We start from the raw sequence: 288358 nt of genomic DNA on the forward strand, positions 1-288358 counted from the left end.
AGAAGAAAACGGACTCGTGTAGGCTCATCCGATCCAAATCTTCCTCAGGGATATTAACTGTGAACGGATCCATAGCGGAGTTAAATACCTGTGGGAAATCGTCCGGTGATGCTTCTTCAAACTCCGGGAACTCCTCCGGGATGATCATGGCGAACCCTTTCCCGCCCCCGTAGTCATCTTCCCCGAGAACCAATGTACTTTGTATTTGAGTTGTTGGTTGCTCCATTCCCACACCGTTCGACATATGAGACACTGTCCCATTCATAGTTGCTTTTTCCTTTTCACTGGGTATTGATTCAGTTTGGTTTTGTCGAACAACAGACGCATTCGTAGTCTTCTTTTCCTTCTTCTTCTTCTTTTTCTTCTTTTTCTTTTTTTGTATATTTGGACGCATGAGGGCGCCTGCTGCCAGAATATGAAGACAGATAGCGGCTGCAATAATCAGCGTATTCCTCCATCCAAAGATATCACAAAACCACGTATACATAGGAGCCATGAAGAGTTGTCCCAAGCTGACGCCCGCTGATGACAAGCCAGCAGCCAGAGCAAACTTGTCTTTGAAATACATCCCCAGGGCTTGGAAGGACGACACATAAGCCATGCTTACACCTAAAGCTGTGAAGGGAAAAAATGGGGTAAAAACAACAAATTAAAGACCATGTTTATGTTTTGTACTACGGAATCAATTAATGTCCAAAGACTTTACTGGGTTAAAACATATAATTATTTGTTGCCTTTAATTTTTTTTTTTTAAGTCGGAAGTCAATGAAAAACTGTTTCATATGTTGTGTAGAAATCGTGTTCCCTTATAATTTTGTTTAATTTAAATCGGAAGTCAATGAAAGACTGTTTCATGTTGTGTAGAAATCGTGTTTCGGGTAATAATGACCAATATAATGATTTAAGGATTGTAGAAATCATTTTTCTTTGTAGAAGAGGTCGGTTTTTTGTTTTTGTTTTTTAACTTCAACTTCCGGTTTGAGCCAGAATTGTGTATTCATGGTAAATCAATTTGGACAACTTTTTGATGACTTATACAATTTCTTTTTAAACGGGTTGCTCAGGAGTTCCGATAGTTTAATCTTAAAACCCGACACTCGGTTCGAACCGGATGTCGAGGTCAAACGAGGTCACACTATTAATGTTGTTAAGTCTTCGCATGGAGGAATAAATTATTATTCCTCCATGGTCTTCGATACCACTCTGATTACGTAACAGATAATACAATCCAGTGTGTGTTTCAGCAGTTATGATTTTGTTCTTAAACGCCATCTGCAGGTTTGAACCGGAAGTAAAAGTCGATCGGGGTCGCATTCTTTGTTAAGTTGCTATTACACTTTACCAATGATGTACATATCGTAAAGGTCCATTGTGTGGTTCGGGAACTATTACTTTTGTAGACATTAAACTTCAACTTCCGGTTGGAACCGGAAATTAAGATATAACGAGGTCACATTTTGTTAAGCGTTTGTTGGGTCCATAAATACTCTTCAGACGAAGTATGGATTGTAAAATTCCTATCGCTTCTGTGTCGTGAAGTTTTCAAATGATTAGTTGGGTTACTACTTGGGGGGTAAACTATACAATGTAACAGTGATGCTTAGCTGTAACATACAATGTACATCGTGCGTGAAAACTAAACTACGCGTACAAATGTAGGCATACATGTACAAGTATGTATACGTGTTATTACACTATCGTGCGATTTCAAAGTGGGTCAACATATCATACGTGCGCTTTAATGCCGGTTTTCTGGGAGTTGTAATGACCAAATGTTGTCACCTTTTCGTAACAAAAAATAAGCCAAAATGATGTGTTGTTTTTCAATAATTTTGAGCTTTTGAAATGTTCAAGTTTGAACAGGATGCCCCCCCCCCCCTCCTTTCCAATTCTCATCATTACTGTAAAAACTGCACCTTTAAAAAGAAGAAGAAAAAAAAGAAAAAAAAGATTGTTGTTTGTTGATAACCGCCATTTTCCCCTCCACTTGACCTTTTACCTATCAGGTCAATGTTTTAAGCCACTTGCACTTTACAATATTGTCAGCAACATTGCACAATGTGAAATCAACGTTACCGCAAAAAACACCTTTGTACTCAATTATCGTGAAATACCTCGTGGGATCTTTAACAGTGTTTGTTGTTAAATCAACACAAATTTCCTCCGTATGTCTCTGATTAGAGGCAAACAACAAAAGCATTCAGTTTACTCCAATTAATAATTGTTTGGGAATTGAGTATTGATGTTATGCCTTGCAAAGTACTGCAGTATTGTGTTAACAACACTACATATAAGTAGGATTTAAAACTTTGCATGGGGGAAAAAGTCAGAGAGATATCTGTGGTAACACCATATGTGATTATTGAGTTCTCGAAAAAAAACAGTGGTTAACGGCTATAGGTTTGAAACGACTTTTATAAGTTTGAAACTTATCATGATGGAAGTATAACCAAGAGAGGTTTTCGGTAAGACCATGTGAAAATAAACGAAGACAAAAGCTACATAAAAACGTGCCAAACTATTACATCATCATCCGTTTAAACACCTCTTTATAAAACACACACAACCTTAACTGCGAGAGTAGTTATTAAAGAACAATTAAATAAGCTGTCGCAAATGCCTTACAAACCCCTCAAAAATTGCATTCAAGGCAGTGGACTCTATTGGTAATTACTCAAAATCATATATTAACATAAAACCTCACTTGGTAACGCGTAATGAGAAGCTGTTGTTATTTCAAAACATTGTGAGAAACGGCTCCCTCTGAAGTAACGTAGTTTTTTGAGAAAGAAGTAATTTTTCCCCGAATTTGATTTCGAGACCTGATAAATAGATTTTGAGGTCTCGGAATAAAGCATCTGAAAGCACACCACAAGTTCGTGTGACAAGGGCGTTTTTCTTTCGAATTATTATCTCGCAACTTAGACGACCAATTGAGCTCAAATTTTCACAGATTTGTTATTTTATGCAATTAATATTGAGATGCACCAAGTGAAAAGACTGGTCTTTGACCATCAGCAATAGTGTCTAGTCTCTTTAAGTATGATGACCTCATCACTGGCAGAGTCTTTCTCAAAAATCTGAATACAAATTTGTTTTAACCTTTCAGTCTTACAGGCCGGTTTTCATGTATAATAAAAAAAGAAAATCTCAAATTGGGCGGTATTCGACCTGAACTGGATCCAAGATGGACCTGTATACTTTGAGCCCCATACCAAAATCAGTTTAGATGTTAAATTTTAGGTTAAACTTGAGGTCCCTGCAATTGACAAGTGGCTGACTTACCGGATACAACGCCATTAGCGACCACCAGAAAGCTCAATGACGGGGTGACTGCAGACATTATAGTTCCCGCAACGGTTATAACTCCGCCTACTATGGTCACTTTTCGAGGACCAAACTTGTTGCAGAGGGCGCCTGCAACGGGACCTGGTATTATAGGGAACAGGTTAGAATTGATTTAATAATGACGAATATTTGTGGGGGGGGGGGGAGGTGCTAGACCAATGTGTGCTTTACAAATGAGTGCTATACCAATGTGTGCTATACCAATGTGTGCTTTATGAATGAGCGCTATACCAATGTGTGCTATGAGTGCTATACCAATGTGTGCTATACCAATGTGTGCTATACCAATGTGTGCTTTATGAATGAGCGCTATACCAATGTGTGCTATGAGTGCTATACCAATGTGTGCTATACCAAGCTCATGTTTCTGTACAGTATAGGAAGATGATGAAGATGAGTTCAGAGGACATGAAAGGCTTTGCTTCAATGTTTATTGAGCTGTTGATTTATCTTAAAACAAAAGCAAGTTAAAGTTTTCTTACTCAAAACTCCCCTGAGGAGGGATCCGACCGAGATGACCCAGCTGGTACTCGCCGCACTGGCCTCAAAATACTCCATCCAGATATTAAAGAATACTCCGAGAGAGGCAACGAGCCCGATGGCAGTGAAATTGACCATGAATGTGCCGGCCAGCACCACCCAAGACCAGCCCGAGTCCATCTGGGGCCCCTCCTCCGTCGTCTCCTCCGTCTTCTCTACATCCTCCACAGCTGAGCTTTCCGGTTCGTCTTTAGCTGAATAACTCGGTGGAGGTTTGTCAGATTCGGTAGCTGCCTTCATCATTTGAGGTGTTTTTAGTTCTTCTTTTTAGTTTTAAGTATAGAATAGGAACAGTTGGTAACCGTGGACGTAGAAATACACGAAATAGCTGAAAAAATGTTCACCGTTCGGAATGGGGATCGAGTACGTTAACATTCTGTTAACAGCTTGAAGTAATTGACTACATTTGTCTGAAATAACAACAATATTAATGTGAAGTCATGCTGTTGCACCAAACCAATCTGTAATCAGTGGGTTTGTTTCTGTTTTATTTTGAGCACAACTAGTCAGAACCAGTTTTTTAGTAGGCCTATACTGTATCATTTCTTTAGTATTTGTCCCGACCGCGTGTTGTCAATTGTTTATCAGTTATCAGCACTTCAAACTTCAAACTTTGAACGCGAGAGGGTAGAAGTTTATAATGGCCACGGTTAAACCGTGTGTAATGAGCCGTTATCACTCATAATTTTATGGTAGGTAAGAGTTACTTTTGAAGCAAGGAACTCCATTTCTTATTATTGACTAATTTGGGCCTCGGTTATTGAAAAGACAATTAATTCCGTTACGTTGTGATGGAATTTTGCGCTCATAGAAAAAGCCAATTATTCTTAATAAAAGCAAATATTAAGGCAAAGAGATTGCCCCAAAACAAAGACAATCACCATTTAAAAAAAGGAATGTAAAAACAACAAATGAACCTACTTAATTGGGTTTTTACAATTAAACCGTGTATTATGAAAGGCACTGGACACATTTGGTAATTGACATGGACCAGTATTCTCACACGGTGTATCCCAACGTATGCATTAAAAAACAAATCTGTAAAAAGTTTTGCTCAATTGGTCAAATAAGTTGCAAAAGAATAATGAAAAAAAACAAAAAAACGAAACTTGTTACATGTCTGATAAAGGCTTCAGGCCTGACGTCTTTCCTAGATTCAAGTATTTATGATCTCTTCATTTCTCGGTACCAAGTAAGAGTTTTTATGCAAATATATATTTTAGGAACTAACCAAACTCGTCCAGTGCAAGAAAAGGAAAATCCCAAAAGTAAAAAAAATACAAAATACAAAAATTACACTGTAAATATTAAATCAATCAACCAATCAAACTTCTAAATCGAATCAAAACTACAAGATTTTCATTTATATTGAATATTACATTTTATTCTATGTAAACAAATCATCGTCACGCTCCCAGCCAAGGCTAATGTTCCATCACTAAAATACAGAGAATACATGTTTTATATCACAGCGGAAATAATATAATCATTCTCTTTTTTTGCAAATGGATACAAGGCGATTTATTGGCCGTTTGTTCCAAAAAAATGGATCCACTCAACTTTCGGAAATGTCTCAACAATCGTTTGCTAAATTCTCTTTGTATCCTTAAAAAACGGAGGTGTTAAATTAACACCATTGGTGTTGTCGCATATTAGACACCAACAAATGAATCAACATGTACAGCACACCAGGATGTTAATAACACAAATTTCTGCAACAATATTATTACATTGGTTTTATTGTTAGCGCACACTCTATGATGTTAATTTTGATTCGCTATTCGGTATCTATATGTGAAAACACACATTGTGTCAATTTTAACACTCCATTTTTGTACAGTGTATGCATGAATGTGCTTTGAGACCTGCTATAAGATTATTTTTGTGTTTTGGTGGCTCAACTCTCGAACACAAACCTATACGGTTTACTTTTAACATTACTTCAGTTTTCGATGCATACGTAAAATGTTTCATAAAGGACCATTGCCGACGAGCTTTACTTCATAGAAGGATCCCTCCACACTGTCACTTATGTCGGTTTAGCCTTGAATACAATTCAAACCTATTATTGTAAAACATACATATTTAATTGCTTTAAGTTTTGCTTTTTGATGCTGAAATAAATGACATTGAACCTTGAACCTGAAAATGTATTTTGCCACAAATCATTATAGTTGTATAGACATGTACAGGCCTGATACGGATGCAACAAAGGTGATTGCCTCCATGCCCCCTGGTCATTGCCTTTGGGATCTTGAAACGCTCCGCTTGAAATTTACAGTTTCCTCATAGGGTATCCTTTACCCTGGTGCCCTTGCTCTTTCAAAAACGAAGCATACGGGATGTAAATTGGATATACCTAATCTAGATTAACGTTTAAGTCGAAGTAAACTTGATGTTAACGGAACATTACAGAATTGGATTTTTCTAACAAAACAGTTGCCGACAGTGTACGCACTTTATATAACCAACCATACATGTACTAGGTCTTACATAGACTGACAAACCTGTAGAATCTTGAGATCGATCGGTCATCTGGGTCACGAGGGAATAGTGAAAAAAAAAACCGATTAAATATTTGCATTGCATCGATGCCAAAATAAAAATGAATAAAACGCTCACTGAGCGATAAACTCCAAACGCGAAGATGATTCTTTATTTCTCATCAAATATGACAGTTCAGACAGAAATATTTCAAGAGGGGTGTTTTCAACTATCATCATCATTCGACCGTGTTAGTGTTAAATCTGTGATCTTCACGATTTTTGTTTCTTACCAATTCTGTAACGTTCCTTTACACTTTCAGTTGTATACATCAATTTGCTAGTTGGGTGTAATTAGAAACTTTTGTATTCAAAGGTTTCCTCGAGAAAATAGAATTGCAAACTGCTCACCAACCAAAAGAACCTATGGTATAATACTAACAATAAGTTGAATGACCTGATGTCTTGACCCATAGCAGGGTCTTTCTCGAAATCAAAACTAGTTAATAAACAATGTATTTTAAAAATTTACAAATAACATAACTTATTGCAGGAAGTGCCGATACCCATGTCAAATTAATTTCAAAAAATATTAACAAATAAGCGAGTGTATGGTGCATAGATATGTGATTTTTGGTTTTCACCGTTTTTCAACAAACTGTGTGGGTTTTTTTAACCATTCGATTAGCAAATATTAAATGTTTTGCCTATTAATTTGTATTAAAGTAAAGTCGTTTAACACCTTTTCCTGTATTTTCATCAAGTAAGTTCTACTTATCTGTTTGCATTTTATTCTCTTATGACATACAGCTTTCTTAAGTAATAGCACTGTGAACGATATTTTTGCAACTTACATTATTAATTAAAACTCAAAATAGTTGAATGTACACAAAATGTCTCTTGACAGTTGAATAATATAAAAAAAAAAAAAAAAAAAAATAAGAAAGACAATACCTCGACAGAAAATCAACATAGAACATCTATTAGAACAAACGAGTTCCATCTTTTAGTGTTGTTTTTGTCCACGATGTCAATCAAAACAAATGACGTAGATTAAGACGCTATTTTGTTTAGAATCAACGACACTCTTGCCCAAGCGTTTAATATCTATTTCTGGCGCTTACAACGAAATAACGCAATTTTCTAGCACAGTAAATGAGATGGCATTACATCATCAGTAACGAGCTTTGTGCTTGGTCAATACAAAGATGTATAGACAGAAGAGAAGGGATTGTTTTTGGTACACTTCTCCACCACTTCAAAGACTGTCCGAGTTAAGCTTTGCATTACATCTTTGTCTCGGCGAACAAGTCTACTCGACCGACTGTGTAAAGTCTAAATGACGTAATGTTTAGGGGAACCCCCATGTACCGATGACTTCCCATCCACTTGTTGAGTTGAAGTCTACACTGGACACTTCCAGGCGGCAGAGTCCCTCAGTAGCCGCTGAAATCAAACAGAAGCAAATATTGTCTTATTTGCTTACAAATAACAATGAGAGAGAAACAGTATTAAGCTGATTCAATTCTGGTGCTTTGTACCAATTGAACCATCTGATAGTTAACCTCAAGATCTTGTGTTTGCCAACAAATTTTGTTAACCAAATTACAACAGTACAATCAATCTTTTTAATTTAACCAGACATTACAGTAGAAACACATAACTCGATCGACCCGTCCCTCCCCTAAATTATATAAACATTGTTATGTTCTTCGTCCCTCATTACTACCCCCCCCCCTCCACACTCCGACCAATTGTATTTAAAACAAAAATTTTGAAAATTCCGATCATGAGACAGTTAGCTGCTTCGGTCTCAGATGTGTATACACATCTTTGGACGCAATTCTAAACTGCTCGCAATTGTTGTTTACTGCATGGAAATGTAGTTATATAAAAGACTTGGGAAGGGTCCTTTAGAAAAGTGATTTAAATGCCCGCTTATTGTTCTTTTTTCACATGTGTACTTACCTCCCATGCTTTATTCCCTCCGTTGCCATGACAATATCAGGAACATCAGAGACCCCAACAGTTCTCTCACCGTCTTCATTGCAGTCTCAATAGATGGTACGATGCAGGCTCTATACTTGACCAGGTGACACCACGTCGCATGATCGCTCATCTGTTTTGGGACACACCCAAAGAGTTCCACCGTGTCCGGTTCCAAGGCATTGATACTTGCTACCTTATTATCAATATCTGAAAGAAAAATAGATCTAGTAAAAAAAAAAAAAAAAAAACTAACCTTTTGCTCATTTGAGAGCTTTTGCCGAGGGCGGGGGAAGGGGGTGTTCCGACAAGTTTGGCAAGACCAGCATATGACATGGAAACTTCGATTAGCGGTAAATATTAACAATCAATTTGTTTGGTTCTTTGTGACGAAGATAAGAGCATATTGATGAAAATGTCAAGTTGTTGCCACTCTCGTTTCAAGAATGGCACAATTCATTTGAGAGGTTATTACAATAGTGTTACCACCATGCAGAGTCTACCAGTTTTGTGGTCCTTTCTCACATAGCTTTGTGTTTATTTCGTTGTGCAGTGCTCTAAAGAAAACTAGTTTATCCAACATTGAAACTCGGAGTGGGCAAGAGTGAGTCCACATGGTGTTTCTCTTTCCTGCGTCAACCAGGCATCATAGAGATGTAATACACATTCTTTTTAGGGATGCCACAAGTCAATTGAGATGTTATAACCCGGTTTTCCCGTCATGCACAACCATGCAAAGTCTAATAACTATGTACCTTTCGCACCCAGCTTTGTGTTTATACACACACTCTGTGGACAATCTTTGTACCGTGCATTTTACACAAAAAGTCTGCAATACGGGTGAAAACACTCTGTAGACGTGTGCCAGTCAACATTGTGTGAACCTGTAGTTTTCTGATGTCACACTACGTGTGTAATGCTTGCTTATACAAGCTCACAAATCCGCCCACACAATCATACGCCACCTTACGACTTGAATTTATGAGGTCCTGCTATTGTTGATAAAATATGACATTTCTCATCAAAGTTTATGCATGAATGGGACTACTCAAGTGTAAAAGTATCGAAGTTTAATTAAGTTAAATTTTTATTGAGACTTTTGGTAATGGAAACTGGATTACCTTCCCAAGTTGTGTCATTGTTGAGTCTACAGGAACATCTGGTTGCTGGACCGCTGAAAACAAATAAGCAAATCATATTAACTTACTGTTAAACCTTTTTAAGGAACGTGTATGAGCACTAAATCAAGAAGCGTGAATCCCTCTTTTTAGAGATGTACAAATATCACTCAGAAACATTTACTTAATGGTAAATATTTAAATCTCTCACCCAAAAAGTTTTCCTTCAATACATGAAAGGCAAACTTTAATAATTATAAAAATACGACTTTTTTTAAATAAAAATTTAACTTGATTTACCCGGAAACGATAATAAGAAAAACAAGCATCAACTGAATAGGTAAGTATTGTCAAATAAGTTTAGATTTGTGACACATCTACACAAAACAAAACAAAAGACTTTGAGTATTACCTGCTTATAAAGTGAAAGTTTGTCTTTCAACAAAACGGAAAGTAAACTCTTCTTGAAGCCTAGACATTGCAAGTTTTCCTCTGAAAGCTCAGTAATTATAAAGTTTATACAAATACAGATTCTTATAGGAACATTAAAGAACTGGTTTGCTAGCAAAAAAGGTTGCTGGCAGTGTATTATGAAGCACTTCATGTAATCCACCATACATAGTGGAGAAAATAGTGGAAAACCGATTACACATTTTTTGCATTGCATCAATGCCAAAACAACAATTAATACAACGCACACTGAGCGATAAACTCCAAACGCGAAATAAGATTATTTGTTTCTCATCAAATTTAAAATTTCAGACAGAAATATTTGAAGAGATGTTTTCTACTATCATCATCATTAGATCGTGTAAGTTGTATGTAAATCTGTGATCTTCACTGTCTTTGTTTCTTTCCAATTCTGTAACGTTCCTTTAAGAGAAATGTTTCCCTCTGAAATATCAATGATTATAAAGTTCATAACAGTGCCAATACTCCAGAGAAATATTTCCATCTGAAAGCTCACTGATCCAAAAGTTCATAAAATAGTGAATGGCCTGGGATGACGCTTCTTCACTAGCGGAGTCTTTCTCGAAGGCTGTAACGACAACACAATGAACATGAACAAGGAGGGAAGGGGCTGCATGGTTTAACCAAGACATTATCAAGGGTGGGGGAAAAGGGGAAATGAGAATGCAAAGACCAAAAGTAATTAGTGATTTCCTTCTTGGGTGTTCAGCAGTTGAATGGGCTGAAGACGCCTTGTCCACAGCCTCTCGGTGATTGCCTTTGTCAGAAATGGGGTGATTTTGACGAGTTAAGTGATGTCCTATACATGTATTAAGCTTTTGGGTGTTGACTGTGGATTTGTAGCCGTAAGAACGCCTCTTGGGTGTAGTTCTTGCTTCACCTGTAAATTGAACACCACATGCACGATATGAGGTAGATGGTATCAGAAGTGCAGATGAAATGACCCCTTGTCTTAGGGGTGGTACCACCAGTATGGCGGGTGAAGGAGTCAGATTCTCTAATGTGGTCTATCAACAGACGATGCATTTGGAGATGTTGGGACACCTGAAAGTTCCCTGTTGTAAAGAGGTGATTATCATTATTTAAAACAAAATGGAAGGGACTTCTGCTCGGACAACGAGATCCCCGAGACTGATGCGTTAAGAATGTGACGGTTAGAACTGGTTATTTTACGATTGTTAAGAGTCTATGGTGGAAAGTAACAACAAAGGGAACTTTCCCGTTGGATCTCTGGTGTTGCTCGGGTCCTTTGGGAAGTATTGACTCCCAAGAACGAGCCGTGACTTTCTGGATTGCTTGATGGACTGCTAGGGAGCTATGACCCCTGGAAATAAAATGTTTCTTAAGTTTCTGAGAGGTGGATAAAATCAGAATCATTAGAACAGATTTGACGGAGTATGGGGTGCCTGACTGTAGGCTATGCTGGTTTTTGCAGTGTCGGGGGTGACATCTAGTTGAAGGAAGTAATTGATGCTTATCTGTGGGTTTAATAAAGAGATTTACTATTAAGTCACCATTCTTCTTAAGAACATTGACATCCAGAAAGTGGGTTTTCCTTGGTTGTTCAACATCAAGGGGCTATGGGAAGAGGGGGTAACTAAATAATTAGTGAATTGGGCACTAGGCAGGCTAAAAGGGTGTGATGGGGGAGGCAAACACAAAGCGTTATGATTATTAAGTTCATATCAGTACCAATCCTCCATAACAAATTATTTCAATCTGAAAGCTCTCTCTGATTCCACAGAACCATTCCTCCATGGAAATATTTCCACCTGAAAGCTCACTGATTTAAAGCTCATAATATTTCCAATACTCCAGAGAAATATTTCCCCCTGAAAGCTCACCGACTCTAAATTTCATACCAGTACCGATCCTTCAGAAACATCTGAAAGATCGTTAATTATTATTAGTTTAAACACCAATCCTTCAGAAAAAAAAATTCTGAAAGCTAATTTTGTTAAGTTTATCAGAACGAGTCCTCCAGAGAAATATGTTCATCTGAAAGCTCACTGATCCCTAAGTGTAATAATACCATCTCTCCAAAGAATTATTTACATCTCGAACTTCACTTATAAAGTTACTACCAGCACCAATCCAGGCAATCCAATGCGTCGGGGTACGAATGAAACTGAGTCTTTTGGCAATCCACCTGTTTTTGACATAACCGCAAAAAAGCAGACAGTAAACAGTAGTTTTTAATTTAAGGCTATTTTATTATCTATCCGTTTTGTTTATGGTTAAATATACACATAGACGGTAAGGTGCAGCCTAAACTAAACTAATAATGTATTTGTTTTGAGAATTCCTTATCTTTGAACTTTTTAAACGTTAATACTAAATATTTGTTTAGACCACAATAATATATGATAGCAAGTGGAAAAACTTCTGGGTATAATATATATTTAATATAAAAGTTTTGAAGTGTCGTTAATAAGACAAAATATAAAAATGCATACTTTTAGCAATTATTTTGGAAAATAAAACACACACAAAACCCCAAATCCCCCCCCCCCACCCACTGAAATCCAGTTTACAGTTTACATAGGGGATTTACTTTCTTTTGTGCATATTGATGAGTTATATCGAATTGATTACCCTTTCAAAATTGTATTTGTTCTTGTTTTTTTCAGACTGAGAAAAAAGTATGATGATATATTGCTTAAAGTAAATAATAAGCTTTAAAACTTTTCTTTGCAACGCTTCACCTCCGGAGTAATACCAACTTTCTTTTAAAGCTTTAAGCGTAATACGAGCATGGACAAATTCATCTTGCCACTGTCAAAATTTCGAAGAAATGCTGTGCATCGCTTACAGCACTCTCATGATGTTATAATGGCATCATGATAGAGCATCCAGCCTTAGAAGCAAAGTGGATTTAGAATTGGTAACTTAGAACAGTATTTATACCGTTGGTTCCTAGTGCTAGACGACTTTTTTTTTATATGGTGGGTCGTAAAGGATTACCAACGCGTCAGTCAGAAAAATCCGCAAACATATCTTGATCATTATTCCCACTATGCATCGATTCAAATCTTTACATGTTGCATTATTTAGATCCCTTGTCCACTATATTCCGAACTTATAAGTTACAGTTCCTTATAGTGGTGGTTGTTAAAGGTTTATTCCCCTTGCTGTCGACTTTTCGAGACGTGTATTCCGGTCTGTCTCTAGAAATGCTTCAGTCCTCATCTTGAGAGTGACTAGCGTGTGATGCAAGATCAGGCGAAGCAGTCGTCATGCCGTCACAACTGTCGACATCATCGGGTGTTCGACACAGGAAGTCGGTTGGCTCGGTTGGATCGTCATCAAAACAAGTTGGATTGACATCAAAGCCCGGATTCTCAAATCCACTGTCGAGATCGAAATTTATACCGATGTCTAAAGAACCATCTTGTGACAAATTGGCCTCCTGCTCTGCAACATCGAAGGTGAGATTCTCAAATCCTCTTTCCATGGCATCCTGTCCAAAACTTGAAGTCGATCCAAGTGTGTCGTCAGACGATGATGTTTGACTGATTGCGTCATCACTTCGATCGACGACATCTGCGTTGGTTACGTTGTACTCTTTCGACACGGCCATGACGAATAGCGACTCGTCGATCACAAACGCAGGGTTTTCGAAACCGTCGTCCTCCTCCGAGGTGTAATAGTACTCCACGTCTTCGTTGGAAGGATATTCTGGGTCTTCCATTTCAACTCTAAAGTCTTGACCGTCAGTTATGTCGACAGATCTGTGTGTGATAGTCATAGGATTCTCGATGCCACTCATTTCTCCAGCTTTAGCCTTGCGCCCAAACTTGGGTCTGTGGAAGTACTTTTTCCTCTTCTTCTTCTTCTTGTCGGCAGCTGGCTGGATGCCGTCGACATCTTGCAAGATCTCATCCCCGGTCAGGATCTCATCGTCGGTCGACACGTACATTGGATTGCGTTTACCGACATTCCCAACTATTGGGAAATCGTATTCGTCATTCGTATTTTCCTCTGGGTCCGGCAAGACGGAGACAAACTTGGCTGAGGGGAGGGCACGTTTCTGCTTGCGCTTCTGGAGAATGTGGATGACTAAGGCGAGAACAGCTGCTAAAAGAAGCACACACCCACCAGCATAGAAGGCCAAGTCATAGCTGCCGGTTAAGTCGAAAATAATACCTGAGTCGCAAAAGAATAATCAAAACAAAAAGTTAGTATGGTACCTTTTGTTTGTCAAATTTATAGTTTGGTGTGGTTGATCAGCTCAGTGAAAAACGTGACCAAGATTACGATGGTTAAAGAGAAAATATACTTACCACCTGATAACGTGCCTGAAATTTCTCCAACTCCCCAGCAGAGTAGCATTAAGCCAAGAGCCCCTGCACCATCCGATACTTGCACGAGGAGCCGAACGATAACAATGACAAGTGAGGAAGCCGTCCCTGCAGACAAGCCGATCAACGCGGCAAGCACAGCAAGTGGGAGGAAGGACGAGAAGAATGACATTGCAGCTACTGAAGCACTGAACAGCACCATCATCCAGAAGTAACCCATCTCAGGAGTGATGTACCCTTTGACGATGAACCAACCATAGCTGACTCTACCGATGACGCTCCCCAAACCGATCAAGGATACCAAGAAAGACGAGACCTCTGGGTCGACTCCAACCGATTCGGCCCGAGGGATCGTGTACAAGATGCCGAGTTCACCATAGCCATGACAGAACGCTATGACAAGGAGAACAAGAAAGCTCGGGTTATGGACGAGACGTCGCAAACCGTAGGTGTCCAGCAGGAAGTATTTGACCCGGGCATAAGTCACCTGCAAGGCCCCAAGAGGAGATTTAGGTTTGGAGAAAAAGACGGACTCGTGGAGGCTCATCCGATCCAGATCTTCCTCCGTGACGTAGACCATGAATGGATCCATAGCGGAGTTATGCAACTGGGGGAAATCGTCCGGTGATGCTTCTTCGAACTCCGGGAACTCCTCCGGGATGATCATGGCGAACCCTTTCCCGCTCCCGTAGTCATCTTCCCCGAGAACCAGTGTACTATGCATATCTGTAGCTGGTTGCTCGATCTCCTTACCCATTGCCATTTGAGATACTATCCCGTCCATGACTTCTTTTTCTTTTTCACTGGCTGATTCTTCGATATGATTTTGTCGATCAGCAGTCACCTTCTTTTTCTCTTTCTTCTTCTTCTGCCTTTTAAGATTTGGACGCATGAGGGCGCCTGCAACGATAATATGGAGGCTGATGGCGGCTGCAATGATCAACGAGTTCCTCCACCCGAAGACATCATTAAACCACGTGTACATCGGAGCAAGGACGAGTTGACCCAAGCTGACGCCCGCTGAAGCCAGGCCAGCAGAAAGGGCAAACTTATCTTTGAAATACATTCCCAAGGCTTGGAAGGATGACACAAAAGCCATGCTTACACCTAGAGCTGGAGAAAATAAACAATTAAAAATGGTGTCCGGTTAATAAACAACATTCATTAGACATTAATTGTATTACGGATACACAACACTGTTTGAGTTTAGTTCGAAAGCAAAATGAGTATGAAGTTCAACTTCATACCAAGTGCATACATAGTTACTTTTAGTTGTATGAAATATTTGTACACAAAATTGAATTCAAATTAAATAAGTGTATCTGAAAACCTAAAAAAAGAGGGGGAAAAAAACACACAGTTGTAGCTAGTTTTGGCTGTTGCAACGAAAACTATTAAAGGACATTGTGTCTAGACCTACATAGTGAAAAAAAGGTGCATGTGCTTTCTCCTTACTCAACTGATTACGTCAACATTTTTACTGTTGATCACGACTATACATGTAACTCAACTAATATTGGTATAAGCCGTGTCCTGTCAGTATTCTCTCTCAGTCTCCTGACGATGACTAGAGCAAGCTAGTCGAAACGTTGAGACCAATTCAGAACTGACTCCGCGGCAGTACAGTTAGTTACGATCCTATAAACTAAAGTAGTAATCCAAGCCTATTGTCTATACCATCCGCCATGGTTATAGTTAAAAGCAGGACAGTTTTCTTTTCAGAACTGAGAAGTCTCCTGAACACCCGAACAATCTACTCCGCGGTTGTAAATAAAGCTTGACAGTTCTCTTAGAATAAACTCTACCTGGCAAGTACATACACACATGGTTACCACAAACCAAATATATATTGATACCTCACCATGCAATGCCTCAAATCCTATGCTATAAAGCTTGTATTGAAAATTTACTAACTTTTCTACTAAAGATGTTACGTCAAATTCCTTTTCCAATTTGTTGGTAAAAACATTATAAATATCAGAATATCCATCAGCTACAGAAATAATTCAAATCGAAACTTGTCCTGTCCAGAACAAAATTGCCATTTTGATGCAACGATAATCATAATGTACTAACAGAAAAGAATACATAAAATCATACCAAGTTTAACATCTCTACAATATATACAAAAGGGAAAAGGAAAGACAAAAAAAAACGACCACGAACCTCTTTTTGAGAAGCCCTACACTATCTAACATAGTTTATGCATTTCAACAAATAGATTGTTGGTTTTGAAAAAAAAGAGGAAAAAAAAGGGGGGGTTCAAGAGGTACTACGGGGTTAATGGGAGAGAAATAGATCTATCATGTTTGACTTGTCATAAGTCATAATGAGAAACTTGCAATTGTTACTCATTGTCTCACTGAGTATTTTACCTGTTTACTAACTGCAACCACTGTGCATTTTAGCCCCGGGCTGCAATATGGAGAGAATAAACCAATAACACAAATAAAAATGACTTCTAATAGTTTAAATTATATTGATGAATTACATATCTCCTGAAAATGGCACTAAATAAATCACAATGTTGACTTATTCTAAATCAAAAATAGAATGTCATAATTGCATATACTGAGTCATCATTTTGAGAATTAAGTCAGATAAATGGCTTTCGTTTTGTATCTATGGCCCTGTTCGCATTGGACTTAACTTGGGTAAACTAACCGAGCCAGTGGGGAACTTACCCATTTTAAGTCCAATGCGAACAGCCCAGGAAGTTTTCCTCCCAGGTACCTTACCCGACCCGAATGGGTAGTTTAACCGAGCCAAATGTGCCCAGGATAGAAGATTGACCAGGTCAGTCCGAGCCAAAAAGTCCAATGCGGACCCGACGACTCGGTTAAATCTCCCATCCGTCCGTGATGACCCGAAAGAAGCTGACATGTTTAGTCAAGGAAGAATAAGATTTTGATGATAATCGAACTATTCAATGTTACGCAGGAGGCCAGCTCTACCCACGGTCTCGGTAAGTTTACACGACTCAAATAAATCCAAGTGCGGACGATGGGAAAGTTAAACCATCGGAATGTTACCCGGCGTCATGGTTAAGTTACTCAAAATACTAATCCAGTGCGAACACGGCTTATGTCGATTTTATTGTTTATCTCGTTTATTGAAGCATATCATTAATTGTTGTTTCTTTGTTTGTCTGTGTACAAAGACCCATCAAAAAATTGCAACCTAGGAGATAAATAACTTTTCTTAACGGGAGTTTCCAAACATCCGAACTTTTCAGGCATAAATTAATTTTTACTTCGTGTTTGTAATGCAGCATGTGTGATGATATATAGATTTATAAATTTATAGAGTTAAAAGCTACTGGGGGACTGCAAAATCACGCTAATACAATTTTGCAAACCAGAGATAATGTTGCTATCTGCAGTTTTCCCACTTGACCTTCGCCTATCAGATGAGGGTGTACAACTGGCGTTGCATACACAGCTGTAAAGCAACATGTATTGCACAATATGAGTCAACGCTAACCGCAACAAAAACCTTTGTACACAGTTGTCGTGAAACAACTGATGAACGTTTGTAACAGTCTTTTGTAAAGTGCCCGATAGTATGGTGGCCCTGAAGGGACATCGCATATCGTATAATACGTGCGCCTAATATGCAACGTCATAAAACTATAATGGCAAAATGTCTGCAGACGTATGCGATGTTGGGAAGTTAGTCTTGAAAACGTGCGCAGACGTGAACTTTATTGCATTGTAGTATACCTTAGGGATGATGTCCTAGTCGCAGACAAATGGTGCGAGACATGGGGGTCGAGTCGACGTGGCACTACAGCAACAGTCAGGCCCCATTATGTGTGACCCAAGAACTTGGCGCCAGCCCAAGTCTCACAATTCGCATAACCACCTCGTGACCTCGCCTTGCTTGCATCACTACAATAGTCTTAACAATGTCTTAACAATAGTCTTTAAAAAAAATTAAAAAAAAGCAAATATCCTCTGCGATGTATCTGACTATAAGCACACAACCTAAAACCTTAGTTCACTGCAATCAATTACTAATTAGGAATTGAAATTTAGTTTTATGATACAACAATGCTCGATTGTTGTAAAAGATCAAACTAACACATCTGGGGTCGATTTCACAAAGAGTTGGGACTCGTCTAATCTCGAGTTAGGACGAGTAACTCGTCCTAAATTCTGAGTAATCTTAGGGTTTGAGTACTACAGTGCAGGTTTAGGACTCGGCCTAAGTCATTAGATTAGTCTTAAGTAAGACAAGTTTTGTGAAATCGACGGCAACTTCTGTGAAATAAAATTGGACACAATCTTACATAAGTTACGAGAGAGTGGCAAATAAAGAAAAAGAACAAATAATATGGCTTAGGCCTACCAACCCAAAATATAATACTGTACATAAAGTAATGGCGGCCTCTCGTTTTGTCTGTGGCAGAGTTTTTCATGTATCTACTCTACAGATTTAACTGGTAATAGGTAGTTTTAACTTGTAAACAAATACAAAAAAGGCCCGATTGTGCGGTATTCGACCTACACTGGACTCACTTGAGAGCTGTATACTTTGAGCCCAATATCAATCAGTTTTAGGTGTTAACTTTGAGGTCCCTGGATCGATATTGGCTGACTTACCTGTTACGACGCCATTGGCCACCACCAGGAAAGTTATTGAAGGGGTGACTGCAGACATTATAATGCCCGTTACTACTGTCACTCCGCCCACTATGGTCACTCTTCGAGGACCAAACTTGTTGCAGAGGGCGCCTGAAACGGGACCTAGTATAACGAACATGTTAAATGGTTTGGACACTTTTTTTTGTAAGACACAAAACACAAACGTTCACAGACGTACAATACAGGCAGAGGACACTATATAATTATATATATGCTAATAATTATTAGAATAAAATCTTATTTGGTAACGAGTAATGAAGTGCTGTACATAGTACAAAAACAGTGTGAGAAATATCTCCCTCTGAAGTAACATAGTTTTTGAGAAAGAATTTTCCGCGAATTTGATTTCGAGACTTCAGATTTAGAATTTGAGGTCTCGAAATCAAGCATCTGAAACACAACTTTGTGTATGACGAGGTTGTGATTTTCTTTCATTATTATCTCGCAACTTCGACGACCGATTGAGCTCAAATTTTCACAGGTTTGTTATTTTATGCATATGTTGGGATACACCAAGTGAGCAAACTGGTCTTTGACAGCTCCAATAGTGTCCAGTGTCTTTAAACTTACACGGCTTAAAGATATTGATAGTACAGTGCTTCCCTTAAAACATTTCTTGCTTCAGGTCATATAGTTTTTGAGAAATGAGTGGAACAATTTCACGAAAATCATTTTCGTCTCGGTGATTTCAGCGTGTAAACGCATTGAAGGAACAGCTTCTCGCTCGGTGTATCTCAACATATGCATAAAATAACAAACCTGTGAAAACTGAGCTCAATTGGTCGTCGAAGTTGCGACAGAATAATGTATGAAGAAAAAAACTCCTTCAGATGCTTGATTTCGAGACCTCAGCTGTGAAAACTGAGCTCAATTGATCGTCGAAGTTGCGACAGAATAATGTAAGAAGAAAAAAACTCCTTCAGATGCTTGATTTCGAGACCTCAGCTGAGGTCTCGAATTCAATTTAAATATTTAAGTACGAAATCATTCTTTCTCAAATCTACTTTCCTTCAGAGAGAGTCGTTACTCACAATGTTTTATACTACCAACAGTTCTTCCTTGCTCGTTACCAAGTAACTTGTTTATGCTAACATAATTTTGAGTAATTACCAATAATTTACAGTTCCTTTAACTACTCCCCCGAGCGTTATTGAAGCTAACAAATATTGAAGCTAACAATTTCTACGGGTGAATTATATACATACATATCTTCAATCACAGTGAGTAGGGATTCATTTCATGGCCAAAAACTTGATCCACGATAGGGAACCAAAACCCTTTAAAGGCAGTGGACACATTAGTAATTACTCAAAATAACTATTAGCATCAAACCTTTCTTGGTAAAGAGTATAATGGGGAGAGGTTGGTGGTATAAAACACTGTGAGAATAGTCTCCCTCTGAAGTAATGTAGTTTTCGAGAAAGAAGTAATTTTCCACGAGTTTGATTTCAAGCCCCCAAGTTTAGAATTTGAGGTCTCGAAATCAAGCATCTAAAAGCACACAACTTCGTGTGACAAGGTCTTTTTTTTATTTCATTATTATCTCGCGACTCCGAAAACCAATCGAGCTAAAATTTTCACTGGTTTGTTGTTTTATGCATATGTTGGGATACACCAAGTGAGAAGACTAGTCTATGACAATTACCAATAGTGTCCAGTGTCTTTAAAAATGATTTGAAAACGATGACAATCTATGATATCAAACCTAAGTTATCTCGTCGACGCGATTGCCAATTCAACATTGCCCCTCCACATTCTTTGTTGTTGTATCTTTACAATGGAGCTCGGAAAAAGAAAGTGATGCAAATTAATGCACAAATCATATAGAGAACAATTGTTTCAATGTTAATTGAGGTGCAATTTGAGTAGAAATAATATAACTAAAACTGTAAGAAATGAAATCATTCTTACTCAAAACTCCTCTGAGGAGCGATCCAATGGAGATGACCCAGCTGGTACTCGCTGCACTGGCCTCAAAATACTCCATCCACGTATTGAAGAAGATACCGAGTGAAGCAACAAAACCCATGGTGGTGAAATGGACCATGAATGCGCCGGCCAGCACCACCCAAGACCAGCCCGAGTCCATCTGGGGCCCCTCCTCCGTCGTCTCCTCCGTCTTCTCTACATCCTCCACAGCTGAGCTTTCCGATTCAGCTTTAGCTGAATAATTCGGTGGTGGACTAGCAGAATCAGCAGCTGGTTTCATCGTTTTGGTTGAAGGGTGACACATCTTTGTTTAGTGTTTACGTATAGAACATGAACAGTTCGTACCGATGGTTGTAAAAATACGCAAAAAAGCTGAGAAATTGTTCAGCACTTGGTATGGGGTTTGAGTACGAGATCATTATGCAGTTTGAAGTGACGGACTACATTGGTATAAAATAAAACCTTATAATGAAGTCATGCTGTTGCAGCAAACAGGTGATCTGTAATCAGTGGGCTTGTTTCTGTTTTATTTATAGCACAACTGGTCAGAACCAGTTTCTTTGTAGTATATTATTTTTTTTCTCACAGTGCGAGCGGTGCCAATTGTTTATCAGTCATCATCAGCACTTAAAACTTCAAACTTTGAGCGAGGAGGTTAATGGCCACGACAGCATGTAATGAGTCGTAAACAGGTTTTATGGTGGAAGCAATTTTGTAGTATGAAACTCCATAATAAACAACATCACTTATATTCATTAACTTGTGTCTCCAAAAAGAATAGACAGTGGACAATACAAACTTTCACTGTGCGACGGAAATGTTCGCCTGATAAGAAGCTGCTATTAATTATTATTCTCATTGAAAGGAAATGAAAATATAAAAAATTAAAAAAACACTATCTTAATGAGCAATCTCCTTACAATGTGAAAATATTTCTGAAATTCGATGACGCAATATCGAAACCACCACACAGGTCAACGAACGAAAATGCATACTCAGGGTTATACATCATACCGCACACAACAAGAAAATACACGCACCTTTTCGTAGAACTATCAATGCATCATCTTGGAAATCCCATTTTAGGCTAAAAATGGAAACACCACAATCGTTCTAACAAGAAGGAATCTAGCATTGACATACAGCTATGGCATGTTAAATTATCGCATATGTATATCGTCACAAAACATCGCATACAAATGATGATGATCGCATATAATATACTACAAAATTAACAAACATATATTAACAATTATCGCATATATATTGCAAATTATCGCACATATATTGCAAATTATCGCACATATATTACAATTTATTGCATTATTACATTTATTGCATACATCAAATGAATATCGCACATGTGACAATTATCGCATATATGAGATACATCGCACATATTATATTGTACATTATCGAATATTGCAACGTTTGACACGCCATATACAGCTCAGACCGAATATAAATTAAGATGTCGACAACTCCTATTAATCTGAAGAGGAAAAAAATTCATAATGACTTTTCGATTATCTGACAGTATTTTTGAAAATCTAAAAATGATGTTCATGTACATATAAGAAATGTGCTTATTTCGACGTGGGAACAGTTCTATAAAGGCAGTGGACATTATTGGTAACTACTCAAAACAATTATTAGCACAAAACATTACTTGGTAACGAGTAATGGAGAGAGGTTGATCGTAGAAAACATTTTGAGAAACAGCTTCCTCTGAAGTGACGTAGTTTTCAAAAAAGAAGTTGTTTCCATCGAATTTGATTTCGAGACCTTAGATTTAGAATTTGAGGTCTCGAAATCAAGCATCTGAAAGCGCACAACTCCGTGTGACAATGATTGTTTTTTTCTTTCATTATTATCTCCAGACTTTGATGACCGATTGAGCTCAAATTGTCACAGGTTTATTATTTTATGCGTATGCTGAGATACAGCAAGTGAGGAGACTGGTCTTTGACAATTACCAATAGTGTACGCTGCCTTTAAACTTGTAACGTGACATATATCTGACGAAATCATTGTGATCCATACAGAGCAAGGCACTGGTGTAGGACACCTTTTAATTGTCAAAGACCAGTAAATACTTGTCTTTGACAATCACTAAATGTGTCCAGTTAGAATTATTTTAACTTCTTTCTCCCAATGCATAATATAACACATCTGTGAACTTATTTACTCAATTGGTCATTGAAGTTTCAAGGGAATAATAACAGCAAAAATAAGCTAGTTGAACATGTGTGGGCTTTAGGTGCCTTGAAATATTCTTCTAAAAAACTACGCTACTTCAGAGGAAAATTTTCCCACAATAGTTTATACAACAGCTCTCAATTGCCCGTGATCACGTAAGGTTTTGTTTTGCTAACAATTATTTTTAGTTATTACCAATAGTGTCCAGTGCCTTTAAAGCCATTTTACACATTCGGTAAACAGTAGTGTCCAAGGCCCACACTTCGTGTATCACAACTTATATATAAAATAACAAACCTGTGAAAATTTAGGCTCAATCGGTCATCGGAGTCGGGAGAAAATAACGGGAAAACCCACTCTTGTTTCCGCGCGTTTCGCCGTGTCATGACATGTGTTAACCGTAATTCTCGCTGTCGAGAATTGATATTGTTTTAATGTTTTCTCAAAAAGAAAAGCATTTCATTGAACAATATTTCAAGAGAAGTCTTTCATCATTACCTTCTGTAAACCCTGCAAAGTATTTGTAAATCTGTGAACTTTTTTGTTTTTCTCCCCATACCGAGTACTGGACACCATTGGTAATCACTGTAAGCATAAAGGTTTAATTGTTTTGACAAGTAAACCAATTAATGGAGAGCTGTTGGTGGTATAAAATATTGTGAGAAATGGTCCCTCTGAAGTAACGTGGTTTTCGAGAAAGAAGTAAATTTCCACTATAATATTTGAATTTGATTTCGAGACCTCAGAATTTGATTTTGAGGTCTCAAAATCAAGCATCTGAAAGCACACAACTTCATGTGAAAATGGTATTTTTCAACTTCGACGACGAATTGAGCTCAAATTTTCACAGGTGCATATGTTGAGATACGACTAGTGAGAAGATTGGTCTTTGACAACTACTAAAGGTTTCCAGTGTATTCAAGTTTACATCAGTATAACTGCAGTATCTTTGTTCATTTAGCTCAATATCTATTTTCTATCTTTAGATTGTAGAATTATTTGCTTATGTGTAAATGTATAATTATGTCATAGAATAGACTTTAAATTTGCATCGGGGATAAACAATAATAATTTTGTTTTTACCCACATACCGATGTGTGTGTTAGCATGTATTCTCAGTACTTTGAAGAAAAAAAATCGAACTGCCTTAAGCTTTCGGGCAACCTCGACGAACTCGCTATTAAGCAGAATTATTTACTTCACAATAATATTAACAATATGTACTTTATTTTATAATTCTCTGATTATCTTAGTTAAAAACCAAACAAAGTTGTTTTCATTAAATGATAATAAAGAGGTTCAGTATCTTTCCCCAAAAGGTGCGCCAACTAAAACGTACTATTAAGTCGTTTTAGGACGAAACTGAGGATTAAAACCATTAATACAATATGGCTCAGTGAAACTCAACTCCACCCCGGTAGAGGTTGAAAAACCAAGGAACCAACTTGGCTGAGATGGAGATGTGACGTCAGAGAACAGGGTTTCTTGCATCCCTTGGATTTCCAACTCAAAACGACCGTTATCGTAAGTGAGAGTAAGTGGTACCCCGAAGCAGTTTACACCATCTCTATGCTCAATGACTGTATACGGGATGTTTTTGTTGATATAAACAGCAGTTCTGTACAGCTCTGCAACAGAAAACGAGCAAAGTTCTGTAAATATTCCATGTATAGTAATAATAGTAATAAGAAATAATAAAACACATTTTATACAGCGCCAAATCCATTTTGCAATGCTCCAAAGGCGCTCTACAACAAGAACAATTTTAACTAAACCACAAAAAGTAAAATAACGAAAAGGTCAAAAATAAGATCCAAAAAGGGAAAAGACTCATTAGTGAACAGATTAAAAAAATAGTCAATAACAAATATTTGCCCTCGCGTAATGCATGGGTTTTTCAGACGGTCCTAAACTTGCAGCTAATTTGCATTACAGATAAATTGCCGGGTAATTTACGGACATTGGCTGGGCTTGTAAATAAATCCCTAGTATGTAAAGATTATTGGGAATTGCATAATATAATGTTGTTTTTTTAGAAACAAAATTGGCCCCTTTGCTGCTCGGCGTAAAGTTGGGGGTGTTTCAACGCCTCTAAAACTGTAGCTATTTTAGGGAAATAAAGTTACTGTTTATAGCTGGACATAATGAAATTATACAAATCGAGTGGATCATTCAGCAGTTTGTGTATAAATAAGTTTAGCTCTTAACGCATTTAAAGGCACTGGACACTATTGGTTATTACTCAGCTGAGGTCTCAAGTTCAAGGCATCTGAAAGCACCCAACTTGAGCGACAAGGTTTTTTTTCTTCTTCATTATTCTCTCACAACTTCGATGAGCAAGTGAGTTCAAATTTTTACAGGTTTGTTATTTTATGCATATGGAGATACAATAAGTGAGAATATTGGTCTTTGACTTGCAAGAGCTGTGATTGCATGGTTCTATCACCTTTGTGACCTAGGCCCGATTTCTTAGCGCCGCTTTGCTGTAAGCAAATTTGCGTGCTTACTGTAGCAGACAAAAATTTCTTAAGCCTTAGCGTATTTCACGGGTTAGCAGAACAATTGGGCGGCCATATGGCGTGTTTACCGTGGATTTGCATTGTGACGTCATTTATTTCCGTGCGGTAAGCACCGGAAGGTTAGCATGCCTTTTCAGGTGCTTACGATTAGCAGCGCTATGAAATAAAAATTGCGCGGTAAGCACAAAATCGGCCGCCAAGCAGCGCTATGAAATTTGACCCAGTATTGTACACATTTTGTAGATTTTAAACTGAATAAAAACGGAGAAAATGTAAGACACCAGATTGCTAAAAATTACTGTTTATGACATAAATGTTTTTATTTGAGAGTGTAAAAATGAGTTATAGTTACCAAGTTCGTACAAAGCTCCGTCGATGCCAGGACCATTGGGTGAAAGATACACTCCTACAGCGCCTGCACCGCCACCATTGCTGACGATGAACTCTAGTCGCAGTGGTGACGTCATGGCCAATTGGAACTCCATGATAACGGAACTAGCCGGAAACGTATTTTGAGCACAGAGGGAAGTCGTCACCTCCATTGTTGTTTCTGAAATAACCGGGTAGCAAAAAGCCTGATAATCCACAAATCGGCAATACAGTAAAAACAAAATAGTAATAGTAATATTAATATGGAAGTCGTATAAAGCGCACTTATCTACCAAACAAGGTACTCATCAAGGCGCTGAGTATATACAATTTTTCAGAAAGATTATTGCAATATGATGAATTTTGAGACCCAATTATGTAGTACCTTATAAGGGTTTACAAGGTGCTTCGGCGCATTTAGCAGACACAGCCAGGAACACCGGGGCGAACCACTCCTCTTTTTGATAAGTGCACTGGGTTCTTTTACATGCGTTACACAACACATGGGACCAACAGCTTTACGTCCCATCCGAAGGACGAAGCAATGGTTAAGTGTCTTGCTTAAGGCGTAAGTGTCACGGTTGGGGATTCGAACCCACACTCTGCTGATCAGAAACACCAGAGTTTAAGTTCGGTGCTCTTAACCGCATGTTGGCCACGACACTTCCAAAATAAATAATTTAATAAGGTTCACCCTGTTAGTTTACATTGACATACCTTTTCGGACGGTCAAAATGCAGCGTATTGACAAGTTGCGAACAACTTGTTTTCGTTAGATTTGGCAGGTGAAAGTAAAAGTAGTACCCGTGGTGGTTGGAGCGCTTGGCACCATTTCGAAAGCACTTATAGGAAACATGAGAGAATAGATTTGTTGCATAAAGGCGGCGCTTTTGGGAACAGAGCAAGAATTCTGAGAAAAAAAATCCTTGAGATCTAAGGCTACGGGACGTAGCCCGACTCGAGGAGTTACTGGCACAAAGGAAAATGTTATAGCTTTATTTTGCATGCTGGGTTGAGATGAAATAATAATTGAATACAATAATATAGAATCTCTTTGCGACGCTGGTTTCCAGTATGAGTGATTAAACAACCAGTTCAAACATAATAGTCTGCAATAATAATTAATCCTAAAATAATAAAAAAAATACTTGGATCAAAGACAATAACAAACAAATATTACTTACTCTGCAATGGTGCCTCTCTGCGACAGGTTGATCTGAAACTAGAGCATGCTCTTTTCTGTAAAGCAGACAGGTTTTCTCCATCAACTGCAGAGATCATTGTAGAACACATTTCTCCGTTCAGGGGCAGGACGTAGAAAACCACGGCCAAAGTATGTGCAAGTTTAAGGAAAAGCATTTTACGCGTTCTTCACCGTCGAATTCATGCTTGGTAGAAGTCGCTTAAACCAAAGAGGAATGTGTAATACCAGCTCTATACATGAGACGTGCCAGCAGTTTCTTGTTTTGATGTGTTTAGGAAGCTAGGCGAGTTGCCTTGTGTAAATGACAGTGGTGCCCATAGCATAGCTCCATGCCCATAGCAAGCCTAATTACACTTCCACTATATAGGATTTGAGGCATTGCATGGTGAGGCATCAATGTATATTTGGTTTGCGGTAACACCATTTGTTTATCTACTTGCCAGGTAGAGTTGTTCTTAGGGAACTGTCTTGCTTTATTCTACTGCCGTGGAGTAGATACTCGGAGGTTCGGGAGACTTCTCAGTTCTGAAAAGAACTGTCCCACACTTACACTATATTACACCAGTGACACTGGTTTACACTTCGAGAAAATTAATGCGCATGCGCGATTACGCCCCGTATGAAATTTATTGTCAACATTTCATTACAAGCAAATACTAACGGCTGTCGGCTGTCTACAATGTGATTAAACCTAAATTTATTTATTTTCTGCGAAGTGCTTTGTTACGGAATGGGAAAAGAAACCATGGAAACGTTTCCTGCCATGCCATAAAAGAAGCGGCGGTTTCAATTAGCCACGTAGTGGCCTCTACTCTATTTTTCTTGGCGACACCGTCAAAGTTGGGTTTGACAACTTCAATTAATTTTCGAAAAATTCTTTATAGAATGACAATGGATTCATTAGAAACGTCATCAGCCAAAGCAGAGAATGGTGGTTTGATTGAGCCACGTCTTCTAAATTTCTCGATGACAGCGCAAAGGTCTGACTTGACAATTTGCCCCCAAAATTGACATTATACAAACAAAAACAGTTAATAATGAGACATGGTGGGTGCGCCAATTCGCGGCTGATTTCATTCGAGGTGCCAAAATGCTTTATTGGAAGACAAAGGAAAGCATGGAAACGTTTCTGGCAATGCCAGGTATGGAGAGTTTGGGTTTTGTTGAGCTATTTTTGTTATTTTCCTTTCAATTGCCGGAAGAATTTAGCATAACAGGCTTGCCTTGAATATCATGCATTAAAAGCAGTGGGCACTATTGGTAATCACTCAAAATAGTTATTAGCATAAAACCTTTACTGTGTATCGAGTAATGGAGAGCTGTTGTTATTATAACTTGTAAGAAACGGCTCCCTCTGAAGAAACCTAGTTTCCAGAAAGTAATTTTCCACGAATGTGATTTTTAGACTGGTTTGTTGTCTTTGATATATGGTAAACATGGGCTGAATATGTATGGTTCGAAAGGGGGCGCTATCGGAAGTAGTTTGTACACAGTTCTAGTACGGTATTGGGGAGGGGGTACACAGCATCTCCACTGTAGTAGGGGCAGAATCCCCTGCCCCACCGGGCAAAATTTCATCAAGCAGTTAAGCAGAAAATACTGCTAAAGGAATTTCTTTGCCAAACTAGTTATTTGCAACAATGTCAATTTTATGGAATTCTGGCTGTATGGTAACAATTTTCTGTTAAACAAGAGTTTGCTTGTTTCGTGTTAGCAAGTTTGAATGCTTACATGCTTTAGGAAACTGGGTCTAGGTTAAGTTGTCACTATAATCATATTGATTTGTACTTTGACATAAGACTTTTAACTTGTAGCACGATTGATCGCAATAAAGATCAGTCTTTAGCTCTTTGTGAAATCGGCCCCTGGGACCGATTTCACAAACCAATAAAGTTCATCGCAAGACACGTGTTCAGTATCACCATGATTTGTATTCTGACATCACACTTTGTCTAGCAACTACCATTGATTTGCAGTTAAAGGCAGTGGACACTATTGGTAATTACTCAAAATAATTATTCGCATAAAATATTACTTGTTAAAGAGTAATGGAGCTGTCGATAGTATCAAACATTGTGAAAAACGGCTCCCTCTGAAGAAACGATAGTTTTCGAGAAAGAAGTATTTTTCCATGAATTTGATTTCGAGACCTCAGATTTAGAACTTGAGGTCTCGAAATCCCGCATCTGCTGAGTGCACACAACTTCGTGTTACAAGTTAGGGTGCTTTTTTTCCATTATTATCTTGCAACTTCGACGACTAATTGAGCTCAAATTTCCACAGGTTTGTTATTTTATGCATATGTTGCGATATACCAAGCGAGAAGACTGGTCTTTGATAGATCCCAATAGTGTCCAGTGTCTTTAAGATCAATCTTATATCATCTTTTCGAAGAAGTAATCACCTGTTTACTACCAACTCTGTATGAGTAAGGGAATCAATGTGTGGTGAAGAGGTTTTCAACTAGTGGTTTACTCCCAAAGAGGCCTGGTTCTTGATAATTTTACCGAGACGAAGTCGAGGTAAATTAAATGCAAAAATTATAATTGTTTAATGATTTCTTTCAACACAACACCCCTCCAGCTATATAATGGTAAAGCACTCCGCCGCCCTCGGGCATGCCTCGGCCGGGTAAATAACTCCTTACAAGGGATGTGCGAGTCGCGCGTATCGCGTGATGTGGCATAACTGTTTCAGCCGTTGCTCTCGACCAATAGGAATGAAGAAACTGCCTTATAAGAACAGGTGCAAGGTCGCGTGTCACGCCAATGAATTAACACTTTTTACCGGTCATAAACAAAGGCTTATACACACCCCCGTGACGCGCTCTCCTCCAATAGGAATAGCTAAACTGTATGAGGTACTTATGAATGTTTATTTAAAGAGGTTTAGGAAAGCCCCTGAAACGGATCCCGGCTGCACCAATAGTCTGGTTCCTTTCCCATTTTCCAGGAAAATCATTATCTGTTAATGCTAATGCACACGGTGAACACGATAACAACGCTGATGGTACAAGTCGTGTCTGGTCGAGACAGTACCAGTAAATACATGACTAAGGTGTTGCTCAATAATGCTTTCGACAAACACATGCGGAGACACGTGCTGCGTGATAAAAGCAATAACAAAATTGATAACAAGGCTTAACAACCGTTTGAAACACTGATTGTAAAAGTGAGATTTATTATTTGGGTTTTAATTTTCTTTAATGGCTTCTGACTTAAACCTCTAACAAAGATATTGACAATAATACCGGGCACATAGGGTTAGATAGCTTAGTTGATAGAGCGCCAACTCAATAATCTTGAGTTCGCAGGTTCAAATCCCGCTTTTGTCAACGCAGCTTTAATTTTCTTTCTCATTTATTCTCATTCTGTTTAGTTTATTTTGTCTATAATTATGCGTAGGGATCTGACAAACTGTTTGCACATAGCTTTGTTCTTGCTAAGCAACTGCCGTCGATTTCACAAAGAGTCAGAGTTAGGACTCGTCTTATCTCGAGTTAGGACGAGTAACTCGTCCTAACTTAATCTTAAGGTCTGCATGCTACAGTGCAGGTTTGAGACTCGTCCTTAGTCATAAGATTAATTCTAAGTTAGGAAGAGTTTTGTGAAATCGACGGCAGATGGTGTACATGTTGTAGCCTGAAAATATGACGTTACACTTCATCTCGATACTCCATGTTGTAGTCTTGATTGACGACGCTTGTTTTTGTATTAGTCACCGGTGAGGGCGCAACATCGACTTGCCTCGGGAAATACTGTGCTTACAAATCTGGACCAAAGCACGTTTTGTTCAAGGTGTTTCTTTGTTACAGTCCTTCGTTTTGGATTAACGGCAACAACAATGACCAAAATAAACGTCGTTGACCAAGACTAGCACGCTGCAGTTAAAGCTCCTCTTCAGTGTTTTCACGTGCCGAACTCATGTCTATGAATTCGCAAAAAAAAATCAACTGATAACTTTAATGCTTATCTAAAATTTTAATATGTTACGCAACGTGGTATATACTCTTTTTACGATTACACGAAGAACAATTTTAGCAACACCGCTGTATACCACCACACTGAAGTCAACCTCAGCATAAATGGGTAATACAGTTTGCATTCACTTAGAAACTCATCTTTTTGGAGCTCGTCGAGTTTGGTAATTAAATTTCGCACATAAAAAAAAACTTTCTTGTCTTCTTGGTGTGACAAAACAACGAGTAAACTTTATCAAAAATCTTGCCAGTCAGTTTGCTGAAGAGAAATGTGATAGGAGGAACATGGTACTTGGGAAACATGGTGTGTGATATCTAGGACATTAATGTGTTAGTTGTTGGTTAGCTCCTTTTATCTGAAAGTCCTGAAGGCGAAATGGATACGCAGCCAGAAACGTCAAACACCAACATGCCTGGAATTTGCAGTCCGTCAAAATGCACGGGAACAACGGAGAGCCCAGTTGTCCAACCAACAGTCATCGCCGTCAAAATTGACTCATCTACGGCCGAGCTATCTGACGAACGGACGGATAGCGGAGACCTCCAGACGGACTCCGGCTGGGCCTGGGTGATTTTGTTTGGAGCTTTTCTTGTTAACTTCACTGCGATCGGTTCTGTGGCGTCTTTAGGTGTGTTTCTTACAGTTTGGATGGAGTCTTTTGATGCGAGCGCTGCATCCGTGAGTCTAGTGGTTGCTCTTGGCTCACTAATGAGGGGACTTCTTAGTAAGTTTTCAATTCATCTTTATGTTTTCTACATTCGACGATGCTCCTAACATCAAACATAGGTTCTATATTTTGCATTATAGTAACGAGTGCTACCTCAAACTCAACAGATGATTCAAGAACACTATTGGTAATTGTCAAAGACCAGTCTTCTCACTTGGTGTATCTTAACATGAGCATAAAATAACAAACCTGTGAAAATGTGAGCTCAATTGGTCGTCGAAGTTGCGAGATAATATAGAAAGAAAAAAAACATTGTCACACGAAGTTGTGTGCTTTCAGAGGCTTGATTTCGAGACCTCAAATTCTAAACTTGAGGTCTCGAAAACAAATTCGCGGAAAATTACTTCTTTCTCGAAAACTACGTTACTTCAGAGGGAGCCGTGTCTCACAATGTTTTATACTATCAATCTCTCCCCATTACTCGTTACCAAAGTAAGGTTTTATCCTAATAATTATTTTGAGTAATTACCAACAGTGTCCACTGCCTTTAAGTAGTGACGCCGTGTCCGACTTGACGACTTGCGTCGTGGCTATATAGCTTCATCATGGTAAAGACAGATTCTTCAACGTTACATCCGTAGCCATCAGCCATAGCCTGACAGCCATTTGGCTAGGCCTATAACTCACTCAATTAAATTGTGCTCTCAGGGCAAAGATGGTTCTTTGATTTAGCCGAGTAGCGCATATTTTCCCAGGAAGCTGAGATGGTTTAAGGAATGATTTAAGGCCCAGTGACCAGGGGCAATAATGTCGGAAGCGCTTTAAGAAGCCCTCGAGTGTGAACATCCCTTTATAAAAACTGGTTATTATTTCTCCATACAAGCCTCGGTTTACTCTAACAGCATCATACTATTGCCCCTCTCTTGCTCGTAGTTCATTCCTAATTATTTATTTATTATTTGCTTTAAAGGAAGTGGACACTATAAGTAATTATTCTCGTAACACCTTTCTTGATTACGAGTAATGGGGAAAGGTTGATAGTATAAAACATTGTGAGAATCGGCTCCCTCTGAAGTAACGTAGTTTTCGAGAAAGAAGTAATTTTCCGCGAATTTGTTTTCGAGACCTCGATTTAGAATTTAAGGTCTCGAAATCAAGCATCTGAAAGCACACAACTTCATGTGACAATGTTTTTTGTCTTTCTATATTATCTCGCAACTTCGACGACCAATTGAGCTCAAATTTTCACAGGTTTGTTATTTTATGCTCATGTTAAGATACACCAAGTGAGAAGACTGGTCTTTGACAATTACCAATAGTGTTCTTGAATCATCTGTGGAGCTCCCTCTGAATTTTTCACGAATTTGATTTCGAGATCTCAGATTTAGAATTTGAGGTCTCGAAATCAAGCATTTGAAAGCACACAACTTCGTGTGACCATGGTGCAACAAGGGTGTTGTGTTCTTTTTTAATTAATATCTTGCAACTTCAATGACCGATTGAGCTCAAATTTTCACAGGTTTGTTAGATTGTGCATATGTTGAGATACACCAACTGCGAAGACTAGTCTTTGACAATTGTAAATAGTGTCCAGTATCTTTAACACAATATTGATGTTGTTTACTTATACGTTTATTTTATTTTGTATACACCTTTTTATGTAGGCATACTGATAGTCTCATTACTGTGTTGTTTTCCAAAGAGGGTATGGAAACGTCTTTTTGAATTGAATTGAAAAAAATCTCAAATTCATAAAATGTAATGTTATTTTATTGCAACAAATCGGTTTAATTTCCAAGGTCCCGTATCAGCAGCACTCAGTGTCAAGTTTCAGCCTCGGTGGATGATAATGATGGGCGGGGTCATTGCGGTAGGGGGAAACATTATGTCGTCACAAGCCACGTCTGTTGAAATGTTAATGGTCAGCAATGGTTTAGTTACCGGTGAGTTGGAATCACATTTTTTCGCCCGTTGCATGCAGTTACGTCACTAAAGACTTATAAAAAGTTCGAGTGTACACATGGTTAAAGGAACATGTTGCCTTGGATCGGTCGAGTTGGTCTTTGAAAAGCGTTTGTTACCGTTTGTTATAAAATGCATATGGTTAGAAAGATGTTGTAAAAGTAGAATACAATTATCCACACAAACATGCCTCGAAATTGCACGGTTTTCCTTTTACCTCGTCGACTAACACGGTCGGCCATTTATGGGAGTCAAGTTTTTGACTCCACTCCAATAAATGGCCGACCGTGTTAGTTCGCAAAGTAAAATGAAAACCACGCAATTTCGAAGCAAATTTATGTTGATAATATTCTACTTTTACAACATCATTCCAATCATATACATTTTATAACAAACGGTCCGATCCAAGTCAACGTGTTCCTTTAAATAAAGGTTGACTATTTTGACTCGAACCAAGGCTAGTCGACCATTTGTTAACTGCCAATATCGAAGTCTTATATACGCACGTATCAACCAAACAAGGTACTCAAGGCGCTGAGTATATACTAACTTACAGAAAGATAGTTTATTGCATTGATGAATTCTGAGACCAAACCCTACTGTGGCCGACCATTTGAAACCTGCCTCATGACTATGGTTTCTTCAACGGTCCCGATAGCACGTTCCACGCAAACGTGTAAAAAGCGCAGAGGGGTACCAGTGACACGAGCGCGTCACAGCGCATGTCGTTGCTGGTCAGTAGACTAATGACGTGTGCAACTCGAACTTGCTCTTTGGGTGCGTTCGTTTAGCTTCCCTGGGTCTACCCCGCGGTGCTCACTCGGGTGAGCCCTTGACAAGAGCTAAACAAACGACCACCTCGTCACCGCCCTCGTAGTGGCGTCATGCACCTTGGGCCAGCCCCCAAGTGACCCACTCCACAAGCAGGGCACTGAGGGCTGACCCGGGTGAGCCCCTGGAATGACGTCAAAGCTATTCGAACGCACCGCCGGGGTCGACCAGGGGAAGCTAAACGAACGCACACTTTAAGTGGTCCACTGGTCTGAGGGTGTTCAGTATGAACGGTCGAGGTTCCAATCCCTGCCGAGTCATGTATGGACCTTTCTATTGCAACCTCACAGTCCACGTTTGAGAAGCGTAACTGGCAGTTACGCTTCCCAGATTGTGTATTCCAATTGCAGGTTATTGTAAGGAGTTGTTCCTTTATTATTGGAGCAATTGTTATAGTATAAAGATATTCTCTCTCCGCTGAGGATGCGGGGTGGCGCCCTTTGAAGTTAAGAGAAACTTTATCCGTAGTTTTAAACCTTTTATTTAATCATTATAATGCAATGTTATTGACTCATGCTTATTTTCATTATATCCGCAAATATCCATAGATTCATATTCTGTTGTAGATTTTGGGAGTTTCATTGACTAAAAAGAGTAATTTTACAGTTAGAAAACTTGTGTGGGTCACAGATTTGGAGGTGACGCTTTAGGATATACATGTGCGTTGGTTAGCGCATGGAGGTAGAATTAGACTACCTCCATGGTTAGCGTTATAAGCTATGCTGTGTTGCGGTACATACACGCGCAGTCAGGTACATGTATAAGTTAATGTTAACGTTGCTATGTATGGACGGATGTATGTATGGCAATGGCTCTGTTGGACATTGGGGGAATGGGTGTTTATTTCTGTGTGCAAATGGTGTAAGTGAAGTTGGGCGCTCAACGATGTATGTTCGTGTCTCATATCCCCATTGCCCAGTACTGCTGTGCCATTAATATATCCCAGTTAACTGAGTCCAGTGTCTATTGAGATTTTAAGAGATGAATTGATATTGAGAGGTCCTAAGTATTGTCGTACTAAAGCAGGAGTTTAATTAATGTATCTTTGTGTATTTTATCATCCGCCTGCACAATCTTCATCAGATATCAATTGTGCAGGTTAGGTCACTCAACAATTCAATAAAGGGTCAACTACATTGGCGGAGAGAAAACAGAATCTGTGTGTTTTTAAAACTTCATTTCCAGTATTTAGCAGCCGCTTTGGACCCCCACACTACATTAGTCTTCGGACCCCAACACATGTCTTACATTATTATTCCTGCGTGGACATAAGCGCTCCGGATTGTCGGCAATATGGCAAAAACGCTACAAATTTTTGAAATGAGATTTTCATAGGTTAGTTTCCATACATATTATTATCTACAATTAAAGGATGTAAAACAAACGTAGGCTCTATACATTCCATTTATATGGACAAATAATTAATAAAAATAAGTACGGTATTGTGATGTATCTGTTTTTTTTCTGTTTCGTTTGTTTGCTTTTTCCACATGCAGCGCTAGGCTCCAGCATGGCGTTCGTGTCTACGTTTGCGATGCTGACAACATACTTCAAAAATAAATACACCTTCGCTGCTGGGGTTGCGTCTGCGGGTATCAGCGCTGGTCAACTGGCGTTCCCCCCTCTGTATACTTTCCTGATTGAGCATTACGGATGGCGGGGTGCGATGCTCATTGTAGCGGGGGTAACAGCGAATGTTCTAATAGCTGGGGCGCTTATGCGGCCAAAGACCGGTCAGAGCGGGAAAGCAAAACTTAGTGAAGATGTCGTGAACTCTGAGATAATTATTAATGAAAAATACTTTGGCGATTATGAGGAGGACAGTGAATATGGTTTGAACAGTAATTCAATCAGTGTGGGAGCCGATGCGAACTCAAATGATGTGTCCATCAGTTTGGACTATGGATATGACAATGAAGCTTATGATCACGATCATAGCGTTGAAACAACATCTGAAATGAACACCAATCTTGCCTGCTCGAGTCGCTCCAGCATGTCAGCCAAAAGCACCGAAGCCGAAATGATCAACACTGAAACATCAAAATGTCGGACACCCGAGTTTTGCGGCAAATTGAAATTCTTCATATTAGAGACATACGGATTGAGACGTCTGGTGCACAACAAGATGTATTACGTCTTAGGAATCATAACCTTATTTCAGGGATACGGCAATTTAACCGTTGTGTATGCAGCAGCTCGAGCCCAGCTTGTGGGAGTCGACCCTGAACTGGCTTCTCTACTACTCTCATTGATAGGCGCTGGGAGCATGTTTGCTAGACTAACACACGGTATGGTTATTGATAAGGGATATTTATCAGCCACCGTTGCCCACGCCCTTGCCCTCATTATCTTCTGTGTGTCTGTTTCTATTGTCCCGGCGTTCGTCACCTTCACTCCTCTGGCCATCGTAGCCGGTGTGACGGGCCTTGCTCTCGGTACAGTCGGCAACCTAACCACGGTGATCGCACGGTCTATCGTACAGCCAACAGACACCGTGGGAGCTGTAGGGGTTGTTTTCTTCATCTGGAGCCTCGGTGATGTTTGCGGATCATTCTTTACAGGTTAGCATTATCATCAAATATCGATTTGCATACATCACATTTATACTACTTTTGCACACAAAAATGTTCATCAAGCAAGGCAAGATATTCTTTAGACTGCTCAGAATAAGCCGCGCCAGTGTGGACTTTGGGACAAAGGTGGCAGCCCTTACCAGATAAATCCAATGTTGTTGGTTATGTGGGCGTTTATAATGGAAATTTACCTGGTAAGTCACCTAGCGTTCCCTCCAATTGCATACTAACCAATCACAGTTTGTGTACGCACTCTTATTCGATTTCGCAGTTAAGTTATTTGACTCAAGTCGCATTGGGTGGAGCCATTAGTCTGAATAAAAGTCCCTTCCCACAAAATGTGCTAAATATCTTTATATGTTTTGTTTTTGCACTAAGGTTTGGTGTTTGACATCACCGGGAGTTATGACTTTGCTTACATCATTGGTGGCGCTGTTCTCTTGACTGCATCAATCCTGACTGTCGTGTTGCATCTACTCCTCAGGACCGCACAGAAACGTACATCGGAGGCACTCTGTGTTGACGAAAAGGACCAGCCAATACAACCAGAGAGAACAATAATAGATTAACATTGGAGACTAGACTGCAGAGTTGCTAATGTAATGTGTCAAAAAAATTCATAAAACAATTAAACTGGTTCAATGAATATATCTTTCAGTTTGCAGATGCAACATCAATTGGACCAGCCACAGGATTGCATGAAGATGACCGGTCAATCATTCAATACTTAGAGTCACTTAAACAGCAGCTACAGGATAATCTCAATATTTTAACTATTACCCTTTTTTGGCCAAACAGACATCGTAGATACCGATTTATAACCATTTTACGCTAAAAATTTGCATTTGGTAATAAACAATTTAGTCAAAAATCCACCTCTCCGCGCGGCTTTTTCAGCCGAGAGTCAAAATCGGCTTATCTATTGTAATGATCCCTTGACGTCAGTGGCGATTTTCCCCTAATTGGGTTTGTACACAGTTCTCCAGCTTTGGCCAACTGAGGGGCTATTTTCCACATCAAATAGCGCCGATGACATCACGATTCCTTTGTCGCGCGGGTTTGTTTGACCTCACGTTTTTCAGAAATTTGGCTCGGAGTGTTTCGGGGAAAAAACATTTTTACCATGTTTTAACGTGAGGTAAGAGACTCGTTATATGTTTTTTCTGTTTTTTATGGAATGCATATATTACAAAAATGTAACAACTATCTGAGCATTCTGTAGCCGCTGTTTAAATTGAAGTTGGCTTATGCAACTTGGTTTCAATCACATCCTCAAAATACATTAACTCAACTGTAACTCTACCCCCTTACCCGAACCCTATTCCTACCAAAACCTCAAAACCATAGCAAAACATATACCCTTAACAAAACTCAAAACCAAACCTATCACTATACTCAAACTCTAACCAAAACAAAAGACCTTACTAAAATTCAAACCCTGAGCCGAAAAAATATCACCAAACTCTCACCCGAAACCAATAAATACACAACACACACCACACAGCTATCCAAAGTATATTTGGAAGTAAAAGGAACATATTTATTGAGGATGAAGTCTTTACATTTTATTTGCAGTAGTTTTATCAAAAGCCTCACAAAGGTTTAAGCCTAAAAGTGTACTTTTACTGTAATAAAGATGGATATTGAAGAATGGCACTGAAGTGATCTACATCCGAAACAAATTACATATATTTTGATAAATAAAACAATTAAAGGATGAAAAACGAGTTCTGGTGAATACATTTTGTTATGAATGCTCTTCGTCACACCAGCAGTCATCCACAATGGGTGCGTTCGTTTAACTTCCCTGGGTCTACCCCGCGGTGCTCACTCGGGTGAGCCCCTGACAATAGCTAAACGAACGGCCACTCACCGCTCTTGTAGTAGTGTAGTCGTTTCCCTGGGGCCAGCCCTCAAGTGACCCACTCCACAAGCAGGGCACTGGGGGCTGACCTGTGTGAGCCCGGCCCTGGAAAAGACTTCAAAAGCTATTCGAACGCACCAGGGCAGACCGTGGATGACCAAGGGAAGCTTAACGAACGCACCCAATGTGGCTGGCCGAGCGGGAAATGGCATAACTATATCCAGTCTGGATGTACTGCTTGGAGTCTAGTTTTTGTTTGTTTTTCTTAAGAGAAAATGTCAATTTCAACTACTGTCGAAACTGAGAAAGGTTCGCTCCGGGTTGAGGTAAGGAATTTGCAAGGATTGTTTGTCTTGAACAGCACGAACTCCTAAGTGTTCTTATGCATTGGGGAAAATGCTAAAACAAAAAATAATATTGTTTCTGAATTTGAAGCAATGCACCACCAACGGTGAGAGGGCGCTACTTTCAGTTTTCATTTCCAGCAAAGGGCCCTGGTACATAGCCCGAACATCTGACGTCACCCTTCGAGGCTTGTGGGGGCCCAATTTCATAGAGCTGCATAACGGTAAGCAATTTATTTTGCTTAATGTAGCAATATTGCCGGAAGTGCCCCAGAGAAAACAAATGTTGCACTCTCTTGTGCCACCTAAAATGTCTGCGCTGGATAAAACAAGGGCACTTTTAAAGGGTCTATGTACTTTTTGGAGAAAAAAAACCCACAATGTCCACAGAATTTCACTAAACTTACACACTTTGAAGATACTGTCCTATAGTAGAAAGCTTCCCTAAAAATATGACTAGCTGAGGTGCTGTAGTTTTTGAGAAATGAGTAAAGCAGTGTCATGAAAATTACTTTCGTCTCAGTAATCATGAGACAAAAATTATTTTAGCATGTAAAAACCACGTATATTCATGACGTTGTTTTACTCATTTCTCAAAAACTACAGCACCCCAGCAACTAATATTTTAAGGTACGCTTTCTATACTATCATTATCTTCAAACGGTGTAAGTTTTAATGTTAATCTGTGGACAGTGTGTTTTGTGTTACAAAAAGTACCCAAATCCTTTAAAAAGTTCTTAAAGCTGAATTTAAATTGATTGGGTTCAGACAGTGACACAGAGTCACCCGAGGAGTGATGCTGTTTGAAACGGCGTGGAAACACACAGCTCTTTTTAGATCAATCATTAATTTATCTCATAAATGTTTTTAAATTATGCATGGTCGCAATGTATCCGTAAGTTTACTAACTATTTTTTACAGTTTTTCTTTAAAACAAAATTGTTGAATCGTGAAGCAAACAGTTGAACAAATCAGTTTCTTGGTGACACGAACAAATCTCAGTTACACAAAATGGTTGTTTCATGGAGCACTGCATGACTACATAATACAAACAATCCTTCATTGATGCAAAGGGTTACGTTACATAGTTTATGTGATGCTAAAAGAATACGTTGACTTCGTTCGGCTTAAAAAATTAAAATTAATAATTAAATGAGAAATTATGCGAATTTTGTAGTAATCCGAAATAGTTGTCCGTGTGTACCAACTCACAAGTCAAAATAGTATACAAATATTGAGTGGATCAGAGTGGAATAGGAGGAATATTGCAAGGTAAGACTAGTGATACAAACAAACTAATTGCAACATTAAAACTTTTAAATGTAGCGTTTTCTGCCAGTTATTTTTAATAACAAAATTTCAAATTTAAAACTGAATCAATCTAAAGTTGTGTGAACCGAACATCATAAAAACATCATGTAATAAAACACTAAGAGTCATAAGAATTGAACAAGACACATTTATAATGATGTAGCCGGACAGACATAAAAAAGATGCTATCCAAGAAGCACGGTGTTTGAACGTGTTTTCTTCTCAGCATGAAGTTGTTCCATACCTCTTCTTATCGACGAGAGTTATAGTCGAGCTAAGCACATTTACGAGACAGTTTCGTGTTATGTCTATACATAATGTGAAAACAGTTTCTCATAAAAAAAACAGAGTTTCAAACAAATTTAAAACGACTTAATCAGCCCCGCCCCCCCCCCCATTCTTTATACATTATAATTGTAATTTAACCTTCAGCAACTGGACCGCTTAAAGCGATACATTTATTATTGTGTATTATATATATATATTATATTGTGCGGGATGAGAAACCTCACTGATGAGCTTGCGTTTTGGAGACAAACAAAAAAACATCAAAATAAAACTGGATATTCAATAGTCAAGTCAATGGTAATCTTTTATAGATCATGATTAATTGACTATGATGATGATGTACTATTATGATGATATACTATTATATGCGGGATGAGAAACCTCACTGAAGAGCTTGCGTGTTGGAGACAAACAAAGTAACATCAAAATAAAACTGGATATCCAATAGTCAAGTCAATGGCAATCGTTCATAAATCATGATCAATTTCCCCTTCACAGTTGACTTGTAACATGCAGACAGCTAGCAATGATTTTAGCTCTTGTCCACAAAATGCTCATTTGTAAATAAACCCAAAAATGAAATTGTCTTTCACCATGATGATTGTACCTAAAAAATAATGCCTTAGCAATTAACAGTATTATCACTGCTCCAGATAAAACCTTTGAAAAACTATTGATGTATTGGTGTTGTGACCTTGTAAAAACTAATAATCATAAACAAATTATCGCCAGCCATAAACAATATAGACACTTATTGTTCACTGGGGACTCGTGACTTGTGAAGGCTTTGTAACTGAAAAGGGCAACAATTGCACGTAAGTTGAGCAGCCCTGGCTATTTTGACATTTTGAACTATGATTCTATAGTCACCTTACTGCAAGAATCTTGAAAACCTATAACTTTTCGGCAAAGTCGGGCGGTGCAGGGATAAAAGAGTAAAACCATCGCCTCCATCGGCGCTTCTGAATAATACAAGGTCTATACCAGCACGTTACCCAACGGCTATAAGTACCTCGGTAATTAGTTTTATTTATAGTCTTTACAATAAACACTCATAGGTATAAAACCCGTATAAAAAAATGTAATAATTGTCTGTTAATTTGTCAAGTTATTAAAACATTTCCCTATAATATGACGTGGCTTAATTCGATTAAATTCAGTGTAGTTGGTGAATAATGTTTTGGTGTAGTTGTTGTCACCAGTGTTCTAACTGCTACAACTGTACAAGGTATAACATCTGCACCATACTGCGAAAGGGCGAAGGATTTCTGGTATGTAAATGCTATATAATTACTGTTGTTACAATTAATTGTATTTATTTATCTCCACAAATTTAGTTCTACACAAACGAGAAATAAAAAGACACCGCGAAGGCAAGACTGGTGAGGAAAATGTAAATTTTCCTAAAGGCTGTTTGCCGATAAAAGTAGGCCTTTCTTGGAGAGACCGGCACGAAACTCAGGGGAAAGGGATAACAGTTAAAAAGGTATCAAACAGTTATAATAATATACTTATATATAGCAATCATCGTTTACAAAGATTAAAGGCAGTGGACACTATTGGTAATTACTCAAAATAATTATTAGTATAAAACCTTTCTTGGTGATGAGTAAAAGGGAGAGGTTGATGGTATAAAACATTGTGAGAAACAGCTCCCTCTGAAGCGCCATAGTTTTTGAGAAAGAAGTAATTTTCCACGAATTTGATTTCGAGACCTCAGATTTAGAACTTGAGGTCTCGAAATCAACTATCTAAACGCACACAACTTCGTGTGACAAGGGTGTTTTTTCTTTCATTATTATCTCGCAACTTCGATGACCGATTGAGCTCAAATTTTCACAGGTTAGTTATTTTATGCATATGTTGAGATGCACCAACTGTGAAGGCTAGTCTTTACAATTACCAATAGTGTTCACTGCCTTTAAATAATATAGGCCTTTAGTTATATTTACTCTGCGTTGTTTTTGGCAAGAGTAAACCGCCAGTTATTGTTTAATGATTACTCATAGCTTTTTCTGATATTGTTTAATCTTATGGGTTGTTATTAATTTGTTATCACAATTATTTTATGATAATGTAAAACTCAAAGGGCATCATTATACAACACCATTTCAAATTGAACATGTTGGACTCTGATTATGAATTGAACAGTAAACTGAATACCAACTCTCTAACATGGTAATCGTTTGTTTTCATTCACAAAGTCGGTTCACGTCGGACATTCAGATGTCTTTTCTTTGGATTAGCTGTGCATGATATTGAAAAGGTAGAGCTGCTGAACAGTAAGATTATAAACTTAACCTTATTTCATAACAAAATAATAATAATAATAATAATAATAGTAATAATAATAATAATAGGTGATCAGCTTGTGCGGTCACAATAGATTTGCAAATGCATTGTTAATTGTACTTTCATTTTGACTGTATTAAAGAGAAGGTACACGTTTGGTAATAACTCAAAACAAATATTAACTTAAAAACTGACTTGGTAACGAGCATTGGAGAGCTGATGATAGTATAAAACATTGTGAGAAACGGCTCCCTCTGGAGTAGCATAGATTTTGACAAAGAGGTTATTTCTCACTAAAATAAAAGAAGTCTTTTATTCCTATCTAAAAGCACACAAATTCGTCAAACAAGGGTGTTTTTTCTCTCATCATTTTCTCGCAACTTCGATGACCAACGAACTTAGCTCAAATTTTCACAGGCTTGTTATTGTATGCTTATGTTGGGATACAGGCAAGTGAGAAGACTGGTCTTTGACAATTACCAAAAGTGTACCCTCCCTTTTAAGGGCAGGTATTAAGCGTAACCTTTTACTGCTCTTGAAATTAAAGAAACTTGCAACATTTAAAGGCAGTGGACACAATTGGTAATGACTCAAAACAATTATCAGCATAAAACCTTTCGTGATTACGAGTAATAGGGAGAGGTTGATATGGTATAACACATTGTGAGAAACAGTTCCCTCTGAAGTGATGTAGTTTTCGAGATGGAAGTAATTTTCCACGAATTTGGTTTCGAGACCTCAAGTTAAGAATTTGGGGTCTCGAAATCAAGCATCAGAAAGCTATATAATTATTAACAACTTTGTGTGACGGGTGTTTTTTATTTCATTATTATCTCGCAACTTCGACGACCGCTTGAGCTCAAATTTTCACAGGTTTGTTATTTTATGCATATACTATGTTGAGGGGAGTGAATACTAGTCTTTGACAATTACCAATAGTGTCCATTGTCTTTAAAGGCACTGGACACTATTTGGTAATAACACTCAAACTAATTGTTAGCGTAAAAACTTACTGGGTAACGAGCAATGGCGAGCTGTTGACAGTATACAAACATAGTGAGAAACGGCTCCCTCTGAAGTAGCGTATGTTTGAGATGTTTGACTATGAGATGTTTGACTTTAACTGGAACCTTTTATTATGCATCTGAAAGCACACCAAGTAAATGCAACGAGGCTGTTTTCTCTTTCATTATTTCTTGCAAAATGCGATGACCAATATTGAGCCCTGATTTGAACAGGTCGGGAGTATGTTGGACTACACCAAGTGTGAGAATACTGGTCTTTATTACCAAATCGTGTCGAGTGCCTTTAAAGAATTTGGGACCGGATTTGGTGACGCATAAGTAAAACTTGGATTTTATTGGTGTTATTTTCAACCTCTTTGTGGATGAACTTAGCTTCTATCATTTTGTCTTTATTTATTTTACACTTTTGAATGCATTGTGCAAACTAGATCTCAATACCGCATGCACAAATACATGGGTCAGAATGAATGCTGCATCAGTTTGACCCTTATCTGGGTCATTTTTACACAGCTTTTGGATCATATTGACCCCGACGTAGGTCACGCAAAATTTGACCGGAACCGGGTCAATTCTGACTCAGAAGTGCTTCGAATTTGCGAAATCAGAGCTCAGACATTCAATACTCTCTCTAAATGGAATGGAACACTCTCCCTAACCACATCAAGGATGCTATCACTATTCACATTTTCAAGAAACTCCTCAAAAGTTTTCTCTTCCATAAGTGTATAAAATTAGTTTCATCCAACTGTCTTGAACGCCTTTGAACAACTTTGCTTGATTTTGGCGCTATATAAATCCCATCATATTGATTGATTGAAATGTAAAAATATTAAAAACACCACACTCTTTTTTTTTTTTTTTTTTAGTTGTCCCTCAAATGGCTCTTTAATTAGAGTGGTGATTATTTCACTCTTTAAGAGCGGTCTCACTCGAGGATAGAGTGAAAAATAACTTTAAAAAATTGCAAACTTCAATCTAAAAGAGTGGAAGGACTCTCGAAAAAGAGTTTTGCTCTTCAAAGAGTGCCTTTTCACTCTTAAAGTCACCTGGAAGTGGTATTTTTTTCAAAATAAAGCTTGTGTCACTAATATATGTGTTTTGATGAGTGGATTGTGAATAAATAGTTAACTAAGGTTTTAAAAAATCAGTTCTTATGTTATTTACAAATTTAAGAGTAGACCCCGACCCGATAGGGCGCTGTTCGTGACGTCAGTCGAGGCAGACTTTGCCTGTAATGCGTAGAGTAAACACAATTGCAAAGTACATGTACGGACCAAGTCGTGAGTTTGTACGTTTCAAAAAAAACTTTTTGAAATGTACCACTCACGACTTGGACGTACATGTACTTTGCACGTGTGTTTACTATACGCATTGCAGGCAAAGTCTGCCTCGATTGACGTCACAAAAGGGGTAGGCGGAGTCAGCCCCCCAAACCACTTTACATATGTTTTAAACATATAAATCGTGACAAACAATTACTAAAAAAATGGTTTTATTGTTCGTAAGCATATACTCTTATGTTTGAAAGAAAAACCTATTTCCAGGTGACTTTAAGTAATTAGAGCGAAACCTAGGTTTAGTTCTACAAGGTGTCGGGACCTCCGGTTATCTTTCTAAGTCTAAACGAGTCTCAACATTGAATGTCTCAACACCAAATCCCATAAATCTTTATTTTTCCTTACCTAGGAATCTTGAGACTGTGACAATGACCAGCCGGGTAGCTGCTGCTCTTATATTTACTCTTATGCTTCAAACAGTAGTAGGTGAGTCCCCCATAGGCCTAAAAAAATATCCCGCTAATTTTTATCTTATTATGGACAAATAAATCGCATTCTCAAACACTAAAAGTCAATGGCTCGTGTTTGTGTGTATTTTGTGCACGAATTGGCTTCAAAGTGACGCTTCTACTAGAACAGATAACAATAATAAACACTTTGTGAAAGTATGAAGTAGCATACAAAAATTCGTATTTTAGTTCGGGAGGCAATTCGGAGGGTCACAGTTCCTTACAACTGTGGATTTCAAAGCATTATTCACACCGCTGAACAGGCTAAAGAAGGGTTGCTCAGACAAATGAAGTTAATGTTTATCTATCTAAAACCAAAATATTGATACCTCACCATGCAATGCCTCAAATCCTGTATTTATCTATAGTTTGACTTTTTGAAATGTAAACGTAATAAGTTATTAGCTAGTGTTGTGGGGTCCACTGTTATGTGGGATGAGACAATGTGAACAAAATCTTTATTATTTTCCCGTGATTTTAACACATTTCTACGAAGTTTTTATTTTGTTACTTTGATACACTTCAGTTATCAATATATCGATTCCAAACTCTCGTTTTTTTTAGTTTTTTTTACAGCCACTGATCCTTGGTGCTACGTCACACCCCTCCTGGGGGCGGGGGCAGCCGTGGGGGCAACGATGCGGTCTGTTGGCAAGGCAACCATTCGAGGGTTCAAAGGAGTAGCAACTACCAGCGCAGCGGGCGTAGCTGGCGCCCTTGCAGCATCATATGTCTTCCCTTGTGGTGACTGCGGATGTTTAGAACATTGACGACGACCGAATGTTGCGGCCATCTTTGTAACATTACCAGTGATAAAACAGTTCTATATAATTCTTTAAACAAACAAAAGTCTTTGGGCACCACCGTCCGCATGTTTTAAATCATATTGATACACAAAAAGTGAACATTTCGAAATTAATGGCAGACCCCAACAATGCCCTGGCTCTAAAGGGACCTATATGACATCAATACTCCGCCATTGTGTGTGCAATTTTTGACGGCATTATTAAGACATTTCTATCGTTGATAAACAAACATCGCTGTTTGGCAAGGACGGCCGAATGTTAGCAGAACGTGTAAACCATGCTTAATAACAGATGTCCATCAATATCAATACCCTTTTGAATATTGTTTAAAATGGTTACAACTGTGACTGTGCCTACTGTTTTTATGCCTTCCCTTAACACTGCAACAAAAATGTATCATACTTCAAAGTCACCCCAACGAAAAAATACTAAAAGATCTATAGAGTACTCCAATTGCTCCCGTTTATTACCGGGTAAGTTGGTATTAAATGCTGATATCAAAACTAAACATGCAATGGTTTAGATGTACACAGCTAGCAGTCTGGCATGTACGAGGTTGCAAAATTACATCGACCCCACAAATGATTCCTTTGCTAAAGTTCATGCAAGCTGTCTGTTTTCTTAACCATTGTATAACTTCTATTCAAAACCACGTCAGGTACATGTACTTTGTATAGGCCAACTAAACGAAATATCGTTATAGTGTAATTAAAGTGACTTATGTGAACATTGCTTATACGATGTAGTTGTTATTTCATTATCAGTAAACAAAGGTTCAATCTTATTCTGGAGTTTTAAAATGGTAAAGTCCAACACTTCTTCCCCGCATTTGACTGCAAGCACTTAAGTTCATGCTCACTGGTACAGTGGAGATAGTGCAGATCAGCGACTTGTGTGAACGTTATGCACGGACGTGAACTTTGGATGTTTTTAAAGTCAATGATAAAGGAAAATGTGTAATATGAATAACAAAATCCCATAGCAACGACTAAGATCAATGACTTTCAGAACAATTAAGATGCAGGCATGCGTTTATTGAAAATTGCAGTAAAACATTTTCAACCGCACTATAGGCAACAAAATAACAGAAAATGTAGAAATGTAGGGTCATTTTTGTCAACGTTATACTGATAATAGAAAAGTTAGATAAAAAAGATACATTAAAAGTCAACTGTGAAAGTTTAAGCTGAAAAAGTGTCTTGCCTACTATAATATGCCTGGGGCAAGTACAGTGCTAACACACATCGGTGTATGGGTAAAAAAAAAAATTACTCTTACCCACATGTACCCGCTGCCTACTATAGGATTCGAACTGCCTCTAGCTACCGGGCAATCTCGGTAGTCTAGTTGGTAAGACACTGCTCTAGAATTGCAAGGGTCGTGGGTTCGAATCCCACCCGAGTAACACGCCTGTGATATTTTTTTCACAGAACTCGGGTAAGTACTGAGAGTACAGTGCTAACACACATCATTGGATACAAACCAAAATATTAATATTCTTTATCCCTGATGCAAATCTACTGTTATACTACTATAGCGCATAGCTTGTTCAGAATGAACAGCAAAGCGTTATTCATGGTTTTTCAGCAAGAATGTCGAATATGAATCCAATTAATGGAGGGTACCACGTCTCTGACCCGCAGCATTTCCCAACAAAATTTATTTCTGAATCTGTTGGGGAGAAATTCGCAGACGAAATAGTTATTTCACAGTATGCTTCTCCATTAGGCCAACTATCTTTATACCAAGGGGGCTTTGGTTTCAGATAGAAACTTCACAAGTTGTCTCCGGGGTTAGGGGGAGACCAATGCTTGCCGGTGTCAAATGCAATTGTGTCCGCCATGCCATACTGTCTGTACCCGCTGCCAAAACATAGGATTCGAACTGCCTCTAGCTACCGGGCAACCTCGGTAGTCTAGTTGGTAAGACACTGCTCTAGAATTGCAAGGGTCGTGGGTTCGAATCCTAACCGAGTAACATGCCTGTGATATGTTTTCACAGGACTCGGGAAATTACTGAGTATACAGTACTAACACACATCGGTGTATGGGTAAAAACCAAAATGACCTTTATTTAAAAACACATGTAAAATACCCGGAACCACCTGATTTTGTTTTACTCCCCTTTCCAATCTGTGTCCCCGCCCACCCCAAACCCCAGATACACTCAACCTCGTCTATTAAAGCGACAAGGACCCATTATGATATTATGGGAGCCGGGTTCGAGGATCCGTTATAGTATGCAGCTATAATATACTGTCACTGCAGTGGAACGAGGTAAAATTAGTCTGGTCTCACATTAGTGTGCTTATAAAACCAGTACGAAATGCTAAGGATTCAGACATAATGTATTATCGTACACATGTTCAGAATTTTTCAGTATTGCATCAGACACGTCTACGTGTGTGACTGTGTATCGTGTCGTCCCTCTTGACAATAAACCTCTTCATTTTTAAGCAAAAATGGTGTTAGATGTAGAGCTTTTTCGTGCTGATAAGGATGGCATTCCTGACAAGATCAAGGAGAATCAAGCCAAGCGATACAAAGACGTTACTTTGGTGGATAAAGTCATCGAAGCAGACACGAAATGGAGGAAACGTAAGTTAGCATATTCGTATTCGGTGGCCAGGGTTTTTGGTCCCACACCTCTCTCCACGGCCCGAACTTGGACCATACGTCGCTAATGAACAATAATTTCTGCCAACATCTGCATCAAGGGAATCTAGATAAGGGGAATAGATGAAGGCCTAGATGAAGGCCAAACTTGTTTTAAAACAAGTTGTTCCGATCTAGTTGCGATAATCGTAACCCTCCATCCTCCCGACGGTCGGAGACCGGAGGGTTACGACACACAAGACTGATATTATCGGTGTAACTAGCAGTTTTGACCAGTTTTTGCCAGACTCGTGATCAGATTCGTCCTTTTTTTCCACTTTCCAAAATCATGACAGACATTCTAAACACATGGAGTTGATCTTTATTGTATGACAACGTCATCTGGAACCCTTAAAACAACATCATGAAAATATTTGGCAGAAAAAACGACAAAAACTTACCAAAAGACTGACCGAATATATCCATAATCCATAGCGGGGTCGACTAGTGATTTTGAACGTCGCACTTGCTTGGCAACAACCAATCAGCGTGACCCAACCATGTGGGGGTATGGAGCAGCACACGGTTAGGGGTTCATTTTAATTTTCTTAATCATATTTATATAAAAAAAGAAGGGGAAAAAAATAAATAAATATTTTTCCAAATCATCGGATTTAGCTGAGCCTCCGGGTTGTTGGTGTATGATGGGGGTTGTTGGTGTATGATGGGGGTTGTTGGCGTGGGGTGGGTTGGGCTCGTTTGTCTCGCAGAGTTGGGGTAGTGGTGATCTTTTTTCTTTAGATTAGCACGCAGGGAATTATTTTTCTTAATATTTTTTCTGTATGATTTTTTCAACAATTCTTTGTTCTGGAGCAACGATTTGTTTTCAGATGACCAGAAGGGAGTTTAATTAAGTCGATGAATAAGGGTTAGGGGGTAAGTTAATTACTGGGGTAATCGTTTGCAATTCGAGAGCTGCAAAAAAACTGTAAATAATTCAGAAACAAATATTTTCAAACTTTTATTCAATTTCAGCGACAATGAAATAAATATGGGTTGGAAAGTTGACCACCATCTTGAAATCAGTGGAAAGTATATTAACATAATCATCAACAAATAAAGGTTTGAAAATGGCCTTGGTGCCCTTTCAGTTGGCTTTGGTGCCCCTTTCTTTTTGAGAGCTTTTGAGGCCAAGTGGCCTTGCCCCTCTGAAGCTAAAGGTTGAGGCCTGTTTTACTATACAGTCAAACACATTTATGATTTACATTCATGTTAAATCCTTGATAGTGGTCCGGGCTTTTTTTTAAAGTTTGGATGGCACAAAAATTTCATGATAATGACCGTTCAAACATTAAAATGTTCTCACATGAAATAGCATGAAATGTGATTGTGACAAATTGTGAATTTTGTTTTAATTCTTGCCATCCATTTTATCAGTAATATATTTCATGTGGATTGTTTTCACTTAGTGCGTTATGAAGCTGATAACTTAAACAAGATGAAAAATCTTTGCAGCAAGATTATCGGAGAGAAAATGAAGGTTTGTTAAAGAAACAACATTGTCGTTAATCACTGCATACAAACAAAATATACCATACAATTCTTTCTAAGGTAAAGCCGGGTTCATACTTCCTGCGAATACGAATATGCTAAGCGAATTTTGACATCACAAATTCGCAACAAATAATTCCCAACAGTTGAACTGCGTTAACTCCTGCGAAACTTTCGCTGCAAAAACAGCCCTGTGAGTGTGACATCAAAATTCGCTCGATAAGATGCATTCGCAGGAAAATATGAACCAGGCTTTACACTACTACTTCCGATGACAGAGTAGCAGAGTTTACTCAAAGCAAAACTTAATGATATTAAACAGTCTAACAGTGGGAGGGTTGACTATTTACCATGTGATGATAAAATTGCAGACTGGTAGTTAATTTATCGTTCAAAACCAATTGGATGACATTGAATGGCTGTGAGAACAGTGTGAGGGTTAATCAATATGGAAATGTACAACAATAGTTATATTTCCTATCTATTTATTCAAAGGAACATGACGTAGTTGGTAAGAAAAAACTTGTCTAAGATCTTAAGATCATAGATTACATAAAATTTACACAGACGGTCTAAAGATGATGATAGTAGAAAACATCCCTTGAAAAGGTTCTGTCTGAAATGTCATATTTGATAAGAAATAAATATAACTATTTTCTCGTTCGGAGTTAATTTATTAATTTTTTTAATTGATATCTTGCAAAATATGTAATAAGTTTTGCGTAAATTTCTTGTGACACAGATGGCCGATTGATTTCAAATCTTTACAGGGTTGTCAGTGTATGTTGTATTGGTGGATTGAAGAAAGTGCTTACACTGCAAGCAACTGTTTTATTAGCAAAAAAAAACAGCTAATGTTCCGTTTGAATTTGTATTTCATTGTGTTCTGATTGTGTAGAAAAAGGAGCCAGTTGGTGATGTGGACCAAGAACTCCCCGAGGAAATTGTGTCGAAATTGGACGAGTTTAAGGCGGAAGATCTCAAGGTAAACTTTGAATAAAATATATTTATTAAACAGTCCAAATCCGCCAAAATCCTATTCTAAAGTTAGTGACTTTTTGGTATAAGGTTGCTTTATTATTGATGAACTTGTATAACCTACCTTAAAAATGTTGATGAACTTTGAACTTTGACCCAATGTAGGCACTAACTGTGTCGCAGATTAAGAAGGTCAGACAGTTGATCGATGATAAGATCAGTAAGTGCAACGAGAACCGCGTCGTTTGCGAGAAAGAGCGTCGGGACAATCTGATGGAGATTGGCAACTTTCTCCACGAGTCTGTCATCGTCAGCAATGATGAGGTGCGTGAAGAAGATGATCATTTAACTTTGACTCTTAGAAAATTAATTACCCCCAAAATCTATTGTACACTACATGTATAAATTGACAGGTTTCAAACTAACCCACAGAACCCACTTAAAGGCGATTGACTCACTGCCCTCTGGTCATTGCATTGGTGCCCTTGAAATGATCCCCAGTAGAAACTTACAATTTTCCTAATAGGGTGCCCCAATACCAAAGAGAAAATGCCTTGGTGCCTTGCCCTTGAAACATTGAAACATACAGAATTGAGATGCATCCACCATGATATTACATCCATGGTACATGTACAAACCGTTGGCTTGGGTCCTAGGTTGGAATCGAACAGGGGGGTCGACAGAAGTGAAAGCACCACTCTCAAACCTGAGCTCCCAGTAAGTACCAATCATCTGTTGACTCATTTTTGTTGTTCTTCTTGCTTTATCTAGGATGAGAAAGGCACTTACTTTTTGTTCTCATTGCTTTATCTAGGCTGAGAATGGCACTTTTTTTTTTTTTTTCTCTCGCTTTATCTACATGTAGGATGAGAATGGCATTTATTTTGTGTTCTTCTCGCTTTATCTAGGATGAGAATGGCATTTATTTTGTGTTCTTCTGGCTTTATCTAGGATGAGAATGGCATTTATTTTGTGTTCTCGCTTTATCTAGGATGAGAATGGCATTTATTTTGTGTTCTTCTCGCTTTATCTAGGATGAGAATGGCATTTATTTTGTGTTCTTCTCGCTTTATCTAGGATGAGAATGGCATTTATTTTGTGTTCTTCTCGCTTTATCTAGGATGAGAATGGCATTTATTTTGTGTTCTTCTCGCTTTATCTAGGATGAGAATGGCATTGTGAAGACCAATGGAGATTGCACCGTCCGTAAGAGATACTCTCACATGGACTTGATTCACATGATTGACGGGATGGACGGAGAAAGGGGGGCGACAGTGGCTGGTAGCAGGGGATACTTCCTCAAGGTGTGACCATTTATTTATCATTTTAGTCCTCGGGGGGAGGGGTCTGAAGATGTTTTGCAGGATTGCGACCATCTAAAAAGCTTTTGGTTCTTGATAGGGGGCAATAAGCTAAAGCAAGATTTGTCTGTTGTTATCACATTTTATGGTTTTGATGTGCTTTGTCACCAGCATCTTGTGCATCAAAGAAACTGATCAAAGTTTGCACTCCTGCTCACAAACTTCACTCCTTTCCATTTCAAAAAGCAAACACAGTTCGTGGATCTTGCCTTTTGTATCCATGCACCTAGGATCTGCAATAATTTAAGAGCTAATTGTGCCGCCCTTGAACAGCCTCAAAAATTGTGCGATTGATTGATTGATTGATTGATTGATTGATTGATTGATTAAACCCACCAGCCTTGTCCCTTTTAACAGTTGTCCACTGGCCAAATGGCAGTTCAAACACTTGAGGACCAGTCCAAATTATCTCCAAGTTGGGAAGCATCTTTAGTTCATTTGAAATATAGAAAAACTATTGTTTATTGTTTGATAAGTGACAAAGATGATAGACTAGTGAAATGACAAGCAAACTGGTCCTCTTAGCTAGTCTACGGCTCGGATTTTACATTGGGCCGTCGACAAGTGACCAGTGATACTTGCCTATGGCAAATAAGGTCACAATCACTGTGAAATATTTTTTAAGAGAATGAAATGAAGTGAATATTGACTTTGAGTCTGGTATTTAAATCTTGTCCAAGTGATTGTTCAAATAGAAACAATTTACAAGTTAAACTGTGTAGGAAGCCCTATCTCATGAAAGATTATGTTCTTGTGTGATAAATTCTGGTCCGATAAACATTTTAAGCTTCAAGCACACCCGTCTTGTGAAATGTCGCCCCCAAATCAAGCCTTGTAGTTTTGAAAATTTTATAACAATTATTGAAAAATCGAAACTGGTCTGGTAAGCATGTAGTTTTCGAGAAAAAATGTAATTTTCCACGTATTTGATTTCGAGACCTCAAGTTGAGGTCTCTTGCAACCCCTGACATTTGACCCCAAATTCGAGCCTTGTAGTCACTCAAATAGTTACGGGCAAACCCTGCCCACTCAAACCCTGCCTACTCTCCTTGAACATCGATCCACCTGTTATCCATCTTATCTTCTTGCAGGGACCTGCAGTGTTCCTCTCTCAAGCAGTCCAGCAGTACGCTCTGAGACTACTGCACAACAAAGGCTACACACCGCTCTATACGCCGTTCTTCATGCGCAAAGAAGTCATGCAAGAGGTTGCCCAATTGAGCCAGTTTGATGAGGAGTTATACAAGGTACGTCATAGCTTGCAGAGTGTCCCGGCCTAGCGTTCTTGTGCGCCAAGCTCAAGTCTGGTAGCTAGTCACCAGGGTGTGACCAGCACCCGATTTCACAAAATTAGGATGAATCTTACCTCCAGTTAAGACGTGTAACTTGTCCTCTCTTAGGATAGGTTCAATGCGTTCAATACGGAACTGAACTCGTCCAAAGTCCTAAGATTATTCCTAAGTCGTATGGGTTCCTTTGTACTTTTTTTTCCAAGAGCAAGAAAGAAATAGCCTCAAATTCAAACCTACTGGGCTATAAAACCCTGCCTGGTCGGATGTTTGTGGTCAAACGTTTCAAAATAATTCTCCAAAGAGTGGTGATTGCTCTGAGAAGAACCTGTGGCATGTGGTTTTTACATTGAGATGTTAGTTACATTGAAAATACATCCTTTAAATGGGACATTCAGCCATAGTTCTCATGTTCTAGGATTAGTTAAGCAATAGAACCCAGAACACTCAACAACAAAAGAGTAGGGGTTAACCTTGGTGTTTCTGATTGACGTAGAAAGCACCCTTGTTAACAGGTTTTCTCAGGCTTGCGAGCCAAAGTGATTAGATTCACTTGGGAGGCAACTATGGTTTCATAAAATCAGAAGTAGTAATTATAAAAGTAAAACCTATAGTAGTACAGTTTAGTCTGTTAAGGTCTTCAGGGCCCTGAGATATTTCAATAGAGGATTGTTAAAGGGAAGTTACACGTTTGGTTATTGTCAAAGACCGGTCTTCTCACTTGGTGTATCACAACATAAGCACACAATAACAAGCCTGTGAACATTTGAGCTCAATGGTCATCGAAGTTGTGAGAAAGTGATGAGAGAAAAACACCCTTGTTGGACGAATTTGTGTGCTTTCAGATAGGAATAAAATACTTCTAGCTAGAAGTCTTTTATTATTTTAGTGAGAAATTACCTCTTTCTCAAAATCTATTCTACTTCAGAGGGAGCCGTTTCCTACAGTGTTTTATACTATCAACAGCTCTCCAATGCTCGTTACCAAGTCAGACTTTCTTGGGTGAAGTTCCTCGACCATTTAAGAATTGAGCTTCTTTGTGTTAATGTGGGGGTTGTCGTGGCAGAGCGGGTAAGATGACCAAACTCAAGCTCTGGTATATCTCTTCAGCAGAGTGTGGGTTCGAAACCCGGTCTTGACACTTGTGTCCTTGAGCAAGACACTTAACCATAAGCTTCTCTCCACCGAGGGGTAAATGGGTACCTGTGAGGGCAGAGATGGTTCTTGTGGTTGAATAGCTAAGTGCGCTACATATTTGGCAAACAGCCTGTATACTCCCCAGGGATCTGAGATGGTTTAAGGAATGATTTAAGGTCCAGTGACAGGGGTTATAATGTTGAAGCTGGATAAGTTGGTTAAACTTCAGAAAAAGGCTATTCGCATTGTATGCAAGGCCCCCTTTCTCGAGCACACCACTCCCTTGTTTAAGAAACATAAGCTATTGTCTGTTATGAATATAAATGTATTTCAGCAAGATGTTTTTATGTATAAGTTTGTAAACAACCAACTTCCTAAATCATTACTCAATCTTTTTGTTTTTAACAGCACCGTACATGATTACAATACTAGGTCGTCAGCTAAATTACATGTTCCCCTATTTAGATCAACTCTTTCCCAACACACAATTTCTTTCACTGGACCCCAAAACTGGAATAATCTTCTACCACCAATTACTAATTGCCCCTCAATTAGCTCGTTTAAATACCTACTAAAAACGTTTTTACTAAATTCCCAACATAATTGATCAATTTGCTTTTTTATACTGGTAGTTGGCTTAGCCGTTACTTACCTACCTACTTACTCGTCTATGTTTTCTAATTTGTATTGTTTGTTTAATTGTTGTCCCTTTGTTTACTTCACTTACATGTTCTGCTTCATAGTTATATTTACATTGTTTAACCATGGTTAAACCTTTGTATAGTTATCAACTGTAGTGATATGTATTTATTTATTCGTCTATTTAGTGCTGTATTCCTGTTTTGTTCTGTAATCTTGTAACGGGCACATCCGCCACAAGCCTCGGCTTTTAGGATGATGCCTCCATGTGATGTGAATGTGGAAATAAATGTTTTATTGATTGATTGATTGATTGATTGAAGCGCCATGAGAGTCAGTGCGTGACGAACCTGAGCGCTATATAAAAAGCCACTATTTTTTGTTACTCTATTATTATAACTTTCATTTTCAGGTCGTTGGTAAAGGCAGCGAGAAGGCCGAAGAGACAATTATAGAAGAGAAGTATCTTATTGCGACGTCAGAGCAACCGATCGCAGCATACCATCGGAACGAATGGATGGCCGTTGATGAGCTCCCAAAACGCTACGCTGGAATCTCAACCTGCTTCCGTCAGGAGGTCGGGTCGCACGGCAGAGACACAAGAGGGATATTCCGGGTGCATCAATTCGAGAAGGTGGGTTTTAAGGATCGTATGAAGAAAAACAAAGTTGGACTTAAATAAGATTGGTATGCCTGGCCCAGTGATACACACTTGTTATTTTGACCTACAGTCATGAAAGTAGGCCTGGAATTACACACAGGTCAGGTTTTTTTTGGCAAGTCTTCAGACTCACAAGGCCTGAAGGCCACTTCAAAGTGTTGGCTACAATCTTTTTCCAGAGGCCGTTGCCACCTGCTCCTGGGGCTGAAACAGGGTTACCCCCTTTACAGTCCATATGTATGTAAGCTTTGGTATCATCCATCAGAAGTCTGGCTGGTAGAGCAGAAAGCACCACCTCCCCAACTTTAGGAGCAATCATGGTTAAGTCACTTGCTTAGGGACACAAGTGTCACCACTGGGACTTGAACCCACACTCTGCTGATCAAACACCAGAGCTTGAGTCCGGTGCTCTTAACTCGCTATGCCATGAAATATCTCAATTTGATCTGTTTAATTTTGAATTTCTTGAATCTGTAGATTGAACAGTTTTGTGTAGCATCACCTCTAGAGAATAAATCTTGGGAACTATTTGATGAAATGTTCACAAACGCAGAGAACTTCTGTCAGGGATTGGGCATCAGCTACCGTGTCGTCAACATAGTCTCAGGTTTGTGGATTTTTATTTCTGAGTGCCTTTCGTTGTGGAAAATTTACGCACTGAGTAGTTTTGTGCCAAGGGCTTGGCCGAGTTGAAACCTAAAACTCGCCTGTTGCGGGGAACTTTGTTTTAGCTGAAATAAGCAAAGTTGATTGTAAGTCTGCCATTTTTTAAATTGTGTACCAAAAAACATGTGACTGTTCAGAAAATGAAACTTAAACCTGATTTGAAACCTGATTTGGAATTGGTAATGACGTTTTTTAGTGTCTTATCTTGTCTCGTGAAGTTTCAAATGAAACTTAAACCCGACTTAAAACCTGATTTGGAATTGGTAATGATGTTTTTTAGTTTCATATCTTGTCTCTTGATTTGTTTCTTTTGAAGATACATGTATGCCAAGGTTTTTCAAATGGAACTTGTTTTGTTATTCCTTCACATCTTGTTTCTATGATTTTGAAAAAATCTTCTGGAAAGAAAGTGCAATTTCAAACCATATTTAAGCAGCAAACTTCAATTTATTTTAAAAGTATATACATGTATACAATACATTTTGGGTATTTTGAAGGATTTCTCAGCCTGAAAATGTTGTTAAAGTCAATGAGTTATTGTTTTCAGGTGCTTTGAATAACGCTGCGGCCAAGAAGAACGACTTAGAGGCCTGGTTCCCTGGCTCCGGTGCCTTCAGAGAGCTTGTATCATGTTCCAATTGTACCGATTACCAGTCAAGGAGGTTGCTAGTTCGGTACGGCCAGACCAAGAAGATGAATGAGCAAGTAAGGCAGTAGTTTTTTTTTCTTTGTCTGTTTGGTTGTTGGTTTGTCTGGGTGTTTGTTTGTTGGTTGTGGTGTTTGTTTGTTTGTTTGTTTGTTTGTTTGTTTGTTTGTTTGTTTGTTTGTTTGTTTGTTTGTTTGTTTGTTTGTTTGTTTGTTGTTGTTGTTTTTTTATTTTTAGATATCACCTTTAATTCATCAAGGCCGAAACTATCAATTAAAAGTTAGGGCTGGCTATTTCTACCTCCATGCTATAATTAAGTCTTTTAATGCCAAGGTCGTACATGTACTTTATAGTTTAAATGTATTCCGAAAGTACCATTACAATACATGTTTGATCTTTTGTATGTACATGTACTCAAAAAGTGTCATAAAACCTACGAGTACAACCCATAATATACATGTTATCACTCAAGAAATCAATGAAATCCAGAGCAATTAATTAAGTCCACGTAGGAAGAATAATCCTCAAAAGGAATACACAATCTGAAAGTAAAGCTTCTTAAATTAAAATTTTGAGCATAAAAATGATATATTTTTACATGACATGACATTACTTTGGAGTGAAATGTTTCTCAAAATGCATTAAACTACTGAAAGCTGCTGTAGCCTCCTTAAACCAAATGTTTTGATTGCCATTTTTAAGAGCGATTACAAAACAAAAGCGGATACCTTCCCTTTAAAACTGTTAAAGATAAGCCAGAAAGAAAAAAAATGTCTGCAGTTGTTGGACCTGTTTATCAATAATTGAAAATGCTGACAACAACGATTTTGTTTTTTTGTCTTTCTAGGCGGAGTATGTACATATGCTGAATGCCACGATGTGCGCAAACACACGGATGGTATGCGCAATTATGGAGACCAACCAAACAGAAGAAGGGATCGTCATACCCGAGGTTCTTAAACCATACATGCCTGATGGTAAGTTTGTTAGCTAAGCTGCTACTCAAATGATTTTACTATGAAATACGGGTGGATTTCTTTTTTTCTAAAACTTTTTTTCTTTTGTAGTTTCTTCTTTCACCTAGCCCTTCTACTCTTAGTAACATTTTCCAGTTGAGCAGCCACTTGCAAAGTTTATCTACCATTCACGACCAACAGACCAAGTCAGTTGATATTAAGCGGTCAGACAGTGTGAGGGTCGACTGTGTACACACATTCACCACATGCTTTCATATTGCAAGATGACATAGTTTATCATTCAAAACATAATACATGTATTATAAGTTATCACACAAGCGCGTGTGGAATACGGAAAAATATAGCGCGGCCATGTTGGATATGGGACGCAGACGCGCTCTTTTTTTTTTTGGATACCACGAGCGCGTGTTATAACAAATTTCAGAACACATTGACATTCACAATACGCACTGTGTAATAAAAACAGAGGAAGTTTGATATAAAACAGAGGAAGTAGTATATATGTTTTTATCCCCCTAGTAGTTCGTGCATCTGATTGGTGGATTAGCGCATACTGGAAGATAAATGATTTTATATGTAAATGGTCAGAAACTCCACAGACAGTAAGAGGGTTGATTGTTTACTGTGTTTGACCCTCGGGAACAAGTACGGGCAGAAACGGCCATCAATTTGACTCAGCTAGTAGTTCCTAGTTTTATGGATATCGGTGAAAACGGTAAATCTCTTGGTGAAAACACACAAAGTCTTCGGCCAAAAACAGAATGAATCGTACAAAATATACAATAATAATTACATTAACTATACTTTAAAATAATAAACAATGAACTGATAAAACAATATCCATGGTTCGCGCCAAAATTAAGGACGCGACCGAATACCGACAGCATTCACCACATACCATATTGCAAACTAGCATAGTTTGTCTACATCAATCATTCAAAACCATTGCATGATATTGAATGGTCAGTCAGTAGGAGGGTTGTATTATGGTCATAACATTATAGTCGATACATCATTGGGGCTTCGGGGGAAAAGAAAATGAATTATTACTTTTCAAAAAAGTCAGCATCCACCAATCCTGTTGGAACGAAAGTCCTGGGTTTTTTTATGAAACAAATCAAAATAGTTTGCTTTGTCAAGGATTTAGTTATTATACAAATAAAAGTGATTTAAAAATAAAAAGTATTGATTTCATGTTAGGTTTTCTTTGCACTGGTAACATTTCAGACACGTATATTTCTCTGGAGGATTGGAACTGGGCTCTTTGATTGGTGAGATTTCAAAGGGAACCTGTCAAATCAGTTTTTTATTTTTGATAACTATTAATTCTCTTCTTGGTTTATTCTTTGTATGCAGCATACAAGGAGATAATTAGTTTTGTCAAGCCGGCACCCGTCGACGAGCAACAGATGAAAAAGGACAAGAAAGCCAAGGATGGGAAGAAGAAAAGCAAGAAGGAGTCGGCGAGCGTTGAAGACAACGTCCAAAAAATGTCTCTAGGAAACTAAATGTAATCTCACTATAGTATAAAGATGGATTAAGGTAAAGGGCTGGGTGGGGGTGGTCTTAAAGGCACTGGACACTGTTGGTAATTACTCAAAATAGTTGTTAGCATAAAAACAAGCAATGGAGAGCTATTGATAGTATACCACATTGTGAGAAATAGCTCCCTCTGAAGAAACATAATTTTGAAGGTAGAGGCAATTTTTCACTCAAATATTAAAAGACTCCAGGCCTGAAGCCTTTTTTATGCATCTGAAAGCACACACATTTGGGTGTTTTTTTCTTTAATTATTCTCTTGCATCTTCGATGACCAATTGAGTCCAAATTTTGTTATTTTATGCATAATGTTGGGATACACCAAGTGAGAATTCTGGTCTTTGACAATTACCAAATGTGTCCAGCGCCTTTAAGAAAACATGTATCTGACTTTGAGCATGTACATGCATAAGGCATCTGGTTGCAGGCGTGTTATATTATAGGAGTTTATAACATTTGAAGACCTGATTACAACAGGCTGTGTTTAAAACAAACCAACAGCCAAGAGTTCATAATTTATTTGTCTCCTTAAAATACTTCACAAGAGCTCATTGTTTTCCTATAAAATGAAAGCGTGGGATCTTCTTTTGAATACAAAAACAAAATTAGGCCACAATACTTTAATGCAGATGAATTTATATAAAAGGGATCTCTGTAAGTAATGTCCTTCAACTCTAAATTTTCTATCTCTCTTTTTAAAAGTGGTTTGCTCTTCCATCTCTGGAGTCTGGTGCCTTTAAGGAAGGCCATTTTTTCTTGGTAAAAGCGGGGAGGCACCTCTTCGGAAAAGTCACTCTTTATTTGGGACATTTATAATTGCCGAGTCAAACGAGGCATTTTACTGGCAACCCGTTCCAGGAAATCTCCAAAGAGAAAAAAAACATTTCAGTTTTCTGATTGTTGGGGACAGTGAGTAAGAGCTGGAGGAATTGTCTTGACTGCTGCCAAAATGGTCCTAATCTATGCAGCGAAGTTGGCTGCCTCCAAGTTGACTGAAAAATGCCTTGTTAACATGGCTTTAGTAGGCACCGAGGCAATGACATTGAGCATGGAGGCATTGGCCATGGGGGCAAGGCGGCATCGGCCAGGGGCATTGAGGTAATGACAAGGTTAATTGAGGCATTAGCTAAGGGCACCAAGGCATCGACCAGGGGCATGAGACAATCACCAAGGGTCACTAATGCATAGGCAAAGGGCACCAAGGCAATGACAAGGGCACCAAGGATTTACCAGGGGCATGGAGGCCATGACCAAGGGCACTGAGGCGTTGATCAGGGGCACCGAGGTAGTGTACGCCATGCAACTGCTTCCAGAAGCAGAGGCCATTTTCACAGAGAGCCAAGATTTATCCTTACTAAGAGTCGATCTAATAATTGCTATTCAAATTGTGATGGAATAACTGACAACTCATCTCACGATGAATCTTTGAGCTTTGTGAAATCGACCCCAGGGCCCGACTGTATTGGTTCAACATATCAAATAAATAAAATGTAATATTGCTTTTGTCTGATATGCTAACATCTTGTCATCAGCAGAAACAACGGCTTTTTAAATCAGTTGAAAAGGAACTTCATCTTGGCCCAGCCATCTTTTTTTTGTGCATGGTTAAAACCAGTGTAACTAAAACGAGGCTAGTGGGTCAAAATAGTCTGGTCCCCCTTTGGTACAGTGAGAACCAATGATCATTATTGCTTGTGGAGGCAGGGAACATTACGAAGACGTTGAGAGCATGGTTAAGACCTATCGTATACATGACAACAGTTATATTTTACCTGGCACCAAATCATGGCAATTTTAAATGTGTACTTTAAAAATGAAATGAAGCAAAGGTTACAATCAACAATAATTTGTTTTGTGTAAGTGGTCTCTCGTTGGAGACCACCCTTTAAATGTGTGTATTTATTGTCAGACATCCAACATACATTAAACTATAAATAAAAATGTGGGAAACTTCCATAATAGATCTTGTGTTTGTTCATTTTATTTCAGTCAGCTTACTGTAGGTTTTCCTAGTCAATTTCAGTCATTTCAAGACACTTAAAGGGAGGGTAATAATACTTTAGGTAATTACTCACAAATTAATGATCATAAAATGTACTTTGGGAAAGAGCACTTGAGAGCAGTTAATTGTTGGAAACGACAATTTCACACAAAGTTGAATCTGAGAAGGTCGGGCAGTTAAAGAAATCTTACACTATTGGTCATTGTCAAAGACCAGTTATTATAAATCTGAGGTCTCGAAATCAAATTCGTGGAAAAATCCTTCTTTCTCAAAAACTACTTCACTTCAGAGGGAGCTGTTTCTCACAATGTTTCATACTATCAACCTTTTCCCATTACTCGTTACCAAGTGAGGTTTTACGGTAATAATTATTTTGAGTAATTACCAATAGTGTCTACTGCCTTTCAGCCTTTCTCATGCATCTGTAATGACAATTCTGTGCAACAAGTGTGTTTTAATCTTTCAACTTCGATGACTAATTCTCAGGTTTATTTTATACACAATGTTGGAATATACCAAGTGGGGATACTGTCTTTGACAATTACCACAAGTCTGCCCTGCCATCAATCAATCATCATATACACGTGATTGCGCAGAGCCCCATCATTCTAGTTGTCAGTTCTGAGGTGCTTAGCAAAGTAAAGAATCATAAACAAAACTAGACATTAAGTGTTTGTGAACAAACACGAAGCTGTTCCTTGTTGTTTTGCTTGGATTATGTGCTTCATTGCCCAAGGAATATATGACTGAAAAAAAGGTTTCAAAAAAGTTGTGTAGCTCTTGGTATTAGGTCACACTTCCCGGTTGACCCGCAAGTAAAGGTCAAAATGGGCCCACAGCTACCAAAGACTAATCTACAATGCCAAGGAGTCTATAACTGAAAAAGTTAAAGCAATCTGTTGTGAAGATCTTGATATATAGTCCCACTTCCGGTTGACCCAGAAGTAGAGGTCAACATAGGGTCACAGTTTTCCAAAGTTAATATTTATTGCCTTAGAGTCTATAACTGAAGTTTCAACATTGGTTTTGTACTTCTTGAGATATGGGCCCACTTCCGGTCGACCCGGAAGTAAAGGTCAACATCCGGTCAAATGTGTTTCAAACTAATCTTGAATGTCCAAGGAGTCTATAACTGAAAAAAGTTTGAAAATCGGTTGTATATTTCTTGAGATATGGTCCCACTTCCGGTTGACCCGGAAGTAGAGGTCAACTTGAGGTCACGGTTTGTCAAAAGTTATATTTTATGCCTAAGGAGTTTATAACTGAAAAAAGTTTTATAATCTGTTGTATAGTTCTTGAGATATGGTCCCACTTCCGGTCGACCCGGAAGTAGGGGTCAACTTGAGGTCACGATTTTTCAAAATTAATCTCCAATCCCCAAAGAGTCTTTAGCAACAAACAGTCTTAAAATCGGCTGTATACTTCTTGAGATATGGTGCTGCAAAGATTTTCTAATTTAATATGCAAATGAGGGTCATGTGGTTAATTAGTTACTAGTTGCCATTTTTCAAAAACAAATTAAAGATGCAAACATCACGACATCGTCTTCTCAGACTCTCCCCGAGAGTCCTCAACCCATACAGCTCCGCAGTGTGTTGCAAGAGCCATAGAGATGTTTAAACATTGCAATGAAAGTGACTGCACCCAATTTATGAAGTACTACGTTGTACCCATGATGCCAAGATTCTAATTGATTAATTAATTAATAGACGAACATTGATTGCTTTTATGGACTGAAACAAATCTTATCAGAATCAGTGTATTTTTCTACACATAATATGATATTTAGGAAACTAACAGATAAATTATTTCGAAGTTATTGTGTTTTTGACCAGTTTAAAGTATAGATTTGAAGAGCCATTGTGTTTGTGCACAGACACAAAACGTGCATTAAATGACGTCATGGTGACGTCGTCCGAAATTTTATGTCCGAAATCACCTTAACAGGACCTGACTAGTGTATAGCTGAAAAAAGTTTCAGGATCGGCGGTCTACTTTTTGAGATATGGTGTTAACTAGGTTTGCTAATTAGATATTCATAAGCTTAATTAAGGCTTAATAATTAACAATTTTAATTTTTTTTTAACGATAAGAATTAAGCTTATGTTCTAAGCTTCAATTTGGTATAATAAACTCACTCTTTCGTATTATGGTTTAGGAGATTAGGCTGCCACAAAAACGTGTACAAACACTATGGGATTTAGGGAGAAACAAAGAATAATAATAATAACTAGACATTAAGTGTTTGTGAACAAACACAAAGCTGTTCCTTGTTGTTTTGCTTGGATTATGTGCTTCATTGCCCAATGAATATATAACTGAAAGAAGGTTTCAAAAAAGTTGTGTAGCTCTTGTTATTTAAGGTCTTACTTCCCGGTTGACCCGTAAGTAAAGGTCAACATGGGCCCACAGCTACCAAAGATTAATCTGCAATGCCAAGGAGTCTATAAATCGGTTGTGTAGATCTTGATATATAGTCCCACTTCCGGTTGACCCAGAAGTAGAGGTCAACTTGGGGTCACAGTGTTCCAAAGCTAATTATTTATTGCCTAAGACTCTATAAATGAAGTTTGAACATTAGCTTTGTACTTTTGTTTTAGATATGGGCTCACTTCCGGTTGACCCGGAAGTAAAGGTCAACATGGGGTCAAAGTTGGTTCAACTAATCTTGAATGCCCAAGGAGTCTATAACTGAACCAAAATTGATAATCTGTTGTATAGTTCTTGAGATATGGTCCCACTTCTGGTTGACCAGGAAGTAGGGGTCAACTTGAGGTCACGGTTTTTTAAAGTTAATATTTTATCCCTAAGGAGTTTATAACTGAAAATATTTTGAAAATCTGCTGTATAGTTCTTGAGATATGGTGACACTTCCGGTTGACGCGGAAGTAGAGGTCAACTTGACATCACAGTTTTTTCAATCTAATCTCCAACCCCCAAGGAGTCTTTAAAAACAAACAGTTGAAAAGTCGGCCGTGAAGTTCTTGAGATATGATGCTGCAAAGATTTCCTAATTAATATGCATATGAGGGTCACTGGTGGTTAATTAATAAATAATTTTAATATGTTTTATGATAGGAATTAAGCTAAACATCCTAAAGCTTCCATTTGATATTATTTTACGTGTTTAAAAACAAATAATTAATTTGTAGGATACTCCTTTATTTTCCTACTCCTGCCGATAGGGGGCGCTCTTATGAGACATTTCAAGTGCACGATTTCTGCACCGTAATGTCTGTATCTGACTCTGTATTTGTATGTGTACGTCGCAGAGACCAAAACTGTCACAAAATGTCAAGCTATAATTTCCCCTATAGAACACGGCCCAGTTTTATGGCTCTGTCTGCTTCAACCAAACTCTGCCCATTTATTATACAACCACCATTCTCCGCTTACTGTGCAGGCGCTGAAATATCTGTACAATTAGTTCAAAGCAAAGATTACATATGATAAGTTTCCCCGCGCACAAGCAAAAATATCCCTGCTAAGCTGTGAAATGCTTTAAGTAAACGATAATATCCGCGCTTCTGATGTGTCAATTCTTTGCTTACGCGGTGAAGCAGAGTCAAATTGGACCAGATTCACAAGATTTCCCCTCATGTACTAACAATCTTTTTTGACTTTACATGTTTGAAGTGTAGGCCTTACCAAACCAAACTAACAGGGCAAAATTACATGGTTCTCATGACCACAAAAGTCTGCGCTTACGATCACCATTTTCCGCTTTACTGTGATGTGCAAGCTTGGAAAATAATGTGCGAACCTGGAAGCACACAAACAAAAGAAATCCCTGCTATAAGCAGTCTATTTCGCTTGACGTAAGCGCAGAATTCAATGCTTCTGCAGAGCACTGAATCTTTTTCATTAAGCAAGTTCCCATCATGACTCGACTAGTCGAACCTCAAACCTAACTACGACACTTGTCGAGATATAATACAGATTCTCAAGATTTGTGCCGCTATGTGCCGCAAAGGCAATATTAATTATGGTGCGAATGGGTGACTAGTGAATTTTACTACGCAACTAGTCGCACCTCAAACCTGCCTACGACACTTGTCGAGATAAAATACGGATTCTCAAGATTTGTGCTGCTATGTGCCGCAAGGGCAATATTAATTATGTTGCGAATGGGTGTGACTAGTGAAATTTACTACTCGACTAGTCGCACTTCAAACCTAACTACGACACTTGTCGAGATAAAGTACAGATTCTCAAGATTTGTGCCGCTATGCCGCAAGGGCAATATTAATTATGTTGCGAATATAAGCAACACAACTGGTTCACCAAACAGGTAGTCAGGACAAATTTTTAATTATGTTGCGAATGGGTGTGACTAGTGAAATTTACTACTCGACTAGTCGCACTTCAAACCTAACTATGACACTTGTCGAGATAAAGTACAGATTCTCAAGATTTGTGCCGCTATGCCGCAAGGGCAATATTAATTATGTTGCGAATAGTAGTAAGCAACACAACTGGTTCACCAAACAGGTAGTCGGGACAAATTTTGTAGTCGATGTGTGGACACGATTATAACGGAGTAGAGAAAAACAGTAGTCGCGACTCAAATAATAATTTGTAGTCGCGACTTTACCACTAAAGCACACTAGTCGCCCCTGCCTACTTTTGTCACAAGTAAAGCACGGTTTTTCCTGCGAATGCAAATCAAATTTTTAAGTCACTGTTTTTGCAGTGCAAGTTTCGCAGGAGTTGAGCACAGTTAGTCAACTGTAGCAAATTTTTTGATGCGAATTGTGACGTGAAGAACACATTCCCTGCTAAGCTGTAAAATACGCTTAGCGTAAGCACAGTTCCCTGATTACGTAAGCGTTGCGATTCTTTCCTTTAAAAGCCATTGGCCCAGGACCAAACTACATAATAGCCTTTTAAACACAAAAAGCAGCTTAACCATGCCTCATGTTCAAGTTGTGAATCCAGGTATTCTGCTCAATTTCTGCAATTTTGTAAAGCAAAATGTTTTGCCTGTTTATTATAAGCAGCTCTATAAAATTGAGCCACTCAACCACCAGAGAAACGTCAGCATAATAAAATCTCTGCTTTTGTATTCCTGTCAAAGAGTTTTTGTTTGTCATGGTCTAATTTCCGAACGTAACGCGAAATACTGGAATTAGTTTAGGCAAATGGTCCCAGGCGCGAACAAGGTGACTTTACCCGTAAATAACTCCAAATCCCGGGCGGTCTATTTTCGTCGTCCACGCTCGTCGGCTGAAATGAACCCGGTCCACGACGCACCATGCTCAGGCTTGTCAAATTTTGGAAACAAGTTTAGACTTGTGCTAGTCGGTTACCGTAAGAAATCTATGTATATTGAACAAAAAAACGCAATAACACCGGTCGAAAATGGTATAAGGACTTGGTCAAGTTAACAGTTTTACAATTTTGACTATTCAAATCAAGTTTTACGCCGTACCCATGATCTTTGAAAAAACTTCCCCGGAAATACAGGTTTTTAAAAATAATTACACTGTTTCTATAAGTTCTGATGCTTTTAAAATGACCATCAATAAAATGCATCTTAATCTAAAGCAATTTTGGGAAGTGTACAACATGTAATTTAATTTTAATCGAATAAATTATGTTTTGGAAAGCTGGGTTTGTTTACACTTCAAGAGCCATTGTGTTTGTGCACAGACACAAAACGTGTATTACATGACGTCATGGTGACGTCGTCCAGAATTTTATGTCGGAAATCACATTAACAGGACCTGACTAGTGTATAGCTGAAAAAAGTTTCAGGATCGGCGGTCTAATTTTTGAGATATGGTGTTAACTTGGTTTGCTAATTAAATATTCACAAGCTTAATTAAGGCTTATTGATTAACAATGTTTAAATTTTTTACGATAAGAATTAAGCTTATGTTCTAAGCTTCAATTTGGTATAATAAACTCACTCTTTCGTATTATGGTTTAGGAGATTAGGCTGCCGCAAAAACGTGTACAAACACTATGGGATTTAGGGAGAAACAAAGAATAATAATAATAAAAATAATAAAAATCTCGACGAAAACAATAGCTGTTCCGACTGGATCGGAACAGCTAATAATAATAATAACTAGACATTAAGTGTTTGTGAACAAACACGAAGCTGTTCCGTGATGTTTTGCTTGGATGATGTGCTTCATTGCCCAAGGAATATATAACTGGAAAAAAAAGTTTCAAAAAAGTTGTGTAGCTCTTGGTATTAGGTCACACTTCCCGGTTGACCCACAAGTAAAGGTCAAAATGGGCCCACAGCTACCAAAGACTAATCTGCAATGCCAAGGAGTCTATAACTGAAAAAGTTTAAGCAATCGGTTGTGAAGATCTTGATATATAGTCCCACTTCCGGTTGCCCAGAAGTAGAGGTCAACATAGGGTCACAGTTTTTCAAAGTTAATATTTATTGCCTTAGAGTCTATAACTGAAGTTTGAACATTGGCTTTGTACTTCTTGAGATATTGGCCCACTTCCGGTCGACCCGGAAGTAAAGGTCAACATGGGGTCAAATGTGTTTCAAACTAATCTTGAATGTCCAAGGAGTCTATAACTGAAAAAAGTTTGAAAATCGGTTGTATATTTCTTGAGATATGGTCCCACTTCCGGTTGACCCGGAAGTAGAGGTCAACTTGAGGTCACGGTTTGTCAAAAGTTATATTTTTATGCCTAAGGAGTTTATAACTGAAAAAGGTTTTATAATCTGTTGTATAGTTCTTGAGATATGGTCCCACATCCGGCCGACCCGGAAGTAGGGGTCAACTTGAGGTCACGATTTTTCAAAATTAATCTGCAATCCCCAAAGAGTCTTTAGCAACAAACAGTCTTAAAATCGGCTGTATACTTCTTGAGATATGGTGCTGCAAAGATTTTCTGATTGAATATGCAAATGAGGGTCATGTGGTTAATTAGTTACTAGTTGCCATTTTTCAAAAACAAATTAAAGATGCAAACATCACGACATCGTCTTCTCAGACTCTCCCCGAGAGTCCTCAACCCATACAGGTCCGCAGTGTGTTGCAAGAGCCATAGAGATGTCTAAATACTGAAATGAAAGTGACTGCCCCAATTTATGAAGTACTACGTTGTACCCATGATGCCAAGATTCTAATTGATTAATTAATTAATAGACAAACATTGATTGCTTTTATGGACTGAAACAAATCTTATTAGAATCAGTGTATTTTTCTACACATAATATGATATTTAGGAAACTAACAAATAAATTATTTAGAAGTTATTGTGTTTTTGACCAGTTTAAAGTATAGATTTGAAGAGCCATTGTGTTTGTGCACAGACACAAAACGTGCATTACATGACGTCATGGTGACGTCGTCCAGAATTTTATGTCGGAAATCACATTAACAGGACCTGACTAGTGTATAGCTGAAAAAAGTTTCAGGATCGGCGGTCTAATTTTTGAGATATGGTGTTAACTAGGTTTGCTAATTAAATATTCACAAGCTTAATTCAGGCTTATTAATTAAAATTTTTTACATTTTTTACGATAAGAATTAAGCTTATGTTCTAAGCTTCAATTTGGTACAATAAACTCACTCTTTCGTATTATGGTTTAGGAGATTAGGCTGCCGCAAAAACGTGTACAAACACTATGGGATTTAGGGAGAAACAAAGAATAATAATAACTAGACATTAAGTGTTTGTGAACAAACACGAAGCTGTTCCGTGATGTTTTGCTTTGATTATGTGCTTCATTGCCCAAGGAATATATAACTGGAAAAAAAGTTTCAAAAAAGTTGTGTAGCTCTTGGTATTAGGTCACACTTCCCGGTTGACCCACAAGTAAAGGTCAAAATGGGCCCACAGCTACCAAAGACTAATCTGCAATGCCAAGGAGTCTATAACTGAAAAAGTTTAAGCAATCGGTTGTGAAGATCTTGATATATAGTCCCACTTCCGGTTGCCCAGAAGTAGAGGTCAACATAGGGTCACAGTTTTTCAAAGTTAATATTTATTGCCTTAGAGTCTATAACTGAAGTTTGAACATTGGCTTTGTACTTCTTGAGATATTGGCCCACTTCCGGTCGACCCGGAAGTAAAGGTCAATATGGGGTCAAATGTGTTTCAAACTAATCTTGAATGTCCAAGGAGTCTATAACTGAAAAAAGTTTGAAAATCGGTTGTATATTTCATGAGATATGGTCCCACTTCCGGTTGACCCGGAAGTAGAGGTCAACTTGAGGTCACGGTTTGTCAAAAGTTATATTTTATGCCTAAGGAGTTTATAACTGAAAAAAGTTTTATAATCTGTTGTATAGTTCTTGAAATATGGTCCCACTTCCGGTTGACCCGGAAGTAGAGGTCAACTTGAGGTCACGATTTTTCAAAATTAATCTCCAATCCCCAAAGAGTCTTTAGCAACAAACAGTCTTAAAATCGGCTGTATACTTCTTGAGATATGGTGCTGCAAAGATTTTCTGATTGAATATGCAAATGAGGGTCATGTGGTTAATTAGTTACTAGTTGCCATTTTTCAAAAACAAATTAAAGATGCAAACATCACGACATCGTCTTCTCAGACTCTCCCCAAGAGTCCTCAACCCATCATAGAGATGTTTAAACATTGCAATGAAAGTGACTGCACCCAATTTATGAAGTACTACGTTGTACCCATGATGCCAAGATTATAATTGATTAATTAATTAATAGACTAACATTGATTGCTTTTATGGACTGAAACAAATCTTATTAGAATCAGTGTATTTTTCTACACATAATATGATATTTAGGAAACTAACAAATAAATTATTTAGAAGTTATTGTGTTTTTGACCAGTTTAAAGTATAGATTTGAAGAGCCATTGTGTTTGTGCACAGACACAAAACGTGCATAACATGACGTCATGGTGACGTCGTCCAGAATTTTATGTCGGAAATGACATTTACAGGACCTGACTAGTGTATAGCTGAAAAAAGTTTCAGGATCGGCGGTCTACTTTTTGAGATATGGTGTTAACAAGGTTTGCTAATTAAATATTCACAAGCTTAATTAAGGCTTATTAATTAACAATTTTTACATTTTTTACGATAAGAATTAAGCTTATGTTCTAAGCTTCAATTTGGTATAATAAACTCACTCTTTCGTATTATGGTTTAGGAGATTAGGCTGCCACGAAAACGTGTACAAACACTATGGGATTTAGGGAGAAACAAAGAATAAATATAACTGGAAAAAAAAGTTTCAAAAAAGTTGTGTAGCTCTTGGTATTAGGTCACACTTCCCGGTTGACCCACAGGTAAAGGTCAAAATGGGCCCACAGCTACCAAAGACTAATCTGCAATGCCAAGGAGTCTATAACTGAAAAAGTTTAAGCAATCGGTTGTGAAGATCTTGATATATAGTCCCACTTCCGGTTGCCCAGAAGTAGAGGTCAACATAGGGTCACAGTTTTTCAAAGTTAATATTTATTGCCTTAGAGTCTATAACTGAAGTTTGAACATTGGCTTTGTACTTCTTGAGATATTGGCCCACTTCCGGTCGACCCGGAAGTAAAGGTCAACATGGGGTCAAATGTGTTTCAAACTAATCTTGAATGTCCAAGGAGTCTATAACTGAAAAAAGTTTGAAAATCGGTTGTATATTTCTTGAGATATGGTCCCACTTCCGGTTGACCCGGAAGTAGAGGTCAACTTGAGGTCACGGTTTGTCAAAAGTTATATTTTTATGCCTAAGGAGTTTATAACTGAAAAAAGTTTTATAATCTGGTGTATAGTTCTTGAGATATGGTCCCACTTCCGGCCGACCCGGAAGTAGGGGTCAACTTGAGGTCACGATTTTTCAAAATTAATCTCCAATCCCCAAAGAGTCTTTAGCTACAAACAGTCTTAAAATCGGCTGTATACTTCTTGAGATATGGTGCTGCAAAGATATTCTGATTGAATATGCAAATGAGGGTCATGTGGTTAATTAGTTACTAGTTGCCATTTTTCAAAAACAAATTAAAGATGCAAACATCACGACATCGTCTTCTCAGACTCTCCCCAAGAGTCCTCAACCCATACAGGTCCGCAGTGTGTTGTAAGAGCCATAGAGATGTTTAAACATTGCAATGCAAGTGACTGCAACCAATTTATGAAGTACTACGTTGTACCCATGATGCCAATATTCTAATTGATTAATTAATTAATAGACGAACATTGATTGCTTTTATGGACTGAAACAAATCTTATTAGAATCAGTGTATTTTTCTACACATAATATGATATTTAGGAAACTAACAAATAAATTATTTAGAAGTTATTGTGTTTTTGACCAGTTTAAAGTATAGATTTGAAGAGCCATTGTGTTTGTGCACAGACACAAAACGTGCATTACATGACGTCATGGTGACGTCGTCCAGAATTTTATGTCGTAAATCACATTAACAGGACCTGACTAGTGTATAGCTGAAAAAAGTTTCAGGATCGGCGGTCTAATTTTTGAGATATGGTGTTAACTAGGTTTGCTAATTAAATATTCACCAGCTTAATTAAGGCTTATTAATTAAAATTTGTTACATTTTTTACGATAAGAATTAAGCTTATGTTCTAAGCTTCAGTTTGGTATAATAAACTCACTCTTTCGTATTATGGTTTAGGAGATTAGGCTGCCGCAAAAACGTGTACAAACACTATGGGATTTAGGGAGAAACAAAGAATAATAATAATAATAATAATAATAAAAATAATAAAAATCTCGACGAAAACAATAGCTGTTCCGACTGGATCGGAACAGCTAATAAAAACAATAAAAATCTAGACGAAAACAATACCTGTTCCGACGGACGGTCGGAACAGCTAAAAATAATAAAAATCTCGACGAAAACAATAGCTGTTCCGACTGGATCGGAACAGCTAATAATACAATAAAATTGTGCACAACCACTATCATGTCAGCTTATACTTTGTTAATGCACAAATAAAGTGCAAACCACCGATGTCAAACAAATATTTCAAAATTATTGTACTAGTTTTAAATTACCTTTAAATCAACTGAACATTGCTTTGTCAAAGACAACACAAAATCCTTTAATTTATACGACATGATTTTACAAAAGAGCCACAGAGCCTGGACTTACTGCAGCCAGGATTTGTACAAATCATTAAGTCTTATATTTTCTGTCTTAAATCTTATTAATGTGTGGAATATGTCAACTTTCCCATATGACCTGTGCAGTATTGTGCCTGCCAGAATACTCAAAGAATGCACAAGGTCACACTTATTGTAAACAAAGTTCACATTGTCTATATTTCACTACAGTTGTTTTCACTGCTGTCTTTGTACACAAACAAAAACGCCCTGGGTGTGATGGCACTGTTTTAACTTGCTTAAACAGCTACCTGAGCAGAATGTTTTCAACAGAAATGGTATTTTTACTTGTTTATAATGCACTTGTTCACCATTTTAATGTAATTTTGATATTTGTACACTTCTGAACTTTTCGTAATTATCGAGTAAAAAAACAGGCCCCTACCTAAAGGTTTTTTGAACAACTAAAAAACTAAAAACACTTCTGCCGTTGAGAGCGGGCGTCAAAGGACAATGCCGCTGACGTCATTTGTGGGAGTTTGCTTTGTTATACATCCACGCTGCAACAAAGCGGCTTTATCTACTTATGACGTTTCGATAGTGATTACGTAACGGGGCTTTTCGCAAATCTCGCAGAAAAGCTCTGGACAAGGGCATACAAAATGATTGTTTTTTTACACAATTGAAACCTATTTATAATCATATGACTCGATTTCCTTATTCATCGAAAACATTATTTAAGTGCAATTCAGCAAAGTTCACGACTTGACATTTTCGTTCAAGCAGGTCTCTAATGGGGGTGGGGGCACATTGTTGCTTGTTTAAATCATGGATGACTGTGAGTAAACATCACGCAATGTTTTCCACAACAGCCATTAATTTTACACTTTCAGGGTCAACATGAAATGCGTCACTGCTAATCCATTCATTTCTGAAAATAAGAAGTGGACAAGTCGTTAAATGTTTGTCGCGGTGATAGCGTTCCGACTCTCCCCACGATTCCCGCGGTATTCTCGCCCCAGAGGCTACTGCTCTTACCACTACTGTCCCATAATAGAATTCGGATAAACCAGCAGTTTGCACGAGAGCAGTGATTTCGCGAGAGCACCGCCACAACTCGACTATCTCACCTTATGGGACCATTAACGACCTGTCCACAAGTCTAGCAAGCAGCACGAAATATTCTGTAGTCGGCAAAAGGGTCACAGTCTGATGAGCATCAAGTCAAAATACGGAGTTGCACTTTTCTCTCTAAACACCACACAACCAGATGGGCATTATCTCTCTCTCTTCTCCCTATCCTCAGCTGTTCCCCTAGGTGGCGTCCGGGTTTCATCGGGTCTAACCGGATACCAAAAAAGTTAAGTTTCTAAGAACATTCTGAAGACAAAAATACCGAAAAATAAATTTGCAGAAAAGTTACGGGGAAATGGTATTTGTCTCGTAGGCCTAAGTAGCCTATTCACAGTTATCTTTGTGTTTTACCAATTATTATGTTTTTCATCGACACAAACTAATGATTACCCACCTCAACCCCCTCTCATGTTATGTTTATTTTTATTGACGTATCTTTCATTCATATCTTCAACCAGATAGGCCTCTAACCATAATCTTATCGATATCATGTTTGTTTGTGTGTGTAGACTCAATCAAATGCCCTTATGGGGTATCTTAGTTCGAACCCAACACAGTTTTTCCACAGAGGAATTCTGTTAGAGTAGAAATCAGTAGCATGACACCACAAACCCGTCTGTCAATGTCATATTACATAATAAATTTAATTGTTCGTGAGTGACGTAATAATACAAACAGTAGCCTTTTAAAGGATGGGCACTAGTAGTAATAACTGAAATTATTAGTATAAAAAAAACTTACCGGTACTTGCGACGGAGAGTTGTTGATAGTAAATAACATTGTGATAAACGGCTCCCTCAAGTAATAACGCAGTTTTTGAGAAAGAAGTAACTTCCCAGTAAAATAATTGATTTCGAGAGCTCACGCATGATGGCGTCTCGAGTTCAAGCAATTCTTATTCTGAAAGCACACAACTTCGTGTGACAAGGTTTTTTCTTAAAGTACTATCTCACAACTTCGGCGACCATTGAGTTCAAATTTTCACAGGTTTTGTAGTACTAATATGTTGCATAAGCAGTACCGGGATATTTTACCAGCGCACGTGCATTACACTGCAACGGAAACGATAACGATCACGACGCAATGAGAACGCGTTCTGTTGGTTGAAAATTGATCCACGCAGAATACGCCGAGGCTTTATCAACCAATCAAGGGCTTGCATTGTAAACATTCTTGTTTTCGTTCTCTTTTTTGGTCCGGGTCTGAGAATCGTTCCGGATCCTTCTGTTTACTTTTTCTGCACGATCCGATATCAAGCCACCCCTCTCCGGTTCGTTCCGGGGTTTATGAAAAGACATCTCTTCGACGGTTGCACAACTCCGAAACAATGACATTTCGTCGTCTTGTTGACGAATTTTACAGATAACGATTTGATTATGTTGATGCTGAGGTATTCTGTGCAGCACTATACGGATGCAGTGTCCAATGGACTAGGAAGGGGCCGGAGCATGTTTGCTGAGCTTCGTATACTTTTGCCGGGACAGCCGAACGCAAGTGATTTATTGTGACTTCAAATTTTAATTAACAGCTAAGTATTCGTGGTCATTTCATCTCCAAATAATTTTTAGCTCACGTTAGCATAATAACCGAAAAGGGGCAATCACACAAAACATTCCGTAAATGACATTTCATAAAAACTTTATTATAACAGTTATAAATTATTAAATAAATCCAACAATCATAATTAACAGCACAAATACAAATATATACACTAAATGACTACCCATTTGACAACGTAATAGTCACCTTATAATATTAATGGAAGAACGTAGTTCAGTGAAGAAAATAAATAATCATATTAATATTACTTGTTTGTATACATATAAATAATTAATTCAGTGCGCCACTACTTTCCCAGATATACTCGATGCCATTTGCACTTTTCGAAACGACGGCTTCGGCTTTGTATTCGGCTTAGGCTAGTTTGGCCCCGCGGTTGTTTTGACAGTTGCATGTGCTTTGCGTATACGCGCTCAGGGCTTCAAACGAGATGACGGAGCCTGAAGCCGAACCCAAAGCCTATAAGCAGTGGTTTCGAAAAGGGAAAGGCGAATATCAACAGTGGAGACCATTTGCAGATCCGAAAATATGTGAAAAATACTGTAGCTTAAAAAAAAAATATAAAGAAACAGTTAAATACTTTTCGGTTTTGCCAAATTAATGGTCATTGATCTTAAAGATATTTCCCATAAGATAAACAGGATTTTGGAGTGAAATTATTGTACACAAGTCTTTCCTCTAAAAATAAATCGAATAAATCGAACAACAAAAACAAAAACAACATCAACCGAATTACTACCGGTAACCTTCATCATCAGGTGTGCAATTATTGCGTGTTACAAATATTACTGGCTAAGACATGAAACTGCTTAGGAATGTTATTGTTTTCTTTTTTAAGGGACACTTTGCCTTGGGTCGGGTGAGTTGGTTTATGAAATGAGTTGGTTACCGTTTGATATGAAATGCATATGGTTAGAAAGATGATTAAAAGGTAGATTACAATGATCCACACACATGTTTCGAAATTGCGTGGTTTTCCTTTTCGTTCGACCATTTTGTGGAGTCAAAATTAATTCGACTCCACAAATTGGCTTGCAGAGTTAGTTCAGGACTTTTAAGGAAACCGTGCAAGTTCGAGGCATAATGTGTAGATCGTTATATTCCCTTTTAAAAGGTCTATGTACTTTTTGTAGACACAAAAACACAATGTCCACAGATTTACATTAAAATTACACAGTTTGAAGATATTGATAGTAGAAAGCTTCCCTGAAAATATTACTTGCTGAGGTGTTGTATATATAGTTCTTGAGAAATGATGAGTAATGTCATGAAAATAATTTTAATTTCGGTGATCATGGGACGAAAATTATTTTAGCATGTAAAAAACTTTTTTTTAATGACATTGTTTTACCCATTTCTCGAGCTACAGCACCCCAGCAACTTCAAGGTACGCTTTCTATTTAAACGGTGCAAGTTTAATGTAAATCTGTGGACATTGTGTTTTGTGTTACAAAAGGTACCACATAACAGAGTACAAACGATTTTCATATACCTATACTCGCCCGATCCATGGCAACGTGTCCCTTAAAAGACCGGCCTTGGATATGGGAGCTTTGATCAAAGTTCAAGATATTATCTGCATGAAACAGAACACCATCTTGGTGAAGATGACGAATAGGCCTAGCCGTAACCTTAGCCGTATAGCCGTGTTCTCATTCAGTGCATTTCGACAGCGACTGGATTGCCGTTAGCACACTCGCAATCCGTCAATGTAATAATAGAGGCGTTGTCATTCCTTTCTCCTCTTGTTTCACGCTCTCTGCTTGAGGTACGAGTGAACATTTCCGCCACAGTTGAACTTAGCCTGCCGTTCTGATGGGCAGACATGGACGAGTCTACGATTGCATCGTAACACGGTGGGGAACCTGTCTCAGTTTGGCTGCTAAGTGTATCTGCCCACTCCTGTGCCGCAACTTTCGCTAGTTCCTCGTCCATATTTTTAGCCAGGTGTGGAAGCTGGTTATCACTCGGTTCTGTGAGGGGGACATCCGTCCGAGCAGACGACAGACCGTGCACATTCTGCAGAGCAATCTCATTCTCCACCATGCTCCTTGAACGTTCCCGCCTTTTCTTCGAGCTCGCGGTATCATCGAGGTAGTAGCTGTTCTCTTTCATCATGGTCTTCTTCACCGTCTTATGGGCGCGTGTGGCGATAGCAGTGCTAAGTGCGAGAAGCAAACTCAACCCAAAGATCACATACAGTACAATGCACACCCTCAGAACCCATCGGCCTAACTCCGCATACTCCGTGTGTGTGCCAGGCACTACGTCACCAAATCCTATTGTAGTCAGCGTGACAAAACAATAATACACCGAAGTTAACAAGTCCCATTGCTCTATGGTGCCGAGTAATATCGCTGGTACTTGAAGCAGTACCATGTACAGGAGTGTTGTGGTTATGACGAACATGAGAGCCTTACGGAGACGGGCGAATTTGATGCAGCATTTCAAGAGTTTGTTGGCCCGGTCCAAGGCCTTGGTCCAGTACGCTGTCAGTGACCGAGCGAGAACTCCTAGAACCCATCCAGTGAGAGGTAAGCCGATCGCCCCGTAGATCATGCAACAAATACGGCCCGTATCCGAGTAGGGCGTGAGATCACCGTAACCTTCAAAACAGACAACAAATACAAATCTTAACACAACTTCGTGTTACAAGGGTGATTTTTGTTTCACTTTCACTTCGCAACTTCGATGACCAATCAGGCCCGCGACTAATATGGAGCTCAAGATTTCACAGGTTTGTTGTTGTATGCTTATATTGAGATTCACCAAGTGAGAAGACTGGTCTTTGACAATTACAGCTAGTGTCCAGTGTCTTTAAAATTCTCTCCGAATTTTCAACAAGTCAATGTAAAACGCGTTTTTCAACAATGTTGTTAAATTTGCATCGGAGATAAAGAACATTCATGGGACAAAGAATAATATACACATTGACTGGCAATGAGGTAACTAGTATACGTCTATGCCCCCGAGGGATGTTGAGTGACCAGAAGAGGGAAATAGGCCCCTCTTCTGGTCACTCACAGACCCGAGGGGGGGGGGGGGGTAGACGTACACTAGTCTCGGTTTTAAATGTGAAATAAGAGTGAACAGAAATCTGGAAAAGAAAGGACATTTTGTTCCCGCAAACACGCGCGCGCGAGCACTAGACTATATTAGGTCATCCCACGTGACCGTGTTTTAGCCAACCTGAATGCAGAACAAGCAAGAGGTGAGTTATAAACATGTTTGGTTTTACCCATATACATGTACACCGATGTGTGTTAGCACTGTATACTGTACTTTCCCCGAGTTGTGTGAAGAACAAAAATACAGGCATATTACTCGGGTGGGATTCGAACGCCACGACCTTTTGCAATTCTAGAGCAGTGTCATAACAACAGTATATATTATTATTGCTGTTTCTTATAGCATAGGTATGTTGAGCTGGCTAACAAGGGTTGAGTAGACACTTTAAACATGTAAGCTTCATATCACGACCAAACCCCATAACAAGTAAACTTAACGGTTAAAGCCTAATTGAAGGAAGGTGCTCTATGTGGTGTATAACAACTGCTTGGCCGGATTGTTTTTTTAACGGAAATGCTAATTTAACTTGTTTATAATACGTTTGTTCACCTTTTAAGTGTAATTTTGATACGTGAACACTTCTGAATTTTTCATAATTATCGAGTAAAAAATCAGGCCCCGACCTCAAGGTTAAAAAAAAAAAAAGTAAAAACACTTCTGCCGTTGACGGCGCGCGTCAAAATGACAAATTGTTATACCTCAACGATGCAACAAAGCGGCTTAGACAAAAATGGAGCTCCCAACTATGACGTAACATGAGTGATTACGTAACGGAGCTTTTCGCGAATCTTTCAGAAAAGCGCTGTATTCGAAATGATTGTGGTGTTTTTTCTCGACACAATTAAAATCTTATTGTAGTCATATGACTCGATAATAACCTTATCTATTGAAAACATTTCAAATGAAAATAAAGCAAAGTTCACGACTTGACATTTTCGTTCAAGCAGGTCTTTTAAAGGGGTTTTCATTTCGGTGACGTCATCTTTACCCATTTTAAAGAGGAATGCATAGATTGTCCTCGATTGGCAAGTTTTAGTCTTGGTTCAGCGATTGAAGTAAACAACATACCAAATACTAGAATGTGACTCAGTGTTTTTGTCTGTTTTTGTGACGTACAAAAAGTACCAACAGCCATGCAGCAGCCATTGTTTTTATCTCATCCGTATCGACGGAACTGAAGCTTTTAGACCTCAACGCAAATCATCACGGCTGATTTTGCTGAATTCTCAAAAGGCATTGCTGGATGGAAAGGGGGCGGTTTAGACCCCATTTTCCTTCCCACCTTGCCTTTCGGCAATTAAGCAAAATTAGTCAGGTAAGAATCGCTTTGGGGTCTGGGTTCTTGCCTAAAATGTTACTTGACAATGTCACAACAAGATAATAAAAAATACAAATAAACTTTTGTCTATCTGCGCAATCTGCGCAACAAAAAAACATTCCGGATGAGAACTCGCCAAGGCCCAATTTCATAGAGCTGCTTAAGCAGAAAATATTCCTTAACAATTGTCTTAACAAAAGCAGAAATGAGCAGGAAACCACTTACAAATTATAATATGAAATGGTAGTTTAGCTGGTAAGCTACTTGTCGTGCTTAAGCATAATTCCATGAAAATAGGTCCATCACTGGTATAGTATGATCAACTACCTCCATGGCATGACTCAGAATCTTTGTAAAATTTAGTCAAAGATGCAGAAACTGTGTTAAAACTGGGTTAACATTTAATTTTGAAAACCACTTTCCTTTTTTTTGGGGGGGGGGGGGCGTAGCAAGGTGTAATAATTGTTTTTTAATGCATGCTTTTACTCCCGGAAACCGAACACCTAGAGTTTGTTCACAAACTCTCAATGTCTAGTTTATATTTTTTATTATACTATTGTCAAGGTTCCGAAACAAAAATAACAGCCACCACGATTTTATACAGATTTGCCTATTACTAGGTTTGAGGGTGACTAGTCGATATTAGCTCCCGAGGATTGTTCCCGAGGCGAATTGTGTTCTTTAAAAATTACCATGCTTATGAGATTAACTTTTTTTTCCAAAAGCACTTCGATTTAACTTAGCGGAAAAGTTTCCGTATCACGCCGCCACCTTTTCGTTCGATATGAAATAATATAGTTTCTAATTTACCCTAATGAGATATCCCTTTTTGTGGAAATGAGTGAAGAAGTGGTGGCAGGATACGGACAATTATCCAGTTGTGCAAGGAAAAAATTAAATGTGGAAGTCTATAGGCCAACTGGCAAGTTTGCTGTACCAAATAAATAATCAAATTCAATTGAAAAGAGAAATCAACAAAATGACCTTACCAATGGTTGTCACTACAGTTGCAGAAAAGAAGAATGCATTCGGCAAATCCCAAGTGTTTTTTCGCTCCCCCTCTCCCTGGCCACCAATCTGATAACTATTCAAGTCAATAACACCTCTGTCGACTGCCTTCACAACCGCCAAACTGTATCTGAAAAATTCCTCCTTCGAGACGCCCGGATGCAAGGCTAAAAATTCGTCCATAGATTTGGTGAACTCTTGCACTGCGAGTTGTTCGCCCGGTAGTTCAATGGCTCGGAAGACGAAAGCACCTACCATTAGGTATGCTATGAAGAGAAACCAGGCTAGCAGCATTTGTTGCCATCGCTTCATGTTCAACGGAGTTTAACGGGAAAATATCAGACTCAAATACAGTTGAAGACAGTTACTTGTAAATTCAATTTCACGTTGTTGCACTGTGTAGCTTTGTGACTTAGTGAAAGCTTTCAAAAGTCATGCCGTACGTTGGTGATGTAAACATGTAGAGAACCGTTGTTGACAAGTTTTTGAGAAAGCCAACAGTACCCCCGAAAATAAATCCTTTCTGTGGTACAAGTAATGTCCCTCAGTGTTGTGCTAGTTCGACTATGAACTAGAGTTAATCTTTGCAACATGCATACAAAACTAAAGTTGGTTTTGCTATCGCTAAAAAACAGTCCAGTTGGGACCTTTACTGATTGCGACCTTCCACCAGTTGTGTACTACTTGATGGTGTAGGCCCTACGAGTACATTTTGTTATCTGTTAACCACGTTACGTGTCGGCTGTGTGGAATGTGGGTGCACAACCATTATCCCCCCCAAACCCATTCAAACTTAGTCTCGTCTTTCTGTGGAACTACTCAACCCAAAACCATTTGTGATTTTGTTGTTCTCATAGAAAAACCCAAATAAATCAGATGCACGGAGTGTATAAAAATGTTCTCTATACAAACGTGACAGTAGCTTACAACATTTGATAAAAGTATTACTTAAAGTTAGCTGTTTACGGTAACTGGGGTACACAATAATACCAACTGTTTAGGCCAAAGAAAAAAAAGTTGGTCATCAGGATTGTTCCAGGAGGAGGATAATGGCCTTTTTCTTTCGTTGACTATCGCGTATCAGAATGAGGAAACACGTCATGTGATCAAGTGACAAACACGCTTTCTTCAGAAATAACATATTTGCTCGAAACTATATCTATGCACAATTAAGATGAAAACAAAAATTGTCATTAAAATTTTGTATAAAATGAGATTTAGCTAATGTAAAAAAAAACCGCAAATAATTAGTTAGTTATAAGAGATGTTAGATTTGCATCGGGGATATTATTTTTGGATTTTACCCATACGCCGATGTGAGTTAGCACTGTACTAATTAGTTAGTTATTTTTGACACACTAGAACTAAAACTTAAAGACACAGACACGCCCGATTGGTTCGTTAAAAATCAGGCCGTTGCCGATCAACTATTTACGCGCCCACTCTAGTTTATTTTTGATTTTTTATGGGAACACGCTAAAAAAAAAAGGCATCAAGGGAAAGAGAAACTCGTCTTATCTCAGTCTTCTTTGGTGTTACTTATGTCTGATTGCATGCAGTCTAAGGTGATCTGTACCAACACGGTTTATTTGAAATGGAATCGCGTCAAAACCCTTACTTTGCTCGTCTTCAGGAAAATGCCTCAGCTTTTTATTTATTATCATTGTTATAATAAATCATTTTCATAGTACAAAGGGTTACCAGCATATTGTCTTTGTTCGAAGACATTAACTTTACAGACTGTGTTATCCCTTCCGTATCATATCTTGGTTTAAAGGCAGTGGACACTATTGGTTAATACTCAAAATAATTATCAGCATAAAACCTTTCTTGGTAACGAGTAATGGAGAGAGGTTGATAGTATAAAACATTGTGAGAAACGGCTCCCTCTGAAGTAATGTAGTCTTCGAGAACAAAGTTATTTTCCACGAATTTGATTTCGAGACCTCAGATTTAGAACTTGAGGTCTCGAAATCAAGCATCTGAAAGCACACAACTTCGTGTGACAAGGGTGTTTTTTTCTTTCATTATTATCTCGCAACTTCGACGACCGATTGAGCTCAAATTTTCACAGGTTTTTTATTTTATGCATATGTTGAGATACACCAAGTGAGAAGACTGTACACCCGAGCAAGACTGACGGGAAGAATATTCCTTTGAGATTCTTATTTTAATTCCCAAAACTACAAACAGATACAGCGTGTAAGTGCGCTATCATACTTCGTCATTGACCCCCACAAAGTTTTAAAATAAGTTCGAAACAACAAATTCACAAAATACGACAACCAATCAAGGAAATAATGCAAACATTCGAAGATTGTTTATTTGTGTCTTGACACACCAGCAATGCTTGCCAAGTTAAATTACAGTCGAAGTGCATGTACTCAAAGCAGTATCCGTAACCCGATAAACTTTAATAAATATCGTTAATAAACGTGACGGAACTGAATTTTAAGTTCACAATAATCAAGAACATGAATAAGTGAGACCTTTTTAAAGGATAATTTGGTTGCTTTATTTCACATAAATGGACGTTCTCCTGTCAGCTCAACTTTTTGTAATTCGTTTCGTTTCAATCAGCAACCTAACACATTGTCAAACATCCTAGGAGTCAATTTACAGGCAACTTGCTCCGGGCAACCATCCACCAGAAACACACACAAATCAACATTTCATCAACTTCAAAGTGATTATAAGACGCATACAAACGAGTAATTACCAAACGTGTACCTTCCCTTTAATTGGTTACTTCGTCCATCTACCTCCTTGCTTCGTCATAGAAACATGTATCTTGTGTTTATTCATACAGAAATGTTTCTTTTGCAGGCATTTCATATATCGGACTCCAAGTTCCCCGTAACTAATGCCCGTTCCCTGTAACTAATGCCCGTTATATGACCAGGGCCCATCTTCACAGAGCTGCAACAAAGAGTAGCTAAGCACACCATTATAATGCTTATCAGAACATGGTTGAAGGCAGTGGACACTATTGGGAATTGTCAAAGACTAGCCTTCACAGTTGGTGTATCTCAACATATGCATAAAATAACAAACCTGTGAAAATTTGAGCTCAATCGGTCATCGAAGTTGCGAGATAACAATGAAAGAAAAAAAACTTGTCACACGAAGTTGTGTGCGTTTAGATGGTCTAAATTTGAGGTCTCAAAATCAAATAGTGGAAAATTACTTCTTTCTCGAAAACAATGGCACTTCAGAGGGAGCCGTTTCTCACAATGTTTTATACCATCAACCTCTCCCCCTTACTCGACACCAAGTAAGGTTTTATGCTATTAATTATTTTGAGTAATTACCAATAGTGTCCACTGCCTTTAACAGCCAAAATACAAAGTACAATCTGTGTCTTGTATCCTACTCATTTCTGCTAGAAGAAAGTAGAAAATAATTGTTAAGCAAACCTTTCTGCTTAAGCAACTCTATGAAAATTCGACACTGGCGTAGTGAATACATGTACATCTTTAAACAAACATGATCATCATAAACGTTAACACAAAAACAAAAGCTAAAGAAATCAAACACTTCAGTGTAATAATAAACCGGGTCGGGACATTTCAAGATATTATATAAAAACAAAACATGAAATATAGTATATACAACTAAAGGCAATCTTGATTACACATGAATTATTCATAGTTTGAATAAATATATCGCAATGCTATAGCTACTTCTACTTTTTTTTTTAAGGTGTGATCACACACGCGCCCTTATTGTAATTGCCCTTCCCAAATCTATAATAATTAACGCACAGTGAATGGTGAAAGACAATCTCTCCTGATCCTGAGAATTGTGTCGTTTTGTTAGAAGAACCACACTAAATTGCCTCAGAAAAACCACAGGCCTAAAAACTAAGCTAGCAGACATCTATATAGGAGCCTTTATCTATTTCAATAAAGTAGTTAAAGTTGTGAACTGTGATTTTTTTCTACACACATTACGAGACCTCATTTTTTTAACGTTGACTCAATCTCTCTCTCTCTCTCTCTCTCTCTCTCTCTCTCTCTCTCTCTCTCTCACCTATGAAAACATTTCGGTTACTATTTTTTCTTCTTCACGTAACATGTAACTGTTTTTAAATATTGTGTTTATATCCACAACCTTAAAGACACTGGACACTGCTGGTAATTGTCAAAGACCAGTCTTCTCACTAACTAACCTGTGAAGATTTCTTCCAAAATTGGTCGTCGAAGTTGCGAGATAATAATGAAAGAAAAACACCTTTGTCACACGGAGTTGTGTGCTTTCAGCCCCCAGATGCTTGATTTAGAGACCTCAAAATCTAACTCTGAAGTCTCGAAATCAAATTCCTGGAAAATTACTTATTTCTAGAAACTACGTTACTTCAGAATAGCCGTTTCTCACAATGTTTTATACTATCAACAGCTCCCCATTACACGTTACCAAGTAAGGTTTTATGCCAATAATTGTTTTGAGTAATTACCAATAGTGTCCACTGCCTTATAATTTCCCTTAAAGATTGTCATTTTCGATTAACCTCTAATATGATTTTAATTTCCGAGTACATGATGCCACCGTATTTTATGAATTTGCTTTATAAGTTACTACAATGTTACACAATTATGATATACCTTGATGTAATATCCTTTAGATTCAAATATTGAACAATGAGACAACTGTGATTACTGAATGTGAAAAACTTCATTAACATTTAAAAAATGTTGAAAACCCAACACGAACACACTCCAACAAGCGGCAACATATTGATATTCAAGATGATTTTAAAATCGCACATGATCAAACAGCATCTAGATGAAGCCTCCATAATTATTAATATATTCTCGGATTGTAAAAGGGGTTGGTTTAATTGGTTACTTCTTAATTTGTTGCTTATCTTATGTCAAAAGTTTTCAAGGACTAATTTAGTTATGTCTGTTTTTCTTTCGTTTTGGTATGGTAATACTGCGCCTTGATCACACAGCATGGTGGATTGTGCGCACTACAAGTCTTTGTTAAACACGATGCAACAAAATCAAACAAAATCCAAAAGCATCTACCATCAAACAACACTTAACTAGAACCCAACAGTTGGGAAAAACCCCCCGATACTGCAAACTTTGGTATCCATACCTAACGCCATCTACAGTACTGGTCCTTATTAAATTATTTTAAATAAAGCTAAACCGCTGTTGGGTTTTACAGGAATATCATACAAACAAAAACCTCTTACACCGACTATTTATAAACCGAAAGAACAAGGGTACTTGCACGAGACTTAACAAACCTAAAAACTATACAATGCATTTCAAAAACATAGGCAGAGATGTAGAACAAAGGGATTTCAGAATACAATATATATAATAAACAAGTGGCATGAAACAAGGCAAGGCTTCGCGTGGGAGAAGATGTCTCTCCTTTGTAGACACGCTGAAACGAGACACCGGCTTGGCCAGCGCCGAGGAGCACGCTCGAGCTTCTAGATGGCGCTCGATTTGATTGAAACAAAATGTCTCTGAATTTCCTAAAATGTGTGTGCAAGATAACCGTGCTATAGGTAAAGGAAGAGAATATACATCAGTATTGAAAAGGTTATAATAGTTACTCGACACGGGTGTAGCCGATAACCGACTCACATCTGATTCCCGGAAACAAATTTAAGTTTTGGAAGGTGTAGATTTTGTTTTCTTTTAGAAATGTCATTCCTAAAATGAATAAATGCACTGTGAAAACAATGTATTGTACGTGACCAAATCCCAAATCCCAATTCTTTTTATACCGTGTACAATTTTGATTCTACGTTCTAGTCTCCTAAACCAGCCGTAATTTTAGGTGGTCAGTATGGAACCTTACGTTCAATTTACGAAGACAACAAACGTGCGACTGCGCGTAAACGAACGACTTACACGTGCCCGACGAAGAATACATCAATATGATCCACCACTATAATTGCAGTAATGTGTGATTGTAATTCTAATTGCCTCCAACATTGTATATTTCGGAACAAACTTCAGAAATTTGTTCTCGTTATCAATTTTTAGATTAAGACATTCAATCTCATCAAAGTGAGTTTACTCGTTGAGAAAGATTAAAATACTTTTTAAAGGTCAAACTCCAAGTTTGAATACTATTGATTAAAATTGTTGACAGATAAATAGAGCGTAAAAGCCTTCACTAAATAGTTGTTTACTTTTAAATAGTTACAAATGGGCGTAGTTACGAAAACATTGATAGTGCTTCGAGAAAGAACAAAATATATATATAGAGAAGTACTGGATAAATAGTTCCCGAAAACTGCAGACACCACTACGCAAGAATACAGCTACATAGATTTTACCAAAAAGTTATTGCACAACGAAACAGTCACTCTTCTTTCTTCACCTAACCCATCCCACCGCCATGATTGTTTGGTTCCCTATATCCCAAATACATTCAAGAGTACTGTTTTACAAAATATCAAGTGACCATTTAACAATTGCTTCCGAGTAAACATCCCTTTGTGTTTACCAACACTTGTCAACAATTGTACGTGCAGCATTGGCTATTAAAACAAATGTTCACAGGGTTGGCAAAAATCTGCACTTTATAAGGAATAATTTAAACCCATTTATTTTATGGAAAGGTTTGCGGTAACACCCTTGCTACATGTATCTCTAATGAGTCGGGGTGGTCATCTCTAAACGAGTCGGGGTGATTATCTCTAAATGAGTTGGGGTGGTTCTGTAAAGAACCGTTGGTTCTAACTCGATGTTTCGATCAGTATGCTCTGATCGGCTTCTGGAGAAAGCGGTGTACTTTTGTTTTGATTGGCACACCTGATTTAACAGTGATATGGTTAATATGATTGCATTGCATGAAACTTGTGCTTTTTTGCAATGAGTTTGGCACTCGCAGTTGTGACAGCGTAAAAGTGAGGTCCAAACAGGTTTTTGTGTTTGAACAGACAACATAACAACAACACCATGGCTGCATGGTGTCAGAGTTGGGTTTTTTTTGTCGGCTAGAAACAAAAGCAAGCTTGATTACATTACATCCACTCACAGATCTCACAATTTTTCTAATATCTAGTGATAAATTTCAAATGGAATAATTCATGTTTACTTCAGATCCAATGAATGATACCACATACCCGATTTTCTAAACTACAAAAATGAATCTCTCCGACTTGGCTCTGAAGGGCGTCTATAACTACAGATGAAGCTGGAAAAAAAGTTCTTTGGTAACTACAAGTCTCTGTTGAATACTTGGATTGAACATGACTGTTTAAAAGTTATAGTACGAATATTTGTTACTGAACAAATTAGAGTAAGCGATAGTACAACACTCTACTATTGAGACATAACATTGGTTTTGGATAAAATGCACTTTCCTTCAGGATTGAATCGATGTGCACCATGGCTGCATGCAACCTTACAGAAATCCAAAGTCATAATTTGGAAAATTTGTTTTCTAGCATCAGCACAGACAACATCTCCTGCCTCTAGCTACCGGGCAATCTTGGTAGTCTAGATGGTTAGACACTGCTCTAGAATTTGCAAGGGTCGTGGGTTTGAATCCCACCCAAGTAGCAAGCATGTGATATTTCTTCACAGCACTCCGGGAAGTACCGAATATACAATGCTAACACACATCGGTGTATGGGTAAACAAAATTAACAAACACTAAACTTGGTTACAGTAAAGCTTCATGAAAGAAAGGGGCCAGAATGATACATCCTTTTTGTGTTGACCAACTCGCAACTGTTATCTCCATGTAGTTTTTCTGTTTCAAAAAGTCCAAATAAGTAGTGTTGCTGATTGTCCCAGGCACATTAGTTGTTTATCCATCAAGTTGTAAAAGCACTCACTCCCTGAAAAAATGGGGTATAATTTTTAAGCCTTGGTGGCCAAATTCATGAGTTCTTTAACTGAGCTTTCACAAAATGTTTTTGTCCTATCATATAGCAGCCATCTTGGTTTGATAACATACAATTTGTTGTAGTCCTTTGGGGTTCGTCAACTATGAAAACATTGGTACAAGACAGAGCGACGGTGTCGAAGCTGTACTTTCGAGAGAAAAAAAAACAGCCTTATGAGGCAAAAGTGGTTAGAAGAAAAAAAAGAGTCTGGCACTCATGTTGAGAAACAAGGGTTAAAACTCTATTATTCATTGTGTATACAGGGCACCGTACAAAGGTGACCACAGCACGACGAAGTAATAAACCACTTTTTTTTTTATAGTTACTGTAATCCAAAAAATAAAACTGTTATCCAAACCATAAAAAACAACACTTACTCATACCCTCCACAACTTTTAAAATGTACCAAATAATATGTACACAAACAGATAAACTTATGATACATATAATATTATTGCAACAATAAAATTCAAAACAGAGCTGTAATAATTTGTATATATATAAAAAATGTGTGCATTTAACATATAATAAGACTTCTTGTTTGAAGAAGTTGAATGATTGTAAAAGATTTTATTTACAAAAAGAAGAAAAAATACGGGAAGATAGTCAAGAAGGGAGATCTTGAAGGATCAATCTGAGATCATCCGAGTGAAGATGACGAAGACTAGATGAAGACCAAGGAGGAGGGGAAGATAGCATCTTAGAACCGAGGCAGAGCTGCACTTCAAAACCGACTCCTGAGGAAAGAGACAAAAAGAAAAAGAGTCAAATCGGCCTCCATACTGTTCACTTTCTTTAGCCTGCATGAACCTTCACTACTCTGTTCGCTACATATATTACATTATGGCTGCATTCTGTAATACTGTGTTTTTGACAGTATGGAAATAAACGTGAACTGAGTGGAAGACTTTTAGACCCGTCCTTTTTTCACAGTAGTGCGCGTGCTCAGACCTACTCGGGCAATACTAAGCGGCGCGCACACGCTCAGAGCCGCAAAAAAAGGACCATTATGTCTGCTGCCACCAGCGTCTCAAAAGTCTCCTATTGAAAGCCACTGGCAATTTTATAAAATGATTTACCAGTAACAGTTACAGGCATATTTGGTTTTTGGAAAAAAAGTAGGGATAGGTTTTTTTGAGTACAATGGATTTCCTACATGTACACGGGGTATAGACTTTTATAGAATTTTCTTGTTACCTAATAAGGGAATCAATGTGTGATGAAGAGGTTTTCAACTAGTGGTTTACACCCACTACAGTTGAAACCAATTCAACATACTTTGATTCCCATTCATAAATACCTTTTTGGTCAAAAAAACATCAACACTTTTTGGTCAGAAAGTAAAATAAATGCCAAATGTTTTCAATGATTTCAATGGTTGCTCTCGACCAATAGGAATGAACAAACTTACAAGCTTATAAGCACAGGTGCAAGCTCGCGTGTCACGCCCATGTTTTAACACTTTTTACTGGTCATAAACAAAGGTTTAAACACATCCACGTGACGCGCTCTCCACCAATAGGAATAGCGAAACTGTCTGAGGTATTTATGAATAAAGTTTTTTGGGTTTTTTTCTGAGGGTAAACAAATCAGTTTCAGATTTAAGAAAGAAGAATATCATCTGCCGTAAGTAGCACAATAACTAAAAGGCTTCTGACCATCAGCACCCTGAACAAGGACATTCACAACATACAGAAACCACTAACATTAGGGCTAGATAGCTCAGTTGTTAGAGCCCTGGCATGTGAATCTAGAGACCACAGGTACAAGTCCTGCTCTAGCCATGTTTTTTTTTGTTGGACCATAAACTATAATCATTATTTACCCAGTTTCCCCTTAACGGCAGTGGACACTACTGGTAATTACTCAAAATCATTGTTAGCATAAAAACTTACTTGGTAACAAGCAATGAAGAGCAATAGTATAAAACATTGTGAGAAACTGCTCCCTCTGAAGTAACGTAGTTTTAGAGAAAGAAGTCAAGACAAGGGAGTTTTTTCTGCCATTATTATCTCGCAACTCCGATGACCAATTGAGCTCAAATTTTCACAGGTTTGTTATTTTATGCCTATGTTGAGATACACCAAGTGAGAAGACTGGTCTTTGACAATTACCAATAATGTCCAGTGTCTTTAAGGTGATCCCTCTGCTACCGCTTCCCAGGGCCCAATTTCATAGAGCTGCTTAAGCACAAAATTTCGCTTAAGCAAACAAATCCTTGCTCAGTAAAATCAGATTACCAGCCAAGACTCCACTCAATTGTTATGCTAAGTAAACAACAGCTAAATACCAGTCACAAGCAATGTATATGGCATGAAATTTTTGCCAGTAACAGGTGAAAAATAAGCGAGCTATTTTTGTGCTTAAGCAAATTTTTTGCTTAAGCAGCTCTATGAAATTGGCCCCAGGTTGCATCCTAAACATGGGTTTGATCCCTGGCTACATGGCAGTTACAGGTTGAATGGCTTCTGACTAGCATCCTTGAACAAAAATATTAACCAAATATGCAGACTGCCAGAATATGGCTAGTATACAAATATTGAGTGGCTCAGAGTGGAATGGGAGGAATATTATTGCAAGGTAAAATTTTGACTGTTCCATTTCACAAGGCGAAGTCGAGTGGAACGGAACAGTCCAAATTTTACCAAGCGATAATATTCCTTCCATTCCACGAATTAAAGCCACTCAACAATTGTTTTATATAACTGACATATAGATCCTTGTCATTTGATGTATTTTAAAAATAATAAAATTATAAAAAATCTGTTTGTTTGACAACCAAAAATCATGTAGCGCCGCGTAGCGGCAACAATGCACAAATTGAATAGCACTCCGATCACAACCTTTTGCACAGGCGCTCCTTTGTTCTGCGGCGCGGCGGCGCTGTACTGCTCAAAAACATTGGGAACAAGGACGATTCTAACTGTTGAATGGGAAATGCTATTCCCCAATGGGCGGATGGGAGTAATACTGAATGTCACGTGAAGTTCCACCAATCAAATGACAAGGATCTGTATGTCAGTTGTATAAAAAGTGCTAGATAGTGCACGTGTGCTAATTCTGAGGTCCCAGATTCAAAATAGAAAATGTGTAAAAAAAAACACTAAGAATTGCTCTTACATTGGGGTCAAAATCATAACAGTGTTCCGTTGGTCTCTTGCGGTACTGTGGTTCAGCTGTACACGGATCTGGTCCTTCACGTGCACACAATATAGCCATTAAGGAAAACCAGAGAAAAAATTGTAACTGTATAAAATCATGAATAGTGTCACACGTTATGTTGACTTTCAGTTTTGTCGTAGCCTTCCCCTATTCTTCAGTATTAAGATGACATTGCTTATGATATGACCTTATTAAACTATTAAAAAAATCACCCTTCTGCACCAAATAAAATATTCATTGAATATATATTAATCTCCGACAAGTCACTACTTACAGTATACCAACTTAAAAACTCATTTGAAAATATATTTGTGTGCTTAGATCTATCATTGTCAGCTGGCTTCTGTATCTCTCCTGCGCCAGGAGTGTCTTTTAGACATACATGGCCAATTATAAATGGCCAATATTATTAGTAGTATTATTAATACAATTAAAGAAGTCAAGATACAGTATGACCTTGGTACACCATTAGTCATGACCTTTCTATGTTGCACCAATTATACCGTAATTTGGGACCAGAGACCCTGGTCCATACTTCCTGCAAATGTAAAGCGAAATGTGACGTCACAGGGCTGTTTTCGTTGTGAATTTTTCGCAGGAGTTGAGCACTGAACTATCCGTTGCTAATTTGTGAGGTCAAACTTCATATTGCATTCGCAGGAAGTATGAACCGGGCTTCAGCCACCTGGTATGTACGCCAGAGCACCGAAGAATATCTGAATATTTGTTTGCAGAGGTCAGTTTCGTGTACAGGTCGTCGGGATATGACCTTGTTTACATTACTAGTAACCACCTTCCTGCAATTACACTGGGTGCGTTCGTTTAGCTTCCCTGGGTCGACCCCGGTCTGCCCCGGTGCGTTTGAATAGCTTTTGACGTCATTCCAGGGGCTCACCCGGGTCAGCCCCCAGTGCCCTGCTTGTGGAGTGGGTCACTTGGGGGCTGGCCCCAGGTAAACGACGTCACTACGAGAGGCAGCGGTGAGTGGTCGTTCGTTTAGCTCTTGAGTCAGGGGCTCACCCGAGTGAGCATCGCGGAGAAGACCCAAGGAAGCTAAACGAACGCACCCACTGTAATATAATATAGTAAAGGATATCCTTTGAGAGATCAGGCTCCAGTGGGGCTTGCTTCACCACCTGATTGGTGCAGTTATCACAATTTCTCTCCGTAACCACCAGAAGAAGGTTGGTGCCCTCGATCCGGCTCGATCGCCACAGCCTAAAAAAAAAAGAAACATTGCATCTTATTATTTAAAGTACAAATTAACAACGTGTTTTCTCTGTCGTTATTATCTTGCAACTTTGACAACCAATTGAGCTCAAATTTTCACAGGCTTGTTATTGTGTGCATATGTTGAGGTACACTAAGTGAGAAGACTGGTCTTTGACAGTTACCAAGAGTGTCCCGTGTCTTTAAGATTGTTCAGGGGCAAGTACCTGTTACAGTATCCACATGATATTTCTCCAAAGGCGTTTTTGACTTCACCGTAGTAGAACTGCTGAAGGATCTTGATGCAGCTGACATTTTCAGACTGTTGGATCTCATCAGCTTCCGCAAAGTGATCTGAAGGGGTGAGCGGGATCAAGGGAAATATTTAGTACCAGTTTCAAGTTTATTTAATTTGTCCGCAGTATCAAGATCAGTCAATGATACATTTGTATACATGTATATACACAATAATAAGTGTATACAACTAGTTAATGGCATGAGTTTCGACCCTGTAGAGTCCTTCTCGAAGGTCTCTCTCTTTAGCCTTAGGTCGTCATCGTCATCATCATCACACATACTCCATGTTCCCAAAACTCATCTGGCAAGTTACGGAGATCGTGCCTTTTCCACCGGCGCACCATGTCTCTGGAACTCCCTGCCAGACGAGCTGAGGGACACACCTAATCTATCTACTTTCAAACACAACCTCAAGACTCATCTGTTCAATTTGTCTGCTTGCTAGCTTCCGGCGCCTTTAAATGGTACCTTCCAGATACTGTGCGCCTTATAAATGTTATGTTATTATCATTATTAGAAGACTCTGCTAGTGTCAAAATGTCAGGGCATTACCTATTTTTTTACATTTCTACCATCAGTCCATTAGGTTGGTAGTTGTTTGCAACAGCTAAATCTATTTTCTCATATACATTGACAAATATTAAAACAATCTAGAAAGTAGGTTCTCAAGCTAAATTTACAAAGATACTGCAGGTGAGAAGCAGAGCTTTTAAGCACCGGCCATGACAGACCTGCTCATTAAGCACCAGGAGCCGTAAAAGAACAAGAGTGGGCAAATTACACATCACCAGGCATGAGCTCAATGTACAGGCTTTATTTAACCTAATTATACAGAAGAGCAGACCTAAACAATAGTACAGATCATTCGAGTTGTGGCGAGTCACTGAGGGGGATTGAGAACTTGCTACATTTACCAGCGAGTGGGGCTGGGATCTCACTATCACTAAGTTTATTTCATTTAATTGAATTGATTCCGGTTATGAACCCAAGGACTCTCAGAAAGGGAGACTAATCACAATTGACCCCTTGCACGCACGTCACATGCGGCGAATGTGCCACGCTCAACATTTTGGTGGCCAATAGGTTTTTGTGTAAACGCTGCGTCGCCTAAAATGTACACTTTGCTGAATATCGCACATTGACAAGATTATTCTGATGACGACGTCAGGCCAATTGGGTCAACACTATAGCCGAGAACCCAAAAGAGAGCAAGGAAGGAAGTTTAAGTTTTAAATGTAGGAGGAAAAACCTTGGAGAAATATTCAAGGTAAATTCCACGAGGTAGGGTAGAAACTGAAAACCTTCTCCGTAGTACTTACTTGAGTAATCTGTGACGCCTAAAAACAGCATGTCATACAGAAAGTGACGCAGGAATGACCTGAATAAAAATATCATATTTATGTAAATATGTTGATTTATAGCAGTGGGTAATACAACCTTTAAATTGGCAAATTAAAAATTTAAACAAATTGTAAGAAAAACTTGCCATGTCTGGAAAATGCAGCCAAGAATAAAATAACTGAACAAACAGGGCCCACTTTCATAAAACGGGTAAAGCTCAAACAGTAGCTAAACACAACCAACATTTGTATACAAGAATAAGATTACCGGCAAAAACACCAAGTCACATGTAAATGTGACCCACTCTGTGAAAATGAGTCAGATGTAGCCCAATGCAATATTAAGTTATAGACAGTTTAATGTGGAAAATGTATTTAAAAAAAAAGGAAAACAAGTTTTCGTTTTGTGATCTTTAGTTGCATATAGTTAACGTGTAGAACACTTACTTTAAGGCAATAAAGCTATGAATACAACAATCTTGTGATCATATTTATGTCTAATTTGTATCCTTTTGCACACAATGGTAGTTTAAAATATCATTTTGGTAGTTTAAAAAATTGTGTAGTGGCTAATTTCAAACAGGAGTAACTCAGCAATGCGATACACCCCAAAGCTTAGACACATACCAAATTACTGCTTCTGATGTGTTCTTTCCAGCCATGCATATAACTCAATTCTTGAAATTGCCTACATCTGACTCATTTTCACAGAGCGGGTCACAAATATCATTTTGTGACTGCTCTGTGCGTGCTAAGCTATAAAGGCTAAGCAACGTTTCTACTTATGCAGGTCTTTGAAATTGAGCCCAGGCTTGGCACTCCAACAAAACCACATAGAACAATCCTTTGTTGCTCCGGAGATTTGTGCTCTTTTTCAAAAACTAAAGAGACATTTTGAAGTTCCAACTGATGTACCCTTTTTTCAGAGAAACAATCGCCTTGCACTTAAAAGTTAGGCCCGAATCACAAACTTATATTGCAAGTATAAATAGTGATTTTTGGGGTTGAACAAAGAATTGACTAGAGTGGGATTCGACCCAACGACCTCCGGATTAACGTGCCGGCGCTCTACCAACTGAGCTATCTAGCCCTATATTGGCGGTGTCCCTATTTTTTCAATATCTTTGTTCGGGGGTGCCAGTCAGAAGCCATACAACCGTTAACTGCCGTGTAGACAGGGATCACACCCAAATTACGATACAACCTGGGAAGCGGCAGCCAGGGGATCACCTTAAGGGGATGCGACTTTTTGTTTCAGATATCAATATAAACCACAAGGGAAACTGACTGGGTAAATTTTGAAATGATTTTTGGGGTTGAAGAAAGAATTGACTATCTTGATAAGTGGTTTGTATTGATAAGTATAAATAGTAATACAACTTATTAAAGAACTTGAGGCAAAACCTCAATTAATTTGTTTTTCTTCTTCAAATTGAGGAATATAATAATAGTTAGCATAATGAACGGTTCTTCTAATATGTATCATAATGATGTCATTTTTACCATGCAGCTGTGGCTGCCCAGGAGTTGAAGTTGATGACGTCAGAAATGGTCGGCTGTCAAGAAAAAACGTAAACAAGAATCAATCAAGAAAATAGAGTTGTTTTTCTCTAATAAAGTTGGCCAGCTAAATATGGTCAGATTTAAGGGGAGATTTAAGATGAGATTATAGTTATGGTTTGTTTATTATTATCACAATTAAAATTTTAAAAAGGTGCCTTCGAAGGCCTAAACCTCTTTAATGCACAAGGCTTAAAAAAAAAGCACTACAATACTCAAGGTATAATTAAAAATACAGTCCAGTCTCGTTAAAACAAGAATGCTGTGACTGGCAAAATTACCTCTTTATGACAGGAATAATGTTTTAAAGACACTGGACACTATTCGTAACTGTCAAAGACTTGTCTTTTCAGTTGGTGTATCTCAACAAACCCACAAAATAACAAACCTGTTAAACTTTGAGGTCAATTGGTCGTTAAAGTTGCAAAATAATAATGAAAGAAAAACTCCCTCGTCACACCAAGTTGTGTGCTTTCAGATGCTTGATTTCGAGACCTCAAAATCTCATTCGGAGCTCTCGAAACCAAATTCGTGGAAAATTACTTCTTTCTCAAAAGGTTACTTCAGAGGGAGCTGTTTCTCACAATGTTTTATATTATCAACAGCTCTAAAAGTAAGTTTTTATGCTAATAATTATTTTGAGGAATTACCAATAGTGTCCACTGCCTTTAACAGAACAGGAATGGTGTTATAAGACATGTAAGAGGACAACCATGGTTTTTAGTTTCCAGCAAATTTAGACACCTTTTCATCAAATCCTGGCTAAAACCTTGATATTAACCGGTAAGTGCTTCCCTAATAAATCTACTCACAATTTTGACTGATCTAGGAGCGGAAGCAGAGGTATCATCCTGCTGCCTCGCACAAGCCGCCTGGAAATCGTTCATCTGCATCCTGTACACCAAATAAAATAAACAACTCATAAACTCTCATATTGCACGCAACTTGTAAACCATTACATGTTGCTATGAAAGGACTAGGTCTCATAATTCAACGAAGTCCCACAGACCTTGCAGGAAAATCACTGAATGTTGAAGCGCCTTGAGCTTCACTGTGTGACGAATATGCGGGCTAAATGAGAAGTCACTATTAATACTATTATTATCAATTAACTTTTATTGCTACTGAGTTACTTTGAGTTTCCCTGGTTGAACTTTGAGTAAGTTTCCAGACGGAGTGAAAAGGGATGAGTAGTCGGGAACTGATAACCAAGGATGAGAAACAAAGGTAACATGAATCATGGATGAGTATCTGGAGATGAGTAGTGAGGGATGAGTAATCATGGATGAGTATCAAGATTAGGATACGGGGTCGGGTAACCGGGTATGAGTGATCAGGGATGAATAACCAGATACGTGTAACCAGAAATGTGTAATCAAAAATGAGTAACCCAGGGATGAGTCACCGGGGTGAGTAACCAGGAATGACTTAGGATGAATAACATTGAATGAGTAACCAGGAATCACTCAAATGAATGTGGATTGAGGGACCAGGGATGAGTAGTCAGAAATAAAAACCCAGCGATGACAACCTAAGGATGAGTAACCAGGGTTGAATTACTTAGGGATGAGTAGTCAGGAATGAGTAACCAGGGATGAGTACTTACAGCTTGTAGACTGTTTCATTTTTCAAGACTGCCATCAAGTCACCGTCGTGGAGTCCAAAGAAACTGCCAACCTGAAAAACGAGTCAAAGAAACAGAAATAATGTCGAGTGTATGCAATTTGTGTATGCGAAAGTCTTAATTTTCACTTATTTCAATTTTCAAACTTTTTCAAACAAATTCCTTGAAATCTTATCCACTCAGATGCAAGAAGTTTTCCTTTTATGAAAAGATCAAAAGAGAGGGATTTTTAGACACTTACTGTTCCCTGCTGATCCTCCTGATTGGTGGCTATGATGAAACCGCCATCGTCAAGGACAGTACAATGGATACTCTGTCAAGAGAGGGGTAAAACAACCATGGAAATGTACCAACCATAGAAATATATCCTGCAAAATGCTGAGTGCGCCATTGTGCGTGCAATTTCGTTGTGAGACCATTTTTATTGGTGGGTCAATGCCATTTTGGTTTTTTTTTGTATGGCAAAATTGGCACAGCAGACGTCACGAACATTTACCGGTAGAAACACGTACATGCGATGCCATTTTGCCACACATCTGTGTCACGTGATGATCATTTTTGCCATCCACGCGTATAGCTCGATATAGAAACGCCGCGTCCACAGACGACACAGATGGCAGCCGAGCTCAGCGTTCTCCGGGTCATATTTCTATGGTTACAACTCACTTCATCTCAAAGAATATCTACTTTCAATGAGAGATATTTTAACCATGGGGGTAGATGCTTGATGGCAGCAGACCTACATGTACTAGGTAAATTGTTATTGTTTTTACGTAGTTCTGAGCATGCTAAATGAAACTGCGTTATAGAAATGCCTTCTTGTATTGTAGTGTATACTCACCTTTTTTGAAGAACAATTGATTTACCTGGTAAGTTTGCTGCCACCAAGAGTCCTCAAAAGTATTTCGTTGGTATCAACCATAGAGCTATACATATTGACTAGAGCGCTAACTTGCTCCGCGTTTTGAAGCCACCCTGAGCGCAGACATGTTTGATGTGTTGCGTGACTACGGAACGATTTTAATTTTAAGAGAACACACATTGCCGCGATTTGTTTTTAATTCGGCATGTGCGCTTTCGTACGCGACTGCCCATTCGCGCACGTCCGCGCTACGAAAACCGTATGTTCGACTTGATTGATGTACTAAAAAAAGTATACGCGCCGTTTAAACATGACGCACATGGCGCTCGCAGTTTTGTACGCTCATCAGCAGATTGTGCGTTCACATTTGCTGCATTTTTTGCTTCGATGACACATAGAAAAGAACAAACGCACCATCATGCAAATAGTCGTACAATTGCCGTACAAAATGTCAAGCTTTTGTATTGGTTTGTACATAAACATAGATGCGCCCACACGGCTTCAAAACCTTAGTGCGTGTATAACGGGGTGTTAGCGCTCTAGTCAATATATATAGCTCTATGGTATCAACTTAACAAACCATTCTGATCAGCTCAAAATATTGCTTCACACTTTTCTGCTAAGCGAAAATGAGCAGGACACCGGTTACAGTTAGTACACATGACGTGGTATTTTGCCTGTAACCACTGTTTTGTAAGCATAATCTTGTTTTGTTGAGCTACATGTACATTTGTACTTTATGTGCTTAAGCATCTCTTTGAAATTAGGCACTGGTTTCATCAGTTTCTGCATTTCCAATTTATTTTCTGCATTCCCCAATTTATTTTCATTACTGTGACTGAAAATACAGTACCTCTAATATTTCTGGGGAAAAAAATATTTTGCTACATGGAAACAAATTGAGGTAATAAAATCCCTATACCTTATGTGCAAAATGTCTTTGGAGACAACAAAATAATTTGCAAAAGTTAAGGCTACATAACTGAAACACAAACAGTGAAATACGCTGCAGGTTATAGGTCAAGGGTCAAAGGTCAGACCACAGCACTACTTACTTCATTGGTGCAAGATATGGCGTCACTCTCCTTGTTATTAAACCCCTGGGAATAGAAAAAAAGTGCCGAGTTATCATTTTAGTTGAAAAAACATAAGCAAATTGAAAATGAAAACCTAAAAATAAGACTTGAACTCTAATGTCGGTTACTTGCAAAAAAAAAATAATAATTTGCCCAAACTGACGTTCAAGGTATCATTACACATGTTACATTGTCGCACAAAATCATGAGTGATTGGCAAATGGGGTTTCTAAACAAATTCCTCGTCCCAAGATTTAATCTAGTTTCAATAATCTTAACAAAGATTTTGTAGTCTAAAAAAAAATGTTTGAAAAACCAAATTGCTTGAGGAATTTGTATTTTCAATAAGTTTGAATAAATAACGTTAATAGAGAAGATAGTCTTTGTTCAATTTGTTTTCCATAAATGTGCGAGACTTGCATGGAATGAAAGTTGTAGTCTTGAAACGAGGGAAGATTGGGTGAGTTTGTTTACCTTCTTGGTCAACTTTATCCAGATGTCATTGAAAACAGAAGAGTCAAGATATACGGCAACCACTGTGGAAAAAAAAAAAAAAAAAAAAAAATCAGACAAATATTTTATTTAACATTCATTCACACGTATGCATGTGAGGGCAGCAATGATTTCTTGTGATTGATTTCACTTGGTGCCCTACATACTTCACAGTACAGGATGTATACGCCCAATAAAGCAAGACTGAATTTTAATAATGACAAAATAATTTTTTGAAGGAGATTTGGCAAACCGGTTGATCCTTTATCGTATTTATTTGTAATTGCTCATTAGGAATTTTATATTGTTACAGTCCATATGTATGTAAGCTTTGGTACCATCCACAAGAAGCATGGATGGTAGAACAGAAAGCACTACATCCCCAACTTTAAGAAGCAATCATGGTTAAGTGTCTTGCTAAAGTGCGAGAATACTCCAGAGGAGGTCTCTGCAAAGTATAGGAAGATGATGAAAGGACACAAGTTTCATGCCTGGGACTCAAACTCACACTCTGCTGATCACACAACATAGCTTGAATCCAGTGCTCTTAACCGCTAGGCCAGAACACGGCACGATTAAATTGTTATGAGCTTAATCTTTTTAAAGGAGGAACGATCAGATCTGGCATGATTAATATCTGTGTGACTTAATATCTGTTAAGGATAATTATGGGTATAGAATAAGGATGAGGATACAAATGCTATTAAAGCTAATCCTGCTGAAGATTAGTTCTGGATAATTAGGATCTCGGAGAAACATACCAGCATGTGAGATCGCATGACCAGCGTTGACCTCGACGTTGGCTGCTTTGCTGACTCGTATTGGTGTCAAGAATGTTTCGTTCACCGGTAGAGGCATCATACCTGAAACAAATCCATAAATAGAGATGTTACTGGACTGGTACATTCAATTCAATTCAATTCAATTAAAAAAAATGGTTTATTAAAACATGACTCGCAGTTAAAAAACTGAATTGCACATGTCAACATCATAATATGTTAAAAAAATTACATCAAGTAGAAGTAAACAAAGAAAAGGACATCAAATAAGAAATTATTATTATACACACTGTCAAAAATACATTGGTAGAAAAAAAACCAGTAGGCACAATTATTATTAAAAGGCATTTAACAGACTGACGATTTGAGGAATTGCACTTTGTTTGTAGCGAACTGTTTCACATCTGTGTGGGTCATATTTGTTGGTGTGTCTTAAATTGATCTGACAGCTTCTATGGGGAGGTAGCCAATTTCTACACATGTACTACATTGCACCAAAGTCAGGGCTAAACCCCTTTTGAAAAAGCACAAGACCAAAGCTTATAATACCTCAACTTTTTTTCCAGACCAAAATTCTTTGTACAAGATCAGAATCAAAATGAGAAGATATTTTACTAAACTGATTCTATTCGATCAATCAGTTACAGATGATTTATCTCACTTGTTCTTGATTTCTTGATATTATCAATCGTAATTGACAGATATTTTACTAAACTGATTCTATTCGATCAATCAGTTACAGATGATTTATCTCACTTGTTCTTGATTTCTTGATATTATCAATCGTAATTGACAGATATTTTACTAAACTGATTCTATTCGATCAATCAGTTACAGATGATTTATCTCACTTGTTCTTGATTTCTTGATATTATCAATCGTAATTGACAGATATTTTACTAAACTGATTCTATTCGATCAATCAGTTACAGATGATTTATCTCACTTGTTCTTGATTTCTTGATATTATCAATCGTAATTGACAGATATTTTACTAAACTGATTCTATTCGATCAATCAGTTACAGATGATTTATCTCACTTGTTCTTGATTTCTTGATATTATCAATCGTAATTGACAGATATTTTACTAAACTGATTCTATTCGATCAATCAGTTACAGATGATTTATCTCACTTGTTCTTGATTTCTTGATATTATCAATCGTAATTGACAGATATTTTACTAAACTGATTCTATTCGATCAATCAGTTACAGATGATTTATCTCACTTGTTCTTGATTTCTTGATATTATCAATCGTAATTGACAGATATTTATCAGCTTTAAAAACTAGTTCGTATGACACTGCTCTAGAATTGCAAAGGTCGTGGGTTCGAATCCCACCAGAGTAATATGTCTCTGATTTTTTTCCATATGAGTAAAACCAAATGTATTTGATTTAAAGTCATAACTTATATATCACTTTGTTAAAGTTATATTTATAACAAAGAGAGGTATTATTAATCAATTGTAAAAAGGCAAGACTACCAGACTTGTCCACTTTTGAATTTACCGGCTAGATGCTAAAGTTAATATTCTGCGGTCGAGTGTAAATTTTAATAAGGCGACTAAAATTACTCTTAATTTTTTTTTTTTTTAAATCTCTTTTAAATTTGTATTCCAAATTACTTTGCCATGAGTGTTACTGAGTGACGGACCTGAGCGCTACATAAGAAACCACTACTTTTATTATTATTATTGATTGAAATTTTATTGTGAAACATTTTACAATTGTTCAGAGTTGTAATTTTCTTGACACTAAGTTTAAACTGCATATTTACCTTTGTTGTATGGGACAGAAAAGACGTAATTTTTGTTGTATAGCGCCCTCTGGAAGTACGCCTGGTCCCAGGGATCCTGAATGGCACGAAGCTCGTCTTTACTCCATTTTTCTGCGACGCTGGTGATATAAAAAAAAAAAAAAAAAGGACGGTTCTTGAGAAATCAGACGGACAGGAGTGTGGAGGGGGGGGGGGGGGGGGGGAGTATGAATATTGGTAGACAAAAGAGAGTCGTAAAATATAAAAAGTAGTTTGTATGAAATTTTAACCCTCACTCTTTTGTGAATTATTTTATAATATCATTTTCTTTAAAAAGACGATATTGAAAATGATCAGATATAGTACAGGGATAATTCATCATGTCTAAAGAAATCAAATCAATGTCCTGCTGTAATCATTTGGTCTAATTCCCTGTATACGGCAGCAATATAGAAAGCAGATTCTCATCTATAAAAATGGGGCCAGGCTATTTTTTCCCTTTAATCTTCATTTTGGTTTAATGTATTTCAATAGGAGAAAAAACACAAGATTGTTACCTCATGGTCAGGGCTGGGCAACTAGTGCAACTAGTATCACAAAGTCGTGACCAGTCGCTGCTGCTGCTTTTCAGCTACCCCATTAACATGTTAACCGCATCGCCATTATTATTACAAAAAATAGTCATGACTAGTGTTGAAGTCACACCTAATTGTAATTGTCTGCTATGATATTGCTGCATCAAAGGAGTTGCTCACGTGCGTCTGTGGCAATACTTCACATTTCAGCATAACATTTTACCATTTTGTACCTGTGTGACCCACAGTCTTTGGGTTTTAAAATAGTCTTTACTATTGGGGTAGTGTATTTTCACTGGTTGCCCAGGCCTGCACATGTTCGTGATTAACAGAGTGTTTCTAATTCTTTTTATTTACCTGCTGGGATAGATTCTGGTGACTCCTCCATTGGCAGCGACAATGTTGTACAAAATACCCTCACTAAAAATGAAACAAAAAACCAAGAGAAATTCTGTTATAATTAGACTGGTCCCCTGTCTTGATATGCGAGGATAAACACAGGCACTGGTTCTACAGACCATGTGATTTCATTGGATAAACGGGCAGTGAAGTAAGCTTTCCTTATCTGTGTTTTGATTGGTCCGAGGTGATGTTTGTCAGCTTGCACTTTCGACTGTCTGCATACCCCAACAAACAAACAAACACCCAACCCAACAACAAAAATGAATATATTTATTTATTCATGTTATAACTTTTTGAAAATCTCCAAAAGTCTTTCTCTATTTTGGACGTATTCATGTTTTGGCAAGTCATGATCTTTGCTGAATTTCATTTAGATTGTTTTCAATCAATAAGGAAATTGAGTCATACGACTATAAATCATTTTGAATACCCTTGCTCTGCACTGTTCTGAGCGATTCGCGAAAAAGCTCTTGTAATTAACCACTCATGTTACATCATACATGTAGTTGGGAGCTCCAATTTGTATAGCCAATTTGTTGCAGCGTGGAGGTATAACAAAGCAAACTCCAAAGCATGACGTCAAAGTATCGTCATTTTGACGTGCGCCGTCACCGGCAGAAGTGTTTTTTTTTGTTTTTCAAAACCTCGAGGTTGGGGCCTGATTTTTTAATTGATAACTACCCGAAATTCTGAAGTGCACAAATATCAAAATTACATTTAAATACACAGTTGGTGTATCTCAACATACATGTATGCATAAAATAACCAACCTGTGAAAATTTGAGCTCAATCAGTTGCAAAGTTTTGAAATATTAATGAACGAAAAAAAAAAAACACCCTTGTCACACCATGGTCACACGAAGTTGTGTGCTTTCAGATGCTTGATTTCAAGACCTCAAATTCTAAACTTGAGGTCTCGAAATCAAATTCGTGGAAAATTACTTCTTTCTCGAAAACTACATCACTTCGGAGGGAGCTGTTTCTCACAAATGTCTTGTTCTATCAACCTATCCCCATTACTCTTAATCAAGAAAGGTTTTGTGCTAATAATTGTTTTGAGTAATTACCAATAGTGCCCACTGCCTTTAAATGTAAAACAAAGCATTATAAACAGTTAAAATAGCATTTCCGAGAAAAACAGTCCGCTCAAGTGGCTGTTTAAAGTATTCTCAAGGGTTTTGCATTCAATCATATTGTTCTATATATTTCATTGAAATTTTGTCTTCTTGTTTTTTGGAAGTCAATTCCATTGACTCACGATTGACCCATAGAGCTACTATAGCACATGCCATGCCATTTTAATGACGATTCAGACCGGGGATGTCCAAAGGGTTGTTTACTTTGTTTAGTTTATTGAGTTGAGTGAATTATCCTTCAGAAAGCAGTCATTCTAATTTGAGGAGCATTTTGGAAGAGGGATGTGGCATGGAAGCAAAGACCAGGTTAGAGGTATCTTCTACACATGTGCTCTACAAAATATATGTATAATGTGGATGCACCCTTAAAGTTACGTCTTCGTTCACACCACTGTGTACACAGCTATATTTTGTTCATGCTTGGTTGCACCCGGCCTGTGCGAAAAGGAGGCAAAACACACCCATTTATGATAAGTGGCCTCATCTTTACAAGAAAAGAAAAATACGCTGCCCACACACAATTGCACTTGGGCGGCCAAGAAACACAACCCAAATGAACAGAAACGAACAACAGAGTGAAACTTACAACGCGGCTGGGTTGGAGGTCTGCGTCTCTTTCCAGTATTCACCGACCGTCTTGGTGATGTCAGCATCGACTAGAAGATTCCGTACCATCTCATCATTACCTGAGAGAGATGTTCAGGAATAACACGAGGGAGAAACGTCCATAAATGTTAAAAACATAAAAAGCACTGGACACGTTTGGTACTTGTCAAAGACCAGTATTCTCACTTGGTGTATCACAATATATATGCATAAAATAACAAACCTTGGGCTCATTGGTCATCGAAGTTGCAAGAAAATAATGAAAGGAGAAACACACTTGTTGCACAACTTTGTGTGCTTTCAGATGCATAACAATAGGCTTCAGGCCAAAAGTCTTGTATTAAATAAGAGAGAAATGACCCCTCTCTCAAAAACTTAGTTATTTCAGAGGGAGTCGTTTCTCACAATGTGTCATACTATCAACAGCTCTCCATTGCTCGTTACCAAGTAAGTTTTTATGCTGACAATTATTTTTTAGCAATTACCAATAGTGTCTGGTGCCTTGATATATAAAAAGAGATAAATAAATCAACTTACATGTCTCCAGTTTGACATCAGTTCCACCGATGTTATTAATAGCTTGTTGTAGCGTTTCAACGATGTTATCAGTGGAAGTATTTCCTTCCTGCCCATCATGGCTGGCACAAAACTCCCTAAAACAATCAAGACAATCAAACTACTGGTCAGACTTGGGAGTCTTTTGTCCATGCTCCTAATATTGAAACATTCAAAGATGAATGTGAATGGGCCAAATAAACCTGACTTCCCCTCACCCCTCGAACAGCACCTGCACCAATCACCCATCAGCCCCTACGCCCATTACCCCCCGCTCCCACCCCAACCAACCCCTGCACAATCCCCTTTTCCAACCCTAATTATCCCCTACAACTATCCCAACCCCAACCAGCCCCTCCAGCAACTCCATCCAACCCCTGCACCCACCACCTGACCAGCCCAGCATCAACCCCAAACCAGCCCACCCCACCTAGCCTGTACCCAATCCCAATCAGCCACTCCACCCACAAACAGCCCCACACCGACCAGCCCCCTTCAACCACGATCGACCAGCCCCAGAGGTGAACCGACAACCCCCAAGCCCAACCAGCATCGCACCTACCTAGCCCTACCTCCCAACCAGCCCCAGAGGCCACCAACCAGCCCCAGAGGCCATGCCTAGTAGGCACCCAAGTCAATCCAACATAGCCCCAGCACCCACTCCCAACCTAGCTCATAACCTCCCAACCAGCCCCAATGTCCAACTAACCTACATGTAGCCCCACCACCACCCAACCAGCCCAAAAGGCCACCCCAACAGGCCCCAAAGTCTACCCCACCTAGCTCCAGCACCACTCCCAACCCAGCATCTGCAATCACCACCAACCACCCCCAGGCCAACAGCCAACCAAGCCTCCGCGACCACCGACCGATAACTTTTGGCAAAACATACTTCTCTATACATGTAGATTTGTGTTGGCAATACTTCTCTGAATGATTGGTGCAGATACAAATTAGTGAGGTCCATCCAGTAAATGCGTCTATAAAAAGCACCGAGGATAGGAAGATTTGTATGGGTCCCCCCCCCCCTATAAGGCTAAATCTACTAGAATGTACTTATATAATAGATGTTAAATTTTCATCGTGGATAAAAAATATTAATTTTGGTTTTTACCCAGACACTGATGTGTGTTAGCACTGCATGTATACTCGGTACTTTCCCGAGTTCTGTGAAAAAAATATCACAGGCATATTACTCGTGTGGGATTCGAACCCACGACCCTTTAAATTCTAGAGCAGTGTCTTACCAACTAGACTACTGAGATTGCCCAGGAGCTAGAGGCAGTTTGAATCCTTTGTTATGGCAGTGGGTATCTTATGGCAGCGCGTACCGCAACGATAGAATGTACTTACCATGGAGCAATAAGCAGAAAGACACCATCTTGAGCCGTAATGATCGCATCTAGACCTACAAGAAGAAAGAGGTGAATAGATCAGTCTACATACATTAATATGAAGAATGGGTGTGGGTTTGTTTGGTCAAGGGTCCATACCATTCCAAGCCATATTATAGACGCTGTGACCCGTGACATGTTTACAAAAGAGCCACAGAGCCTGGACTTTCCTGCAGGCACGATTTGTACACAGCTCAAGGGAAGAAAAAATTAAATCTTGGGTTTTATGGAGATTGCACTGCCTAATTCCTATCAACTTTTGATATGATGAAAGGAGGCACATTCGAAACATGTCCAGCTTTTACTTTCATATAACTCTTGGTTTTATGTGGAAATTATGACACAAAATGTCAACTTTCCCATAGGACCAGTGTAGTACATTATCTTGCCTGCCAGAATACTCAAAGAATGTACAAGGTCACACTTATTGAAAACAAAGTTCACATGGTCTATAAGGAACAGTACATCGTTGGGTTTGGGATGAGTTCATGATGCAGTTTCATCCCCGACCACTAGTCTTGAATATAAACATTATGAAAAAATACCCGAACAAAATTCCATTAAATTCGGCTGGCAAAAACTGATACAATATAAAAACCTAAACAAATCCCACTATCTTATTTTCCTAACTCAGGCCTAATACTTCACAATGATTGCCTCCATGCCCCCTAGTCATTGCCTTTGTGCCCTTGAAATGCTCCAGTAGAAATTTACAATTTCCTCATAGGGTGCCCTGGAAGATAGGAAAATGCCTTGGCACCTTTGCCATTTCAAAAAAGAAGCACACAGGCCTGCTAGTAGCTGAATGGAACAAAAAGCAAAAGAAACTTACTTCCTTGCAGCGATGTAATCTTTGGTGCCAGTTCCCACTCAATGAGACCAAACCGCGGCTGAGCTATAGCGACACTATAATGATTAAGACAAATATAAATGAGTAGGGTAAGTAGATGGCCATAGCTTTCGATCCAAAAACCGGACCTTCTTCAGAGGCATAAACAAGTGCAAACAAATATATAATTTGAGGCATTGCATGGTGAGGTATCAGTATGTATTTGGTTTGCGGTAACACCATATGTGTATCTTCTTGCCAGGTAGAGTTTGTTCTTCCAGAACTGTCTTTCTTTATTCTACTACTGTACCGCAGAGTAGATTATCGGGTGTTCGGGAGAATTTGGGAGACTTCTCAGTTCTGAAAAGAACTGTCCTGCTTTTTAACTATTACCAGGGCGGAAGGTATAGAAACTAGACTGGACTACTACTTTAGCTTATAGGATCGTAATTAACTGTACTGCCGCAGAGTCAGTTCTTGAATTGGTCTAAATGTTTGGACAAGCTTGCTCCAGTCATTGCCAACTCCTGACGACGACTAGAGCAAGTCAGTTCTGTTCAGAACTGAGAAGTCTCACGAACACCCGATAATCTACTCTGCGGTAGTAAAATAAAGAAAGACAGTTTCTAACAACGAACTCTACCTGACAAGTAAGGTAGATACACACATGGTGTTACAGCAAACCAAACATTTACACAAACAAATACATATCCATTTCTAGAAAAAAAGAGGGGAAAAGGATTAAGGGAAGGGATCCAGCAAAGGCGGGAAAATTATAGCCGATCAAAGTGTCTACTTTAGAAACAATTGGTGGCTAGAGACCAATGGGAGATTGCGAACAATATGTATATAAAAAAACATACACAACTATTTAACCCTTTGGTGCACAACGCGGTCGCTAGTGACCACCAAAAAAACATCAATTAGGACTTTTATAAACAGTCATAACTTAAAAACTACAACCCCCAAATATACCACCCTCATTTGATTGTTTAGAGAGAGTGTTACAGCTTTCATTTGGTGTGATGTTCAACAGGGGTGCTGTTGAAAAATTTTGAGAAAAACACTGTACACTCTGTGATTTTTAAGTAAAGAGCACAGCTAGGAGTAGTTTTGTATTACCTGAATGTTGTGTTTTCAATGAACGTGTACGAGTAGGTCATGTTGACAAACTCAAGGTATCTCTGGAAAAATAAACAATTATAAATCAATTATCTGCAAATGATTACAACTAAAGCAACGTCTTTGAAGTGCCTTATCAATTGTAAGGCAATGTTCATAGGGAGCTTGTGGGAGCTACATACATGTACCAACCCTACTAATGTGTACTTGCTTAAGAAACACTAAACCTAGTTCCTCCTATCAGGATGTTTCAGCGTGAAACCAGGCTTTCTGCTTCTTCTCACCTACTCACTCTTGCTTTGCTGAGAAGTAGAACAAAGAGCCATTATAGTGTTCATAGGTTTTGGAGGTACGTCGGCCGGTCAAACACATCAGAGCCAATGAACAGCTCTCCCTGTGTAGCTACACCCACAATTGACATACACGACGAACGTTGCACATGGTTCTTTTATTGTAAGTCTCTTATGGGGTGACTATTTGTGTATCGGCCTCTGCGATGACAAAACCCCTGGTGAGCTTACCCGGGCTATTCAAAGGCGAATGAATACATGGTGTGCCTCTGACACACTGAGTGAAACAAAGAGTTAAAAACCAGCCATAGTGAGTGGAGGCAGTCCTGCACTGGGCTATGAAGCAAATATATAAAGACTTGCTAAGGTCTCATCAAGGGTGCGGTTTAAACACAGGGAACTCTTTGTGTTACTTGGTACTGTATAGCTCAAGCACACAGTCTATTCATTTGACGACCAGTTAAGTTCATATTTTCGCAGGTTTGTTATTTGGTGCATATGTTGAGATACACCAATTGAGAAGACTTGTCTTTGACAATTACCAAAGGTGTCCAGGGGTGGATTTCACAAAGAGTTAGGACTAGTCTTATCTCGAGTTAGGACCAGTTACTCGTCCTAACTTAGGACTATCCATGCAATTTGTACATTTCCTATGTAGCACTAGTCCTAAGTTAGGACTAGTCCTAACTCTTTGTGAAATCGACCCCAGTGTCTTTAAGGGTAGATTTAGGGTCACCTACCTCATCTCGAGACATTATTGGTGTAAACATCTCCACTTGGCCAGTCCGCTGGTCAATCATATCAATACGTAGCTGAATAAAAGAATATGGGTAGGATTTGAAACTTTGCATGGTGGAAATACGATATGGAAAGGTTTGTAGTAACACCATGTAATGACAATATCTAATGAGTTGGTGTGGTTCTGAAAAGAACCATTGGTTTCAACTGGACGTTGCGATCAGTATGCTCTGATCGTCTTCTAAAGAAAGAACATGGGAATAAAAAATCATTTCCCGAAATTAAAAATTGTCTATAGAAACTATCTATTGACCCGCCTAACCTACATGTAACATCATGACAATAATCTTTGATGCAGCATTTTCAGAGTTGATCCCTAAGCCCGGTTCATACTTTTGCAAATGCCAATGCGATACAAATTTTGTAAATTTCACAGTTCCTATTTCCGCCGCGAATGTTTCGCAGGAGTTGAGCACGAGTCAACTGACGCGAATTATTCATTGCGCATCGGCATTATGTGACGTCAAAATTAGTATTGCATTTGCATTCGCAGGAAGTATGAACCAGCCGTCGATTTCACAAAGAGTTAGGACTCGTCTTATCTCGAGTTAGGACGAGTAACTCTTCCTAACTTAGGATCAATCTTAAGGTCTGCATGCTACAGTGCAGGGTTGGGACTCGTCCTAAGTCATAAGATTAGTCTCAAGTTAGGAAGAGTTTTGTGAAATCGACGGCTGGCTTTATACAGAGTATTGCACATTTTAGGCGACGCAACAATTACATGTTTAATAATAATTGTTACATGCATTTCAACTCCCAAAATGCTAAGTTTGGCCGACAGGAGGCGTGTAAATTTGGTACAAGGGGTCTATACAATTAAAAGTCTGAAGTATATTAACATACTAACCATCATATATTAGCCTCTGTTGTGTATTCTGTTTGTCTAGTCTGTCGTGTGTTTTCTGTCTTCTGTATAGTATTTTCTGTTGTTTGTCTGTCAATAGGTTAAGGCACAAAAGCCTCTGCTTCACCCTAACCTAATTGTTGTCCTACTTAAAGCTTCCTAATATATACAACTACGTAAATCATTGTGAACTTTCATATCCTAAGATACTAAGTAATACTGTAAACTACTCATAATTTGAATATAATTAACAAACTTTGTAAATTGTTGTATTTTTACTCATTGTATGTATGCATCCGCAATTCGTTTTTTTGGCCGCCATGTTTGCATTTTTAATAAACCAATAATAATAAATACAAAAATGTGTAACTGTTCTTGTAGGGCAGCAATGAAATAAATGTGTGGAAATACATCTACAAATACAATAAATCTTTATCACTGTGTTTTCTACTCTTCCATGACCATTACCTGTTTCTTCTCCTTAGGCGAGTTGTATTCAACCTCCAAGAAGTCTACATTTGGTGGCTCAGTCAGATAACCCAACTACAAAATAAGAAATCACGGGGCAGGGCGAAATTGGAATAAATTACATCATAAAATGGTACACTTCACAAAGGATAAAAATGCATTCGCCACAGCAATCTCATTATCTTTAAACCCCCTTAAAATTTGACCCAAACCATGCGGTGCAGCCTTGCTGGGAGGTTTGCAGAGTATAGGCACAGCCGAAGAAAAAAGAGATTGCTTTTTAACCCTTGTTCAAATTGTTAAGTTCATTCTCTCCAAACGTACTCACCATTTGTTTCTCAACTATATGCATACGCTTTTCTTAATACATGAAATTACGAGTCCTGTCATAGCTCATGTGGGCAGTTCATGAAAAAAAATAAGCGCAAGACTTTCCTTACATATTTTTGTGCAGTTTTTGGCTACAAGAAAACTTTTGTGGTAGTTTTTTTATTGTAAGAATTTTACGAAGTATAATACTTCTTGTATAAAGTATACAGGTACATAATTCAACCAACCTCACCAATATCTATTATTTCAAATGCGAGATTCATTTGGACTCCTTCATGCACACCAAAAAAGCAAATACATATAATTTGTTTCAATAACAAAAATTAATGAAAGACGGAAATAGTATTAGATATTGTTGAAAAATGTCTCCTTTAAAAAAAAAAAAAAAAAAATACTTTCCAATTAAGAAATCTAAAAAATAAAAAAAATGCTGAAAAGATATAAGATTTTGTTGAATCTGTCATACTCTTACTGAATGAAAAATAGCAGGATGGTTTTTCCCCCTTTTAATTCTGATAGGAACCTGTTCGTTTATCTACTGCCGCGGAGTAGATTACAAGTGGACCAAGAGAGTGCAAGGGGCCTCTTGTAAATGTCTCCACTATCCCAGAGTGAGATACATGAGTTCTGAAAGAACTTGTCCAACTGTAAGACAGATTTGCTTGCAATAAAAAAAAAAAACATTCTCAAGCATGTGTCAGGCTGAGAAAGTCATCAAGGAAACCTGCCGTCGATTTCACCGTACTCTTCCTAACTTAGGATTAATCTTAGGACTTAGGACGGGTTCAGTTCCCGGTATACGAAGACATAAGAACACATTGAACCCATCCTAAATTAGGACAGGTTACTCGTCCTAACTCGAGATAGGATTAATCCTAACGTTTCGTGAAATCGGCTGCAGATTCCTAACACATGTTGTCTAAGTAAACAATGGACTTGTGTTTCAAACAAAATTGGATATTTTACAATCAATTGATCATCAGCCCGAACTTGGATCAAGTCAAAGGCGACCAGATTTTCTTTTGAAAATAATTCTTTTAAAAGCAGATGTTTTCCGGAGGCTCATGTTTACTTCTGCAAAATGATGTTGATGTGAACTTTGTTTGGTGTATACATATCACTTAAGGTAAACTTTGACACCTAAATATTTAAATTAAAATAATGTGGAGACAAGTACATAATGCTATCTCAAAAACAAAATGAAAATAACAAATACAAGCAAATTGACAGCAATCAAAATGTGGCAGGGTGTCGACTGTGGGTGGATTGGGTGGGATAGGGGTTTATTGGGGTAAACGTTGGCTGAAGGTCAGTGGGCGACGGGTACGGATGGGATGGGGAGATGTGGGTGGGGCACGTTACAAGAGAAAGTGGGTTTGAGTGGGGTAAGTTGAGATATGCAAAGGGATCTGTGGCTGTGGAGATTAAAGGTTGAGGTGTAAAGGGACACTTGGTGTTTACCTGGGGGGAAATTGGTGTAACTATGGGAACAAATGTGGCACAAATGTGGCACAAATGTGGCACAAATGGGTACATCACATGGGTGTTTAAGGAGTACAAATGGGTGCTTGGGAATTCGCTGGAAAGAAATAATGGGTAGTGACAATTTGGGTATAAACAACTGGGTACAACTGGGTGTTTAAACATAGGGGAATGTTGACAAGAACTGGAAGAAAATTATTGGGCGAGATACTGGGTGGAAGACAGATGGAGACAGGTTTGAGAAGGGTGTTGACTGAGGTACGAGAGTGAGGAAGATGGACACACACACCCCCTCCAAAAAAAAATAAGACATAGCGTGGGATACGATCATAGTGGGGTACAAACCAATCCAAAGAAACGCAACAAACCTCTCACAATACTTCCAAGAAGAACACACAAATATCTTTTCACCACGTACCACGTCTTGTGGGTGCTGTTAGTAAATTTATACCCATAATGCTCTTATCATGCAATTTGCCAAGCGACCAAGCCGGCACCAATACTTACATGAACTCACTATTCATTGGACTACGTCACCAGATACTTTGGGGGGGGGGGGGGGGAGGTTTAACAAGGGGATACTTCAACGTGACAATATCGAGGGGGTACGACACAAAATTACAACACGATGGTTTGGATGTACACATGGTGAACAACAATCTCAAATACTAACAATGTACAGAACTCGGGACACATTTTAAAGTAATTTAACTTTTTCTGGGGAAATACACAGAGAGTTCGACATACACCAAATAATAAATCATGAAATAATAGTTTATAGACGGTATTTACAACTTCACAAACATTAACAAAAAGAAAAAAAACAATACTGGTGCAAATTCCATATGAGGAAGTCAGAACATCAACAAGGAAAGTCTATGAGACAAACATAAACACGAGTACACAATTCACAAAAAAAACCAAAAAATGTTTTTACAACCCCCAAACAAAATCAAATCATCTATTTTGAATTTACGCTAATTCTAGGATAGCAAGATTCATACTTATTTCACTGCAAAGGTAATTTGCCCTTAAAGCCATTGGACCCTTTCGGTACAGGGAAAAAAAAAAAGTTCACAGATTTACAAATAACTTACAGGGTTTACAGAAGGTAGTAGTGAAATACTTCCTTGAAATATTATTCCAGGAAATGCTTTACTTTTTGAGAAAACAGTAAAACAATATAAATTCTCGTTAACGAGAATCACAGATTTATTTTAAACACATGTCATGACACGGCGAAACGCGCGGAAACAAGAGTGGGTTTTCCCGTTATTTTCTCCCAACTCCTATGACCGATTGAGGCTTAGTTTTAACAGGTTTGTTATTTGATATAGAAATTGTGGTACACAAAGTGTGGGCCTTGGACAATACTGTTTACCGAAAGGGTCCAATGGCTTTAAACTATGGGGCTGTTTGCTTCAATGAAAATTAAATTTGTTATACTTCAACATGGTATGAAAATTTTGGTAAAAAAAAAAAAAATTTAAGTTCAAATAATAATATTTCTAAAATATATCTGGGCGTGAAAAGGATGTGAAAAGAGACAATTTAAAGTGTTGGGAGACTGGGCCCTAATTCTCGACCGCTTTTGTATTGCAGGTTCTAGAATAATTTAAGGAAAAGTTCTACATTTCTGTATTTCTGAGATGGGGAAAGTGAGGCAGGCAATCTGCATGTACATACTAAAAAAAAACAATACATTTTTGACATAACCCTTTTGTCACAGATTACACGAAAAAACAGTCAACGAAAGTATCTTAACAAACTCCTCTTAAAATAGCTAATGTGCATCACAAAACATTCATCCCCAAAATAACTGAAAGTTATGATTAAATAAAGAGTCAATAAATGAGTAAATGAAAACAGGAGATGACACAGTTACTCCAAAAAAAGGGTGTGTTAAATAAAATAAAAATTAGGTAAGTGAAAAGTCTTCCATTGACTGCAAAATGGCGGAACTGATCTTTCAGAATATTAGACAAATGAGGGAAAAACTGTTTAAACAGAAAATCTGAGGGTGTTTCAAGGATAACCTAGAATGGTTATATCATGTTGTGATACAGTAAGTAGAAATCTCCCTTGCACACAAAACAAACAAAAATCACAACAAATTTCATTAAAAGCAAACACAAAACCATAGAAGACTGACCATCTACAATGTACATAAATAATTTCTCGCTATTGTGTTTCCTCGTTGTTTGTAAATTTGGAAATCTACAATGACTAGAAATACTTCAGCACCTCCCTTCTTCCTGTCCAAAATAAAATTCCCCAGTCCCATTTTGAACATTTTTATTCACATGTACATGTAACATACACTATGACAGTATGACAGATATACAAAAGACAATATCAAACAATAACAATATCACGACAGAAGAGAACAGTAATAATGTCTATTTCACTTGCAGTTTACAAAACCACCACTTTCTGAAGAACATAAAAAACCTATTCTCATAAATAACATGACAACTAGAGAAATGCATTTGGCAGTCAATGGAAAAACCCAAAACATACCGATTGATTACTGTTTAAAAACATAAAAAAAAAGCATGGCGTCCACTTTTGGTAAGGTATCTGGAAAAAAACTTAAGTACTCTGTGATTGTCAGAGAGTCAACAAAATACACATGTATGTTTGGAATGCAAAGTAGTCCACTTTTAACACTGGTTCGAAATGTATGAATTTCAGATTAATTTAGATTTGTTACTCATGAAGGTATTTCCTGACACGTTTACCAACACTGTACACCGTTTTATGAATATCGTGACCATGCAAACATGGAATTGTCACCTGCATTCAAAAGACCCACGTACAACTAATAGCGAAATTATATCAACTGCTATTGCATGTGTCTTAAGGAATGTACGTTTAGAATCGCATAATGTCAACACAGGCCCTATGAGTTTTCAGCACATTGTGGGGTTTGTTATTTTTTCACGTATTTTTGTATAGGACTTGATGACATTTGTTTTATATAGAACATTAACTTGTGCTGGAGTATTGAGACATACACGCTTTGGCTATGATATCAGTGGTAGAAGAAGCTCTAGGATGACGGGTTTTTAAATACAGGTAACGGTTCCAGTCTAAAGTAAAAACTTAAATGATGGTAGCGGACAACAGACAAAATTTACAAGCAGAATGTGGGACATGTGCGAGTTTGCTCCAGTGTGAAATGACTGCATGAAGGTGTCATTAAACTCAAGACAACCAAGGAAAGTAACCCTCGGAAACCCATGCTTATCAACAACAGCAAGAAAACCAAGGGAAAAAAACCTATCATACCTTCTAGAATAAAAAAAATAAATAAAAAGGGAAATGAAAACAGGGAACCAAAGCACAAAAAAAAGGGAAAAAAGATGAAATATGTCGCTCATGCTTAACCCGACGTGGCAAATTGAAAATCACCGCAAACCAATCAGCAAGGGAAAAAAAAATAATGAAATAATAATAATAATAATAATACTAATCACCTCATCTCTTGGCAAAATTAATTGCAGAACTCAAAATTGTAAAACAATAAATGATGAAATGAGTGAATGAAGGTATGAATGGATGAATGGCGATGAGAACTTAAAACCAATGGAAGAGTCTGGAATTACTGAAGTACCTCAAGTATAGCTTTGATCTCCTCCTGTTAATCGTGAGAACAATGAGAAGGAACGACACCAAAAAGGTCAAAGGTCACAAATGACACCAAGTTATATGGAATCTGATTGGTGCATGGCATGGGGAAAAACCACATCATACATAATTCATGAGGGTTTTTAGTTTTGTTGTTTTAAAAAGCGGTGAGCCCCGTTAGTTGAAAAAAAGTACCAAGTCTTTTTTTGGATGGACGAAGATGACGATCTACTTTAGCGAGGGTGTGATTAGCTATTTGAAGTGATTGCTGGTGATTTCAAATAATTGATGATTGGGAAAGTGATGTTAAATGCATGGTGATTTGGATGGTGATCGTAAGTGATTGTGATCAAGGGAATGGTGATTTTTTAAAGGGAAGGATGGTGGTATATGATAATGGTGATCTAAATTGATTTCAGTCGATCTAAAGTGATTTGAGTGGTTCTAAAGTGATTGCAGTTGATCTTACATGATTTCAATAGATCTTATGTGATTTCAGTTGATATTCAGTGATTCAATAGATCTTAAGCGATTTTAGTTGATGTGAAATGATTTCAGTTGATCTGAAGTGATAATGATTTTCATTGACTGGAATTATTTATAAACGTCACTGATGTGATTTGAAGTAAATAGACAACAGACAAGATCCAAATGCTTTTAAAAGTGACTTTATCATTTTAAAGGCAGAGGACACTATTGGTAATTACTCAAAATAATTATTAGCACAAAACCTTACTTGGTAACGAGCAATGGGGAGCTGTTGATAGTATAAAACATTATGAGAAAGAATGGCTCCCTCTGACGAAATGTTGTTTTTGAGAAAGAAGTGAATTTACATGAATTTTAATTCGAGACCTGAAGATTTAGAATTTGAGGTCTTGAAATCAAGCACCTGACATGCCTGAGAGCACACAACTTCATGTGACAAGGGTGTTTTTTTCTGTCATTATTATCTCGCAACTTCAAGGACTAATTGAGCTCAAATTTTCACAGGTTCGTTATTTTATGCATGTGTTGAGATACACCAAGTGAGATTACTGGTCTTTCACAATTACCCATAGTGTCCATTGTCTTTAAGGAATGATCAGGACATTTTCAGGAAACATATTGGAAATTTCCAGGTTTTTTTTAACACTGTATAATCACATGGTGAAATCTTGACGATTCCTTATACACGAGGCGAAGCCAAGTGAAATTAAAAGCCCAGATTTTCCTGAGTGATTATAGTCTACCACAATGCATAAACGAAATGCAGTCCACAATGTTTGATTATAACTCTTACAAAAGTCCTTGTCATTTGAACTTTTTTCACACTAAACATCGAAAAGACACAACAAATTTTCCTTTCCAGTTCCACACTCTGAACGGTCTTCAAAACCCTTCTAAACAATCGTGGACTCCATGTAGACACCAAACTTTCCACCAGTGACATAGAACTTGGCAGCACACAATTCATGTTTTTCTCGACTCAATTGGTTATCAAAATTGCAAGAGAATACTGATTTTTTTTTTTTAAAGTTGCATTCTACTCTAGGTCATTTGCAAGGTTGTTGGTAACGATGTGTTTATACATTCAAGTTATTTTACTTGCTATTCTACTTGCATTTAATAACTTTCTTCAATTGTTTTTTTAAATACATTTTATAGCGTGTATAACCCTTTTTAAAGTTGTGCTTTTTACTTGGTTTTTCTATCTTTCGTTGTGGTTTTTACAATGCTTTGTTTCTGTTGTCAATCTTCAGTGATTGGTTGGTAATCTAATCAATAGCCAGAGTAACTGGTGGGTATTGATGCAATATATACTACATAACGATTTATTATTGATCATATCAGTGATTGATCACTGATTTTGTATAATAGAGTCATTGATTGTTATTGCTTTTAGGTGATGGATAGTCAGTTGTCCTTATCAGAACAATCAAAGGTGATGGTTAATGGTGGTCTGTTATTAATGACATAAGTATTAGATTGGTTATTGATCATTGCTGATAGATTATAGATTTTGTATAAAAGTGGTTTTTATTGCGTGTATAGTTAAGTGGTTGTTTTCTTGTCTTGTGATAATCAGATAATCAAATCATTGATTGATTAATGTTTATGCATAAAAACTTATCAATTATTTGGTATTGATCATAAATGAAGGGTAGTCAATGATTCCATAAAATCACAAACAGAAGGAGTTTTAGTATCAATTGAAGCTGTCAACATTTTTTCTCTATTTTTTAACTAAATGCAGGCATGATTTTGTTGGTGCTATTATGACAATTTGTGCACTCAAATTCTCTTTTCAATGGTGATAAATAGTTGCGATTGGAATGTTACAAAGTGCAAGTTCTGTGCCATTAAAAACAATAGTGGATTTTCATTTGCCATCTACACATGAAACTTTCATTCCAGTATGATTGTTTTTTCTATTCACACTACAGGGGCTAAATGGTTCTACGAGCAAAATGCAATGGTACAGGTAAAAAGAGACACATATCATAAGCCACCCCTTGACTCACATTGGATAGACCCTACGCACAACGCGCAGCGCACATTACGCACGCGTCTCCTGTCTGCTATGTTGTGTGCAAAAGGACAGTATCAGTTAGAAGTAACTATAAATAATCAGTAAACTTGCGGGTACAACCATGTATCAATCTTTTAGGGCGACTGTTGGCTCTGCTCGAGTTCCAACAGAGTATACTGTTTGAAACGTCAAGACCCAACTGGCTCTTTTCAGAGCCAACACTCACCCTAAAAGATTTGCACATGGTTGTACCCGCAAGTTTACTATTTATTTACAGTTTCTAAATGTCTCAACACCATGCAAAGCTTCAAACAATACTGACGCAATCAGTGTTTCCGCACCTCTGAACAATGCACATCTACCATTTCTGCCTTTATGGGAGAGTCCATTCCTTGTATGCACGTTTTGACACAAAATGGCGGGCAGGAGACGCGCGCGTATGTGTGCTGTGCGTACATGTATGTGCGCTGCGCATAGGGTCTATAAGCTGTAAGTCATCACCTCAAGAAGAACAAAATAATAAGCTAGGGAGTCACAGTAGAATCTCCTTAAATATTCTTTAAAATGTACTTTGACAAAAGAACCTTTCAACAGTGTTCGCCTGAATGGATTTTTTTTTCTGAAAATGAGAGGAAAGCTGTCCTGGAACAATATTCCTTAAAAAATGTACTTTGACAATAAGAAACCAGGGATTGTTTATCTGCCGATTGGTGGCAGGATCATTCTAAGGGAAGGCTATACCCCCCTGCAGCAAGTTCAACCAAGGTCCAATAACAGCCAATAAAGGATGATCTCAAATATATAGATATTACAGTTTTTTAATAGCTGCAGTTCATAGGAAACATGACAAAATACAATGAGTCTCTTACCTCATGTTAAAAAATTGTAAAAATAGGTTTTTGTCCAGAACCCTCCGAGCCAAATTTCTGAAAAACACGGGGTCAAACAAACCTACGCAACAAAGGAATTGGACGTCAGTGGCGGCTATTTGTTGTGGAAAATAGCGCCCTCAGTTTGCCAAATCTCGAGAACTGTGTTCAAACCTAATTAGGGGAAAATCGTCACTGGCGTCAAGGGGTCATTATAATAGATAAGCCGTTTTTTACTCTCGGCTAAAAAAGCCGCGCGGCCGAGTGCATTTTGGACTTATGATTTAATGTCTTTATTACTAAATGCCAATTTAGAGAGTAAAACGGCTATTAACCAGTAGCTACAATGTCTATTTGGCCATAAAAAGGTAATAGTTGAAATATTGAGATCATTCTTTATTGGCTCCTTAACTGGTTGGTTTGTGATGTTGAGGTTTCAACTACTCTATTCATGTCAACCTGACTGCTGACCATGAGAAATTGATGGTGGCCAGTTTGTTTCAATTTTTGACTCATATTTAAAGTTACATGTAAAAGTTACATGTAAAAGCAACATGATACTGCTAAGTAGTATATCAGCATCAATTGTAAGATATGGGGAGAAAAGTGGCAGAAAGTAAAATTCTGAAATCGAAACGATCTTTCAACGCTGCTGAATATTTCTTACAATTTTTAAATCTTTTGGTTTTCTGCCATTTTTTTTCTGATAACTGGTCCTCTCTGCACTGTGCTGAGTAAAAACGGCTACTGGTAACCAACGATGCATTCCACCATCGTCGATAGTTTTGGCGTGAATCATTGATTAGACATTCGATCGCATTTGAAAATTGGACCTTGATTGAACTTGTTCAACGACTTAAGGCTGCATTCCCCCATATTGTTATACTGTACTTGATTTTAAGTCAGTACAAAATTGTTTGTTATGGTAACGAGCAAAGACTGAGCCTCACGAGAGCTCAGTACCAAGTTAGATCAAACCAGGAATTTTGGGGGGTTTGTGTCAGTGAGGGGAGGAAGTTCCTTATTTATGATTTATCAAAGGGAGATTGGAGTGACATGGAGCCTAGATCCGTTGTGAGTCAAGTGGTGCTGAGACCTCCTTGAATAACACCATCATCCTTTCGCGCCAATTTCGGAGTCAATTAGTTTGTGTTATTTTTAAAATTTGGAACACTATATTCACTAAACCAAACATGCAACTTGATAGTGAGAAATACAAAAGCAGTTTCAGTCTTGGGTACAACCATTTCTTTGAGTTGTCTACCACCGATTCTTTTCAAAACCAACAATACATGTACCCAGAAGAGATTTGTATACGTTGCTACGGCAAACCTTACCTAAATATTTCTATAATGTTTATCAGTTTATTTCTGATAACAAAGTAAAAGCAAAGGAAACAAGGGAATTCAGCTCGGCCAAATTTTATGGCCTGCATATCCATTGACGTATGCGTTCTACACAGTGAGGTGCTGTATGCACAGAATTATGGCAAAATATTGCAATACATGTAGAGATGTAGGTGTTTCTCAACAGGTAGGCGACCGTCAAAGTTCTCCAAAAATGCAGCGCTAGACAGGATGATGTCTTAAGAAAGGAGGTCTCTTAAGATGATATGTGCCGGGTGAGAAGAGAATTGTGATCAAGTTTACATGTAGTTGCATACGATGATTGTCTTTGAGCAGGACAGCTTTGAATATGCTCATGCAAGATGGCCAATGATATAGTCAAAATGTGCATCCAATGACAAGGCAACAGCGACAAAGCTATATGGATGGGAAAGACCCAGTACTTATGGATGCAAAAAAACTCCAGACCTAGGGTCGATCTTTCACCGAAATTCAATTTTTTTGTATAATTAACATCAATTTAGTGTATATATATTTTGCACAAGAAGTTACTAAAGAAAAAGAGGATACTTATTTGCTCAATCGTGTAAAGAACTATACTGATTCTTATTATGCAAATATTGTTTCAAGTTTTAAATGACAAAAGTAGCCTCATTTGCATAACAATGGGTGCTATTCAGTGCAGGGGAAATAACTGGGCAGGCTGGAGGGTACTATTGTCAATCAAGTCAGGGGATAGGGCTGACAAAAGGTAATACATGAATAAATTATGTAAATTACAAAATGCAATGAATATTCATCATGTTTACCATCCTAATTCACAATTTACACCCTGGGATAAATGTGGATTCCCTGGGAGAAAGGGTTCGAATCCAAGAATTATTAATTTGCTTAAGGTCAACTGAGGTCAACTAAGGACAGCAGAGGTCAAGGTTATTTCTCTTAAAGGGATGGTACAGTATTGGTTTACAATATCAAATCAGAGTTACCAAGTGAGGCTCAATGCATCCACAAGTAAAGATTTTGTGAAAATATCTTGCTCTTTTGTTTTCACTTCATGGATGTACACGTACGTGTTGTGCACCCAAATCACACACTCTTTGCATGAGGCCTTGCATACATGTATCACTCCTTTTATAGTGCAAGTACTTGTATATTACCCAATACAGGACTTGGGTTAAAGGAACACAGTGCCTTGGATCGGACGAGTTGGTCTATACAAAGTGTTTGTAACCGTTTGTTATAAAATACATATACATGTAGTTAGAAAGAGGTTTTAAAAGTACAATACAATGACCCGCACAAATATGCATCGAAGTTGCATGGTTTTCCTTTTACCTCATCGACAGATATGCTCGGCCATACACGAGTCAAACTTTTGACTCCCACAAATGGCCGAGCGTGTTAGTTGGCAAAGTAAAATGATAACCACGTAATTTTGCGGCAAACTTGTGTAGTCGATCGTTGTATTCTAATTTTACATCTTTCTAACCATATGCATTTTATAACAAACGATTACAAACGCTTTCCAAAGACCAACTCAACCGATCCAAGGCAACTTGTTCCTTTAAGAACTAAGTTTTGTCGTGAATTAGAGGTAAATAATTCATCCAGTTCTTTAAAGCCCAATGGTGTACCTTCTCTTTAGAGAAAACCCACTCCCAAGTTTTCTCCCAAAGTTTGGAATGGATAAAAAACCAATGCAGACAAGCAAAAAACTACTTAAGATTTAGGTCAGTCAAACATCAAACAATGAAAGTGGTGCACAAAACTCCTGATGCAACATTAATATCGATAAAAAATGGATACACAGAGTTAGTAAACAAGTATTATTGTTATTGTTAATTCTCAAAGGCCACTTAAAAAGACATCTGGATGCAATATGAAAACGGCAAAACAATATAAGTAATTAAATAGCACAATGCACAATTTGTCAGTTTGTAACTTGTTATTAACACCTCACTGTCAGCTCACACTTAATGAAGTTATTCAGATCTGAAGAGATGGAAAACAGAGATTGGCCACAAAGTTTCGGCTCTGCATTTTCAGCGTGTGTTTTGTAAAGCACATACAAACAAGAGTGAATTAAGTGCACATTGCAGGCTTGTAAAAAGGCTAAGCTCATTATGCATGAACCTCTGATGTCACCAGTCATTGAAAACCCCAGCTTTGAAAAAGAAAAAACAAATTAAAAAAGGACTTTTCAGATGCAGTGCAGTTTTTTTAAACTTCAAAATTGGTGTCTTTCTGCTTTGCATAAAATCAAGACCCTCAAAATACAAGCCATGCTTGTGGCAAGACAATTTTGCTTGTGGCAAGGCAAAGCTTACTTTTTTCTGAGGTCTAATTATGTTCAAAGGCAACAGAACATTTTAGACAACATGACATACAGGCAGCATGGCCTCCACCTGGTAAAAGGTCTTACAATTTCTGAAAATTCACTGAACTACATAAAGAATCCTTCTTATGTGAGGTTTATATGATCCTTACATGTGTATGAGGTTTATGATTCGTCCATGAGGTTTTTATCATCATCATATGAGGTTTTTATGATCATAACATGAGTCTCATGATATCCTTGCAAGAGGTTTATGTGATCCTTAAAGGCAGTGGACACTATTACTTAAAATAATTATTAGCATAAAATCTTACTTGGTAACGAGTAATGGGGAGAGGTTGGTAGTTTAAAACGTTGTGAGAAACGGCTCCCTCTGAAGTGGAGTAGTTTTCGAGAAAGAAGTAATATTCCACGAATTTGATTTCGAGACCTCAAGTTTAGAATTTGAGGTCTCGAAATCAAGCATCTGAAAGCACACAACTTCGTGTGACAAGGATGTTTTTTTTCTTTCATAGCTCGCAACTAACTCTGACGACCAATCGAGCTCAAAATTGTACAGGTTGGTTAGTTTATCTATATGTTGAGCTACACCAAGAGAGAAGACTGGTCTTTGACAATTACCAATAGTGTCCACTGTCTTTAAACAATGACTAAATGTATGTTTTCCTTCAATGAGGTTTTTATGATGAGGTACATGAGGTACATGTACATACAATTTATGACCTTTCCGAGGTTCATGCAAAATGCGCAGTGCCTCTTACTGCATGAAGCCAACAAGAGATTCTCTATAAGAGATTTTTAGGTGGAGTTTTTCTTTGATTTTTGTGAGCACAGTAAATTTGAAGAAAAAAACACCTGTTTCATTTTGTATAGTCACAATGTGATTTAATTTGTATATATGTACAAATCTTTTTTTGGCTTAAACTAAAGAATTTTTGTTGAGGTTTTCTTTTCCTTCAGAAGTTACTTTTGCCGGAGATGTAATTATTACAATTAAATTGATACAAAATCGATTAAAAATATAATCACACATTGCTTTTCATTTTGAAAATTGGGTTAGAATAACTTCTTAAAGTTCCGGTTTTCTAAACAGAAAAAAAGTGCTGCGTTCAAAAAGTGGAAAAGAGCAAAACGCAAAACAGTTGTTAGTATAGTGAAAAAAAGAGGAGACATGTACCACAAACTGTTTCCATCTAACATGCAATCTCATTGGATAACATAATCCTGATGCATTGTGGGTCAAAACAGTATGCTAATTAACAAGACGATATCGACAAAACGTATTCATTCAAACTTAATAAAGGAGACATGCAGGCTTTTAAAATCAATCATTCAAAAGGATTGCAGCAAAAATGCTATTGCTCCATCAGTAAAGTAAAACACAGTGCCATTCTCCATGCCAAAACTTATTTCAATATAAAGCAATCAAATCTGTTGATTTTATATCAACAAATAACATTACCAAAAAATAAAGAAAAAATAAGTAGTTTCATGCAACATGGGCTAATTTTTCATACAAACAATGAAAGTACATCTGTGTGCATTTCATCTACAAAAAAGTAATATCAAATCATCTCATTTCAAACGAAAGAAAAATATAAGAACATTCAAAATGGGAAGAAAAAAAAATAATCTAATGTAACAGGCATCTTCAAAACAGTCTAATCAAGATATCACAGACGTTTGTCATGCAACATTCATGCAGGTCTTTTTTAATAAAATAATAAATGGATGCAGGCAACAAGTGCAGTTTTATATTAAAGTAAGAAGTTATCATATAAACTAAATTAAAAATAGATTTTTATGTAGTCATATTTTTCATAACAAGGCATGCGCGACCCTCTCTCATAAAATTATTAGTATTTTTTGTCTCAGGAATGACAAATTTAATGGGAATGATATTTCCAGTGAAATATATATTTAAAAAAAATGAATCTTACTATCAATATTCCGTTCTGAAGAGCCGTAAATAGGCTGGTTCACAGCCAAAGTAAACTGTTCAGCTACCCTACTTCAGGGTACAAGACTGCTTCGCCAGATGGCCGTTGGTAAATAGCAGTTCTCAGCTTGGACCCATGTAACCATTGTGTCACCAGTATCCCCCCTCCCCTTTCCAAACTTCACATCTACATGTATGTAACCAAACTGAGGCTACCAGGGAACAACAGTCTGGTAACTCTTCTATAGAAAAAATAATTTCCAATCAATACTGATTCGATGTCCTTGGTAAATGATACCATCTGGATTCAAAGTGTATTGACCTAATAGCAAAATTACTAACCCATATATTATCCCCCAAGGATTCGCGCCGATCGATTTACAAAACAACTTCTGCAGCACGACTCTATCATCGCAATTCAACTAATGACAATCTGATACAGAATTCCCTAAATGCAAAATGACAATAGAAAAGAGGGGAAAGAAAGTTACCTCCGCTTTCAGTCTCGGATGAAGTAGAATGTAGCCATTGCTGTTTATCCCAAATGCGTAGCCTTCTGGTCCGATCTGCGAAGTCACCGGGGAACGAAAAAATGAGGGAAACAATAACCAATCAAAGTTAGCAAGTTTATTGTGATAATACTGTGCATAAGAAGAGAATAAAATGGATTAGTTAAAGTGAAGAAAAAAAAGCATTAGAAATTTAAAGGAAGTTGACAATGCCCAAAGCTAGGTGGAAGGGTGGATAGGGCATGCATTTATTACTTCTTCCGTCATGTTTTAAAGTAAACAATTAGCAATCTAACAGAAGATTTGTTCAAAAATTTAATGATGTTGTGAAAAATGTGATTGAAAGACTGGGAACATGCTCTGAGTTCTTGTTAAGTATTATTCAAAGCCTTACCAATCTTTGAATAGTTTTGTTTAAAATATATATATATTTTTTTTTCAAAGAACTTTTCAGCAGCTTTTAAGGGTGGGTGAAGATGGAACTGATTTCGAAAATGCTACATGTAGCTATAGGAAGGTACATGTAGGAGTGGTAGTTACATGTAAGATTTCATTCATGTGCTCACTGGGTTACCACGTGAAGATGGGTACCAGTGGGAAATGGGAACCATGCTTCGAGTCAATAGCGTAGATGCATAGAGGGATTCATGCAATAAGTCGAGAAAGGCAGTTTTGGCATTTGAATAGATACAAGATGCTGATTATTTATTTGTATGTTTTGATTTTTTTTTCATTCAAAGTATGTGATGATGCATATAAAATGTACAGCATGCACAATCGTATCAAACATGCAAGGGTGATTTTTTATCACTTGTTTTTATTGGCATGCAATCATGGAAAAGTAAATTTTAAAAAATCAGGGGAAAAATGGAAGATCCTCAAAATTTGAGGTTAAATGTGTAATAAAAGATTAATTTTGACTGTTTCTTATTTTTTTTTAACAAATAAGTTCAGTATAAAGCAAAGTCTGTTTATCTCTTTGTTTTACAAATATTCTGGTATTTTTTCAACTGTGAAGTTTCTGATGTTTTAACTCAATTTTGGTAGAATAATATTTTGAATGAACACATCATAACAATTGTTTATAGCATCTCTTCAAATATAGTATTATAATTTTGACAAAATAGGTGGGTTTTTTTTAAAGAATGTTTTGGGAGAATAATTTTGAATGGTTTTAGTCCGACCTGTTTATCATCAGGCCACTGGATTTTGTTTCCCTTCTTAATTAAATTTAGGGTAATTTGGTTAGGAGATGTTAGTTTGCCAAACCAGGAATAAAATAGTTATTAGGCAAACAATGACCGTCCAAAAGGAAATCGCTAAAACATTATAATTTACAATTTATTTTATCCTGAAATGTTTATAAAAATCAATGGATATATAAGGAGAGATATTATCAGTTTAGTGAGGGATTAATTTGGGTTAAGATTGAGTCACATTAAAGGCACTGGACACTATTGGTAATTGCTCAAAATAATTATTAGCATAAAACCTTACTTGGTAACGAGTAATGGAGAGCTGTCGATAGCATAAAACATTGTGAGAAACTGCTCCCTCTGAAGTAATGAGTTTTCAAGAAAGAAGTAATTTTCCACAAATTTCATTTCAAGAGTTCAGAATTAGATTTTGAGGTCTTTGTCATTATTATCTCGCAACTAAGACGACCAATTGAGCTCAAATTTTCACAGGTTTGTTATTTTATGCATATGTTGTGAAACACCTAGTGAGAAGACTGGTCTTTGACAATTACCCATAGTGTCCAGTTTTATTAAGGGTCACCATGTTTAAACAAAACGTGTTATCTCCAAAACAGAAACATATGTTGGATGTCCATTTTGGATTAAAGGTTTTAAAACCAAACACTCCAAAACCCTTCCGAGTCCAACTACATGCTGTTAGAAGGAGGAAGGTTCAGAGTTTATCTCTTGAGTTGAATAAGAACAATAAAAAAGGGTTATTTAAAGGAACGTTACAGAATTGGTAAGACACAAACATCGTGAAGATCACAGATTTACATAAAACTAACAAGGTCTAATGATGATGATAGTAGAAAACATCCCTTGAAATATTTCTGTCTGCAATTTCATATTTGATGAGAAATGAACAATCTAATTTCGAGTTTATCGCTCAGTAAGCGTTTTATTCATTCTTGTTTTGGCATCGATGCGATGCAAAAATTGTAAGGGTTTTTCACTATTCTTTCGTGAACCAGATTGCGATCGATCTCAAACTTCTACAGGTTTGTTAGTTTATGTATAAGCTTACACTGCCAGCAACGTTTTTGCTAGAAAGACCAATTCTGTAATGTTCCTCTAAAGTGCCAAATATAAGTAAATATACATGTATGCAAATGTACACAAAAAAGTGTCCGAGTGGAAAGTAGAGTTGATGTATAACAATTAAATTTTGTGAGTAAATCTTCAGATTAAGTTGAATTTGGATTCACAATGAACTTAAGACAAACAGTGGTACCCCAAGAAACATTTGTCGGTTATTTTGAGCATAAAAACATGATGCCCGGACAATAAACCTGTTGCATAGGCCAGGATCCGTGAGAAAAAACTACAAGCGCATACCAGCAACACACAACATTCAACCAATGATAGGTTTTTCTTTGACCCCAGTGAGGGCGCTGTTCGTGGTTTGAACGGTCAAACGCACGGGTCAGAAATTACATACAGTGAGATGACCGATTTTTTGTTTTTGGTAATTATACATCTGAAAACACCCAAAGTAATGAAACAAGGTTGATTTTTTCTTTTATTATTATCTTGCAAATTTGATGACTAATTGAGCCCAAATTTTCACAGGTTTGTTATTTGATACTTGGGATACACCAAGTGAGAATACTGGCCTTTGGCTTAATTAAATAGGTCCAGTGTCTTTAAAGCTATCCAACCCCAATCCTTCAAAGTCCAACTGCATCTTGGTGAGGCAAGAATTCTAGTTCACTCATGAGGGTTAATGTTAATATAACAAATGTTGGAAGTTATTCAAAAGTGCCTTCAAATAATTAATTATGCACACGTCAAAAAAATTATATTTCAGTGAATGGTTAGAAACTACAATGTGTAAGATTATCAAAATCAAAAAAGTAATTTGTGTGAATAAAATTAATATGTAAATCATATTTCCTGCTAGAAAAAGTCAAAAAATTAAAATTAATAATTTGCGTTAGGAGTTTAACTGTAAAGTGCGGAAAAACACGGTAGATATACATGATTCCATGTTTATGGAGGTTTTAAAACGTGCATGATGTATGAAAAAAGGATGAAATCCACACCACCAATGTTACATGAAACGTGCATTCGGGCGTCACATGATGCATACATGGAGGTTGCTTAGCAGTCACATGACACATGCGTGAGTGCCACATGCGCAGCAGTCACATGACATGCATGACAGTCAGTCACATGACACGTAACAGCCACATGACATGCATGACGGGCAAGCAGCAATGATAGGATGATACACATGCGTTTTATGTTCATTATTCCAGCATAACAAACCAGTAGTTTAAAAAGATAACATTGTAGCTTAAGGAAACTCATGCAATATGAAGCTCATGAGAAACAAGCACTCAGTTTCAGCAGTACAAACTCAAATTCCAGACCGAAACAGACACTTATAATATTGTGTTCCGTTTATGATTTCAAATTTTCAAGAAGCCTGGTCTGGAACTGGAATAAAGCTTTTTCATTCGACATGAGTAACCATCACGTGTCACATGATCCATCCAAGAATGTCACATGACATATTCATGACTATCACGTGACCAACTCATGATCGACACACGACTGTCACATGATCCATTCGTGACTGTCAATAATCATTTTCTTTCATATCAAAATTAAACCAGTTCATATTTGAATGGGATGCAAATTTGGGAATTAAAAAAAAAACGTAACAAATTTTTTTCGAAAAAAAAACACAGGTATTCACATAAATTTTGAATGCAGTTTCTCAAATGAATGGATCATGCTTAGCGCAAAATGAGCTCATGTTCAGCACATGACACCCTCATGTCTGCCCACAAGATGCGCATGCAAAACAAGCAGCAATCACACCCAAACAAAATGCAATGAGGGGGGGGGGGAAGCCCATTAGATTTGACAAACTTGTGAAGACAACTTACGCTTTTATTATACACGGAGTTGTACCCGGGCTAAAAGAACATTACAAGTGAGAGAATAGAGTCATAAGCTAATAAACAATACACAAAGGTCTAGTTCTGTACAGCAAGCGCAAATGTACACCATGTTTAAAGTTAGTAAATGCAAATACCAGATGCAAACATTCTATAAACAGGGAGGGGGTGGGAGGGGAAAGTCACACAATCAAATAACGATGCCTTCAAACCTAACATGGGAAAAGTGATTGGCCTTTTTGATCGATTTTACTTTCTAGCCGAGTGAGGGGAAGGTTTTTACTTCCTGGAGTTTTCAAACTTGAAACTTGAGGTTGCCAAAGAGGACAATAAAACCACTAGTTCATACTTCTTGCGAATGCAAATGTGAAGCGAATTCTGACTTTGCATGACTGTTTTCGAAGCGAATGTCTCGTACATGTAGGTGTTGAAAACATTTTAACTGTTCCGAATTATTCGTTGCAAAATTGGTAACACATGCTCCTTTGCAGGAAGTATGAACCGTGCTTAATCCATAATCTATGTACTCATAATTAAATTTTAATTTCTAGTTTTATTTTTTATTTTTTATTTTTTAAAAGGAATCAAGAAATTCATGGTGGAAACAAATTTCTACACCTATACTCATTATAAGCAATTCTTCCCCCTTATGCAAACAAATTTGCACCTGAACCAAACACTGAGAAATAAGCGTTACATCGCAGCACAAGTTTTTTTTTTTAAGTTCTTAAAAAGAAGATATATTTGTCACTTGTTGAAATGAGAGCTTTAAAAAAAAGATGGCACGGACCATTTAAGTGTAGGCAAGTATAATAAATATTATTTCAAAACAACAATCAACAAAAAACAGTGATAGCATTCGCTTCTGCACCTATGCTATGAGAAAGAAAATACAGTGCTATACATACATTGTTAGTAGGCTGATTACAACATGGGTGAAAATGTACAATTAGTTCATGGGGGAGGAAATGGGGAAAGGGGCTTGAGAGATACGTTGTGAAAATTGATAATAGGGACGAGGGAGAAATGAGCTGGCGTAGGAGAGAAACTGGAGAGGGAATTGTCCGTCCATATAGTTTTTTGGTCTTAATCTGTTTTTTTTCCAAATGTGTACAGGTTTATTGGTAAAGCCAAATATAATATTTTTTAACTTAAAAAGATTTTTCTTCTTTACAAAATTAGGACAACATGTGGCATGTCGAGGCTCAGCAGTCTGGCAAGACTGGAGTTATGGTGTTCCTGATCGTAAGATTGTGTGTTCATTAATAATAATGTACAAGGCAAATTTTTCTCTAAATGTCACGTGTCCGTTCAAAAGTCAATCTGGTTCACAAGACAAGAAAACAGTTGGGCAAATTAAACAACAGAATTCAACATGTTCAAGGGAACTCTTTGGAAATACAGAGGGCAAGGGAAAATACAAGATTGAAACAAAAAAAAGAACTGACAACGGATAATGGGCTTTTTTTAAAACATGGTCGAGCACTGGTAATGTAATCTTGATGTTGATTTTCATTGAGAAATGTTTTAATAGTGAGGAGCCAAGTTTGTGCATCAAATTCTACACGACAATCAATGTACCACATCTATCCAGAGAGGGGTCTTTTTCAAAATATTTCATTTTGAAACAAGTTTCTTTTTTTTAATGATCTTAAAATTATTTCTCAATTTGTATGCATTTTGAGAGAAGACTGATTCAGAGGTAGTAAGCTGGTAAGTAAGCATATTTGAAGAGCTTTATCAAGCTGCCAATATTTTGGTCTTGGTCCCTGTGGTGTTGTCCCAAGATCATACCCTCTCATTGCACCACAACGGAACCAGACTTTTTTGCTATCCATCCTCAATTTGAATGCCAGGATTTAGATTGGAGAATAAAACAATATGGCCGCAATTGGCAACCATTTCTTCATAGTTAGTAGTTAACATTACCAATGCTTTATCATTGCTTTTTATCAAAGAAACATAACCTGGAGAATGCTGAGATTGACTACACTCTTAGTCCGGATGTGGACACGGCGAATCTAAACAAAGTTTGCATGCATGGCAAGATGATATCATGTGATGGGCAGTCAGGTTAGGTCAGTGGTTTCTGTCAGTTAGCCATTCACCTCTGTTGACCCCGGTTCGAGCCCGGACTGGAGCCTTGACTCAGTGGTTTATGTCCCAGCCTTTCACCTCTGTGGACCCCGGTTTGAGCCCGAACTGGAGCCTTGACTCAGTGGATTGGGTTTTTCAATCCCTACCTGACTGAGCGCGTTTTCCCTATAGGGGTTTTCCTCTAATGTCTAAAACTGAATAAATCTTCTTTGTCTTCTCGGCAACAAGTTGGTGTGATGTTTCCATTCGGATGCTTTGCAGACTATATAATTCAGATTCAGAGAATGGCAATGCCCATTTTAAGCATTAACTTTGCCTTGGTCATCTACATACAAATGGCATAACATGATGTAACAAAGTGAAAGCGCACGTCTAAAAAATGGTCTCATAATCATGTCCAACCATAATAATTCACTCAGCATTCTCCGGGTTGTCTTTCTATGACTTTCATACATAAAGGTTTCTACAACTAGCCTGGGTTGGTAGCATTTCTCAGGACTTGTTAGTATGCAACTAAAAGCACAGGCTTTACATGTAGACACTCAGTCATCAAAAATTAATACAACATTCCTCTTTGCAACTCTGAGTATGTGGGTACATTTTCAGTCGTCGGAGGTCCAACTATTGGGATTCTCAGTTCCTCTCAGTTCTAGCGTGAAGCTCAAGCGTGAAGCTCAAGAGTACATCTGGAAAGGTTGTGGGTTTGAGTCTCACCCGACTGATTCGCCTGTGGATTGTTTTTCACAGAACTCAGATACATGTGGGTGGAGGCATCTTGAACTACAGGTTGGTATCTCATGTCAACAACCAGAGCAGGTTAATTGAGACAAGACATTAGCGAAACCGAGCAGATGACGGTTGGAAATCAAAGATGGAGCTGTTTCTCTAACCCACACAGCTGGACCTCCCGACAACTGAAAATATATCTCGTATCGACTCTGGACTCTTGCTTCAACACATCATCGCCACATCGGACAACTGCTATGACCACTCCGGGCATTCCAACATCCAACGTGACGAGCTTGCGATGGAAAGTCAGACATCTCTTCCAACATGCCACAACTGACAACAAACTGCAGTTGCAACGGACAACTTTTTCTCTCTTTTTCCCCCGCCATTTTTATTCACGGACAACAGAGGTTAGAAACGAATAACTACAGGTTAATTTGCTGACATAAAATAAAACTCATATAAACATTCTGACCTACATGTAGTTAGTTGGTGGGTTATGTCCTGTCTTTCAGCTTAAAAAATAATTATGTCTTTGCTGGTTGGCATGTCAAAGTATCTGGGGCAAACAGCTAAGATTTATCTTAACTGAATATCAATCATAGTTGCTAAGTAAAGTGTGATGTCACAATACAAATCACTATGGTTATACTGACAAGTTGTCTTGCGATGAACTTTATTGCTTTGTGAAATTGCCCATGTCGGCCCTGTCTGTCAGTCTGGTCCATTGCGCCCCTTTGTATACGCATCTGGCAGCTTCTGAGTCCGTCAGTTCAAAGGTCAAATCACAGAAACTTTGTGCAATGGTGATTCAAGACACATGGGTAATGCTTGTAATGGAAGTATACATGTACATGTAGTGTGTCAAACAATTCAGCACTTTCATTCTGATGAAATGGCGTTTATGGTAATTGATAAAAAAAACTTGCGCGGGGATCCATCTATACCACAAATAATACCCGCAAATTCATCAACACATTTTCACAGAGATGAAAAGGGAAATATTCTTGGATGATTAATCCCAGACAAATAAAAAATGGTATTATAGGGTCGAGGGGGAGTATAGTCAACAAAAAAGGGAGAAGAAATGATTCAAAATTATTGCAAACTTCAAGCATATCAGAGGTACAGAAATATTGCTGTCAGCAAGAAGATAATTTGAGACTGATTTTGTTTTCTTTGTTGGGTTGAATTTATTAGGTTTAAAGGATTTGGGTACTTTTTAAAAATGTCCATAGATTTACATTAAACTTACAGAAGATAATGATAGTGGAAAGCTTCCCTTCAAATATTACTTACTGAGGTGCTGTAGTTTTTGAGAAATGAGTAAAACAATGTCATGAAAATACGTTTGTACATGTATGTACATGCTTAAAATAATTTTCGTCTCATGAGACAAAAACTATTTTCATGACATTGTTTTACTCATTTCCCAAAAACTACAGCACCTCAGTAAGTAATATTTGAAGGGAAGCTTTCCACTATCATTATCTTCAAACTGTGTAAGTTTAGTGTAAATCTGTGGACATTGTGTTTTTTGTCCTACAAAAAGTACATACACCCTTTAAATGAACCAAAGGTTAACCTGTAATGATGTAAATGTTGTGTCTGTCACTGTTAAACAATGATTTTTAGGACTTCAGAATACATCAAACGTCAAAGACAGGACAATAACAAAAGACTGGCCCATTGAAGGTCCACCCTTTGATGTATTGGCTAACCACAACAGAAACCACTTTCTCAAAAAAAAACTAAAGTCTGACACAATCTATCCGTTGGAGCTGGACATTCCTATGTCTTGTAATACATTGCCAACAGAGGGCGCTAACACACACACATCACTGTCACCCACAAACCAGTTTGTATGCGACAGTGGGGTGGATATACATGTAGGGGGTGATAGAACGAAGGAGCATCTTTAAAGGCAGTGGACACTATTGGTAGTTACTCAAAATAATTATTCGCATAAAACCCTAGCTGGTGACGAGTAATGGGGAGCTGTTGATAGTATAAAACATTGTGCGAAACATGTAGTTTTCGAGAAACAAGAAACTTGATTTTGAGACTTCAGATTTAGAATTTGAGGTCCCGAAATCGAACATCTGAAAGCACACAACTTCGTGTGACAAGGGTGTTTTTTATTTCATTCATATCTCACAACTCAAATTTCCACAGGTTTGTTATTGTATGCATATGTTGAGGTACACCGAGTGAGACGACTGGTCTTTGACAATTACCAATAGTGTCCACTGCCTTTAACCAAGACTGAGACTGAGGCCAGAGACTGAGGCCATATCTGAAAGTAGCAGCTACAGCTATGGCTATGGCTATGTGTAGGTTTCTGCTTCAACACACATTGAAGTATAGGATGCCCTTACCAACTCCATTAGCAACAGTCATAACCGTAGCTGTAGTCGCCAATCGGGATCTAAGTTACATGTACACATTTTAATCAATGTGCCAAGCATGAATTGCCCAAAGAAAAAGAATCACCTACTAGATCGGTTGCGCAAACATATGCACCATAAGCCGTACACAAATATTTCTGGTTCTTCATGGACGCGCTAAAAATTCACGTGCTGGTACGTAGATGAACGTTGGAGATAGGCTAATGGCTGCCCCCATGCCAGAACCTGCATATGTACGCGCAGCGGATAGATTGTATTATGTTCTATATCATGTATATCTATGGAATTGCCAAGTTGCAATTGAGTATTTGGCAGTGTGATGAGCAGAGCCACATGTAACATAGGGGATGCCAAATTAAACATTATAGAAAGCTACCTAAGGGAGTGTGGCGTAGTTTATCAGTCTGCATACAGACAGGGGCACAGCAGTGAATCAGGTCACTGCAAGCTTGATTGCTCCTGGGGATTTTCTTTGTTACTAAAAATACCTGAACAACAGCAGATCTCTTTCTCTCTCTCTCTGACATACATGTACAATGAACACTCACAGACAAACGTTTAAAGACGCAAAACTTTGACAAATTAGGAACGACACTGACCGATGTAGGAGGTTACATGTATGTGTACTTTACCTTTCGCTGGGGTACAGTGTCCTCCATGTTCTTCGTAGTAATATCTGTACCTACAACTGCCACCATCTGCTGGTTCTGAGAAACGGCGAAAAGGAAAAATAACTTGATTTTACCAGTTAAAAATGCAAAATTTGTAAAAATTGACTTATAAAGTGTTCCTGTTTCTCAAAAAAAATTGTACGGTCCTCCCTCCATAAAGTTAAAAAAAAAAACATCCAAATTGATAAATCAAAGAAATGAATAACAGGACAGAAATTATTTTCATTGATAAGTTTCCCAAAACAACATTGACTTTCTCAATAAATTCTTGTCTTTAAGATGCATAGGATGGGCGTTGGCATTCAGGTTTAACATCCATGCATGCTCCTGATAGACCTATATCATCTTGTGGCCATCTTGTGTCCGGTTCCCCATGTAAGCAGTGATGTTGAAAGTGCTAACTACAGTTTCACAAAAGAGGACCATGCCATTTTATAGTTTGTGACAATTACAGTGCTTACTACTTGTACATGTATTATTTCCTAAAAAGCACTAGGGCCCAATTTCAGAAAGCACAAAAACAGAATAATACTGCTTAGCGACCGATTTTCTTCACCGGATAAAAGTCAGCCATTTCATATTCCTGAGAATGATACAAATAAGAAGCTGAAAAAGCTGAGAGATGTGCTCTCCTTTCTTTATATCAAAAGTAACATAAAATGAAATAAATAAAAAATAAACTCTCTCATACATGTACATGTACAAACAAAGGTTTAACGTCTATGATTATGAATAACACGCATCAAGAAATTGTGTTTCAGTATTCCTAGATGACAATGCTAATTCTAGTCATTGTGAAACCAGCTGTTATTTTTAGCTTGGTAGGAATCGAACCCACAACCTTGTGATTGCAAGTCCTGCAGTCTAACCACTGGACGGCAGTGACCAGTAATGTCACATGGTCTTCATAAATCACAGTTTTTTTCCTGTTGATCAGAAAAACGGACTGTACTATTTTGGCCCTCAGTTTAGGATGATTGGCTCAGCGTGGAAAGAAAACAAGATGGCCCCACAAGATTATTAAGGTCTACTACATCAACACACCAAGGATAGGATGGGAGCAAGGTACAAATCTGTTAGGATAGTGGAGTGAGTTAAGGCGCCCCAATCATTTTTTAGTTCGCATAAAATACTGGTGGCATGACATTTCGACTCTTGCAGAGTTCTGAGAGGTTTCAAGAAAGACTCTGCTAGGGTCGAAACGTCGTGCCATTAATTAATTTTTTGCGTTTATACCCTAAGGTCCTTTTGGTTGGTAAAAAGTCTTCTCGTCATTAAGTTTGTTAGAGATTGAATGGGATATTGTTAAAGCAATAAAACATTCTCTGAAGGGGATCATACATGTACGTGTACTACAGTCTTTTTTCGCTTGGGCAAACAACGCAAACGTTTGAGAGTCAACTAGAAAGCACACAACTATTAGAACACAACTCTGTAATCCATTAATGGGGGGTGAACCAGAGGTGAACAGAAGACCAGGGAAATTCAAGCTTTGGTGCTTAGGTGTCTTTGATACAAAAAAAAACTGTGAACATTTTTTAACTTACTGAAGAAGGCCAACATGTTTTAGGGCCCCCACCCTCCTTAAAGGGAAGGTACACGTTTGGTAATTACTCAAAACAAATATTAACTTAAAACTGACTTTCTTATGAGCATTGGAGAGCTGTTGATATTATAAAACATTGTGGGAAACGACTCCCTTTAAGTAACGTAGTTTTTGAGAAAGAGAGAATTTCTCACTAAAATATTAAAAGCTAGAAGTCTATTATAGGCTTATTTTATGCTTATGATGGGATCCACCAAGTGAGAACACAGGTCTTTGACAATTACCAAACATGTACAGTGCCTTTAAACTTGTCTCCAGGTTTCAAAAAGTTCCCTAAAGCGGACAGTTTCCTACAGAATTGTGGCGTGGGTCAAGCCGGTTTGCTTCAGGATTACAAATCTTTTTCCTGTTACCCATTTGGGATTATTTTCAGTTGAAAGGTACATGTAACTGCTGCTGAATGCGCCGTAGCACCTTGTAAACCCTTATAAGGTGCTACATAATTGGGTCTCAGATTCCATAACTTCAATAACCTGTCTTTCTCTAAAAATGTACATGTATATACTAAGCGCCTTGAGTACCTTGTTGGTAGATACATGCATTACGTGTGCTATATAATACACGTAATCCACTAGTGTCGCATCATTCGTGGCCTGTTCACATGACCATTGTCAACACACACAGAAACTTGAATGTCAGTTTATAATCAGCCCGCCATTGTGGGTTGCATAAGACTTTGTACCCTCCAAAGCGAGCTAGTTTGTTTTCTTTAGTATGTAAGCAGCCCATTACTAGTGACAAAAGGCCGCTCAAGCATTGTCAAGGTGTGGACTAAAAAAGGGACAGAAAAGGATAGAATTAAGTTTAAAAAACAAAACATTCACACTACGCTTGAATCAAGCAATTGCAAAAGCAGTGCGCGTGAAGACACTTGTTGGATGTTGTAATTGCATTCGGAAACAGTGTTGGTATGAGGATTTGACTAATGTACAGAAAGGCGTGTAGTGAGTCCTGAGGGGCAGTTGAGTGGGGGACCAGTGAAAGACTGTTGAAGCACTTCCCGTGTTTGTATCAAAGAAAATACTCAAGTGTTGTTCAATCTATAAAATCAGTTTTTGAAGCAGGTTTAAAAATGAACTATAAAATAACACGTCAAAATAGACCATTGTCTTGGTTTAAAAGGCTTGCATACAACATGTACATGCTTTAAGTATAGCCCAGTCATCATACAAAGTGTGTGAAAAGTCAAACAGACGGAGGGTGAAAAGAAACTTGTACTGTTTCTTAAACATGAAAATACCAAATCAAGGAAGATTTTTGTTATGGACAGGGCTGGTATAGGGGGGAGGGTGAGGTGCTGGAGGTTCCTAACACTCAAGTCAGTACAGTTTTATCGGAAAGGTAGCGTGCTTCTCAACAAAATATAAAATATAAAAAGTATACCTACAAAAACTATTCACATTAAGACCGTTCAAGACTCTAGGTGGCAGGAGAGCTCATAGTATATGTCTGAGACTCAAAGACTCAGTTACATGTAGTCTGCTGCCACCAAGTGTCCAATGAACATCTCCCATCACAGACAAACACAATGGGATTTCTAGTCACTGCTCACATTTTTCGTATTGAAGTTACACTTTTCTAGATCCCATTTGGAACTAATTGTTCATAACTTGGGGAGTCTTTAAAGGGACTGTGTCCTCATGACCTCACAGGTATGGCTGTACATGTACATGGAGCTATGAACTCACTCATTAATTGCACTGGAGACACCCCTTCCATAGATATGATTTGGAGGAATGACGTGTGCCTGTGCAGTAACTCGGTGAGAGCTATTAATTCCATGTACAGCCACAGGTCTGCTTTGGTCATAACACCACAGCCACTTTAAAGGCAGTGGACACTATTGGTAATTACTCAAAATATTGACGAGCATAAAACCTTTCTTGGTATTGAGTAATGGGGAGAGGTTGCTGGTATAAAACATTGTGAGAAACGGCTCCCTCTGAAGTAATGTAGTTTTCAACAACGAAGTAATTTTTTCCATGAATTTGATTTTGAGACCTCAAGTTTAGAATTTTAGGTCTCGAAATCAAGCATCTGAAAGTACACAACATCGTGTGACAAGGGTGTTTTTTCTTTCATAGTTACATGTATCTCGCAACTCCGACAACCAATCAAGCTGAATGTTTCACAGGTTTGTTATTTTATGCATATGTTGAGATACAACAAGTGAGAAGACTGGTCTTTGACAATTACCAATAGTATCCAGTGTCTTTAACCTATGACGTCTTTAAAAGCTACATGTGGTTAGGGTGAAATTGACCTCTCGCAACCCAAGTATTTAATGTTTTCAACAAAAAAAGAAGATTGATTCTAAGGCAGTGATTCCTTCAAAGCTGCAACCACTTGGATCAAACATGCTTTGAACTAATAAAACTAGGTTAATAGATGTGTATATGTAATTCAAGTAGAGGTTTGCAGGAACACCCTGTGGATATCTCTTCTTGAGTATTGTTGGTTGTGAAAAGAACCGGTGGTTTTCAGAACCAACACTTCTCAAAAAGAGATATCGACATGTTGTTACCGCAAACTTTTCTTGGTTATACTTCCACTATGCAAAGTTTCAAATCCTACTCATGTGTAGTTCAATACAATAAGCCACTTCGGAATGTCAGCTGCGCATGTCTGTTACTGCTGACAACGGATATTGTCTATCTCCCATAACCTTTTGACAATACCAGCGGGTATTGTCAAAAGGTTACGGGAGATAGACAAACCCCCGTTGTCAGCAGTTTAAACAGACGTGCGCCGCTGACATTCCGAAGTGGCTTATAAAGGTTTGTGTTTATACCTAGTCTATAATGTGCGCATCAAATTGTCATTTGTGACATGTATTGTCAAAGTGTTCATAAATATCTCAGCCGTGAATATTTTTTTATTATTATGAAAGGCTGATATACCATTATGTTTCCAAAATTGATTGCGAACTATGTTTAATGTTCAAAGCTGCAAAACCTAAAACTCAACAGAGGAAGGTTTTAAAGGAACACAAAATACAATTCTTAGATGTCTTGGACAAAAGAGGAGAAGGTTAGAACAGAATCTGTTTGGAAAACAGGTTGAATTTTAGGGGTTGGACTAAAGTACATCACCACAACCAGGGGGTATCAATAGACAAACTGTCAAAAAAGGGTTCAAACATGCAGCTACTTATGTCTCATTCACTTAGTTGGGGGCAAACTTAGTAATTGTTACAGTTTTCGTCCCCTCAAAACAACAAAGACAAAAACAAATAAATTTTATCTCTGATTAATTTTGGTGTGTGATTTTTTCTTTTTTGAGACTCAAACACATGCTCATGCAGTCAGTTTTGAAATGCAAGATTGGGAAAAACCAACTCGTTGATGGTTCAAACAATGTGTTGTACCTGTCTGCTGGAGTTAGCGATCTTCAAGAAGTCATAAATCACATGCAGAAAGTAAATAAGTTGCAGACAATTATAAACTCCGAAATGAAAACAAAATAAAAAATTAAAAAAAGCAATCATAAAAGTAAACAGGAACGGCCCCATGGTAAGAGTTTGGACGAACACGTCACACTTTAAGTTACTTAAAAGCCATTGGACACTTTCCGTACAGAAAAAACACTAAAAGTTCACAGATTTACAAATAATTTACAGGGTTTACAGAAGGTAATGGTGAAAGACTTCTCTTGAAATATTATTCCATGAAATGCTTACTTTTTGAGAAAACATTAAAACAATATCAATTCTCGATATCGAGAATTGCGGATTTATTTTAAACACGTGTCATGACACGGCGAAACAAGGGTGGGTTTTCCCATTATTTTCTCCCGACTCCGATGACCGATTGAGCCTAAACTTTCACAGGTTTGTTATTTTATATATAAGTTGTGATACACGAAGTGTGGGCCTTGGACAATACTGTTTACCGAAAGTGTCCAATGGCTTTAAGTACATTTGTAATGTCCTGTTTTTCGGCAATTATAATTGCAGTGTGATGCTAATTGTTATGTCTCTCATCACTTTTCAGTGAGTGAGGCATAGTCTAATAACCATTATTTCTCTTCTTTTCTTCTTGTTTTTTTTTATCAGTGGATGGTCTGTTGAAATTAGCACTTAGCTAAATGTATCCCTGTGGGGTGTTTTTCATGGGGTACAAACAATAAAAAAGACAATTGTTTAAGCAGCTTTGTAAAAATTTGGCCGTAAAGTCAGGGCTCATTTTTTACACTTGGCTGTAGGAGCGACTCGAGGCCTGTAACTGTCACTGTAACTTTTAGTTGGCACTAAACTTCTGCACAAAGAAAGCTAAGAACCATGACAAATGCTGTAAGCACCAATATCCCTGATGGTATGCAGCATGGCCATGCAATTGGGCTAAAGTCTCGACCTTAGTGCCCCATTGATATAATACCCCTATATTTTGTTAATGGAAATGTCTAAAGAAAAGTGGCCTTGCCCTTGTTTTCTTGTCAGATTTAGCTGGTCCAATACTCTTACCATGGAAAACGTGTACAAGATTCTGATTCATGACACAAACTGAAAATTTACAAACGTTGCCATACTGATTGAGTTACCAATCAAGATAACAAATAAGGAAAACTAAACTGTTAAGAATAGTAATACGCACACATAGATTTTTTGTAAACTGTCTTGAACATTTTAAACCTTTATCATTGTGCCACTATCTTTGTCATGTTCCTGATGTACATCATCAGCAATGAATACTGATGTTCATATTATCACAACGGGGCCAGACTGTTAAGCCTATTTCAAAGCTAATTTTAACAAACTAACTTTGAACATCGAATCGCTGGCTTTTGCAGTGGCTATGATTAATCTTCAATGCTGTCTTTGCAAACAACAGCCACAGTAATAGACCTTTCCATTGTTGATAAACAAACTGCGCTGGTTGGTATGGAAGACCGAATGTCAGCACAAAATTCAATCTTAGCAACGGATGTTCTGACCAAATTCAACATTTTTTGAAAACTTTCTATTTTTAAATGAAATATCACACATGATAGGTTGCTTTATTTCCAGCAAATTCAAAACTGATTCTGAATAGTTTAGTTAAGATTGTAACAAGCTGTGGCCATATGTTTTTGTTTTTGCATATGGCTTTCTATGATAAGGATGTGCCATTAGACGGGATAAAAACAAGAAGCCTGATAAAGGTTCAAGCTTTTTTTTTATTTAACTTGTAGCCAAACTTTCCTGAAATTCAACTCCTTTAAATAAATGTACTCACAAATCTTTTAAAATACGGAATTGAAGAAAAATCTCAGGTGTAATAAAGTTGTAATCGAGCAAAAAACACAGCTTCACAAAAACAAAAATGATTTGACATATATTTATAATCTTTGAAAAACCATAATGTCCAATAGCGGACATGTGGGGAGTGGCAAGCAGGATTTAACGATTCAAAAATCTATCATAAATTTCACTTTTGAATGTTTTATTAAAAACCTTAACCATTTACACTATGTTTTGGTTTAAAAATAATAATCAAGCTCTGATTGGACCAATGGATAAATCATGTGATACGAACTCTGCGTTGCAATTGACTGATAGACAGTTTAAGCATGATTGATTTTTAGAAAGTAACTTATCAAAAAATAAAAAAACAACAAAGTTGAAGGATAATACAAGAAAGATAGATACATGTAATGCATCCAACAAATACGTGTAACTAGGGGAAAAAAAGCAAAATAACACGAAGATGAAAAACTAAAATTAAGAAAATTTTAATTTAGCATGGCAAAGCGAAAACCTCCCTTTGCAGTATCCTCTGTTGGAAGTATAGATCCCTGTGGGGACATAATGTATACCTCCAGTGGGTAATAACCTTCATTGGGGAATATGCCTCCATTGGGGAATAAACCTCCATTGGGAGTTAACCTCCAATTGGGGAAAATATCCCTCCCATTGGAAAAAAAACCTGAACTAGCCAAATCGTTTGTAAGGCATAAAGATAAAATCAGGAATAGTTTCCACAAAATAAGTATGTCAATCAAAACTTACATTTTCTCCGCTCTTGTTGTACACAGGTTGAGTAAGTGTTGTCATCATCCCTAACCCCTGTGGATAGATAAGGGAAATAACTCTGCTTAGCATGAAGAACCTGCTAAGCTGGCTATCTCAATATACAATCAACTCTTAGTGCATGCCTAAAATATAGGGTCTAATTTCATTCAACAGAAACACTCTCTTTAGTAAATCGCGGAGAGCCAGTTGCATGAAATGTACACTACATAATAGTTAGGTTGGTTACCTATTTCTGATCCTTTTGAAACTACACATTTTTCATGCTCTAATGATAACCAAACGCCCATAGGAAATAAAAATGAGCTATTGATTTTGATTTTACCGTTATACACCGATGTGTAAAACCAAAATGAAACTTCTATCCCCAATCAGCCAATGCAAATTTAACATCTATTCATAAATACCTCAGACAGTTTCTCTATTCCTATTGGTAGATAGCGCATCATGTAGGTGTGTATAAATCTTTGGTTATGTCCAGTAAAAAGTGTTGAACATGGGCGTGACACGCGAGCTTGCAACTGTGCTTATAAGACCGTTTCTTCATTCCCATTGGTCGAGAGCAATAGCCGGGACAGTTGTGCCACATCACGCGATACGCGCGACGCACACAGCATTCCCTTATAAGGAGCTGTTTACCCGAGGGCCTTACCATTTCATAGGTGGAGGGGTGTTGTGTTGAAAGAAATCATTGAACAATTATAATTTTTGCATTTGTTTTACTTTTTGACCAAAAAGTATTGATGTTTTTTGACCGAAAAGGTATTTATGAATGGGAATCAAAGTGTGTTGCAGTGGTTTTCAACTAGTGGTCTAAACCCGCCGAGGCCTGGTTCTTGATAATTTACCTCGACTTTGTCTCGGTAAAGTTATTTGATATGATGATTCATCAAACAGAACTGACTGAAAGTCTATGAAGAGTTGACTTACCAAGACGTCCAAGTAGATATCCGACCATTGGAAATGCTTCTTGCCACTCAAGACCATTGGACGACTCAAAACAGGCACATAATTCTGAAAAAGTAAAACGACTCAATATTAGAAATCATCTTTCCTCTTAACATGTATATGTTTTTGGCACTGTAAAAAAAGGAATACAAAAAGTTTGACCGTCACTTGATATTTTTTCTGCCAGGAAAGTACAAGGCCAGTCTTTCAGTATACAAGGTTACAAGGTCTTTACAGGAGTGGCTCATGGGATCGGGTGATTTCTCTACAAAAATGGTTAGGCCCTCTTTTGGGTGATATTGGTAGCGATATCCCTACCAATATCACATCCAAGTGAACCACCTTACCATTTTTTGTAGAGAAATGACACCCTGGCCGCTCACAGTCTTATTGACTACTTGATACAAATCTTACCAAAGTCGTAAGTCTCACTGCACCAAACGACTGAATATTACTGTAGTAACCTGAAAGGACAAGAAACGTTTACATATTATAATCCCACCATATATAAAGCGTTCTTTCTCAATGGATGAAACTCTCCCCGCAAATGTAGCGATACAAACAACCTTGTCCCCGAGCATGTAGAGCCTAACCTCTACTGGGTAAAAAACAGCTCAGCATGGAAGCTGTTTCCCACTAAAACCAACCACTAAAAACATACAATACTTATAGCACAGCATCAGTATTTCAAAAGGGTGCTACTATCTCTGCATGTGTGGATCCACAGTGACTAATCTAGAATTGTAAAATCTTCAGACCTCAAACGTTGCTGCTGGTTTTGACGATTCTTGATGATGATGCTTTTAATTGGCTCTCGTCAGACCTGCCAGTCTAGATGATTTTATGGCGACCACACAAACAAACAAACAGACCAGCGAACGAAGGAACGAAGGAACGAACGAATGAACGAACGATCGAACGAACGAACGAATGAATGATTGAACGATCGAACGAACGCACGAACAAACGAACGAACGAAGGTACAAAACATTACCGAAACTATACTGAAAGGATGAGATGCAAGAGAAAGAAAATGGCTGCCGTTTGATGACGGCTGTAACAAACCTTTGTTGCTGCATGCCATTTGCCTGACCCCGTGCTGTGGCACCAAAGAATCAGTTCCCACTTTGAATACAAAGACACGAGTCTGTGAAAATTGAAGAAAAATGAAGTATATGTTCATCAGGCATTTTTAAATCTATCATCCAAACTCCTGATCATGGTTTTCTATAACAAAGAAGGTTGTACATGTAGTAGCACTTAAAGGCAGTGGACACTATTGGTTATTACTCAAAATAGTTGTTAACATAAAATCTTACTTGGTACACAAGCAATGGATAGTATAAAACACTGTGAGAAACGGCTCCCCGTGGAAGTAACACAGTTTTTTCTCACAAAAATATTTTAATTGAAGTTGAGACCTCAGCTGAGGTCCCGCATTAAAGCATCTCAAAGCACACAACTTGTGCGAAAAGGGTGTTTTTTTTCTTCCATTATTCTCTCGCAACTTCGACGACCAATTGAGTTCAAATTTTCACAGGTTTGTTGTTTTATGCATTTGATATGTTGAGATGCACCAAGTGAGAATACTGGTCTTTGACAGTTACTAAAGGTGTCCAGTGTCTTTAAAGACTAACTCATTACATCAAAACTGCCAGGGTGTCCGGTGCTAATGCTGTGGCGCCCTTTGCAAAGTTCCATTAAAAAAATGTGAATTTCCGTCATAGAAGTACCCCTTCCAGAAGGAAGATGCTGTTCCGCTTGAAGAGGGAAATTCAAGGCCTGGAGGTGATTTTCAGTTGGTTAATCGTTTTGAGGGGGGGGGGGGACTTTAAGAAATATTTTAACTAAAGAATTTTTTTGGGAGAGGTAATTTTAAATATTTTTTTTTATGATGATTTATTTATTTCAGTTATTTATTTATTTATTTATTTTTTATTAGTATGACTATTTCTTTAATTTATTTATTATTATTTTTTTTTTTTGGGGGGGGGAATTTAAGAAAATATTTAATAAAAAAGGGACTTTTTGGGAGAGGTAAGTTTAAAAAAATATATATATTTATTTCAGTTTTTTATTTATTTTGTATTTTATGTATTAGTATTAATAATGTATAATTTTTTTTTTTTTTTTTGATATTTGTTTCATTTGTTTCAAGTTATCTGTAAGAACCGTACCTTCACCGGATCGTTCCATTTTTTGAAAGTCTCCTCCTCGTTCATCTCTCCTCCGTCGGTGAATATGAGGATGACTTGATGACACGACGCACCTTGGTTCTGATTCTCACGCCCTCCTTCCTCGATCTTTGAGAACTGAGCATCAGTAAGAAAAGAAAACCCAAAAAAGGACTTAAAGAATTTGTTTAAAATTTTAGTTTTCAATAATCACTCCAAACAGCTCCAAACAGCTCTGTGAAAATGTCATACAATTTGGTCAAGATTCAGTGAAAAGGTAACAGAAATGAGTTTACAGTTCTACTATTTTATTTACATAGCTTTTTTTCTTTATGAGATACTTATTAATTTGTAAGTCTTCAAAAAAAGTTAGAATTATCACTAGGGCTCACATATTACCAAAGGTGTCCAGTGCCCTTACCTTAAAGCAGGTAATACAGATACTTGTACATTCAAGCTATCATATTCTTTAAGTTAAAGAAATGACTGGAGTCTCGGCACAAGTGACCAATGACTCGGACTGGTCCAATTCGACTTTAGAATTGGGCTCAATCCAAGCGACTCAAGACTTGGGACTCGAAATCAAACTACAGGTAGGTGACTTGACCAATAATGCCACTTACGTTCTGGAACGCCTGAAATGCCTTCTCTAGACCAACTTTGAAGTCTGCTACGCCAAAGGCCTGCAGCTCCTTGACTTTTGCTTTGAGAAGCTGCGAAAGAAAGAAAGAAACAATTTCTTTAGTTAGGAGACTAATTGTTTCTAAGATTTTCTGTGCATTTTTAAACCAAGTATCAAAGCGTGATACACTACATCACTGTCCATTTGGGCTTAGGCATTCACTCCTCATGCAGAGCACTGACAGCCATACGGACACACAGCTTTTTAATTGTTCACGTCAGGTACACCCATTTCCTCCTGGAACACAAGTGTTATGACCGGGATTCAAACCCATACTCCGATGTGGTGACTCATCGCCGAGAGGTTAAAGCCATTGGACCCTTTCGGTAAACAGTATTGTCCAAGGCCCACACTTCGTGTATCACAACTTCTATATCAAATAACAAACCTGTGAAAATTTAGGCTCAATCGGTCATCTGAGTCGGGAGAAAATAACGGGACAACCCACCCTTGTATCCGCGCGTTTCGTGTCATGACATGTGTTTAAAATAAATCCGTAATTCTCGTTAACGAGAATTGATATTGTTTTACTGTTTTCTCAAAAAGTAAAGCATTTCATGGAATAATATTTCAAGAGAAGTATTTCACCACTACCTTCTGTAAACCCTGTAAGTTATTTGTAAATCTGTGAACTTTTTTTTTTTTTTGAATGTACCGAAAGGGTCCAATGGCTTTAAGAGCAACGAGCTGAACTTCTGGCGTTTCTGATCAGCAGAGTGTGGGTTTGCGTCCCGTGGCAGTTGTGCCCTTGAGCAAGACACATAACTGCTTTGTCCTTAAGTTCAAGTGCAAGAACCCAAAACACTTATGGTGGTATGGTAAGGTTAACCCAGTAGTGTCTGGTTCAAATAGCAAGTATCCTTGTTCACAGGTTTCCTTGGAGCTACAGTGATTAATACTTAATACTATTAGGCATCCCTGGTTTCATTACCAGAAATATAAGGGCAGGTCTAGAACTTCACTCTTGAAGGGGCAAAGCAAGAAGGGGCACAGTGATTAACTTCACTTAATACTATTAGGCATCCTTGGTTTCATTACCAGAAATATAAGGGCAGGTCTAGAACTTTACTCTTGAAGGGGCAAAGCAAGAAGGGGCACAGTGATTAACTTCACTTAATACTATTAGGCATCCCTGGTTTCATTACCAGAAATATAAGGGCAGGTCTAGAACTTCACTCTTGAAGGGGCAAAGCAAGAAGGGGCACAGTGATTAACTTCACTTAATACTATTAGGCATCCTTGGTTTCATTACCAGAAATATAAGGGCAGGTCTAGAACTTTACTCTTGAAGGGGCAAAGCAAGAAGGGGCACAGTGATTAACTTCACTTAATACTATTAGGCATCCTTGGTTTCATTACCAGAAATATAAGGGCAGGTCTAGAACTTTACTCTTGAAGGGGCAAAGCAAGAAGGGGCACAGTGATTAACTTCACTTAATACCATTAGGCATCCTTGGTTTCATTACCAGAAATATAAGGGCAGGTCTAGAACTTCACTCTTGAAGGGGCAAAGCAATTTTTATCCTTGTTAGGCGCACCTAATTGTAATTGTAATTTTCTTTTACTTTTTTTTTTATGCAAGTCGCCAGTAAGCACAAGGCCTGTGGGCTACAATTATTTAAATTTTATTCCAGAGGCCGTTGCCACCTACTCCTAGGGCTGAAACAGGGTTACCCCCTTTACAGTCCATAGGGATGTAGGCTTGGGTATTGGAACTTTGCAATGGGCACCACAGCAAAGGCACAGGGCACCACTGCAATTGCTGTGGGTCCCGTGGGTTATTTTGAGGCCTGTAATAATGATCATGATTCGGCCTTCAGTACTTTCAGTCTGATACCCTACAAGGCTCAGCTACAACGCTGTTTTAACCCTGCAATTCATCAGCTTGTAAAGTTACTTAAAGGATTCGGGTACTTTTTCAAAATGTCCACAGATTTACATTAAACTTACAGGGTTTGAAGATAATGATAGTGGAAAGCTTCCCTTTCGAATATTACTAACTAAGGTAGTTTTTGAGAAATGAGTAAAAAAAAGTCACAAAATCAAGTTGGTCTCATGAGACTAAAATTATTTTAGCATGTAAAATCCCCCTTAACCAGTTATGATATTTTACCAAAACCATAGCATAACTGGTTACGTTTTTACATGCTAAAACTGAGATGAAAATTATTACTTTTACTCATTTCTCAAAAACTACAGCACCTCAGTAAATAAAATTTCAAGGGAAGCTTTCTACTTTCTTAACCTTCAAACTGTAAAAGTTTATTGTCAATCTGTGGCCATTGTGTTTTTTGTTAGGAAAAAGTACATAAACCCATCAAAGGGTCTATATTATGTACTTTTCGCAGAAAAAAAACACCGTGGAGTGTCTTACATGTACATGTACTTACATTTTTGTTACGAAGATTGGCCTGCTTAAATGTTTCAAAACAGCTGACAAAGTATGCGCTGGAGTTGAACTGTGAACAAAATTAGGAGAAGAGGGTTTGATGAAACCAAGAATACATGTAGATCATTTTCACACTAAGAAACAAAAATGCTTTCAATCTATCAAGTTTGACTATCGTTTAAACATAAAACAGTTGTCATAAGATCAACCAAACAAGACAAGAGCGGAACTAGAACCTGCGAACCGTACATTCACAGGCCAGGGATGTACTAACTGAGATATCTAGCCAAATGTTGGCGGTCTCCCTATTTTGTCAATATCTTTGTTCAAATGCCAACATAGGGCTACATAGACCTTATCGCAAATACCAATGCGCAAGCGCAGACTGTTGAATGAGGTGCATTGTGGGATATATATGGATCAAATTTGGATACCAGCAAGACCACAATGCACCTAATTCCAAGCTTTACGCGCGCGCCCCGGTATTTGCGAAAAGGTCTATGTACAATATGTCGCTCAACCATTCTAGTCAATATTATTTGTTCAATATTATTTGTTGAGCTTTGAAAAACCTCACGCATAGCTGGCCTCTGGACTTGGCATCTCTGCATTTAGAAATAATCTTTACATGATGTTACAGCAAACCTTTACTATAATAACAGACAAACAACAAACTTTTGTCTCAATATACATGTAGTTTATGTCTAAAGACAGCAACAAAAGTAACGCAGTTGTTGTAAAAGCACTTATAATTTTAAAACTGGTTAATTTTGAAGCTCTGATTCAGCGTGAAGCTAATAGCGGAAATTTTGAAAAGCTGTTCTTGTCTATAGGAGTTACTGCAACAATGGAAATGGGCACTTTTCACCTGTAAGCATATACCGAGACAACAATACTTGACCGATTGTAACAAACAAGGTGTCAAAATCACTGTAATTAAAGTTTTCCACTTCATGTTTTCACTTTTAGCAGATGAGCAACAATTTTAAAAATTATAGATGCTTTTTAAAAATTGTACTTACATAAGCCACATTGACAAAGTCATCATTGCCAAGTGTATCCAATGCCTTGGAAACAGACACCTTAGTGATCTCTAACGTCATACCGTACGTACTGCCACTCCTAAAACAAAACACCACATGAAACAGTTGTCAAACGAAAATCGCTTCCCTCTCACAAAGAGGGACAAAGGTTACTTGAACTCATGCTAATAATAATCCTTTTCTAGCTATTATGTAATAACAAAATACCAAAACTTCCTCCTTTTGTTGTACACAAGAGTAACGAGAGATCAAAGGGCTGCCAAAGCATTAATTTGGGGGGCTAGTCATCCTTACTCACAGCTAAGAGCTGAATTGCGAAGGGTGCGGCTACAATGTGTTCGAGAAGCAGGCATGCAAGGGCGCCTTTGGCTGCCAGCCACATCAACCCATTATGACCACGGAGCACAGCCAAGATCGAAAGTGATTTTTGCATCGTTTTTATAACGCCCCCATAAAGATTTGTGACCTTTTCAGCAATGCATTTGACAAAGGTTTGGCCAATTCACTGTACAGTGTAGAGGCATTCAATATTTTCTCAAAAGAGAACAAAAAATCCCTCTGCATTTCATGAGAACTTTTTTTTTTTTTTTTTAAGTCGGGCTGTTCGTTGTGACTTACATTCTATTCCCAAAGTTCCGGGGAAAAAAACCCACCTATCAGAGGCCTGATGAACATTTTATACCATTATGACCATTGAGAAGTTGTAAAATAGTGAGTTGTTACATTGAACATTTATATGTCTTGACCGATATCTAACACCTTAATCTTTTCATTTCACAGCAATTCTGAACTAGAAACCCGAGGGGAAAAAAAACCTGGATCTGTTTCTACACAAAGAAGCTGCTCAAACTAGGTAAATACAAAAAAATCGTTGACAAATATTGTTTGTTTTTTACTACGACGTAATAACTTACGTGTCTACAAGGATCATGACGTTCTTTGGAGAGCTGGCTGCCTGGATGTACCTGTCGATTAACGGCATTTCAAAATTCCTTTAAAATATATGTCCCTGCGTGACAATTTGGGGGAGGGGGGAATTCCTTATTTGTTTTGTTGACTTGGAATTTATGCGGCAATAATGGAGGCTGCTGCAAGTGCTGATTACAAAAACAGTTTTTAAATCATCACTTGAATTTTTTTGGGGATGAATTGAACAAAAATTTATCTGCTGACCACAAGCTCGATCAATGTCCATCACACGGTATATTGCAAGGTAACCCATATCTGCTAAGCATGCATTTTGTATGCTTAAACAGTGTTGAATAGATCCTGCCACTGTCAAAGCCATTAATTCAGATACAGCCTTAAGCCTCATTCATATTTCCTGCAAATGCTTTGTGCAAAAGGTATTTTTTTAAACTTATTCAAAATTGACATAAATGTAAGCAACCCGCAACCAAAAAGTACATCAAATAAACATGTAATTAATATGAAATATGGAGTATGAAGAAAACATGTAGAACATGCAAGTTTGTTGGTGAGAGCAGAGAGGATTATTACCATGTATTAGTAAAAGTCAAAAGTGTACACAGACTTAAGAAAAAGGTAACGGTTTTCAACAGGCAGGTTAAACGATCATAACTGTATGTGTACATACCTACCAATTGGATGCTTCAAAGAAAGGGGTGTGGTTTGAGGCGGGGGGGGGCATGCATTTGGAACACATTACTGACATAAGTATTCTGAGACTCAACGAGTGAATTTGATGTAACCCTCAAAATGCACTTCACATAAACCAAGGTCATACAATGTAGTTCACAAATGCCATCCCACATGCCCCATCATGCCTAGAGGTACTTTCTCTCATGCTTTGGCCCCCAAACCAAAGAACTTCCATGACTTTATGCAAAACTTCAGCCGATGCATCAACTCTTCCAGCTTTACAACTTTTTAATTTTAATTTGATTTTATTTCCAACTTGGAAGCTATATGTACTCAAAGTGCCCCCTCTGTTGACGAATGAAAGTCAAACACTCCTTATCAGACAATTACACGTTGAACCAAGACTAGCCCCACTGATGCTAATGCAGAGCTTTAGTCGAACAGATAAAGCATCAACATGGTCACATCTCCCCACACCCCCTCCTAATCTCTTCCAAACACCCCCGTCTACATTTCCTTACCTTACAATTGATGACTCATCACGCACAAAAACTCAACACTCACACAGAACCTAAACATACATGTACAATCTAAAACTAGGAATCTTCACTTAAACTCTCCTACGCCCGTTTCAAACAGGTGCGCCAGAGTCCCGCCGAACCAAATAAGTTATGAGCAACTCTACGTCGACCCAAATAACTTACCTTTGCTCGGCTCATGACAAGAACAACGTCTGAAACAGTCGATCTTTCGACTTCTAGCGCATCCAGTCGCTCCTAACTGTTTGACGTTTAACTTTTTATGTACTTAATTTAGAATTTTGTTTGGTGTGACTCTGGAGTGCCTATCTGAAACAGGTCTTTAACAAACACACAAAGCAACTGGAAGATCTGATCAAGAATCGTCTTCCAGCTCCTCCACAACATGCCGGGCCATCTCTTTGGAACAGCCTCCAACTTCACCTCAGACAAGCAGACACTTGTTCTCAATTTAAAAAAAAAAATCTCAAAACCTATCTATTTCGGAAACCATAGCCTTGGCCGGAGTGTGTCTTTGTGGGGAATTTTGTTTCATTGTGAAAAAAATCAACACAGCTGTTTGTTTGAAATAGGGAAAACAGCTTTATGGAATTACACTTGTGCGTTTTGTGATGCAATCTGTGAAAGAAAGAAAAAAACGCAACTGGTAAAACTAGGAAAAAAGGTACCAACAATGTTAAATTGTGTCCCGACAAGGAGATTCTCCGGAAAAGAGAATAATTGAACAACATTAGCAAGTCCCAACAACTCTATGTGCAAAAGTTGGTTTAGCGCAAGGAGTATCATCCTTGACTAACATGGCGCACTAGAAATGTTCAATGTTTTTCTGATTTAGAACAAGTCCCCCGAAACTAGACAACACTCGCACTCAACCCCTCCGACACAAAAACCTAAACTCTGAATCTTTACACAAAAACTGCCACAAAAAACAAAAACAGTTGTAAGGTTGTTTCAACCATGAACCACAAGCTAGTAAGTGTAGTTGCTACCAATTCTAATCACTATCACTACAGGTGCTGTGAAGAGCTACACAAATACACACACTAGAAGCAGCAGCAGAGTTCTCCTCAAGCGCGATCCATCAACCTCGAATGAGATGGTGTCTCAATCACGGCACGCCAACATTAATGCAACATTAATTTTAGCATGATCACTCTTTGGAATGCTCCAGAAAGTAGTGAACCAAAGTGAACATGGCGGTATTCAGGGCCCTTTTTGAAACTGTGGCTTTGGGCCATGGCTTAGCTACTGCTAAGGCAGCGACTGCCTGTTTGAAATCCAAAACCAAAAGTATACTATTTTTTTGAAATAACTGCAAATCCTAAGCTGGAGCAAAGCCGTGGTTTAAAACAAAAATGACATATGAAAAAGTACAGAATTGGCAGCTATGGACAACATTGGTAGAGCAGAAGTCCCACCACTAGACCACGGACCTAGCCTGATGGCTAGAGGAAGCCGTCCTCTAGCCACCAGGCTAGCTCGGTGGTCCAGTCATAACATATCTGGGCCTACATAATCTCATGGCTCTGTTTTACGCCAAATTCTGCCTTAACGATCACTATTCTCCGCTTACGTGCGAGCTCCGAATTTCTGCGCTAGCTGTTTAAGCGTAGAATGTCTAGTCAAGTGGAGTACTGACACGCACAAGCCAAAAATTTCCTGCTAACCTGTGAAATACACTTGATGTAAGCGCAGAACTCCCTGCTTCCACAAGCGCCAATTATTTTTTACGGTAAGCAGAGCCATGAAATTGGGGCCTGCTCTATCAATGCAAAGGTCATGGTTCAACAGTTCCCTATGCTAAGCAGCTTTCATAACCTTGCCCAGGTTTTTGTTTGTTTGAGGAGAACCCTGTGCACCAATGAAACAGTGAGCAAATGTACATTGACTTTCAGCCATGAAGGAGTTTTTACCTGCGTTACTCGTGAGGTCGAGTATTCTCATAGAGTTATATATAAGAACTAGAGGGCGCACTGGCCTAGTTACACGGCCCGGGATGCGCGCATGCTGTCATTTTGTAAGTTGAAAAGAAAAGATTAGATAGTGTGTATTTATCATACACACACATGTAGGCCTATTTCATATTCGATGAGCGTACAACGTTCATTCATAGATATACATACATACATGTAGTAGACATATTCATAGATATATACTAAAAAAATATATGTGTTCATCTTAAGAAATGGCAGGCGAGTCTCCTAGCAGTCCCGTCACGTTTGTGCACGCAGCATCACCAGTGCGCCCTCTAGTTCTTATACATGACTCTATGAGTATTCTACCACTTACCATCCCCTTCTCCGAACGTCATACTGATCTCGATCGGGGTCTGACGTCTTCCACTCTGCCGCTAGAGACAGAGTGGGTCAAGGGGGAAGGGAGAGATGACAGTCCCAGAGGAGTTAGAGGTTTATCTCAACCAAGATGTTAACAGCGATGTTAGTCTTTCAATTTCCGACAAGAGCTGCTCACGAGCGAATTCTAAGTCTTGATTGACTGAGCTCTAAGAACTACGACGGCAAAATTTTAAGGGATGGTTTTTTGCTTACTACCTGAGTTTCCATTTAATAGCGCTGTTAATAGGCAGATTGTATTGTAAATTTGCAGCATCCCTGCTCGCCAAAAACGGCAGCTGTGCACCACTGGATTTTGAAGGATTTTAAGGTTAAGAGCTTAAAACTTGTGTTTTGTTTAGTAGCAGTGGGTCCACCTTCCCCCATGCTTGCCCGTTCATGCAAATTTCAAGTAAAAAAACCAAACATGTGTATCAAAAACAAACAAAAAACAGCAAAAGTGAACCAGCAAATGATTAAAAAAATTCAATTTTTTTTTAACTTAGGTAAATTTCAAATAATCAAATGTAATGAACCAGTAAAAGCAATTCAGATGTCTGGAGGTTAAAGGTTAATGAACCTATGCAATGATTTAGCACATGCTATAAAAAAAGTCATGATGTACGTGTGTATAACAGTCCAGTCTTGCCAGTTGGGCTTCATAAGTGTGTGTGATAAAGGTACAGAAACCTTCAAAAAAACAAGATTTCAGTCTTAGTTTTTCTGTTTAAAATATGCTTTTTGAAATAATATTTTAATCAGATGAGCTAAACAAGTGAAACAGTTTGTTAGCTTTTTGCAACACATTAAAGAAGTTCATGAGGCTGGTAAAAAATTAAATTCAAGTAAGATTTCTTCGTAAACAGCCAAAAAACCTTGTTTACATTTTCGCACTCTCCGATTAAGTTTCACCTAGTTTTACTAGCCCTACTCAAAACTGGGTTTTCTCATATCACATGACTGGCAAGACCATCACCATTATGAAATCATCATGACATCATCATGACATCATTATGGATCCTTGAGATGATCTCACATTAGTTGAGATGATCGCACTTTAGTGAAATCATCCCAACCCAAAATGCCATATCACAAGATCGCCATAGCAACATCGCCATGCTGTCATAGCAGCATGATGACATCATAATGACTTCATTACCATAGCAACACAACATCAGCGCTGATGTCATCTTGATGTCATCATGACACCATCATGACATCATCACTCTGGAGTACATGTTAACTTGTCAATGCAATGTTTAGGTTAGTCACTCTTGCACAGAAAAAAGAAAATGGAAAAATGGAAAAATAAAGGGAATGCGAAAAGTGAATAATGCATGGATGTTAAGTACGGATTAATGAAACCCGTGGGTTTGATTTGCATTTTTGCATCGTCGAGGTGGTGGGTGGATTACCAGGTTCGGAGTCGAGGATCAAATTCTACTGCTTGGTCGGGCAAGACTCGGGCAGCTGTGTGGGCAAGGTCAAAGGTCAACATGATTTGAATTCAAACGAAAGATAAATGACCACTGAACATTTACTGGAATGAATTCTACTCTGTATCATTATTATTGCAAAAACCTTTTTTTTTTAATGAAAATGTTATTGTTGGTCTGGTTTTTCTAAAAAACATGATTAGCCTTTGAGGCTAGGGTCGAAACGTCAGGCCATTAAGTGTTTTTGTTGCATTGATACCATACATGTATAGGTGTATTTTTGGTTGGTAAGCAGTTTGCAACAGCTAATTCTATTGTCTCGAAACATTATTAGCACATTGATTTATTTTACAAGTTTGGGTGTACTAAATGCACCAACTTACTGCATAACATTTTTTTTTTTTTTTGAATGTCAAAGAATTTGTTCTTCAAAACTTTCATTGGATTATTTGACATGGAGGTTTGAAGTAACTATTTTTTTATAAATACATATTTAGTTTGCGGATACAACCTTGGATCCGTTATCTTTTTGTGGGAGTGCTGGCTCTGAAAAGAGCCGGTGTGATCTCAATGTTTCGAAACAGTCTCTGCTTGTCTTAAAGGAGGTTTGACTTTATTATTAAAATATAATAACACATATGGAAGACGATCTACATGTTAATGTGCGGTTCGTACAGTTTCTGTTTTCAGACAAAAAATATCAAATCAGACATTTTGATGGTGGTTACCAGGTTAAGATGGTTTGGGGTAACAACATGTTAGAAATCTCTTTTGTGATAGTGGGGGCTGTGAGAAGAGCCAGTTTCTGGTTGACTTTTGATCAGCGCGCTTTGACCGTCTTCTGGATCAAAACGTCAAGCACGTCAAAAAACAGCCCCCCTCAGAGCCACCGCTACTCACAAAAATAGATTTAAACACGGTGTCGCCCGCAAACCTTAATTTCTTAGTGTTTTCCACCATGCATAGCCTTATTAAAGGAAGTGGACACTATTGGTAATTACTCAAAATAATTATTAGCATAAAACATTTCTTGGTAACGAGTATTGGGGAGAGGTTGATAGTATTAAACGTTGTGAAAAACGGTTCCCTCTGAAGTGATGTAGTTTTCAAGAAAGAATTAATTTTCCACGAATTTGATTTTGAGACCTCAGAATTAGATTTTGAGGTCTCGAAATCAAGCATCTGCAAGTACACAACTTCGTGTGACAAGGGTGTTTTTTCTTTCATATTAACTCGCAACTTCAACGAGTTTGTTATTTTGTGCATACATGTATGTTGAGATACACCAAGTGAGAAGACTGGTCTTTGACAATAACCAATAGTGTCTAGTTTCTTTAAGTCATAGTTACAATTAGATGTTAAGGGCTACCTGGGTAGGAACGGTAGAATCCATCTGCACTGCCAAAATACTGCCACAGCAGCTGAGGATCTTTCTCGTAGTTGGACCGAAAGACCTTATCTATAGAGTTGGTGGCCTGGATGCCATTCAAGATGGTTTTATCTGGAGGAGTTATAATAATGATGATAACAATAATAAAGTATATACTTGGTTTGCGGTAACACTATGTGTCTACTTGCCAGGTAGAGTTTATTTTTAGAGAACCGCTTTCTTTATTCTACTATAGAGGAGTAGATTTATTGCTTTTTAACTACATGTACATTTGTACTACCCGCGGAAGGTATCGAAATTTGGCCGGGACTACTACTTTAGCTTAGTCAGCTCTAGAATTGGTCTCAACGTTTCGACTAGCTTGCTCTAGTCATCGTCAGGCTAGTCTCCTCTTGGAAATGAATGTTACCACAAAAACAGCCTTTAGTTACTATTATATGTACTATGTCAAACTTAGTCTTTTAAAGTTGTGTTTTTTAAGTATATCTTTTTGTTTAAGTGTGTAAATGTATGTAATGTAAATATATTCGACCTCTGGCGTTTTTATCAATAAACCATTTTCCCAATTGTTACAGTGTCACAGTTTGTACCTTTAAACCTGTAGCCAGTGTGTGTGTGTTTGCTGAACCGTATCTTCTTTTCTTTACTTTCCCCACCTGTGTGCTTTGATAATGGCGCACTTATTTCCTTTCAAGACGTGGTCATGCTTGAGAAATTATGCCTTCGGCTCAGGCCTTTATCACACGGCAACGACCCTGCCGGTTTTAAATGGCCGTTTAAGAACTCGTCGCTACCCTTTTATTCCCTTATTATAGCACCACATTGTAACCTGAATCCTAACTTACCTCCAACCCATATGTCCGTGGGTATTTGAACAGAGCTGTATGTTGTATTGACGTATGACTTGAACATGTCATTATAGGTTAGGTCGATGGATGAGTTGCTCATTGTTTTTGCATTGAAATACGTTACATTGCTTTCCTGGGAGAAGTAAAAATATTAGAATTTCTATGAAAATCCTGAGTGAAAATAAAAATTAAAATAAATTATTCAAAAATAATACGTACATGATGTAAAGGCAGTGGACACTATTGGTAATTACTCAAAACCATTATTAGCATAAAACCTTTCTTTGTAAAGGATAATGGGGAGAGGTTGATGGTATAAACATTGTGAGAAACGGCTCCCTCTGAAGTAACGTAAATTTCTAAAAACAGGTAATTTTCCACGAGTTTGATTTTGAGACCTAAGATTTAGAATTTGAGGTCTTGAAATCAAGCATCTGAAAACACACAACTTTGGGTGACAAGGGTGTTTTTCTTTCATTACTACATGTATCCCGCAACTTTGACCACCAATTGAGCTCAAATATTCACAGGTTTGTTATTTTTGCATGTTTGGATACACTAAGTGAGAAGACTGGTCTTTGACAGTTACCAAAAGTGTCCAGTGTCTTTAAAAAAATTAAACACAGACGCCTGGGCCCAGTTTCAAAGAGCTGCTAAAGTAGCTACATGTACGTATAGTTGATTTGCGGTAACACCATGTGTGTATATACTTGCCAGGTAGAGTTGTTCTTAGAGAACTGTCTTGCTTTATTCTACTGCCTCCGAGTAGATAATCGGAGGTTCGGGAGACTTCTCAGTTCTGAAAAGAACTGTCCTGCTTTTTAACTATTACCAGGGCGGATGGTATAGAAAATAGACTGGACTACTACTTTAGCTTATAGGATCATAATTAACTTTACTGCCGCGGAGTCAGTTCTAAAATTGGTCTCAACGTTTCAACTAGCTTGCTTGCTCTAGTCATTGTCAGGAGCTCCCGACGACAGGCCTCTAGTATCTCCCACAGACACTACAAAAGTAACACAATGTATCATTTACCTCCCCTTTGTGTGTGCTGAAAATGCACACAACATTGGGATGATCATATAACACAAACCACAACAATTCTGTGAATGAGAGTCATGTGCATTACGGCTAATGTGCATTATGGTTGCTTATTGGTTAGCTAGAATGAAATGGGCGGGATCTAGCTAAATATGCACACATCATCATGTAAGAACAGTCATGCGCAGGAGACACTTTAAAAGACACTGTATAATGTGTGTGTAACTGGAAGGCCCATGTTTTCACATCATGGGTAGACAGAACACCCGACAGATGCATACATGTACCTCTATCAATTATTATTTCATTGGAATATTAAAATTTGGCATTATGAGAAGTCAGAAATTTCTTCTTCAAACATAAATCGCTATATTATCAAATATCGCAATATTTGTTTGACGATATCGTGGGATAATAAAAGCAATATCGCCAAACCTTACTATGTATGAACCCCGACTCTTACTAATTGTTTGCACGCCAGGTTGTGTCTGAACTGAGCCTTGCTCAGCGTTAGACATTCATCTCTTACACGAACAACAAAAAATGATACAAAATTACTTTGCTCATTTAAATACCATGTACATACCGTTAACTCATTAGAGTAATTGTGGTTTTTATAACTTTCCTCCAACGCTTTCACAATTGCCTGCCAAAAAGAGAATGAGGGAGAAATTAACCAGATGAAAAGCTTGATTTAATACATCAACATATTGACAGTATCCACTACTAAAACACAATTCAAACTTGTGTTGGGTCACCAGGATTTGATTTCAGTAGAATTCATTAAAACTCATCTTAAGATAAACAAACGAACTAGGATGGGTTGGGTAACAGAAATGTCTTGAGGAGGCTTTTGAAGACAGGCAACGAGATCGACTCTCGGGAAGTTGCATACATGTAGGCTCCGGGCAGCCATGGCGAACGAGCTATCCCCAGCTTTCCCATCTAGTTCTAGGAACAGAAAGCCAGACCTGATCAGCTGAAGAGCGAAGTCGTTGCCTCTATCCTAAGTTACTCTAGATTGTATCATTGTTAATTGCATTGTTTTGTCTGTAAAACATGTAGTTTATCTTTTTGTTTGGTTGCTGTTGTATTTCGTAAGCGCTTTGTATTGCTTTTGTAAAAAGCACTATATAAGTAAGGTTACTATTATTATTATGATTATAAGAGTTGTGGGAATGTACAAGTTCAACCAGATATGATGGAGATTGGGCGTGAAGGATTTTGTATACTACTCACATTGACGGCTACCATCTTGTCCTGCAGCATCTCCTGCCACTTGTTGGCAACAGTCAGCACCAGTTCGGATCCATTCACAAAAACAGTCTTGAACCCCTCGTCCTTATAGAGCTGTACAGAGTAAAATCCAAGAACAAATTAATTGTAATAATAAAGAACTCTTAATACGTAGAGTGCCGGCATCCGCCTAAAGAAGGCCGTACATATTGGCCTAACCCTTTAGGACTATTCCTTTCAAAAACCAATTTCAATAAGACCTGGGCGAGTAGTGAAATTCACTACCCGACTAGTGGTGCTTCAATTAGTCACAATTTGACATAATTCGCAACCATTTACAAAATTAAAAGATTAGGCCCAATACAGAATTATTTGATTACTCAAAAGGCAGTTTTGCCTGTGCTGACCAATCACACCAATTTACAATGTATAGAGTGATTTATAAAATAGTCAAAATGTGTCTGTTTTATGGGGTGTCTGTTTTATAAATTTTAAATAGACCTCCTCAACTAAATTCAATACTGATATTCTTTAAATACTTGATCTAAGGCAAACCACTCCAGTCATGCCAGTGGGATTTGAACCATGACCTTTGCATTGCTACAGAGCAGTCGCTTATGTACCAAAGTACCACTGAGCTAGGCCGGTGCTATTTGCCTGTGAATTTGGTTCACAGAACTCAGGAAAGTACTAAGTATTGTGCTTAAAGGCAGTGGACACTATTGGTAATTACTCAAAATAATTATTAGCATAAAACCTTTTTTGGTAACGAGTAATGGGGAGAGGTTGATAGTATAAAATATTGTGAGAAACGGCTCCCTCTGAAGAAATGTAGTTTTCGAGAAAGAAGTAATTTTCCACGAATTTGATTTCGAGACCTCAGATTATTATACCAAGGAGAAAATGCCTTGGTGCCCTTACCCTTCAAAAACAGGGCATACAGGCCTGAACGTCTGTAAGTTACAGAATATATTAGTTAGGAGAGTTTCATAGAAAAAAGTGCATGAGAAAAGAACATTTTATCTCTAAAAATGGGCCAAGTCTTACGAGGCAACTTTAGTGTGGTGGACATTGATCAGGCAATCTCCAACAAGTAACACGTTTAAAATAATACATCATCATAATGTGTACTCCACCAAATTTACATTTAATTGTCTTCATTATTTTATAATAGTGAGTAAAACAGATGTCACTATATATATATAAGAGTTCATCAAAATTCAGGGCGACTTTATACCAACAAAAATAACAAATGAGACATTTAGAATCACATTCACCCGATAAAAATGTCCATAAACAGAGATTTTCAATTTTTTTTATCAACAATTCATTAAACATGGAAAGATTGGATTTGTTTTCCGAATTTTTTTTGCAGAATCAGGGAATGACATTTGTCAGCCTGCTCTCTGATAATATCCACTGCCATTTGTCTATTGCGCTTCTAGGGCAATTTCCCAATAAATTGACACTTTTCAATTTGGGAAACTTGACTTCTTGTCGTAGGCCTACATGTATGTGTACAGTCTACAGTGTGGCCGTGTGTTCTATCACATGTACACAACAACAAATACAAATAAAGAGATAAATAAGTCAATAAATAAATACCCCCCCTTCTATGTAGAAAAAATACATTCAACATATTATGAGAAAAGTTTCCATAATCAGGGGTTTTCAAATTAGAACAGGGAAAGATTGGACCTTGGTTTACTTTCACATACAAATTCCTGTTGGGTTACAGGATAGTTGACAGCTCTAATATCAGAATATGTACTTTTACCCCCAGTGGATTGCTTACAAAAATAAAGCATGGAGAAACAAGAAGTGACAAGCCTACAGGACATGTAATGTATGATGATGTACATTAGATGCCTACAACAAGTATCCATACACATCAGGCTTACACATGGTCTACGTACGTACTGACGTAGTCTCCATGAACACTTTTAGTTTTTAATTTGGGAATTGACAATACCGTATGGAGGCCATGGCTTTGGTTGAAAAAACAACTGTCAGTTCTACATGCCCTCACTGTCCGTTATCTCAATGTATACCTGCACCTTGTATCATGCATCTAATTATTGATGTACATGCCTTTAAGTGATGCACAGGAGCTTGACACTAGAAACGCATCATCATCATCATGCATACATAATCCCTCCCGTGTGGTTCATTTACATTTAGAACGTACTGGTGGTACCACTGTGTGTAGTACATGTACATGACGGAGATCAGCATAACTCGACACCTCCAAACATACTCGCCCATGTACAAACGCCTCATTGCTCTCCATTACAGCGTACACTTACCATGTGCGTGGGAGCAATTCACTTGCGCAGAGCATGCAGTGTCACATATATATTAAAATTCAAAATATCCAGTTACACATGTACACTAAGTAGGCCTATGTACATTACATTTTGTACTTTAAAAAACATTGTTGCATTATATACTTATATCAAGTATTAAAAAAGATCATTTCGTCTACACCTGTACACAGTTTCAGCCAGGATTTGATAAAAATGTGTCTTAGAAATTTGCTGGAAATATTTAAGAATTAACATGCAATGACAGATAATGCAATGACAGATAATAATAGGGTGTACAAATTTAACACAGGGTGTCCAAAAGGCACACAGACACCCCACTGTATGTATTTCAGGCCTGATTAAATTTTTTTACACTATTGGTAATTGTCAAAGACCATTCTTCTCACTTGGTGTATCTAAACATACGTATCCATAAAATAACAAATCTGTGAAAATTTGAGCTCAATTGGTTGTCGAAGTTGTGAGATAATAATGAAAGAAAAAACACCCTTGTCACACGAAGTTGTGTGCTTTCAGATGCTTGATTTTTAGACCTCAAATTCTAAATCTGAGGTTTCGAAATCAAACTCGAGGAAAATTACATAACTTCAGAGGGAGCCAGTTCTCACAATGACCTCTCCCCATTACTCGTAACCAAGTAAGGTTTTATGCCAATAATCAGTTTGAGTAAATACCAGTAGTGTCCACTGCCTTTAAAACATGGCAATAGCAACAAGAGGTGTTTATTGAGCACCTCTACGCCAAGTGAAAACTGTCAATTACTGTTGCCTCTGATACCTCAATGAAATACAGCATCAAGCCGGCATAATTAATCAATTGTGCAATATTAGTACAGCTTATAAAGTGGGTGAGCATTTTTAATTTGATGCTATAGAATCAAAAACCAATTATGTGCAGCAATTTGGAATGCTCAGTTGATATTACGATGCCTGCATTGGATGTTATTACTGTTCATGTACATACCTGTATGTAGTACACTGTAGCACACAAATTATGCAAACTTGTAATCACGATTGTACACACGTAATGCATATTTTCTTTTAATAACCATATGATCCTCCTCATCGTAAACTGCGGTCTTACAATTCTAGCCTCCTTAATGAGCCCATATCCAATCATTCATGCTGCGCCGCACCATGCCGCACCTACAAACAGTACATGTACGCATGGAGGAATAACTTTCTCCATGATGTACATGTACATGTACTACAATGTAGAACAAATTGCCATCACAAGTAAAATCATCTATTTCTTTAAACCAATTTTAAAATTAAAGGAAAACGTTGCCTTGGATCGGTCAAGGTTGGTCTTTGAAAAGTGTTTGTAACCGTTTGTTATAAAATGCATCGTTAGAAAGATGATTTGAAAGTACATGTAGAATACAATGATCCACACAAATTTGCCTCGAAATTGCATGGTTTTTGTTTTACTTTGCGAACTAACACGGTCGGCCATTTATGGGAGTCAAAAATTTGACTCCCATAAATGGCCGACCGTGTTAGTCGACGAGGTAAAAGGAAAAACCACGGAATTTCGAGTGATACTTGTTTGGATCATTATATTCTACTTTTAAAATATCTTTCTAATCATATGCATTTTATAACAAACGGTTACAAAAGCTTTTCACAGACCAACTCGACCGATCCAAGTCAACGTGTTGCTACATTGTACATAAAGATTCATCTTTTCAATCGAGCATTTGAGTAATAATGGATTTATATGCGCTTAATCATTATAATTATAAAGAAAGACTACAAATAAATATTATTATTGTACAATGATCAATGCTACTAAAACATGTATTTCAAAAATAAATTGACCCAGTGAAACTGAGTGTGTACAGTACTGTGCACATTAAATGTTGCTTTGTTAAATGTCACATTCGCAAATTGCACTTTGCAACCAAAAAAGCAATTACAGTTCAGTACGCTATCATATAAAATTCCATTCAGCATTAAGGGAGCTAAATAATTCAGTATATTTTAGTATTTGACCATGTATGATGCACTTGTACGGTCTGACTATTACATGGCCTACAGTTGATGCAGTTTCAGGCCATGTGCACTATTTCCCATCATGGCCATCAACCATGTCAACTGTGTTGATGCATGCTGCTCGTCTGATGGCCTCCAATAATTATATTGTATCTAAACTGCTAGCCATACAATGTACACATTTGTATAGTAGCCCAAATTGGCAGGCCATTAGTACTTTTCACTAAACAGCTGTCCAGAAGGTCTACATGTAATGTACTGTCATAATTATTCTCTTGATAGAGTGTTGTACACCTCTGCCTTTTGTTTACTATTGTAATGCGCATACTGTACATATAAAGGCCTAATCTTTATCATGTTTATGACACTTGCACATAATAAATGAATACATTATTATGAATGTTAAAAAAGTTGAACTGCTGTCTTCAATCATAACACATGTCTACACTGACTGACAAAGTGGAACCCAACCCTTAGGTCTGAGCCCAAGATGGGACAGTTACAAAATTGTATATTTCCTACTGCAAGGGTATTTTTCTGTGTACATTACATAGTAGCCTTACATATTACATGTACTTCAGAAAAAATCTCTCTGACCTTTCTGAAGTCAAAAAAATACTTCTTTTGCAAAAATGTTGTTCAATTATACATGTATCTATTTTTAAATAGACCTTATGACATCATCCAGCCACAATCTTTGAGGTCAAACAGTGACGAAACAATCGAAACGCACATAGATTGGCCAATGAACAACCTCCTTTTGACCTCAATGCGGGGGCGCCGTACTGAAATGACGTCATGTGCATAGGGTCTATAGAACCCTTTATGTACACAAGATAAAGAAAGGCACTCAACTCTCTTTCACAGAAAAGAAAATTTCCAGTCTTTTTCAAATTGCTCTCCAATCTCTCTTATATTTTAAAGTGCTCGCTCTCTCTCAATTACATGTAATTGTAACTTACTCTAAATGAGTGACAGCTCAAAGAAGAGTGACCTTTGTTTTACTGAAAATGAAATTTTCCTAAGAGAAAGTCCCTACATACAACAACAGCACTACATACATGACCAACGATTTCTCACACACAAAAGACGAATTTCTTTCATCTGAAAATATGCATGCTTTATTTATAATGAAAATAAGAGGACTGGAATGAACTTTCTCTTCAAAATGTGCACACTCCACACATGCATTTTAACAAGGTCTGTTGGTAGGTAATATTTACATGTATGCACAGTGTACATAAATTATAAAGTATGTAGGCTTTGATAATTTTTTGTTTAAAAGGCTCATCTTACTGACACTATAATAAAATAATTATGTATAAAAACAATATTGACCAATAAGATCTTTAGCATTCAGCCTAGAAATAGTGTACACTATTTTTGTATCATATTAATTAAAAAAAATATATAATCTGACGACCAGATAAAATTAACAAACTTATGAGGGCTTAGGGCTGCTCCAATTTAAATTTTCTTAAAAAAAAATCAAATCAATTAGTCAGTTGATATGAACCCTCCCCCCCCCCCCCGAAAAAAAAAATAAACAAAAAATAACAAATTTCAAAAATAAATAAATGAATAAATAAATAAGACTTAAAGGCAGTGGACACTATTGGTAATTACTCAAAATAATTATTGGCATAAAACCTTACTTGGTAACAAGTAATGGGGAGAGGTTGATTGTATAACAAATTGTGAGAAACGGCTCCCTCTGAAGTAACATAGTTTATTTTTCCTTGAGTTTGATTTTGAGACCTCAATTTTAGAATTTGAGGTATTGAAATCAATCATTTGAAAGCACACAACTTAGTGTAACAAGGGTGTTCTTTCCTTTCATTATTATCCCACAACTTTAATAACCGATTGAGCTCAAATCTTTGCAGTTTTTTTATTTATTTTATCCATATGTTGAGATACAGCAAGTGAGAAGACTGGTCTTTGACAATTACCAATAGTGTCCAGTGTCTTTAAATAAAAAACAATATTTATAATATGGACATGATACACTATACTTTTGTTTAAAGGCACTGAACACCTTTGGTAATTGTAAAAAATGTCAGTAAAAAAAAAGTAAAAATCGCACTTTGTGTATCCCAACTTGCATTTAGTTTAACAAATTTGTGACATTTTTACTCAATTAGTCACCAAAGCTGCAAGAGAGCAATGAAAGAAAAAAAACACCCTTGTTGCATTTAAATGTGTCATGCTTTCAGATGACTAAAAATTATTAAAAGACTTCAGGTCTGAAGCATTTTAGTTTTGAGTAAGAAGTTACCTCTTTCTCAAAAATTATGTTACTTCAGAGGGAGACGTTTCTCACAATGTTCTGTACTATCAATAACTCTCCATTGCTCATTACCAAGTAAGTTTTTATGCTAATTAACTATTTTGAGTGTCAGTGCCTGATAAAGACAAATTACAACAAGACTAAAGCAAGATCGATAACTCCTGCGAATGCAAATTTTTTATGCGAAGCGAATTTTGATGTCACAGGGCTGTTTTTGCAGCGACTATTTCGCAGGGGTTGAGCACTTAGTCAACCCATGTTAATAATTTGTGGCAAATTTGTGACCTCAAAATTCCTATGAACTGAACTTAAGCCATAAATGTTGTACCATGGAGGAAGGAATTCCTCTGGCTGTGTACTTACTTTTTGAACTTCCTCAACACCGCTAGCTTCATCTAGTTTTCTTGTGATTTCTTTGCTGATTTCTGCTGACCAATTACTAACTCTGAAACAAAAGAAAAGAAAACCAATCTATGTCAAACCATTTTGAGATTGAGAACTTTAATAAGACACCGGTCAAAAAAGTGATAGTTAAAAATTAAAACTTAACATTATTTTTACTAGGGCCTATTAAATAGAAGCACAATAAAGCACTATTCCATCAAGATCATCACTCTACTCGAACTATGAGGTTTGTTCCGCTATTGTTCGTGGAGACGATAGCTAGCGGAACAAACCTCAAGCTTTAAGTCCTAGAGTATAGCACTCAAAATAGAAATTAAAGGTGTTCAAACTCATGGACCCCATTTATAACACATGTCCACAGCTAGTTGCGATAATCGCAATCGCAACTACATGTAGTCCACAGCAGGCAACATTTGCTTTGATATGTTCTCCCTCCATCAAGAAACAGGCATCAACAACATTTGCCAGGTCACAACTGCAATACGGGGCTGCAATATGGGATCATATCGGCAAAATCAAATTGACAGCCTCGAGAAAGTTCAGAGGAGGGGGGTACGCTTTATCACTAGAAAAGAGAAGACAGCGTCACAGCTATGATATGAGATTGGACATCGGTCTCCCAACACTTCAACTACAATCACGTCTATTATGTACAATTTCATTAACAATCAGATAGCCATTCCTCTCTCAGACTACATCAAACATAAGGCCAGAGCAACCAGAAGTCAACACCGCCTGAAATTTACAAGACTACGAACATCATCAGACTTATACAAGTACAGCTTCTTTCCTCGCACCATAAAAGACTGGGATGAGCTTCCTCAAGACATCATCAAGCTGCCCACCTTCGAGCAGTTCAAGGAGGCCACCAGATGCGAGTAGGCACCAAGAGTTATGTTTTTTACTTGCACATGTAATCTCTAATTTTGTACATATTTTGGCACCAACTGATGAGCACACAAATTGTCCACCATCAACAGCCGCACCCTTGTCTAGATGCTGAATAGGCTTTGACAAGTAGCTGAATAGATGTAGACCAGTAAGCTGCTTCCTCTTCTAATCTTTCAACAATGTCATTTTCAAACACTTGTAATGCACTACGAAGTTGGCACAGTTTAATAAGCAGACGAACAAAAGGAAACTTTAAATTAAGCCAACGTTTCATCGCATGGACGGATTATTATTTATAATTTATCTTTATTGTTTCCCCTTGTCCCTCGATTTTGGCACACTTGACAAAGTGTACATTCTGTCTTCAAAACCCTTCTCCTGTCTGGAAGGGGTCGGGTTACTCCTAGAACTTTTTCTGTTTTGTCCGGCGAGCCTATCGTCTCCCGTCTCCTTACGGGAGACGATGGCCGGACGAAACTGAAATAGTTCTAGGTCACGGTGAAGGGTCGGGTTTAGCCCACCTTGTTGAGCTGTAAATGGCTCCGCTTTTAACATCGGTCTGGTTATGATAACTGAGTTAGGCTATCCTTACAAAATACAAGTTACAATACAATACAACTTATTTGGCCTACAATGAAAATCAAAATGATAAATTTGACCTTAATTAGGGGAGAGATAGTTTCTAGAAGTAGGGTACTGATGTAGAATTTTAGCCAACTTTTTTTTTTTATTCTATCAAACAAACAAAATAATGAGGTAAGGAATTGACAGACATTATTTACTAAGGCCAAGGGCTGAGTACGACATGGGCATGTACATGTATGACAGATAAATGTAGATTTGGTCTGGAATTGGAATGGATGGAATTTTTGTTTTTTTTATTGAGCTGCACTCCTTTTTCTTCTCTATTATATGAAGTTTTTTCCCTTCAAGATTTAAACGAACATTGACAATTTAATTATCTGTCATTTTAATTATTGATTTGTGCAATTTATAAAACTCATAAAAATACTTACAACGAAGGTGCAGGCATCTGAACTCCATTTGCTTTCACACGACAAAATTCGAAGACGGACAACAAATAAAGCACCGATATAACGCCGAAAAATGTCCTTGTTCCAGCCATGATGGCCACCAAAATAAACCAATTGAAGACTATATGAGTTATCCAAGATGATTACGATAATTTCATGGCAGATCAAAGGTAAAGGACGTCAATAAACATCATTTCAGGATTGTACTTTTAAATGGCGACTGATAAATTTCAAGCTGATGTCTTGCTTGCTTATTATTTATGTGGGATCGTGTGATCCATCCAATACAAAATAATGTGTAGTATGGTGCCGTCTTCAGAACATAAGTAGTAGCTGTATATCGGGGTTGGTTTTAAGACCATGAGAAAATGTAAAAGGGCCAACCCAAATAAAAATTTTGTTTCCAAAACGCATTGTATTCAATATATTCAATTCGGGGCAGCATACAATAAAGTTATGTTTCCTCAAAAATAAAACAGACGAGTATTAAAACCTAAATGATACATTTTTGAGAAAGACTCTGCAATCGAAAATTTGGGATTTTATAATTACTCTACTTGTTATATGTAACAAACAAAAAAACCTTCTAAAGGACTTATAAAACATGTATTTGTTGGGCGCGATCGGTCAATCTGCGCGATCCACCGATCGCGCTGCGCTATTGAAAGATCAATTTGGTCGCGCAGCAATCGGTCGATCGCGCAACAATCGGTCGATCGCGCAACAATCGGTCGATCGCGCAATGAACATCTTTGCGCGATTGACCGATCGCGCTGGGAGTATTTTTTTCCGTGATCAGCCGATCGTGCAGGAAAGGCTTTGCGCGATCGACCGATCGTGCAGGAAAAGTATCACCATAGTGATTTGTATTGTGACGTTTACACTTTAGTTAGCAACTACGATCTTACATCTGTGAGTTCGGCCCCTGCACATCGGCCGATCGCGCAAAACAATTCCTGCACAATCGGCCGATCGCGCAAAACCATTCCTGCACAATCGGCCGATCGCGCAAAACCATTCCTGCACAATCGGCCGATCGCGCCGAGCCATTCCCGCACGATCGGTAGATCGCGCATGTTCGTTACCGAATGTTGCGCGATCGACCGATTGTTGCGCGATCGACCGATTGCTGCGCGACCAATAGATATTTCAATAGCGCAGCGCGATCGGTCGATAGCGCAGCGCGATCGGTTGATCGCGCAGATTGACCGATCGCGCCCAACATATTCATAAATACCTCAGACAGTTTCGCTATTCCCATTGATGGAGAGCGCGTCACGTGGGTGTGTTATTTTTATTTTTTAATTTTTTTTTGCAAAAAATAGTTAATGGCCTGACGTTTCGACCCTAGCAGAGTCTTTCTCGAAGGCTAAATGACAACACAACAAACATGAACAGGTAACTAAGTGAAACATAAGCAGTGAAGTGGAAATACATGAATGGGGTTAGAAAGCATACATAAAAAAGCAGGGGGTAAACAATGAATAGGGGGACAAACAAGGGGGGGGGTGAAGGGAAGGGGCTGGCTTGACCACAAGCAAGAATATGGAAACACAAAGGACAACATCAAGGGTGGTGAGGTTGGGTAAAAAGTAATTTATTCTAGTGAATGAGGCTCAGGCTAAAAGGCTATGGGGAAAAAAAGGAGACGGCAAAACAAAAGGTTTATTAGTCGTTTCCTTCTTGGATGTTCAGACCATGGGGTTGAATGGTCTGGAGGCGTCTAATCCAGAGTTTCTCCCTACTCAAACGCACAGTCTCTCTGTGGTTGCCTAGTGCCTCTATGCCCTGTAAGATCATGTCAGAAATGGAGTGATAATTTTTTTTTAATACATTAATGTTTTTTCTTGCTTGTCTTTTATTATATGAGTTGCATGCCTGGCTTGGCTGGTGGGTAATACGTATTCCTCCTGTGGAAGGTGTGTCTTGTTAATACTCGTTATTGTCTCGAACCAAAAGGTCAGCCACTTTGAAAATGAAAGTGACTTTTTGTCGCTATTGGCTTTCCCTGCCAGGGTTCTTGTCTTTTGTTTCGTCTGTAGTGTTTTGTGTTCCACCCCCACTGGAGGTGTTTCCTACACAATCCTTATATCTGCCCGCGGCCAGGCCAGGTTTCTCAGTAATTTGCTAGTGTTTTTGCATTTTTTGTTTTGCTGTTCTCTTTGTATAACCATTTTATTGCTTTTTCTTGTAAATCTTTGATGTGCAATGTTGTAATACATGTTTGTGTTTTTTCATGTTTGCTGGCAAATAAAATGAAATGAAAAAGAAATGAAATAAACCATTGTTTATGACCGGTAAAAAGGGTTGAAACATGGGCGTGACACGCGAGCTTGCACCTGTGATTATAAGACAGTTTCTGTATTCCTATTGGTTGAGAGCAACGGCCGGTACAGTTGTACTGTGCCACATCACGTGATACACCGCAACGCCCACAGCATTCCGTTATAAGGAGATGTTTACCCGAGTGCGGCGGAGGGCCTTACCATTTCATAGCTGGAGGGATGCTGTGTTGAAAGAAATCATTGAACAATCATTATTTTGGCATTTATTTTACTTTTTGACCAAAAGTGTTGATGTTTTTTTACCGAAAAGGTATTTGAGAATGGGAATCAAAGTGTGTTGAATCGGTTTTCAACTAGTGTTTTAAACCTGACGAGGCCTGGTTCTTGATAATTTACCTCGACGAACCAGGCCTCGTTGGGCTTAAACCACTAGTTGAAAACCTCTTCACCACACATTGATTCCCTTAATTAAAATTTATCTTTGAATCATCACTTCACTTCACAGGACCCAAATTTCAATACTTATCAGTAACACAAAAATAGTTGTTTTTAATAAAGACAATAAACAAATGTGAAACCTAATAAACATTACCTTTCAAAAGTTATCAAAATACTTTTATCTAAATATAGCAGAATGTCTTCTTTTTGTTCAAAACAAAATAAATCAAATTTTTATACATACCCTATTTTCACAACACAGTAAAGCCCGGTTCATACTTCCTGCGAATGCGATGTGAATTTGACGTCACAACTCTCCCTTCGCAGCAATATTGGCAAGTGAGTTGCCCAGAGTTGAACTGCTGCGAAGAATTATTCGTTGCGAATTTGTGATGTCAACATTCGCTTCATATTCGCATGAAGTATGAATCGGGCTTAACAACAAGCAATAAAATAAAATAAAATTAATCAAAATATAGAGAAATACCACTAGTGATGCAAACTCTAAACACTTTACCCAATATGTATTTTGTTTACTGTTTTAAATTGAATTTATAAATGCAGCATCATTACGTAGTCTGGGGCCTCTATGCATGGTCTTGGCCAATCTCATAACTCCTGCTTAAACTGTGTCAGTTTAATGTAAATCTGGGTACATTAGGTTTTGTGCTCTACAAAAAAAAAGTTGCTTAACCGTTTAACAGACTATTTATTTCTGTATAATCATCACCATACGCCCAGACATTGCAGTTTTTGAGAAATGAATAAAACAATGTCACGAAAATACGTTTTACATGCTAAAATATTTTTCGTCTCCTGAGACAATAATTATTTATTTTCATTACTTGTATGTACTCAATCCTCAACAACTACAGCACCTCAGCAAGGAATATTTTTAAGGGAAGCTTTCCACCATCGTTATCTTTAAACTATTTGAGTTTGATGTAAATCTGTGGACATTGTGTTTTGTGTCCTCCAAAAAGTACCAGACCCTTAATCACCCCACTATTACAGCAGAAGTTGCGTCTGCTTTGGGCATTTTGGTACAAGCTGCTAGCGGCCGCTATATGGTCTCTGAGCAGTAATGGGTGCATTCGTTTAGCTTCCCTGGGTCGACCCTGATGTGGCGTATTTTATTTTTTTCCAGGATGAACGTGGGCACACAATTACCCCACGTTCGTCCTCGAACCAGGAAAAAAACCAGGACACGTCACCACGTGAGCCTTCCCGTGGTGACGTCAGTGCACCTCGGGCCAGCCCCATCAGCCCCACTTGTGGATAGGGTCACTTGGGGCTGACCCGAGGTGCACTGACGTCACGACAAGCTCACGTGATGATGCGTCTTTTTTTTTTCCAGGTGGAGCGTGGGTAAACATTTGCACACGTTCGTACTGGAAAAAAAATAATATATGCAACATCGGGGTCGACCCAGGGAAGTTAAACGAATGCACCCTAAAATTGTCACCTTATTATTAAACTAAACTTGACCCAGTCTTCCCTGATCTGCAATCTCATTCATTGCCTCTTGCCAGTGCAGCAAAAGCACTGTCCTCATCGTTCATCAACTTCCTTGGTGAGTCATGCTCGATGATCTTTCCATTACTCAGTACCAGAACCGTGTCAAAGTTCATGATGGTGGAGAAGCGATGCTTAAATGGGGAAAAATTATATCAAAGTAGGTGTTTCATCAGTTGTCTTCATCTTTAGTGGCATTTGACTATTATCAAGAAGTGCCTGCAATTTTATAGTGAAATGCAATCACATAGAATATTTCTCAGAGATTAAAATTATTAACTATTATATAGATGTTTTCTGATTTATGTAATACTTGTTGCTTAAAGGGAAGGTACACTATTGGTAATTGTCAAAGACCAGTGTTCTCACTTGCATAAAATAAACAACCTGTGAAAATTTGAGCTCAATTGGTCATCGGAGTTGGGAGAAAATTATGAAAACACTCTTGTTGGACAAATTTGTGTGCTTTCAGATAGGAATAAAAGAGTTCTAGCTAGAAGTCTTTCATTATTTTAGTGAGAAATTACCCCTCATTCAAAATCTTTGCTACTTCAGAGGGAGCTTTTTCTCACAAAGTTTTATACTATCAACAGCTCTCCAATGCTCGTTACCAAGTCAGTTTTTAAGTTAATATTTGTTTTGACTTATTACCAAACGTGTACCTTCCCTTTTAAGGCAGTGGACACTATTGATAATTACTCAAAATAGCTGTCAGCATTAAACCTTACTTGGTAACGAGTAATAGGGGGAGGTTGATAGTATAAAACATTGTGAGAAACGGCTCCCTCTGAAGTAATATAGTTTTTGAGGTAGAAGTAACTTTCCACTAGAATATTTGAATTTGATTTTGAGACCTCAGAATGAGATTTTGAGGTCACAAAATCAAGTATCTGAAAGCACACAACTCTGACGACCAAGTTCACAGGTTTGTTCATCACCAACAGTGTCCAGTGTCTTTAACCCTTTTATGCAACATTTATTCTAATGATGAATTGATCATAAAACACATTAATCGTTTATTCTGTTTTTTGTTTTTTTTGCAAATGCCAATCCTCCAAAACAGTTTACAAGCATTGTCAAGAGTCCTGTTTCCCATTCTGAAAACTTCATGGCCGTGCGATCTTTGTTTTTCGTTTAACAATTTTTGTTTAAGGGGTTTAAACCAGGCTACTAGTCGATGCATGAAAGTGTTGAAACAATGAATGTGATATTGGAAACACTTTTTTAAAGTACCCCGTCAACACCCCCCCCCCCCCCCCCCAACCGAAAAAAAGAAAAACGATTACAGGCAAACAAACAATCAAATACACTGAATTGTTCCATTAAGTTCATTCTACTAAAGAACACAAATTGTCAAAGTCGCATTTTGAAATTGATTCAATAATATATCAAACAACTGAAGTGCTTTATAGAACTTTGCAAAAGAAAACTTACTGCAATTGTCAGTAGGGTACGATCAGCAAAGGTAGTCGCAATAACCTCCTGCAAAATCTTGTCCTGCAATGATATTGCATTGGTAGTTATCATCATAGACAAAAGACATGACTAAAGCTTCACAACTGCTGCAAGGTTGATTCTAAATATATGCAACTTTGACTCCATCAGTCCTCATCTATTCAACCTACATTGGCTTCCCATCTCTCAAAGAATCTCCAGGGTTCTTTTACATGCGTTTACAACACATGGGACCAACGGCTTTACGTCCCAACCAAAGGATGAGGCAATTAGTTAAGCGTCTTGCTTAAGGACACAAGTGTCACGGCTGGGGATTCAAACCCACACTCTGCTGATCAGAAACACCAGAGTTTAAATTAACGGTGGTCTTAACCGCTCGGCCACGAAACTTCTGAAACTTCCATGTAGTATAGGAACACACAATCTGAGAAGCCCCTAGCTCCTGCCCCTAATTCCGATCATCCAGACCCAAGCCCTCACCCTCAATGCCCCTTGTTAGCCGCAAAATAAATCCAGGAAAACTGAGTTAACTAACCGTTTCCATATCCATGGAAGCAGTTGCTTCATCCATGACTAGAATACGAGACTTTCTTAAGAAAGCACGGGCGAGGCAGAAGAGTTGACGTTGACCTATGCTGAAATTCTCTCCACCCTCTGCAACGTCGGAGTCTGAAGAGAAATACTTCAAAGTTAGTGTTGCTTCACTTATTATGCCAAATCACAGACAAGGTAATCTCCTTGGTTCAAAGAACCTTGGATCAGTCGAGTTGGTCTTTGAAAAGCGTATGTAACCGTTTGTTATAAAATGCAATGGTTAGAAAGATGATTTAAAAGTAGAATACAATGATCCACACAAATTGGCCTCGAAATTGCATGGTTTTCCTTTTACTTTGCAAACTAACACGGTCGTCCATTTATGGAAATCAAACATTTGACTCCCATAAATGGCCGACCGTGTTAGTCAACGAGGTAATAGGAAAACCACGCAATTTCGAGTGATACTTGTGTGGATCATTATATACTACTTTTAAAAGATCTTTCTAATCATATGCATTTTATAACAAACGGTTACAAACGCTTTTCGAAGACCAACTCGACGTGTTCCTTTAAAGAATGATTAGTTTAAATTCGACTCCTACAAGTGTTTAGAAAGATGTATATTTTGTTTGCATTAACACTATGTGAATATCTACTTTTCTGTGTAGATTTTGTTCTTTAGGAACTAGGGCCCAATTTCATAGAGCTGCTTAAGCAAAATAATTCATGCTTAGTAAAATCAGAATATCGGCCAAGACTCCACTCAATTGTTATGCTAAGTAAACAATAGCTCAGTCACAAGCAATGTATTTGGTATGAAATTTTGGCAAGAAACATGTGTAAAATAAGCAAGCTATTTTCGTGCTTAACCAAATTTTTTGCTTAAGCAGCTCTATGAAATTGGCCCTAGGTCTTGTATGGTATGTTTACCAATTGAGTGAGGGAGTGTTTACCACAAACTGTAGACAGGGATGTGATAGGCTGTTTAAAAAAAAATAAACTTTAAGCGCAAAGCTTGAAAGCTAGCGCAAAAGCATGCAAGCACGAAGCCTCCTCACATCCATTTATCTTATGTTAAATATAAGATTAAAAGCCCTTTTTTTGCATCCAGTGCATTCTACATGGTTTTTATTTTTTTAAATTTGATCTTTTAAGATTAAAACTATGAATAATTAAATAATAAAAACATTAATAAAAACAAAACTTTTTTTGGGGGGGGGGGTGGATTAAAGATAATGGATTTCCATGTAGGCAAATTTTTTTTGGGGACGCAGAAGTGAAGTAATTAATGGTTAAGCAACTTGCTCAGGGGAACATTTGTAATGACCGGATTCGAACCCACACTACCGACAACACCAGAACATGGGTCCAGTGAACAAGACTAATTGGCCACGACATGCCACAACACTCTACACTTGCATGTATAGACCTTTCTTTTGCAACGTCACAGCCCGAGTTTTTGCCAACCCAGATTGGAAAACTATGGAAAGCCGTAAGTGCAAATTAAGAAAAGATCGCTATTTTTGGTAACAATGTAACCAAATTTGTTGATTTTGTTAAAAACAAAACAAATAATTATGAGAGGTATATTATTTAATTGAAAGTTTGCAGAAAATGCTGAATTTGGTTAAAACATCTGTTTTTAAGATTTAGTGTTTTACTAACATTCGGCCGACCATGCCAACCAAGGCGGTTTGTTTATCAACAAAAGAAAGGTCTACAGCATAACAAAGATTGTGCAATAGGCTGGGATTGATCTTTATTAGATGAAAACAATCATATACACACTGTTGCTTGTATGAAAATGATGAACAATGAAACTAGAAAAGTAATTACCGAGTCCTTTTTCTAGGCCGGAGACGACTTGTTTGAGTTGGGCAATCTCTAAAGCACTCCACAACTCAATGTCTGAGCTCAGGCACTCTGGGTCCAGATTCCGCCTAAGATAATAATAATAAGAAGAAGAAGAAGAATAAGAATGGACACTTTTATAGTGCTGGTATACGCCGCAAGCGGCCCTCATGCCGCTGCCCTACAAAATAACAACCATTAAGCAATGAAAGTAGCAAAACATAATAAGAAAAATAAACTTAACAAAATGCTTCTCTATAAACAACAGTCTATCATGAAATGCCTGTGTCCTAAATAATTTATACACAGTGGGGTGTGGGTGACCAGAAGGGGGCAAACCCCATCACTCAGAACCACTGCCCCCGTCTCTTGCCCCCGTCTCATGCCCCCTTCCCACAAATAATAACACAAATAATAATAGTGAGGTTGACTCACCACACCTAAGAGAAACGCACAACAACAATACCCCCAGTCTGGGTCGACCCTAGGTCTTTAAAGGCAGAGGACACTTTTGGTAATTGTCAAAGACTAACCTTCACAGTTAGTGTATCTCAACATATGCATACAATAACAAACTGTGAAAATTTAAGCTCAATCAGTGATCGAACTTGCGAGATAATAATGAAAGAAGAAAAAACTCTTGTCACACGAAGTTGTGTGGTTAAGATGGTTGATTTCGAGACCTCAAGTTCTAAATCTGAGGTCTCAAAATCAAATTCGTGGAAAATTACTTCTTTCTCAAAAACTATGGCACTTCAGAGGGAGATGTTTCTCACAATGTTTTATACCATCAACCTCTCCCCGTTACTCGTCACCAAGAAAGGTTTTATGCTAATAATTATTTCAAGTAATTGGGAAGTTTGTACCTGATGGAGCCGGTGAACAGTTCAGGATCTTGAGGAATTATCGACAACGCTCGTCGCAAATGCTCAACTGGTACTGTAGTAATGTCAACACCATCTATCAAAATCTCACCTAATCATGAAGCCATAAAAGTAATTAAAAAAACTAAGAATCTATGGAAGGACATACTGTTTTTAAATAAACCTGATTTGAATTTGTTTATCATAAAAATTTACTTCAAAGCCGAATTTCATGGCTCTGCTTACCGCTGAATTATGCGCTTCCAATCACCATTTTTCGCTTATACTGTGCGAGCACCGAATTTCTTCGCTAGCTGTGTAAGCGAAGATTGCCTAGTATCATGGTGCACCCACGTGAGCAAGCAAACATTCCCGGCTAACTCGTGAAACACACTTGATGTAAGCAAGGAATTCCCTGCTTCTGTAAGCGCTGATTCTGTGCTTACCGTAAGCAGAGCCATGAAATTGGGACCTGATGGGCTCTGTCTTAAAAATTGCTGAAAATTTTGAGGGACCACAGAGAGTTTCATACATGTAACTACTCAAGGTCACAGGTTCATATCCAACTCTTGGCCCAAAGTTGATAGAGCTGCTAGGCACAAAAATTTGCTTGGCATGAAAATTCTTCCTCAATTAAAACAGGATTACCAACCAAATTTCCATTTGTTAAATGTATTGCTTGTTACTGGTATTCAGCTGTTGTTTGCTTGTCCTAAAAATCACGTAGAAATTTGGTTGGTAATCCTGTTTTAAACAAGGCAAAAATTTCATGCTAAGCAAATGTTTGTGCTCAGCAGCTCTATAAAATTGGGCCCATTGGGTAAATTCTTCTAAAGTTTTCTTCTCAAATAATAACACACCTTGACAAATATCGAGAATTCTAAAGAGGGAGAGTGCCAATGATGTCTTGCCGCTTCCGGTCTGACCGCAGAGAGCAACCTGATTCAAGAAAAGCAAATAAAACCATTCAGTTACTTTAAGATCTTTCAGACCTGATTCTTAAAGGCACCGGACATTATTGGTAACTACTCAAAATAATTGTTGGCATAAAAACTTACTTGGTAATGAGCAATGGAGAGCTGTTGGTAGTGTAAACAAATTGTGAGAAACGAATCCCTCTGAAGTAACAAAGTTTGTGACAAAGAGATGTCTCACTCAAATATTAAAAGACTTCAGTCCGAAGCATTTTATTATACATGTTATAAATAGCATCCGAAAGCAGACAAACTTTTTAAAGCCATTATACACTTTCGGTAAACAGTATTGTCCAAGTCCCACACTTCGTGTATCACAACTTATATATAAAATCCTGTGGAAATTTAGGCTCAATCGGACATCGGAGTCGGGAGAAAATAACGGGAAAACCCACTCCTGTTTTCGCGCGTTTCGCCGTGTCATGACATGTGTTTATAACAAATCCGTAATTCACGCTAACGAGAATTTATATTGTTTTACCGTTTTCTCAAAAAGTAAAGCATTTCATGGACTAATATTTCAAGAGAAGTCTTTCACCATTACCTTCTGTAAACCCTGTAAATAATTTGTAAATCTGTGAACTTTTTTTTTTTTTTCTGTACCGAAAGGGTCCAATGGCTTTAAAGCTAAAATAGAGGTGAGGGTTTTTTTCTATGTCGGGAAAACTGGAATTTGTAATTTGTAACAAGCAATTTGTATTTACGTAATTCATTGATAAATTGTAATTGGACACATTACTAATGTGTCTATGAAAACAAAATATCAGTTTGCATCTACACAAAACTTAATTTTGAAAAGCTTTTCTCATTTTTGCTTAAAAACGTTTCTCAGGTTGTGTATTCCAATTTATTATTCTTCTTGCGTCGACACAACCACTACAGATTTTCAGCGATTCTCTTGCAAGACTACAACAGATCCAGACGTCGATTTCACATCATTCATCATTCACAGTGAGTAGGGAATTATTGTGTCATGGCCAAAAACTTGATCTACAAAAGGTATCAGCCGTCGATTTCACAAAGAGTTAGGACTCGTCTTATCTCAAAGTTAGGTCGAGTAAACTCGTCCTTAGGATTAATCTTAAGGTATGCATGCTACAGTGCAGTGTTGGGACTCATCTTAAGTCCTAAGATTAATCTTAAGTTAGGAAGAGTTTTGTGAAATCGACGGCTGGTGCTAAATCTAAGAGCCTTTGTTGTTATTTCTGTATCAAGTAAGGGCTTTACTATTGCAACCAAATTTTCAAAGAAAAAAACCTGATACTTTCAGGGAGGTCAAAAACAACGAACTTTATTTAATTCCGAGAACACTTGCCTTCTCCCCAGGTCGAAGTTCAACATTCACTCCCTGAACAACGAGTTGGAGATCCTTTGCGTATCGCAGGGACACATTGTTGAATGTCACATGACCTTTCCAAGGCCAATCCGAAGGCGGCTTGGTGCCGAGGTAGAGCTCATTAGGAATGCTGGTGTAGTGTTTGACTCTCTCTACAGCGTTCATCTGGATCTCCATGTCAGTGGCACGGCGTATCAGGAGGTTGACTTGACTCGACGCCTGATGGGGAAAACTTGTGTTAAAGACACTAGACACTCTTGGTAATTGTCAAAGACCAGTCTTCACACTAGGTGTACATGTGTATCTCAATATATGCATAAAACAACAAACCAGTGAAAATTTGAGCTCAATCGCTCATCATGTTGGTGAGCAATACGTTTACGAGTAAACTCCGCATCGCCTAAAATGCGCCTGAAATGCACACTTCATTGAATAACGCACAGTGACATTGCCCACCAGTATGGCGCATCCAAGATTATTCTGATGATGACGTCAGGTGAATTGGGTCAATACTGTGGAGGCATTTTGGGCTGGTACCTACCTTTAGCACGTATGTTATTGCTAGGGCAGCAAGACTAGGATCCAGGCCGTTATACAAAGCGCTGTACGTTGTACAAACACCAGTGACTAACACCATCAGTGAACCGAGAATGTCCTGCAAGGTACACACAAAAATAGTAATTATTAAAATTATTTCTTTGGTTCTTATCTAGCCCACATATCATTGAGCAAGTTTGATCAATGACCATAGTTAACCATAGTTAGACTAACTCTGATCGAACCCGCGTTAGTCAACGATAGTTGGACCAGTCTAGTCAACTATTCGCGACCATCCACTCGAGGCTGGTCGAGGTTGGTCGCATCGTAGGTTAAAGGCAGTGGACACTATTGGTAATTACTCAAAACTATTATTATCGTAAAACCTTTCTTGGTTACGAGTAATGGGGAGAGGTTGATGGTATAAAACATTGTGAGAAATGGCTCCCTCTGAAGTGCCATAGTTTTTGAGAAAGAAGAAATTTTCCACGAATTTGATTTCGAGGCCTCAAGTTTAGACCTTGAGGTCTTGAAATCAACCATCTAAATGCACACAAGTTCGTGTGACAAGGGTACTTTTTCTTTCATTATTAATTCGCAAGTTCGATGACCGATTGAGCTCAAATTTTCATAGGTTTGTTATTTTACGCATATGTTGAGGTACACCAACTGTGAAGGCTAGTCTTTGACAATTACCAATAGTGTCCACTGCCTTTAACAATAGCAATTAGTCATGTCACAGGACCAGTTACTATTTCACAGACGGTCACTAGACAACGACTAGAGTCGTTCACACTTTTATTTCAGCGCGCATGCACTTCGCACGTCACGAACTAACCACTAGTCGATGATTGTACCCTGATCGAACTTGCTCATGGTAGCTAGGTCAAGGCCCTTGCAAAACTAATATCTGTTCATCAATAAGACCATTCCTCTAACTTTCTCAACTCTCTTGGGAGCATAAAACCCCAAGCTGCTTGAATTAACACTAAGAGATTAAAGGATTTGGGTACTTTTTGTAACACAAAACACAATGTCCACAGATTTACATCAAACTTACACTGTTTGAAGATCATGATCATGACATTGTTTTACTAATTTCTCAAAAACTACAGCACCTCAGCAAGTAATATTTTCAGGGAAGCTTTCTACTACCATTATCTTCAAACTGTGTAAGTTTAACATGTTTAATGTAAATGTGTACGTATACATTGTGTTTTTTGTCCTACAAAAAGTACATACATTTGTACCCTTTAAAACAAACAACTGTTTCTGCCCTCTCAGGTTTTAATTTATACACCCTGGGTTTAGAGAAGCAATTATGGTTAAGTTCCTTGCTCAAGGGCACCTGTGCTATGACCCCAAATTAAACCCAAACTTTAATGATTAAACAATCAGAACTTGAGTCAATGCAGTAAACTGCTCGTCTACAACACGCCACAAATTTGAATTATGTTTAATATTAAACCCGCAACTCATAATTTACACTTGTAAAGTTATGCACATAAAGATCCTGTGCAGTACAATTTAACACTTTTATGCACCATTTGAATTTGTTAAAAATTGGTCATATGGACACATTAATGTTATGACAATCCCCCGCCCCCCCCCCCCCCCAAATAAAAAAAGTTCACAATAGCACCATCAAGAGTCCTTTTTTCAAAAAAACTGTGTGATCCTGTGACCTTGATTTTTTTCTTCTTTTTTTACAACTATTTTTCCAAGGGGATTTAAACTGATTGCTAGGGACACACGTGAAAGATTTAAAAATGTTCGCCACTTTGTTTAAAAGAATTTGAACGAATGTACCATTCTGACTGTGATCCAGCGGTAGGTACACCACAGGTAGGCATACACTTTGGTGTTTGTTGTTACTCTCTCCTGTAGAATGTCCAAAAATCGCCTTTCAGCTCTGAAAATTTGAAAGAGATATATGCACACAATGGGTAAATTTGATACTTTGTAGAATCTTTTCCCTAGTGCCTTGAGTCTTGTTTTTAATAAAAATAATAATGGACACTTTTAAAGCGCCGGTATCCGTCGCAAGCAGCGCTCATAGCGCTGCTCTACAAACTAACAACTATTTAGCAATGAAAGTAGCAAAAACAAAATAAGAAAAATAAACCTAACAAAGTAGGCTTTATAACTCTGCATTTTTATTACTCAATAGATTCTAAATTTGCTTTGGGATAAGGAATATTTGTTTTGGTTTTTACACTTAACACCGATGTGTATACTCGGTACTTTCCTCATTTCCGTGAAAAAAACAATCACATGCAAATTACTCGGGTGGGATTCGAACCCCCGACCTTTGCAATTCTAGAGTAGATGTCTCACCAATTATTATTATTATTATAATAATATGACAGCGACGCCCTTTTACCTGAAGGCTCTGATTGTTGCGAGTCCATCCAATGTTTCGTTGACGTGACTCAGAATTGGTGACTTGGAGATGCTCTCAAGACGTTTCAATTCTCTAAAAAGAAAATGAACGAAAGTCTCACAAATCACAGCAGCAAAAAAAACGCTAATGGCCTGACGTTTTGAGCTTAGAAGAGTCTGTCTCAAAGCTATCCAAAAAAACTCAGCTAGGGTCAAATATTCAGGCCGCTAACAATTTTCGTGCGTTAATTTTTTTGTGATGAAAGGCAGTGGACACTTTTGGTAATTACTCAAAATAATTATGAGCACAACCCGTTACTTAGTAACAAGTAATGGGGAGAGGTTGATAGTATAAAACATTGTGAGAAACATTTCCCTCTCAAAATCTAATTCTGAGGTCTCGAAGTCAAATGCAAATAATTTAGTGAGAAATTAATGCTTTCTGAAAAACTACGTTACTTCATTGGGAGCTGTTTCGCACAATGTTTTATACTATCAACAGCTCTCCATTACTCGTTACCAAGTAAGGTTTTATGCTAATTATTATTTTGAGTAATTAACGATAGTGTCCAGTGCCTTTAAGGTAGAAACACTTCAGTTCTCCTTCTTACAGCAAGTTCTTACCTCCCAGTTTCGATGAAATATTTCTGGAGGAAGAAATAGCACAGGCAGATAGGGAGGAAGGCAATGAAGAACAGCGGCATGGCGACCGTACTAATGACGAGGGCAGAAAGACAGGACAGGAAATAGAAGAGAAGGTTGTCCGCTGTGTCAATGATACCCTAAATTAAAAAATAATAACAACAATAATCAGTGAAAATTGCGTCCTCCATTATGAATGGAAACAAAAAGCAAAGAAAAAAGTAGCCCTGAGTTACAATAACTGTGGAGTCACTTTGTTTATATACTTCATCAGCAAATCATAGCTGGGATTTAAATGACTGGTCCTTTAAATCATTCCTATTCATAACGAGCAAAGAGCCATCAATGGTGTCACCACAAACTTCTCTCGAGATTGTGAATTGTTACGCCACCGGTTCTTTTCAAAGCAAGTCTTCCAATGGTGACGTCACCACAAACCTCTCTAGATTGTGAATTGTTACAACACTAGTTCTTTTCAGAGCCAATGTTTCCATGTTGACGTCACCACAAACCTTTCTAGATTGTGAATTGTTACAACACCAGTTCTTTTCAGAGCCAATGTTTCCATGGTGACGTCACCACAAACCTCTCTAGATTGTGAATTGTTACAACACCAGGGGCCGATTTCACAAAGAGCTAAGATTGCTCTTAACTGCAAATCAATCGTAGTTGCTAAGTATTGTGTGATGTCACAATACAAATCACTATGGTGATACTGCAAATTTGTCTTGTGATGAACTTTATTGCTTTGTGAAATTGGCCCCTGCTCTTTTCAAAGCAAATGTTTCAAGCAAATAGGGTGTCGTGGCCGAGTGGATAAGAACACCGAACTCAAGCTCTGGTGCTTCTGTTCAGCAGAGTGTGGGTTCGAATCCTGGTCGTGACACTTGTGTCCCTGAGCAAGACACTTAACTATAATTGCTTCTCTCCACCCAGGGGTAAATGGGTACCTGTGAGGGCAGAGATGGTTCTTGTGATAGATTTAGCCGAGTAGCGCATATTAATGTTGCACAAGGCTGTATACTCCCCACCAGAGAGCTGAGATGGTTTAAGGAGTGATTTGAGGCCCAGTGACCAGGGGTAATAATGTGAAGCGCTTTGGGACGCCCTCCGGGTGTGAAAAGCGCTATATAAAAACGGATTATTATTATTATGGTGCAACCACAGAACTCTCTAGACTGAAAGTTTTTGGTGATGAATAAAGAAAAACTGAATAGAGCGGGATTAAAACTGCGGACTAACATGTTAGCACTCTACCCACTAAGCTATCTAGCCCTATGTTGGCCATCTCCCTATTTTGTCAATACCTTTGTTCAAGGTTCCAGACACAAGCCATTCAAACTCAAACTGTCACACATGTATAACGGGTTCAAGTCCTGCTCTTGTAATGTTTTTTTTGCTTTACCCAAAATTTAAAGGGATAAATACATACCCTGTCAATCACGGCCGTGTCGAAGGAGAAACGCACAAGAATTCGCCCCACTGGTGTGGTATCAAAGAATCTGAAAATAAATCAACAACCGACTTGATAGATGGGACCACTGGTAGAGCTGCTTAAGCACAAACAAAGGCTAAGCAAATCAATTGCAATAATGTTGTAGGGGTTCATTTCTGCAACGGGGATAAAGAGTACAATTTGTTTTTTACCCTTACTTCGATGTGTTAAGACGATGTTACCTATGTTTACATTCAAACCGCCCTCTGTGGACAAAACACTGTATACGTCATGTTTCACCGAGCAAAAAGACGAGTAGTCACGGTAGCATTGCATTCACTTTCTAAACGTAGCTGGCTGCCAAAACACAAAGGTTTTGCCCGGCGGTATGCGCGCGAATCATGTTATGGTTTTCGAGTGACGTCAGAGGAAACATCGTCTATACTCAGTACTTTCCCGAGTTCCCAATATTTTATGCTCTCGTAAATTGGGCCCTGTTGGTCACATTTCAACTGTGGAAGAAGAAACTTTGTGGTCATGGCGGTCAGTTCACGAGGCTGCCCTGTCAAAGTCTGACATTGGTGAATAATCCTTTACTGGTCAAAGAGAAGAACAAGATGGTCTTCCAACTCAGCAAACCAAGACAGACGAATGGATACCTTAGAAAGAACCTGAATACAGCAAATCCATATTGGCAGCTTGTGTGATGTCAGACCAAGAGCTAACCTCAAGTACGAAGCGGCTAAGAACTGAAGAAAAGAGAATTAAACTAAACTATGAGAGAAATAAACCAGGCTACCACTCACTACCACAACCAACAAACAGTCAATCACAGTAGTAATAAGTGTAGTCAGACTAAGAAACCAACCTAAGAGAGAATTAAACCAGGCTACCACTCGCTATGACAACCAACAAAACAGTCAATCACAGTAGTAATAAGTGTAGTCAGACTAAGAAACCAACCTAAGAGAGAATTAAACCAGGCTACCACTCGCTATGACAACCAACAAAAACGGCCAATCACAGTAGTAATGAGTGTTTATGTCAGACTAAGAAAGTAACCTAAGGGAGAATTCAACCAGATGCAGCATACCATCATGTACATGTTGGTGCTTAGCGGCTAAGAAGACGGAATTAAACCAGGCTACCACTCGCTATAACAACCAAGAAAACAGCCAATCACACCAGCAATAAATGTGATGCCAGACTAAGAAACCAACTTAGAGAGAATTAAACCAGGCTACCACTCGCTATGACAACCAAGAAAATAGCCAATCACAGTAGTAATGAGTGTGATGTCAAACTAAGAAACTAACCTCATTGGTGCTTTGATGATGTTATGCAGCATACCGTCATGTAGGTGCTGAGCGGCTATGAAGAGAGAGTAAACCAGGCTAGCCCCGGCTATGACAGACGCTAGAATGCAGCCAACTACAATAGCTGCATATCCAATCAAGTAATACATTGTCACTGACTCCTCCTAAATGGAAAATAAAGGTAACAAAATAGAACTGAATAAAAATTGACTGCACACCAATTGGTAGGTACGTACGAGGGGGATGGACGCAGGCGGCCATTTTCTAAGTTGACAAAACAGCATCGCACAGCGTGTGTTTGTGCGGCCATTTTGTAAGTTGACAAAACAGCATCGCGTAGCGTTCAATAAACACAAACTCCAACGTGTACTTCATATTCAACGCTTGTACACAATGGCGCACGTGTCTCTTGCGGTCCCGTCCCATTTGTGCAAGCAGCATCACCAGTGCGCCCTCTAGTTCTTATATATAACTCTATGGGACAAACACAGCATTCGACGTGAACTGGTTAGCACTTTTTAAATTCCACAAACTAATTTTGTTAGCTTGACTAGAAATTAGCGAGCGTACTAACATTCAAACCACTCTCTTTACTCTGTTGACCGGCCGAAGACCAACTGGTCAGCCAGAAGTTGGCACACATCTTAAGAGACTCCCTCATGAGGTAGGTAGCGATGATCAGAGCTAGGGCTCTGTATCCCATCGCATGCAGGAAGTAAGCGTACACCTTGAAGGAGACGGGCCCCTTCTCACGCTCCTCAGCCTGGATCAACGCTCCATCTTTGGTCCCTGTGAAAAGTCCGACAACGTAAGTAGAGGGTTTAGATACTAAGGTTTGCGGTACGCCAAGGTATTTATCTCTCTCAATAAAGTTGTGGTATGGTTCAGACCAAAGTGTACCCAGAGTTTAAGAACCCAGAAGTCGATGAGGTTGCTACATGCGAACACAAGCCCCCATGTAAATCATGCTGAAAACGATAGCGTGGATCTGCAATTTTATTTGAGTCATGGACATGAAGAATACATGGACAAAGTTTCAGCTTCAATAATTTGTTCGCATTGTTGAGAAGCTTCATAACTAGGACGTCAGTGTAGTGCAACAGACACTGACGTCCTACCAGGCGATCTGCCGCCCTCCTTTTTCAATATAGTGCAAAGAACACAATGAGGTGGACAAATCCCCCCCCCCACACTACACCAGCCACACCCCCTTCAGACCTGTTTTGCGTCTATCCTCTTCTTCCATCTGATACTTGGTGACTTGTTTCAGGAGGTTCTGCCTCTCCTCTCTCATGGTCTCAGACTCCACCTCCGATTCCGTCTCGGACTCGCTGACGAGATGTACGGCCCTCTTCCAGCGACAATAAAGGGCGGGGTCCAGACGGGCGATTTCCTGGCGGGTTCCTTGCCGGCTAATCTTGCCGTCTTTCATCACGATGATCTGAAATCAAATCATAAATTGTCAGTTGCATTCCATGCATCAAGTGTTTGTGTTATCAACGGAAAAAAAAATTGTTTGCGATCAAAGGGCAATATTTCAAACTCTGGTGTTTCTGATCAATCAGCAAAGTGTCGATTCCAGTCCCAGGCGTGACACCTGTGTCCTTAAGCAAGACACTTGACCACGATGCTCCTTCCTTTGGATGGGACACAAAGCCATTGGTCCTGTGTGTTGTGAAACGCATGTAAAATAACCCAGTGCAATTATTGAGAAGAAAAGGGTTTTGCCCCGGTGTTACTGCCGTCGATTTCACCAAACTCTTCTTAACTTAGGATTAATCTCAGGACTTAGGACGAGTTGAGTCCCGCATCCAAATACGTAGGAAGAACTGAACCCATCCTAAGTTAGGACGGGTTACTCGTCCTAACTCGAGTTAGGACGAGTTACTCGTCCTAACTCGAGTTAGGATTAATCCTAGAGCTTCGTGAAATCGGCTGCTGGTTTGATTGGCAGCAAAGGGATAAATTACAGCAAAACAGAAGAGGAAAATAATCTTTTCTGAACTAAATTGAAGGGGATTGAAAATAAATGTCTTTACATGATCGGCTTTCTGAAGGCACTGTAATTGGTGCGTGACCAGTACGACTGTATGACGAGATCTACGCATCATTCTTATAATCCCCTCCTCAAATACCTGCGTGCCGATACGCATATCAAGAGCAGACAACACGTCATCCTGTCATACAAAGACAATAAGTTTGTTTATGATTGAGGGGTGTCGTGGCCAAGGGATAAGAGCATCAGACCTAAGTTCTGGTGGTTAAAGTCATCGGGATGTGGGTTAGAATCCCGGTCGTGACACTTAATTGTCCTTGAGCAAGACACTTAAAGCCATTGGCCCACACTTCGTGTATCACTACTATTAATATATAAAATAACAAACTTGTGAAAATTTAGGCTCAATCGGTCATCAGAGTTGGGAGAAATTAATGGGAAAACCCACCCCTGTTTCCGCACGTTTCGCAGTAAACTTACAGGGTTTAAAGAAGGTAGTGGTGAAAGACTTCCCTTGAAATATTATTCCATGAAATGCTTTACTTTTTGAGAAAACAGTAAAACAATATCAATTCTCGTTAGCGAGAATTACGGATTTATTTTAAACACATGTCATGACACGGCGAAACGCGCGGATACACGGGTGGGTTTTCCCGTTATTTTCTCCAGACTCCGATGACTGATTGAGCCTAAATTTTCACAGGTTTGTTTTTTTGTATAGAAGTTGTGATACACGAAGTGTGGGCCTTGGACAATAGTGTTTACCGAAAGGGTCCAATGGCTTTTAGAGAGATCGCCCAACATCCCCGGGCCACAGACGGCCGGCCACCTCAATGAATTAGGCTACATGTACACTGATTATAACTATCGACACGAACCAACTGCAACCAGGGGCACGTTGCCACCTACTCCTGGGGCTGAAACAGGGTTAACCCCTTCCCACTCTGTAAGTTTGAAAGGCCGTCCCTCACAAATTACAGAAACTTTAAGGTTCTCGACAGCATTGTAAACTTACCATGATGGCAATGTTGCGTTCAGAGTAGATGGCCCGAGCAAGGCTGACACGTTGCTTCTGTCCTCCGCTCAGGTTGAGGCCTTTCTCACCAATCTCGGTCAGGTCACCAGCCGGTAGAACATCAATGTCTGCTTGAAGAGCACATGCCTTTAGAACTTTGTGATACCTAGGAATCAAACAGAAGTTACTCCAAATAAGTCGTGGCCAACCGGTTAAGCTTAAGTGTACCAGATTCAAGCTCTAGTGTTTCTGATCAAAAGTGTGTGGTTTCAATTCCTGGTCTATACACTCGTGTCCTTAAAGACACTGGACACTATTGGTAATTGTCGAAGACCAATCTTCTTACTTGGTGTATCTCAACATATACATAAAATAAGAAACCTGTGAAAATTTTAACTCAATTGGTTGTCCGAGTTGCAAGATAATGACGGAAGAAAAACCACACAAAGTTGTGTGCTTTCAGATGCTTGATTTGGGGACCTCAAAATCAAATTTGCGGAAAATTACTTCTTTCTCGAAATCTACGTCACTTCAAAGGGAGCCGTTTCTCACAATGTTTTACACTATCAACCGCTCTTCATTGCTTGTTACCAAGTAATTTTTTGTGCTAACAATTATTTTGAGTAATTACCAATAGTGTCCACTGCCTAAGCCAACCAATCTGTGAAGTAAAACAAATTGAAACAAGGATAAAAACAACGACACTCAAATTGGGACGACAATTTATACCTTTTAGCGTGATAAGGCTGGCCAAACAAGATATTTTCTCTCAAGGAGCCATTGATTAACCACGATTTCTGTGCTGCATAGGCGATGGTGTTCTTCTTCCTGTAACAAAAGCAAAACAAAGTGACGAATATAAACGACATTAAAGGGTTCAGCCGTCGATTTCACAAAACTCTTCCTAACTTAGGATTAATCTTATGACTTAGGACGAATCCCAACCCTGCACTGTAGCATGCAGACCTTAAGATTGATCCTAAGTTAGGACGAGTTACTCGTCCTAACTCGAGATAAGACAAGTCCTAACTCTCTGTAAAATCGACAACTGATACCTTTTGTAGATCAAGTTTTTGGCCATGACACAATAATTCCCTACTCACACTGACTCACTGTGAATGAAGAATTTTCAGGGTTATTAGTCGTCAAGTTTTGAAGAGAAAAAAAAAAGTGCAATCACAGAGCAATGTTTTCCGAAGAGAAATAATTTTCATATCACCAGGGCGAAAAATTATTTCTGCGAAATTGTTTTACTAATTTCTAAAAAAATACAGCACCTCAGAAGGGAAAATATGTACAATTTTAATGTAAATCTGTGAACATTTGTATTTTGTGAAATAACAAGATTAATTTTTTCAGTAAGTAAGTTTTATGGTGACACCACGTCAAAAACTCTTTTGTGAGTAGTGGTGGTTCGTCGTTTTAATCAGTGATCTCTGACCGAGAAGATGATCAGAAATCGGCTCTCTCAGAGCACACCACTGCTCACAAAAGAGCTTTTAACATTTACATTTTTTATTCTTTTTTTTTTTTTTAAGGAGTGCCCCCTGAAAAGACAAGCATAATATCCCATAGGGATAGCTAAGAGCTTGCTTCAACAGACCATTCCACGTTAAAAAAAGAAAAAGAAAAAAACCAAGAAGAAAAGAAAGGAGATAATGGTTTTTGGACTATGCCTCACTCACTAGAAAGTGATGAGAGACACAACAACTAGCATCACCTGCAATCATAATTGCCGTAAAACAGGACATTACTTAAGGTATTTATTTACTCTACATTTGAATGACTGCATGCCCTGGGTAGTAATGTCTGAGATAACCGATGATGGTAGGCTGTTCCAACTTTACCAACTTTGTCATCGCCAACTTTACCTACAGTCTGACAGTACTAAGTATTCTTCCACCTTGCATATGTTTAAGTTAATTTCTTACTTCTTCAGTTTGACGCTTCCAGACAAAGTTTTCATTTCTCCCAAGATGGCCTGAGCGAGTGATGATTTACCACTTCCGACCGGTCCAATAATCACGGTCAACTTCCCTGGGGATGGAGATAAACACAGAATTTCACTAAATAAGAAAATGTTATCAACAATAAATTGTACAAAAGAAGACGCTATTTACTCATAACAGGTCTACCTTTTCTACATGAACAAAAACAAGATGAATAGGACACATGCAGAAATGTTCAGTTTTAGATGTGGTAGGGAAACCCCATAATGGGCAAAACCAATGCGATCAAGTCCCAAAGGGTCCCTTGCTAAATTGTAGCATGGTTGTAAAACTTTACACAATGTACCTCATGTGAAAGGACAACAATTTTTTCTACTGTCCAAGTTCTCTCGCAAAATATTGTCACACTTTGCTACATTTTACAGCCATGCTAAAATTAAGCAAGGGACCCCAGTTAAATTGCTGTTGTGTGAATAGCAAGTAAGCCAACCTGATCCCTAATGAATGTGAAACTCACCTGTGGGAATTTCAAGATTGATGTTTGATAGCACAGGTACATTGGTTTCAGGATCCCATGTGAAATACCCATTCTCGATCTATGAGGACAAAAACATTAGTTAAATATGGTTTTACTCTTGCTCAGGAAAGTACTTAGTATACAGTTTTGATACACATCAGTGTAAGGATAAAAACAAAATTAATACAAAAAATTCAAAGAAATAATGTCCTTGGTACGTCTCCGGTTGTGGGATTCACGCTCACACTAAATTCGCATGCTCATGATTGTTCTCATAATTCTCTGTTGAGTCTCCTAACGATGACTAGAGCAAGCTAGTCGAAACGTTGAGACCAATTCAAGAACTGACTCCGTGGTAGAGCAGTTAATCACAATAAGCTAAAGTAGTACATGTAGTCCCAGCCAACTTTCTATACCTTACGCCCGGGTAGTAGTTAAAAAGCAGGACAGTTCTTTTCAGAACTGAGAAGTCTCCCGAACATCTGATAAATCTAGTCTGCGGTAGTAGAATATAGAAAGACAGTTCTCTAAGAACAAACTCTACCTGGAAAGTAGATACACACATGGTGTTACGGCAAACCAAATATATATTGATACCTCACCATGCAATGCCTCAAATCCTCTTTTCTGTTTTCTTTTTTAACAGTTTTTTTCCACAGAACTAGACAGGAAAGTACCGGGTGTACAGTGCTTAAAACATATCAGTGTAAGTGTAACAAACAAACTACTAACCTCAATCCTCGATGACAAAATTAACGTCTATTTAATCTTTGCAGTACACACTGCTAAGGATTTCAACTTCCTCTAGCCATCGCGCTAGCTCTAGCAATGCAATGGCTGTGGGTTTAAAACCCATCCAAGTGATCTGCCTGTAGATTTTTTTTTAAAGCTTAGGACAGTAGCGAGAATTTATTGCTTTTAAAATACACACTGGTGTAAGGCTAAAAACCAAATTACATGTATACTCATCAGTTCAACAAGACAGGAAATTAGTTTTATTCATTTATGACTTTCCAGACAGAATTCTTTCCAGGGATGTTTTTTACAATCATCATTATTAGACCGTGTAAGTTTTATGTAAATCTGTTATCTTAGACGATTTTATTTTCACACCAATTCTGTAATGTTCCTTAAAGCAAGAAAGTAAACTCCAAAACCTACCTTGACAGCGACGTTGCTCGGCAACCCTTCATTCTTCTTATTATCACTGTCCTCACTAGGCGACGTCGAGGTTGCGGAAGGACTTGGGGTGGAGTCGTTGGGGAGGGCAGGGGGCGTGGCCGGTATGAGGGCGGGGGGCGTGGATGGGATGAGAAGCTCTCCACTCTCATCCTGGCGCCGTTTGCGTGCAAGGAATCGTCTGCTGCGTTTTATGGTTACATTGCTAGAGCCCTAAATGATAGAAAACAAAAAAAGGAATCATCTTAAACAGCTACTTGAGCGGATTGTGTTTACGGAAATTCTATTTTAGCTTAATTTTATTACGTTTGTTTACCATTTAAAATGTTATTTTGATATGTGTACACTTTATTAACTATTAATTAAAAAATCAGGCCCCAACCTCAAGGTTTTGAAAAACACTTCTGCCGTTGATGGCCCGTTTCAAAATGACAATGCTTTGACGTCATGCCTGGGAGTCAATGGTTTCCTTAAGTTACTGGGACAAAAATTACTTTGTTTGCTTTTTAACGACACTGGACACTATTGGTAATTGTCAAAGACCAGTCTTCTCACTTGGTGTATCTCAACATAAGAATAAAAATCATGCCTGTGAAAATTTGAGCTCAATTGGTCTTTGAAGTTGCAAGATAATAATGAACACACTGTTGTGTGCTTTCAGACGCTTGATTTCAAGACCTTAAATTCTACATGTAAATCTGAGGTCTCGAAATAAAATTCGTGAAAAATTACTTCTTTCTTGAAAACTAAGTGACTTCAGAGGGAGCCGTTTCTCACAGATACTATCAACAGCTCTCCAACGTTACCAAGTAAGGTTTTATGCAAATAATTATTTTGAGTAACTACCAAGAGTGTCCACTGCCTTTAAGAAGGGCACAGAGCCCTTATGCCCCTGTTACAGGCACTCGCTACGTTCTTGTCATTTGTGGTACATCATAAACTAAATTCCACTGAGTCTGAGCTTACATTTGAATTCTCATGAATTGGAGACAACGAGGGCTTTGATTCCGTATATTCATCTCCACATTCATCGGATCTTTTCTCAACTTCAGGCGCCGACAGAAATTCCTTCAACCAAAACAGATTGATGAAAATTGGTTATTTGACAACGACACTCAAATGTTCCATGTGGGGTATATTTTGACCATGACTGCAACCCCTTCTCCTCTTGAGCATACCATTGGATGACAAACAGTAATCAAACAATCCTGCTGGTTTTTTGTTCCGTGGGCCGGCTATCCCACCCCCCCCCCCATTAGACCCCTTCTCAAATTACATCACTGTTTTATTTCTCCCCATGCTAGAGTACTTCACACGCCCGCACTTCACTAGAGAACTACACAATCACTATTAAACAAAACTGCAACGTACCGTGTTGCTCAACAAGTGCTTGCAAAGAGAAAGGTCTATAGAGGGGGGAGAGCAGGAAAGAGCGACCTCGTTACCAGGGGTGATAAATCTCGCTACGCCATTTTTTCTCAGCATGCCTTGCTCTTTCATAAACCCTGGAATTGGTTTCTTAAAATGTGACCCCGTACGTGAAAATGAGTCAGATGTTGACAATTGAGTTGAATGCATGGCTGGAAAGAACACACCAACAGCAGTAATTTGGTACACGTATATTTCTAAGCTTTGGGGTGAATCGCGTTGCTGAGTTACTACCGTTTGAAATTAGCCAATACATCATTTTTTCTGAAAAACGAATTACAAGTAAAGTGATGTAAAAAAAACTACCATTTCGTGCAAAAGGATACAAATTAGACGTAAGTGAAGAATGGTCACAAAATTGTTGTATTCATAGCTTTGTTGCCTAAAAGTAAGTGTTCTAAAGGTTAACCATGCAAATATAGATCTTAAAAAGTAAAAAAACAAAAAACTGTCCATTACTTACTAATGCACTGGGCGACATCAAATCTAGCACATTTTCACTCAGCCTGTGGGAAATGGCACCCGAGGCAAAGCCGAGGGTGCCATTTTCCCCCGAGGGTGAACAAAACCCATGGACCCCAATCACAGCGTGCAACAATTGTTTTGTTATACCTTGAAGTTCGGTTGTTATCTTCAAATATTATTACGACAGAGTATTCATTGTTTAATAAGCAGACGAACAAGAAACATTTCCTGACTGTTCCCTCGAACCCCTCGGGTGTTTCGCACACAGCGCTGGAAATCAACCAACACTGGGAACGATCAAGGTGATGTACACCGGTGTACATTACTTTTCATGTTACCCGACCCCCGAGCCATGTAACATGCGTTTTTGTTGCACGCCACATGATTGGTTCTCGACCAATTAAACTTCACATGATTGGTTCTCGACCAATCAAACTTCACAGTTTGTTACCAAGGTATAACAAGCATTTTTGTTGCAGGCCACATGATTGGCTCTTGACCAATCAAACTTCACAATTTGTTACCGAGGTATAACAATACTAAGTGATACCCAATGGGATAAAAAACTATACTGACCTGAATTCGTCGAACGCTGATGATAGCATTGACATAATACGCCAGCGCCGTTGGAAAGTTATAGATGACACTCATGGCAATGTTGAACAGTGCAAAGGATGAAAAGGTCACATCTGGGGTCAACGCTTTGTTGCTTAAGATGGTAAAGGAACCAAATGCCTGAAAGTACAATGGGAAAACTACATTGAAGAAATAATACACCCTTTTTGTCTTTACCAACTCACACCTGCTATCTCCATGTTATTCCCTTTCGAAGCAGTGGATTCTTATAATTGAATAAAGAACAAGCCAATAGTGCTGCTGACTTCCCCTGACAGACTAACTGCTCATCCATTAAGTTTAATGACCCAAGTATTGACAATAAAGCGCATTCGCACCAACTGAAAAGGATGTACATGTATAGTTTTTAAGTTTTAGTGGCCAAACTCGGAAGTTCTTTAATTGGGCTATCCGTAATACTATATCGAAATTAAGTATTTTCTCTTACTCATACTTTAAAGCCATTGGACACTTTCGGTACAGAAAAAAGAAAAAAAAAGTTCACAGATTTACAAATAACTTACAGGGTTTACAGAAGGTAATGGTGAAAGACTTCTCTTGAAATATTATTCCATGAAATGCTTACTTTTTGAGAGAACATTAAAACAATATCAAATCTCGATTTCGAGAATTACAAATTCATTTTAACACATGTCATCATGACACGGCGAAACGTGCAGAAACAAGGGTGGGTTTTCCCGTTATTTTCTCCCAACTCCGATGACTGATTGAGCCTAAATTTTCACAGGTTTGTTATTTTATATAGAAGTTGTGATACACGAAGTGTGGGCCTTGGACAATACTGTTTACTGAAAGTGTCCAATGGCTTTAACAGGCTACTACTCATAAAAACATCAGTTGCTTAGTGGTAAGAGCTGCCAACCTTTTTGCAGGTTTTGTACAACAATCAGGGAGATACTTAGAATCACATTCAACATAGATTGGCATATTCTGCAAAATCAGGGAGAGTTTGAAGCTCGACTGCACTCCCTGAAAGCAGGCAAATTTAAGTTTTCAATCATTGGAGAAAAAAAACCCAGTATTTTGGGCATCAGTTATAGTTAATTTGCAGTTAATTGTTAAAGGCAGTAATCTTTAGCATAAAACCTTACATGGTAACGAGTAATGGGGAGCTGTTGGTAGTATAAAACATTATGACATATATGAGAAACGGCTCCCTCTGAAGTAACGTAGTTTCGAGAAAGAAGTAATTTTCCACGAATATGATTTCGAGACCACAGAATTAGTTTTTGAGGTCTTGAAATCAAGCATCTGAAAGCACACAACTTTGTGTGACAAGGGTGTTTTTTCATTTATTCTCGCAAGTTCGACGACCAATTGAGCTCAAATTTCCACAGGTTTGTTACTTTATGCACATGGAGAGATACACCAAGTGAGAAGACTGGTCTTTGACAATTACCAATAGTGTCCAGTGTCTTTAAAGCATGTTTTAGCAAGTTTTCCCATGTTTCTGAAATATGATTGAGACTTATTCAGAGGCCTTCAAACATAAGATATATGTACATGAATATGAAAATGGTACATTAAATGCAGCAAGACTGGACTGGTGATCTCTTTTATCTCTGTGTGCATAGGCCTACAAGAGCGACTGTAAATTGGTATCAAACTGTCTTTGATTTTCAACGGAAGTGGTTGCCACTGAAAATATCTGAGCAATCTATGCTTACCGTCAAGGTGATGAAAAACGGGAATATGAAGGTCAAGACATCTGTAAAGAATACAAAAACATCAATTATAACTTCATCAATAATTTTTTTCAAATTATCCATGGAACAATTCTATTTTAGTACATTAACATAACTAAATAATCCCTTTGTTATCGTTATGGTAATTGCAAATCTGTCAGTATCCGCTTCGTGACTAAAAGTGTTTTTGTTGGGTTTTTTTTTTACATTTTATATTTTTTATTTTTTTATGAAATTGTAGAACTTCCAAACATGATGATGGATAAACATCTCTGGCGTGACATTGTAAATGGAATCTCGGTTGCAGCTGCTGAATGATGATGATGATATTTATTTATACAACTCTATCCATTGCTTGTTACCAAGTAAGTTTTTTTTACTAACAATTATTTTGAGTAATTACCAATGGTGTCCAGTGCCTTCAACACACACTATCTGCCTATAGATCATTCATTATTGTGTTGACCTGAGTGAAAGTAAGACACTTTGGTTGCTCACCGGATACAGCCATGAGTACATTGACCTTAAGCGTCTCCCATAGCTCCTTGCTTCTGACCTTGTTGATAGATTCACAGTGGAGTTTTTCCCAGCCGTGAAGCTTCAGGAGTTTAATACCTTGGAACATCTCGCTGCATTTGTTCAGTCGCTCATCAGAGAAAAACTGACAGAGTTAAGATGACGGAGGATTTTGTATTATTATTTTGGATTGAACGAACAAAAACATGGCTAAACATGCTAAAGCTAGACTGCTAACCCCCCTTCTGTTTCCCCATTCATCGTTTTTTTCTGCATGCTTTTTAACCCCCCTTCATGTATCCCCACTTCACTGCTTATGTTACACTGTTACCTGTTCATGTTTGTTGCGTGGTCATTCAGCCTTTGAGAAAGACTCTGCTAGGGTCCAAACATTAGGGCATTTGTTTTGCAAGATGAGGGCTAGATAACTCAGTTGGTAGAACCTCATCGAGTTAATCTGGAGGTCGTAGGTTAAAGTCCCGCTCTCGTTAATTTCTTTGTTCAAACCCAAAACAAAAATTTTAATTAGAAATGAATCGTGGTGTCTTTTTTGAAATTAAAATAAAACAATACATTTATATAAAAAAAATAAAAAATAAAAAAAAATTCCCCGTCATTTGATGTCGTTTTCTTATACCTTTTATTTTGACTGGAGTTATGTAAAATTGATATGAAAGTTGAAAGTTCACATAAATTGAATTGAATTGTGTTTTAAGTCACACGAGCGGAAGGCAAAGTGGTGCGCTCACGTGAAGAGACAGGGAGGCCCACCTGGCGCACTTATAGATGATCTGCCTACAGGTACAATTCGAGGCAGAGGCCGCCCTAAGCTGCGCTGGATAGGCAACGCCACAAAGTGGAGTGATGCATAGCAATGTGCGAGAGCTTAGAATAGCGACGACTGAGAAAGAACAGATGATGGCGCCGACTTCAGGAATGCGCCTCCTTTACAATTTTACAATGAGGCGGCCACGGACGCAAGTCATTACCGGATAATGATGATGATCTCAACCTCAACTGAACAAATCAAAAATCTCAAGCCACACTTACCAATACTTGTTTCTGTATCTTGGCCACCCAGCAGGCAACCTTGGAGTGGACTAAGATAGTTATGGCCATGACTGCTACACACAGCACAGCTGAACCTCCGATCTCAAAAAACAGAAGTGAGATTGTAAGAAATCCCTGAAATGAAAAAACAAACATCAGCCTTTGAAAATGTTGATTTCCAAAACTTGCTCATATGTTTAAAATTTAACCATCACAGAGAGGCTCAATAAAAGACAAATAAAACCAAGTCAAATCCGCTGTGTCACAAACATTTAATTAAAATGTGCTAGAATCAAGCAAATTTTAAATTGGTCTGTGGCCGATCGACTCAAGTGCACGCTCAAGTACGGTAAAGCTTAAATTGGCATCAAGTCTTGAGGCCCCTCTCAATTGTGGTTGATCTTGTGATGTTTTACTGTTCAATGCTGTATGCAGTTTAGGGGGATCGTGTAAAAACATGATTCACTTGCTTTGCTTCAAAACACTTAGATTTTCAAACGCGCGTACTAAGCGTCATACAAGCGCTTGAAAGTTTCTTACAAGCATAATGCAAAGTAGTCACCCTTGGGAGCCAATGAGAATTGTTTCTCATTACATCCTTACATGGTGTTAGTGACGAGATGCATCGTCCATGGTAGAGAGGCTTACCCTATACTTACCAGCAATAGCATGAAGGAAAAGCTACTCGACACACCCTCTACTTACCAGCAATGGCATGATCCAGGCTTGGTGCAGTAGCGTGAAACAGGAATAAATATTGGAGGCATCCGTGGAGATATGATTGGTGATTTGACCAACATTGAGTGAGCCTTTGCAGTTGCTGTAGTTTGTCAATCGCAGAGACTTGTCGTAAACCACTGTCTGTTAATAAACATACATAAAGGAAACAGAATTAGCTGTTGCAAACTTGCATACAGTACCACCAGAAAGGACCAGCTATGGTAAAAATGCAAAAACAGAGTGACCCGCTGTCATCTCGCCTAAAGGCAGTGGACACTATTGGCAATTACTTAAAATAATTATTAGCATAAAAACTTACAATTTTGGTAACGAGTAATGGGGAGCTGTTGATAGTATAAAACATTGTGAGAAATGGCTCCCTCTGAAGTAACATAGTTTTTGAGAAAGAAGAAATGTGATTTTGAGACCTCAGAACTAGATTTTGAAGTCTCGATATAAAGCATCTGAAAGCACACAAATTCGTGGGACAAGGGTGTTTTTTCTTCCATTATTATCTTGCACTTTTGACGACCAATTGAATTCAAATGTTCACAGGTTTGTTATTTTATGCATATTTCGAGATACAACAAGTGAGAAGACCAATAGTGTCCAGTGTCTTTAACGTGGATGTATTCAACATTCTTCAAGAAAATACTGTGACGTTTTTGCTGCTATTTTTTATTAAGTATTTGCCCACTGAAACTTTTAGATGTGTCTTTTATCATGGCATCTTTCTTTCCAAATTTGCCAATAATTCAGTATTTCGGCTGACAAAAAAACTACTCTTAGACTTTTAAGTGCAATAAAGATAGGGCTGCTTTTGATTGGCTGAACACATTCATAACCTTTAGTGTTTAAGGGGCATGAAACCTAACCTAAAGTGCTGTAGCTAGAGACCTTCACCTTCAGTATTGTAGGTCTTGAGACCAGTGTCAGTTTCGACAGTCACGGTTTCGACAGTCACGGTTTCGACAGTCACGGTTTCGACAGTCACGGTTTCGACAGTCACGGTTTCGACAGTCACGGTTTCGACAGTCTGGTCTCAGACCATCAGGTCTCTCAGTCTCGCTCCTGGGCCTGGACTATCAGGTCTTGGCTACCACACTGATAATGCCATCAGCAGCCAATATACAAAATTGCAACATGCGCCATTAACGTTGCGCAAGTGGATGCAGTTGCGTAAAGTTTCGTGAAATCGGCTGCTGGTCACATTCGACATTTTATCCCGAGAGGTGACCCCACGTTGACTTTTCCTTCCATTTGAAACAGGAAGTTTGTATTATACAAAAATAAAAATTTCTGCTATTTTTGGAGCCAAAATAAACGCTAAGGACTTCAGAAATGGTAGATGCACATTGTGAGGAGGTGCAGGCCGGTGTCATAGGGAAATCTGTCCCAAAGAGATTCTGTCCCCCATATGGGAAATTAACATGGGCTGAAGGCTGTTGATTCAAGAGAGGACGCTATCAGAAGTAGAGTACACAGTTCTCCGAATGGGGGGACAGAATCTCCTGCCACACCGAGTCATGCACGGGGTCAAAGGTTAGTGCTTGAAGCTTTATGTTACCTGTATCGCGTTGAACACATGAAGTGACATCAACACCATCCAGTGCCAGTACGTTGTCAGGCACATGGACCGAGTAATAGTATTGACGAATATCAACCCTACCAGGACGAACCCGTTAGAGAAGAACTCTTGAATCGTCAGATAATCAGGTTCTTGCTGAAAATTTAAGAGGAAAAAAAAAAAAATAACATTCGAATTGGAAAAAAAATACAAAACTGCATGAAAGGGGATAGAGGGACTCCCCCTCATTGTTCCCATAAATTATTTGAACACACTAGTTTCCCTCAGAAGTACCTCCCCCCCCAAAAAAAAAAAAAAAAATAAACAAATCAAATCCTCTAAATTTTTACTGAGGTTCCATACATACAATAAAGACACATCAGGAAGTTATCTGTGGCATGCAATGTGAATGGAATCTCAGCTTAGTGATCGCTAAATGATAATGAAATGATGATAATGAGGATTAATAATAATAATAATAATAATAACAACAATTTTTTTTTCTATAGCGCTTTATACACCATGTCTCAAAGCGCTTCCAACATTATTACCCCTGATCACTGATGGGCCTTTTCATTCCTTAAACCATCTCAGCTCCCTGGGGAGTATACAGCCTGTGCTACCAAATATGTTGCGCACTAAGCTAATCAATCACAAGAACAATCTCTGCCCTCACAGGTACCCATTTACCCCTGGGTGGAGAGAAGCAATTATAGTGAAGTGTCTTGCTCGTGTCACGACCGGAATTCGACAGTCTGCTAAACAGAAACAGCAGAGCTTGAGTTCGGTGCTCTTATCCGCTCGGCCATGACACACTACTACATGCATGACATGTATACCACAAATCAAGCACCAAATAAGGAACTCTCCGATACATTTCAAACAAAAAGGAAGTTAACCCTGCCGCTCAAAAAACAAAAATTGTTTTTAAATAATAATAAAAATGTATAATTTAAATTACTAAAAACCAAACTAAAAATTAAATAAACCAACCTTCTGTCTCTTTTCCACCTCGTTTTCAGTGATGTACAAGACAAGACCACTGATAGCTAGAGGATTGATAAGACGCACTAGCTCCGCTATGAGTCTGAGCAATCCTGTTGTCATGACTTCCCACCAATAAGCCCTGAAGCAAACTCTCCATAGATGAATCATTCTTCCAGCTGCTGCAGCTTTCTTCTACAACAACAACAAAAACAAAACAAAAACCAGAAGTATGAGTTTGATAGCAAACCGCACTAACTTCAAACAAGTCACATCCCTTTTGCTGATAGAGCCTACTCGGTATATGGACCCAAACTCTGGAATAAACTTCCCAATCACATCATTCAACACATACGAGACATTTCTGAAAGCCCACTTGTTTCAGGAGGCCTACCATCAATGACTTTTCATTTCTTCTGTGCCTCAGCGCCTTTGACTTTGAGCAAACTTTTGATTAAGGCGCTTTACAAATTATGTTTGATTGATTGATTGCTTCTTGAAAATGGCATTTATTCACATCACCTCTTCTTGACAATAACCTCATCACCTTGCTATAAAAATGAAAACAACATTTCACACACATTATGTACACACATCAGCAGACAATCGTAAGTAGAGGTACCTGCTGGTTTGTTTAGACTTGTGGACAAGTCGTTATATGTCTGTCGCAGTGATAGCGTTCCGACTCTCTCCGCGATTCCAGTGACATTGGCAGTAATCTCACGAGACTGCTGGCTCCCCGCGAGACTAACTGCTCTCACAACAACGTTCAATTTTAAATGGGATGAGAGTCATTGGTCACAAAAAGGTCTGAAACGAGGGTGACTAGGATACAAATTTTGCTGTTGTGTGTTGAAATTACGGCTTTTCCGCCTTCATGGTAACCCCTGGAGTTATAGATTCCACTGAGCTTTGGAACAGTGTTCTCATCAGCACTAGGAAAGTAGATAAAAGAGCAGGATTTGTTATTTATGGAAAAAGTAACGGCTGATTTTCTTCACCAGGCTGACTTAAAAAGTCTGAATTCAGATAAAAGTTTGTCAAATTTCATCCCTGCGTGGTCGGCAGCCAGCAGCTTCGCGTGATCGCAGTGGTCTCACAAGAGCAGTATTCACTTGTGGAAACCTGAATCATTACCGCACCACCACGACTCGACTAAGTCTACCTGCTGGTGTGTATAATAGCTGACAAACTTAGTCACTTGAACTTCGGATTAGACCAATCATAACACTGCAAGTTTTTCCACTTAAATCATTGGGCCTCTCTTGGGGATGAAGACAGGGGGGCCAGTCTAATAATACCTTTTTGTACTGATGTAGGCTCCTTCAAGATCTTAATAAATAAAAGTTAAAAAACAAGATGGATTGAGTTAAAGCGATGTAAGTTGGCCTGCATGTTGATAATCACCAGGTACTTTGTGCAGTACAAGACAACTATAACAATTGTGGCTTCTTATAATAGCGCGCATGTCCGTCACTCAGTGACGCTCCTGGTGCAGTGCAAGACAAGACAAGACTCAACTGACACACATTTTAGGATACTTATGTCAACAATTAATAATCATACCGCTTCTTTCTCGAGCACTTTCATGAATCTGTCGTGGTTGAATCGTGCTTGGTGGATCTCCGGCAGAGATCCCAAGTCTTTCAGTTCCAGAGGATGCTTAAAACCGATCTTGAGGAGACGACCGAGCCAGTAGAATGTGATACGGGAGAGCATGCTGCAGTTCTCATCCATGAAGTGCATCTCAGGATCCTTCAGATCGGAGGGGAGCTCCGAGTATACCGAGTCCTGAAACTTTTCATGCGGCTTTGAGGAGTTTGGTCTTGGAGACTTTCTGAAGACGACCTTTTGAGTAAAGACATTGTAAATAATTGTTTTAAATGTTGCCGTTTTAACTCTTTCAGTGCCGATTTTTATTTGTGTTTTGAACCTTAAGGGCCCAGCTTTTTGTGGTTTTTCGAAAATCTGTATAACAAATAAACAAATAAGTCTTTCTAACCAAATAAGAATGTATCTACTGCCACAGTTTAGATTTCCGAATTTGAGAAGTTCTGAAAAGAACAGTCCTGCTTTTGTTACTTTCAGTTATTGAATCGAGGGGACATCTAATTATTAAAACTTAACTGCCGTGGAGTTAGTTCTTCATTGGTCTCAACATGTAACGTTTTTGTATTTTGGCTGATAACTTGTTTCGCTATTTAACAAAGATTTGTCTGCGCTAGGTAATTTCGATCAGTTGACTAGACAAATACTTGCCTTTAACCTTATAACATTGAGTTCATTTAGGAGTAATATGCCATGAAGTGCAAGGGTGATCACAGCAAAATCAAAGGTGGCAATATTTGGCTCTGCTAACTGCCGATAGTCCAAATGAATCAAGTAAATAGAGTTCCCAGCGATTGCCGCCGACCAATAGATGAGCAATAACCATGCCATCTTGGGCCGTCTCCAGACCTCCATCTGATGGTTGAAAAGGATGGCAAGAATGGTCGCCAGGACAGCGCAGGCATCTGGGAGGTACAAGTGAGGCTGGGTCGGGTGTGAACAGTGTCGGTATCTTGCGTCGGTTAGGGCTCCCTCAACGCCACTGCCTATCAGAGCGACGATGAGGAGCAAGATGCACACCCAGCGTCTACCGTGGCCAGGATACTTGATGAGGTATTTGGAGCTGAAGAGACCCTTAAGGTTAGCATTACAACAACGGATACTAATCAGGATCAACGGGAACATGAGGATGGCTAGAACATGAGGGATGGAAGTGACTGTATCCACCAGACACGTATTCTGGAGGAGCGTTTGATCGGCGACGAAGAGCCCGAAAGACTTCGCTCGAAGGTTGGCTCGTAACGGCTGGGTGAAGTTGGTGCCACACATCCAGTTCAACAACGCATCTCTCAAATCACTGATTGATTCCATTGCTGAGTGCCAATTACCGACCTACATGTAGAAGAGAAAGTTAGAAGTTCAACAATTGCTCACCTTATGAGAAACCTGAATATAGTTTCCTAAAAATATATTAATACACTCTTGTAGTACCACATTTGTAACGCGCTCCGGAGCGTACCAAAAAATTGTAACTAACATTCTTAGTATGTTATTGTGTGTTTTTGTCAAAAGCAAACGTTTAAAGTTTTAAATTCCCTCAGTGTTTGAGCTTACAACAACCATTGCACAATAAATCCAGCCCACACTTGGAATGTTGTGTTCGAGCAGTCTAGTTCACCGGACCCTACTCCTACAACTATGAGGTTTGTGCTGCTATAGCGGAACGAACTCATAGCTCTAGTTGTCAGCAGGAGTGTGTTCGAATCCCGGTCATGACACTTGTGCCCTTGAGCGATGCACTTTTGTTTGTTTGCAAATTTAAAGAAGTGGCTTGAAAACCAGCATACCCTCATACTCTCTAGACAAACCCCCCTCCCCATAACCCAAAATGCCATTAAGTAAAAACGGTGTATGCCCGATAGTCCGAATGTCCGTTAGTCAGAAAGTTTGATAGTCCCAACGCACAAATTTCGTTAATAACAGGGGGTTCATAAGTCCAAAAATGAAATAGGGTTCGTTATCCAAACATTTGATGAGATAGTCCGAAGGTTCATAATTTGTCCGAAGGTTCACTGATCTAAAGGTTGACTGGTCCGAAGGTTCGGTCGTCCGAATCGATGATCGAACCATAATATAAATGGTCAGTTCGGACTATCGGACCTTTCGGCCAAGTAAAGAAAGAAACATGTTTAGCGTCCCCGCCCGCTTCCTTTTTTATTTTATTTTTTTATGCACACTTTTTTTCTTTTTTCTTTTTTTCTTTTTTAGCAAAAACAATCTAAACGTCTTGTCTGAATGCCTCGACTAAATTGTTTCATTTATGTTTTGTGTATTTCAGCAGTAGAAAAAACAATGGATATTTGACATTTTAACAAAGAATGGCGGCCATCTTGAAATAAAAAATAAAAAGCCCCTCTTCCTCCTTTTTTTGAAAAACCCGGATTAGAATTTTTTTTTTTTTTACTCGGCCTCCTTATTGTCAATTCGGACTATCGTACCTTCGGACTATTAAATTTTCAGTAGGACTTCGGACTAACGAACCTTCGGACAAACGAACCTTCGGACAAACGAACCTTCGGACAAACGAACCTTCGGACAAACGAACCTTCGGACAAACGAACCTTCGGACTAACGAACATTTGGACCATCAAACCTTTGGTTTGGACTATCGAGCTAGCGTATTACCGTAAAAACAACAAGTAGAATTTCAGATGGTAATTCTTCACACATTGGATGGCAGAGACTGAGTCAACAAATTGCATTATAAAGAATCCATGATTTACAATGGACGAACCATGGAGGTAGAAGGGAAAAGTTTCCGTATGGCGCCACCACTTTTTCATTCGATATGAAATAATATATAGTATCTAATTTACCTCAATGAGATATCCCTTTTTGTAAAAATGAGTGAAAAAGTGGTGGCGCCATACGGAAAGTTATCCGGTAGAAGACTTATCGGATAACTTTCCGTATGGCGCAACCACTTTTTCACTCCTTAAAAAAAAAAAGAATATCTCAATGAGGTAAATTAGATACAATATTATTTCATATCAAATGAAAATGTGGTGGCGCCCTTATCGGATAACTTTCCGTATGGCGCAACCACTTTTTCACTCCTTTAAAAAAAAAAAATATCTCAATGAGGTAAATTGGATACAATATTATTTCATATCAAATGAAAATGTGGTGGCGCCCTTATCGGATAACTTTCCGTATGGCGCAACCACTTTTTCACTCCTTTAAAAAAAAAAAATATCTCAATGAGGTAAATTGGATACAATATTATTTCATATCAAATGAAAATGTGGTGGCGCCATTAGGAAACTTTTCCGACTTATCTTCTATCTGTCAAGTTTTAATAATAAAAGTCAAGCAGAAACGTGCGGTTGGTCAAGTCGCATCATGGAGTTGAGGGTCAAAATAGTAAAATACAAACAATGTTTTCCTTATTCTGGCTCCATGGTTTGCATTCTTCTATGGATTCTTCCCCCTCTGATTGCTGATAAATTCTGGTATAAACAGAGAATGTTGTATCTCTTACCAATCTCCGAGATTACCAGGAAGTCGTCCTGAACACCACGATAAAATCACCGGGGCCTCCGCTGCGAAAGCCGGTAACGGTCTACCCACTGCACCCGGTGAGGTCATCAGTGGTGTCCAACTCCAACTCCGTTGTGGACAGCACAGCTTGTAAACATTCTTGACGGCATCACGGCAGTGGGCTGTGTATGACTCCTCCATTGTTGTTCCAAATAAACCATTCAATGTCACTAAATGCCTATTAATGCTTATTATGTAACTCTTTAGAGAGCACACTTTCGAGGAATGTCCGAGTCGAGTGTCATGGAGGCCTTTCGGTCGAACAAAAAAGTCTCTGACAGCACATTTCGACTCCCGAGGCCCAGTGATGAAAGACACATTTTTCCCGACCCAAGATTTCGAGGATTCTACTAAAAAGATGGGTCATTCAGTACTGCAATTTTCATTACAATTCATTGATTTCAAAGCAACTTTATCGAATGGAAACCTCAGTCTCTGTCCTTACTCTATGCTCAGTCCATGGTCACTAAAGATCATGTGAGGTCATTTTGCGTCAGAAGAAGAGAGCCGCATGGATGCGCACGTGAAAACACGTGAAACGCTATGATCGGTTGGAATTTCTGCTTCCACTCCCAAACAACGAGTTCATTATCATTTTGCGGGTAAAACAAACAGGAGCGACATGACATCCGACTCATTTTCGCAGAGCGCACCCAGAAAATAACCGATTTTTACAACGGATCACTGTGTGCCTTATAACGGCAAAAAAGAACCACTGATGTGGACTGTTTTTTAGCTTCAATTGGGACAATATTATCCGAAGAAGTAGCAAAGAAATGCGTAGCGCGACTTATGGCACCTTTTCGGTGATGGGTCCCTGGTATTACAGGTTATTTTGTACGATACAGGGTCGATTTTCAACGCGTTGGGATTGAACAAAATGTACCACCGAAATACAAGTTTTCAAAACTTGGGCCGTAACTATTATATTATGTGCGCAGAAACGCATGGTGCGACTTTACGGCCTTCCTGCATTTTGAACCGAAGATCTGATTGACTTTCACCACAGAGCTCAACTCTGTCCATCGTTGAATAATGTGTGCAAAGTCAGAATCCGCACCTTTAGCGCAGCCGGAACTCAAGATATATATATATATATATTATAAGGTGACCCTGTGCAAATAAACGGCCCTTTAACGTGCACATCAACAATCCACATTGGTACCGCGTAAATGAGGAATTTTCTACGCACGACTTCGACGAGTTCAATCGAATGGGTGCGACTTCCGACTCACAACCCAGAAAGTGATTTTTTTTTATAGCTTCAATGGGATAATAAATATCCGAAGAAGTAGTAAAGAAATGCGTGGCGCGACTTACGGCACCTAGCCTTTTGGGCGATGGGTCCCAGGTATTGCAGGTTTTTTTTTTACAGATCTGACAGTGTCCATCGTTGATAAGTATTATAGTGCATTGCAGGTTTTATTGTACAACATATCTGACTGTGCCCAATCGTTGGTGAGTGCAAACACCTGACTGTATTCAATGTTGCAAATAGTGTATAATACAGAGTAATATGGACAAAATTAAAAGTAAAGGCAACATCTAGGTCCGGGGAGAAGCACAGCTTTTGTTCCCCAGCCTATGAACAGACAGACCAAAAAACAGACAGACATTAAGACAAAACTAACAGGACACAACTGACAGGTGTAAGACAGAAAATAAAGCCGTTACCATTTCTACATACAAAAATAACATCAGAATTTTGTTGGTAAACGTGAGAGAATACGCAATGATTTAAAAGAGTCATCTACTTCCAAAATAAAGTGCCACGCTGGACAACACCATTTTTAGACAAGGAGGTTCTACGATAGTTAACATACAGATTTTTCCTAGCAGCGCTACGGGTATAATATAGGAGTGGATGTTTGAGGTAAGTGTAAAACTGGAGTTGAAACAAGCAGGTAAAAGATTATTCATATATTTATACATTTTCGGTACAGAACAAAATGTAACACCGAAATACAAGTTTTAAACCAATTAATTTGTACACTTTCGGAACAGAAGAAAAAAAAAGTTTACAGATTTACAAATAATTTACAGGGTTTACAGAAGGTAATGGTGAAAGACTTTTCTTGAAATATTTTTCCACGAAATGCTTTACTTTTTGAGAAAACATTGAAACAATATCAATTCTCGATAGCGAGAATTACGTATTTATTTTAAACACATGTCATGACACGGCGTTACGCGCGGAAACACGGTGGGTTTTCCCGTTATTTTCTCCCGACTCCGATGACCGATTGAGCCTAAAAAAAAATAATAAACAAATAATGGCTTTAAGATGATAAAGGTTAACGAATTTTAACAGTTTTAAATTACAAAAGAGAGGCCCAGAGTGCTCAAAATAACAAACCTGTGAAAATTTAGGCTCAATCGGTCACCGGAGTCGGGAGAAAATAACGGGAAAACCCACCGTGTTTCCGCACGTTTTGCCGTGTCATGACATGTGTTTAAAATAAATCCGTAATTCTCGCTATCGAGAATTGATATTGTTGTACTGTTTTCTCAAAAAGTAAAACATTTCATGGAATAATATTTCAAGAGAAGTCTTTCAACCCTGCAAATTATTTGTAAATCTGTAAACTATTAACCTGCAGAAAGGGAGCCATGTCGCGCCACGCGTTTCTTTAATACTTTCTTCGGATAATCGACCGCACAGTGCCCAGATTGTAAAAAAAGAAATCATTTTCTGGGTGCGCTCTGGGAAAATGAGTCGCAAGCGAGCTGTCATCAAAGACGTGCGTAGAAAATTCCTCATTTACGCGGTACCAATGAGGAATGTTTATGTGCACGTCGAATTGGCAGTTTTTTTTGAATAGGATCACCTATATCTTGAGTTCCGGGTGCGTTTTAGGGGTGCGGAATTTGGCGCGAACAATCGACGGAGGAGAGGAGAGCTGGATGGAGATGGATCTCAGTGGTGAAAATCAGTCAGATCTTAGGTTCAGAATGCAAGAAGGCCGTAAAGCCGCACTTGTATGTCGATGTACATTTTGTTCAATCCCAACGCGTCGAAAAACGAAAAGGTGCCATAAGTCGCGCCACGCATTTCCGAGTCCGAAGTCGCACCCGTTGGTAAATTGAACTCGTGGAAGTTGTTAGTGCGTAGAAATTCCCTTATTTACGCGGTACCAATGTGGACTGTGGATGTGCACGATGAAAGGCTAAAAGGCACCCAGTCTTTAAAAAACTTTATGTTGTGGTACATTTTGTTCAATCCCACGCGTTGAAACTCTACCTGTAGAGTACAAAATAACCTGCAATACCAGGGACCCATCACCGAAAAGGTGCCCATAAGTCGCGCAATTATCCCAAGTGAAGCTAAAAAAACAGCCATTTTCTGGGTGCGCTATGCGAAAATGAGTCGGATGGCGCTCCCGTTGGTTTTACACACAAAATGATGATTGAACTCGTCGAAGTAGTGCGTAGAAAATCCCTAATTTACGCGGTACCAATGCATGCAATGTGGACGGCGGACGTTGATCATCGGGGTCGTTTATTTGAATAGGATCGCCTATATCTTGAGTTCCGGGTGCGAAAGGGGTGCGGATTCTAGCGTATGTATGGGTGGTTGGACGGAGTGGAGCTCTGTGTTGAAAATTCAGATCTTAGGTAGGTTCAGAATGCACGAAGGCCATAAAGTCGCACCATGCGTTTAGCACACAGTGTTTAAAAACTTGTATTTCGGTGGTACATTGTTTGTTAAATCCCAACGCGTTGAAAGGGATTCGTGTCTGAAAATCTACACAAGAGACCTTTGGTATTTAGCTAAAACAATTAAAGACACTGGACACTGTATAATCTTAATATATGCATAAAATAACAAACCTGTGAAAATTGGTCGTCGAAGTTGCGAGGTAATAATGAAAGAAAAAACACCCTTGTTTACACGAGACCTCAAATTCTAAATTGGAGGTCTCGAAATCATAATATTGTGGAAAATTACTTCTTTCTCGAAAACTATGTCACTTCAGAAGGAGCCGTTTCTCGTACCATCAACCTCTCCCCATTACTTGTCACCAAGTAAAGTTTTATGATAATAACTATTTTGAGTAACTAATTACCAATAGTGTCCACTGCCTTAACACAGCCCTAGGCTACCATGGCACGGCAGCTATTGATAAGACATAATAACATAACACACTTATTATGATTTTTTTTTTATTATTGTGCATTCCTCTTATATACACATACAAAAAAAACATAATCAAACCCACATTGTTTAAAGGACGATATTTGGTGTCACTGATATATTTGTCAGGAAAAAAACATAAACATTAAAACATTACATTAAACCAATTTTATTTAGCACCACAGAATTGACCACCAAGTACTGAGAACTGAGACACTGGACACTATTGGTTATTGTCAAAGACCAGTCTTCTCACTTGGTGTATCTCAACATTATGCATAAAATAACAAACCTGTGAAAGTTTGAGCTCAATTGGTCACCGAAGTTGCGAGATAATAATGAAAGAAAAAACACCCTTGTCACGGGAAGTTGTGTGCTTTCAGATGCTTGATTTCGAGACCTCAAACTCTAAATCTGAGGTCTGAAAATCAAATTCGTGGAAAATTACTTCTTTCTCGAAAACTACGTTACTTCAGAGCATGGAGGTATTCAGAGGGAGCCGTTTCTCTGCTAAGTAATTACCAATAGTGTCCACTGCCTTAAAGCATTTTATGTTTCATCAGTACTTGAAGAAACATTGACTATACTTTAATGGAAGGTAATTTGCATCAGGGATAAAGAATATTAATTTTGGTTGTGCCCATGTGCACTAGTGATGTGTGTTAGTAAGCACTGTATACTCAGTATTTTCCCTAGCTCTATTTGGTAAGACACATGCTCTAGAATTGCAAAGGTTGTGGGTTCAAACCCCACCTGAGTAACATACCTGTGATTTCTTCTTTTCACAGAGCTCGGGAAAGTACCGAGTACACAGTTCTAACATCAGTGTAAATATAGGTAAAACCAAAATAAATACGACTATGCTTCTACCTCCATTGACACTATAATAATCTAGTTCAAACCAAAGCTTTCTCCACGCACCATTATCACATTGGACAATATTCAAGGCAACCATCGTAAGAGACCAAAAACTTTCGCTTTTTAATTTCTGTATGATGTTCTTGACACCCCCAAAGACATAGGTTCTCTAACACTAGGCATGCCAACTACAGTTAAACTGAGGACCCCAACCATAATTGGGTCGATTCTATAGGTGGGCCAGAACTAGGACACTGATAGGAGAGCAGCCCTTGTGCTACAATCATGGAGGTAGATATAGTCCTGGCGGCCCTTCATTTTTGTTACACTACAAGTACAGTTTAATAAAAGCAATGGACACCTTTGGTAATTGTCAAAGACCAGTATTTTTACTTTGTGTATCCCAACATACGCACCAAATAAAAACATTTGTTTAAACTTGGATTCAATCGGTCATTGAAGTTGCAAGAGAATAGTGAACGAAAAAACACCGCTGTTGCACAAATTTGTGTGCATTTAGATGCTTTAATATTTGAGTGAGAATTTTACCTCTTTCTCAAAAACTATGTTACTTCAGCATGTTCAAAGGGAGCAATCGCCCACAATGTTTTACATGTTTCATACTACCAAAAGCTTTCCATTGGTCCTTAACAAGTAATTTTTTATTCTAACAATTATTTTGAGTAATAACCAATACTGTCCAGTGCCTTGAAGCACCTAGACTTTGGGTAAACCTCATGTATTTCAGACAATAACATTTTACGCAGTTAATGGTACAAAATTAAGCTTTGATACTTAAAAAGAAAATAACACTTTCCTGTTTTCTTTCAAGCATTACTGATCAAGTACAAGTACTTTATTAGGAAAGCAATAAGTAGTTGGCGCTATACATACATCACAGACAAAATAAACATTTTACAAAACATCTCTTAATTTATCTTTATTCCAAATTAATTTGTTTTTAATTTGTATACTTCTTTTGTTATTATGGAGGGATATTTCATATGATTTAAAAAAATAAAGGGAACAAAATGCTACAATTTTGTTTTTTTAGCATTATATTAAAATAGTTTAGTTATTATTTACACCAAATTAGACAATAATATTTAAAATATTAACACGAAACGTAGATACCATACACCAACCATATACATTTGTAATATTAATACTTCTCTTTGAATTACACATAAAACAACGACAACAACTCATATTTTGAACTTGTAAAAGGTTTTGGTACTTTTTGTAGGACACAAAACACAATGTCCACATATTTTCATTCAACTTACATGGCTTGTTAATGATGGTAGAAATCTCCCCTTAAAATATTACTTGCCGAGGTGCTGTAGTTTTAAGAAATCAGTAGACAACAATTATTTGTGTGACTTTGTTTTACCAATTTCTCACAAACTACAGCATCATAATATTTTATAGGAAGCTTTCTACTATCATTATCTTCAAACTGTGAGTTTAATGTAAATCTGTAGACATCAAACCCTAATAGAACCTCATTTACACCTTGCAATCCACGAGCTAAATGCTCAAAGAGAATAGAAGACAGATTTTAACAAACAAAATAATTATAACAAATTCCCATCTTCTTAATTTTAAATTGCCAAAAATTGTGACCCAAAATCAAAACATCATCATGATCAGGGCGGAAAGAAACAACAGAGCACCACAGAAAAGCAAAATAGCCCCTTCTTAATGTTCTATTTCCCATTTGTTGTACAATATGTGACAAATGAATTATTCCCCCCCCCCACCATCCTCCCATCGCGGTCGCTCAGGAACAGTACTTTAATCGGTTTTAAGCAAAACTCATCTAGAGATAATCATTACATGGTGTTACCACAAACCTTCCCAAATACAGTTTTGGTTTAACTCATTTGGTTTAAACTTTGTGTGTCTGAACGCTCTTAAAACTTTAACATACCAAGTTAAAACCGCGTTAGTTAAATCGGTCGGCGAGGGTTGTTTAACACTCAACCACTTCAGTTTTATCTTTCAGCATCATGTGTGGACAGAATCAAATCAACCACATCTGGTTTCAAGTTGGTGACCCAGATATTATCCTGTGATATTTTTTTCACAGGACTCGGGAAAGTACCGAGTATACAGTTCTAACACACATTAGTGTATGGGTAAACAAAACAAAAAATTAAGAACCAGAACATGTTGTGCAACATGCCATCAATTGTGAAAGTGAGCATCCTTTGTACACGCTTGTAGCAGTTGTTGTTGCGTTGGGACATATTGCTGTGTGATCTCTACACAAAGATAAACCTATTGCGTTTAACTTTGAGCTGACTGAATGCAAGCCAGTTATATCTTGTTCAACTACACTCCGCTGCTCGTTAAGGTAAAACGGTTTGGGTCTAACTTTAGTATGCTGTCCGAACATGGCAAATGTGTCTTTGTTGTTTTCTGGGAATTTCAAGAATTCTTTAGAGAGCATTCTGGGTGGGGGGGGGGGGGGAGTATTTCTGTACAAGATGTTAAGAGTGTGTTACATTAAAGGACACAAATTTTGAGAGAAAGAGGGGGGGGGAACTCCCTAGATGTCAAATATCAGGCATAGTATAGTAACTAAGTCATTTACAACATTACATTCGTATTTCATATTTTTGACCTCTTAACTTCTGTATATTATTTCAGTGTATATATTAATTTTAGTGTGAAGACCGACTTGCCAATTCATTATATAGAGTTGAATCATTTCGGTTTAAGGCATTAAAAAAAAAAGTTATGTTGGCGAAACAGGCCCCCAAAAATAGGGTAGGTACATGTAGGTAGGGATTTTAAAAACAAAAAATTTCACTCCCAGCAAGGAAAATGACATGTTTGCTCTATGTTTAAGCCGGTAGTATACACGACAACAACAAGAAAACAAGGGCTACACACAACAAATAGCATATTTTTAAACTCTTGATGACATTTTTTTTTTTTTATGTCTTTATAGATTATTATCATTAAATTTCTTCCCTTGAAAAAAATAAAAACACCTAGGGTAGGCCGTATGTTTAGGGTAGGTCTGGTTACGCCAACATAAAAAAAAATTGTATGCCTAATAATAAAACAAATCCTGCGCGAGTCCTGCGCCTTTCTTCACGCAGAGCTCAGATTTAAGGACTGGCAAGAATCAACAAAACAGCACATACTTCCACATTAATAGGACAAGTTGTTTGGTCAAATCATTTAACGTTTCACATTTTCTTTAGTTTTCACCCCAAAAAATTAAGTTGATAAGATCTTAAAGTTTGACTTTGGTACAATAGCTGGGGTCGATTTCACAAAGCACTAAGATTCATCTTAAGATGAGTTGTCAGTACTACCGTAGTGATTTAAATGGACATCACACTTTGCTAAGCAATTAAGAATAATTTGTTCTTAAGATCAATCTGAACTTTTTGTGAAATCGAGCCCGTTTTTTTTATTATTTTTTTATACGATTTTGACGACAACTCATACAACTTTATCCAATTGTTTGAGTTGCTCCAGCTGCAAGGAACTATGAACGCAGTTTGGACACGCGATGGGTATGAACCCCTCCCCCGCCATATACTGGTTGCTAAGAGACTGTGCGTTGCTAGGCAACGGCACAGGCAAATCGGCCATCTTGCTGTTCCACAATGGCATAATGTTCTCCTGCAGGTTCCGTTTGCGGTAGTGATGACCGCAAGTGAAGACCAGACAGTCCGCATTATTCTCGTACGCATTCTCCTCGGCGGGATTCGAATCCACCAATCCGGCGATCTCGCTCTTGCTGATGCCGACGTGCGCCCTCGCTTTGATGTCCTTACCGAGGTTGAAGAGTATCTCCTGCCAGAGTCTCTCGGCTGTTGCTCGGTCGCTCTTCTGGTTGTAAGCGTCGCTGCGGGTCAGCAACGGTTTCATCGAATCAACGACATTGTTCTCAGAGGGTGTTTCCTGATCGATCGTGCTCGGTAAGCGATACTCATCATGGGACTCCCCTTGATGGATTCCCTGGATGACGGTAGACGTTAGCTCTAGAGTGAACTTACTGGTGAATCGTTTAATCAGGTCCTGGGAGACTAGCCTCGTACTGCTGACATCTGGGGCTGCGGACGAGTCACTGCTGTCACTGAATGAAAGTAAATGGATGGAATGAAAGGAACAAAAATAAAATACCGTCAGAAAAACCTCATCCTATAAACAATACATATGTCATTGTTTGAAATTTGTACTAATTTGTATAACTATAGACCTTATATACATGTAGAATACTGGTATCAGAAAACAGTGTCTTGGGGTAGAGACTGAGACATAACAGCTCTCGTTCCTAATCGACTAAAAACGAGCAAAACTGCAATAATCCAGGTCTCAGACAAGATTCTATTTTTTTTAACATGGACAATAAATAAATCTGTCTATCTATCTATAAATTACCGAAAGCCTGGTCCCCAAATCCAAGTTTTCAACAAAAGATTTATTCAGAAATATCTTAAAGACACTGGTCACTATTGGTAATTACTCAAAATATTTGTTACTATAAAAACTTACTTGGTAACGAGCAATGGAGAGGTGTTGATAGTATAAAACATTATGAGAAACTGCTCCCTCTGAAGGAACGTAGTTTTTGAGAAAGAAGTAATTTTCTCACTAAAATTTATTTAATTGAGTTTGAGACCTCAGCTGAGGTCTCGAATTCAAGCATCTGAAAGCACACAACTTGTACGACAAGGGTGCTTTTTTCTTCCATGAATCTCTCGCAACTTCAAAGACCAATGAGTTCAAATTTTCACAGGTTTGTTATTTCATGCGTATATGTTGAGATACAACAAGTATCGATACGGCACGCTGCCCATGGTAGAGGCTGACCACTCACCAATCTCTGCATCAACACTTTAGACCTTATTAGTACAGTTACTGAACAGTGGCATGTCGTGGGGATTAAGAGCACCAGACGTAAAGCTAACTGCCTCTAGCTACCGGGCAACCTCGGTAGTCAGGTTGGTAAGACACTGCTCTAGAACTGCAAGGGTCGTGGGTTCGAATCCCACCCGAGTAACATGCCTGTGATATTTTTTTTTCACAGGACTCGGGAAAGTACTGAGTATACAGTGCTCACACACATCAGTGTATGGGTAAAACCAAAATTAATGTTCTTTATCTCTTATAGACGTAAAGCTGTTGGTCCCATGTGCTTTGGACGCAGGAAAAAGGAACCCAGTGCACTTATTGAGAAGAGTAGGGGTTTGCCCCAGTGTACCTGGTTTGATTGGATGCATATTGCGCCACAGCACCTTGGTAACCATTGGTGCAACAAATGTATGTAATAGGAGCAGGTCTCATAATTCAAATGTAGTCCCTCATACCTCACAGGAAAAAAACTGTATGTTGAAGCCTTGAGCGTCACAGAGCGATGGATATGAACGCTATATAAGAAGACACTATTATTTTTTACTGTCAGTACTTGTGAGTAAACATAAAGCTTGAACAATGTACACGCAAACGCTAGTGAAATTTAACACGTCTGAGATTTGGTAGCCGAGCTTCTATTTTTTAGCATAGTGGGAACTGCTATTCACTTACCACAGCAGTAGCACGCTGAGTGGATAGGCGACTTTGTCCAAATGGTCTCTCAATACGCCCTCCAGTACCTCCTGTGGTAGATCTTGCTCCGCCCAGAACCGAAGAATCTACATATTAATGCAATATACACCTCATTAATAATCAAAAGGAAAATAATGACATTCGACACAGGCATGATATTTGGGTTTGGGGGGAAATGGAGGAACATTCTATCAAGTACAAGAGCTGTTCCTATGGTAACATAGGCTTTTCTGGATATTCAATTGCGTTTTTTACCGTGGATAAAAATATCTCATGCCTAACATTAGGGCTAGATAGCTCAGTTGGTAGAGCACCGCCATGTGAATTTGTAGGTTGAAGATTCAAGTCTCATACTTCTTTGATCAACACAAAATTAATTAAATTTCTACCAAATCACTTGGTTTATAACTTGAATGGTAAACTTATGAACTTATATACTTGATGTACTTTTACCTTTATATCTTCTAAATTTTTTGAGGTTTTGAGGAAATAAATAAATACTCTTGTTTAGGGCTGGAGGGAAAAATATTTTTTAAATGTTAACCCTAATGTCCGTCATCATCAAACTGGACACACTCTGCTGTCTGTACGATTCAAGGTCCTCTTGCAATGGATGTTTTTGTTTTGATGGACTTTACTTCTTCAAATCTTACCTGAACTAGAAGATGTTTACAAGATTCATTGGCTGCAGGTTCCTTTGCATCTTCACTGGACGGCTTCTCACAAGTCAATCTAACAAACAGTAAGAGGAAATACTCTCATAAGTAAGTTAGGATTGTGGTAACAGCATGAACAAATCTCTTTTGTGAGTAGTGGTGGATCTGAAAAGAGCCGGCTCGTACTGCTTCGTACATTTATCATCTTCTTAAAATAAAAAGTCAGTAATTTAGGCAAAGTAAACCTCTTGTTTTTTTTTAACCGTTTGATTATTTTAATCCTATATAAATGTATGTACACAATAAAACTAAAATGTGATGATCCTACATTATCTATCAAACTAAGCTGATGAACCTGTCCTCATATCACAGGAGCCCATCCACCACAAACTTGATAATCCTATCCACTACTCTGATGATCTAATCCTCTAATCCACTAACCCGATGAACTTATCCACAAACCACAGGAGCCCATCCACAACACACCTACTAATCCAATCCACTACTCTGATGATCCTATCCACCAAAATAATCCTCTTATCTACTAACCTGATGAACTTATCCACACATCACAGGAACCCATCCACCACAAACTTGATAATCCTATCCACTACTCTGATGATCCTATCCACCAAAATAATCCTCCAATCCACTAACCTGATGAACTTATCCTCAAACCACAGGAGCTCATCCACCACAAACTTAATAACCCTACCGACTACTTTGATGATCTAATCCTCTAATCCACTAACCTGATGAACTTATCCACAAATCACTGGAGCCCATCCACCACAAACTTAATGATCCTATCCACTAAACTCTGATGATCCTATCCACCAAACCAATCCTCTGATCCACTAACACGACGAACTCATCCACAAGTCAGAGGAGCTCATCCACCACAAACTTGATAATCCAATCCACTCCTCTGATGATCCTATCAACAAAATTAATCCTCTTATCCACTAACCTGATGAACTTATCCACAAGAGCTGTTATCTCCTGGAGCACTCCCTCCTCGCCAGTCCCAATAATCACAGTCCCCTTGCACTGTCTATCCTTCAGTCTGTACAGTAAAGCAAGCGGATAGTTCTTGTCCAATTCACAGATCTGAGCTGCGGCCGGCCACACCTGCCAGTCTTGGCACAGTCGCAGCACCACCTGGTGGTTGTAGTGGGAGTCCAGGGCTTGAAGGGACAGGGCTAGACTCTCTGGTCCGTAGGGGCACTCAGAAGGGTCTGAGGTGGTGCTCAGATTGGGAAGGTCCCAGTCCAGGATCCCTTCCTCTTCGTCAGAGCTCTGCAAACGGAAACAAACAAATAACAATAATAATCTGAACATTTAAGCTTTGTGTAAGTTGTATATTGTGTCCTTTAAATACGGATTTTTATTCTTAATCACTGAAAGTTTTATCTATCCATTTTTGGTGTTTTCACTGTAGATGCTGTAAGAAATAAATATATAAAAACAACATTCAATCTGTCATATATCATGTATATATAACAAATCTGATTCATCATGTTGCCACAGACTAAATTTTGCTACATTTATTTGAAACAATATTAATTGTATCGTCGTTAAACCAAATGACTTCAACTCAATTGTCAATTTTCTAGTCATTTTACCTCAAGTCATGTCAAGTCACCAATCAGTGAAATTTGCGACTCAAGTCTGACTCAAGAGCCAAGTCACCGACTCGAGTTGACAACACTTACCCCCATATCATCCTCATCGCTCTCTTCACCGCCATCGTTCATACCGAGTCCGGACGCCATGGTTACCAGGGGAATGCCGGGTACCAGCATAGGGTTCAACACAATCCGGGTGACTGATGTACTCTTGGCTACTCTCATATTGACGTGGAAGCTCGGCTGGATCTGGAGATGCGATCGGCAACTTGTGTCGATGCCAAGCTATGGTGAACAATCATAATAAAGGCACTCGACACTATTGGTAATTACTTAAAATAATTGTTAGTATAAAAACTTACTCACAAGCAACGGAGAGCTGTTGATAGTATAAAACACTGTGCGAAATGGATCCATCTGAAGCATTGTAGTTTTTGAAAAAGAAGTAATTTCTCACTAAAGTATTTAAATTGAATTTGAAAACTCAGCTGAGGTCTCTATTTCAAGGCATCTGAAAGCACACAACTTGTGCGACAAGGGTGGTTTTTTTCCTCCATTATTTTCAACGACCAATTGAGCTCAAACTTCACAGGTTTCTTATTGTATGCATAAGTTGAGATACACTAAGTGAGAAGACTGGTCTTTATCAAAGGTGCCCCTGTTCCTCTAATGAATGAGGCTAAAATAAAGCATCCTCTACATCTGGCGACTTACACCTGTTACCTCTATTTAACTTCTTTTCCAAACAGTGGACATAAGTGGATCATGTCTCAGGCAGACCAACTGCTCAACCATTAGGTTTAAAGGCAGTGGACACTATTGGTAATTACTCAAAATAATTATTAGCATAAAACCTTACTTTGTAACGAGTAATTGGGAGAGGTTGGTGGTACAAAACATTGTGAGAAACAGCTCCCTCTGAAGTGGAGTAGTTTTCGAGAACGTAATTTTCCACGAATTTGATTTCGAGACCTCAAGTTTAGAATCTGAGGTCTTGAAATCAAGCATCTGAAAGCACACAACTTCGTGTGACAAGGGTGATTTTTTCTTTCATAGTTATCTCGCAACTCCAACGACCACTCGAGCTCAAATTTTCACAGGTTTGTTATTGTATGCATATGTTGAGATACAGCAAGTAAGAAGACTGGTTTTTGAAATGTAAACACCCACTGGTGAAAATGACAACATTTTTTTAAGTTTTTTTTTGGCGAAATTTGGAAAATCTTTTTGAAAGTTTTCAAAAACCCATGTTTAAGCTTTACCTCCACCATCACCATTGGCCATGTCAACCTGTTATTAAATTCCTACATGGTTAATAAATAAATTCCAAAGGATTCAGAAAGCGTCGAGTGTAATATGCATGGTTTTTCATCTGCCCGAGGAATTCAAGGAAACATCAATATCAAACATTGATGCAAGTGTAACACCAAAACAATAATCTGTGAACCCTGTGAAATTTGTACCAGTTTACCAGTTTTTATATTGCGCTTTTCACACCCGAAGAGCTTCTCAAAGCGCTTTCAACATTTCTTAAAGCATCTCAGTTCCCTGGGGAGTATACAGCCTGTGCAACAAATAAGCGCTACTCTGCTAAATCAATCACCCGCCCTCAGGTACCTATTTACTCCTGGGTAGAGAGAAGCAATTACAATTAAGTGTCTTGCTCAGGGACACAAGTATCACGACTGGGACTCAAGCCCACACTCTACTGAACAGAACCACCACAGCTTGAGTTCAGTGCTCTTATCCGCTAAAAGCTAAAAGCTCTCCCACATCATGGGAGACTACGGTTAGGTAGGATTTGAAACTTTGCATGGTCAAACTACGATATGGAAAGGTTTGCGGTAACAACGTGTAATGACTATCTCTAACGAGTTGGGGTTATTCTGAAAAGAACCATTGGTTTCAACTTGACGTTTCGATCAGTATGCTCTGATCGTCTTCTGGAGAAAAACTAATGTACATACCTGCCCATTTTCTGGTGACCCCCAGGAGTACACCTGACCTTGTGTGGTGATAGCAACTGAAAACTCCACCCCCGCACCGACTGCGGCAATACTCTGGGATTCTGATAACCGCACCAGCACAGGAACTCTCTGTAAAAATATCAATCATTACGGGTAAGCCCAATGAAAGGGTTTGGATACTTTTTGTCATACAAATTTACTTTGTGGGTTTGATGTAAATCTGTGGACATTGTGTTTTGTGTCCTACAAAAAGTGCCCAAACCCTTTAAAGATGCTATGTCAGATTTTTGGTATTTCAAAGAGTATCACCCGCTCTAACGAAAACAAATTTAACTTTTACTTTTAGTGGTCAGGAACCATGACAAAAATTTAAAACATTTCTTATAAAACACATAAGAATTGGTCACGTGATATATTGTCCCGACAAAAATTTTGAGCACTTTATTTCACTGCTATTAATAATTGGCGGACTTTTTCAAGCAATGGCTCAAATGAAAGCTTGTAACTTTCTCAACCCCCATCAAAATACCTATTGAATTTTAAATCAAAATTTTTGGGTCAAATCGGCCAAAAATTTGACAAAGCATCTTTAAAGGGTTTGGGTACTTTTAGTAAAAAATCAATAATACTATAATAATAATATCTAAGTCTTATCTAGCGCATCTATCTACCAACAAGGTACTCAAGGTGCTTAGGTATACAACATTTCCGAAAGATGGTTTATTGAAGTGATGAATTATGAGACCCAAATATGTGGCACCTACGGCACATTCAGCAGCCACTGCCAGGAACACCGGGGCGAATCCCTTCTATTTTTCGATAAGTGCACTGGGTTCTTTTACATGCGCTACACAACACATGGGACCATCGTTTACGTTCCATCCGAAGGACGAAGCAATGAGTAAGTGTCTTGCTTAAGGACACAAGTGTAAATAATTACAATTATTTCCTTTCAAGACTTGGTCATGCTTGAAAAATTCTGCGGTACAAAAGGTAACGCATGCCATAGGTTCTGGGAAGCTCTGGATGGGATGCTGACCGGTGCAAACCTCAGGTATGTGATGTTCACTGCGTCTACCGTGGGGACTGACGGCGGGACTGGGCGGGAATACTTTGGGCGTGGTACTGAGGGTCTTGGACTACCTTAACTGTGATGTACTACCGTACTACCGAAGGCTACCCACTGGTTCCCGAGCACTCCTGGGTCGATTGAGCACGAAAACTGGCATTTCTTTCAATATTCTAATCTCATCTATAATTCGGCCGAATTCTTACTTTATTATACTGATCAGTTCATTTACGAATTATGCCTTGTTTATGCTATATCTAACTTTAATTTGTGATCATCCTTTGTAAGCTTTGATTTTTTTAATAAATTACTTAATTAATTGTTACGGTACACAGAATGTTTCAACCTTTGCCTTTGTCAGTTGCTGGTTTTCCCGTTTCTTTTATTGTTTAGGCAATTCCATTGTTTTATTAGTCTGCCGTGTATACCAACTTATGGGGGTTCAATAGTAACAATAGTAACCTGGAATATGCACGCACACAAGCAAAAATTCCCTGCTAACCCATGAAATACCCTTGACGTAAGCGCAGAATTCCCAGCCCCGTAAGCGGCGATTCTTTGCTTACGGTAAGCAGAGCCGTGAAATCGGGCCCTGTTTGCAACAGCTAATTCTATATTCTCAAAAGTAGAAATAAATAAAGATGGAAGCTTGACACTTTTCAAGTAGACATACCTGCTCAGCACGATGGCCAAGCCCAAGTTGTCCGCTATCGTTCTTCCCAAAGCTGTAGAGCTGTCCTCCTGATGTTAGGATCAGGTTGTGATTCAAGGAGCAAGCCAGCTGAAATCAAAATCAATTGAATCATTGGATTCTACAACATGATTTCACTCAAATCAAGTTTCCTTCGAAGGCACTGGACACTATTGGTTACTAAAAAAAATGTTTTAGCATAAAACTTGGTAGGAGAGCTGTTGATAGTATGAAGCATTGTGAGAAACGGCTCCCTCTGAAATGATGTACTTTTTGAGAAAGCAGGAATTTTCCACGAATTTGATTTTGAGACCTCAGAATTAGATTTTGAGGTCTCAAAATCAAGCATCTGAAAGCACACAACGTCTTGTGACATTGGTGTTTTTTATTTCGTTATTATCTCCCAACTTCGGCTACCAATTAAACTCAAATTTTCACATGTTTGTTATTTTATGCATATGTTGAGATACACCAAGTGGGAAGACTGGTCTTTGACAATTACCAATAGTGTCCAGTGTCTTTAAAAATGGGGAGGTACACAATGTTTGGTAATCACTCTTAAAGCCACTGGACACTTTCTGAACACTTTCTGAATAGCACAAAAATTAAAAGTTCACAGATTTATAAATAAATTACAGGGTTTACAGAAGGTAATGGTGAATAACTTCCCTTATTCTATGAAATGCTTTACTTTTTGAGAAAACATTAAAACAATTATCAATTCTCGATATCAAATAACGGATATATTTTAAAAATATGTCATGACAACGGTGGGTTTTCCCATTATTTTTCTCCCGACTCCGATGAAATTTTCACAGGTTTGTTTTTTTATACATAAGCTGTGATACACGAAGTGTGGGCCTTCGGACAATACTGTTTACCGATGTTGTGCGATTCTGCTTTAAAAAGCCTACAATGTAGAGGTGGAAGGTGAGAAAAGACGCCCTACACCAACCCGTCAACCCTGATTGTCTGCTAAGCCAAAATGAGCAGTATACCAGTTGAGTTACATGTAGTACATGTCACACGGTATTTCGCCTGGTATCCTTATAGTAATAATACTAACAATTTATTGCATTTCTTGTGCTACTCTGGTAAGCAGAATTTTTGTTGTGTGCTAAGCTGCTTTTCGTGCTTACGCAAGCTGAATAAAATCGGGCCTCATTCCCCCGATACACCTATTAAAACTAACCTGTTTGATCGGTGCTTGAATCTGCCCAAAGTCAAAGGCGTAGGGCCTTAAGTACTGATTCTCATCATACGCATCGGGTCGTGTCTCCATGACAGTCACTGACCGTCGTCGACCCACAATGACTGAGTCTCCGCTGTCTCGCGCTGTTCTACGCTTTCTGGAAGCCTGGAGGGACTGGCGCAATTCTAGAGGGCTCTTCCCCCACATGTAGACCTTCTGCGGGTTGCTGGTCACTGCAATCTGTAACAAGCGATTGGAATCATTTATGTGGATACAAAATGTAATTTTTAATAAATGGAAATTTGCATTGTGATAAAGAAAATTTCAATTATCCATGCAAATTCACATTTTAAAAAACAAAATTAAAAGTTTGTTTTTGATCAAAAAATTAAAGAGTGATCTGGTGGTATTTTTATTTCACTTCTCTTAAATAATTCAGTTAATTACACACTAAAATGTACACAAATTAGAAAACAATTGCTAAGAAAAAGACACACTGTAAAATATAACTGCTGATGTCACTGATTTTGGAGGACTGGGGGTGTGTAGAGAAAGAAAAACCAAGGAAGGAGAGTTGAGAACACAAAAGGTTTAAAGGCAGTGGACACTATTGTTAATCACTCAAAATAATTGTTAGCATAAAAACTTACTTGGTAACGAGCAATGAAGAGATTTGATAGTAAAAAACATAGTGAGAAACGGCTCCCTCTGAAGTAACATAGTTTTTCAGAAAGAAGAAATTGTCCACTAAAATATTTGAACTTGATTTCGAGACCTCAGAATTAGATTTTGAGGTCTCAAAATCAAGCATCTGAAAGCACACAATTTCGTGTGAAGAGTGTTTTTTCTTCCATTATTCTCTTGCAACTTTGACCACCAATTGAGTTAAAACTTTCACAGGTTTGTTATTTTATGCATATATATGTTGAGACACACCAAGTGAGGTAAACTGGTCTTTAACAATTACCAATAGTCTCCAGTGCCTTTAAATGTTAAAAAGAAAACTACACTTACATTATGGAATAATCCACAAGCCACCATGGTAACCTCATCCCCTTCAAATCCATCTAACAGAGTCGGCAAGTTCCTCTTGATCACCTGCTTGCCCAGACCCAACTGACCGAACGTCCCCGCCCCAAACACATACACCTGACCGGTGGCTGAGATGACCAGGCTGTGGCAGTAGCCAGCCGACATCTGAGTGACCTTGACCGAGTCCAGAGAGGTGATGTGGCAGGGCTGAAGTTGGTCCTCGACCATGCCATGTCCGAGTTGACCGTGTACACCCCAACCCCAGCTGAAGACTCTGAGGGTAAACAGGACATAAACTGACATCAGCTCTAATCTCCAAAAGACATAGTATAATAGTAATAGTAATAGTGACTTCTTCTATAGTGCACATATTCATAGTTTTGTTGCTTTCCATTGTTAATTTTTGTATGTTTTCCCTAATTGTCACTTTACTTTGTTGATCGTTCATATTATGTTTTTGTTTGGCTTGCACGTTCTCGTCATAGAGACCGGATTTTGCAGGACTTTCTTTGTTTCAATGCTGCAGGTCTGGTCGTGGTTTCCCTCCTGGTTGTGATTTCTTTCCATTGTTGTTGATTTTAAATGGCGTTATCATTATTGTTTGACTAGCATTCACTGGATATGTACATGTATTGTTGTGTTAACATTGTCTCTGCTGCGCCTTGAACATCTGTAAAGATTGATTTGGTGCATTACAAATACCTACTACATGTATTATTATTAATAGGGAGTTTTCGTTTTCAACGACGGGTAGTTCTGCAACGGTTTTTCAGCCAACCCTTGTCGTTTTCTTACCAAGTACTGTCGTAGAAATTGAGCGACGACCGTCCTCACAGCCGACAAATGCGCCAAATGATGACGCCAAATGTCATCATTACCATCGCAGAACCATCCGTCGTCGTAAACGAAAACTCCCAATTACATATTATATCCGTCACTCAGTGATGCTGAACGCGCTTTAACATACAGTATTTTCCTGCAAGATGTGCGAGGCTCATTTGAATTGTGGGGCCTATACTTCTTTTCCATAGTGTACAAAGTGCATGTGGCGCAATGCTGCCAATCAAACCAGAAACATCGGGGCGAACCCCTTCTATTTTTGGTAAGTGCACTTGGTTCTTTTACGTGCTTTACACAACACAAGGGACCAACGACTTTACATCCCATCCAAAGACGAAACATGGTTAAAGGCAGTGGACACTATTGGTAATTGTCAAAATAATTATTAGCATAAAACCTTACTTGGAAGCAAGTAATGGGGAGAGGTTGATGGTATAAAACATTGTGAGAAACGGCTCCCTCTGAAGTGCCATAGTTTTCGAGAAAGAAGTAAGTTTCCACGAATTTGATTTCAAGACATCAAGTTTAGAATTTGAGGTCTCGAAATCAACCATCTAAACAACTTCATGTGACAAGGGTGTTTTTTTCTTTCATTATTATCTCGCAAGTTTGATGACCAATTGAGCTCAAATTTTCACAGGTTTGTTATTTTACGCATATGTTGAGATACACCAACTGTGAAGGCTAGTCTTTGACAATTACCAATAGTGTCCTCTGCCTTTAAGTGTCTAGTTTAAGGACTAACATGTACGTGTAACGACTGGGACTCGAACCCACACTCTACTGATCAGAAACACCAGAGTTTGATTCTGGTGCCCTTAACCGCTCAGCCATGATGGGCCATGACACACATAAACTGACTTTAACCCTAACCTCCAAAGGACATATCCTGACATTAGCCATAACTCCCAAAGATATAATGCCAAAAATGTTAACTCCTAAAATGGTCAACTGTAGCCGAATTTGACGTCAGTGCATGTGAGTGTTTATGGTGTTTTCTAAAGCGCGGTTACCACTTTATCAGTGGTGAAATTTAGTCGTTTAGTGTGTGCATAAACTTTAGGATAGAAAAGAACTTAATCTGTCAAAAGTATAACAAATATCTTAACCACATGACTACCGAGTGTGCCAATTGAGTTTCTCTATTGACAAAGATGAATCATGAAGAAACTTACTTCTGGTTTTGTGTCAGCGCCATTGAGTGGTACTGCCCACATGCTATGGCTACACAGCAGGTACCGGTCAGCGCTTGTACTAACATCGGTCTGGTATGAGTCGTCCGGTCACCTAACCCCAGCTGACCCCACTTTGACGTCCCCCAGGAGTACAACTGTAGACAGGGAAAAAAAACAATGAATGGCCCCCCAAAAAAGACATGGGGCTAATTTCACAAAGAGCTAAGATTGATCGTAACTGCAGATCAATCGTAGTGGTTGCTGAGTAAAGTGTGATGTCACAATGCAAATCACTATGGTGATACTGACAATTTGTCTTAAATTAATTTTATTGCCCAAGTTCATGAAGCCTGAAAGCACACAATCTTGCAATGCAAAGAAAAGTATAGCTTAACAGAAACAGGTTACCAGCCCAAATTACATTAGGATTACATTGTTGTGACTGGTGTCCCACTCCATTTTTGCTAAGCAAAGAAATATGTCAAGCAGTATTTTGTGCCAAATCGGCTTTATTAAATTAGGCCATGAACAGTTTTCATGGGACAAGGTGTTTTTGCTGGTACCTTTTTTTGGTAAGCATAAGCTCATTGCGTTTAGCTACTTTTTGTGATTAGGCAGCTCTGTGCAATTGAGCTATGCTTATAAACCAATTCATCAAGCCCGAGCCGAACAACACATACGCTTCTCCATTACTGATGTGCATGCCATTGTAGTATCCCTTACAGTATTTTCCATTGTCCCTTTTAAACACCCCCAGACGGCCCTCATACATTATTTTCATTCAAACTGCCAGCAGTCGATTTCACCAAACTCTTCCTAACTTAAGATTAATCTTAGGACTTAGGATGAGTCCCAACCCTGCACTGTAGCATGCAGACTCTAAGATTGATCCTAAGTTAGGACGGGTTACTCGTCCAAACTCGAGATAGGATTAATCCTAGCGTTTCGTGAAATTGGCTGCAGGTGCGTTTCTCCGACTCCACGTGTGTGTCAAACTTGACTGCATACACACTCATCACTCTCGCACTTAGCATTTTGACTCCAACTTGGCAAGTTCTTAGCTAAGTCTATTTCTTGGTAATGCTTTTACAACGAGAATACCCTCTGTTGGCGAAAAATCTAAAAAGCGAATTACATGATAACATACAAAAAAGTAAAATAAAGACTTTGTGCCGGTCGCCCCAGGAAAAGTGTGTTTAAACATAACCCTTTTTTTTAAATTCGCGCAAGCCAACTTTAAAATTTTAAATCAGGACTGCTTGTGATAAATTCATCAAAGTAGATTTGTCATCCACACCCTTACCCTGCCCTGCTCCCCTAACGCCATAGTGTGTTCCTTCCCGCATGCTACCGAGATGACCCGAATACGATGCATGTGAAGTGTCTCCACACGGAACGGGGCTGACCTTCCGTCAGCCGGGATGATGTCACCATGACCTAGCCTGAAAAGACAAAAGAAAACACCACATGCAAGCTGAAACCATCGGACCATTACAATATTCAGAACCTAGTACACAATGGTGTAAGGGTCAAAACGTCTTATATTCTTTATCCCGATGCAAAAATAACATCTGATAAATCAATGCGGTACCCACTGCTAACACAAACGATTCGAACTGCCTCTACACAAAGGGGTAGCTCATTAGTCTAATGGTAAGAGGTCTGCTCTAGCAATGCAAATGTTGTGGGTTTGAATCCAATCCGAGTGATTTGCCTGTGGATTTTTTCACAGAACTCGAGAAGTACTGAGTATACACATGTACATGGTATAAAGTGTTTTAAAAAAAAAAATGATGTTCTTTGCACCGATGCAAAAATAACAAACTCTGTTGGCGTGGTACAGCTGGTTAGCTTATTGCTTCTAAAAAGTGCCACTACCTTTGTAGATCCCTTCAAGTCAAGGGTCCATAAAAATGGCTAAAGGGTTTCGTCCTTTAATGTTTTCAGTGACTAGACAGTGGGGAGGGGTAACCTTGTTGTTTCACTAACCCATTTAACATGTTTAACCAGTTCACTAGTTAAAGACATTAGACACTATTAGTACTTGTCAAAGAGTAGTCTTCACAGTTGGTGTATCTCAACATATGCATAAAATAACAAACCTGTGAAAATTTGAGCTCAATCGGTCGTCAAAGTTGCGAGATAATAATGAAAGAAAAAACACCCTTGTCACACGAAGTTGTGTGCTTTCTGATGCTTGATTTTGAGACCTCAAAAATTACTTCTTTCTCGAAAACTACATTACTTCAGAGGGAGCTGTTTCTCCTAATGTTTTTTTTCTACTATCAACCTCTCCCAAAGGAAGTTTCTCCTTGGTAAAGGGCACCCTGTGAGGAAATTGTGAATTTCTTCTGGAGCATTTCAAGGGCGCCAAGGGTTGCCTCCGTTAAGTGTCAGGCCTGACAATGCGCTTGTGAATTGCCAGCTGGCACCTTCAATCATTTTGTTTGTGGTGGTAAACCAATTACCATGGCAACCATCCTACCTGCCGCCATGAGCTGTCCCCCATGTATAGACATCATCTTCTGACACCATGGCAACGTGGTACTGACCGCAGGATAGCGCGTTCCTCTGCTGGGGTAAGCTGACCACATTCTCCTGCCGGGTCTGTTCATTGGTCGAATCGCAACTAGGGTCAAAGTTCACCAAGCTAGTAGAGTCACTGTCAACAGGAATAGTATTAGACTAAAATTTGGTTTTCGTTCTGCAGGAGTGAGTGTCATTGCTGACTGAAAAAGTCTGAAACTACGACCAATATTTTAGAAAGAATGCCGATATGATGGTATTTCAATCTCTTAGTGATCCCTAGCCCAACTTCATATAGCTGCTTAAGCACACAATTTTGCCTAAGCAAAAAAATCCTTGCTTAGTAAAATCAGATTACCGGCAAAAACTCAACTAATTGTTATGCTAAGTAAACAACAGCTAAATACCAGTCACAAGCAATGTATATGGCACAAAATTTTGGCCAGTAACATGTGTACAATAAGCGAGCTATTTTCATGCTTAAGCAAATGTTTTGCTTTAAAGCAGCTATATGAAATTGGCACCTTGGTGTAATAGATTCAGGCATGAGAGTTGTTTAATCAATCAGAGGGAATTTATAAAGCGCCAAAATCAACCAAAGTCATTCAAAGGCGCTTAAGACAGTTGGATGAAATTAATAACGAATCACTTGTAGGACAGAAAAACATTTTAGGATTTCTTGAAAATGTAAATAGCGTTAGCATCCTTGACGTGGTTAGGGAGAGTGTTCCATTCTTTTGGTCCAGAACAGGAGAGTGAGCGATCTGCAAATGATACAGCATGAGTTCTGGGCCAATAAACTGATGGGAAGATACATTGTACTTCCATTTTTTGCTTTCATTGTTGCTAACAAAACAAAAAGGTCTGAAACCAGTGTCTTAATTTTAGGAGGTATGTTGAATTGATGGCATTTCCACCTTTTGATAACCCCTCTTGGCCTGATTTCATAAAGCCTGTAAGCACAAAAATTTGCTAAGCATGAAATTTATTCCTTGATAAAAACAGGACTATACCAACCAAATTTCCATTTGTTGCATATTGCTTGATACTGGTATTCAGCTGTTGTTTGCTTATCCTCAAAATCACATGGCAATTTGGTTGGTACTCCTGTTTTTATCAAGGAAGAAATTTCATGCTAAGCAAGATTTTGTGCTTATAGGCTTTATGAAATTTTGCCCTGGCTATAGATTTGAAGGAGCTCTCAGAAACAGTACCATCAGCACAGGAAAAAGTGGATAAAAGAGAGTTATTTCTTTTTTAATCTGAAAACAATAACAGCAATTTTTCCACATTACAAAATGTATACACGTACCAGGCAGACATACAAAAGTCTGAAATTGCTCATTCCTGTAGATTTCAATGAGCTTTTGTGAAAAATACCCTCGGCCCCAGGAAAGTACAGGAAAGTACATGTACATGTAAAATAACAGCTCCTATTTTTCACCATGCAGAAGTAAAAATTGACACGTTTGGTAATTGTCAAAGACCAGTCTTCTCACTTGGTGTATCCCAACATACATGTAAGCATAAAATAACAAACCTGTGAAAATTTGGGCTCAATTGGTCATCGAAGTTGCGAGAAAATGATGAAAGAAAAAACACCCTTGTTGGATGAATTTGTGTGCTTTCAGAAAGGAATAAAAGACTTCTGGCTAGAAGTCTTTTAATATTTTAGTGAGAAATTACCTCTTTCTCAAAAATTACCTTACTTCAGAGGGAGTTGTTTCCCACAATGTTTTATACCATCAACAGCTCTCAGTTACTCGTTACCAAGTGAGGTTTCATGCTAATTATTATTTTGAGTAGTTACCAAACGTGTACATGTACCTTTCCTTTACGATAAAAGTCTGAAATTTGTTGATTCCCAATTTTTTAACGGTGTTCCCTTTGCAGCTTACCCTTTTATTGTCATCCTATGGTTGAGAATGATGAGCACCTTGAGGTAGAACTCAACGAGGGCAGACGGTCTAGGGAAAGACTGGCTGGTATCCTGTTAAACAGAAAAGATCAAACATAGAGGCTATGGTAAAGATGCTGGAACCATCCTGCCACCGTCTTAGTTCTGCTGTGTTCATTGTAATGATGGTTTTAGCTATCACACATGCTTGAAGATAAATTCTTCATCACACACGCGCTCGAGGAACACGAACAAATTTAACACTTCTGCATCCCATTTCCTATAATCATGAGGCCTAGTTCACGAGCAAATGTGTGATAAAGATCTTATCTTCAAGCATGTGAAGCAAACTTGAAAGGGCAACCTAACACCGTAACAGCTGCACATTTCGAGTACATCTTGTAATAGCCAATAAGCTGAGTTAGAATGGCGAAATACACAGGGAGTGATCAGGGCCATGCGATATAGGGGCAGTGCGTTACATGTACATGTACATCGCACTCTTGTTGCTATGGGGTTGACCAATCAGCAGCTAGAAATCAAGTTCGCTTGAACAGTTGAAGATAACTATGAATACTGATTTGCGTTGATGGTCAAAGTGAGCTCCAAATTGATATCATCTTTTGCTTTATTCTTATTCTTATTTTTTATTTGCCCATTAAACAATTACAAATACAAGCAGACAGTATGTATGTCAAATAGATAATATAAGTACATGTACAAAATATAAATACAAAACAAACAAAAAACAGTAAGGGCAGAGGAAATTACAAATCCTGATGGCCAGGATCAACAAAAGTATAACTAAACACTGCAGCTCGAAAGCCTGGGTGAGAATAAGGAAGGAGCCTTTGGTGGGATTTTGATCTTCAAGTTCATGTGAACTCACCAGTGGGGAGTCGATGGATTCATCACTAGTCATGGTGTCAATGGACGAGGAAAACATGTCGGCTCTGCAAGGAAACAGAATAGGTTGATGTACATGTAAGGTAGACTGGGTGGATCTCACAAAGAGTTCAGACTAGTCTTATCTCGAGTTACTCGTCATAATTTAGGACTAGCCTTAAAAAATATTTAATTACTCCTACGTGTGGGACGAGTCTTACATTAGGACTATCTTTGTGAAATCAACCCCAGGGCTGTATTTCACAAAGAGTTCAGACTAGTCTTATCTCGAGTTAGGACGAGTTACTCGTCATAACTTAGGACTAGCCTTAAATATTTAATGCTATGTTATCCTGCTTACTACTAAACTTAACTCTGTTAACTTTGTTACATGTACCTGTCAATATTTTTCATAGAAGTGTGGACACAATTGTGTATCTGAATTGAAAACTTGATTTTTGGCGTTGAACAAAGAATTGACTAGAGTGGGATTCGAACCAACGACCTCGGGATTAACGTGCCGGCGCTCTACCAACTGAGCTATCTAGCCCTATATTGGCGGTGTCCCTGTTTTGTCAATATCTTTGTTCGGGGGTGCCAGTCAGAAGCCATACAACCGTTAACTGCCGTGTAGCCAGGGATCACACCCAAATTACGATACAACCTGGGAAGCGGCAGCTAGGGGATCACCTTAAGGGGATGCGACTTTTTGTTTCAGATGTCAATATAAACCACAAGGGAAACTGACTGACCTGGTCGACTAACACGGTCGGCCATTTATGGGAGTCAAGTTTTTGACTCCCATAAATGGCCGACCATGTTAGTTCGCAGAGTAGCAGGAAAACCACGTAATTTCGAATCAAATTTGTGTGGATCATTGTATTCTACTTTTAAAAGATCTTTCTACCCATATGCATTTTATAACAAACGGTAACAAACGCTTTTTATAGACCAACTTGTCCGATCCAAGGCAACATGTTCCTTTAAGCAGCTCTATGACACTGGGCTCCAAGAAATTACTTGATATTTGCAGGGTTACCTTGTATTGGTTGTATTTACAGCTCTTGAGAGAAGTGGCTTGATTGTCGTCTTAGAAGGATCAAACAACCAGGCCAGTTTTATCAAGAGAGACAACTTCAAATCATCCAAGAAGGAACTGAAGAGCTCCATGTAGCGGTACATCAGCTCCGGCTAAATCAAGAAGGGAGAGACACCTCTAGAAATGAATGACTTTAGAAGGGTGGAGACGTTTGCAGTATAACACCAAGTGTATAGCTACTTTGCTTTGTAGATTTTTGTTTTTTTGAGAGCCTGTCTTGCTATTTTATTCTACTGGTGCAGAATAGATCTCGGATTCTTGTTGTTGGCATGCGTAAATGACAATAGATGGACCACAAGAATTTCAGATTGGCAAGAACAGGGACAAGGAAACAAGGCAGACAGAGAAAGAGGTGGAGAGACGACATCACATCCTACACCTGGTTACAACATGGATAAGACAAGCTCAAGACAGGGCACATGGTGAGCATACAAAGAGGCTATATCCTGCAATGGACGAACAAGGCGTAAGCAAGGCAAGGCATGTTCTTAAGAAATGTCATCGAGGGTCAAAGTACATCGGAGTACGTCAATCCTACTCCCTTACATTCCAAGAGACAAGTTTTAATTGTTCTAGATAGATCTCAGGTGGTTAGGGATTAATAGTTAAAATGATCCACCAAAAGTTGCAACAGGTTTTTGAGAAACTGGCCGACAATCTTAAACTGTTTACCTTTTCAACAAGCCTGTTGACAGCCTCCTGGGTGGTCATACAGAGCAAGAAGGCATTGTCGCCAGCGTTGGACATGGTAGAGATGAAGCCTTGGTTGATCAGAAGGCACTGCTGCTCACAGTCTAGCTCAGGAGACCCTGTGGAGAGGAGAGCTTCCAGAGCCTGGCCAACAAGACCTCTGGCCTGTAAAAGACAAGGTTAGGTGAATTAAAGGCTTGCAGTAACACCATGTAATAATCTTTCAGATGGGTTGGGGTGGCTCTGGGAAAAAAACAGTTCGTCAACAGCTTTCATTTTCTATTCCCATTCTGGTTACCATGAGTGACAAACTTTGACAAATTTAAGCAAACATTTTGTTGCTTACAGTTGCAGACAATTGTCTGCTGAAGTAAGTGTATTGCACAAGTGAGCACGCATTTTTTGCTCACGAATAACTGAACACTACTCTATGCCAAATTTCTACTAAGTAAACTTGTAAAAATGGTCAACCTGAAGTATTAAAGAACAAATCTTATTTGACATTTGAGACTTCTCATTGTTAACTTCATAAGAAGTGAGTAAGTTCTTAATTGGTTTCAACGTTTGGACTAGTTGCTCTAGGCATTGACAGTAGACTGGATTGTGTGAGACATGTCCGGCTACTTATAACAGTTCATAGGTTTCAACAGAGTCAGTCACTCCTCTGACTGGTTCTCCTGAAAGAACAACTATAGTTGGAGGGCTAAGAGTTATCTTTTTCATTGTTTATGCAAGTTTGCCCCGAACAAGGCCTGAAGGCACTCTTGGTACGGGGCTACAAGAAGAACATTTATTAAACGTGAAAAGAACTCAGGAAAGCTGAAGGTAGGAATTGATATTTTCCCTTAAAACAGTCTAGATTGTAAGATGGAGGGAAACATGCACCAGGCAAGGAGTTCCAAAGAGATGCACTACAATGTACGTGGAAAAAAGCTGTTGGAATGGCTCAATGTTCTACATCTCAATAGATCAAGAGGGTATAGATGAGAAGAAGCAGAAAGTCTGGTATCACGCTCAAACAGTGTTATAGGAGGAGCTAGGTCGGACACACTCGTAAATAATAATATTAACTGTATTTATAACGTGCCTTTTGCCAAGGGATACAAAGCGCCAGGTATTATAACTGCATGTTATGGTCAAGGTGCTGTGGCGCAATATGCTGCCAATCCAGCCAGGAAAACTGGGCGAACCCCTTCTCTTTTCGATAAGTGCACTGGGTTCTTTTACATGCGTTAACACAACACATGGAACCAACAGCTTTTTGTCCCATTCGAAGGACGAAGCAATGGTTATGTGTCTTGCTTAAGGACACAAGTGATAGGGCGAGGGATTTGAACCCACACTCTGCTGATCAGACACACCAGAGTTTGAATTCAACGCTCTTAACCACTCGGCCACGACACTTCCAACTCGTGCCACAGTTTCCACAAAAATATCTGTAGACAAGACAGCGGCTGGGTACAGACCTACAGTGGAAACGACTCCTTTTAACTTACAAAAGAGTATATATTTGCAATCAATGTAACTCCTTACCCTTGCCACTTCAAAGACCAAGTCCTGCATTCCGTGTTCGGCAAATATCTGCATGGCAGCCATCTCACTGTAGTCAAAGTTGTCCATCAGATACTGCCTGTAATTATCCAAGATAATAATAATAATAATAATAATATTAATAACAAATTCTTATATACACTGTAGCGCATTTCACAATAACCGTATCTATGCCCTTTACATTAATGCCCTGGTCATGGGGCCAATAACATCCCTTTTAATGTTTCTCATCTCCCTTGGGAGTATATAGCCCTGAGCTGCCTGTAAGGCGCTTGTGGCTTTTTCATATACAATATCAACCTCTACCCTCGCAGGTACCCATTTATACCCCTGGGTGAGGAGAAGCAATTATAGTAAAGTATCTTGCTCAAGGACACAAGTGTCACGACTGGGATTCGAACCCACACTCCGGTGACTGCACCAGAACTTGAGTTCGATGCTCTTAACCACTCGGCCATGACACTACTCTAAGATGAACTCAAAACTTATAGTAATGTTTGAGGAAATACCATGCACATGAAACTCTCTTATACGTTGTGGGAATCACAACAAACCAAATGTGAAACTCAGAACATTTAAAAGAACCCTCATTTTTGACTCCCAAATATTATTGACCGTTTAGAAAAAAGAAAACCACAACATTTTAAGGGACACTTATTGTGTGAAGCACTAAATCTGCTTTTAAAACATCAATCCGAAAGCAATGCGTCCCTTTCAACTGCCATAAGCTAGAATCATCGGAACATTTATCTGGAGGTCACAGGCTCAGATCCCAGTCTAGTAAACTTTTCTTTGCTTAGGGGCCATTCAGAGGGTTCAATGGTACCAAATTAAGATTTTTTTCTTCTTGAAATTGTGGGAGGGTGGGCCAAAGGAAATAATTGAAAATCAAAATTCTTGGGAAAACCAGCACCATTGGGCAAGGATGTATTTACACAAGCAAAAGAAGACAAAAAAATCCAGCTGGCCAAGATCATCAATTTCAGTCCATTAAACTAAAAAGTAAAAGTTGTTTTTGAGCCAGGAAAAGCCATTGAAAACTACTGATGTTGGAGACCTTTGATCTCAAATATCTGGTTCATTAAAGGTATTACTTTGTTCTTGCAGAGTATACATGTACATGTACAATGTACCTGTGTCGGATGCCATTCAATATCAAAACATCCCAATTTGGGGTGGGGGATAGGTCAAAATAACCTTCTTTTTTTTAAATTGACTAATGCGAATGGATCTTTACCCCAAAACTGAATTAAATTTAAAGTTAGTTTCCCTTGCGGTTTGTTTCTTGAGAATTCAGATCTTTCTGAGCTTAGCAGATTGTTTGATTGTTTCGTCAACCGAAAAAACTAACCTGAACTTGACCATGAGGGCCTCGTCGCTTCGTCCTTCCAGTATCTGGTGGAGGTAACACTTAATGGCTGCATCAGCCAAGAGCCTCTTATCAGCCGTAGCCAGATTAGAGCTTCCGATGGCAGAGCGGATTAGACTTATGGCTTCCTCCATGTAGCCTTGTTTAACAAAGTTAGCCACTTGCTTCACCTGGGAACACTGAACAAAAATCAACACTAGCGATCAGGGCTCGATTTCATAAAGCTGTTGAGCAGAAAATACTGCTTAGCAAATTCTCTACTAAGCAAAACTAATAGTGGGGCATCAGTTGCAAGAGTGTAAACTTCATGGAAATTTTGCTGGTAGCCAGTTTTTGTTAAAGACGGTGGACACTATTGGTAATTGTCAAAGACTAGTCTTCACAGTTGGTGTATCTCAACATGTGAATAAAATAACAAACCTGTGAAAATTTGAGCTCAATCGGTCATCGAACTTGCGAGATAATAATGAAAGAAAAAAAACCTTGTCACACGTAGTTGTGTGCTTCAGATGCTTGATTTCGAGACCTCAAGTTCTAAACCTGAGGTCTCAAAATCAAATTCGTGGAAAATTACTTCTTTCTCAAAAACTATGGCACTTCAGAGGGAGCCGTTTCTCACAATGTTTTATACCATCAACCTGTCCCCATTACTCCCCAAGAAAGGTTTTATGCTAATAAATATTTTGAGTAACTACCAATAGTGTCCACTGCCTTTAAGCAAGATATTTTCTGCGCTCAGCAATTTTGTTTACTTACAGGCTTTATGAAATTGTGCCCTGGGCTTGATTTCACAAAACGATAAAGTTCATTACAAGCCAGTTCAACTGTACCGTAGTGATTTGTATTTTGACATCACACTTTACTTAGCAACTACAATTGATTTGCAGTTACATTTCAAATCAATCTTAGCTCTTCGACCCCTAGGGGCCCATAAAGCCTGTAACCACAAAAGGTCCTAAGCACACAGAAAATTCTGTTAAGCAAAAATCGGGTACCAGCTGAAACTCAATTCAGTTGACATTGCTGCAATTGGTACCCCACTCAAGTTTTGCTTAGCAAAGAAAACTGTCGATCAGAACTGTCTTCTTTAAAGTTAAATAAAAATGGGCAACTTCCTGCAACTTTGATGACCAATTGAGCCCAACCTTTCACAGATTTGTTGATTTACATGTTTTATGCATATGTTTGGATACACCAAAATGAGAACACTGGTCTTTGACAATTACCAAACATACATTGCTGTGTTTGTCTAACGGAAACTACGAACTTACCTCCGAGCGATGGTAGAGTCTCATGGCAAGAATGGTCTGTCCCTCAGCTAGTCTCTGATTGGCTGCCAGCTCATACAGCCCATTCATATCCAGGCCAAGGGAGATCCCAAGATTATCCGGCAGGGATGTTTCACCCCCCTCCATGGCTAAGTCTAAGAACAACCCCTCCGGTGAAATTCTGACATAAAAATAATATAATTTAGGGTTATTTTGGGATTTCTTGTAGCATATGTTGGGATATACCAAGTGAAAATGCTCGTCTTTGACAATACTTGAACCAAAAATGTGTCCACTGCCTTTAAAAGAACACTACAGAATTGGTTGTTGCAAACAAAAAAGTTGCTGGCAGTGTAAGCACTTAATGTAATCCACCTGATACATACACTGACAAACCTGTAGAAGTTTGAGACCGATCTGCCATCTGGGTCATGAGAAAATAGTGAACAACTGATTCCCTATTTGGCACGATATCGTTGCAAAAAAAATATATGAATAAAACGCTCTCTGAGCGAAAATACTCATGTGAAATTAGATTGTTTATTTCTCATCAAATATGACATTTCAGACAGACATTTTTCAAGAGATGTTTTCTACTGTCATCATCATTACACCCTGTATGTAAATCTGTGATCTTCACGATTTTTTTTGTCTTACCAATTCTGTAACGTTCCTGCAAGTACTAGACCAACAAAACCACATGCAAACATTATTTTGTCTCCACCACTTACCTCGGTCTGCACTGGTACACTGCCTTATCGGTTACCAGTACACACCCCTCCAAGATTGTATGCCTCTCTACATTGGATAGAAGCATTTGTGATGTTTTGCCGCCCGGCTGCTCGGTTGGGGTCTCGGTAAACGGCTGACTGCTATATGCGTATGAAATAACAGAGAGTTTAACAAATAGTTTTCATGAAAATGTACAGTAACGCACTATCCATTTACACCAGCAAAATAAATAGCACGAATTTGTTTGTAAATAACAAATTGTTCTCTGATGCAGTAATTCCATCAGGGAAAAGCAAGACATGATTTTAGTTTCTTTCCTAAACATCAGTGTCGCGTGTCGTGTCCTTAACCCTTTCAATACCATCGTCAAGTTTACTCAACCGCACAATGAAAGCGCTTCCTTACCATTGTCAAGTTTTGTTTTACTGTGTGTCGTGTAGTTAGTCCGTACCAATGTCGAGTTTACTTGAAGAAAAAAAAGGTCTCGCCTTTGAAAGTCTGTATTTATTTTGTTTGGCGCCCTCTGCTGTTAGGTTTTATATAGAAGGGTAGCTTGTTTACCAAGCTTTGCAATGGTATGCATTGTATAGGGGGTCGCCACCACAATTTTCCGAGAGAAGTACACACTCTCAGGCAAGAGAATAAAAAATGTAAAGCGCCGTATGTTTTATCGTGTGAGGGCGCTCTAAATAGTAATGTTATCACTTCTGGGGGGGGGGGGGGGGTATACACGAATCATCCTGCAGTTTTAAATGGTGTTCTCCTGTCACTTTAGTTGGCCGTAGTTTTAAGTTGCTTGAGAGGTGGGGTATAACAGCTCCTCTAAAGGTCTAATGGACCCTTCCCATGAAATATGCTAATTACATTCACGCATGAGTTGTGCACTAAGCAGACGCACAATCGCGTGTGCGTCTCGCACCCATTAGCCGTGTACAGAACAGCACGATGTTCCCTCATTTTGCCAACCAAAACGCTATGTGCAATTTACATATTTCATGGGAAGGGTCTATTGTCTGTGATGGATATTTTTATGTCTGTAGGGGTAATGTGTTCCAGTCTTTAATAACTGTTTTGGGTATGAATGATGTACCCTGGAAGTGAAACAAATATGTTTGAGAGCGCCCTCACGCGGTCAAAAATACAGCACATTTAACTTGACGTTTCTGTACACCGTGGCGTTATTTCTTTCTCTCTTACCTTGTGGATGGCTCTGCATCACTAGGAGCCGTTTTGCCATCTAAGTAGTCCACCGGGAAGGAGCATTTGAAGATACCAAGGGGTGTTTGGCCGGACGGAAGAAGGAACTTCTGCATGAGGGCGTCCTCATTGACTGGATGGTTGTGATCACTTATCTCCGACATGTGGCTTGAAAAGATGCCTAGAACTGTCTGTAGGTAAAAAAAATTGATTGATTAATCCAAGAGCAAGCTCGAGTGGGCACATTTAGTCGGCTTCTGACCAGCAACGTACAAGTGCAGTGAGGCACTCACTCAAACGACTCGTTTGGAAGTCTAGTCAACTATCGGTACCATGGTATTCAACACTCCATTGCCTTCCGCCTTTTTGCTATAGCGTCACTGGTTCCCCTCTGCACTTAACACATGTTAGCATGGAACAGGCTACCAGGACCTAGGAAGAAACCATGGTAGATTCATGCATTACTTTGTGCGCTTTCAGATGCATAATAAAAGGCTTCAGCCGGGGTCTTTTATTATTTGAGTGCAAAATTACCTCTTTCTCGAAACTAAGTTACTTCAGAGTGAGACATTTCTCACAATGTTTAATACTGTCAACATCTCTCCATTGGCCATTGCCAAGTTAGTTTTTATGCCGACAATTATTTTGAATAATTACCAACAGTGTCTAGTGCCACTAATAGTAGCAAACAACAGCTACTTTTTTCTGAAGGCAATCATGAAAAAAGCAAAATTCAAATAAAAATATGAAATTTCCCTATCCTGCAAAATGTCCAGCTGAGCTACTGGGTTCTGTACTCACCACACCATAATGGTTGTAAAGGGCAAAGATCAGTCTATCTGTGAGAAGGATGTCTGAGCATTGCGGGGGTAACCGGTAGACGTGCAGCGGTAACCAGTTATCAATGCTGCTATCGAAGATCTAGAGAGAAACAAACAATTATAATACTAATTTAGGAGATAAATAGCCTGACCCAGCCTCGCTACCAAGGGCAGCGCGCCGTTTCTATACCTCTTGTCACTAACCCCTGGGAGGGATGTACTGGGAAACAATGCTGATTGGCTCAGGAAATTGGTTATGCATTAGATGTCAAGTGTGTGCATGTGTATGTTGATCACGCCCGCGTTTGTTAAGACACGAACACGTTTTTAAAAAGTAAAAACAAAAACATTCTTTAAGACGAAAGACATGCGTGCACGCGTAGAAAGTATTGAATAATATATATGTACGCTCATTCATGGCTCATTTAAATGTGCTAGCATAAAGCACATATCAATGTGCCAATTCCAGGGGTTATGATCGATGTAAGGCATGCTGGGAAAAAATGGTGCCGTGAGATTGATCACCCCCTCGGAACGAGGTTGAGCCTGAACCGTAGCTGAGAAGCTGAATTGTGAAAAACTCAGCTAATGTGCGTTTGGCTGCAAACGGCCGCAAGGTTTGACCTACCCCCATTCACATAAGAGGTCAAACTAAAGGTCATTTCCAGATTTTCCAATGTAGTATGTAAAATATCCCAATTTATAAACACAAAACTAAATTTTCTGTTTCATGTTATTTCTGTTGACATTTTTACTGAAAACAAATTTTGATTAAAAAGAAATGAACAATAAAAGCAGTGTCTTGGTGCTTTTGTGATGATCTTGGGTTAACACTCAACACATGTAGGTGTCGTTAAATAAATGGATAAATAAACAACTAGTTCTTACACACCATACTTTATAATAACCGTATCAATGCGCTCTTTAGTGCCCTGGTCATTGGACCAACTACATTCCTTCAATCTTTCTCAAATCCCTGAGGAGCATACAGCCCAGAGCTGCCGTGGTGCTATGAAGGCTTTTTCATACAAAATATCAACCTCTACCCTCGAAGGTACCCATTTATACCACTGGGTGAAGAGAAGCAATCATGGTAAAGCTTCTTGCTGAAGGACAGCTTCAAGTGTCATGACAAGGACCCGAACCCACACTTAATAAAAATAATAATAATAAAAGAGTATTTATACAGCACCTTATGCACGGCCTCAAGGCGCTTAACACTTCGGTGACCTAACCATCAGAACAGGGCCCAATTTCATGGCTCTGCTAACCGCCGAATTCTGCGCTTACGATCACGATTCCCTGCTCACGTGCAAGCGCAGAATTTCTGCGTTAGCCATGTAAGCGTAGAATTCCTAGTAACGTGGAAGAAGCCAGACTTCGCTGCTAAACTGTGAAACACGCTTGCCGTAAGCACAGAATTCCCTGCTTCTGTAAGCGCCGATTCTGTGCATACGGTAAGCAGAGCCATGAAATTGGGCCCTGGTTGCTCTAAGCCACTTGGCCATGACACCATACATGTGTACAATAGAAATTGCAGTGTTTTGCCGAAGGACACAGTGTCTTGATTGGGGTTCAAACCCACACTCCAAAAACTCCACTATAAGAACTTTAGGCCGAATAACAAAAAACATCAGTTGATCGTCCAGATTAATCAAAAAAGAGGAGGATGAGGGCCTTACTATTTACTATTTACTATTTTTTTTTCAAGATGGTCGCTAAGTATTTCAAATCAAACAGGCCACCAAATTGGTGACCAATTCTTCAGTTTGAATCAATCGCAAACTTATTTATACCTATTAGTTGCATGAGGACCTGTGTTAACACTAACACTGAACACTAACAGGGTCGGATAACACTGCAAAGATTTACTGGTAGGCATTCACTAATATTGTTTTATGGAACAGACGGTTACAAGTGTTCGAGAGCATCAAGTTAGATTCGGGAAAAGCTCATAGGCCGGTCCTTATGAAAAGATGGGGGAAAAAAAACGGGGGAAAAAAACACCTTTTTGTAATTTTTTTTAAATACAAAAATCGAAAAATAGTAAATAGTAAAAAAAAAAAGCATGCGGACCCAAAAAAGGATGCGGGCGGGGACGATCAACTGGTATTTTATTTTATTTGGCCTTAGTCCGATGAAGTAAACCGTTTAGCCGCCACAAATTACATGTTCAGATATTCTTGTACCTTGAGGATGTTGGAGGAGTAGTCGTGTGCTGCAACGAAGCTGTGATCCATCGCTGACTGAGTAGAAAGAGTCACTACATTCATGAAGTTATGAAAACAGTACGGCTGAAACGTGCTGTGACCTTCCTCTGTCATGTCAACAAAATATACCACTTTATTTCCAACTCTAATGAAAATCAGGGTTTGCCGTTGGCGTGTGATTTCACTAGTCTGCAAGCATTTTCGCTAGTCCATTTTTATATTAATTTTGGAAAGGTTTTTTGAATGAGAATCAAAGTGTGCTATTTTAGTCATGTATTTACACTAGTTACATGTTTTCTCACTATTTTTTCCCGACTCACAATACTGAGAAAGGGAATGTGTGCGTTTGGTAATCACTCTTAAAATTAGTGGCAACAAAATTTTACCTGGTATGAAGTACAGTGGTTATTGACAAACATACACATGTGAGAAGCACATTGGTGTATAGATAAAAACAAAAAACTAAAAAATAACATCTCTCAGATTGTGTATTCGAATTCTTGCTTATTCTTCCTTTGAGCACATACAATGTAACCGCTCCGGATGTTCACCGATATCTAAAACAAATGCGATCACTGTCTGTGACTATTTCATCAGCTCTTCCGTTCCTGTATAAAACCTTTAACCTACGTACGTGTATAAAGAATGTTGAGTGTGTTTTGTGGATGGATGACTTCAAATCCAGCAACTGTGATATCCATGTTAGCCCTCTCGACTGGGTTGAGTTTCCTGCGGGTCTTCTCCAGTATCAAGCCCCACTGAGTACCCATGTCACTCTGAATCTACAAAGCAAACATTCATTCACATGTCAGGCCTTTTAAGGATTTGGGTACTTTTTCTAACACAAAACACAGTGTCCACAGATTTACATTAAACTTTTGAAGATAATGATTACTAAAAGCATCCCTTAAAATATTAGTTGCTGAGGTGTTGTATGTAGTTCTTGAGAAATGAGTAAAACAATGTCATGAAAATACGTTTTTAAAAGCTAAAATAATTTTTGTCTCACTATCAGTGAGACAAAAATTATTTTTATGACATTGTTTTACTCATTTCTCAAAAACTACATCTCTTCAGCAACTAATATTTTCATGGAAGCTTTATACTATCATTATCTTCCAACTGTGTAAGTTTAGTGTAAAATCTGTAGACATTGTGTTTTTTGTTCCGTTCTACAAAAAGTACATAGACCCTTTAACTATTTATTGCATGTATATCATAGGTCCTTCGGTTGGTAAGCAGTTTGCAACAGCTTAATCTATTAAAAACTAAAAACAAAAACTTTTTAAACTAATAAGCCATTTGCAAACATAATTTCGGTGAATAGACCGATCCCTTAGGCTCTACACTTGACGCACATGTGAGCCAGATCACATGGGCCTCTCCAATGCCAGTGCCAAATGTCTGCCCGAACCATGTGACATGTAGCGAGCGTCTCCGGTCTGAGGAATTCAAATTTAAGTGGTCACTTGTGAAAGAGTTAATAATATTTACACTTCAAACATCCAAATATCCTCCAAAAACCATCTCACAATATTCATTATGTTGCTTGAATTTTATGGATTTGATAAATGATCACCCAATACAGTCACATACATGTATTTGCTTGATTCCGAGCAAAAGTTTTTGAGTTACCATAAATGTGACCCACTCTGTGAAAATGAGTCAGATGTCGCCCAATGCATTATTGAGTAATGGACAGTTTAATGAGAAAAATAAAAAAATAAAAAAATATAATGTATACATTTGTATTTAATTGTTAAGATTTTTATTTGCATAGTAAACCTTTAGAACGCTTTTTAAGGCAAAAAAAAGCTATGAATACAACAATTTTATGATCATACTTTAGTCTAGTTTGTATCCTTTTGCGACAAATGGTAGTTTATAACATCACTTTACTTGTAATTCGTTTTTAACAAAAAAAATATATACCGGCTAATTTCAAGTGGGAGTAACTCAGCAACGCAATACACCCCAAAGCTTAGACACATACCAAATAACTGCTGCTTGTGTGTTCTTTCCAGCCATGCTTATAACTCACTTCTTTCAAATGTCAACATCTGACTCATTTTCACAGAGCGGGTCAAGACTTTGGTGAATTTGTGACAACTACATTGTAGCAAGAAAATCTCTTGAGCAGGTTTCTGACAATACTTTTCCCCAGCGTGAACTTGGTAGTTTTGTTCTGTTATCCTTGGCACTTTCTTATAAATAACAAGCTTCTCTTGTAGAAAAGGCAAATAATAAAAACAAACTTTTACTTCAATAGTTAGAGCACTTATATCATTCTACTTACAATGAGGTAGCTAAGCCCAGGATGATGAACAATCTCCAGCGATAAGATCTCTTCCTTCAGCCAGAGACTCTTCACTTCTTTACGCTGGCCGAGATCAATCAGAACTATCTCTCCATTCCCATTGCCGACAATCCCAACGTTGCGACCGTCCGATGAAGTCCACCAAGCTATCTTTGTCGGAGTTCCTGCAGAGTAAACAAATTTATATTAGTCAAATCAGAGAAAAAGAAACTGAGAACCAAAGTTCTTTGAGCATGGCTCAAATTTCAAAGAGCTGCTTAAGTGGAAATTGTTGCTGAACAATTGTCTTCTAAGCAGACGTGGTGGGCAGAACACCAGTCACTGTGACATGGTACATTGTAGTTTGGCTGTCAGCAACAATCTGGTAAGCAGAATTTTGTTGTGTCGAACTACTTCTTGTGCATAAGCAGCTCTATGAAATTGGGCCCTAAAAAAAAGAAGGAAAAAAAAATGCTAAGCAAACTTATCAGTCAAGGACAAATTTGCAGGGGAGCCAGTCAAAACTTATGCTACACTACATGGTATTTTAGCTGGTAACAGATTTTGCTAAGCATTATTTTTCTTTCCAAAGCAAATTTGCAGGGAACCAGTCAAAACTGATGTTACATTAAATGGTATTTTGGCCAGTTACACATTTTGCTAAGCAATATTTTTCTTTGCTAAGCAAAAATTTTCTTTGCTATTAGCAAATGTGTGTGTCTTTCAGCTTGATGGCATCTGGCCCAGCCGGTTGGAGCACCATGGGACTGAGATTAATAATGTCAAATTTGGTCGGTCTTATTTTTCATTCAAACGGACTTTGGATACGGAAACCTGATGGAAACAAACAATCAGCTTCCCAGGTTGGTATCAATTAAAATAATAATAATATTAATAATAATAATAGTAAGATGAACATTAGTGGCATCTTATACAACACTCACATCCATCACTCAGTGAGGCTCAAAGCGCTTCAACATTCAGTATTTTCCTGCAAGGTACATGTTTACTATGTTTGAAATATGAGACCTACTCCTTTTACATAGTGTACAATGTAGCACCATGTAATGGTTTACAAGGTGCTGCGATGGCGCAATATGCAGCAAATATACAAAGAGGCTTTTGAGAGAGCATACCTCGGTGACTAGAAGAGCTGATTTCCGTCAGGTCATTTGACTTCCAGCTGTGTTTAACAGCGGTGCTCTGATTGAGTACAGTATAAACAGGGATAACATACAGGGAACCATCTCTGCATGCGCACACCGCCTGCCGACCCGATGGATCCAAAGCAATCGCAAGAATCTCTTTCTTTGGGTTCTGAAATGGCAAAGTAGAGACTTGAAAAATCCATCCATTACCTATTTCACATGTTTAAAAAGAACTGTTGCTTGTAAAAATTACTCATTAATAAATAAGCAGTAGTCACTGTGGTCAAGTGGTAAGACTGCAGGACTTGCAATTACAAGGTTGTGGGTTTGAATCCCCCAGCTAACTGCTGATTTCACAATGACTAGAATAAATATTGTTGTCTAGTTACTGAATCACAATTTCTTGATTTGTGCAACACATAATCATAGACGTTAACCCAATGATTTTATGAGAGAGATTGGCTGTTGCCAGCTTGGTGTTTAATCCCCTTGTTCCCTTGATGGGAAGATCATCTAAACAAACAAACAAACAATTTTCGCTATCTATGAAATATGACACATTGCAGAAATTCAGCGCTTACCCAGTAAGAAACTAAACTGACAACTCACCTGGAACCAAGGAATTTGTTTCATCTGAGACGCCTTGCCAGGGTCGTCACTCCTCACCAGAAGGTAGCCTAAAGACGGAAAATAATTCAATTGGTTTATTAATTATTTATTTGTTGGAATGAATCAAGGAACCACACAAAAGTGACAAGCCTACAGCCATAGAGATGCTGAAGGAGACGCCTATACTTTTGTTCTAAGCAAAAAGTAGGTAAGAAACCAGCCGTCGATTTCACAATACCCTTCCTAACTTAAAACTAATCTTACAACTTAGGACGGGTCCAAACCCTGCAGTGTAGCATGCAGACCTTAAGATTAATCCTAAGTTAGGACGAGTTACTCGTCCAAACTCGAGATAAGACGAGTCCTAACTCTTTTGTGAAATCGCTGGCAGTCCCAAGTACAGGTGCAGAAAAAATGTCTTACAAATTTTCTGCTGTCAGAAATGAGCAGGATACCAGAAATAAATCGTAATGTAGTTTGGCAGATAACCTCACTCTTCTAAGCATAATTGTGATGTGCTGAGAACTACATTAATGTGAAAGCGCACTTGAGGTCACAAACTCTGTTTTCTCTGTAAATGATGCACACAGCTAGCTCAAACTGTTGCTCAAAGTATCACAGGAAGTGTGAACCACAGTTTAAGCAGCTCTGTGAAAGTTGGCCAAGGAACATCATCTAGGGAAAACTCACATAATCAGTAATGTTCTGATGAGGAAGAAAAAAACACAACCAAAAGAACACGAACGATCCAAATAAAGCAGAACTCAAACTGGGGTCCAATGAGGTCAAAAGCCAGACAAGACCGCTCACTAATTTCAAGAATCTGATTTTCATATTTGATGAGAATTTAGGCTGTTTTGTTTTCACTTTTGGCTGGTGCAAATTTATAAACATAGCCTACTTTTCACATGTACTTTCTGCGTTTATTTTTGATTTTGTTTTGTTTCTTTACTAATAATAATTATTATTATTTGTGTTATTTATTTGTTCGTTTGTTAGAGTACAGTGCAGTTCCGTCCTTAGCATTGTGTGTTGAATTGTCAGAATCTGGCGATGACTTTCAAAATAACAGATGTTAAATTTTTGCACCGGGGATAAAGAATATTAAATTGGGTTTTTACCCATACACCGATGTGTGTGTTAGCACTGTATACTCAGTACTTTCCCGAGTCCTGTGAACAAATATCACAGGCATGTTACTTGGGTGGGATTCGAACCCACGACCCTTGCAATTCTAGAGCAGTGTCTTACCAACTAGACCATCGAGATTGCCCGGTAGCTACATGTAGAGGCAGTTCGGATCCTATGCTTTGGCAGCGGGTAATGCAACGATATAATAGATGTTAAATTTGCATCGGGGATAAAGATTATTAATTTTGGTTTTTACCCATACACCGATGTGTGTAATTAGCACTGTATACTCAGTACTTTCAAGACGCTTCAAACCCAGTACAACGATTTTAAGGTTTCCTTTGAACATTGCTTGGGACTTATATTTTGACAATTCAGTGGTAATTATACATGTAGCGGTGGGAATCTTGAATGAAACTCTTGCCAGTTGGACAGATTTTTTTTTTACCGGTCCTTGTGTAATCTAAAACTGACATTTGGCCAGTCGCCCTTGTAATGGGAGAAAACTGTTGACTGATTGATTCCGAACTCACCATTACTGCAGACCATGATAGTCACGCTCGTACTCCCTCGCTGCCTCTGAGCGCACAGTCGAATATACACCCTACTGTGACTAACATAGCTCCGCCCATGCAATCCGACCTTATTGACGGGAGTTCTCAGACTCTTCAGAACAGCCAACTCAAAGAGGGGGTACTCTTGCGGCTCTTTGTCATCGCCGTCGTTAAGGCAGATGCTTGGAATCCCCTGGGTGGGGAGCCCGGTACTCCGCTGTCTAGCCATTCCACATGCTGTTGGTTATCAGGGGAGACGGTTGTGGGTTGAGAATATTACCGATGAAATCTCATAAACTAATCAATACATCAATCAAATCAATTGATTTCTTAACAGTCCTGGCTTCATCATTGAGATCAGTTTCGAGGAGGTCAGAAAGCACCACCTCAGGAAAATAATGATCCGCAATTTTTTAACTTTGATCATTTAATCAGTTTGAAATGGAAGAACCAAGGTTTGTTGGAGCTGATGATCACAATTAAGCTTCCGTAGGATCTGCTGTAGTAGGATGCACCTGCCAATTGAATAATAAAGAGAATCCATTAAGATCGTCAACTCAAAAATATGCATCTAAAGCGAAGGGCGATGTCACACGAGGCAATTTTACAGGCAACCAGTTCCAGGAAACCACAGGCCTGATACTTTACGGAGGCAACGAAGTTGATTGCCTCCGTGTCCCTTGGTCAGTGCCTTGGTGCCCTTGAAATGCTTTAGTACAAATGTGTAATTTCATCATAGGGTGCCCTTTACCAAGAAGAAAATGCCTTGGTGCCCTTTCAAAAACGAAGCATACAGCCCCGCAACCATCTACAAGAAGAGAATCCAGTTCACATTTCAATGTTCACATATTTTTCCCTGGGGATTGCAGGCTTGAAATTTCATTTTTAAACATGTTGAAAGGGCAGGCTGTTTTCATTTTGCAAAGCGCTTTGCATCCTTTGGAAAGGGAGCTTTACAAATTTGGTTATTATTATTATTATTAAAGGGCACTTCCAATGAGAAACGTTTGAAGGGCACCGAGGCAAAAACCAATGTCATAATATACATGTAGGGCTACATGTATGTAGATAGCTCAGTTAAGCGCTGGTAGAGTGCTGGCATGGCTGCCACGTTAATACGGAGGTTGTTGGTTTGAGTCCCACTCTAGTAGTCCCACTGTAGTAAATTTCCACTGTTCAACCCCAAATAGTATCCACTGCCTGAAATTAAATTATGCCTTTTAAAATATGAATACAACACCCAAACAATCCTCTCAAAGCCATCCCTCAACCAGGCCTCAAACACTGAGCCAAAGCGCCTTTGAGCAAACTTTTGATTTAGGTGCTGTACCGATTATTTATGATTGATTGATTGATCCTTCATAACAGGCAAAAATTTTAAGTCACAAAATTGAATATTTACAGTATGTGTACAATGTATGCCTCTAATACAATTCAGTAAATTGGGATGTACATTAGACCCCCCCCCCCCACCCCCAGGACAGTATTATATTTGTTATCTAAACAAACAGCCGACGAACCGCCAAATACAGGAAAGGTAAAAATAAAACTAACATTTTAAAATAAATGAATCTTTAAATTTACATGTATATATAGTATAAATATAAAAACTAAATTCATAAGCTAAATTGAATTGCAAATTAGAAAAGACAAATTACATGTAATAAACAAATAAATTAACAAATGTAACTAAACATTTATAGGCATCAAGGCCTCATTTATAAAGAGATGTCTTGGAGAAAAAAAAACAGGCCTGAAAATCTGTGTCACAATCAATATTTCAATAGACCGTATTGAATATGACGTCAACGTTCAAATATCTGACCTACAACATCGTGTCTGTGCGCACGTGCGTGCGTGTGTTCGTGCATGTGCCGTAGAAATCAAACCAGGAATGTTGCGTGCTGCGTGCTTCGATGATGTACGCGTTTGGACGCGCATACGGTTTACCCTACAAGATGGCGACTTTTCATAACAAAAAAGGGTTATTCAATACAGTCTGTAATGCACACTAGTAATGTCTGGTAAGCCTCGTTCCTTTTACTGACATAAATTGGTCACAGGTGCTAATGTTCAAAATATTTGAGCTCATTACTTCATATCAAGGCCCTGATTCTTGCAGGCATGGGGTGAGTAACTATCCATGAAAAGGAAAAGAGAAAACCGAGCAAGAAAAAAAGAGGAAAAGATAATATTCCTGTACTTTTGTCACAGAAAGTAAAGGGAAAAAGAGGACAGTCAAACCCCCCAAAAAGGAAATCAGCTGAAAAGAGGAAGTCTCACATGCCTGTTCTTGACAATTCATAATTCCATTCAGAAATTGTTTGAACAATTGTGGGCATACAGTACGAGTCACATGCTTGCATCATCTACAGTGCGTTGGCTTACATCCATACAGCTCTACCGATTTGCAGGCCAACATACAGTGGCTTGTGTATGAAATGGAAACATGCTGTTTGACAGTTCGTACAGGTGTGTACCGTAACCATGATGGGCTTGCAAATTTACATTGTCAGATTGTACACAATCCTGTTCTGTCTTCTTTACCCGTCACTTACCCTAACCCTAACCACCCGTAATATCCATGTATGTTCAAATCGGAATCTGATTTTTAGCTCACATGGCTATTGGCATGCATTGGAAAGAATATTATAATACACTACGTAGTCTACATTTGTACACTGTTATCAACAATGTACATGTGTACATGTACATTGTATGTACAGTATGGCTACAAGTGGCTTCTATCAGATCCGTTGCAGTGGCTTAATATATGCATTGGCCCGCTTGCTTCTCAAATTAGAAAGCCTGCTGCTTCTTCAATTTCTCTATAAAGCTCTATGGATACAGCTCCCATTAATTTTCTAAAATTTACATAATTTTTTTACATTTTGTCACAAACTGTCATGACTCCAAGGCAAGTGTTTTTCTGCAATCATTGCGTTTCTCTTAAAACAAAAAAATACAATTAAATACATCAATCGTGTGCGGATGATGGAGATGATGTAAATGCATGGTCTCCATGACTTTAAAACTGGTGACTTTACACAGTAGACAGCATAGGCCTATTTGGAGTATGGTTTTCTATTAGCAACGACTGAACGATGTTCGTTTGGATGATGTTACTTTGGACTGCACAAAAGTCTCTGTTCTATTATCAGATGAACATCTCTATAGTTCAATAGAATTACGAACACCAGGGGCTAAGGTTAAATCAACACGCTGCAAAATTTATCAACACATTGAAGACCTTTGCATTCAATAAACCAAACAAAAACTATTAGAAGCAACGCAAATGTAGGCCAGTGAAAGAGAATTCACCAAGTCACTAAGTTCCATGTAAAATGAGGTGTGTGTTTGATAACAAAATAATTATGATTTAAATTAATTTATTTGCCAACACCTGTGTTAAAATTTAAAGATCGAATTGATGAATGTTTGTCTTGTTCCCTGGGTGCAACAACAACGTTGAATACTGATTCCCATTATGGGGATCAGACTATTCCTTCAAGCCTCAGTGTGGTTTGATTTGAACTTGAGAAATATATTGACTGTGTCCATGAATTCGTTTTGAATTCTGGAATGTGCATTAAGAGCCAGTCACACTGCAGCGATAACAAAAACAATTACAATCACAACACAAAGAAAACGCATTCTATTGGTTGAATGCAAAAAAAAGGGGGAATGTGTGTAGTGCCTTTGTGTTATCCACCAGTGGGCATGGTGGGTAGGTATACACACACAAACCGGGGACCTACATATATTTACAAAGAGGATAAGTAGGGTCTTTGGTCCGGGAAAGGTCCACGGTTGGAAAACGTGTACAAAACCAATGGGAGCTGATTGCAAAAAAGACAAGTAGGGACGATAGGAAGTCCACGGTTGCAGGCGTATCGGTCAACGGTTGCAGTTTTAAAGGTGTACATGCGTACAGTAGATACTGTGCGTAAATGAAAGTGTGACTATGGTGGCCCTGAAGGGACATCGAATATTGAGATTGTGTGCGCATACAAAATTTATCGTGAATGTGATTGTGTGCGCACACGTATACAACATGTCATAATATTTATCGTGAATACGTGCGACATGTGTGCAATGCATGTCTTGAAACAATTTGCCAATATGTGCACACACGTATGTGATGTCGTAAAATTTATCACGAATATTTGCGCACACACATTCAATGTTGTGAAACAATTTGCGAATATTGGGCACACGTGCGTCATTACGAAATTTATCGCTTTTGCAATACTATTTGCAAGTGCCTCCAGGCTAACATGAAAAGGGCCTGTTATAAATGTAAGTGACCTGTAGTTGTATTGTACTGCATTTTTGGTCAAATGAGGGCGCTGTTTTTCTTCTGTTTTTCTTCAAGGTGGAAAATGTATTTTATCTGGAAACGAAGCTATACATCCACAAAGACAAGCATGTCTCTTACAGTCAGGCAGGAGTCTATAGAATTCCTTGTTCTTGTGGTAAAGTGTACATTAGCGATACCGGTAGAGACCTTACTAACAGGGTCGCAGAGGGATGAAAGATCTGCCATTGTCAAACACTCTACCGATCTAGACCATGTCATAGATTGGGATCAGGCTCGAACCTAGCTCCTGAGAGACATTGACAGCGCATCAGGGAAGCTATCAAAATACACAGACACGATACTACGTCACAAGATATTGGTTATTTCATTAGCAGTATTTGGCATACTATCCTACCACCCTCCTCCTCAACCCACAGTCTACTGACACGCCCCATACACAGGGCTATTTCACACAATGGCCAACACACACAATAGCCCTGAGCCAACCAACCTAAGGAGAACCAATGAGAGCGTTGACTCCGACTCTGCACTAAAACCTCTCAACCACAACAAATAGGCCCACTCCTCACATCTCTTCAGTCTCCTGACGATGACTATAGAGCAAGCTAGCCGAAATGTTGAGACCAATTTAAGAACTGACTCCGAGGTACAGCAGTTAATGGTTAAAGGGACACGTTGCCTTGAATCGGGCGAGTTGGTCTATGAAAAGCATTTGAAACCGTTTGTTATGAAATGCATGGTTTGTGGCTTTTCACAGCCCCAACTCGACTGATCCAAGGCAACGTGCCCCTTAAGTTTGCATCATTCTAGATAGACAGCCCAATTTCCACTGGTCCATACACCATCACATGCCGTGCTATTTTTGCTGTTGTTTATCAAGCGTGCGTACTTGTTAATAAGGCATGCGTACATTGTGTACCAACAGGAATGGCGACTGGAACACATGGGCAACAGTCCTGCACTAGGCCAGGGTACCTTGGACACTTCGTACCTTCTTACAAGACACTTCGCACCTTGTACTAAATTCGGGGTGTCTGCATCGTTTATGATTATTTTGTGCTTTGTTATCAGATGATTATGAAATCAAAGTAAATCAAACCAATTACTATTATTTCGTTAAGGACCAAGGAGCTATTTTGACGATTGCGTGATTGTTTGATTGACTTTAAAATATTTATACAAAATAAGGGTGGAGGCTGCATCCTTGGCGGACATTCTTGTAAAAAAATATTAATTTCACATTAAAAAGGACATTCACATTTAATTAAACAAAAATTACAATTTATTTTAAAAGTATTATTTTATATCTCAACAATGAAGGTACGAAGTGACTCGGCTGTTGGTCACTTGTATCTTTGTACCCCGCCCACCACTGTACGAAGTGACCAATTTGTTTACAATACGAAGTGTCCAGGGTACGAGGTCACCGAGGTGGCAAGGTACGAACTGTCCAACATCCAATATTATTATACGACCAAACAAAACAATACAAAATAAACAAAGGAGTAACTATAGAATACAGGCCAAACATGGCGACAGCCCTAACCCTAACCCTAACCCTAACCCAAATGGCCTAACCCTAACCCTAACCCTAACCCTTACCATAACCTAACCCTGGACTCCTGGAGTGGCCCTGTATTCTATAATTGTACCGAACTATATATGTAATGAATTCGGGTCATCTCGTACCCAAGTCAACTCGTACCCGAGTCAACTCGTACCCAAGTCAACTCGTACCCAGGTTAACTCGTACCCAAGTCAACTCGTACCCAAATAAATGTGTTAGTTGTTTGGTTTCTCTGTCGGCAAAAATTGTTTACCACAGTCAACTCGTACTGATAAACATATTTATATTGATAATATTATTTATAATAATACATTTATCTATTCATTTTTGCAATAATATTGTTTTCTCGTGTTATTTTTTTCTTCACGTTGCAGGTAACAAACAGGAGGGCTACATACGCGAATAACGCATTAGGGACCATTGTTAAAAATTGGGGTTGGGAAAATTCATCAGAACGTAGGACAAACGTGGGTTTGAAAAAAGGAATGTTATGAAACACTTATTTTTGTTTGATTAACTTTTTGTTAGTTTCGGAAAGAGATACTCAGAACTTGCGCAAATATGTATTTCTATTGGGTTTAAAAGTAAGGAACAAATTTTTTTATTGTATTGGTTTGTTTAAATTTGTTTTTCATTTTATCAGAACTTACTCAAATATTTATTTCTATTGGGTTTAAAAAGTAATGAACCAATATATTATTTTATTGGTTTGTTTAAATTAGTTGTTGTTTTTTTAACAAGAACTTATCAAATTAGTATTTCTATTGGGTTTAAAAAGTCATGAACCAATATATATTTTGTATTGGTTTGTTTAAATAGTTCAGTTCATCAAGTCTGTGTTTCTGTTTGCTTTAAATAGTTCAGTTCATCAAGTCTGTGTTTCTGTTTGCTTTATAAACACGCTAGGCCTACATATTTGTATTTGAACATGCTGAAAACGAGAACAATATCAAAATGGAAACTTTTAGGGAAAAGGGATATATCCATTCCCTGGAAATGAGGCCTACCATAAAAACACCCGGGGAACATTGAACGTTTGCGTTTATACATCGTATGTTTTGTTATTGAAAACAGTTTCAGCAGAAACAGGAGGAACAACAGAAATTACAGGCCTACTGTACTGGTTTTTAGAGCATTGGAAAGAATATTACGGTAAAACATTTTAAAGAAACCACATTTTTAGGCCTATGTCTATAGCTATGTCTTTAAGAAAAGAGATGAACATCAAACATGTTTGTTTGCTTTAAAAAGTGGATCTAAATGATTTTAAGCAGAAACGAGAGGAACATCTAACCAATTATTAAAAACGGAATTATGTTATGAAGCAAGTAGAACATCGTTTCCTATCACGCCGCGCGGGAATTCTCCGTTTCGGCATACAATGTACGTTATATGGTACGAGTTGACTTGGGTACGAGTTGACTTGGGTGCGAGTTGACTTGGGTACGAGTTGACCTAGGTACGAGTTGACTTGGGTACGAGTTGACTTGGGTACAAAATTTTTGGTACGAGTTGACATGGGTACGAGTTGACTTGGGTACGAGTTGACCTGGGTACGAGTTGACTTGGGTACGAGTTGACTTGGGTACGAGTTGACTTGGGTACGAGTTGACTTGGGTACGAGTTGACTTGGGTACGAGTTGACTTGGGTACGAGTTGACTTGGGTACGAGTTGACTTGGGTACGAGTTGACTTGGGTACGAGTTGACCTGTTTCGTATGTAATGAGCTGAGCTGAGGTTAGTTCCACCATGCCCATGGACTCTCCAATGGAGTCTCCATGGATGGTTCCACTATCGTCTCCCATAGTTCGAACTAGGTGTATGAAACCAAAATTAAACTCTACGTACGAAATACAAAATATAACAACATTTTAAACACAACCAAAAGTCTGACTGACAGTGGGTGTGACACTGTGTGACTGCACCAGTGTAGGGGCACAAAACCAGCGCTGAATATGAAATCATCTGAAGTCTTCAGTGAAGACAAACATTTACATACGGAAAAGTTTCCGTATGGCGCCACCACTTTTTTATTCGAAATAAAATAATATAGTATCTAATTTAATACCTGATTGATATATCCCTTTTTGTAAAAATGAGTGAAAAAGTGGTGGCGCCATACGGAAAGTTATCCCATTAACATTTCAAGTTAGCATGGTTCTAAAAATAAAGCATTAGGCCTAGTTACTCCAATTATAATTATGTAAATCAATCACAAATGCTACTTTACCTACCGTTTTTACTTCACTTCAGTCCCAACTCTCGTTCACTTCCTCAAAAATGTCCACATCTCTCCTCAATCGATATTTTTTTTCTTTTAAATCAACAGGAGGTTATCTGAATCAATGGCAAATGGTTGCTCGTTGTTGTTGCAGACAAAGTGAGGTGCAATGAGAACTGTCAATGGGCCGCAGGGAATACGGAAAAGTGACTTCAATATTGAACCTCGAATTTGCGAAGTAAACAACCTCAGATTTTTCCACATGCACTTTAGAAACCGTGCACGCCAGAAATGCACGAATTGACAGGAGACTCCTGATCCTGCCTACTACCCCCACCTGGTCATTAATTATTTTTTTCAGGATCCACTGTTTTGTGATAGCGCCCTCAAGAGAAATGTACAGAAACCCAAATGTTGTCGTACGACGACGCGACGTAAACAGGACACTTCGGCACCTTGCAAACTCGGCACCAGCAAACTCGGCACCAAACAAACTCGGCACCGGCCTGTTTTGGTCCAACAAACTCGGCACCAAACAAACTCGGCACCGGCCTATTTTGGGCCAAAAAACTCGGCACCAAACAAACTCGGCACCGGCCTGTTTGATCCAACAAACTCGGCACCAAACAAACTCGGCACCGGCCTGTTTGGTCCAAGAAACTCGGCACCAAACAAACTCGGCACCGGCCTATTTTGGTCCACCAAACCAAACTCGGCACTAAACAAACTCGGCACCGGCCTGTTTTGGTCCAACAAACAAACTCGGTACCAACAGCAAATACCACCCGAAGAGTAGTATTAACACCATAAAAACTGGTTTGAATTTAGTGGAAATAATTAGTAGTTTATGCTAGCTTATAAAATTATGACCATAACCGGTTCCGAACTTTTGAAAAATTTGCATCGGAGATTGTTTTTGTCCCGGAAACTTTACGTCCGCACGTTTTCAGTTTTATTTTTTTTCTCTTTTCAATCATGTTGGTGAAAGTGCATCGCTATGTGTTGATGTAATGGGCTTTGAAAATGTCAGCGTTTGGTTGACAATGACTTTTTTGATTTTTAAGAGAGTGTGATTTGGGAGCGTGTTTTGCCTACATGGCGGCCGTCGGCCGTGGGTGGGGGACTATTGCCCACCACACACGGCGGCGGCAGCGACAGTTCAGCGTGCTCACCCGGTGTTTAGTGGAGTCGTGCAATGTCTCAGCAGCCTTAAAGTGGTTACGATCATCTTGTAATAAAACACAGTGCACGACAGTCTGTAACAGAAATTATTTACACACGTACTCTTTATTTTGAATTATTGTTTTATTTGATCAAAATTTCGTGTAAATGTTCCCCAAAAATACTTGGACATCGAAATTACGTAGTTTCGACTCCAAAACGTCTTCAAAAGTTTACACAAAATAAATTTTAATTATTTTGATACAGATCTTTGAAAAGGGCAACCTCACCATGACAATGAAAATACATATTAAAATAATAGCTCTATGGTATGTACAGAGACGCCAAGTCCAGAGGCCAGTTATGCTTGAGATTTTCAAAGCTCAATACACACGACGAGGATCGGGATTTATTTCAATTTCCAACTGGGTGCCGAGTTTGTAACCGTGCGTGGCAGATTGAAAGTTTTCAACCAGGTGCCGAGTTTGTAGTTGTGCATGTGCCGAGTTTGTGGGTGCCGAGTTTGCAAGGTGCCGAGGTTGTGGGTGCCGAGTTTGAGAGGTGCCGAGTTTGCTGGTGCCGAGTTTGCAAGGTGCCGAAGTGTCCTGTATTCACGTGGCCAGTAGTCTTGGTTCCAAGACCATTGGTGTTGCGCGGTCACACACAACCAACGTTCCGATTATGCACGGCAAAAACTATACACACTTGTAATGAACGAACGCTAGCGGGCGCTCTGTTTCTCTGATTTAGATCCCAGGACATAGACCTTATTGCAGATAGCAAAAATCCGACGTCCCGCAAAGGATTGTGGGAAATATTTTGCACCTCCAGTTATACGGTCGTCACGTAACGTGTTCTACAAAGTTTTTGTGTAAACAATAAGTTTGTAAACATTGACATTGTTTGTGGTGGACGTTCATGATTCTGTGGCGGAAGACAGTTTCACCCACGAATGGGTGTACCTCCATGCTTTATTTAGCCATGTCAGATGTGTATTATTAATACAAAAAACTACGACAATAATGCCATCGGACCAGTGTGCTTTGCGACTCAACGGAAGAAGTACGTACATACGTAGGTAGGCCTAGGTCCATGCATGTTTTTTTTTACTTTGAATGAACACAAAATAGTTTAATAAAATATCAATAAAGCTTGTTGATGATTTAATCATGACCGGGTCATGATAAATCATCAAGCATGTCAAGCCCAACAACCTGTAGGCTACAATTTGAGTATTGTATAGGCTAGATGTTTATTGTATGTGTGATTGGTGGTAGAAACTAAGAAAGAAACATAGGCCTATTCAATTCTATATTCCTCAACTTTTTTTGGAGATATTGATATTATATTCAGAATATAATATCAATATTCTGATAATGATACTGCTCATTAATTAGCTCATAGTCATATTAGTCATGACTGACTTTCAGGGCAGAGTGTTTGGTAATGATTTCCAAGGCAAAAGATCATTCATAAATACCTCAATTAGTTTCGCTACTGCATTCCTGTTGTGGTGGAGAGCGCTTCACGTGGGGTGGGGGTGTTTAAAGTTAACGAGTGATAAAGACCAGCTGGAGCTGTTTATAACCGGTTGTTTTCGGATATGTTTAGATGCATAATATGCGCTGGTCTTGGTGCTAGATGTTTCACCGTTACGGGCGATGTTGGTGAGTTGGCCGCGCTGGGTGTGAAAGCAAAACAAGAAACATCTTGCACCAAGACTAACTACGCACACACCACACAATGCATCAGAAAACTGTCTCAGTCATTAAAATGCAACACATGTCAGGTCATCAAATAAGATAAGTAAAGAGGAAACAAGGGCTGAACGACCACGACCCTGCCTGTTTTAAACGCCTTTTTAAGAACTTGTAACCACTCATTTATTCCCTTAGTTTTTGTCTGCTTTATCTTTCAGATAATTACTTGTGCATCAACATGCTTCGTGACAGCACTCATATTGGAAGCAGTTACTCTCCCAGTTCTGTGTTCACTCCAAAGATGTGATCTGTACTGTTGTTTTGTGGACTCAACCAACCACATCCTACTTCTTTTGCTGCAGGAGAGCTCATTGACCATCTTCTGAATTGACTAAAGGCTGTGTGTGACTGTGTGTGTGTGTCTTCATGCTCTTGAGGCCATTTTTGACTGATGACACGTAAATTGGCGTTCTGTCGGCTGTTGGGCTTTGAAAACACCTAAAGGTATCACAAGTGCTTCTAAATATGCCTGTGCGTGGCGTCCTGTGGTTGTAGGCTACAATTCTCAGAGAAAGTAGAAGTGTACAATACAAACAATAACACTGTCCAAACGTCCATTTCCACTGTCTTGAAGAGTTTAAAGCTTCATTTATTCTGGTTACTTAAATCATACAATAATACTTCATAATGCAAAGATTTAAATAATACCAAGGGTTGCAATTGCAAAGATCTAGAGGGTTGTAGTTAACCGCCTCAGTACAGTCAACATGAACAATACCTGAGGCAAACAAGGGTAGATAATAATTGAGTGAAGTAAACTGCAATGTAAGTGTTTTTAAGGGGCCATGAAAATACCAAGTGTGTTATAAAGTTAATATAACCAATTTAAATATTTGAGGGAAAAAAATTAAAGGATGGAAATTGTAAATAAAAAATTGTTTGTAAACAAATATATGGAACAAAAAGTGTGACAAGTTTGGATTTATTTTCAGCAAGAGTTAAATTATGTGTACCCACAGTTATCAATGAAACCTTTAAACTCTCACCATAAAATGGGTCAAATAATTACAGATGCTGGTTAGATTGTGAACAATTGTTTTCACACCAACCCCGGGAGTTAAATTCACAACATGCATGATATAGCATTCACAAACTAGAATTTGTCACAGGTTTTATACATAGCTGCAGTTTTATCATGGCGTAGTCATCTTTAGATTCCATTCCAACCTGTGGGTGTAGCAGATAGTCTGACCCCTCTTCTAGAGTCTTTTTGTGAACAAGGACTCTGACATGCATGACGTTTTTGCCAAAGTTGGCTGCAGCTTATTAAATATCAATTGTTTTAATGTTGGCTTTGTGAAGTCATGAGACAGCTTAATACATACAAGTTGCCTCTGGCAGTACTGAACCCATTATTAGTGGGCCCTGAACCACCTGACCACAGTGCCAGTCTACTTACTTGTTAATTTAAATCCAGATTTTGAAGATGCAGAGTTTGCAGAGAATCACATTTAAGTGCTCACAATACTTCTTCTTTGATGGCAAGGTTTGAAATGACTTTTCACCCACTTAAACTACAAAATGAGACCTATCAGTATAAAAGTTTAGAATCAGGGTTAACAGATGTACAAAATATAGCCTAATATTTATAAAGAATATAAAAGCGAGTTACTGTATAAATAGTCCTCTCAACATGGCTTTTTATTAGTCTATCATAACCAAAAATGTATTAATTGGGATAGTTGCCCCCAAAATAATAAAGTTAAATGGTAACAATTTCTAAGTAAAACCAAAAGGATTTATTTTTGAGGATGCCCAATGCAGAATCAATTTTTTTAATTGAATAAATCAAACTTATTTAAAAAAAAAAATTATATTCTTTTTTCAAATTCCTACCTTAAGAAGGGTTTTGCTCATGTGACCTAGTCCTTGCTTTTCGAATTACAAACCTACAAAAACTCATGGTCTCATATCATATGATAAAATTATAGACATAACAAACATACCATTATTACAGTACCAGTAGGGTCTAACAATAAAGCTTACAACTTGATGCTTTATGGTACAGTGTACTAAAGTATCATGTTTGTAATACATGCACAAAACAAAACACTAAGTATGTAATTATATTATGCACAGAATCATGTTCGTACAATACGTGTACATCAAACTTGTTTAAACTGAACCCTTGATAAAAAAATGTTTATGCTAGGACTACTTCTAAGTTCTAGAAACTAGAAGTATGCTAGGACCTACACCAGAACCTTGTCGTACTTGTCATGTCATGATCTATGGTATAACCATGGAGGTAGAAATAGATTTATATTAATAAATATAAGTATAAACCACAATTACTTAGTCACTTTTGGTCACTTTAATTTTGAACCATATCAGTGGTAGACCTAAAAAGTTGATGGTGTGAGAAATAAGGAAAAAGTATCATCTGCCACATAAAGTTTTTAAAATGTACAACTACCATGTATGATTGAAAGCCATTCTATTTACGTTCACGTCATTGCTGATTAGTGGCATACAATTACAGATACAATCGAATCAAGACAATGTAACCATTGATGGGCTTTATCCATAGAGCTATATCTAGACTCTAGTCTATACCAGGAATAAGAAATGATTGTATTTTTTGTAAAACAGTCATGACAGTCCTCGATCATCATGACCTTGGCAATGTTTCTCTGTTTTGTAACAGAAAAAAATGTCTTACTTTTGTCATGGAGGTCGTCCATGCTTTTGTCAAAGTATTTATCAGCACAAATCGGAGTCACTGGTGGGAAGTTTTGGTTGTTATTTCCGATCCCTCGAGGGTGACTGATGGTTGCGGGAGGGTCACTGATCCGTGTTGCAACTTCTCGCCATTGACCTTGTCAATGTCAGACGCCCTACACTACAGACGTAGACGGGCAAACCTAAAAACAGTAATTTTATCGCGACAAAATGTCGCCTTTGGATTTTGTCTATAACTACTGTGTCTTGGCACATTCACTTTAGCTAAAGATTACCTTAGTTCGTCTATGCCAGAACTATTTATTCTATCAAGCAGCTCTTTCTCGGTCACTCCTGCCACATCCATTTTGCAAACCGATCGATCGTGTACGAACGTCGAACGTTGTTTACTTTTTTGAGCGAGGTGCCAAATTTTTCCCACAGTCCTTTGCGCGCACATGCGCAGTTGTTCAAAATTGCTATCTGCAATAAGGTCTATGGTGAGATCCGAGGCTAGGAACCAAGACTACGTGGCCGGCCAGCTAGCTATAGCTGCTGCGATCCAAGGAATTTACCGCTTTGACTTTTGAGTTTAGCGGTCGAAATTGGTTTCTTATTTGAAGGTCACTCACTTGATATCGATCCAATGCAGAAGTCATCTAATGCTGGGAACGGAGCAGAGAGTAACACGACAGCTAACATGGCACTGTCGTCTAGATCTGCGAATGAGGGAAGGGCACCTTTGCTGGGGCAGTTCGTGAAGATTACAGTGGTCGTGACGGCTTACTGGTAAAAAAAACTTTCTCTTGAGTCTGTCTTGCCATGGTCTTGCTAAGAACATTTGATTAAAGCATGGAGGTAGAAAGGAACACGTTGCCTTGGATCGGACGAGTTGGTCTATGAAAAGCGTTTGAAACCGTTTGTTATGAAATGCATATGGTTAGAAAGATGTTTTAAAAGTAGAATATAATAATGATCACCCCACACAAAGTCACAAGTATCACTCGAAATTGCGTGGTTTTCATGAATTTCGTTTTCATTTTACGTCGCGAACTAACTCGGTCGGCCATTTATGGGAGTCAAACTCAAAGTTTGACTCCCATAAATGGCCGACCGTGTTTGTCGACGAGGTAAAACGAGAACCACGCAATTTCGAGGCATATTTGTGTAGATGATTGTATTCTACTTTTACAACATCTTTCGAACCATATCGATTTTATAACAAACGGTTACGGAACGCTTTTCAAAGACCAACTCGACCGATCCAAGGCAAGGTGTTCCTTTAAACTCTTTGGAAATCCAACTCTTTATTTAATCATCCAAATAATGTATACTATATTTTGACATTTATTTAGTCACAGTGCCAATCCTCTTCTTATTAAAGTCTTAATCAATCTTATATATATTATACCTTGTATTTCATGCCAACACTTTTTCACTAATGATTTTACCAGATTTAAAAAATATATAAAACTAAAGGAATCATAGTTCTGGTTGAGTAAAACTTAAAAAAGCACTACGAGTCCGACCCAGGTTACTGGGGTGCTGTACTCGTTTCTCTGAAATGATGTCATTATCGGTCAGGTTAGAAGTTGAACGACCATGTAGTCGTAGTTCCCCCCATTTATTTAGTGTGTATTAGGCAGTTGTTTTACATAGAGAAGTATATAAATTGCGATGTTTTTGTTATAATTCACCCATTGAATGTATGTTTGAAGGAAGAAAACCTAAATTTAAGATTGTGAATTGTAAAAAGTTTCACAAATCTTGTAATAATTTCATTGTTTTAGTAACAGCTGATCATAGTTTTCACTTCCTGTTTGACCAATGTTGTATCCAAAGAAATACACATTCAGACATTGTACCCCCAAAATAATTCTAGCCTGCATCTTAAATTTGAAACTTCAACTTAAATTTCCTGACGGTTTGTTTGTCCTTAATATTTTTCAGGTTTATTTCAATTTCCTTGGTGTTTCTCAATAAGTACCTACTCAGCAGCGAAGATCTGAAGGTAAATTACTCTTATTAACCTTTGCCTGTCTTCCCCTACTTTCCAGCAATTCTGTCAGTTAGGCCCCCCTATGTTTGTCTGGTTACTTAATACTCACCCCCAGTAGCATTTATCATAATTTATTTAACATGATGTACCACTACTACCACTACTACTAGGCCTAATGCATGGCATAGAGTTACTTACACGCAGGCCATGCCATGGAGGAGGCCATGCCACGGTGGAGGCCATGGCCTTCGCCTGACCCTGGCCTTGGCCTGACCCTGGCCTTGGCCTTGGGCCCTGAAAGGTTTCCCATTGACTTTAAGATTTTCCAATGGAAGTGCCCTTGTTGCAAAATGAAAAAATGGCCTTGCCCTTTCAACATGTTCAAAATTATAATGCCAGGCCTGGCATGGTTGTATTTCACAAAGAAGAAACTCCTGACTCGGACTTGAGTTTGACTCATGAAAGTCACTTTGTTTTGATGACTCGGACTCATGTCACAGTGGTCAATAATAACCTGGACTCAACAAACAACCAACTGGACTGCAGCAGCTGGGCAACAAAATGTTACAAAGTTTGCTAGTTTCTTGCAAGTGTACGCGTGAAAAGTGCAAAAAAAAATCCCTTTTGAATCATGTCTACCACCATCAGGCCTGTTGCATTTTCATTCTTATTCAGGGCACCTCTTATTGCATGTATTGTATGGTAAAATAAAACTTTGTATTCGGGCAATTTACAAGTCACCGAGGCAACGACCAGCGGCATGGAAATAATAGAACGATCCATTAAACCCCGCCCCATTACGTATTGACCAACCACAACCCATTGCCCACCAAAAGTCTGACAAAAATAGTCCGACATGCGTGCGTGTGCGCGTATGCTTGGCGCGCACGGCAGAAGCACGGCAGAAGGGCATTGTTGGAGTGGCTCACGTGTTCTTGCTCACACTTGCCCCATGGGTGGAGCCTAATGGATCGATCTATTGCCTCGGTTTCCTTTGTGATAATGCCAGGGCTCGCCCTTCACACTAGCCTGGCATTGGTGACATTGTCGTTCTGCTATTGGATGTTAACCTCTGTACTCTGACTCTTTTTCAAAGATCTTCGGGTCTGAGGGAATTAATAAAAATGAAGTAAGTTTCCCTTGTGGTTTTATCTAAGGATTTGGGTACTTTTTGTAAAAAAAACATAATTTCACATATTTACATCGTTTGAAGATAATGATAGTAGAAAGCTTACCTTAAAATATTAGTTGCTGAGGTGCCATAGTTTTTGCTAAATGAGTAAAACAACAATGTTACGAAAATGCGTTTTACATACTGAAATAATTTTTGTCTCATGAGACGAAAATTATTTTTGTGTCTTGTTTTCCTCATTTCTCAAAAACTACAGCACCTCGGCAAGTAATATTTCAAGGGAAGCTGTCAACCATCATAATATCTTCAAACTGTGCGAGCCTAATGTAAATCAGTGGACTTTGTGTTTTTGTGTCCTACAAAAAGTACCTTGACCATTAAGTCTTGATAAAATAAAACAATGTTTGGGAGGTATAAATTTAACTTTTTCTTTCCCTTTTTCTTTCCCAGCTGGATGCACCACTGTTTGTTACTTTCTTTCAGTGTTCCGTCACAACTGTAATATGTATAGTGTTAAGCATTATTAGTACCATAGCACCAAATGTCATCTCTTTTCCATCCATCAAATTTGACTACAAGGTGACCAGAGAGGTAAGCTACTCTTTTTTTGTTTAATTAAAGGCAGTGGATACTATGGTAATTACTCAAAATAATTATTAGCATAAAATCTTACTTGGTGACGAGTAATGGGGAGAGGTTGATAGTTTAAAACATTGTGAGAAACGGCTCCCTCTGAAGTAGCGTAGTTTTGGAGAAAGAAGTACCTTTCCACAAATTTGATTTCGAGACCTCAGAATTAGATTTTGAGGTCTCGAAATCAAGCATCTGAAAGCACACAACTTCGTATGACAAGGGTGTTTTTTCTTTCATTAATATCTCGCAACTTCGACGACCAATTGAGCTCAAATTTTCACAGATTTGTTATTTTATGCATGTTGAGATGTACACCAAGTGAGAAGACTGGTCTTTGACAATTACCAATAGTATCCAACATGTCTTTAAAAGATTAAAATCTAAAGCTTTGAGTTCCAAATCCTTATATTTCCAATTGCCAAACAGACCTTGAACTTTGCTGTTGCAGGGGCACAGCAATTGTCCTCTGGTGGTAAGCATCGTAAGGGGCACTTCTAAGGGGGACAATACTTATTTGTACAGGAACCTTGCAAAGGGCACCACGAAATTGCTGTGGTTGCCCTGGCTTAACACGAGGCCGGGCCAAAGTGAAGGATTCGGTTGGACAGCTGGGTCCAGTAAGCCCAAACAACAAGTGCTAAAGGATCAGGCAATGCAATCTTATCCAAGTCCAAATAAATTGACGTGAAGTGCCATAGGCAAGCCTGGCATTACACACGGAGGCCACATAGGCCCTGGCCTCTGGTGCCTGGGGCCCAATTTCATAGAGCTGCTAAGCACAAAAATTTGCTTCTAAAGCATGAAAGTTCTTCCTTATAAAAAAGCAGGATTACCAACCAAATTTCCATTCGTTGCATGTTGCTTTCTTACTGGTATTCAGCTGCTGTTTGCTTGTCCTGAAAATTATGTAGAAATTTGGTTGGTATTCCTGTTTTTATCAAGGGAGAAAGTTCATGCTAAGCAATTTGTTGTGCTTAGCAGCGCTACATGTATGAAACTGGGCCCTGGTCATGCTGGTCTTGGCTAAATGTGCAGTATCATAGCTACTGTACACTGTACAGTAAGAAGCGTCTATTACTATTACCACATTTTGAGTTATAATTATCTATCGCTATTCTTGTTGTCAATCAGGTGATGCCTCTGTCAATCTTCTTTGTTGGGATGATTACATTGAACAACCTTTGTCTAAAGCATGTCGGCGTAGCATTCTACAACATCGGCCGCTCACTTTCAACAGTATTCAATGTGGTAAGATTTGAATGCTTTCGTCTAAATAAAATAAAAGAGTTTTCTAGTTATTATTTTTTTTTTCCATTTCTCAATCAAAAGACAAATATGAACATTACAGAACTAAACTTTTTATTTTTTTAATGGATTTCTGAGGCAGGAGTCCTTCAGTTGAATGATGAATTCTTCTGGAAACTCAAAACCTGGGCCAATATCATAGCTACTGTACATGTACATAATGTATACATGAAACAATTTTGCAGACCAGAATAAGGTTAGTAGCCAAAATATCATACTTCATGTACTGTCAGCATTAACAGGGCCACTAATTTTATAGAGCCGTTTAGCGCAAAAAGTAACTGAGCGCGCATCAATTATTCTCAGTATAATCAGTTACCGGAATAAGGTTACCAGCTACAATAGCATTCAACAAGAACGATTTGTAGCTTGTATCCTGCTCATTTATGCTAAGCAGAAATTTATTAAGCAATATTTGCTGCTTAAGCAGCTCCATGAAATGTTGCCCAATGGTTTCCTAATCAGTTTTGCTCACTTCTCAGCTCTTTATGAAATCGGCCCATTGCAGAGAAACTAAAACCTTGCTGTTTTTTTTATATTCAGATCTTGTCGTACGTTTTCCTAAAGCAAACCACATCGCTACGAGCTTTGGTGTGCTGCTGTGTAATCATCGGGGGCTTCGTACTTGGGGTTAAAGAAGAGGATAGTGCAGGTAAGTGACCGTTGACCTTAAACAACCTTTTATCTGCTGCACGCTTATACTATTTTAAGTTGAGGTCTACTGTAACGCCAGGTGAAAAAATCTTCTGAGTAGTGTTGGTTCTGAAAAGAACCCATTAGTCAAACCCAGGTTTGACTAATTTGTTGTTGACCATTTTTTTATTTTTTTTTGTCTGCCTGTAGGTGTGTTATCCTACACAGGAGTGATCTACGGTATCTTGGCTAGCCTCTTCGTCAGCCTCAACGCCATCTTCACCAAGAAGACTCTGTACGTGGTGGAGGACAACATCTGGCGTCTCATGTTCTACAACAACATCAACGCCATCCTGCTCTTCATCCCGCTTGTTTACATCACAGGCGAGTTCAGCGTGGTGTGGAACTTCCCTCATCTGTACAATGGCCACTTCTGGGCTCTCTTGACCATCAGCGGAGTATTCGGATTCATGATCGGGTTCGTGACGGGACTCCAAATTAAGGTGACCAGCCCGCTCACCCACAACATCAGCGGGACGGCCAAGGCATGCGCCCAAACCATCCTGGCTGTGACGTACTTTCAGGATGTGAAGACCGCCCTCTGGTGGTTCAGTAACTTCATGGTTCTGGGTGGATCGGGGCTGTACAGTCATGTCCGCCGGCAGGAGATGGTGAAGGAACACAACGCTAACTTGAAAGCTGAGGCACAAGATGCAAAGGCAAATGGTCCAAATAAGTCCGTCAAAATTACCGTTTAGATGCAGCTGAAAAGTTGGTGACCCTGTTTAAGCTCAAGAATTTTTTAATTTTTGTTGTTCATCCCAAATTGTTTGAAATATGCCCAGTCAGTTTCCCTTGTGGATTATTACTTGATATTAAGTAGGAACAGTAATATTATCGTCTTCAGGCAATCTCCTTACACCAATACTGCTTCCGTACCTTGTACAGAAAACTGGGTGCAATCCCTGGCTATACAAAAGTTGTATACAGTTATATGACTTTTGACTGGTGCCCAACAAACAAAGATAGCGATAAAATTAATGGGGAGACCGCCATAATAGGGCTAGATAGTCCTGCTGGTAGAGCACCAATATTTAAACCTGCCGGGGTAAGTTTGTCTTTGTTTATCAAGATTTGAAATCTGTTTGAAATCATTTTGCAGTTGCTTTTGCTTTATAAAAAAACTTTTAAAGCATTCATTAATTTTCAAACATTGAAAGATTTTGTCACTCATCGACCTCAAGTATCTCTGTTAGAAAATTGTACTTAATTTGGCTTTTGTTCTTTAACATTATGTGGAAGAAAATGTTTTGTTACCTTTTTTGTTTAGAGACTTTAGATTTTAAACAGACTATAATGATGTCTCAAGCAGTAGTGGTTTTACTGCTTTAAAACAAAACATGTATTCGTAAATATTTAATTTTGTTTCTTAGGCAACAGGGTATTCTGGAAAAGGTCCCATTCGTTTGTGTGATGCTGCATCAGTTTTTTGGGCGTTAAACAAAGAAGTATTGACTAGAGCGGGAATCGAACCTGCCCCTCTGCTTTTACGTGCCATGCTCTACCAACTGAGCTATCTTGCAGTTGGTGGTCTCTTTATATTATCTTTGTTCAGGGGAATGGTTGCATGGGTTCTGACTGCCACACCCACCAAAGATATTGACAAAATATGGAGACTGCCATCACATAGGGCTTGATAGCAGTTGGTAGAGCGCTGGCATGTTAAACCAGAGGTCGCAGGTTCAAGTCCGCTCTAGTCAATATTTGTCTTTGTTTAACCACAAAACATTAATACTTTACCCAGTCAGTTTCCCACGTGGTGTATTGCTTGACAGTAAGAAGTTGTGTCAGACAGATATGCAATTTGCAGTGGCAAAACAAAGGGGCAGGAAAATGCTCTTGACACAATGTTTGTTGGCAAAAAAAAGGGGCAGGAAAATGCTCTTGACACATTATTTGTAAAGTGCTTTTCAATTTTCTACGGAACATAAACCCTGAGAAATGAAAAACTAAAAGAGAAAATCATCTGATCCGCTGAGAAGATGCGTGTCTGGTAAGATTTTTTAGGCACATCTTTGATATAAATTTTAAAGGTAAACTTTAAAAGACCCACCATACAGTTTAGGGTAATATTTTTGTAGTTTAAACAAATTATATTTTCTGTGATGTAAATATTCAGTATTTTACATTCCAATTTTTCGTTTTTTTTTTAAATAGTTTGTAAGATTTTGTTTAGTTCTTATAGAGGGGTGTTTTCATTTTGAAAGCTATTTATTAACGAGTTTTAATAAGTTATTTTTGGGGAGGCCATAAAGACTCATAACGAATGACATTATTGTCTGCCAACGTTTGTCACATCGGTCCATGAACAGACCCTTTATATATTTTTTGTTGTAATACAAACAAACAAAAGAACTGTGGCCTGGCGGCCCAAAAATGTTTCATTCTCAAAGCATCCACAAGGCAGTGTTATTCTCCATGTTTGAGAAAATAATGGACTTTAATTAATGAACCTTGAGTGAGATGACGACAATAGTCCAATTTCAGGAAAAAACCCATGCAATCAGGTAGGGCTTGAAAACCCAATCCACGTATTTGTGATTAGAATCGGGGTCCTGGAGGCAGAAGGCAAGGAAAGATAACACTACGCCAACCCGACCACCTTGAGTGTAACGATCTAGCATTATCAACAACAAAACTTTCATTTGTCGATTCCATTTCCAACTAAACTCTCACAATAATTGGGCCATAAATGACTTCAAGTTTTCTGCCTAAAAATATGTTGGTCCTTTTCCTTGCATATGACTGTAGTTAAAGGAACACGTTGCCTTGGATCGGACGAGTTGGTCTATAACTGAGCATTTGTAACCGTTTTTTATAAATGCATATGGTTGGAAAGATGGTTTAAAAGTAGAATACAATTATCCACACAAGTTTGCCTCGAAATTGTGTGGTTTTCCTTTTACTGCGCGAACTAACACAGTCGGCCATTTATGGGAGTCAAAAATTTGACTCCCTTAAATGGCCGACCCCGTTAAGGCCCATTAGTCGACGAGGTAAAAGGAAAACCGTGCAATTTCGAGGCATGTTTGTGTGGATCATTGTACATGTGTATTCTACTTTTACAACATCTTTCTACTCATATGCATTTTATAAAAAACAGTTACAAACGCTTTTCAAAGACCAACTCGACCGATCCAAGGCAACGTGTTCCTTTAAAGGCAGTGGATACTATTGGTATTTACTCTAAATAATTATTGGCATAAACCTTACTTGATATCAACAAGCAACGAAGAGCTGTTGATAGTATAAAACTTTGTGAGAAACGGCTCCCTCTGAAGTAACGTAGTTTTTGAGAAAGAAGTGAATTTCCACGAATTTGATTTTGAGGTCTCAAAATCAAGCATCTGAACGCACACAACTTCGTGTGACAAGGATGTTTTACCATGACTACGCTACTTTTTGCCTGGCAAATCATGACGTAAACAGTGGTTCGTCAACAGAGGGCAGTTTGAATGTAAACATGGGTCACATCGTCTACAGAATTGTTCATCATTCTTAAAAGTATTGGTTATAAAAACTTACTCAGTTAGAAGTACAGCAGCTTATAATAGTAGCAAATAGCATTTTGATAATGTGGTTATCATATTATTGAAAAAGATATCAGTTTTTATCAAAACAGTTTGAATCTGAGAAGCATTACTCCGTAGAAACGTTTCTCAAGATTGTGTTTTCTTATTGTGGATTATTCTTGTTGTGTGGTCATATCCACTCTGGATTTTCCCCAATATCTCAGAAATACTACCAGCTTTTGGAACCAAATTTTCACATGTTAGTTTTATGTTTTTCTATATCTAAATTTATATGGGATTAAACCAATTGAATGGTTTCAAAAACCAAAGGAATACTTTGCCTTTAATGAATTTGAGATTAAAGTGTTTATACGGGATCCTTTGCAGAATGCAAATATTTTATCTGGGGATTCTTACTTGTCCTTTATTGTCTTTCAAAATCAAAAAGATGGAATTACACCCAAATATAGACTTAAATTTGTATATTTAGTATCTTGTATCGGGATAAATGTGAAATAAACTGAGTGTATTGTTTGTTTTGTTAAAATTTGTATTTTTGAATGAATCCTTTTGTCAAGTATAGAATGAACATTTGTTGCACACAGAGGCCTTAGGCTAGCCCAACTAACAATTTTTTTTAAAAGCTTTATCTTAGTTCCAGTGAATGTCAAAACTTTCACTTTATTCTGTGTATTCTAACCTTACTTCTTCAAATGGAGATTGACATATAAGAAAATAATATATCGTGCGAGTGCATCTTTGCGTAAAATAAGAAACCCTGGATAATGCACTCTATCAGTGGCAGCCAATGATCAGGGCCCAATTTCATGAAGCTGTTGAGCTTATAAAAATACCGCTTACAAAATGAGTAGGCCCCAGTCAACACAATGTAAGCTTCCTAGAATTTCTGCTGGCGACATGTTCCTGCTAAGCAAGATTTGTTTTTTTATAGCTAGATTTTGTGCTTACAGTAGTACAGGCTTAAAGGCAGTGGACACTATTGGTAACTACTCAAAACAATTATCAGCATAAAACCTCACTTGATAACGAGTAATGGGGAGAGGTTGATAGTATAAAACTTTGTGAGAAACAGCTCCCTCTGAAGTAACGTAGTTTTCGAGAAAGAAGTAATTTTCCACAAATTTGATTTCGAGACCTCAAGTTTAGAATTTGAGGTCTCGAAATCAAGCATCTAAACGCACACAACTTTGTGCGACAAGGGCGTTTTTCTTTCTCGCAACTTCGACGACCGATTGAGCTCAAATTTTCACAGGTTTGTTATTTTACGCATATGTTGAGATACACCAACTGTGAAGGCTAGTCTTTGACAATTACCACTGCCTTTAATGAGTTTCCAATGGAAGTGCCATTTGCAAAATGAAAATGGTCTTGCCTTCTCAAAGATGAAATTAAGGCCTAGTAACAATAGTTTCTTACTATTAGAGGACAAAGTAAACATCCACAATACGCAAAATGAGAAGGACCAAAGGTAAGAGTCTACAAATTACATTTTGAGATCAATAATTCATCGATATTTAATGACAGATTTCTTCTCCATTTTTCCTGATTAATTTAGTTTCCAGTTCCTATCTCGTCGTGTGCCCGGCAAAAGGACGTAAGGGAAAGTTCCCGGCAGAAGGACGTAAGCAATTTATGTTAAAATTTGTGTTTCAAGAATTATGAGCGGGAAAGTTTGGTAAATTTGTTGCCATGCAAAAGTCATTCTAGAAAGGTTAAATTCTGCATGGGGAATGGGGAAACATGTCTTCAGGGTAATTCTAGCAAAAGAACAAACAAAAATGACATATTTTTCATGTCAGGAGCCATTTTGTTGCTTACGTCCTTTTGTTACTGGGACGAACTACTTTATGTTCCCGGCAAAAGGGCGTAAGGCCTTACGCCCTTTTGCCGGGCACACGACGATCTTATGACCATCTTGCTCCTTAAAAACCGTTACAGCCAAAGCAATCACTATCATCAACAAAGTTAATTATTCATGCAACCACTTCTATGAAAGGTCAAAGGTCAGAAATGGACACACTGATTTGTGTATTTTAATACACAAATCAAAAGCATTACTAATAACTTATATATTAGGTGCAATAGCAAATGTTATTGTATAAGACACTATAATGCTGCAGGGTATTGGTTATCATGGTAAAAAAAAAATCAGAATTACTCTAATGGAATCATCAACATTAACTTTTACAGGCAAAAAAATGTAGGTGATGGTGAAATTTAGAAAACAAGTTTGGTTCCCAGAGGACGCCCTCTATTGGCTGAATAGTCATGAGGTGCATGTCAATACGTGCCAACTCAATGTAAGAATGTCTTAAAACAAGACTAGAGCATGAAGTCCTTCACGTTTATGCTCAACCCACAATGCACAAAGAAAAAATATCGTGTTTGTGTCAACAAAATACATTAAAATTTAATATTATTCACCTTTGATTAATTATTTTGAAATTTTTGGCAACTTCCTGGATAAACCCTGACCACATAAATCAAACATCTCTTTCTCTAAATGATTTTCATGTTATACCGTTATGTCAGTGCAAAAACCGAGCATCTCCTTAAAAGCATTTAAGTACACGCGAGTTTGAAATTGCCCAAGTTTTTGTATTTCGCTTAAAATAAACCGGCTATATTATGCTTCAAGGTACAATTTTCTTTTTAATAATGTCTTTAATAATAATAATGAACCATTTTTGTAGAGCGCATATCACAATTACAGAGAAGTCTCTATGCGCTTTGAGATGAAAACAAAAGAGAAGTAAAAGTTAATAGAGATGGTCCTGACCTCTGGTGTTTCTGTTTAGTGGAGTGCGAGTTTGAATCCCGGTCGTGACACTTGTGTCCCTGAGCAAGACACTTAACTATTATCAGATTATTGCTTCTCTCCACACAGGGGTGATAAAATGGGTACCTGTGAGGGCTGAGATGGTTCTTGCGATTGGTTTAGCCGAGTAGTGCATTGCGCACAGGCTGTATACTCCCTAGAGACCTGAGATGGTTTAAGAAATGAAGGCTCACAGGACCAAGGGTAATAATGTTGGAAGTGCTTTTAGACGCCTTTTAAAAATTAAAAAACAAACCGGACCAGAGCATTTGCGTGTTTTTGCAAAATAAGGATTTTGTACTGTGATCATATATTTTGGACTGACACATTGATATGTTAGAATTGATTATTGACAGTGCTGGTGGATTTAAGGCCATTGTTTTTTTCTTGACTCTTACAACAGGGACTCAACTACAGTGCTGGTTATTTATTAAAAAATAATGAAATTAAAAATGTTGACCCTTTTTGTAAGTTTGTGACCGACCCTTGCATCAAGTAAAAAACATTCAAAAAGTGCAACAGGAATACAGAATAAAGTCATCAAAAATAAATATGGCAGTGTTGTTTCATTGCGCTCTCCAAAAACATTAGATGCATTTAAATGCTATAACCTCTGACTGTTACTGCATCAATTACCTGCATAAATAACGTCCACTGCAAGCAGGTCAAAGGTTATAGGTCAAGGCACCAAGTTATTCAGATAAAGTGCAAGTGGAAAACACCTTTAACCAATTAACAAAACTTTACAACAGAAAAAAAACATAATGGGAGACTTTGGGGACACTTGCTGGCAGCAGAAAAATACCAGGTAAATTTAAAATGTTTGCATAGTTCTGAGCCCTCGAACAGCACATGTCCGAGAACTTTGGATTAACCTGGTTAAGCAATCGTTAAGTCTGGTGCCATCTAATGTCCCCAAAAGTTTCCCATCCAGCCAATAAATATTATAATGCCTATAAATAAATAAACATTGAGCATAAATATCAAAACACAAACGGCTAAGTGTACAACGATTAGTTAGTAAACACATTTATTCCTTACATGTAAAAAATATAGAGTTGTTAAAACAGCAATTATAATTTCCTTTGTACAAGCAGACAAAACTCTGACTGTCAAATGTTCGTAATCTATGGCAAAACATAAAGCATGCAACCACTTTAAATATATTATTTAATGAACAATCAACTGCAATTGCTCTTTAAAACAGGTAGCATTTTCCTATTATGACTTGTCTAAACCAAAGGTTTTCTTCTTCAGCACGCAAATAAAATTAGCAATAAATAAAAATACATTTTATATTGTTGCTATATTAATGTAGGAAAATCAATTCAATAATCAATTCCCTAATCGCCAATCAATTCCCTAATCGCCAATCAAAAAATGTATAATGACCTGTGAAAAACTGTCATTCTAAATCCAGGGATGAGAGTCTCAGCTGAAAAAAAGTCTAAAACTAGATCCAGATCTTAGGAAGTACTTGCAAAGACAAATTTTTAACACCCTTAGAGTTGGAGTTAAATGTTTCAAGGAACTTTTAGAAATAGTATCCCGAGTTTTAGAGAAATATATCAAAGAGCATGACTTATTTAATTTGGAGAAAAGCACAGCATTTTGATTCAATAACAAGGTAGGTTTTTCAAAGTTTGAATTCAGATAAAAGAGTGAGCAATTTCATCCCTGTTAATTCTATGAGACACTGTGGGGCTATATTAGTAACCAACTTAGAAAAAGTATACTTCTTAATTGCTTACTTTATCATATATCATACCATTTAATCTGGTTTGATTATTGACCCAATTTGCTTGACGTCATCGCCCATGATTTATCGCAGTTGTGCTATTTTGGGAGTCGGCTCCCTTGTGTGTTACTGATGCGTTATGCAAATCTTATGCGATGTAAGGCGTTGGATAGCGGGTGCAATTTAACTCCCAGATATGTACAGTAGATCATGACAGAGCTGCCAACATTGTATCTTACAGTCAGTAAGATGTTTAAAATCACATCCAACACAATAGGGTAACGATTTTTATAAACAGGGAGTTTTTCAAATTTGTTCATCGGAACATGGAGAGATTGGTTTATTTTCAAAGAGCTCTCGAAAGAATCAGTGAGAATTGGCAGCGCTAGCAGACAGTAGCCGCAAGCGACATCATTGTAAAGATTTCCAACTTCATGAAACCAGGGCCCCATGGCTCTGCTTACCACAGAATTCCGTGCTTACGGAACCCTTGTAACACACAGTTCTTTAATACGTAAGCGCAGAATTCAGCGCTAAGCAGAGCCATGAAATTGGGCCCTGTATGCACCAAAACTTGCCAAGCACAGAAAAAAATGTTGCTTAGCAAAACCAGGTTTCCAGTAAACATTCTAATGAGTTTACATTGTTGCCACTCTGGTACCCCACTAATCTTTTGCTTTGCAAATAAATTTGTAAAGCGGTATTTTTAACAGCTTTCTGAATTGGGCCCTGGATCGGATGCAAACACACACTGCCGATTACATGGGTTGTAACATTGATTTGGATAGTAACCCATCTGCCTGCATTATCAGATTAAAAAACAAACAGATCAAGAAATATTTGTTTGAAGTCAAAACGGATTATCAGTAAGGTTAGAAGAGGCAGCCAACAGGTATGGCTTCTGACTGGCATCCCTGAACAAAGATATTGACTTCTAGGGAGACCGCCAACATAGGTCTGGATTAGCTAAGTTGCTAGCGCTGGCCAATACTCCGGAGGTCGATGGTTAAAGTCCAGTCAATTTCTCTTTGTTCAAACCCAAACAATTAAAAAATTTATCCAGTCAGCTTCCTTTGTGGTTTTTGACTTGAGGTAAAAAGACTGCGAAATTTCCCAAGGTCAGCACATGTTTTTCTATGGTATCAGGATCGTTTTCATGCTATCCAATTGAACATTAATTGAAGAGTAATTTTAGGTATAATTTTAGCTATGGCGATCGGGCCATTTCAGTCTTAGCTCCAACACTTTGGAACAAGCTACCCACCCACATTCAAGGAGCTCCTTCATTGGACACTTTCAAATCTCAACTTAAAACCCATCTGTTTTGTCAATCTGGTTATAGCGCTTAGAAACATCAGTATTTAGCGCTCTATAAATGTTGTAATTATTATTATTATTATTTATATAAAGAACTAATAAATAACTGTTAAATCAGAAGGCCATGAAATGGTCTAACAATTTTTACAATTGTGAATTGTAGTAGCACTTTAATCTAAAACGCTGAGAAAATGTCAAAGCGGGCTGGTTACTCTGTATAAGGCAACTTGGTTATTGCAGGAAATTGTGACGTTAAAAATATATCAAATATGAAACCCGTTTAATAATTAACTATCACGCAAGAGATTTTATCGACTGTTACACTCATATCAAAAATTACAAAGTACTTGAGCACCGATATAATAATGGTATATATACAAATATAAACTAAATCATAAGGGTAATTCATTAATAATCTGACAAAATTATGTTACAAGAGTTTCAAAGACAAAATCATTGCCGATAACCACTTGCTGAACTCTCGACATGGAGCAAATTCGTGTGCGCACCATGGTTAACTTAAGGTCAACTAACTTGACTTGAAAACCTTGGACTTTTGGCAGAGGACCATTTGGAACCAGTCTCAGGACCTTGGTTTCTTCCCTGGTCCTGGTAGCCTTCATGCTAACTTGTGTAAAGCACAGAAGAGAACCAGTGACACTATAAGTTGCTGAAAGCAATGGAAGTGTTGACTGGGCTTCCAAACGAGTTGTTCGAGTGAGTGCCTCACAAGGCATGTATATTGCTAGCCAGTGGTCGACCAAGGGTCAACTAAATGTGCGCACTCGAACTTGCTCACGGTTATTACCCTGTTTGCAGCTTAGTGAACCTCATATCAGGGACAACCTACACTGGTCATTATAGCTTGGGGCAACACGTGATCCTCTGATCCTTTCATGGTGTCATTGTCATTGTTGGTGACGTGAGACAAGGTGTCACATATATTGTTGATCTCTAGTATTACAGCCACTTCCATCTGGATTCTGATGTGTCTGATGACAAAGGCACTGTTACACTCTCAGCACTGAACGGAGGGGGAAAGGAGAGAACATTTTGTCAAGACACAACTTCTCTTGGTGAACCCAAGCTCACCATCCCTAATCCTCCATAATCCATTGATGTTTTTTCTTAAGTAACTTGTGAGACAGATTAGTATAAAGTCTTGTACAAATTGACTTACTTTTAGTCACAAGTTACCGCTTATATTTTAATTCATCACACTAATAGAGACAGTTCCACAAATGGTTCAGGGCAAGCTTTTGCATAGCAACCTCCAGATGAGCAAACACAGGCACTATTGTGCTATTCATATTATTCAGAACTGTGTAAGAGTGTTTGCCAGCTCTTTACCCAACTACGTACGCACAAGCTTGCTTCGAATCATGTGACATACATGTACATGTGGCAATTCTGTCTCTATAGTCTGAGGAATTCAGGTTTAAATGGTAAATTGTGATCAAGCACGTCATTGTACCAGACAATATTCAAATCTGACATGTAAATGGCTTATTAGCACAGCAGAGTCAAACCACTACTCTCTTGACATGGTGCCTGAAACAAAAAGTCAACACTTTTTGGTGTTGTTGCTAAATGAATACCACACAGAGTGGAGTACTTTGGCGGCTGTTGGTATGACACCTCAAAGCCATCCATTTTCAGCACGAGTCAAGGCATATCAAACAAGTCCAAAGGGTTCGGAAATGTGGCTAACATAGAATAGAGTACTGGAGGATTTTGATGGATTGAGTAAAGCTTCTAGCCATGACAATTAAAGGAACACGTTGCCTAGGATCAGAAGAGTTGGTCTCAAAGTGTTTGTAACCACCTGTTATAAAATGCATATGGTTAAAGACGTTTTGAAAGTAGAATACAATGATCTACACAAATATGCCTCGAAATTGCATGGTTTTCCTTTTACCTCGTTGACAAATTTTTGACCCCCATAAATGGCCGACTGAGTTAGTTCGCAAAGTCAAACGAAAACCACGCAATTTCGAGGCAATTATTTGTGTAGATCATTGTATTCTACTTTTACAACATCTTTCGAACCATATGCATTTTAAAACAAAAGGTACAGACGCAACGTGTTCCTTTAAGTCAATTTTAAGACACGTTCATAATCAGCACTCCTCCTGGGTGAAACAGCGTAATCCAAACCCAGGTTGCCATGAGGCTACACTGGGAAATCATACAATTCTCAGCCATTATCTAAATCTATCCTCTATACTAAATCCCACACGCAGAGCCTTGTCATTTGATTGGTTGAACTTGCATCCTAGCCAGCGACACTCCAAAATTTAATATTGGAGTCCTACATGGAATTAATTATAGGCTGCTTTACAGTGTAATTTTCACACACACAAAATTTCCCCGCGTATTTGTCCAAATAAGGCAAGGCGTGTCACAACACACAAGGTTAGTGTCTATTTTGAGTCGTCCATGTTATTTCCAAGTTTTTCATTCAGAATTTTCAGACTGTGGGCTGGACAGTTCCCTCGTTCCTTTCCGTGCTTGGTTGTGAATTTTTGTTTATGACAGGGATCTCTGTGCGAGTTATATAAAACAAATATTGAATGCATTTTGCTAACACAATATTGCAAAATATAGTCACTCAGTGAATTTGGCTTTTCCGTTTCATTAGAAATCGCCCCATAAAAAGGAAAAGGTCCAGATTTCATGATTTTTTACCAAGTGACTATCTACTGCAGCAACGCACTCACATGCATCCAACGTCTGTTTTATTCACTTGTGACAAAAATAATCGCTAATCCTAATCTAAAAATTATTTCTTCTTTTTGATCATTTGAATCACTTACCTTGCATTTACTTCTCAAAATGTTCTCTAATATCAAAAGCTATAGATAGTTCCCAATAGCAGCCATCTTTAAAAGCAGCTTTGGTTTGTCTTTGAGCTGCGCCAACCATTTTAACTTCTCTACGCAAACAACTGGTTCACAGACCAATCCTGCTAAGGAAAACTCCCTTGTGTAGCATGGAGTTTTTACGCAATAACGCATTGATTGATTTGGCGTAAATATTGCCAACTTGACTTAAAGACACTGTCATTGTCAAAGACCAGTCTATCTCAACATATGCATAAAATAACAAACCTGTGTAAATTCGAGCTCAATTGGTCATTGAAGTTGCAAGATAATAAGGAAAGAACAAAACACCCTTGTCACACGAAGTTGTGTGCTTTCAGATGCTTGATTTCGAGACCTCAAATTCCAAATTTGAGGTCTCAAATCAAAGTCTTGGAAAATTATTTCTTTCTCGAAAACTACGTTATTTCAGAGGGAGCCGCTTCTCACAATGTTTTGTACTATCCACAGCTCCCCATTATTCGTTACCAAGTAAGGTTTTAAGAAAATAATTATTTTGAGTAATTACCAGTAGTGTGCACTGCCTTTAACACTGTGTGAAGTAGGAACTATCTATTTCTTTTATAAAAACCACTTTCGAAATAAAAAATATTTTACTCTGAAAGGGTTGATAAAAATGTATTGTCCCTATACAACTAATCTTTAATCTGAAATTGTTAGTTATATTGACTTAGTTAATTAAAAGAAATAAGTAATTAAGATTTCTACTCAAAGCTAGTTGTTATTCACAGATTATTAAAGTAGGTTAGTAGCAGCAAATGTTAATAATATTAGTGAAAAGTTATACAGATATACAGTGTTATAGTTTGCATTCCTTACTTTGGTTAAAAACAAAAATGCTGTTAGATTATAAAAACGGATTTTAAAGTTCAAACAAACAAAGCATGATGCAGATTGGGTTGATTTGGATTTATATTATGTGCAAACAGTGTGAAATCATAATGGTTATTTTTTTAAATGAATGATGAATAATGACTTTGTGATTTAAAAATAAAAAAGGAAGAAAAGTTGGTGAGTAAAAAATTAAACATGAATTTTGAAAAATGTGTAGAGTTGTCAAACGTCTGATGAAAATGTATGAATGAAATGTTTAGTGAAGCTTCTATTGAAAGTGAAAGCTTCCATTAGCGCTGGTTTTTGAACCTTAGTCATGTTAGTCATGCAGGTGTTCTTGAGAATAATAATAATATTAATTGGTGCTTCTTATATAGCGCACATGTCTGCACCCAAAGACGCTACTGGCGCTATAACATACAGTATTTCCTGCAAGATTTGGGACTACCTTGTCATGCTTTACAAGGTGCTGTGGCGCAATTTGCTGCCGATCGGACCAGGAACACCGGGGTGAACCCCTTTTGGATTCTTTTACATGCGTTACATAACACATGGGACCAACGGCTTAACGTCCCATCCGAAGGGCGAAGCAATGGCTAAGTGTATTTTTTAAGGACACAAGTGTCACGGCTGGGGATTCCCACCCACACTCTGCTGATCAGAAACACCACTCGAATTTGATGCTCTGAACAGCTCAGCCACAACACTTCCACAATGACCCCCATCTGTATCTACGATGATGAAGCCAGGCACTGATCATACATGTACAGGCCCAATGATTTCTCTGGATAAAGTTGCAGTTTCAATTTCTGTGTTTGGTCTGTGTCTAAGTGATGTCGTTTGCCAGCTACACCAGCAACAGTTTACTATTCTTTTGATTGTCTGCGTGTGTGTCTGCGTGTTTACATCAGGTATTTTGAAGATGGCGCTTTAGATCGTCTTAAACCAGCGGTTCTTTTCAGAACCACCCCAACTCATTAGAGATAGTCATAACATGGTGTGACCGCAAACCTGTCCATATCCTGTAATGGGTGTGATATTTTGTAACTGATCTTTACTTATTTCTTCTCAGCAGATGTTAGCTAAGCAATATTGTTGCTTAAATATTGGGAAAATTTTGTTTCTTTTGACCTTGTACTCATAGTCCTTCCCCCTCTTCAATTTTCAAATATAAAATAATGTTTTCAATATGGAATGCAATTTAAATGCAAGATATTACCCAATTAAGGGTAGGCCATCTGAGGTAATAGAGTAGAGCAAAGATCACATGTGATATGAATCAGCAAAAAGTAAAATAACCTATGCTGACGTCTTATCAGGAATGAATCGGAATTTGGGATACTACATGAGAAAGAACTATCCTGCTTATTAACTACTAGCTGGGTAGTAAGAAATTGGCCTGGACTACTATATACGCTTAGTGAATCGGGGGAACTTCTCAAGATTACTTTCACTGTCGCAGAGTGAGTTCTTAACTGGTCTCAATGTTTCAACTAGCTTGCTTTACTAGAGCAAGTCTATCGTCGTCATCAGGAGACTGAAGAGTGTAGAGTCACTCACTGCTCTGGTTGGTTCTTCTGAAAGGAGAACTGTGGTTGGAGGGCTCAGGGTTATTAGGTGTGTGTTTCTCATTGTGAGTGAGCATCTTGTGTAGTAGGGCGTGTCAGTAGAGTGTGGGTTACTATGTATGGTATATGTTTGAATTACATATAGGGCACCATTATCCAGTCACTTTAAAGTGCACAAGCTCTGTTAAGAAAGTTGTGCACTGTTGGGAAAATGTTAACCGCAGGGGAAAAGGTTTCTAGTCATGTAAAATAATTAATTATTCTTTTTTTTAGCAATACAGTGACAGATGTTTGAAGAGACTTGAGCAGGTAATGCAAATAGTACATGGTCAATATCCGTTATCCCCAAAGAGTTATGAATTTTCCATCAAACAAGTATGTCAGTCTGTTGCGAAAATCTTTTTTTATTTTCAGTTAGTTTCCTTTAGAGGGTGTGGTCAATTTTATAGGTGTGGTCGACATGATGGGAGTTAAAGGAACACGTTGCCTTGGATCGGTCGAGTTGGTCTTTGAAAAGCGTTTGTAACCGTTTGTTATAAAATGCATATGGTTAGAAAGATGTTTTGAAAGTAGAATATACTGATCCACACAAATTTGCCTCGAAATTGCGTGGTTTTCCTTTTACTTTGCGAACAAACACGGTGTGCCATGGCCGACTGTGTTAGTAGACGAGGTAAAAGGAAAACCACACAATTTCGATGCAATTTGTGTGGATCATTGTATTCTACT

The 288358-nt window shown here is 38.4% G+C and overlaps 8 protein-coding genes across 22 annotated transcripts in view; 3 read left to right on the top strand and 5 right to left on the bottom strand.

The window, feature by feature from the left end:
- Positions 1-31468: 31468 nt before the first annotated feature.
- Positions 31469-37709, top strand: LOC117305455 (monocarboxylate transporter 9-like). The gene is made up of 4 exons (XM_033790326.1): positions 31469-31817; positions 33560-33703; positions 36050-37114; positions 37505-37709. Exons 1-4 carry the CDS (start codon positions 31469-31471, stop codon positions 37693-37695), a joined length of 1749 nt encoding a protein of 582 aa, XP_033646217.1. The 3' UTR covers positions 37696-37709.
- An 11510-nt stretch (positions 37710-49219) lies between these two features.
- LOC117307298 (serine--tRNA ligase, cytoplasmic-like) lies at positions 49220-60977 on the top strand. The gene is made up of 11 exons (XM_033792016.1): positions 49220-49439; positions 50906-50976; positions 51886-51972; positions 52131-52289; positions 53129-53269; positions 54418-54573; positions 56804-57025; positions 57530-57659; positions 58266-58423; positions 59212-59341; positions 60698-60977. The coding sequence occupies exons 1-11, from the start codon at positions 49304-49306 to the stop codon at positions 60847-60849; spliced, it is 1542 nt and encodes a 513-aa protein (XP_033647907.1). The 5' UTR covers positions 49220-49303; the 3' UTR covers positions 60850-60977.
- A 17008-nt stretch (positions 60978-77985) lies between these two features.
- Positions 77986-82702, bottom strand: LOC117307086 (potassium channel subfamily K member 1-like). Its single transcript, XM_033791741.1, has 2 exons — positions 81976-82702; positions 77986-79205 (listed from the first exon to the last, which is right to left on the bottom strand). Exons 1-2 carry the CDS (start codon positions 82304-82306, stop codon positions 78256-78258), a joined length of 1281 nt encoding a protein of 426 aa, XP_033647632.1. The 5' UTR covers positions 82307-82702; the 3' UTR covers positions 77986-78255.
- A 5063-nt stretch (positions 82703-87765) lies between these two features.
- Positions 87766-172533, bottom strand: LOC117307367 (voltage-dependent calcium channel subunit alpha-2/delta-2-like). Of its 6 annotated transcripts, none has more exons than XM_033792100.1 (42): positions 172247-172533; positions 170298-170379; positions 163327-163437; positions 162674-162733; positions 161044-161179; positions 160178-160309; positions 157329-157389; positions 153813-153863; positions 152878-152977; positions 151857-151925; positions 149408-149497; positions 148788-148922; positions 147676-147757; positions 147025-147074; positions 146593-146676; positions 145642-145698; positions 143023-143043; positions 138011-138085; positions 132133-132162; positions 127980-128054; positions 118471-118494; positions 113043-113117; positions 111673-111744; positions 110643-110704; positions 109524-109597; positions 108651-108705; positions 107280-107395; positions 106723-106822; positions 104956-105018; positions 104045-104163; positions 102245-102346; positions 101466-101527; positions 100971-101015; positions 99295-99366; positions 99036-99106; positions 98242-98323; positions 97373-97425; positions 95849-95907; positions 94460-94586; positions 94120-94241; positions 92982-93061; positions 87766-90598 (listed from the first exon to the last, which is right to left on the bottom strand). In XM_033792100.1, exons 1-42 carry the CDS (start codon positions 172354-172356, stop codon positions 90491-90493), a joined length of 3354 nt encoding a protein of 1117 aa, XP_033647991.1. In that variant the 5' UTR covers positions 172357-172533; the 3' UTR covers positions 87766-90490. The 6 variants fall into 6 exon arrangements, with proteins under 6 accessions (XP_033647991.1, XP_033647992.1, XP_033647994.1 ...); XM_033792101.1 differs by lacking the exon at positions 157329-157389 and adding an exon at positions 158788-158842; XM_033792103.1 differs by lacking the exon at positions 143023-143043.
- Positions 172534-176321: 3788 nt separating this feature from the next.
- On the bottom strand, positions 176322-211151 carry LOC117302204 (ATP-binding cassette sub-family C member 9-like). Of its 4 annotated transcripts, none has more exons than XM_033786033.1 (32): positions 210627-211151; positions 207797-208477; positions 207104-207385; positions 205547-205732; positions 204554-204709; positions 202972-203127; positions 202267-202401; positions 201199-201361; positions 200683-200723; positions 198956-199114; positions 197453-197554; positions 196469-196699; positions 195308-195386; positions 194773-194878; positions 193571-193669; positions 192842-193007; positions 191870-192007; positions 191049-191271; positions 190405-190619; positions 189831-189994; positions 188512-188581; positions 187062-187219; positions 186439-186531; positions 185874-185967; positions 184060-184173; positions 183498-183737; positions 182069-182147; positions 181212-181320; positions 180331-180434; positions 178493-178626; positions 177937-177999; positions 176322-176636 (listed from the first exon to the last, which is right to left on the bottom strand). In XM_033786033.1, exons 2-32 carry the CDS (start codon positions 208454-208456, stop codon positions 176499-176501), a joined length of 4857 nt encoding a protein of 1618 aa, XP_033641924.1. In that variant the 5' UTR covers positions 208457-208477; positions 210627-211151; the 3' UTR covers positions 176322-176498. The 4 variants fall into 4 exon arrangements, with proteins under 4 accessions (XP_033641924.1, XP_033641916.1, XP_033641940.1 ...); XM_033786025.1 differs by having other exon boundaries at positions 185865-185967; XM_033786041.1 differs by lacking the exon at positions 176322-176636 and adding an exon at positions 176653-176721 and having other exon boundaries at positions 185865-185967.
- A 5942-nt stretch (positions 211152-217093) lies between these two features.
- Positions 217094-261908, bottom strand: LOC117302226. Of its 3 annotated transcripts, none has more exons than XM_033786072.1 (29): positions 261609-261908; positions 253465-253722; positions 251801-251868; positions 251180-251360; positions 250044-250228; positions 248382-248529; positions 247727-247854; positions 245518-245637; positions 244717-244907; positions 243519-243659; positions 242791-242968; positions 241502-241698; positions 240133-240229; positions 238582-238764; positions 237850-238001; positions 236815-236878; positions 235927-236018; positions 233988-234164; positions 232806-232944; positions 231503-231657; positions 229470-229761; positions 228456-228695; positions 227246-227353; positions 225504-225632; positions 223624-223821; positions 222879-223207; positions 221906-221984; positions 221232-221338; positions 217094-219780 (listed from the first exon to the last, which is right to left on the bottom strand). In XM_033786072.1, the coding sequence occupies exons 2-29, from the start codon at positions 253712-253714 to the stop codon at positions 219141-219143; spliced, it is 4968 nt and encodes a 1655-aa protein (XP_033641963.1). In that variant the 5' UTR covers positions 253715-253722; positions 261609-261908; the 3' UTR covers positions 217094-219140. The 3 variants fall into 3 exon arrangements, with proteins under 3 accessions (XP_033641963.1, XP_033641972.1, XP_033641954.1); XM_033786081.1 differs by having other exon boundaries at positions 217094-219771; positions 253465-254000; XM_033786063.1 differs by having other exon boundaries at positions 253465-254000.
- Positions 261909-267681: 5773 nt separating this feature from the next.
- Positions 267682-275760, top strand: LOC117307060 (GDP-fucose transporter 1-like). Its single transcript, XM_033791706.1, has 6 exons — positions 267682-267966; positions 269128-269188; positions 270759-270899; positions 272073-272189; positions 272790-272898; positions 273090-275760. The coding sequence occupies exons 1-6, from the start codon at positions 267824-267826 to the stop codon at positions 273635-273637; spliced, it is 1119 nt and encodes a 372-aa protein (XP_033647597.1). The 5' UTR covers positions 267682-267823; the 3' UTR covers positions 273638-275760.
- Positions 275761-282364: 6604 nt separating this feature from the next.
- The window catches only part of LOC117306913 (protein bicaudal D homolog 2-like), a 35813-nt gene continuing 29819 nt past the window's right edge, over positions 282365-288358 (bottom strand). For all 5 annotated transcript variants that reach the window (XM_033791488.1, XM_033791487.1, XM_033791482.1 and 2 more), the window contains one exon: positions 282365-283369. In XM_033791488.1, the coding sequence (XP_033647379.1) occupies positions 283364-283369 (6 nt within the window). In that variant the 3' untranslated portion in view covers positions 282365-283363. The remainder of the gene's footprint in view (positions 283370-288358) is intronic.

Source organism: Asterias rubens, chromosome 2, assembly GCF_902459465.1.
Source record: "Asterias rubens chromosome 2, eAstRub1.3, whole genome shotgun sequence".
In the NCBI taxonomy this organism is placed as follows: Eukaryota; Metazoa; Echinodermata; class Asteroidea; order Forcipulatida; family Asteriidae; genus Asterias; species Asterias rubens.

Bases quoted from the DNA above. Each gene is read 5' to 3' on its own strand.
- LOC117307086 (XM_033791741.1), bottom strand. From the start codon at position 82,306: ATGAAGCGATGGCAACAAATGCTGCTAGCCTGGTTTCTCTTCATAGCA. The intron at 79,206-81,975 runs GTAAGGTCATTT...TCTGTTTTGAAG, and splicing joins AACTGTAGTGACAACCATTG to GTTACGGTGATCTCACGCCC.
- LOC117307060 (XM_033791706.1), top strand. From the start codon at position 267,824: ATGCAGAAGTCATCTAATGCTGGGAACGGAGCAGAGAGTAACACGACA. The intron at 272,190-272,789 runs GTAAGATTTGAA...TTTTATATTCAG, and splicing joins TTTCAACAGTATTCAATGTG to ATCTTGTCGTACGTTTTCCT. The intron at 272,899-273,089 runs GTAAGTGACCGT...GTCTGCCTGTAG, and splicing joins TAAAGAAGAGGATAGTGCAG to GTGTGTTATCCTACACAGGA.
- LOC117307298 (XM_033792016.1), top strand. From the start codon at position 49,304: ATGGTGTTAGATGTAGAGCTTTTTCGTGCTGATAAGGATGGCATTCCT. The intron at 52,290-53,128 runs GTGCGTGAAGAA...CGCTTTATCTAG, and splicing joins TCATCGTCAGCAATGATGAG to GATGAGAATGGCATTGTGAA. The intron at 57,026-57,529 runs GTGGGTTTTAAG...TTGAATCTGTAG, and splicing joins GGGTGCATCAATTCGAGAAG to ATTGAACAGTTTTGTGTAGC.
- LOC117302204 (XM_033786025.1), bottom strand. From the start codon at position 208,456: ATGGAATCAATCAGTGATTTGAGAGATGCGTTGTTGAACTGGATGTGT. The intron at 207,386-207,796 runs GCAAGTATTTGT...TTTACTCAAAAG, and splicing joins TCAATGTTATAAGGTTAAAG to GTCGTCTTCAGAAAGTCTCC. The intron at 182,148-183,497 runs GCAAGTGTTCTC...TTCTTGAATCAG, and splicing joins AACTTCGACCTGGGGAGAAG to GTTGCTCTCTGCGGTCAGAC.
- LOC117305455 (XM_033790326.1), top strand. From the start codon at position 31,469: ATGGATACGCAGCCAGAAACGTCAAACACCAACATGCCTGGAATTTGC. The intron at 33,704-36,049 runs GTGAGTTGGAAT...TTCCACATGCAG, and splicing joins CAGCAATGGTTTAGTTACCG to CGCTAGGCTCCAGCATGGCG. The intron at 37,115-37,504 runs GTTAGCATTATC...TTTTGCACTAAG, and splicing joins TTGCGGATCATTCTTTACAG to GTTTGGTGTTTGACATCACC.
- LOC117307367 (XM_033792100.1), bottom strand. From the start codon at position 172,356: ATGGCTGGAACAAGGACATTTTTCGGCGTTATATCGGTGCTTTATTTG. The intron at 99,107-99,294 runs GTAAGTGTCTAA...CTCGTTTTTCAG, and splicing joins AGGAGGATCAGCAGGGAACA to GTTGGCAGTTTCTTTGGACT. The intron at 94,242-94,459 runs GTACTTGCCCCT...TTTTTTTTTTAG, and splicing joins TCATGTGGATACTGTAACAG to GCTGTGGCGATCGAGCCGGA.
- LOC117302226 (XM_033786072.1), bottom strand. From the start codon at position 253,714: ATGGCTAGACAGCGGAGTACCGGGCTCCCCACCCAGGGGATTCCAAGC. The intron at 225,633-227,245 runs GTATGTCTACTT...ATATTTTTACAG, and splicing joins TTGGCCATCGTGCTGAGCAG to AGAGTTCCTGTGCTGGTGCG. The intron at 223,208-223,623 runs GTAAGTGTTGTC...TTCCGTTTGCAG, and splicing joins GCGATGAGGATGATATGGGG to AGCTCTGACGAAGAGGAAGG.